At 43.8% G+C, this 249,221-nt stretch overlaps 3 protein-coding genes and 3 long non-coding RNA genes across 8 annotated transcripts in view; 4 read left to right on the top strand and 2 right to left on the bottom strand.

Annotated features, from left to right (window-relative positions):
- The first annotated feature begins 34,203 nt into the window (after positions 1-34,203).
- SERTM2 (serine rich and transmembrane domain containing 2) lies at positions 34,204-42,127 on the top strand. The gene is made up of 2 exons (XM_027787960.2): positions 34,204-34,630; positions 37,946-42,127. Exon 2 carries the CDS (start codon positions 38,525-38,527, stop codon positions 38,801-38,803), a length of 279 nt encoding a protein of 92 aa, XP_027643761.1. The 5' UTR covers positions 34,204-34,630; positions 37,946-38,524; the 3' UTR covers positions 38,804-42,127.
- A 5,928-nt stretch (positions 42,128-48,055) lies between these two features.
- LOC114012402 (uncharacterized) lies at positions 48,056-57,162 on the bottom strand. Its single transcript, XR_008749695.1, has 2 exons — positions 56,794-57,162; positions 48,056-56,212 (listed from the first exon to the last, which is right to left on the bottom strand). It is a non-coding gene; the product is annotated as an uncharacterized LOC114012402 (long non-coding RNA).
- Positions 57,163-58,177: 1,015 nt separating this feature from the next.
- ALG13 (ALG13 UDP-N-acetylglucosaminyltransferase subunit) lies at positions 58,178-88,914 on the top strand. The gene is made up of 28 exons (XM_055818207.1): positions 58,178-58,450; positions 58,787-58,946; positions 59,181-59,319; positions 61,103-61,211; positions 62,564-62,980; positions 63,335-63,418; positions 64,295-64,345; positions 65,105-65,151; positions 66,074-66,146; positions 67,937-68,018; positions 68,372-68,552; positions 69,466-69,541; positions 70,254-70,362; positions 71,574-71,638; positions 72,542-72,642; positions 73,396-73,523; positions 74,231-74,468; positions 74,633-74,737; positions 74,950-75,106; positions 77,119-77,251; positions 77,725-77,760; positions 77,903-77,958; positions 78,581-78,643; positions 78,993-79,310; positions 80,390-80,531; positions 85,739-85,779; positions 86,633-86,816; positions 87,964-88,914. The coding sequence occupies exons 1-28, from the start codon at positions 58,370-58,372 to the stop codon at positions 88,227-88,229; spliced, it is 3,642 nt and encodes a 1,213-aa protein (XP_055674182.1). The 5' UTR covers positions 58,178-58,369; the 3' UTR covers positions 88,230-88,914.
- A 7,217-nt stretch (positions 88,915-96,131) lies between these two features.
- LOC114012399 (uncharacterized) lies at positions 96,132-103,365 on the top strand. 2 transcript variants are annotated; one of them, XR_008749726.1, is made up of 4 exons: positions 96,132-98,750; positions 98,899-101,050; positions 101,975-102,168; positions 102,501-103,365. It is a non-coding gene; the product is annotated as an uncharacterized LOC114012399 (long non-coding RNA). The 2 variants fall into 2 exon arrangements; XR_008749725.1 differs by having other exon boundaries at positions 96,133-98,750; positions 103,073-103,365.
- TRPC5 (transient receptor potential cation channel subfamily C member 5) lies at positions 102,640-169,384 on the bottom strand. Its single transcript, XM_005238248.4, has 10 exons — positions 168,996-169,384; positions 151,942-152,463; positions 135,497-135,833; positions 132,120-132,259; positions 127,779-128,101; positions 123,122-123,317; positions 106,903-107,109; positions 106,681-106,722; positions 104,895-104,984; positions 102,640-104,233 (listed from the first exon to the last, which is right to left on the bottom strand). The coding sequence occupies exons 1-10, from the start codon at positions 169,371-169,373 to the stop codon at positions 103,499-103,501; spliced, it is 2,970 nt and encodes a 989-aa protein (XP_005238305.2). The 5' UTR covers positions 169,374-169,384; the 3' UTR covers positions 102,640-103,498.
- A 76,996-nt stretch (positions 169,385-246,380) lies between these two features.
- The window catches only part of LOC114012404 (uncharacterized), a 4,411-nt gene continuing 1,570 nt past the window's right edge, over positions 246,381-249,221 (top strand). Inside the window, exons 1-2 of one of the 2 annotated variants that reach the window (XR_008749681.1) lie at positions 246,381-246,850; positions 248,689-248,758. This is a non-coding gene — a long non-coding RNA (uncharacterized LOC114012404). Of the gene's footprint in view, positions 248,759-249,221 lie in introns of both variants that reach the window. The other variant, XR_003554812.2, reaches the window with a different exon arrangement.

Here is a 249,221-nt window from a genome sequence, read left to right as displayed (position 1 = left end):
AATGTCAGTGGCATGTGCGAGAAAAATCATTGTCCCCTGGTCTGCAATAAAGCAGAACGTGACAATGCAGGCGATCTGCACAGAAACCCCAAGTTGGGGACATTTTCACCACAATGCTAGTTGGGGTAGATTCAGTCCGGTGTCATGCACTGAACAATGAAACATCCAAGCAACTTCAGGAACAAATCAAAGGATGCAGGGCGTTTTGATTTTAAAATGAACTGCAGATGCTGTAAGGTACTAAGAGAAAGATTCGTCCTTTCTGTCTGACATCTGTTACTTTTCTGCATGCAAGCCACTCAAAAAAGCTCTACTCACCGGTTTTCAGCGCGCAGGGTGGAGATGCTGAGAGAAAGAAAACCAGGCTCACTCTGCCTTTGTTGTCTGAGCTCCAAGCAAGAAATTCCTGCCAGGGTGGATGAGACGCCTCCTAGGTCCTAGTGCCTTGTTCCATCCCTTCACAGTAACTTTGCCTCAGTGGTTTTCAATCCCATCATCAGCCGTCTGCTTGTAGCTTCACTGTATTTGAAAGAAAAAAAAAGGGTGTGTCCATTCCAGCTCTGGATATGTTAACAGAAGGGTAAATAAAATGTTTAAAGTTGCAAGTTTGGGGGTGATGTTCTGAAGGATGCAAATTTTCCCTTGGTTCTAGCTTCACCAAGAAGGCATCTGGCCTCACTGGGAAAAAAAACAAACAAACAAACAAAAAATAAACAAAAAAATACAAAAAAAATGCCAAAACCAAGAGCATAATCTGATGTACCAATATTATAGGATTACCAGTACAGGGAGGTCATCACTACAATACTACAGTGTGTTTGAATGCTGGCACAGGACTCCCGTGCATTAGGAAAGCCAGTAAAAAAGAAGTTGACTGGTGGAACTGGGCACAGTTCTGCTCCTGTAATGGTTTTACACAGCATTCATGGTTTATGCTGGCAAGCAGAAAGGGAGAATTCACTTGGTGGTTCTGCATGAGGTGCCCCTGAATAATTTTTCTCCGTTAACACTGGACACAAGCCAAAGCCAGAGCTCTGAATCCCAGTTCATCCAAATCCCCAAGGGGTTTAAGATGGAGTCATTTGACACAAGCTTAACCCAACAGATTCAACCTGGCTTATATCCCAAACCAGAAGTTTATTTTCTGATTCCACTGCAGAAGGATTCGGCTGTATCAAAATTATACCAGGATCTTTCACTTTGACAGCAGAATCTTTCACCTGCTTTCTGGATGGAGATTTCAATCCTGCAGTTAGAACAGCACCACTAACTCTGCTGGTGCTGGTCACAACTTTCCTTTTAGAAAAGAATGGGATTTGGAAATGGGAGGGTCTTCTCATCTGTAAAAGGAAATCTTTCCTAACAATGCAGTGTCTGTTTTGAATGAAAACATCAGATGTTGTCATTTTGGCATATCATAGCAGTATCACATTTACACAGAAAAAGTTAGCATTTATTCCAGCTTTGTCTGCCCTGTATATGATAGTCCAGGCAACACTGACACAAACCCACAGAGAGCTCATCTTTGTTTGCCAGCAACGTTCACACATGACATTTGCAAAAAGTTTCTTACTCCCTGAAACCATCCTTTATTCAAAGGCTCCCATGCATCCTCCACTAAAGCTGTTGGCCGCTCCCTTCTGTGGTTGGTGGGATCACTACAAAGAACACAGATCCACTCTCCTTCCTCAGGAATTAGCACTTGAGAGGACCACAGGAAAGAGCAGTGCTCTCCAGGGCATATTTCAGTAGGGTCTGCAAGAGGTAGGTGGGACTTCCAAGTGTTTTCCTTCCCATTAGATCCCATTCCAAATTGGATAATACCTGGCCATTCATCACCATGTGCTTAATCTGTCCAGGATTAACAATTCTTCCCTATACCACAGTACTGCTGTAAATATAAACTTACTCATACTTTAAAAATGTGCCAAAGATACAAATCGTTATGCATGTGCCAAGTACAGTAACAGCAAGAATAGAGAAAAGGAAACCAAATTCAGTTCTCAGTGGTGCACAGTGCTTTGCCAGAGAAGAGGCAGACTGTTTGGGATGATGTCTAAGGACTTGGATAGTACCCCAGGGTAGCCTGGCAGGAAAATGTAAACCCATGCAGTCAGTGGAATTGTACAATTTATTCATCCACAAGTTTGACTTGTATGGAGAGTTCTGAGTATCTCAAAGTGCATTAACACATGGCTTTTGACTTCTTTCCACATCTGAGACCATACCCACTGGTGATAAGAAGAAGAAGCATGTCTATATGGACATGCCTGCTCAGGACACTGCCAGAAGCTTTTTGGATGGGGGGATGGGCACTTCCTTTCAAAAACAGAATTACTCCAGCAAGAGACTAGTATTTGTTCCTAACTGACGGATAAGGGTTCTATAGCCAATGATGGTAATGTTCATCTTGGGTAAAACCTCAAGTTACTCCTAAAAGGTGCCCAAGTCACCTTCAGTATGTTGCCCTTCTTTAATCCTGCCACAAGACAAGAAGGATCTCAGCAGGCAGAGCATCATCAGAAGTGAAAAGCCCTGGAGCCAGACTGATTTCACATGTTCTCAGTGAATTGCACCATATTTGCTTCTCTTCAAATGAGAATAGGATCACCTCATACTACAGACATTGGCTGGGCTATGTAATAAGACATAGAAATAAACAGCACTTTCTTGATGAATGCAAGAGCCTGCTCCCCACTTCATTTCTGCTGGTCAGAGACAAGACCCTTCAAGAGTTTTTCACTGGCCTTAAGGAGTTAATGCTAGTCAAAACCCATTTACATCAGAACAGACTCACTCTCTAAGACACCATAATCTAAACCATTTTAGGCAGCAGGAGTGACTGAGAATTGGAAAGAAAATTCTTCCCATCAATAATTTAATCTAGCCAAAAAGGAAAGATAAATTTAGCTCTTCAGATTAAATTATCTGCTTTAAATCAGATGAATGATCTTTCCCTCAGGAAGCTAACATTCAGACTTTTGCCTGTGTAATTAAACCTGTATAAAGACACGTTTGCTGACATGGCTGAGCAACCGTAATACTTTGGAAAGGGACAGGCTGCAGGTAAAAAGGATTTTGTGACTACATTGTGCTAACTTCTTCACATACCTAGAAAATCTAGTTTCTAGCATCGTTAGGAGTTGCAGTCTTAAGCACTCCCTATGTCAATGCCCAGTTACTTTACTATACATCAACCTGACTTCTATCAAAAATTGCATCTGACAGCACAGCATGTTCTCTGATCAGCATGTAAGTTAAGGTGGTAAGTAGCCAAGGTCTGGCTGCACCACAGATGGTAATTCTGGAAAAATTTAAAACAAGTGATCACTGCTTTTGAAGGAAGTCTTGGATCACCATTTTCAAGTCATCTTGATGCACAAGACGCATTTAAATACATTTCTTATTTTAACCTCTGCTCTTCTGGACTGCCTTGAAAATGTCATCCATGATTGCTACTTTCAAAGCTTTGCTCAATGTGAACTTACACGCCAAAACCCTGTGAAATGACAAATTACTATTTCAGGGCTCTGCCAATTATGTCAAGGTGCTCAAAACCAAACACCCATAAAGCCAATGGCTCAGGCTTGACCCTATAGAGCAACAGGCTTTAAATCTGAATCTTCGAAAGAGCTGACAGTTCATCGAAGAATTATCCTATATCAGACTATAGAGTTAAGTCTCTCCTATATAATACTATGAGCTAATAAGCAACAGGGACTTGGCAGACTTTCACCATATAACATTTGTTTCCTTTGGAGATTTATTTTTACAGGGACCACACACATCTGAAAGTCTTTTAAATACCAATGCTAGTGAGCCAAAGTCAGCTCAGCCGCTGGGGAGAGAAGGGTGGAGGAACACCTCCATAGCACAGTTTCAACACTCCAAGCCTCGTAACCATCTGGCAGAGGCTGTTCAGACCTTGGAGTCAGAGGGACGGGCCCTTCTACAGCCCGACTCACTGGAAAACCCAAGGAAGCAGCAGGCACAAAGTTTTCAGAGAGAGTGGAAACAGAACCTGGGCTCCAAGGCCAACTCCAGCAGCTGGCCAACATAGGGCTCCCCACCTGTGCTCTGCAGCATGAATATCTCTTGGGTGAGACCTATCACTCCTCCCAACCCCAGACGCTGTGCTGCATCAGTGCATTAGTGCTGCAGCCCCACACTTTTGGCAGATGCCCTCAATCTCAGCAGATTACTTTGACTTGATAAATCCTGCTGAAGTTTGGGAGAAAGAGGCCTTTACATCCTCCAAGGGATTGACAGGAAGCAAGTGAAAAGGCCTTCTCCTGGTCTAAGCAGCCCTTTGTAAGAATCTGGAAACAATGCAGCTCATGAGTTGCTCAGTGAACTCACTTAAGACATTCCCAACACATCTAGATACAAGAAAGCACTAAAAAATACAGCGGATATCTAAAAGAAAAATAACTTTTTGCACTAGGTTTCTTCTGGCTCCATCCCCTCCCTACTACAAGCAAATCACTACAATCAGTAAGTATTTCCCAGCTGAAAACAAATTCCCTGACAGCAGAAAATGAAGCACTCCCACCCCAGTACACACCCCATGATATCTTAGGTAAATTCTGCCAGACACAGCGAGTTCCACAAGTCACATTCCGGTGGCAATTCAGTGGCAGTGTTTTCCCTTAACAGCAATTTGCAAAGCTTGCAGAAAGCCATGAAAACGTCTGCCACATGCATTGCCTGTATCCTGGGGGACATGCAGAACCTCACAGAGGTTGTCAGTACATTTTTGCTGACCAAATTATGCATGATAAATGGCCTGCAAGTCCCAGCCAAGGTCATGACAAATGGAACCACAAGAAATCCAGATGTCTCCTTTCTCTGATGTTGTCCATGAGCTGCATCACAGTAGTTAGGAGACTCATGACCAAGAATTTAATAACTTCTTGATAATTTCATTTTATACAGTAATTCTAACTGAATACATGATTGCCAGCTTCTCTCAAAATGCCTGCCAAATATAACATCAGTTTGAAGGACTTTCCTGTTGGAATATTAAGTGATGGGAAGGAAAATCCCATCAAAGCAGTCATAGGGGATCATGTCACATTCAAGTTGAAAATGCAAGATGTTTCCTTTCAAGTGTAGATCCTCTCTGTCACTCTGAAGGCAGTGACAGTGAAGTCAGATGACACTGGGGGAACATTTGTATGAGATACCCAAACAGCCCATCTTATAAACCTTAGAAATCACAACAGTAGACCATTTCAGAAGTTGCTTTCCAGCAGAGACTTCCACTCAGTACACTCAGCTAATGTCAACACAGGTTGCAGGATTAGCCATGTGAGTGTCCTAGCCAAACCCTTTCATTATCAAATAGTGAACGCATGTGCACTACAAACCTAGCATTTTAAATGGAAAACAAAAAGATGCCTTCAGTGGTCTTAGGAGACATTAAGAGCTTTTGAGCTCTGATATTCAGCATGACATAGGACAAAGACTAGAGGTCACAAGAGTGACAAGAAGTCACAGCAATCTGGAGTTCACATAGCCTATCTTAGTCTCATTTTAATATTATAATCATTTGTCCGGTCCATGCACCCCAATACATTGTCCATAGGTAGTCTTGATTCAGGCCCACATCATCTTTGGAGCACACACCCCTTACTGATAGAAGACTCACACTCTGTCACAGTGTGCTTAAGCCAACACATCTGGCCACTGCAGCAGAGCACGGGGTGCTGGAGAACTCCCAGGGTAGCTATAAAGCTCTGAGAAACCTATCTCTTGGCAGGAGATGAGTAATCAGTATTTAGAGTGTGGATTCTGTCTGAGCCCAGCTGTTGTATAGAAGCTTTGAGCTGTCATCTACATTGTAGGAATAATTGTCATTCAGCTTGCTCACCTCCTTCTACCAGCAGTAACAGCTGAGAGCTAGAGGCAGCTCAAAGGTTTTTACGCTCTCCGGGAAAGCAGAGAGAAGAGTGGCAAAACAGTGCTTTTGTGCTGGTGTTTTATTGTTTTCAGGGGATGGTTTCAACCTGGTTTACCCTAAAATTTTTTTTTAAAAAAACAACAGTAATAAAGCGTGATTTTTCATGGCTGCAGATAGTGCTTAGCTATCTTGCTACTATTCTTCAGGCACACATATCATTTACCTATAATAAACTATCAATAATCATTGCTTTGCACCTATATTGAGATTTAATGGTAGATACAGCAAAGAAAAAAAACTCGTTTAGCTACATTAAAAGAAAAACTTCTGTCCAAAGTCTCATGCAAATTAGAATACACAAGCATACTGAAAGACCATTGTTTAAACATCAATGAACTGAGGTTTCTTGTTTGCATAGCTGCAGTCTCTCACTCTAGAAAGATGCAGGCTCATTGCAGTCGGGCAGAACAAAAAAACCCAATAAAACACACTGTAATGTTCAAGGTCAGTACTGACATCTTCAGTTCCCTTTCTCCAGCAACCAGAGCCCACACTGCAAACTATATCCTAAACAAAACCAAATCTGATTATTCGTCTCCCAGAATTACTACCAGGCTTTGAGAAGCCGGGTCTTGCATGCAGCAGCCAGCAATACCCTTTTTGTTTCTAGTACAAGGCAGCCTTGAGCACTGGGAGCATGGGAAGAAAGCAAGTTCTAAACACAAGGTGACATGCAAAGCCCTGTCCCCAGAAGCTATTGATGTACACAGGGATTTTAGATACCTCCTAAGAACCTTCATAGAGCTACGTGTATGTTTTATCTTTAAAGCAAAGGTTATGGTATGGAAACACTGTAAGACACTCTGCCTTCTAAATAGCTCTATTTCAAGTACTGAAACTCTGATCCGAACTTCTGCAACTCTTCACCTGTTCCCTCCATGCATACCAGAGTTACGCTGACAAGTGAGGCAGAAGTTCTCCTCCTTGTCTACAGTATGATCATCAAGAGACAGGCATGGGGCATCCTCCTCCTCCATTAGTGCCCCTGAACAGGCTCACTGGACAGAAGCACCTCATCCAGCAGGGAAACATGACCATCAGTGCTTTGGTACTGAGGCTTTTCAGGGGGAAAAAAAAGTAGCCCTTTTTCTGTTGAACATCTGTAGCTTGCTGAAAACTAGATCATTTTTAAATACTGTAGGGGAGTACGAGATGATGATTTGGGAGCTACTGGGCTAAAAGCTGACACCAGAACCACCTCCACAACGTTGTTTCTGATGCTCTTTTATCTTCAGATTATGAAGGTTCTGTTCATTAGGAAACCATTCTAAGATAAAAAGTTATTACATACTGCTCACAGATTATTTGTTCTTTCTCATTAGATGAAATTCCCAGCCTGGAAAACTGTGAGGCACGGTATAGTTGCACGGGAGAATAAGAACCACACCAGAACATCAGGACCAGTATCACAAAGTATGGATCAAGAATGAGACCAGAAGAAACGCCTGGTCTTGTCTGAAGGTGCTGTCCACTACACTTCTGATTCAATGAGCTCTCATAAGAGCTAAGCAATAGCAGTCATGTAACCACTCAAGGACAGTAGGAGCTCAGGCATCAGAACAAGGAGGTTTCCATTTTAGACTGAATTCTAAGCAGTTATTGGTCACCACAGGGCTAGAGCCAAAAGGAAGCTACTGGCAAGCCACAAGGAAATATGGATGTTTCCTGCAACCTGAAACTCCGGAGTAACAAGCCCTACATTTACTGTTGAGTGCGTAAATGAGACCTGTTCTCCCTTCACTGTGAATTTGAGGATGGTCTTTACATGGGATGCATAGGGGCAAGTAGCTCAAGTCAGGAAATCAACTGATGAAATGCTTTGGTAGTGCAAAAAAAATCAGGTTCAACCCTGACTAGCTGCAAGAAAAAGGACATCAGTAGCAGAGTGGCTTTACAAAGGGCCCTCCAGTAGGATCAGCTAAATCACAAAGGCAAGGGCACTCCTACAGCAATAGGTTTCAGCCCCCAGCACTGCATGTACACCCTCAGCATGCTTGCAGGTAACACCAGGTTGGGCAGGAGCGTTGATCTGCTGGGGGGAGTAGGAAGGCTCTGCAGAGGGAGCTGGACAGGCTGCATAGATGGGCCAAGGCCAATGCATGAGGTTTAACAAGGCTCAGTGCCAGGTCCTGCCCTTGGGGCACAAGAGCCCCACACAACACTACAGCCTTGGGAAAGAGTGGCTGGAAAACTGCCCGGAGGAAAAGGACCTGGGGGGGGGGGGGGGGGGGGGGGGGGGCGGCTCATTGGTGGCCACCTGAACATGAGCCAGCAACATGCCCAGGTGGCCAAGGCCAACAGCATCCTGGCTTGTATCTGAAAGCTTGTGGCCATCAGGACAAGGGAAGTGATTGCCCCCCCCTATACTCAGCACTAGTGAGGCCACACCTCAAATACTGTTTCAGTTTTGGGCTTCTCACTTAAAGAGGGATGTTGAGGTGCTGGAGTGTGTCCAGAGATGGGAAAAGCTGATGAAGGGTCTAGAGAACAAGTCTTACTCAGGAGCAGCTGAGAGAACTGAGGTTGTTTAGTCTGCAGAGGAAGAGACATGGGGGAGGGGGGGTGGGGGGTGGGGCGAGGGACGAATCTTATTGCTCTCTACAACTACCTGAACAGAGGTTGTAGGCAGCTGGGGGTCAATCTCTTCTCCCCAGTAACTAGCAACAGGACAAGAAGAAATGGCCTCAGGTGACACCAGGGGAGGTTTAGATTGGATATTAGGAAAAATTTCTTCACTGACAGGGTGGTCAAGCACTGGATCAGGCTGCTCAGTGATGTGGTGGAATCACCATCCCTGGAGGTGTTTAAAAAAAATATGCAGTGGTGGTTTAGTGGTGGACTTGGCAGTCCTGGGTTAACGGTCAGACTTGATGATCTCAAAGTCTTTTCCAACATAAATGATTCTAAGATTCTACTTTGTTATGTCCCAACAGAACATCACCAACCATTATACCACGGGATAATGGTATATTATTGTGTAATTGCTACAACCACTACTTTTGTCCATCTCCTGATTTATTCTAACCACCATAGAAAGGCAGATCAGCTGACCGCAGCCCCTCTACAGAAACAGGGTACAACCATAAATATTAATAGGCAATTGTTTTGTTCTTCGCACCCATGAAGTGCTTTGCTGCTCTACATTAAAGTTTTATTCTGTTTCCAATTAGATATCAAAACTGCTGGATTAGGTGACTTCCACTCACTAGGCAACCCAAGAAGTATTTTCAGTTTGATCCTTAGTTATTAACCCTGAAAGCACAAGGAGCACTCTGCTCAAATACCTCTTACTCAAGGTGAATTCAAGGCCCCCCACCACAACACGCATAGCCTTTGCATGGCCCCTGGACATAGTCATGACTTGTTTCATTGTAGTCACCCCTGAGCTCTCAGCACTGCTGACTGGCCCAAACCTCCAGTTTGTGGGCTAAGTCTGTAGACACAGCCCCGAAAGAGAATTGTGAAAGGCAGTGCTTGTCTCACTTTTAGCCCACACAAGCCCAGTCATCTCCAGGCTGGCCACGCCAGAGGTGCTCTCACACTCTTCTTCTTTATGGCACTCTTCCCTCACTTTGGGATATTCATTTTAATATCTTCCATAGGTGTGTGAAAGGGTGATCTGAAAGGGTCATCAGCAGCGAGCAGTCTAGCACACACCCTGCAGCACCACTCACACTCCACCACACACACCACGCACACAGCAGCGGTAACACCAGCGCACGCTGCCTCACTGAGCTCAGCAGCTGTGCCAGGGTTGTGAAGCACAGATGATGCTTAAGTTCAGCGCACAAAAAGTACCTCCACTGTGCCTCGCAGAGCAGCACGGACCTGCAGCGTGCCCCCTGCCAGCTCCCACAGGCTGGCCAGCAGCCACACCGCCAGGACCTCCTGCAGCCCTCAGCCCTGCCGCTTCTGCTGCCACCGGTGCCTGTAGGACAGCAACGATGCCACCCTGCGGTAAAACTGAGCGTCGGGACTGGAAACGGGGATCCCTCTTCAGGTGCTGATCGGCTCGGAGTGACTGCTGCTCGCCACCGTGCTGTTGGGTCCCTAGAAAGGAGAGGAAGGACACATGGGGACGACAAGCTGCCACCATGCTCTAGCAGCAGCCCTGCTGTACCTATGGGCCATGAAATCCCAAAGAGGGACTTGTAGGAACAAAGGCTAGTCCATCTCTCATATGAACTTCTGTGGCAAGAAAGAAATGAGCCACCTCTCCTTCCTCCTCCTTGGCGTGGCAGCCCAAATCTAGGAAAGATTCCAGCTTTCTGGCTTGGTGATATGCAAGTACATTGCAAACTCTGAAGCATGCCCAGTGTCCCTCAACCCAGCAAGCAGTAGCAGAGGCCTCACCCTTACACAGCTACAGAACTGACAGCTGTGTGATGGCTATTCAGTATCATAATATGCAGTTGTCTGCTCAGCATCACATCACATCCTGCTACAAGTGCTCACTTGCCATCAGAAATTCAGGTAAAGCCAAACAAGACCTTTAGTATTTAATGATAACAGATTTAATTAAAAGGAACTGATAGTCTTGTGTTTCAACTTCCTCCTAGCAATCCAACTCCTATAACTCAGTTAGTCTTCCTACATGTTTCAGCATAGATGTATTGGATTTGTGTGGCAAGGTTTTAGTAGCGGGGAGCTACAGGGGTGGCTTCTGTGAGAAGCTGCCAGAAGCTTCCCCCACAGACTTCCAACAGAGCCAGTGCCAGCTGGCTCCGAGAGGGACTCCATGGAAAGGGCACGTGGAAAGGACCCACACTGGATCAGTTCATGAAGAACATGCAGCCCATGGAAAAGACCCACATTGGAGAAGTTTGTGGACCATTTCCCATGGGAGGGATGCCACACAGGAGCAGGGGAAGAGTGTGAGGAGGAAGGAGCAGCAGAGAACATGTGATGAGCTGACCACAGCCCCCATTCCCCGTCCCCCTGTGCTGCTTGTGGGGAGGAGGTAGAGAAATCAGGAGTGAAGTTGAACCCAGGAAGAGAGAAGGGGTGGCAGGAAGGCATTTTAAGATTCAGTTTTATTTCTCATTACCCTACTCTAATTTGATTGGGGATATCAATTTAATTTATTGCCAAGTTGTTTTGCCCATGACAGTAACAGGCAAGTGATCTCTCCCTGATCTTATCTGGATCCATGAGCCTTTCAACACATTTTTCTCCCCCTGTCCAGCTGAGGAGAGTGACAGCAGTTTGGCAGGCACCTGCCATCCAGCCAAGATCAACCCACCACAATATACCAAGCGTACACTTCCAAGAGCGTAACAAGGCAAATGCAATCTCAGCAAGCTCACCTGAGCCCGTGAGCTTTGAGATTCTCAAATAATTTTGAGTGGTTAGTCAAGCCTGGACCACTGCTTCTTAGCAATGACGGAGATTTATACACACCTTTCAGTTTGCACATTGTGATTTACCATCCCTAAAGTGGAAAAGGAACACAGACATACTCTGCTTTTTGCCTTACACAATCACCAAAAGCAGAATAGCCCTTGCTTAAACTATACTAGCTTGTCATTTGCACTATTTCCAGGGAAAACAAGCTCCAGAGATGGAATTTTAGCTTAGTCAATGTTGCATTGAAACATCAGCTGTATGTGACTTACTTGATTCAAGTCGGACCACATGAAGGCTTTGCAGAAGCTAATTATTGTTTTGTTTCATGTGGCCCATTGGGTGATGACAGTAAGAAACCATTTCAAATTAGAATAGACACTAGGAACAGACTCCCTACACAACACCACAGCTTTCTTCCCTTTAATGTAAGATGTGCCAAGCCAGTGCACACAATTGGTTGAATGCTTACAAAACACTTGAAGAAAATAAGTTATGAGGCACTTTACCTTCAGACTTTCTTGACCTCCTTTTGTAGGCATCTCCTCTGTGCTATCCCCAGTAGGAAGCAGTGAAATGCAGTGCCAGCAGATGACAACCTGTGGTTCAACCCTGGCTGGCAGCTAAGTCCCACCCAGCCACTCACTCACTCTTCCCCCAGCAGGATGGATGAGAGAATCAGAAAGGTAAAAATGAGACAACTTGTGGTTTGAGATAAAAATATCTTAGTGGGACAGAAAAGGAAGAAAATAATAATAATGATAATAAAAGACAAGTGATGCACAATGCAGTTGCTCACCCCTCACTGAACAATGCCCAGCCAGTTCCGAGGCAGCAGCTCCCACAACCAGCTTTCCTTTCAGTTTATATACAGAGCATGACATCAGAGGGCATGGAATATCCCTTTGGCTAGATTGCATCAGCTGTCCTGGCTGTGTCCTCTCCCAAATTCTTGGGCCACTCCAGCCTTCTCACTGGCAGGGTGTGAGAAGCTGAAAAGTCCTTGACTTAGTATAAACATTACCTAGCAACAGCTAAAAACATCAGTGCGTTATCAACATTATTCTTACACTAAATCCAAAACAACACTATACCAGCTACTGGAAAGAAAATGAACTCTATCTCAGCTGAAACCAGGACGCAACCCAGTAAGAGCTTTGTTTATTACCGCTGTTTGAGCCACGCAGCCCAGCAGCATGGGCAGCCAAAAGCATTTGCTTTCCTGCCTCAAAGGAGCAAAAGGATCAGGGAAGTTCTGTGTCATTGCAATCAGATCTTTGAAGGAGCTCAGAGACTAAAAAGAATATCTGGGTGTTTTAGACTCTAGCCAACAACTCTGCAGTAGAGACACCTCCATGGTATTCACTGAACTACCCATTTTGCTAGCCTTTAACTCACTCCATAAAATCCTTACTGGTTTCTCAATAATAACACCACATGGGAAGTTCGCACCATGGTCACTGACTGCTGTGACTTAGCAGCATCAGTCTCCTTTTCTACTTCCACACATTTGCTGAAGGTTAGATGCAAGCAGTTTCCTTTGAGCCGCGCTGTCCAAAGCACAGCTTTGACTTCACATACATTGGCATTTCAGGCAGCATAAAACCACATGTACACAGCCCATTTTCTACAAGTCTCCATACTCAGAATTTCCTTTTGGCTAGCTCTGGAAGAACTCCTACTTTATGCTGTGAATTGCCATTCAGGCAGTTTCCTATTCCTTCAACAATTTGTGGTAATAGGTGGTTAGGGTTTACCTGCAGAAAACATTTTCAATATTGCTTTAAGCATTTGGCATCTTCCTAGATTTTCAAAGACTGTTAGGTAGCAGATCTGATGTTCCTTGCAGAGTTTACTTACTGCTGTTTTTGAAGGAGCAATGCTTGCCCCCAGCCATAGGACCAGGGTGCTCAGGGACACGTCAGAACCCCAAGGACTGAAGCTAGCGCACAAATTCAGACAAGCCACAACCCGCATGCTTTTCATCACTATTTCTGTCAATAGCTCAGCTCTGTACTGAGAAAGAGCCCATCTCAAGATGCCTGCTTGCTGACTACACCTTACCAGCCTGGCCTGCACCGAGCACACGAGGACTGTCTCTTCAAGAACAGATTTTAGTCTACTCTTGAGCCTGTGCTTCTGCATTTGCAAAGTGGAGAATTTAGATCTGGAACTGTGAAGACTACTCAGTCTTCCCAGCACCTGAACAAACCCTAAATGCAGGCACATGCTTCACCAACATGAGTTCTCTTGAGAAGGGATGAAAAAAATGAAAAATATTCCTACACAGGCTGTTAACCACCAGGATGACTTGAAGCGAAAGTGTTGGAATCATTGAAGGGGATACAAGTGAGCTGTCTACTGAGGGAGGAGATTACAGCAACATCTAGTTAATTAGTAGGGTGGGACATAGGAAGTCCCCTTCATTGAACTACTGATAGAGATGGTACTTTAAATTAGGATCAGAGTTGCTGTGTTGGAGGGCTGCTTTCCACCTCCCCATCGAGGACAGAGATTAGAAGTAGTTTTAGGTTGGCTGAAAAGCTAGCAATTTTAGGAGATACACTTAGATTTCAGAGAGGAACTGCTTATTAATATTCATTTCTGCTCCTATAAATATATTTCTGCTCCACTGCAGGGTTTAGTAGGTTGTAGATGTCAGATATGTCACTGTGCACATTGGATTTGTTACAGAACAGGGGTTCTGTTAGGTCATGTGGGTCTCTCAAGCAGGAGCTAGTCCATGCTGTGACAGGAATGGATGCTAGCTGTGTGATGTGGAAGGTGGCTTATCTGTGGTTCTGCTACAGTGATAGAAGCTGGACAAGTCCCAGGACAAGCTCACATGATGTCTCCTAAGCAGCTGCCACAAGCAGCAGTCCTTTCCTCAGTCTCTTGGGCTCCCTTTACTAACTTCAGGTTACTGCTCCTTAGAGAAGTAGATTTCAGCTTTTTCTTATGCTTCTTCAGGGGCTCTCACAACAAAACTGCTTCCAAGTGTCTCATTTGCATAGTAACTCTTCTCTCAGTCTTGTGTTTTACAAACACCTTTGTATATTCCTTTGCCCCAAAGGGTTATAAATAGTTCTAACCTTGACTACACTTGTTAATATGAAGCAATTACCTATTACAGTTTCAGCTTTGCCACTCCCTACCAAAACTCTGCTCTCCAGTTCAGCCACAATCCAGCCAAACACAGACATCCTAGAAGCGGCAGTTTTCTAGACTCTCCCCAGGCACTGACCTTCCCACATGCTTCCACTCACTTTCCCATTGATAAGAACTGGTTCCAGGATAAGAAAGCTTTTTCCCTGTGACTGGCCCAAACTTGTTTCAGCCACAGCAGAAGTATTCATTGATTTGGCTGCCCTATTGTAAAGTATTTGGTGTCCACAAAGTGTCCAGAGGGTGTATATAATGGGATCCATGAGCAAAATCATAACATACAAGACCTAAAGCCCTAGATCCAAGGAAATAAGAATTCTAGAGTGCTGAAACAAAGCATACAATATGAGTAAAGCAATACCATTCCAAACAACCACCAGTAAGTTACCTACAAGTTGGGAGAGGCTGCATTATGCAGGCTGACAAAAGAGCTTTTGGTTCCTTTATGCTCTTCACACCAGCTGGAAGAGACAGCCATGAGGTAGATAAAACTAAGGGTGGGCAGTCATCACCAGACTCCCCACACTGAGGACAAGAAGTGCTACTACACCTTTGTTAGAAAACAGTCTGCTCCATGCCTCAGTCAGCAAGTCCTGAAGTAGATTCAGAGTGACATTAAGAACGATGTCTTAACTATCAGGGAACACGTTCTTCAGAAATGAAGCAGGCAATAACTAGCAGTTCTAGTATAACTATTCCCTGAAGTAAATAGCATTGGATTTGTTTCTGGAATAACTAGCTCATTACCTCAGCCTGTAACAGAAGCAGCAAGTGCCAGCCATCTGGAGTGTTAGATGGCCTATTGCCAGCATAGCTCTCTGATGCTGGGGAAGAGGTTGAGAGCAGGGGGGAGTTAGAGCAATGAGCACATATACAGCTTAGACAGAACAGAGAGCAGGGGAAGGAACATGTGAAAAAAAAATTAGGAAGAGAGGACTACTCTTAAACAGCCTGTAATTGATGTCTAACTAAGAGCAAGCAGATGTTGGAAAAAAGATTACTTCCAGTCTGTTTGTTAGCATGAAGATAGGGGGAAAGGTGAGCTAATCAGAAAGCAAGACAGGAAAAAAAAAAAAATAGAGTGCCATTTAGGAAAGTGCCTAACTGACCCAGAAAATCTCCAAACAGCTAAAATACAATGACCTGAACACCAAAACAACAGCAGGGAAATCACAACACAGTTTTCTGCAATACTTGCAGACACAAAGCTTGTCTCCCTTGCTAATGGACCCCAGGGTCCGTAATAGTTGACAGACAGGCTTCCTGTAGACTCTGCTTGGTATCTTTGGCACAAGCTACCACCCAGGACTTCTTTACCTTACCTTACCACTACAGTACAAAAAGCTGCCAGGTGAAACCAAGTCTTTTACACATCCCAAAGCATTTTTTCCTTTATCAGGTTAAAACTCAGTACTATGACCAGCTTATCAACACAAAAACAGCTGCTGTCCAACCACACACAAACAGTCTAAGGTATAAAATCAAACAGCACCCTCCCACCCCCTTAAAAAAAAAAACAAAACAACAAAAACCACAACAAAACACCATACTATTTCACAGATACAGAAAAATGCCTCAAAGCACCAAATCCTAGTGACTTCAACAGTAAGAAGGAAAGGATAAGGGAGGGGAGTGTGGAGAAAACAAACAAACAAACATCAGAACTTACTAAACAACCTACCCTCTAGTAAGGGTGTGTATACCTTAAATAGAGGCTTGAGGCTTGCTGGCAAGGATTGGTTCAAAGCAAAGGCCAGGTGTGGGCTTTCAGAGTACTTGAAGGAAATGGGGTAGGATGACTTTCTTACTGTTTTCCTAGTACTTAATGCTATTAGTAAGTTAAAGCTGTGGCTGAGATGTTGTAACACTTTAACAGTGTATATATTTTGTTGCAGTCTGCTGTACAAGAAGTCTGTTTCCCTCTTCTGCCATTACGGGCTCTTAAAAGTCTGAGCTCTTTATACTGCAAGAGGTTACAGTCAAAATCTGAGTGTAGAAGTCGGGGCAGCTGTGTTTGCCTTCTGTTGATATGAAGGTATCAATCAGACTAGGGTACTCTCCTCTTAAAAAGCTAAGGTCTCTAGTGAGCACCTTCCCCCAATTTTCCTTCCTTGTTCCCTCAGGCTCCTTAAAGAAAACTGTTCCACTACTTAGGAAACTGCCTGTGAGAGTCATGCTTGCAGAGAGCTGATTTTTTATTATTTTTATATATATAAAAACCAAAAAGTTGCTGTGCTGTGAAGCTAGCATCTCTTTTCTGGAAACAGGGGAGAACAAAGATTGCCCTGTAAAGGATAGGAAAGCTGTTTTTTAGGTGTAACATAACAGTTTTGCCTTTTTCTGCCAAATTAAAATGTGATAGTTTGGGCTGATTCTAGGGAGGAAATGTTGTGTCACCAGATGAGCAGGAGGCCAGCAGCTAACACTGATTTAGCCAGCCACAAACTAGGAAACTAGATCAGATTAGAGTTTATCTGGTTTTGTTTGTCACAGACAAAGCAAGACAGCTGCTTCTGAAGCTGATGTAAAACCTGAGTAGTAACATTTGGGCAATAACCTACCCCCAAGCTGTTTGTCAGCCCCAGCTGGTTGGTGGTTGCTCCATGATGTAAAGTTCTGGTAGTTAGTGATGCTGCAGCAGGACCCATTTATGTCAGCTAGCAGCTTTCAGGGTCTTAGGTTTTAGTTGCAATTTCTGCTGAGTATTCTCAGTGAATCTGTAGTCAGCTCCAAAAAAAAATTTTTTTTTTACTCTTTCAAAAATTTCTAAATACTTTTTGTGTAGTATTTATTGTCTTAATAACTTGCTAAATATTCTGGAGACCTGAGATCCTTGAACAGTATCTAGAAAGAATGACTTGTAGACATTATTTAGAAACCTCCAACTAGCATCCACTGTACAAAGAGGTTGTCACTGGATGCTCCTGTTTATTACTGGCTATTGATGCCTATTGCTCTTCACAAACTAATATTGACACCAAATAAAACAGCATAATGGGATATGCAGTGAAGATGTGGTTGATATTTTGGACTTCTAGCATGCCAATCCAATCTTTTTCAGTGACAGGAATCTGAAAGTTAATGAAATTACCATTGCTGTGACTTGAATATCAGCCAGATTGTGTACTCGGTGAGAGCTGCACAAACCTTTTATCACTGCAGGGATTTCACAGATGTAAATGAAAACAGAATGTTGTTCTATGCTCTGCACCCCAGAAACTTCCCTGGACAAAAAGATGGGTGGCAAGGAAAAAAGAGCTGATCATGTGGTTGAGGAAGCTGGGGAGCTTCTGGGTGCAGCAAAGGGAAACCTCAGTGAAAACTCACAGCTGCTCCTATTATGGATCCAAATGTACCGAGTTCAGAGGCAAGTAAAACCGAGGATTAGGAGTGTTTCAAAGGAACAAGGCCAGGCTGATAACTTTACTTTGTACTTATTATCCCACTGTTGCACTTCCTACTTACTTTAGCTCTTCATGCCCTGGGCAAAGCATGACTATAGGAGGTAAATTTGAGGATTGGTCCCATCTCAAAGGTAAAAAAGTAGCAAAGCCCTCAGGGGAACAATGATCCCAAAAGGAGATAGAATTTCAGGACTGCTCAAGACAAAACACATTTCTAGTTATTTCTCTCCTCCTGCTGACCTAGTAACTTCTTGGTAGTTGCTGATACTGTATCAGTCCCTTTTATGACAGCTACCAGCTTTTGGGGCCTTGCTTTTTAGTTGCAATTTCTGCTGAAGGGTCTCAGTGAATTCACACAGTCAGCTACAAGCAGTTGCTCTCCCAGCCTGGTTCCCAGCTTGGTTTTTGTTCTCCACCATTCTCACTGCCATCCTCAGCTAGTTCTGCTGTTACTTAGTTCTCATGGGGTTTAACTTGTTATCCACTGCTCATCAAACATTAATTACAGAGATGATTGCTTTTACCTGCCCCAGTCCCAGAGAGATTTGGAATTCATGGTTGGGTAATGCAGTTTGGTACCACCTGCTTCTGAGGAAGGGAGAGTGATGGCTGAGAGCTAGCTGGTTTGCAGGTAATCTTACTGAAGGACATCAGTATGATCTCCAGCCCTTACAGATGGGAAAGGAAAATCTCCTGAAAGTTGTTTCAGTCCATTTTACAGGTCATTAAGGCAACTCAGCAGATATTTCTCCAGTTGTCCCCAGGAGGGGCCTGGCAAATAAATGTCTGTGTAAGCAAAGGGTATAACAGCTTTTCTCTTTGAGCCTTTTCTATATGATCTCCTTCCTTTGCTGCTCCTGCTTTCAACTTTCCAACTGGCACAGTTTTCATGGCAGTGCTGAGCACTGGGCACTGTTGCAGTGGTTGCAGGTGATCTGCAGCTGCACCATGCCCCTACTAGGCAGCACAAAGCCTAGCCCAAGCCAAATCGCCTAGTAACACAGACCTGATACTCTGGGTACGGAGAATTTATCTTCAAATACATCAGTAGTTTGTGAAAGCCAAAAGGAACTGTGAGATCAATTCCTTAATTGGATCCTTAGTGTAACATTTCAATAAGGATGTAGGGCCAATAGCCATTACACCCATATGATTTCTAATGGAGAAGCATTCACCCTTAATCTGAAGACACCACCAACAGAAAACATCTTGTCCATGGGGTTTGTTTCAAGTGGCACCTTGCCTGCAGTTGCTGCATCCCTCTGGAGTAGTTGGACTATGCAATGGGAAAAGCAACTCTTCCAGCTACCAAGGAAAAGACTGCACTTTCCAAGCCAAACCTGGGTGCTTTTCTTGTTCAAGAAGGCATCTATTAAAACTTCATCCAGTTCTTTAGGCAAAACCCACTAAAGGAAGAGGAACCATAACTGAGTGATGGAAAAAAAGAAACCGGGATAAGGGGTTCCCAGTATAACAGCTGAGCCCCTTTCCTTTCTCCCTGCTGCCCCTGCCTGAACAGGAGATGCTGCCTACAATAAGTGACCGGTAAGTTCTTGCACCTTTCTGTCTTCCAGAAATTAATCTATTTCTCTTCTTCGTGGCAGGGTCTCCACAACCTCTCTAATGAAAAGCACCTTCTTTGTTTCCCTAAGGTTATCTGTGCTGGGAAGAAGTTCATGCTTTGCTGGTTTCAGCCATCTAATTAGGAAAGGGGTTGTGTGAGCAAGCAGGTAGCTTGGGAGCCAATCTTCTGTGAACAGAGCAAATTTCATTTGTGCAAAGAGAAACGAGGGGCTTAGGCTGAATTATCAAATGAATTATAACAACAGATCACTTGCCTTTGCAGAGATTTAATTATCAAAGATTTTCCAAATGAAGGAAGGGGGGGAACCAGAAGAGGGACAGAGCATTTCCTGAGGGAAATGTCAGCTTGCCAGCTGCATCCCTTACCTGGATATGTCAGGCCAAGGTCATTAAGGGAAGGTGACATGGTGCAATCATTTGTAATGGTTTGTGTTGCCAAGAACCAGCTTTTCTATGACATGGCGTTTATATTGCCATGTAGAAATAAATGTGTAAATCAAAGTATTCAAGTGAATACTTCGAGCAATGAAGGCTACTTTTGTCCCCAGAACAAAGACAGTCAGCCACTGTCATGCATATTAAAGCCACATCAGACAGAAAGATGGGACAGCTAGTTTCACAAGTGGGTAACTGAGTCACAGAAAACTAAGTGCTAGGAGAGAAATCTAGGACAATGCTCAGAGCTACATCCAGAAATGGGCCTGATCCTCACCATACCACCAAGTATAGGAACCATTTCTAGAAAAAAATATTATTAGTGGCTATTTGCAAGATTAGCTAGAAGGCATCCAAACTTCCAATTTAAAGCATCATGGGAAGATGAAGGATGCTGAACATTATTGTAGGCAAGCTGGTCTGCACCAGCCCAGTAGCAATACAAAATCCCAAAACAGTGGGATCAGAAAATATATTTAAACCTTTTAACCATAGAGTGCAAACTGGCAGCGTCCCATGGATTTCTGGGAGAAACAGCAGTGTTAAGCAGATAAAAGATTAGAACGATGGATACCTCAACATAACCTATTCTATCTTTGCATGTCAGACTTATGGCCCAGCCCCCTTCACCCCATTGTAGAGAAACGGATCGTGAACCACCAACCATACCTTTGATATCCAATGACCAGCTCTGTGGTGCTTTTTGGGACAGTCACATGCTCTTTCACCCGTGCCCAGAGATTTTTCAGCCTTGTATTTTTCATGGTGCATAGAAATCTAGTAACACACATTCATAATTCCCAGGCATCAGCAGCTCAGCTCTTACTGTCTTGTTACCATTCCCAACACTTGCTCGTGGAACTAGCTCCAGGCCTGGCATCCATACCTTAAATCAGGAACTGAGCTCAGCTCAGATTTACATACCAGTCAAATAAGGCAGCACCCTTCTTCCCCATTATTAGCTTTAGGGGGCAATAATCAGCATACCACTTAAATTTAGTCCCAGTTTATCTCCAGTTTACCCCAATGAGTTGAGGGTTGTTGCATCATTCTAAACAACCCCTTCTTCTGAAAAGGCTTTGGCTTGGCCTTGCACCTCTTTGTGCTGCAAAAGCATTGTGGATGCAAGTCAGGAGCAGGGTAAACCATATCACCACTAAGTTAAACCCCATGACTTTGGACACAAACAGAAAGTCATTTAAAAGGGCTTCTATTCTTACTGCCAAGCATTGTCAGTAGGGATACTATTTTAACTGCCTTATCCTCTCTGGCACACTGCTTCACTTCAGGGTTGCAGCAGAAGGCAAGGAAGATTCAACAGTACATCAGGAGATTAAAATGGTGCCCATCATTAGGAACGCTGGGAGGTATTTCAATGTCTTGAGACCTGAGCAAGATCAGGATGGGGCAACTGCAATGCTCTTTTGCTGCTTCAATGAGTGGCACTGGAATTCTGTACATGTGCGCTCTCTTCAGTTGTTTCTCTGTAGTTCTTTCTGGCAGGCTAGCATGTTTTCTGTGCAAGGAACTTACCCTCCTTCTCAGATGAATTCTCTGAAGTACCTCAGACACTTTGTCAAACTCCTAAAACAAGTCTTAACCTCAGCTGCCAATGAATCTGATGTGCTGTGACAGTCACAAGCAGGGCAACAAAGAGAATCATTAAATGTCAGTAGATCTCAGAAAGACCTCTATGTCCCACTACCAGAAAGAACGGTATGTGTCTCCAAAAGTGACAGGCCTGATGGCCACACACAGGAATGTGTGAATGTAGAGACTGATGTGCTAAGTTTTATTAACACAGGTTTCCTTTGAAAAGAGTTACTTATTTGTGGACCTTGTCTTACCATTAGGTCTGAGAATGTGTTTTTTGTGACAAAGAGCAGGAAAGAAGTCTCTATTGTCTTTATTTCTTTTTAAAAATGTTTTCCTGCCTACATGAAATATTTCATGGGAGAAGACAGCTCTTATATCGCAGGTCATGCATTGCAGACTGTATGTGCATTTTACAAAACATGAAGGTAGCTTGTGGAATTACAGCCACTGAAAGTGAATTATCTCAAAATATGAAAGGGCAAGAGAAATTTTATGGATAGAAAAAGTAGTGGTACAAATCTTCCTGCTACTTTAAAGGAGATCAGGAGGTTCAGGAAGATTTAGAGATTCAAATTCCCTTCTTATATTTAAATTAGCAGAGTTGATTATACTGCATGGTGTTCAAATTTTCTTCTTCGGTGGCTGGACTTTACTCACCCCCAGCAGAGCTGAAGCTATGTCACTGAAATGGACAGAAAGACTGACCAGAGGAACCTTAGAAGGCAAAATCACTGCCAGCATAGAATTCACCTTTGCTATTTTCTCTTAACTGGTGGCAAGTGTGTTATTTAAAAGCAGACTGGGTAAAGTACTTGTAAATGTACTGCAGGAAAGAGCCTTCACTGTGACAGGGAGAAGAGACATTTCCTTTCCTAACAACTCTGCTTTTGGTGGAAAGGGAATGTGTTCACCCAATTCACTACTGGGTGGAAACACAACTGGGTGCAGAGAGAAGGTGACAGTTTAACTGTGGGACTTGTAAGACAGCATCTTTTCCTTCTGTTTTTTTCCACCTGCTTTTCCTTACTGCTAGCTGATCTCTTGGAACAGCCTCTGCTCACCAGAACACACAGACGGTGAGAGAGCTGAGAATGAAGATTGGCATGAGGAAGCTTCAGGGAGCTGCAGCCCACCACAAATGGTGACTTCTTGGGATCTCCTTGGAATTTTGCCTGGAATACAAACATGAATGCCTGCTTGTCACCCTGGGCCAGCAAGAGTGACAAGTGTATTGCCCTCAATTCTGTACTGTGATTTAAAACCTAGCAGAAGCAAGCTAAATTTTTTCTTTTTCTTTTTTTCCTTTTTTTTTTTTTCCCCACCAGAGAATAGGCACATTCATCTTCCTAAGAGTGACCAGCTCTTTTCAGTCTAGTACAGCCTGGAGCTTTCCTGCAGTCCCTATGAAACAGTGGAGAGACCATGCTGTGCCTTGGCAATAGAAGTCACCAGAATCAAACACTTGCAGACAACAATTATGTTCTGCAAAGGAGCTAAGAGCTGCTGAGGTTTTGCTGTGGCAGTGAGTGATAAAGATTAGCTAACCCTGCTAATGAGATATGCAGACACTTAGTCAATCTCAGAATTCAGGAGCAGTTGGCTGATACCCAACCAACCAAAAAAGCAGATGCTAAAACCTTGTTTAATATTCTGCTGACAGCGCTGTGGAGGTTACATGTGAATAAATGGGAAACAGCTGTCCACTGCTGCTTTTCTGCTGCAGCCCTGTCCAATATGACCCCCTCACTGAAATATGAACGTTACAATAAATTGGCTTTGCTCCTGCAAGCTTTGTGTCAGCCTGAGGTGAGCTGGGGGAAGGGGAGGATGGCTTGGGAAGGAGAAGGGTGGCCACTGTATAGAAAGAGTTCTAAGGAATAGGAAAAGAATTGAAGTGGGTGGGCAGGAGACTGTATTTGCAGAAATGAATACTGCTAAAGCAGTGAGGGGTAGCTCAGACTTGAGGAACTAACCGAATTCTAGACCTTGTAAAAGGTCCCTCCATTCTTGCAAGAGCATTTATCTTGACTACCAGCATCACAAGCATGAGTTGCTGTATTTTAAGCTATAAAGCCAGGTCCTGTGAAACATAACAGGCCAATGACTGCTCTGTTCTGAGCCACAAGAACTTGTCAGCTTGTTACACCAGTCCACTGCTTGCTGCAGGCTCAGGGGTTTGGCACTAGTAGCATCCAACACTGATACAAAGAATTCCAGAGGGTCTGCCACCTATATGACATTAGGTAGGCTAATTCAGCCCTCAAGGGAAGATAGCACCTTTAGGTGCTGCAAACCATCTGTTAGCCTCCAGCTAAAAACTGAGCAATTCAGCTTTTGCAAACAGCCAAGGGACCAGGAGTACATCAAATCTCACCCTACTGAGCGCTTGTCAGGCCACACCTGGAACTCGGTGTTCAGTGTTGGTCCCTGCTATATAAAAAAGATGTGGATGGGCTGAGAGGGTCCACAGAAGGGCCACAAAGACGATCAGAGGACTGGGAAGCGTGCCATAGAGGAAAGGCTGACAGAACTGGGTTTGTTCAGCCTTGAGAAGAGAAGGCTTAGGGGACACCTTATCACCATGTTCCAGTACTTAAAGAGTGAGTACAAAGAAGACAGAAAGTCCCTTTTTACAAGGAGTCACATGGAAAAGACAGGGGTAAGGGGTACAAGTTACTCCTGGGGAGATTCTGACTGGACACAAGAAGACAATTCTTCACAATGACAACAATCAGCCATTGGAATAATGTCCCCAGGGAAGTGGTAGATGCCCCAACATCAGACACTTTCAAAATTTAGCTGGACAGGGTGCTGGGCTGTCTTGTCTAGACCATGGTTTTACCAAGAAAGGTTGGACCAGATGGTCCAATGAGATCTCTTCCAACCTGCTATTCTATGATTCTATGAATCATTGGTGGCTAGGTTAGCACTCAAAGAACAAGTCCCTACACTAACATCAGCCCAAATGTGCAGGGGGTGCTAAAGAAGGGTAGCTATAGCCCCTATTGGTGATGTTAGTGTGCAGCAAAGTTTGCTTCAGGACTCACGGAGGACTGCACTCTCAGTATGCAGATTGGGTATGGAGCCAGCTGCAATGGCAGTGATGAAGTCGTCAACATCACACTCACAAACAGCTTCCCCCAAGGAGCCCAGCTCTGGGAAGTGAGCACAGAAATGGTGGAAAACTGCCTGGGGAAAGTGCGGCTCCGCCAGGGAGTGACTGTAGCACAACCTGGCAGAACATTGCCACCACAAGCTTTGATCATCAATAGAGGCTTTGCATCTGGGAAATATGTGAATGATCTCTTCAGTTATCTGTATGATTAACTCCAACTGTCTGCATTAAACTAGACAGAGCACTCACTGCCTTCTGGTGGGGTCCACATACAAAAATTTCTACAGAGTGGTGTAAAAATCTTATAGCTGCTGATTTTGGGTCTGCTCCAAGCTCATGGAAATTGAGAGTTCCTCATTTTAAAGCAGTGGACCTTAGAGGTCTAACTGTTATAGTCATCCCATTTAAATGCATGCATTTATTCTCAGGATAACCTTTGCAGGACTGACCCCTGCTGAGAGTCCCAGAACATCACACACACACACTGAACATGCTCCTTTGACAGCTTAAGAAAGAGACCGGCAGCTCATTGCATTATTTCTACATTTGCTATTCTTTTTCTTGAGTATTTGAGCCTGTCATCAGAAGCAGAGCAGAAGCAGGAAGAAATGTTAATAAATTGTATGCAGAAGCAGATAAAGTGCCTTCTCCTCCTTGCTGCACAGCACTAAAATCCTAGGAGATGGCAACAGGGATTTTGTTGGCATTAGCGAGTAAAATAGCAAATTACTATCTCTTCCAGAAGTGGAAATAGAGCATCTGAAAGCTTTACAGAGAGCAGCACTAGCACTGAACAGACACAGAGACAGACTTAACATTTCCTAAAGCCATTGCCAGGGAAAGGTTGAATGCCTTTGCATCTCCAGTAGGAGTCACATGGGTCTATGGAGAGTAAACCTGGCCCAAAATATTTAAATGTCCTTTAATCTGGGTACATGGAACTGCTGTTTGAATAACAGGGACCTGCCAGAGAAAAGGTTAGTCTTCAGCAATAGCACTGCATCTCTAAGGTGTCTCTTTTCAGTACCGTCCCCTGCAGCAGTGCACATCTCATTTGGCCACTGCTGCCCAGCAAGGAGGGCTCCTATTGCTTCCCAGAACAAGAAGCCACTCTCTCTTCAAAAAAGTATCACCTGATTTCAGTACAAGATCTATGTGGCAAAACAGCCTGTGTTTGGAACTCATGCCTAGGTGCTAGAGAAGTCTGGGGTTTAAGAAGCTGGGAGAAGCTGGCTAAGTCGATCTTGGGCATGGATAAAATGTCCTGCTTTCAGTGAGAACTAAGTGAGGTTGTGTAGAGCAAGGCAGGGTGTGGTGTGCGTTTGAGACCTGAGAAAAAGGACCAGGTGACCAAGCAGTGGACTTCATGTGTGTCATGCAGGAGAACCATGTGGTGATTTTTTCTGGGTAGAGCCCTTTGTCCATATTGAAAACATGTCTTCATCTATGAAAAGCGAAGCAATAAAGCAACTTCTGTTGATATCATCCTAAAAATAACAAGAGAGATCAGTCTCTGGATAAAAAGGAAGGGATCTTCAATAAGCTTTTTGTCCAGTCTCTTCACAGAACAGTGGCATCCCAGACAACTTGATCCTGGAGACAGAAGGGAAATGTATTTTGTGGCGCACAGGCTGGGAGGGGGACCAAAACTGGCTATTAATAATCAGACACATTAGTTAAGGAGAATCAAACAGTGACATTTATTCTTTGCTTCACCAAAAATGAACAATAATTAAGTGGAACTGGCCAGTAAGCTTGTTCTGTTATTAACCCAGAGGCTGAGGAAGAGGGAACTTGTGACTGCTATTAGACAAACAAAGGCATCAAATGGAAACAACCCTGGCTTCACCATAAATGTATAGGAACTGCTGTCACAGCTCAGACTGAGAGTCTGTCTAGGCTGACATCCTGTCTCCACTGTTGGTGGAAAGCAGCAGATCTTAAAAGGTGCTGTATAAAGAAGCCTCCAGTGAAACAAAGTGGGAACTCAAACACAGACACTACACAGTTGTTCTTCATCTGTCTTCATACTGTCTGCTCTCCTCCTCTTCAGTACTCTAAAAGCATCGACTGGGGATTAAAGTTTGGCACTAAGGCTCAAGACCTATGTACTTGGAATTCACTGGTAATATTGATTCCTATTATTGTTCCTGAGATGAGTGAAAATAGTGTAGCATTTTTTCATCTAATGAATCACAAAGGATTTCAGAATGGTATGTGACAGAACTCTTTTCCTGCTCCCTTGCTGCAGCAGGATAACACGGGATACCATTGCACAGGGTCAGGGCAATGCACGGGGTCTATGTCACAGCACAGAACTACGGGGCTCTTTGGCAGTAACTGGCAGATGTTAGGGCATGAATGCTTTGGGGCAGAAGCAAGAGCAGTGCTTAGGAGTCATAGCAAGAGAGGGATCCCTGCTATTGGGAAGGGTCACTCCTGGGAAGTGGATTAAAGACAAATACCCGAATAACTGTTTCATGATGCAGAGGAAGAAAGTGCAGTTATTTTTCCCACTCTGATGTCCCTGACTATTTCAGTGATAAGCTCCAATGGGTTCTTAGGCCCACTCACAGGTTAAATACAAATGAAGGCTTATTCCCAGACACATCTGCGATGTTGCTATTTGTCCTGGGAGGCATTACGTCCCTCTGCACCAGAATCCCCATGCCAGAGGCCATCAGGAACATCTTAGCCATAAGATGAATCTTCCTGTGTTGTACAGGTAAACACTGACAGCCACCCAGAGAAAATGGGGCTGAGCAGCACTGATTCAACATGCTCTTTCAGAGCTATCAAGTACCTTGCTTGAGCAAGGCCGTATTGAGGAAGGTGTCAGTAGCTTTGAAGCAGAAGGATGCAGGATGATTTGAACCCTTGGGAAATTTAGTTCAATGTCATGCTAGTCAGATAATGGCAATATGGGCTTTTGTATCACTTGAAGAATTTTTTTAACTTCAGCTATGAGAAGTCTATTAGTACAATTGGCAGCAGCTCAGGATTCCTGGGTTGTGCTCTCCTGTATAGAACAGCTACATCCAAACAGAGGGTTTCTTCAAAACCGCAGTGAAAACTGGTGGCAGAGCAGAGATGGCAGTGTTTGCATCTATGACTGTTTTTCACTCTCCTCCTGTAAAGATTTCAACCATGTTTCCTCCAAATTGGTTTAGAAAGAGTTCATCCAACCCTGGATGGAAATGCTGATATCTGAAATGTCAAAGTGTGTGGGTGTGCAGAGTTCTCTCAGCTGCATATTTTGTAAATGAGAACTGAGAAAAGAGATTTTCTTCTTTAAGTCTGGAATTAAAACAAACAAACCAAAGAAACAAAAAATGATGTAATGGGGTCACCACAAAATTGTTTTCCTTTATGACAGTATAAACTGTCATAATTATTATTTAATGATAGCAATTGAAGAACTGGTCCCCCCTGAATACAGGCATGAGCCCATCTGTTAACTGTGAATCATGCAAATAACATGGCATCAGAGACTTCAGAGAAGGGTTTAACTGTTTTGCAGCTAGCATTCCCCATACCCTGTCCACTGTGCATTCAGCTTTATGGTCTGGCTGGGAGGATTTGGTTAGAATTGAGGGACTATCTGTTAAAATTTTAAAGAATCTGCAAGTTATGCCAGTAGTGAGTGAATACTTGAGTCTATGAACACTGGGTTGAGACCAAAATACCATCCTGGATAACAGTGAACTCCAGCTTTAGGACAGTTTTCTGCTCAGAATTTGAACTCTGAAGAAAACTTTTACTGATCAGCCCTGTAGTTACAGTGCTGCCTGGCAATTTCAGGTGGTACCTTTGACTGCAACAGGAGGAGAAGCACATGTTTTAACATGGGTGACTGTATCTGAGACCTTCCTCACATCATCTGTGCTGTGAAAAGCACCTTTCAGGGAATTGCATCTAAACCTTAACGCTGCAAGCTGTTCCTGCAGGCAGAAATCTGTGTGAAGCCCGCAGGAATCAAAGGGCTCTTTGCATACAGACAGGCTCAGCTCTGGGTGGGCCAAGATGGGCTTTGTGGTGACAGCGTGTCCCATGGCTCAAGAGCGGTTCATTCACTTGCCCATGGGTCAATATTAAGTAACACTAAAGGCAGTGCTGTCCACAGCTAGAGGACGGAGCCAGGCAGTGGAAAAATGAGGCGGGAATAAAAACCAAACAAGTAGATTTTCAGGCTCCATCAACAACGTCCAAAGTTTCAGAATCAAACAGATAGAGCACCAAAGCATGAAACATGCATTTTTCACGCATATACATACTCCAGGTGTTGTTTCTGATACTGAGGTCCATACCAAGTCTCCCCTGGGGCACTAGCCCTGCCATGCAGACAGGAAGAAAAAAATTCCATGAGTGACCCAATTCCCAACAAATGCTGCACTGCCTACATGGATTAGTTGTCCATGATGCAGAGAAACAACTTAGTGTCCTGAAAGCCAGTCTGCTATTTTGTTGCTAAAAAAAGGCCCAGTTGTTAGTATTTATTGGGCATTGTTATCAGTTATATTAAGATCATCTGGTAAGCAGTGCAGATGGGCTGTAAGACAAGCCTGATTTGAGAGATAAAAACAAGCACCCAATTTAAATGACTAAAACTGAGTGGCTCACTGGCATGCAAGCACCTCTCAGGTTGTATCTTAGCAACTGGCCAGCCAAAAACAGACGATCAGCACATCTGAGAGCTTCTCCAGACTTACCTGAAGCTCTTGGGTCTAGGAATTGTGCTGAACTCCCTAAAGATAGGCACTGCTGCAGGAACTGCCCTACTTCAGAAGAAAAAATAATATTCCAGACCATGGGCTGCAGAACCCAGGGTATGTTTTAAGTTCTATCCCTGATGTGGTGTTCAACTAATTTTTGCCAAGGCCCACAAGGACCTGCGTGGGACCTTGATGAAGGGTTGCTCTCATGTACTTGTAGTTTGGATCCAAATGGAAGCTGCTTTTTAGGTAACACCTTGCTCCAAGAGGTTGTCCATACGACCCTGCTCACTGCCAGCTGGCCCTACCTGAGCTAGCTCTTAACGACTTACCTAGAGCCCTGGAAGTCTCTTCTGTGAGTGGTGTTAACACCATTTTGGGGACCTGCAATGCCTTCTTCAGAAGCTTGCTCATGAAATTGAAGCTTAGGATGGTTTCAGACAGGATTCTGTGCAGGACAATGTAGCCCTTCACTGACAACAGTAAATCAAATTAGAAATGTTCCTAAAAATTAGCAGTAACATCAGACTAGGCTAAATGTCTTCAGTTATCTGTGGGAGAGTAAGTTTCTATAAATAAACTGAAGCATTGCAATATTTTTGAAGGAAGTTCAAAACAAAGCTAAATTGTCAAAACAGCCCAAAGCCTTTTGAAGCAACAAAACTCCTTAAACTCTTTTAGTCCAAATACATGAGCATTTTCAGACACTGAACAAAACAAGACTGTGTGGGAATGCACAGAGGGAAAGGCACTTGGCTTTGCTGGAGCAGTGGGCACATGACCACATGCATTTGCGTAGCACTTAGTATTGATATTGTTGTTGTTGGGGGGGGCAGGGAGTACTAATACTTTTTCATGAAAAAGAAATGAGACAGAGAGAAGACAGTATATTTTATTGGGGCCCTTAGAGGTCTAAGCAAGAAACAAACTCCAGGCAACTTTCTTTGCTTTCAAGGATTCCATCCCACGGGCTGTGGTATTTCTCCCTTAAAGCTGGTGGCAGCTAGACCTATTTCACACAAATCTGAATGAGCAATGAATAGTTGAAAGTCCAAACATTCATTAGAGGCTCCTGACTCAAAACCTACTGAAACATGATTTTTCATGTGTTCCACAAGCCCGTTTGTGGTATAGATCATCTGCTACTCAGTGCCATGGCCATAAAGAAAAAACATACTAAAACAAATTAAAACAAGAACATATGTACAACGGATTCCACTCTGCCAAAACAGGCAGTGCTAAGTTTTGTCACTTGCTTCAGCATCTCCCCACAGTACCTTACCCTCTTGTTCATAGCACTTGTACAGTTCTAGGTGGAGACTAGGAACCATCCTGATCTTTGGAAAAACAACAACTCAAGCAAACACCTCAGGCAGTTCCAGTTACCTAACTCTCCTCATGGCAGCAAGGGGCCTCCTAGCACCTCTGGGGGTGGCCAAGGCAGGGGTGAGGAAGGCAGGAAAAGCAAAGGACAGGTCTTTTGCCACGTGATGTGATATATCTAATAACATCTGAGCACCCTGGGAGTTGGACCTTGTGGCCTCTAAAGCTAGAGAGGGGCTGGGCACCTCTTCAAGGAGGTGTCCAATGGGTCACTACATTGCACAGCTACAAAGCCTGTTACAGCCACAAAAGCTGTTTAAAATTGGACACTTGGCAGTCCAACGCTGTCTGACTGTACCTCACTGAAGGACTGTGTGTGAAGTGTCTTGAAAATACAGAAGTGCTGAGTATGATTATTGCCATAAGTAATGAATACAACTAGAAATTCACAATGCTGAGCCGATTTCTAAGCCATCTGGTGCAGGTTTCTAGCAGTGCTCTCAGGGGAGAAGTGGGTGAACTCCACCTAAGCTCTTTGAAAGCCAGTGAAACTCCAGGCAAGCTGAGCTGCCTCAGCTCAGTACAACAGCTCAGTCAGCCAAACTCTTATCCAGGCAGGGATTAACCATGTAAGTGAAGGAAATTGTTTTAAGAGGAGGAAAGAGAAGGACAGAAATGGAGAAACAGTGAGCTGGTATTAAGTGTAACCTCTAAACAACAGGTGGAAAATATATCCAAACACCGAATATGCTTCAGACATAATAAATCTGAGTTAAAAGTCTGCCTTTCTGCCCTTAATACTGAAAACTCAGCCCCTGCTTCTGTTTTCTCTGTCATCTTTGACATGTGCACAGACACCTACCAAGTTGTGGCTCTTTCCCGAGTTCAATATACAGCATCTACATTAGCAAAAGAGACCTCTCGCTTGGCCCTGGCCCTCCCAAACACAAACAGCCCCAAATGATGGAAGGTCTTTACTGCTAAGGATTTGAATAAACCATTCTGGGATGTGTCTGCTAGGAAAGGGACATGGGGAGAGAACTGCACAGCTCTTTCTCCACTCACTGTAGCTGCACTGAAAATATTTTTTAAAGACCTGAAGTATGCATTTACTATGTTCACAGGACTCATGAATTTGGATAACAGAAGCAGCCCTATAGGAACATACAGATTACACACGCTAGCAATCATTCAAAGATCTTATTTATGCATTGTTAAATCCAAATTTCACTCTAAGACTGGTATGGGCCCATTATGAGAAAGATATATAAAATGACCTGATACAAAGTTTGAGACACAGGTCAAATAACGCAAAGAACCTAACAAGCTCCCTAGTGTTTTGCTCCCAAATTCTCAATGGCTGCTTAAAAATTTACCTTCACTGGGCTCATATCTCTGTGTATTTCCAAGGCAATTTGTACACCTTCAATTTATGTAGCACAAATTTGTCATTGATTGGCCCAAAAATTTACATAAAGAGAAAGCCTTACATACTTCTCAACAATTCAGGAACTCAGCAATCACTCAGTCAAGCATTTATCAGACTCAGCTGTTATAAATTGTGGCATTATCTAAAATTCATCTGTCTTCATTATACCCCGCTACAAAGGAAACAAGAAATCTAAGTGTACCCATCCAGCAAACAGCAGCTTGGTCCCACAAAAGGGAGAGATAATTTACTGCAAAATCAACAAAGGGGAAAAAAGCTGAGCAGAGAAGCTGGATTGCACGGATGGGGAGAGAGAGCCTTTCATTTCAAGACTGCTCATTAACATTATATAGAAAGCAGGGTCGCAGGATTTCAACACGTCTGTCTCTTCTGGGTCTCATAACTCAACAAGCAACACAGTTCCTAGTTAAATAGAGCTCTCATTTGTTTCTTTTTTAAATAAGAGGGCATGTACCCAGGGTTTGGAGGTGCTGTCAGGTAGTTAGTTGGTAAAGTAGCAGTTGTATAGATTCCAGGGAAAAATACACATAATCTTCCTTCTGGTTTATCACTGCATTCTCATTCCTATGCGCCTAGCAGGGAATCATGGCATAGACTGCAACACTGGGCACTGCACATGATATTACAGCAAAGGAAATGTGAAATAAAATCAGCAATCAAAGCTGTCTTATAAGTCTTGGTTTTCAGAGAGTTCATCCCACTACAGAAGCATGGAAAAATTGTGTTTTTTCCAGGGACTATGTTTTATTTATCTAAATAGTGCTGCATTGCAATAATACACTGTGGTGGTGAGCCCCAGAGATTGAAGAGCCCTTAGAGAGATGGATTTATAATACAGCCCTCCGCCCCCGGAGGATGAAAGAGTTGTGCAGCTCTGGGTTTCATCACTCTTTGTCCCCTCTGCTCAGGCTGTGGCCATGGGGGACCAGAGAGGAAGAGCTATTCTGAGGAGACAGTTTTGAGATTAAACGTCTCTATTTTGTCACACAGAAAGCTGTAGAGAGCGAATGAACTTGTCTTTCCCAAATCCCTGTGTGGGACCCACTTTTCAGAGGGGAACCTTGCTCTCAGCGCCCCAAACACAGGCTACAAAAGACAACCTGTAGGCACTGGGAACTACCACAAGCCAAGTGGCCAGTGTGGGCCTGTGCATCAGGTTCACCCCATGAGGTGCCTCCAGCCAACCCACCTCCTGGGGCACAAGGGACATGGACGTGTAAAATACAGCTGCATGCTGCTGTACACAGCTCAGTGCTTAGAGCTGCAAACTGCAGCTACTCCATCTATGTACTGGTCACATCCAGCTGTGGTCCTCTGCTGGTGAAACCCTGGGGGTCGCTGCAATGCATCAAACTGAGCCACCTTACATAAAGCAAAGGAAACCTTGTTCCCCATCATCCCTCTGAAACATGCACACAACTAAAATTATAGAGATTCATTGATATGTTTTACCCTAATTTGTGTCATAAGTGGAACAGGATCACAAAACATCTTTGCTTTGTCAGCCAGAGGGGAGCTAAGAAATGCAGGTCAAAAGGTGTGGTAATCAGAGGGATCAGGATGGTTTGAATTCTCACCCTCATCTTGGCTCCTTCTATCTCATTTCTGCAGATAGATCTGTGCTTCACACATTCATAAATTGGTGAAAATAATTTTTCCCCACAACACTGCAAAGTTGGGGTTATGCTTGTTCATGCACAATTTCAAACTACTCAGGGGACAGAGGACCCGTAAACTAAACCAGCCTCACAGCCCATCCCAAACCACTAAACTGTAAGCACAGGGACAAAAACACATCAAAAGCTGCAATGCCACAGAGCAATGCCTGGGGACTATCCTGAGGGTCTCAGCTGAAAAGTGACACTTGTTCATGGCTCCAGATGGGAAGCCAGCTGGGAGCCCTCACCAGGGAACCCTGCCCAAAAATCACAAAACAAAAAACCTTTGCACCTTCCAGAAAATTAGAGATAACCTGTCCTCCTGGCACATGTCTTATTCCACAATTAGCAGGCAGCAAGCACGAAAGGGTTAAGACGAACCTTGCACAAACTTTGCTGTGAGCTGAGCTCACAGCCTCCCTCCCTTCCCTCCTTGCCTGCTGCCAAGACGCAGCAGCACCCAAGCGCTACCCATCCTCTCCGCTCTGCTGCCTGCCGCTGCTGAGGGAGGGGACTCGCTGTTTCCATCCATGCAGTGAAGCTCATGAAGAGAAGGTTCCTTTGTCCCCTTCTCCAGCTGCCTGCGAAGGAAGGGCATCAGCAGTGATGTCCAGTTAGACTGTCAGTTGACATCTCAAGACCGGGAGTAAGAGCCATTCCTGCCAGCAAACCATGTGAATTCAGGAGCAGACGAGAAGAAAGTGCACTTGGCATGTCTGTTGCTGAAAAGACAATATCCTGACTCCAGCAATAAGACAGCAAATCTTTTCGGCTCAAATCCCACTACCTGGGAGGAGATGTTCCTAGATAAATCACCAGCAAGCTCATGGTCTGAACCAGCTGCTCTAGTGCCTAGTCCCAACACCCCTGCCTGCTCTGAAAGGTAACTATGCTTTATTCTGTTCTCTTCCTATGCACTGCCACAGCTGAGACACTGACATGCTATCTTGCACTTCAGCATGAGAACAAAAAATAGCGTCCACCACTGAAAGAAGACACACACACACACACACTCACCCCGCTTCTTCTTCCTCAGATCCTCCCTGGAGAAAATGCAAGCCATGGACAGAATTGATACTTTGATGCTTTGTTTACGTTTCTACAATAATGATTTTTTTTCTCTAAAGGTCACCTAGACAGAATACACCTGGTACTGTATGTGTTCAAAACCAAACCTTTCTGTGCTTGCCAGCCAGTTCAGTGCAGTTTAACAGCCCTGGAGAAGCTACACAAGTAATTGTGTGACTATTTTGTCCCACTTACCTCTTTGTAGTAGCTGGAGTATTGAGTGGAAAAGCAAAATAGAACTCAGAGAATTTACTTGCACTTTCAGAGATGCCTTGCTGGCAAGTGCAAGCAAGCACTTACACCAAATACGGGAGTAAAGTATGGGAAGCAAGTAGGCAAGATGAGACATTTACTGCAGCTGCAAGATCAATTTGTACTGTCTGTCTGCACTGTTTTGGGGAAAATCTTTCTCTCCGCTACTGTGTGACCTACAAAAGTGCAGAGTAGGGCCACGCAGTCTTCATAAAAACTCCCCAAACCTGAAGGTCCCCAAACCCTGATAGCTGCAGTGGGAGGATGGTAATTTTGGATCATGAATTTCCTGTCTCAGTGACACACTCTGAGAAAAAACCTTTCTGTTGTTTCGTATGAGCCTTCTATTTTCATTACTGATTTTTATTAAATGAAATATATTGGGTTTGGGTCTTTTTAATCTTTGGTTAAAAACAACCACTAACTGATAAAAAAAGAAGTGTCTACTTGGAATCAATCTGTACCCACTGAGCATCAGCGAACACTAATGGTGCTTGGCACCTTTCAGAAACAGGAGCATGGCCCAGCCAGAAGAGAATAACTAAACCTTGATCAACAACTTAGATCACAGGAATGTGGGCTCCAGTTATGCTGCTCTGCTCTGTAACAAACTTTTACTTACTATCTCTATCCATGGACTTGAGGGCTTCTCACGGTAACCAGTGAGGTTTTGCCTTTTGTAATCTGAGTCATACAAAGTTACAGTGCTGATCTGTTCTATACACAGTTTATTCAGAATCTTTGTGTAACACTTATTTTCACATGACCTCAGTCTCTACAGTCTTCAAGCCTCTGTTCCTTAACAGGGAGTATGCAAAGCTAAATCTACAAATACCCAAAAAGCTGTGCCCAATGAGGTAATTGGTAGATTGAAAAGCAAAAATCTTCGGGATTGCCTGGAGCTACTGAATTATTTCTGGCTCATTTCTGGAAAAGATGTAGTTAATTTCACAGCTTTCTGAGTAGTAAATTGCTCCAACAATTCTATAGTTGAGGGGAAAAAAAAAAAAAAAAGGCAAGCTGTGCCAACTCCCCAGTGCTAATACTTTTTCACTATTAATCTGCTCCTTTTATCAATAAATGCCCAGCTGAGCTTTGTTAATTCAATGTCTTGGTTTGTAGTTAATTATTGAACTTCAGGCTAATGTCCTTAGCATTCTGCAGTCTAATTTTATGAAGTATGTAAAACCATTAGGCTCTCTGCTTAAGGAGAGCAGCTCTGGCTTTTGCTCTCAGTAAGACAGCAGATGAGATGGGCAAAGTTATTGCTCTGTACTTCAACTCAAACAAGTGTCAGATTCCAGACTGATTACATTTCATTGTCAACTGAGAAATCACGTTGTTAAAACAGAGGTTTAATATGGCCAGTAACCTTCACACCCTCTATTTCCCACCTGCTGTGTAACATAAGAATATTCTTCATGGGGGGAGAATGTCCATTTATATGTTTGAAGTGTGAAAATCACAGTTATTGCCCTATAATTGAGAGCAAAAGTGCCTGGCTGTAACACAACCTTCACTTTCATGTCCTATGTTTTTGCATCAGCACCAAACCTGCTGCCAGAATAACTAGCTCCAAAGGGATTGTGTCAGCCCCTGGAAAAATACTGAGCAGGCCTTTTCTACCATGCTTGCCCATACCCTCCTGCACAAAGCAGAGTACAGAATCCACTACCCGCACAAGGACTGCAGAAGTCAAATTCCCCAGGCAATTTTTTCAATCAGCAATTTGGCCCAGCTTAGCCAGACTATTACTAAGCAGGACCCGGCCCAATAATCCCTAAACTGGATCACTGTTATCTCAAATGCTTTGATACTCAAGAAGGTATTGTAGGAGCTGGGAGGTAAAGTGTAGACAATCCCCAGCGTCTCTCCTCCAAAATCTCAGCACATCAGATGTTTCTCCATCACGCGAGCCAAAGTAGGTCTGTCTTGTCTGTAAAGCAAGCCTGAGTATCAGTGCTTTGATGACTCAGGCCTCCAGATTTCAACCACCCCTATCTGAAAAACAGCAAGGTGTTGTTCCTGTTGGTACGTGGCTGAGAACATAACCAAATGCTGCCAATAAACAAGCTAGATTTTACAATCTGAAGGCACATGAAAGTAAAAAATTTTTGCAGCAGTGCCTTTTAGGTGAAATCTTATCTAAAAGCATCAGAGCTGTTACAATTTTTACTTAACATTTCATTTTACTCTGACTACCATAGTATATTACCATATTAATATTACTCTATTTACATCTTATGTAGGTGTATTTGTAATGAACATCATCACTTTGTATCAGTGCTATCATTTTTGCTTCAGCTAAACCCAAAATTTTGGTCTTATCACAGCAGAACATGATGCTTTTGGGCGTACCATTTACAGTGAAATTTCAGCATTTATGTTTTCTGTTTCCAGCTGGAAGAATTGACAATGCTAAAACATTAAGGTGCCCCCCTTTTCTAGTAAGTTCTGCTCCCAGGAGGTGGTGAAGTGCCATATCCTGCGGCAGAGTTGCCCCAGTGGGACTGGCAGGGCTCTGGATGCCTGTCAGGCACACCCTACCTCAGAAACAGAGGGGCCTGATAAACAATCGATGAGACACATGGTGGAAGACAGTGCCTGGATTCATATCTTCCCTTCCTCCATGGCATCTAATTCCATAGACCGTGGGGCTTTCTCTTACCCATAAGTAAGCAGTGAGTGTTACCAGAGGAGGTCCTAACAATTAGATTTGCATGGGCTTTCTCTAAATACTCAGTGCTTCTAATCTCAAGGTGTCTCACAGGAGCATGACAAGTGTTTTCTTCTCTGTTCTAAAGATAGCACATATAGACTAGGCTATTTTGGTACCTGATTTCATTTTTTTATCCCTCTCTCCTTTTTTTCCTTTTAGAAAGCTGACTTTTTGGCTGTTCCTAATGAGAAACTCAAAACTCCATACTCTTTAAGCAAATATCAATAGCCCTGGATTAGGAGTGAAGAGATCCCCCAGCAGCCTGGCAAAGCAGAAAAAACCCATCCCCAGCTCATACAAGGATAAACCACCTGCTGTGGGAAAAGCTGGCAGAAAGCTCTGTTTGGAAAACAACACTTGCAAAGACCAAAGCAGTGCAAACATTTGCAGCTCAATTTGAGAGAAAGACCAAAGCTTTCCACCTGCCAAAGGAGGCGATCTACCAAAAGAAGGACCAAAGCATTTTCAGTACAAAATAAAAGGCAGTGTAAAACACAAGTTCAATGCTTGTCATTGTAATAGCAACTTGCAAAATGATTTGCAAAGGCCTGTCTCATGCAGTGTGCTTAACTGTGTGAACCAGCAGCCCTGAGACCAAGAGGATGGAGCATATTTATTGCTGAAGCCATCATGCCATCTGTCCTAAGTTTCCTCTCTTGACCTCCTTTGTGAGTCTGGTGAGGAAGACAGGAAATCTGAAGGTAAATAGGGAAAATGGACGAAAGCTGACAGAGAGCAATGACTGAGATTTATTTCAAATTCCGTGGAAACCTGACTGGCCGAGTCCACTTTCCAACCCTGGCTACAGAAGTAGACACAACAGCAGATAAATATTCCAGCCTCTATGTGTATGTGGGATTGTTCCTAACACTTCTGGCTATCCTCCTCATATTGCTTTTTTCCATGCTCTTGCGCCTCAAGCATGTTGTTTCCCCAATCACCACATCTCCAGAGGGCACTGAGAACACCCAGCAGTTCACTGATGTAGAAATGCACAGTAGGATTCCTACTACCTAGAGATGCCAAAGCAAAGAGGGCTCTGTGCTTGTGAAACACGTTTTGCTCAGCAAAATGGTGGTGGAAAGAATCTCTGCCTGCCTATTGAGCCCTACAACTTACCGCATAACCATCAACAGCAGCACTGAGTATCTGGAGAGTGTTGGGCAACTTTGACAGGCTGGCTGGGACCCACTGGCTGTTGACACTACAGGCAACGTGTACAACACTCTCAATAAAATTTATATTACAGAAACTTTCTGCTGTCAGGAAAGACTCATATCCCTCTAAAAGCCCTTGCAGAAAATGGTAAAAGCCACAATAATGACAGCCAAAAACGCAAAACAGACACATACCAGAATGTGTCCTGGAGCCTGTATTTACTGACCTATCTCTCTGCCCTTAAATTCCTTGCTTGTAAAAAGAGTTGAATCAACAAAGTTAAGTGGCATAAGCGGGAAGAGCCCACAGGGCACATACAGAAATTATCAGTGGTTTGGAAATTCTCAGGCATTTCTCCCATTCAAGAGGGAAAACCTTAAACTGCCTTTTTTCCACTTGAGTGACAGATTTACACAATAGAGTTTCAGAAGTGTATAAATGTTTCATCACCTGCTGGAACTATTGGTTTCTGACATTAAAAACCGTACAGTGAATAGTTGCATTCCAGACATCAGAAAGAGACAGAACTTTCAAAATAGGAAAGCAAATAAAGATAAAATTTAACAAAGGTTTTAAATAAAAGAAACCATCAGCAGGAAATGAGCAGCAGGGGAGAAAAAATGTTAAAAGACACTATAACTCTCTTCCTTTGTCCTCCATTCCATTAACTAAGCTGAATGAAAACATGTTCGTGCCTTTCAGCCTTCCCAGTATCACTCAGTCATTAAAATGCAGTGTGAAGTTTGGGAGTCAAATGGACATTGTTCTCCTAACAGACTCAGATTCATAATAACATTTCCTTTCATACCCATGTTGGGTTTTCTTTCTCAAAACCCAGACTAGTTCTTCCAAAGCTTTTTCATTTGTTTTCCTCCAAAGAAAGTTGAAGAAATGCCAGGGCCTGGCACTGCAATAATGAATCGCGTGAACAGCTTTGTATACAGACCAGTAGGGAACATGTGGATGGAAAGTAAACTCAGTGAGCACTAAAGGAAAGCCTGGGTTCAAATATCCTGGTGATCATTTGGAACAGTGAGGAAAAAATTTTTACTTAAATTTATGAAACAACAATCTGACCCAATCCTTTTACCTATGAGTGATGTACAGAGATAGACTTTGCTTCTGTGGATGGGAAAGATGGAATCAAATGTGGCCTATCACTTCTGGGAGAGCCACTGCCTCTTACAGAAAAACCTTGAGTGAGACTGTTTCAGCCTACATCTCTAATCGGCATGAATTTTACCCAGCGTATCTTCTTTATTACAGTCTAATTCTAGCTTAGCGATAAACACTCCAGGTGTTTTCCACATTTGTATACACTTTGCCAATTCTCTTCTCTCCAACAACTTGGAAAGTGTAAACTCCCCACACAAAACCAGCGTGAAAGTTAGAGAAGACACTGACTCCAAGAACTTGTGATAGTAACACGAAATTGTTTCTCCAATGCTTTCTGTACAGCAGGTTGTATATTTACCCTTAAAGGCCTGCATATGGGTGAGCTGTTTGGAATAGGAATATGGCTTTTACAGCTGATTGTTGTGAGGGGGAGCAAAATGATAAGTAATGTCCATACTGGATGCAGTTGGTCCATGGACAGGACTAGTGTTTTTCTCACCAATGTATTTAGTACGAAACTACTTTAAAATCACTTCCTTATATTGAATAGCACCTTTCATACTCCATTAACCCCCACATAAGCAGGTTTAATTTGTGAAATAGCATGGTGACTGTGTAAGGGAATACAGCAAACCATACACTCTCAGCAGTATCTTCCCATGCCACACTTGGCTGTGTTTACCTGGAAAAGAAGGCAGCAGGAGGGTTACCCTCAAGCTTTCTGCCATGGGGACAACACACAGATACCACCAGGCAGGATGGTGGCTTCGCAGCCCATCTAAAGATTGGCCTCTCAAGGAGTGCTACTCCCAGTACTGCACAAGAGCCCAAATTCTGTGTGATGATTTGGATATTAATCCAGCTAAGACAGACAGCTACTGAGTTAGTCAATGACATTTAAATTTAACAAAAATCTATGCAGATCAAGGTGGCTTGGTATGTGTCTTTCATTCAGCCTCATTCATTCATGAGGCAGACTAGCCCAGTCTCGACATCTGGCTTACCCTGTACAACCTCTCAATTTTCCTGATGTGCCATTTGAAAGCTACAACTTACTTAGACTGTAAATGTTCTAACATACTAAATCAGCAACTAACCACACTAGCCTTCCAGCACAACTATCTGTGAAAAAGCCTTATTTCCAAGATGCTGCAGGACAGATTCAAATGTTGACATAAAATACCAGACCTACTAACAGAAAATGACAGCATCAGAATCTGAGTTGAGACCCAAATTCTGATTCCTCTGATCTCAGCTGACAAGCCTCCCAGAGGTAGGTGTCAAAACTGTGCTTCTTTCTTTTGCACTAAAGATTGTTAATTCAGAAGAGTCTCACAACCCTTTAGAACTTATTCAGCAAATACTGTAAATAAGAGAGTAATCACTTTATATATTCTCACATTATATCTTTGGGAAGACTGCGTATTCTATATAATACTGCTAAGGAGGGCAGCCCCATCTTCTAACATAAAAATGCCAAGTTTTCCTTTCTAAAGCTTCATTTCACACAAAGGATCTGTCCCACTTGATACATCTACAGTCCCAGAGCACTTACAGTACCTCATTTATCTGTACAATGCCAGCAAATTTTAAAGTCTTTCCTGTTGAGAAATATAAAAATGCCTTTTCCTCCTTGTCATTCTCATTTCTGATGTCCAAGACCTGATGTCTCTGAGAAAAGAGACTGCTGGGATGCATTGACCTGTGCTTGTTGAGTGGGCTTTAGTGGACTTGGGCATTCTTTGGTTATAAGGAGAGTTATTGGAAATTTTGCATGGATTTGCTGGATCTTGGGGAACTGCAGGTGTCACATCCACACCCTTCCCCATCCAGCAGTCTGTTTCCCTCCCACTTGTCCATCTGTTATGAAAACTGTTTTTTTTTACAAAAATAAAGAAACATTCTACTATCAATGGTGAGTCAGTGACTGCTCTGTACTATTCCCATGGTGGATCTAAGATACTGGCTTATATGCAGAAACAGGCTCAAGTGCTGCCACTCATTTCAAATTAATTGCTGGCCTCAGGGGACATCTGTGTAAGAAGACCCCCTACCAGTCTGTGTAAGTATCACTTGAACCAGGACAGTTTGCCCCCATCTTTGACATTGGAAAAAAATATGACTATTTAGTAAATTCATCACCTCCTCCGCTCCCTGCCTGCAGAGGAAGACAGCCACCTGTTTGTCGTTCTGAAGGAGCAGCAAAATAACTATGCATTGCCGTTGTTCCCTGTAGGTGGGACTGTGAGGTCAGAGTAAGCCTACAGTTATCAGAACACCACCATCGCTCCCAAATCTCCCAGGGTATTTAGTCTAGGAGATGCCAGGACCTGAGTATAGTGTAACTCCCCAAACCATATATATATTCTACAGGATTTCGGCTTGAGTAATCTCATCCACGATTTCCAGCCACATCCATGAATTTTCTGCATTAACAAACCCTTAAGCATTGAGCAGAAAAGGTTGGTATGTAGAATATATTCCCTCTCTGTGTCAGAATATATAAAAATAAACTTTTATTTTCATATCCTCACAGGGCTGCAGAGGAGAACATAATTTTGCAAACAGCATAATAACTCAGCAGAGGATCAACCTTGAGCTCCCCAAAGGACCTTTTTCAATTTTACTTGGAAAAGAAACAAAAAATGTTTGAAACCCAAAACTTATGTGAAGTCACGCATCCCGTTAACTGTCAGCATTAATGAAACCTTATTTGTATGCCTTGCCTTCACTAGGAAAAGAAGTATGTCCTTACCCTGCAGTCACTAATGTGGTAACTACTCATGAGGTAACATCCTAGTGCAGATAGAGAGCTATAGCTTCAAAGCAGGTAAGCGTAACAGGAAAGATGCAGACAACTCCTCCTGCTACTTACCCTCTGCTGACAGTAAATGCTACAAGTCAATCTACTTGCTACAGATCAGGTAGCAAGTTAGGCGGGATTGTGGAATGATTTTTTTTTTTTCAAAGAAGATATGTTTTTGTGCTGTGTCTATACTTCAGCTTAATTCTGGTATGGGCAGAAGGTTTGTTCACAGTCCTGTTTATTCATGTGCCCTGCAAAAAAAATATGCAGTCTTACAACAACATGCATAACTAAAAATTCAGATGCAGATATATCTGAAAAGGGGGGAAATCCCAAATGATATTTTCTTGGTACATGAGCTGTCAACTCAGTGGTTGCAATATTGATAGAAAAATAAACCTAGCGATGGCAAAGTCTGCCTGATATATGCAGTAGGTTTAAAAAAAGACTGCAGGAAATGTTAAGTAAAAAGCATCCAAATACATAATTCTCTAAAGAAATGCTAAAGCTACAAGATTTAAGACTACATCCTTGCTAACTGGGAAAACCATTATTTTCAGTTACCGTTCCTGACACAGATTTCACATTTGTTCACAAAAACGAACTGCATGTTATGCATTCCATCTACCAGAAGCCTAAACCTATGAAGCCCCTCTGAGATCTTCACCATCCTCAGACTTTTACAGAAGGTTGTGAAGTTCCAGCACACTTAAGAGCAGTCTTCAATTCCTGATGTTCATTCTGTGGGCACAGATATCAAAACAAAGCCTAAAATATCACAATGATAAGTTGGTTCCTTGCACACTTGCTTTCTAGAACGCGGTGTATGAAAATTTCTTCCTCAGTCCTTTCGTAAGAGTTGAAGTATCATCTAGGACAGTTGATGTTATGTGTGAAAAATAATCCTAAACTGAATTTTAATTTTGATGGACTGGATTTTTCAGAGGTGCTCTACAATTTCTTCATATGAATGCAAAAAGAAGTTGTCCAGCTGTAAGCAATGCTAAGTTGTGAAAGTCAATCTGGATACAAGGGGGAAAGGCCTGTCCAATTCATATGTAATTAATAAATAACCCACTCCCTGTACTCCCACCTGAATTTCATGTCTATGTAAACTTGTCAACTGGGAAACAAATGATGAATAATTCAGAAGAGCTTCCCCTCCCTTCCTCCTCCTCTAGATTTATTAACCCATTTTCAAAGTATAATTTGATCAAGCTAATCAAGCCACAGACTTCCTAAACCGACTCTCTCTGCATTAATTCTGTCTTCATGGTCATAGTCCTGCTCTTACAGTCCCATTTAATAGCAGTCGATTAAGATACAACAACAGGCACCTGCAAGTCAAATGAGAGCTCAGCAACATTCTTTGATACTTGAAATCTGTCCTCTGCAAGCAAGAAATTGATCTATTTGATCTGGGCTGCTGTCCTAAAACCAGTTCCTCTTTAAGTCCTGAAACACTTGCACAATAGCTACTGGCTGACGTTTAGTCATGTAAGTTTATGAAAAAATACATACCTACCAGCAATACTGAAGGATCAAGTAGCACTTACCTGGGATACTTCTATGTATCCCACACATGCCAGCAAGCATTAGGCAGACAAGCTCTTCCTCAAAATGCGGGGGAGATTCAGAAGCAAACTGGGCTTGAGCTACCCTTTGCACTGTGTGGGCAAGCTTGTGCTGAATTGGGGCACTCTTCACAGGACAACACAGACCCATGAACTGGATCTGAGTGTATCACAGGCTTTGGCATCCTCCAGCACCTTTCCACTATTTTTCCAACATCCCTTAAACATCTTCCCACATCAGAATCCTGTCTTTGGCCCAGAACTCACAAGCGGGTGTTTCCAGTGCTGTGGTGCGCAGAGCAGCTGAGGGTGGATTTTTTTAAGGCTCTATAAGCCTGTATTATCACCTGGAAAGACACAAACCTGGATGCCATCTGATGAAGCAAAATTTACAAGGAAGATCTCTCCTTCACTCCCTATGCTTTAGCAATCCTAACTTAAACTAATCCATGTTTATAGTAGTTAATGTGCAGCAAATGTGTAACAATGTTATAATGTTACCCCATAATCTTTAGCTTACTAGGAACCTGTCCAAATAGCTGTGGCGTGACTAGCCCATAACGCCCCAGGAAGTTTACATATGGGCCAGTGTGAGGTTGTTGCAATAGACTCACTGGTAAATCTTACAGCTTGTCACAGCAGAATGAAACTGATGTGAATTTGCTGTTGTTCACAACTTTTTTATGCTTCCACAGCTTCGAAAAGCTCTGAACAGCTCTTTCAGCACTGACTCTCAGGATGTGGAGTCAGGTGATAACACCACAGCAGTTTGCATTTACTTCATGGTGGCATCTAGTGGGGAAGAAATGTGATGTGTTGACTGCATCCAACAAAACAGAGTGAGGAAAGAGCAAAGCATTCTGAATGCACCTGGTTTTGGCTAATGTGCTGAATTTGAAAGCTGTTGATTGTTATAGAGCATAACCAACACTGAAAGGGACAGTTAACCAACGAACTACAGCACAGCCACATTCTCCATATGCACATCGGCAGGCCACTTGGGAAGAAAGAAAACACTGGCATCAGGATTCTGAGGCTGCTTTTCCTTTGTTTGACTTTCACTTGTAACCATCCAACAATTCACTGCCAGACACATTGCTCTGCTGTCCTTACCTCCACACTCAGACTGGTTGGCACCAGCTTAGCTGGCATGAGGCTGAGTAATAATTTGCTGCACAGCAATTTGGGAAAAATATGCTGACAGACTGAATATACAGTTAGCCCAGGTGAGATTTTGCTCTATTTTCTACTTTTCCAGTGAATTTTGTCTAGCTTAGAATTCTTAAAACACCTCCAAATGGATACTGCTTTAGTGGAAATTCTGTGTCTTCAGTGCTCATGCTGTACAACAGCAATAACAAAGAGATTAGGAAGAGTTTATTATGCTTTGAGGTAGTGGGATGGACCAGATGACATCTTGAAGGCCCTTCTCTGAAAAGCTGCCTTCCACATCCATGACCAAGTCACAATTCAGACATAATACCTGTAGTCAACACTACACAATTTGGTATCACTCCTGCCACTTAAAGGCTCAAATAAGTCTTTACATTTTACGAATACTGATTAGTTCAGCATCATTGCCTCTTTTTTTCTTCTGCTGAGGAAACTGGAGATTATGGGAATTATACCTCAAGAGCAGTGGAGAGAGTATGACTGTCCAGTTTATGCAGGCACACAAGTATCCATGACATGGAGAATAATAATCTGTACAATAGGCATGCAAGGCAAGGGAAGGTCTGTTATGGGTAGATGTGTGACTGTAGCTTTCTCCTGCTGTTTCGTCTGTTTTCTGGAGATATTATTTTTGTGGGTGTATAAATTATTTCAATTGTTTCTTTCAGGGGAAGACAAACACGGCAAACAAACATCTCCATGGCCAGGAAGCAGTAAGGGCTGTTGTCTGTCTCTCAGGTGATTAGATCCAGCTATACCAGATTTTCACTTCCCAAACTATCATCTTCCAGCAGTAATCATCATTTGCTTTTGGGTTTTTTAGTAGACCAATCTGTAAATAAATGTAATATGCAGCCTTCCTCTTGGGAAGGCTGTTTATTCTTTCTGGTGAGTGAGCCTGAAAGATCTTTCATTCAGTGTTATAAAGTATGCCAGATCATTCCATTGAATGAAAATAAGAGTTTGGACTCAAGTTTTACTAGACAGCTGGGGAAGACGTGCTTTAGGCAATTTCAGTGTTAAACACTGCCTCGTTATTAAACACTGCAGGTTTAAAACTCATAACAGAACATCAGGCACAACAAACTAATGCCTAGTGGTATGTGTACATGTGGTAACCTCATCTTTGAGTGACTGTAGCCTATTCTTTGTCATCCTCTTCCACAACCACCCTCTGTTGTGCTGAAGAAGCCTTGCAGCTCTTCTCTGCTGACCTTTTTGCCATTCAGCATTCCTTTGAGCAACCCTCAGTAGAGCTTTGCAGCTTAATGAACTAACTCAGGTTTGCAGAAATCCAATCAAATCTGTTGTTGGAACTTGGTCTGAAAAATAGAACTGGGAGTGAGGAAATCACAGGTTTTCCCCTTTTCAATCACAGGCAACCCATTTAATGATATAACAAGCCTGGTAACAGAAACTACAATACACAAAGCTAACTGCATGCCTGAGTAGTCTGGGTACCCACACTAGTTTGGAGTGTCTCAAAACTTAGGAGTATAGTAGAACTTCTTTTCAGACATTTTCTTCCCAAGTCTCTCTGGTCCAACATTACTCCTTCAGTACATGTCAATAAATCTATCAACTCTCAACTGACAGTAATGCTTTTAAGCATACATGAGTCATTATATTTGGTTTGAGCCTAGATGAAGGATGAGAGGAGTTTATACAAACTACTTCACATTCCCTCTTTGTCTGCCAGGATAGTCCTTCATCTTTTTCTGTTGTTTGTTGTGGTTTGTTTTTTTTCCCTGTGGTAAGTGGCTGGCACAGTCTTTCTCTGGCTCTCTTTATCTATTGCAAAATGTATTATAATTAGAGTTCTTTAAGATTTTTAGCATTTCTAGAGGGAATTAGTTCTTTACAGAAGAAGGGTTTTCGCCATTGTGGGATTTGTACCATAATTAGACAAAATGATGGGGTAACTCCCAGTGGAAAAAAGGCACTGTAATTGGTGTTCATTTTTGTAACATAAACCCATGGAGATCATGCTGATTCCTCCTATTGCAGCCACTTCTGAAGCACAGGGTTCAGTTTCAAACTGATGTATCATTATTATGTAGTACCCACAAGTATCCTCAAGACTTCATCCATCTAAGAAGTCTGATGTGAACCTTCTTCCTCTAAGAAAAATAAAATGCCCCAAAGAACATTGAAGATCAGCGACATTTGCATTGCCTAGCCTCAGAAGCAACAGATTACAGCCAGCCGTGCTTTGCTTCATGTTCCTTGTTCAGGCATCCTTGAACTCAAGTCAGAAAAGAAACACTTGGCACGGCACAAATCATACCTGTATGTCAAAGTAAGAGATACAATTTCTTCCAGCCTTCACAGTACATAGGCCAAGAATATAGCTGATTACAATCATAGAACAGAGGTACCAACCACCAAAGACAGATCTTATTCAGTACAAGCAATACATCGCCAGACTTTGTGGAAAATGAATAAAAATATTTAAATGGGTTTATTGCATGTAACATATCATTAATGAGGGTAGGTGTTATTAAGAATTAACCAAATATTTGTAATTAGTTTTTAGATGAAAAATACCAGTCTCACAAATTTTTGCTATTACCTTGCTGATTTCAGAAATGCAGGATGCTCACAGTTAAGCCAAGCAGTTAAATTTGCCTCAGCCACAAATGTATTTTTATGGACGAACAAAACAGTACTCTGTGTATATGCAGTTCTCCTAGCTAATTAGCACCTTGGGGTAGGTTGTTCATAAACAGAAAACAGTAAGGGACCTGCAATATATCCCAGCAGCACCTTCTGTAATACCAGTCTCAGAATCAATGAAGATTTCACTTGAATCCTCACCAAGTCATTGCCTCACAAAATAAAAAATAAAATTCCAGGTTTAGAGGAACCAAAGGGAATGATATTGCCTACTGTAACAGAAAGTTAAGGCGCTGGAGGGAAATAGGACCGCGTCTGCTTCAGAAGATGCTTCCTTTTGATCTTAGACATGAATCACTTCAATATCAAAGCTCATTACATCCAGAAAAATTAACTTATTTTACTACTTATGCCAGAAGTGTCATTGTATCAACTGTGGGTGCTGCCAGCCAATTATATCTCTTTGATAAGAGACAGAAAAGGAACATTATTTGCTTCATGGCAAAGACATTAGGTCAAGTTCAACACTGCCTGATAGCAACCTGGTAGCTGTTCTATACAATGGCTGCCAAGCAGCCTGCAAGTGTCCTCAGCCCAATTTCTGATGGCCAGCTGCCCCTATCACCACTGAAAGCTCAGAGCTATTACACCAAGAGGATTAGAAATGGACCATGCTGTGAAGCATGAAGAATCTTCTTAGCCTTCACGGTTCCATCTCCTAAGGCAGGCAAAGGAAAGCTGACCTGTCCGTACATCTGCCAAGTACGTTTCACCTCACTTTTGGATTGATTAAAGATCTCAGTCTACCCTCAGCTGTCAGCCTAATCTGTGATACACTTAAAAATCAGACAAACCAAAACGAGACCCTTCATTTGGACTGACTTAACCATGAATCACCATTTTAGTATGGCACCGTGACAAGAACAGTGCTTTGTAGTGTGCCACTAACAGGAAACACTGGAACACAAAACCTTATTTAAATGAACAGTCACATCACAGTTAGTATCTGCACATCTCTTGGTTTCATCAGGGAAAGGGAAAGGCATTGTTACTGTACATGGAAGTACAGGTGGCCATGCACAAGTATGCTACAGGGTGAAGCAAACAGGACAATCGTGAGTTCAGCAAAGTTTTCTCTAGGGACAAGATAATGTAAAACAGTCTTGTTTTGACATTAGTGCATGCAGCAGTAATGACTCTCCCAAATGTAACACTGAGTTCTGTTTTAGACCTAAGTTAGTTAAATTACACCTGGGATGAATCTGGTCTAGTCTTTCTGAGTGAGTTCTAGCAAGATTATTTATTTTAAACAGCTGAATGTTGTCCTGGAATTATGATGCAAGAAATCTTGAAAGAAGATTCACTATTTTATGTTGATAACCTAAATAAGAGCATGTATTTGTAAAGTGCATAGGAACACACTCTCAAAACAGTTTTCCAGTTGTAAATATGACTATATACCTCTCTTAAATGTCTCTGCATATATCATTAGGACATGAAAAAATAAAAGCCACAATTTTTTATCTTCTATCTTTGTGAAAATCACTGCACAATATTAAATTTCTGGTCTGCCTCTGCATAAAATATTTCTAGCATTTTTGGCAGTAAAAAGGCGGCCATAAACAGGAAATGCATGCAAACAAAGATATTTCTGGTATTGATCTTCACAGTATGATTCATTGCTATATAAACATGCAAACAAAAAAAAATGGTGGCCCAGACAGAGCTGTTAAAGAATCTCCAATTTGAGCTCAGTGGTTTTGGCAAGTATCTAGTGGCTACTTTGATCCCTAATGTCTAATGGAAATTAGACTGGTTATAAATAATAAGCTGACTATCCTCTTATTAGTATAAACAAAAAGGAAAGACAAATGAATCATGACTATCACTGCTATTAGCACCCCTCCTGCTGTTGCAAAGGCTTGGGAACGATGCAGAGGGTACAGTTCCTCTGAAAACCTGCTGGAAACAGGCAAGCTCAGTGTGTGAAACATTCGATCTTTCAGGTATCGTGCAGATCTGTGTTGGCTGTCTCCGCTGATCAGCTGGGAAGTTAAACTCTTATGCTTTCACTATTTCACTTTGGGTTTGAGAGCCAGCTTGGGAAGAAAAAAAGAGGCATTGCAACTGTAGAGATGCTAATACTATGCTGAAAAGACTGATCTAAAAGGAGCCTGCACGCTCGATGCCTTTTGATCTCCTCAATGCAGTGTATTTGGGCAGTCCTCTGCTGCTATGAACACCACTTATTGTGTTTGCCCAACACCCATGCTCTTCTGTTTTCTTTTCAGGTAGAATTAGAGTAGCTTTTCATTAATTGCAGGTCTACATACTTCTAAAATCCATTTACTTAATCAGTGGACTGATTTAGGTGTCCCCGAAGACTTCTGAAGAGCAATTCAAAATGCCTACCAAAAATACTGCTGCCAAGAGCCAGCTATTGGAAAATAATAGGCAAATGGACAGAGGTGAAATTTAGACTGAGTTCATAGGTCAACTCCTTACCTATTTTTATGCTGCATGGCAAAGAGAGATATTTGTGTGTACTTGCATAGTCAGTACCGGCTGAGAAAAGGCAGGAACTCTGCTTGCTCACTTGGAACTTCTTTTGAAAGATCTAAACCAGTTGGTTTACTTGAGCATAATATTCTAATTTCCTTCAAAAATGCACATCAAAAAGAATAATTGAAACATGAAGTCTATCTCAGTGCTCGTAAAAATGCATGCAAGGTACCTCAGGATTTGATTACATGTGCACCAGCACAAGCTGCCTTCAGAGAACAAAGCTCAATTGATTTCAGGGAGTCTGATTTGCCTGGATGGAAATGAATTTTTAATAGGGTTGGCTGTCAGAGGGATTACGCAGGAATATGAAATCACAGGCCATTCACACAGTGGATTGCTGTGGAGGTGTTTGCTGGTGGCTAGTAGGCAGGAATAGTGGCGTAGGCTTTCTACAGACAGCAAGTAGTGCCAGGCTGTCACAGGCAGAGGTTCCCTGGGGAGCTGAAGGGACAAGTTGCCAGGAGACATCACCATATCGAGCCTTCACAGCCAGAATAATGTTCCTTGTGACAGACTTCAGACTCCATCCTATGTCTGCATACCGGTCTGTTTTGCAATCATTCTTCAGATTATTTCCTTTACAATCTCCCAAATATCCCCAATACCTAATGGAAATTACCAGCTTTGAGAAATTTTATTTGATACGAAGCCCATTTTCTGGTTCTTCAATGCAAGCATTTTACCCTTGATAGAAACCTAGCAGAGGCATCAAGCATCACTAAAGATCCAGTTCAACAGCTGGTACAAATCAGTTGAGCCACGCTCCTTGTAACAAGGCTTGAAACACAGGATGTGCTATATCCCAGCGCAGAGGTGACTTGCTGCTTCATGGGCACGGCAAAGACCAGCAGCACGTTACTTTCATAAACCACTAAGCTCTGAGCTTCCAGAAGTCAGGTCTCAAAAAATCATGACATTGTGTAAATACAAAGCAAAACAGGAATAATAAAAAGATACATTGTTACAGATATGTAATACATATTATTTCTGTGTTAGTCTTTAGGGCCTTAAGGTTCAGTTGTTTCCTTGGTCTCCCCTTCAAAAGAATAAGGCCTTAACAATCACAATTGTGTAATTCCAGAACCTGGGGCTTCAAGCCATGCCATCAAATATTGCAAAATTCAGAAAAAACCGTAAGTTGTTAGGTCATGGACACTCATTCCAGCTAAGCCACAGCCTCTCCTCTGACTTCAAATGTGAAATATTTAGTCAGTGGACACAGTTCCTCCGTGCTGCTTCAGCGCCTGTCTTCTGCTAGCCAGCCCTGAGGAAGAAGTGATCCCCTTGACTGTCTCCAGGCAGTTTAATCCTTTGTGTATCTGTAAGATATCTGACAATATCCCCACTGCCAAATAACAAGCCAACAAAGAGACAATTCAAAGGATGTAGAAATGTTGTGATGGAATATTTCAAAGTATACTATTTAAATTTGGCTGACAAATGTTCCTCTGTTATTTTCCCAGATGAAGCACCTCTGAATCATACTAATAAGAAGGAATCATTCCCCAAAATATTCTCCATCTAATTTTCACAGTTCCCTACGGTAACAACAATATCATCCCTCACAGGTACAGCACTACGTCTAAATGAGAGGAAAAGGAAGCGAACATTTTTCAGTTCAAATTTATATAATGCCAACTAGAAATAGGAGTAAGACTATCTGTACTCATTTTGCACATTCATAACATGTAAAAAATAATGAAACATAATGTAAATTTAGTGTGGAGAAGTCTAATTGCTCTCTTGTGCCTCATGTCATCCACTGCACCATTATATCACAAGCCAAATGAAGAATCAATCTGTGCACAAAATACAAGGTAAAAGAAAGACAGGGTTGCATTTTTAACTAGCTAGTCATCAGCTTGTTTTGCCTTTCAAAGAAAATCTTGGAGGTTTATCTGCCTTTCTGTTGGTGTCTATTTTTAAATGATTATTTGATACGTTGTCTGCAGCCCATGCATTTCAGGAGTGGTCGAGTTTTATCGCAACAGTTGTGAGTTAGTCTTTAGACTTCAAGAGCAAACTGAGGGCAGTATGTAATTTTCAGAAACCAAGATGTGAACCGACCAGTTTATTCACATGTATTTTCTTACTCCTGAAAAACATAATTATGGAGCTTTCAGGGCAAAGTGTGGGAAACTGAGCTGAATACAAAGCAACAGTGCTTTGAAGGCACATCGAGAAACATTTCAAATAAAGGCTAAGGAGAAAGGAGGAGGCATGCATCTTTTCTCACTTAACAAAAAAATAGCTTTCACTCATGCCATCTTCAGTTTCTTGCCCAGATGTTGTCATGGGAAGAAAATATCATAATATAAATTATGCCATAAAAAGCACAGATGGGAGCAAGCTCTCACAGGAACGTATCTTCCATTTTAGCCCTTTCCTAGCCTCTCCCTGGGGTCTTGGACTACATTATGTCAGATTGAGCCCATATTTCTTGAATATCTCTATCAATATCCCACACATATCACTTGGACAGAAACATTTGGCACTGAAAAGAGAGACTCTCCAGCCCAAGCAGGTACAGGTTCACACAAGGTTTGCCCCAAAGGCAATGGGCACTCAACACCCTGAGCCACCGGGCTCAGAGCATGTGACTGCAGCTACTAATGGCAGTGAAGGGGTAGATGTAGGTGCCATTCTCCAGCATTGAAATCAATCTCAGTCCAAGATGCCACACTTAAGCATCCTTCCTTGTGCTACTAGTGCTGCTTGTGCAACTCAGGGAACTGATCTAACTGCAAACAGATCACTTTCCTGTCAGATCAGTTCTCTGAGTTGGATCACTGTGACGTTGTATGAGTACCTGTAGAAATGCAGAGCACAGGAAGGAACAAATGGCCAGAAACAAGACCTAGCACCAAGTCTGGATTACATGATCTTTAACTGCCTCAAAACTGCAAGGGATCAGCTCCAAGCATCTCATTCTGAAATGATCTGTAGTTCTCATGGACCACAGCATAAGCACTCGTGGACAAAATTCCACTTATGCTTTACACAACTTCTAATTAAAATAGCAGGTACAAATTCGAATGAGATTGAGTCCTAGAATGGATAGCTTTCCCTCTTTTTAGTTTAAAATCATCCTAACAAGCCTAATTCAATGTGCAAGTGGAATGTACCCTCCAGTGAAAACTCCAATACAAATTTAAGTCACTGCAATGTTACTGGTGAAGTACAAGCTGCAGAGGACACTGACTTTCAGTGCCACATGGAAAATAGCAAGCTGGAATCACACAGACCTGCTCCATACTCAGAAATCATTCCAGTGATTTCTGAATTCTCTTCATTCTAGAAAGCAAATGAGCAAAACAGGATCCTGTAGAAGTGAAATTCAGCACTCATAATAAAAATCAAAAGAATAAAATGCAAAACCTGATGGGCCATGATCCTGAACATACTGTATTTTAAGAATAGCTGTTGTAACCCTTATTTCCAACAAAACTCTCTCTCCATAAACACCTTCCACAAGGACTATTAAAAGAGATTCAGTGTAAGAGCTCCCTGTTGACAGGTGCTCACTCACTCCTGGACATTTTTAATTAAGAAAACTGAAAGATTCCATTTGACACGCTAGTAAAATTAGGTCTGTTTTTGCAAACTGCTAAGTATGGTCAGCTGTCCCTGAAACTTGAAGTACCATGCTCTTGTTGCAATCAGGCCTCCTAAACTTTGGAAGAGCAGTATGCTTTTCTCCCTTTGAGCAGTCCTTTGATCACACAGAAATTAGTCCAAACCTCTTCTTAAGAGTAAGAAGGGGTCACCAAATCTTTTTTTTTTTTTTTCTTGAGCTGCATGGGTTTATTGTTACCTAACGTGTCATTCTCCTAAAATGCCCAATGTTTAATTTAACTTGTGAATACCCTAAAGCACTGACAAGAATCACTGAGCAGAGCTTAGAAAATACCACCAAATAGGCACCCATTGACTGGAAGAATAAGAAGTTTTACTGTACGCAAACATTAATCATAAGAGCAAACCTAGACATAGGAATTTATTTCACAATACTATGCAGACTGTACTTCAGTTTCTCTCTCACTTGAGGGTTATGAAGACTAATATTATTCAAACTCTATTCATTTTTCTAAATACACATTTTACTCTGCTGAAATTTGAGGCAGCAAGCAGTGAGGTATGAACAAGTTGCTGCTCATGCATGGAATATTTTCTTGAGAGTGCCTTACATTATAGGAACTATAAGTTACAAGTGGATAGCTGAAAGCAAGGTCAAAGCTGAGGTACAACGGCAACCACTGTAAACCTTTTCTAACTGCAGAATGAATGTGTGGACTTAGTTTATTTTTCAGTTTTGGCAGAGTAAGAGCATGCATGCAGTGAGTTACACTGCTTTAGTACAAATGAACAGTAATTTCCTAAACTCCTGTAATTAACCTAATATAAAATAATGATATAAACAGGAAAACACTGCAATACATTTAAATTCTATCCTCCTCATTAGAAAAAAAATAAATCTACAATAATTTTATTATCCTGTCCTTACCTTTTCTCACAAAGATTTACACATGTGCTGACCCTCATCACTGACACCTGAATAATTTAGCATCCTTCCTTTAATCCCAAAGTCTCACTTCCTATCCATCAGTTGTCAGGGCCTTGACTGCAGGTCTTAATTGCCTGGACCAGCCTCAGCTGGGGCTTCCAACCACACTCTCTGATGAGGATTTAATTTTTAAACTTGGTCTTTAGAATCATAGTACAGAATCATAAAGTGGTTTGGGTTGGAAGGGACCTTAAAGATCATCTAATTCTATGGGTAGGAACACCTTCCACTAGACTGGGTTGTTCAAAGCCCCATCCAACCTGGCCTTGAATGCTTCCAGGGATGGGCCATGCACAAGTTCTCTGGGCAACCTGTTCCAGCATCTCACCACCCTCACAGTAAAGAGCTTCTTCCTCATATCTGATTTAAATCCACCCTCTTTCAGTTTAAAAGCATTACCCCTTGTCCTGTCACAATGCTCCCTGATAAAGAGTTCTTCCCTATCTTTTCTGTACACTCCCCCAGAAGACTGCTATGAGGTCTCCCTGAAGTCTTCTCTTCTCTAGCCTAAAAAACCCAAATTCTCTCAGTCTGTCCTTACAGCGGAGCTGCTCCAGCCCCAGATCATCTTTGTGGCCCCCACTCTAGACCTGCTCAAGCAGGCCCATGTCCTTCTTACACTGGGAGAACAGAAGTGAGTTGTAGGTGTCCTTGCTGCTAGTTCTGCTCCTGAATTGCTGTTTGGGTTGCCTGGACTGACCTTGGAAACGGCTTGTTACCTTGCCTTTGCCTGATGAATTTGTTGCTGCCACTGTGCTGCTTGTTTTTCTCTAGTGTGGTCAGGTTGTGCCCGGTCGGTGAGGTCTTTGCCTGGCTTGCATTGTGTGTCACCCTCAGCTCCTGGCTTCTTTGTCCTGAGGGAGAGCGGTGAGAGTTGGGTGAAGGCTGGTCAGGGCCACTAAGGCCCTGTGCACCCAGGACTCTGATACTGCTTTGCTCTACAGCATGTTTCCCAAGTGCCACCCTCCCCCTTGCCATGTCTGCTGTCAGCACTACTTGCTTTAATCAAAAAATAAATACATTTCAATGTGGCTCATTATGCTAAATGAAAGCAACAGGGGGCTAATGAGCATTGTGAATGAGCCATTAACATGGCAATCAGACTTATCCTCAAGATAGCTACATCTTTTCTGCATCTTGCTTGGAACACCCAATAGCTTATACAGATATGACCTCATCTATTAAATTTAATTCAGGGAATAGACAGATTTAGGTGTCTAACTTGAATAGTTTCTTTTTGTAGAATTGTACATTGTGTTGCACTTGCAATTAAGAAAGCAAACAGTTCACTTTGTTCAACTGCTAAGGGGTTATTGTTAGCCTTCAGTGGAAAAGACTGTGTTAACAGATTTAATATTTGGATATTTTTGGAAATGGAAATGTTATCCCCACCTCTACCCCCCACCCCAGTTTTCACCACAAAGGGGAAATGTACCTGAAATAATAGATTTACTGGTGACTTCATCTTTGCAATTGATTTAACATGGCTTAGCACTGAACAGCATTTTTATTTTTCATCTCCAGCCTCAGCTCCTGCCCGATTTACTATCCCTTGGCTCTTCGGATCACATTCCACAGGGAGCTGACATGTCTTTGCTAAAGGGAGTACTTTTCCTCAGTCCCCGTAAGGAGATAGTAAGATCAGCCTGAAACAGCATCAGAAAGATGTATACTTAAGAGAAAGGGCAATAGGGAGGAAAGGAAACATAGCTGTATTCAATGATACTGAGAATGTATCTTTCAAAAGGCCCAGGGTAGACAAAAAAACCCTTTTCAATATCTTTAATATTTACTACAGTGAAGATTTTTACTCTGCACATTAATATAATCACCTCCACAGAAAGCTTTAGAGGAGCTAAAATGCTAAACACTGCCTTAGAGGTAGAGAAACTAAAAATAAACACCTCCCCAAGGTGCTAACACTGGTCAGTGGCAAAGTGACAAAAAGAAACCAGGAGGGTACAACTCCTAGCCTTGATTTCAGTCTCTTTCGGGGTTTTCCTGGAGTTGCAATCTCAGCTCCTGTGGCAGGTTCATCTATTTATGCCAAATAATTTTTATGTCTGACTTTCTAGGATCAACTAAGAGCCAACAGTTCCTGTTGTCAGATTGCAGCATTTCCAGGATTTTGGGGGGGAGTTGACAGAGCGCACATACATAGCCAGAATTAAAGTACCTAAACAAAGCACACAACAGCAGAGTTCAAACTGAATTTGCCTCTTTTCCTTCTGTCTCCGATATTCGCTAATCCCTGTGGTATCAGCGGAAGGATATCCACACGGCAAAGTGACCCAACCTCACCCACTGAGAGAAATGTATGCATCTCCTCCTGCCTTCCTTCACCCAAAGGCTGGCAGCCCACCCATCTGCCCTGTCACCACAACCGTGCCCAGGTGACACTGCTCAGGCCCGCGGTGCGTCCTCTGGCCAGGCCCATGGCTGCCCTCACAGGACCCACCACAGCACTGCTTCAGGGAACAGTTGTCCCAGGCACCAGTCTCGCCTCCAAAGCATGCCTAACTGCTTTTCTACCATCCTTTTGTGATAGGTATTACCTACACAGTAAGTGCCATGAGAGGGCTGGGCCAGGCCGAGCAATCCCACCCCTAGCCCTAGTCAGTTACGAAGGCAGCTGTGGCAACGGCCGCCTGTGAACCCCCCCCCACACCAGGCCCCACTTGGGCTGTCGGTTACAGTGATCTGTGCCCCAAGTGCTACAATAACGTGAAAGGAAAAGCTTTCTGAATAATTTGGGTTACTCCCCCCACACCCCACCCCCGAAAGTCTAAAAAAGTAAGACACCCGTGGCTACCAGTCAAAGGTCGCTGAACGCCGCTGGCGAGCGCGCCCCGGGAGCCATGAGGTGAAGGGGGCGTGTCCCCCCCGCCGCGCGCCGAACCGCCCCCTCAGGCCGGCAGCCATTTTGAGGAGCGCTGCAGCGCGCGGGCGGCGCGCGGCGCCCTCTGGCGGCTCCCCGCCCGCAGATCGGCCCGCGCGGGCGCTGGCCGGCCATGAAGTCCGTTTTCGTCACGGTGGGCACTACCAGCTTCGACGACCTGATCGCCACCATCTGCTCCCCGGCGGCCCTGCAGGTGAGGCGGCGGAGCGCCCGGCTGTCCCGGGCCTCCCCTTCACGGCCTGCCCGCAGCGCCTCAACCGGGCGCCTGCGCGGTGGGAGCTGCGCCGCCCTCCCGCATCCCGTTAGTGACTGCGGGGGTGCCGGGGCTGCCTGAGGCGGGGTACGGGGCGGGGGCCGGGGCGGGGCCCGGGTGAGCGGCGCGAAGCGGCGGCGGAGCGGGAGGGACGGTCCGTGGCGCGAAGCGGCGGAGGGAGGCGGCGGCCGCCGGGCCGGGGTGCCCGGGAGCAGGGCCCGGCGCGCCGGTGCCCGGCCTGGGGACACGCCGACAGCCGCCCTCCCTCCGCCGCAGGTGCTGCAGAGCCGCGGCTACGAGAAGCTGGTGCTGCAGGTCGGGCGCGGCGCGCTGCCGCCGGCGCTGAGCGGCACGGCCCTGGCAGTGGAAGCCTTCCGCTACAAGGAGTCGCTGGCTGAGGACCTGGGGAGGGCCGACCTGGTCGTCAGCCACGCAGGTAGAGCCCGTCTGTCGGCCGAGCCCGTTCCCTGGGAGCAGGAGCGGCGGTCGGTTGCCTGAAGTCTGTTTCTCTCTAGCTCGGGGGTGGGCTGGCAGTGAATGTTCAGGTCCGCAGCTATAGGTGAGTGGTTAAGTGCTCACCTTCAGGAGCCTCCCGTGTTTCAAGAGCAAGCGCAATGATAACTTCCTCTTTCAGGACAAAAACTCAGGGTGTTTTCCGTTTTTCCTGTAGGTGCAGGTAGCTGTCTGGAGGCTCTAGGAAAAGAAAAACCACTCGTAGTAGTAATAAACGAAAAGCTGATGAACAACCATCAGCTTGAACTGGCAAAACAGCTCCACAGAGATGGGCATGTCTTCTGCTGTAATTGCAGGTATGCGGGTGCTGCGGCTGTCCTGACTGAACAAGCCGTGTTCAGGACCATCGTTCTGTTACTACAGTATTGAGACTGTAACAAGGAAATGTACGTTTTTCTTTGTAACGACCATTTGTTTGCAAAGTAGATTTCCCACAGTGGCTAGATTAACATTAGGAGCTAATTTATGGATAGATAACATTAGGAGCTAATTTACCAAACTTATTAAGCCTTTTTACCATGACTCCTTTTAATGATTTTTTTTTTTTTAATTTTTGTTTTTGAGGACACATGTATTCGGATTGAAAGAAGAGCAATTTAAACCAAATAGAAATGGCTGAATTCTGAACAGTCAGGTGGCATCATAGAGGCACCTAACAGCTTCTCTCTTTCTCTGCTTTTCCTCACTAGTTGTTGGATTATTTTTTGAAGTCTAAAAATAATACAACCTGAACTATCAGTTTATAACCATGAGCCATAAGGAATAAATTGCTTCCTGTAGGCTTAGAGCTCTGTTTCATTATTTTGCTGTGTGAACTTTCCTTGTGGAAGGCACTGAAGCTGACTCTGTAGATGCGCTGACGTAATAAAAATTGAAAGTATCGGGAGTATTTAGAACAAAACATACAAATGGCCTTACTGATATGGATCAGGAGTCCACGTACCTCAGTATCCTATTTGCAGTGGCCATATGCAGATGCCCAGCTGAAACAGAAACAGGGGAAGAACACATGGTACTTCTCTGTATTACTTTCCCTCTGATGCTCATAAGTACTTTGATTCAGGGGGATTCCTAAATCAGATGCTGTCTGGTTCATAACTTTCAATACCTCTGTCTTATGTACTTACTTGGTACATTCATACATGAATATATAAGTATTCAGAAATACTTATTCAGGCTGCCTTTTTAACCATACTTCTTGAATGCACCACATCCTCTGACAAGGAGTTTCACAAATCTACTGCCTGTCACTTCAGGGGGGAAAAAATGCCAAAAATGAAATCAACCAACCTGAAAAAATAACAACAAAAAAACCCCAGCTCCTTTTGTTTTTGTTCATCCTGGCTCCTGTTAGTTTCATTTGCTCTCATGTTTTGACTGTATCTTACTGTTTTTATGATTGATTGCACTCTGTAAGTAACAGATGACCTCTAAATTGAAGGCAGAGGAAATCCAACTCCCATTATTTAGTCTGCATCTTTTCCTTTGCCTTGCAAATAGGGTTTTGTATGTTTCAGAAGAGCCTTCTGAAAAGACTAGGCCTCTCATTCATTTATATTGGACAAGTTTCTCATTATCTCAGTACTTCTGACAGCTTCAGAGATGAAGGAATTTTTATTTCCTTTTGTTGAACAGTGCCTAGCATTTGAGCCTTATTTGCAGCCTGATAATAGCAAGCTAACAGATTGATTTAGCTGTTCTTTCTGGCAGAGTGTTAAGTGGAGAACTATGCCATGTGTTCAAATAGGATTAATTTCCTGATACAGTTTATGATGAAGATCCTCAGATCTTGTTCAGTCTCCCAACATGGCAACCACAGATTAAAAAGCTAAGAGCTGAGGTTGTCTGTGAAAGCTGCGGTATCGATCGAAGTGTGTTCTCAGCAATGCTGCCTGCCAGTGATGGTCTGGGCCCACTGGTTTGTGGGATCTCTTCTTCCTTTCAGTATGTGTCTTTTAATACTGTTTCTGTGCTAAAGGATTATTTATGTATGAATAGAAAGAAAACTGTGTGAAGAAAAGATTTCCCTTTGGGATGGATTTTTTTTTTTTAATTATTGGTTTTGATCTGTTTTTACAGCACTCTTGTGGAGACACTACAGTCAATGGACTTGTCAACTTTGAAACCTTTTCCTCCTGGACAGCCAGAAAAGTTTGCTTTGTTCTTGGATAAAGTTGTTGGATTTCAATAAACAATACAGAGGAATAAAGATGTCAGAATAAAACCTTTCTCCTCTCCTAGAAAGGCCTTCCATACTTAAGAGTCCACCAACTGGGGCAAAAGAAAATGCCTGTTAATATTAACTGACATAAAATGGTTTCCTATTTAGTGCCAGTTTAAAGTCATCCAGCTTTATGCTTAAAAGAGCACAGTGCCCACAAGGCAGGGAGTATGAACTGTCTAGTTTCTGGGATAGAGAGATATTTACATCACAAAATCTGCACTGAGTTGGTAATTCCAGTGAGGAGGAGAAGCTAAATTACTTAATAAGCATGACATACATGTAGTGGTTTCTTGACCGTATTTGCCTAGTACTAGTGGAAATAAGTTGTCCTTGCTGATGTTCCTGTTATGTTCTGCAAATAAGCAAATGCCTTCAGCTCTCATTCCGTGTGCTTAACAGAAGCACCAAAAAGAGAATTTTAGAAGTGAGAGATTTAAGCCTCTTTAGAGGGAAAGGGGCACGTGGTGAATCTGGGTGGAAAAAGGCAAGAGCTGCAAACCTGCTGCCAGATGGTCCACCGACTCTCGTAGTTTTGGGTGATTTACTCCCAAAGTAAAACATGACCTATAGGAGAGGAATGGGGTTGACAATACAATCAAGCCACGTTACTTAGCTGGGACTTCTGTGAAGCACAGGGCGTCCGATTTGATGCTGATTGGAGCTCCCTATTTAAAGTGTTGGAATTGTCAACTGTTGATGTCAAACAAACATCAATTTGTTTCAGTAAATATTTTTAAAAACAAAGGAAGTTTAGACTCAAAAACATTCATGCAGGCTATTTGTTCCGTTATACTTCGGACTATGTAGAGTCTGTATGTGTATAGTTGGTGCTCCTGCCCTTCCTGCAAGTACACCATTTGGGTTTTTTAATTGCTATTGCTTAAAACAATGAAAACTCCCAAATTGGTGCATCTGATGTCCACGTGCAGTTTTTACTAGCAGGTTATACGTACATGGGGACATTCTCCCCATCAAACCAGGCATAAGGGCTATACATGGAATAAGTCATGCTGCACAGTTGTGCAAAAGTGACTTTTGCTGATCCCTGAGATAGTGGATGAGTTAGGATCCACCGAGATTTTTCACTTCCGTAAGAAATGTTACAGAGCCGTTACTTCGGGAGTGCCGCTAGCAGCTCACCTCCAGTCCGAGGGCACGCAGGAACGCCACAGCCAATTCTGAGTAACCGTTGGGGTTTTCCGCAGCTACTGGCAGACACGGCACCTCCCGCAAGGGAGCTGGAAGGGGTTAATGAGCCACGGCTCCCCTGGCTGCCCGAGGCAGGCCCGGAGGGGGGCGACGCGTGCCGGGGCTGACGGCGCTCCGGCGCGGCGCGGGCAGCCCCCACAGCCGGGGCGCGGGGCGGTGCGGGGGCTCCCGGCGGGCACCCCGAGGTGGCTGCGGGCGGCCCCCCGAGCGGCGCGCACCGGCCGGCCGAGGGCAGCGGGGGCCCTGGCGCAGGTGAGCGCCCGGGGCGTGGCCCCTCATTAGCAGCCGCCGCGCGCCCAGCTGCCACGCGCCGCGCAGCTCCGCGCGGAGCCCCCGTCTCCCGCCTCCGCCGTCGCCGCTTCAGCCGCAGCCGCTCGGGGAAGATGCAGAAGGGCTGGAAGAAGTACTTCGGGCAGAAGTCCTTCAGCGAGGTGGCCATGGACGAGTACCTGGGCAGCCTGGGGCTGTACCGCAAGATGACGGCCAGGGACACCTCTTCACTTTTCCGAGCCGTTTCCGAGCAGGTTGGGCGGCGGGGCGGGCGCCGGTAGCGGTCCCGGGGGGAGCCGGGGCGCCTCAGGCCCCCGGCGGGGCTGGCGCGGCCCGGGGCGGGCAGTGGGTGCTGCGGGAGGCTCCTCCGGGTGCCCGAGGGGAGGTGTGGCGGGTGGGGAGGTGTGTGGGGCCGGCAGGCGCCCGGGCCGCCCGCGCTCCCCTCAGCCTCTTCCCCCGGGCGCCTGTGGGGCGGCGTCTCCTCTCCTGCTACTCTGAGGCGCTTTGTGGCGGGGGTACCCCTCGAGAGTAAAACAAGCGTCGTGTTAAGCATAAACTAAACTCTGCAGTTTTCTCCTTAATTGTTTCACAACCTTTTTTTTTTTCAGGTGTTTTCATCTCAAATTTACCACGTGGAAGTCAGGAAAGCTTGTGTTTTGTTTATGAGGCAACACCAGCACAAGTTTCAGTCTGTAAGTAGTGTGTGTGTTAGGCAGTTTTGCACGTGTAGTTAGGAAGTAATGTGGGAGGAGGCGAGTGGTTTAGCCGTAAACATACCTTCAAAAACATATGCACTGAAAACATGCCATGCTTTGCTAGGCTTGATGCATGTAAGACCAGAGAAATGGCACGGTGATAGCTTGCTTACCTTATTTGAGTTGCAGTCGTGCAAGTTTTATTTGACTATGCATCTGAAGTTCCTGAAATTGGGTGAGTTACTAATGCTGGAGTAACCAGTAGGGTGACAATTATTTATGTAGTGTTTTCTCTGTGGAGCAACCATCACGGAATTTAGTAGGTAGGAAATATGTGGTATTTTGGAGTAAGAAATAAGCATCAAAAGATGATAGAAGACACTAGAGTGTTTTTAATTGTTGCATAGAGTTATGAGGTTTTGGGGTTTTTTTTGTTTGGTTGGTTTTGCATGAGACAGTTCGTGCAGGGGTGTGTGTGCAGTGTGGTTCTCTGTGCTGTTGGGGTGATTTTGAGTGTTTTTTGGTGTCTGTTTTGTTTTTCTCCCCCTGTAATTGCAGTTAAGTGCTTAATCTAATCTAGGTGGGAGATCAATTACTTGGAGTATTACTCAGACTCATGCTCTTAATTTTTTTAAGATACCTTGGTATGTCCACATTGGTACCCCAAATCATTCCCATGCTCTAAGGCAGACAACAGCTGAAGTCATACCCCTAATCAGACCATAGCCCTTCAGAACCCAAAAATGATAGGAATTGGCAGACTAGTCCCAAATCTGGTGTCTGTGCACCCTGTCATGCCTCACACACCCCACCTCCCCAACATTTAACTTTGCTTTACAACTGGCTAAGTTTTTGTATTTGTTTTGTTGAAAGTATGTGGAAGGAGCATTTGAGAAATACCTTGAGCGACTGGGAGATCCAAAGGTAAGACTGATCTAATACTTGGCAAAGAGATTACAAGTTCAGGAGACTAGAACAGGAAAGTAATTAGGTGATGGTTTAAAATGTGGTGGTTTAGGTTTAGGGTTTGTTAGTGTGTGTTTTGTTTTTTTTCAGATAGACCTCAATCCTGGGGTCTTATTTGAATTGGTGATACTATGGGGGTTGTATTGAATATTCATATGTATAAACAATATCAGTTTTAGTGGGGAGTTTGTGCTGGTGCAAAGGAGCAATCTGTGTACACTGGACAGTAAAGCTGAGGCCTCTTGTGGGCCTTATTCATAATTGCAATTCTTAAGAAGGGAAAAGTGATGTATGTGGAGTGTTGCTTACATCAAATGTTTACCAGGCTTTGCAATCCTTTGCTTCTTTACCCCCAGATTCAAATACTGGAGTTCAAACTCCCATTTCTTTAGACTTTAACCAATAAGTATGGTGAACGCAGCAGTCTCTGAAACACATTTAATGTTTTTAAATTTTTAAAAAAAGGGTATTTTGTAAGAGTCACTGCCAGAACTAGCTCCATCTTCTTTGGTAATCATGGCCATCCCATGTTGCAGATTCCGCCACCACCCACCCCAAAATCCTAGTATCTCAACTCTCAATGCATTGATCATTTGTTCTAACAAAGCTGAAGTACTAGAAAAGTATTCTACTAAAGTTACTGCTACAGACAGCTAGAACACAATTCTCTGTGTTGAAGACAGCTCTGCTATGTCATAATCTCATAATCTTGCATAGGAAACTGCTGGCCATCTGGAAATGAAGGCTTTATCAGTGATGTACAAGTAAGTGTTGTGTTGGTTTTAAGTTTCACAGTGTTTTGGACTTAATGGTATTTGGATTCTGGCCTCAAAACCTTTTATTTTTTGTTGAGATATTAATGCGCTAAACATGGTGACAAATGCTACCCTAATGAAGTTACTTGAGCTAATATGTAAATGGGTGCCATCGCCGCCCTTGTTCTTATAGTGTGAATGAAGAGAAGCGTCAGTTTCCAGTGATGTTTATTTGTTATCTTTTTGCTAATGTTAAACTGTGAAGTCAAACGTTTCCTTCTAGTGGCTGAAGGATGGAAAACAGGAAAAAACAAGGAACTGTGTGTAGTAGGAACACTGTGTGGTAGTTATAAGCCTGACTAAAACTCATGTAGGTGTTCCTGAGAACTCCAGTAGTTAGGGGTACTTACCCTACTTTGTGTGTAAACCCTGATATTTATTTCAAAGGTAACATAAGTCTGCACAGGTGCTGCTGTCCTGTAACAAGCGGTCTGGCTTTCCAGTGGTAGAAGGAAGAACACTCCCTTTGCAGGCTCTTTCTGTTCAAGTACTGAAGGAACAAACTGAAGTTTTGCAAAAGTTACTAGTTTCCTGTCCGGAGGCTCTAATCCTTTTGCAGATGACTAAATCTCTGGGACTTAATTGCCACAGTGTCTGAGCACCCTGCCGTAAGCATAAGTACTTGACCTAATCTATGACTAAATATAATGGGTTTTCCCAGGTAATTTCCCGCCCCCGCCCCCCCCCCCCCAAGATGGGTGGTAGTAGCTCATCTAGCTATTGCTGTATGATAGCGTTAATTTATCAGGAAAAGTATTTTAGTTGATTTTTCAACAGCAGATTCTCTAAACAGCTCCCTACAAACTTCTTCGTAACCTGGTTCTACTAAAAGTATGCTCTTTTAAGTCTTGTTTTGCTTCTGCTTACCTAGGCGAGACTTTATTCTGTACCGGTACCCTGCAAAGCCACCCACTTATGCTACAGACAATGGGTTTGAAGACAAGGTGAGAAGTAAGGCAATTTCCTACCCCTGAATACCTCCAGTCCCAATTAGTTGTAAACTGGAATTGAGATCTTGTAACTCCAGTGCTCTTGCACAGCTGAACAAAACCCCAAAACTGACTTCAGCTCATGGAAAAAACACCATGTTTGCACAATAGTTAACTCACTCAGTTGTAGTAGCATTGCTTCCCGTCTGAGGGATGGATTGTCTGCTGTTCTCCTGCTAATCTTTTCTGCACTTCAGCTCATTATTCGAAAGATACTTAATTTTGGCAGGAAGAGGTGACATCACAATTCCGGAATATTCTTTTATGTTTCTGAAACCTCTTTTGGGTAAAAAAAAAATATAAATATTTGGGTAAATTCCCAGTGGGCATTTGACTGATCTGACATGACAGGGTAGAATGAAGTATCTGGGTTGAGTTGAAGAGCAGAACAAGATACATTTATCATACTAGAGAATATGTTCTCCCCCCACCCCCGCTGCCTCTCTTTCTGAAGTCAGATGAGGTGTGCAGCTTTTCTTCCTGAAAAGGGGAAGTTAATGGGAATGGATTAATCTAACAAACAGATTCATTTCTATGACATACAGATGGAGCCCAGTTAAGAATGGGAGTTAATGGTACAGCTTATCTACAAAAGAATTACTGCTGGGGGCAAAAAGAAGGAACATAAGAAGTACTCTGTATTACCTCCTCTCTGATCCCTCTTGGTTTTTTCTGCAGTCATGTAGATGTGCCCACACAATTATGTGGCTGGCTCAGGCATGATGCCAGTGAAGTTGCTGCAGTGTGGATTTCAGTATGGGCTATTATATTTGCCATAATGGCTAGTCTGCTCTGAAATCTGTGCTACTGCAGCTTGCTTCTCTGTTGGTTGGTATTACTGTCTTTGTTTATATGTGCTTCTTTCTTTTTCCATGTAGTTTCCTGCATAGCTTAATCTAATTCCAAAATGAATTAACTTTAAAGATCAGGCAGTGGGCTCTAAATGTGTGCTTGTCCTCAAAGGCTTTACCACCAGAGGTCTCATTAACTGTTGGCAGCTGTCTGTTATTAGACTGCTGTACAGGCAGCAGCTCTTTCTGGTGTTGCTCATTCTCACAGTGAGATGAGAGTTTGTGTTGGCAGAAGGCATAGCACACGCTGAATTAAGAGCCCTGGCATCCCAGTTCCTGCTGCCTCACTGGAAGCATCTTTGCTGGCAGTGTGCTGACAGCTGCCTAAGGGCGTCAGCCAGTTACGGTTGGCTGTGGTCACATGCCAAGATGCGGTTCGATGGTAATATGTTTACTTGGTGTGTCAATGCATATGCTGCAAAAAGCATGCATCTTTTCAAAAGGCAGCATGATATTGCTTATTAAAAGCAAGGCTTTATTGAGGGTTAGAGAAGTAGATGCTCTTCTAGTCCCTCAGGTAGGGAAGGTGATGTGCCTTTGATACTTGGACAGTGTATCTCAGGAGTACTGCATTCGATGGCTTGTATTTATTTTAACTTGTGGTTTCAGAGGTAAGCTGGAAACAGACTATTATTTCATGTTTAATACAGCATGGTGTACGAATTGATAGTTTTTGTTTGTATAGCAGACAAACTTATTTAGAGACTTTACCTAAGATGCAGTTTAAAGGTGGTTCTACAGATTTTTCATATTTATGTTGAGAATATTTATTGTTTTCTTGATGATTTGGTGTCAACTCTAGAATGGAAGACTAATGTAGTCTTGAGCTAGGGTATCAAGTAGAAAGGTTTTACATCGTTACAGCCTTAAAGCCTTTTTTTATTATTTTCCCAGATTTTACTGTGTTGTTCCGGCAATGGCCATTATGACTCTGTGTACACAAAACAATTCCAGGAAAATGCTGCTATTTGCCAGGGTAAACTTGAAATCATTTTTCTATGGAAGAGAAATACGTGTTTTCATATGTTTATAGGCAATGTTCGTTTTGGTTTTCAGGGGCGGGGAGGAGAGAAGGTAGCTCATTTATTGTATAATAATATACACACATAAATCTAGCTGTTAAGAGATGTACTGAACTAAATGACTTCCAGAAGTCTCTTCTTCCCACCTGAATCATTCTGTGATCCTCTCCTTAACTGAATTTAATACAGCTAGGGCCTTGTTAACAGTAGTTAATATCTGAAAAAATGCTTACCTTGAAAACTGCAGCAGTTCTTATGGATCTGGTATTATCTTAATTTGGTTTGAGCTTTGTGTTGATTTGTTTAGCTGTATTATATGAGATCCTATACAAAGATGTGTTTGGCATGGATGAGGAAGAATTGAGGTCTGCAGTGGAGGTGTTTCGAAGTGGATCCAAGAAGAACAGAAACAGTGGCTCTGTAGGAAATGAGGATTCAAACTTTGATTGTCTTCATGAAAAAGTATCCAGAAATCCATCAGAAAAGAGGTAGTATTTTGGGAAGGGCATGTGTTAAAAAGGGAAGCAAAAATAATTAAAAACCTTGCAAAGGGCAACTTTTCTAAGGTTCTTTGAATGTTTGTGCGATATTATCTCTTTTTTCCTATCTCATGATACAAACAAAGTTGAAGTATATTGCAGAAGAGTGTGCTTTCCCTTGAGCTGGGAAGTGTCATGTAATTGAACATTCTCTGCTGCTGGCTATGTTGTAGTTGCATGTTATTCTATAAAATGACAGCTTGCTTGTAAATAAAATTGTTACTTATATAATCAGAATATCTTTTTTAGTGAGAAACTGTTACTACTTTTCTAAGCCTTTATAGCTCTGCAGAGGCAAGTGCATTGAAAAAATGAGCTCTGCTTTATTTTCTTGTTTGTCCTTTTTAAAGGAATCTGACCTCAAGCAGACAATTAAATGGTGGCATTATTCAAGCCCGGATCACTGGGGATAAGAGGAACAGGCAGAACGTACCTCCAGAAACCCTCATATCCCATGTTGTCCCAGTTACTAGAAAGGCTGAAAGGCTTGAGGAATGCCTCTGACCATTACAAAATGCTTTTGCAGATGACATTGGTTTCACAGAACTTAGAACAGGGTGTCTTGTTGTACTTGATAGTGCAAGAGTTTAATCAGCCAGTGGGATCATCTTCATCCTTTCCTTAATGCAAGCAGTAGCCCTCATTAGGGGTGGGTGTTGGAACAGGTAAAGGTCATCATGTTCTTGAAACTAGGAAAAGGGTTGTCCTGTGCTGCATCGTGGCCACAGCCAGTGTTTAAGAAAAAAATTGCCACTTGATGGCACCATGGTGCCTTTTCAGATCTTACGAACAGTTGGTTGATTTTAATCCTAGCTAGAAATTATGCATTGTATCTTTTGTAACCTTATTTTCAATTACTTAGAGTGGACGACTGGGAAGGCAATGATACTGACAATCCACAGGAAGATAAGTTCAAACAAGGCATTGAAGAAGAAAAGGTTTGTCAGTTAGGGAAGAATTCCTTATGGTGGCTTTTTGTTGTTCTATGATGTTACCCTTGTTAGGGCTAAAACCCTCTTTTCCACTTCCTTTAAAAATCAGTTTCTGTAAAGTGGGTGTCTTATTTCTTCCATCTGCTTGTCTTTTGGTATTGCCCATGAGTTTCTATTAAATCGGATAAGGCTTTTTCCTTTCTGAGATCCTCTTGTTCTTCTCTAGCTAATTTTTTTTTCCCACCTCCTCAAAGATGAAGCTTAGCAGATGTTTCCTGGTCCACTGTTTGTTTTTCCCAGAAATGGTTTGAATCAGTCAGTTTTGTTTTGAACACAGTATAAATCACTTTGAAATACTTTTAGAAACTTTAGAAACCTGATTTCAGATATAATGACTAAAATTCCCATCAACTTTTGAAGCTGGGGCTTCGTTGGTCTGGTTAGCTTCCTTTGATTCTTTTTGAGTAAAGAACATCCCAAATGTTACTCTGGAGCCAGTGTGTTTCTAACCTTTCCAAAGCCTGCTCAGCTTCTGAATGCCTAAACATGTTTTGATATTTTTGAGCTTTAGTTTTTAGGCAAATATAGCTGAAGTGAAAGTTTCTGGAAAATAGTGTGTGTACATCTTAAAATGGTCCACAGATGCTGGCAAGGATAGAGACTGTGCTGAACACGTTAAATGCACTTGTTAATGCTCGATTTTGACTTTTGTTTTTAGCCTCCAGAAAATCCATCAAAGATGCCTGTTCCTTATAAAGTGCTAAAGGCACTGGACCCTGAGATCTATCGAAATGTGGAGTTTGATGTTTGGCTGGACAGCAGAAAAGGTATCTTTAAAAAGGGGAAAACAAACCACTCTTTCTGTACAAGGCTCAATGTTCAATTTATGAATCTGAGGTCTATGTCACCTGTTCTGTCACAGCTGAAATACGTGAAGGATAATGGATACCAGCAGATACTTGTAGCTCATACATCTTGCTAGTAGCTGGCTTCTTGGCTTTATTTCAGAGTACGAGATACACTGCTTCTGACACTGTATAATGGTGAGAAGTTTACTAAAAAATTGACCTCTGCTACTTAATGACTATAGTATAGGTAATACGAACTCAAAGCAGAGTACAGAACTCTGTGTTACCATTCTGTTGTCTTGGACATCATTCAGATTTGAGAGTGTTTTGTTGCAGCATATGTGCAAGGACTAATGCTTTTTAAAGCACGATTTTGGCTTCAGATTTGTATAATAATTGAGATCTCAAATTTAGCATTGAGATCTGTCAAATGAGTTTTTTTCTTGCTTCCCAGCTCTCCTGGGCTTGAACATTCTGGAGAGATTTCATGGTCTCTGTGGCTTGGGATAGGTTGCTGCTTCTTGGCATACACTATGGCTGATCTGTAAAGCAAGAAGTTACCAAGAAAGAAAAGTTCTAAAGTGGTGTTTGATATCTGACCCAAAGTGCTTTGCATACTAAAGAACACCAGCATTTTACAACTGCATAAGCAGTAATGAGGGTCATTAAAATTCTTGGAACAGTGTATAGTAACTAATTATCTATGTAGAGTACTGACATACAGAGAATCCAGGCAAGGAATGGAGAGAAAAGCCTACTGAAATCTAGCAGCCAGGAGACTTTAGGCAATGTTAGTTTTTCCTGGATAACATCTCGGTTTTGCCAAGTGCCACCAGTACTCTGGCAAGACAAGTCATGTCCAACATTCTTAATACCAGGATTGGTATTACATGCAGGATTAACTTGCTACTATCACAAAGGACATTGTAGTATTGAAGCAGTAGTGCTGTAACTGCATTATCTGGATGTTATTGATCTCCTGTGACTTAGCCTGGTTATGGTCTGTTACAGGAACATCTACAGTTACTTTGCCATTATTATGGGGAATGTTTGATGCATAGAAAATGCGTAACTCAGTTGGCCTATAATTTGTAGTTGGATGTTGTCATGAAGTACTTGTAGGATACTTGAAGAAAGAACAGTAGTTCAAAGGCTTTTTCCTTTTTATTTATTTATTCATTTATTTTTAGAGCTTCAAAAAGCTGACTACATGGTGTTTGCTGGGAGACAGTACTATTTAGGAGACAAGTGTCAGGTTAGTACTCAAAGGAGACTCAGTTGTGAAACTATTAAAACTGTTTCAAATGGAGTGTGGTAAGCCATAAAATCATCTGACTTCATAGATTTTTCCAAGGCTTTCCTCATTCTCTTGTAGCTATTAATCTGACTTTCTTTTTAATTTAATTTATTTCTAAAATCTACCTTTAAGCATTGGGTAGCATGAAGGAAAAGCTGCTTGGAAAGACATTGTGAACCAGTGACATATGTTCTGTGAGTGTGGAACTTCCAGACCAAGAGCTCAAAATGCAGAGGGTATGCATTTGAGGTAGTTTTCTATTAGATTTTCAGTGGGGGTCAGCAACAAGTCTGGACAGTCTTCTGCTTAACAGTAACGTAGCAAATATTTTTATAAAATAGAAAGGTAAGAGCTAAAAAGGGAGGAATAACATGATCTGGTCAGGATGCTGAAAGGAAGGGCAGCTTTGTTTGTATTCCAATGTTGTATGTAGTGAGGGCTTTTTTTTTTTTATTGCTGTTTGAGGTAGTGCTGATGATTCACTCTGACTTATTTCTGGCTGAGCAGAGCTTTACTTCCCAATTTCCTGTTTTATCTTCTGTTCTCCTGAAGTTCTTAAATAGCAGTCTTCCTTGGTACTTACCCGCTTGGCACAGTATATAAAAATAAGTTAGAAAGCAGGTATCTTCTTAGCTCTCAGTCACTCACAAGAGTGACTTCCCCCACCCCCCCGGGCCCTTCTTCCCTGAAGTTAGTACAGTGCTTTTTATTTTGCTTGTTATTTTGAAGTCTTATTTGAGATTCCGGGGCCAACTCGGTGCCATAGGAGCAGCCTTTGTTGTTAGTGGTTTGTAGACAGTATTTTGAATGCGCTGGTGATACACTTTGGCTTTTTTAGAGCTTCCCTTGCTCTCTCTCCAGGTACGTCTGGAGCCAGGAGGTAAGTACTACAATGCTCACATCCAGGAAGTTGGACAGGATGGCAACACATTGACTGTATTCGTTGAGGAGCTGGCAGAAAAGTAAGCAGTTTGGTGATGACTTCATGTTTGAACTTTCTGTTTGAGTTTGTATATTCACAGATGCTTAAAATAGGATTAAGATACTTCAGAAAGAAAAAAGAACCTAGGCTTTTAAAGTGAGGCTTTGCTTCCTACTTGGTTGTTGCTCTTCAAATAGAATGTTGCAGGAGATTTTTCCTCTTGGATTTCTAATGACCAAACCCATTATTGTAATGCTTTCTGTGAAATCTTGCTGCTCTTTCTTCTCTGGAATGTGAAAGTTATCTTTGCAGTTTGGGCTTAATTCATGGATAGCACATTACCCTCTGCTGTTGGTTTCTCTATAGAGTTTTTATGTTGTACCCAAACAACTAAGTAATTGGTAGTTCTGGTGAGTCTAATTACTTTCTCCACCTTGCTGTTCAAAGCATTTGCTCTCCTCCAAACCTAGAATTCAGCTTGATGACATACTGCAGAAATTCTATGTTGTTAAAATGCTTTCAGGTGTACTGCTGAAGGCATACAAATGCAGGGAAGAATGAACCAGGAAGTCAATAGTGTTGAGACTAAATCTAGCTTTATTAATAAACAACTAACAGTAATGTGTGCTTGGTGTCAGAGAAACAAATACTTTTTTTATTTCCACAAGGTCCCTACACTCTTAAGTTTGTGGGGTTTTCTATTTTCTTTTTAGTGTTGCTTTAGCTTATGTTGTTGTGCAGTTAAGTTTAGTGTATCCTTGTGGCGCTGCTAACATCAGTGTTCTTCATGTAGGCATACAATCCCTTTCACAAACTTAAAACCAGTGACACAGGTGGCGCCCGTCTTTGCTTGGAATATGGTTCCCAGCCGAAAAGGAGGAACCTATCAGAAAATAACAGGTGGATACTTCTCAGGAATAGGTTTGTACAAGGTTTCCACAAACATTCCTTCCTTTGGAGCTGGGCGTAGTGGGGGGGACACTCACGACAGTTTTAACAGTAGCAGTCTGGATATTGGAAGTGACTTAATTCAGCCTGTGATATAAAACTTGGTCGCTGCAGGGATTTGATGTCAAGTGATTCTTCAGAGGGATGAATTTGCCCTTGCAAAAGAGCAAATCCATTGAAAATACATTGCAAATCTGGTATTGCTCAAAATTGTCAAAAAGAAAGTTGGCACCCAAGAACCATGCATAGAGACTGGGTCTGTGAACCAAAAACCTTGTATGATTTGGCCTTAGCAGAGATGCATGGACAGGTTAGGGCTTCCCCAGCCAATTAAATACGGATTGTATTTGTTTAATTTAGGGAATATTTTTAAAATAAATAAATGCAGCCTTCATAAATAGTTTTTAACACAGAGTACTGGTTTGATCAGCTGAAGTTGGGAAGGTGTTCCCATGTGAGATGCTTGTATTCTGCTTGTAATTTAGAATGCCCACTTGGGCCTTCAAAATAAGGGTCTGAAATTTACATACTTAAAATGTACTTGTCCTGGGATAGGTCATTGCCTCATTCTTTTCTGTGTGTCCAAATACTGACTCTTCTCAAATGGTAAGGAGAACGTAGCTCTGGAGTCAGCTTTTAAGGTGTAAATCTATCTTTTCTGTCCTCAACTGAAACTACAGAAATGGATATGAAAACACGGAAGAGAATGCTTAAGAAAGTTCGTGGAAAGGAAGTCTTTATGACTGTGACTTATAGTAGGGGTCAGCCAGTTCTTCCACCCCGGCTCCAGCACCATGTTTCTTCGGGGCGCTCTCCTCCAGTTCACTGCTCACAGGGTGGTGGAAACATGGTGCCTTATGAACCCTACCATCCTCAGAATCCTCCTCAAAGACATAACCGTGGATTTGGGATGCCAAGGTACGAAGCCTTGAAAACCTGTCTTGAGATCACTGCTTGTTTTCTGTTCATTCTTGCTGCAGACTAGTCAGGAGAGACTTTGTGCTATTGAATAGGTAAAACTACAGTGAGTTCCATCTGAGAGGCACTTCCTGGTAATTGCACCTTTTGCCCTTTAAACTTAGGGGATCTGCCCGATTTATAAACAGGCACAACATGGTTGGCCCTCAAATAGCATTCTACCCCAGTCCAGGAAAGAGATGCTATGAGAATTTCTCCTGCAGGTCCTGGTAAGTGACTACAAACCTCTTTACGAAACCTTGCTCTAAACGAGTTGGGGAGGATGGTGGTGTGCGGAGGGCTGAGTCGGCTGTCAGTGGCACAGCATGAAGCAGCAGATTTATTGGGCCTCTCCAAAAAGAACTGAGTTCAAACTGAGCAATGAAAGCAAGGTGGGACTGCAGCTGGTGGTGATTCTTGACCTCCTCTCGTGTTTCTAAAGCTCCTACAGCCGTAGCCGCCGCCAGCTGCAGTGTGTGAATAAGGAGTGTCAGTATGGGTTTGTCCCAGGGAATGGAGAGGAGCCTCAGGGACCCGAAGAAACGATAACTTTCTATGAAATTGAACGAGAAGACAGCGCTGCTTTTCCTGCTTTACCAGTAAGTTATGAAAATGTGGTGTGTGAAAATCTCGGGGGGTGGGTGATGTGGGGGGAAAGCTGTACAAATGTGCAGCACTTCTTAACCTAAATACACAGCAGCTTGTTGCTTTCTAGCAGTGAATGTGTTTTTGAGAAGGGAAGGCTCAAATGAGTCTAGGTCCAGTAAAACCTGCTTAAAACTTCAGTTTTTCTAAATGTTCCCCTTTTTTTGTCCCTCCTCTCACCACAGCACTTGGTTTTGCTTTAGTATATTTTCATGAAAGTAGGGTAACATTCCTTCTTTCTGTTGCAGTTTGAAAACAAAAAATATCCTTTCCTACTGTGGATGTTTGTCTAGCGCTAAATACTGTGGGAGAAAGCTTTTCACTTGTTTGCCACACTGTAATTTATCATTTATTTAACTAGATTCAGAAACTATTGTATAGTGATAGCCTGGATTGTTGCTATGAATTTATACTTGTGACGTTTTGGGCTAGCATGTTGTTCCTGAAGCAGTTTCTTCTGCTACAGAAACAGGAGAAAATTCCAAATGTATACTTCTCTTAAAACAGTTTTTGTGTTGGGTTGTAGTTAGTGGCACAGTGTGTTCTTAATAAAATAAAAAAGTAATAAGTAATAAATATTTTCCTTTTATTTGTATTCTAAGCCTAGTACAAAGCTGGGAATACTACAAAAAAATCAATCGATACCTAGGTTTCTCAATGGGAAAGCAGATCTTTATTTTTTTTAAAGAAAACCCTCGTAGGTGTGAATTTCTTTTTACTGTGTTGAGGCAGTTAACTTTAACAAATGTTATATTTAAATGAGAGGGGGAACCTGCTCAGGGCTGTTTCAGCAGCAGCCATTTTTTAATTTGTCCTTTTGCTAGCTCTGTAATCTTTGCTCTGATTTTCCTCCCAAGAGTGTAAAGAAGTAAGGACAGATTGTCCTGCAATTTTTTTTCCTGACGTGAAACCAATGTAGTTTACTAGCTTTTCCTCCTCCCCATTGCTAAACTATACACCTGCAGCTCCTAATGAGTATTTTTTCATTTTCATTCAGTGACTTTGTTATTGTCAATGCCAAAGCCTTTTCTCTGTCTGTTCCTTGTCTTGTTTAGTAAAGGAATATAACATTTCCTGGGGAAAGATGCATCTCGCAGAAAACTCTGCCATCCTACTAGAGGCCTGGTGGGAGAATCTTCTGACCACCTCTGCTTCAACCTTGGAAATCTTACAAGCCTCTCTGAGCACTTTATCGATCTCATACTCACCATGTCTTCTGAGGAGAATTTTGAGTCTCACCTTAGCCATCACTAAAGAGTGAATCAACTTCTTTTACTCAAGCATCTCAATCCTATAGTCCTGCTTCAGAGAACTCTATATTTTAAATTGTGGTGCAGCCAAGGACTGACTTCAGTGCAAAGACAAAGGGCATGTGAAGTGTTAAGAGTCCTATGGGAAACCTTGATGGGTGCTGCTTTCCAAAAGAGTCAGGCTTGCATGTGTGGGTGAAGTTAGTGCAGGCAGTGGTGTCTATGCCAGCAGCTGCCCATGGGTTTCACTAGTTGTGACTAAAGATAACAGTTTTTTTCATGATAATTAAAGTATTTGGGTGAACTGATTGGCTGGTGATGCAGTGGGAGTGCTCCAGGATGAGGAACACAGGAGCATTTTGGGGATAGCAGTCTTAGCTGTTGTCTGGGGTCTGCTCCTTCCTTTAAAGCTTTGTTTGAGCTTGAGATAAAGCTGGCTAAGTTTTGGGAGGGAGCAGCTTGACTGTATGGCATAGTACAGTAGCAGGTCTTCAAAAATTACTTTAAGCATGCTAGGCAGAGCAAAAGGTGAAGTGTGTCCACAACTGTGTTGCCACGGTCGAGGCACATAGGAATGGACACACGTGGTAATTCTATTAAGTTTTGGTTGCAGCAAGATTGGTCTGCCAGCCTGTTTCTACTGTGCGTGTCTGTATGTAGAGCATGGAAAGAGTTTAAACTATTTCTAAATATACACTTTTGACTTTGCTTTTTAGAGCGAAGGTAGCCCTGCTCCTGTTGTTCATGGTCGACCAGGATTTTGGTTAGCAGGAAGAAGCCCAAGCTCTGCTCCACCTAACAAGCAGACCCTGAATTCCTCAGAGGAGGAAGAGGAAACAACCGAAAATGGTGAGTTCTTAAAGGATTAGTGGGTGAAAAGAAAAGACAAGTTTAGAAGATCCTCCATATGCTTTTGATTGTCAAAGTAGGTTCCTTACATCTCCTTAATACCTGTTTATTGCAAGTTTGAATATGTGTGTAAGCACGTTGTTTTTCTTTGTTGTCTGATAGAAATGTGTTACTTCTGTTTAACTTGCTACGTCATCACCCTTGTGATTGTGTAGATCTGTAAAAAACCAAGTTGCTCCTTAAAAAAATGCATGCTGTAAATTTGGAAATGGCAACATTGATACTTGGTGGAATAACAAAATGAGAGAAACACTCAAGATACAGTACCTCTTCTGCACAAAACAAGATGATACTGAAAACAGCACATTAATGCATGCACTGAAATGTAGTGGTGGTAACTTCAGCTTTAGGCTTTTTTGTTTGTGGTTTGTTTGGTTTTTTTCTGAATCCGTTTCCTGGTCTCTCCCTTGTAGGGAAATTTCATGAGGAATATATCTATGCACCTCCAGGTAAGTAAAACTTTAGTCTTTACTGCGAGAACACTCAGTGAATGTAGTGCACTCATTATGACCTTTTTATAAGTTTCTGAAGGATTAGAATTCTCCTTGTTTGGTTGGGGGGTTTTTTATTAATTTTGCCTGTACTCTCCAGATCCTGACTGTGAAACTGCAGCAGTATTTAGTTCAGCAGAATCTACAGCAAACTTGGTAAGCTTTAGTTGCTGTCTGTTCAGATTAGGAACCCTTGAAGTGTGTGGCATTCTTCATAGAAACTGTCCTTGGATGCATGCTTAACATAGGAGGTCAGAGACTTCTTTTGGAAGAAAGGAATGATAGTTTCATTTATATATTCATCCCCCCTTTCCCTCCCTGAATGGTAAGGGTTTTATCTGAGTCTGCAAGTACAGTCTAAATTGTACTAGCTATATTAATGATTTTCCAGCTTCCTCCCTGCAAAGGGAAAGTGTGTATGAGTGCTGTTTACTACTCTTGCTGCTCCATAAAGCACTTGTTTTTACCCTTCAAGTCCTATTCCAGTTAGTCTTATTCCTCCACTGTGGGATTAGAGAGGTCTCACCTCTGATAGAACTGATTTTGGAGTATTGTCTTTTTGTAATCTGAAACTAAATCTTTAGTTACCTAGTGGTCTGCAGTGGGTATGAAAGCCAGTCCTGTGCATGTTGGAATAAAACTGCTTTTACTTGAGTTACAAACAATCCTCTGTGTGTGTGTTTAGTTCATAAATAAAAAAAATTAGGGGTGTGGCATGTGTGCCTTGTGACTACTTTGCCTTTTAAATGGTTCATGTTTTGCTTTGGAATCCCTTCAGGATGAAGGGACTGTTTCTGCGTCGCCTCAGAATGGAGTGGCTTCCTACAGCTATCACCAGAAGGTAGTATCTAGTACTTTGTGGTAAACCCACGGGGGGATGGCCGCTCGGCCTGCTTAGTGTCAGTTTGTGGGGTCTCTCTACCTGCCCCTTACAGCATCTTGTAGCAAACAATACGATTCCCTATAAATCTAAGCAAAGCAGAAGGGTGAGAAGATGCCTTGCAGATGTCCACAACTCTAAACTGGTATTTTCCAGCCAATTTTTAGAGAATGTGGCTAGTTAGCTGCTGTTACAGCTAGGACTTCCAAAATGCATTTGTGACATGAGATTTGTTGAACTATGTGGTATTTCCGTAGGTGTTGTCAAAACCAATTTTGGAGGCAGTCTGACTACTGTGACTCTCTTCCAGGTGATGGTGAACTCTGCAGCAATCTCAACCTCCACAGGTGTTTATACTGCTCCAGCTACAGGCTTCTCCTCCAGTTCTGCTGCCTCCACTCCAGCCAGTGCCACAACAGCAATTCCCCCACAAACAGCAGTTCAGCCAGTCACAGTATCTCCCCTTTCTGCAGGGAGGCCAGGTAGAGTGCGCACACTGCAGCTGTGGACTTGGGTGTCTTCTGGTTTTGGTTACATCTTCACTCCCCATTTTTTTTCCTACATCTCAAAGACAAATATTAAAAGTCTTTTTTTAAAAAAAAAACACATCACTTGCTTTGGCTTAAAATGACTTAGTTGTAACTTCAGTGCTGACTTCTTGCTTTCATGTTTTGAAGGGGACAGCTGCCCCTGAATTTGCATGGGAATCAGAGTTCTGTGCTTTGTGTTCTCTCCTTGTCGTCTTTAGCCATCAACGCCAAGTATTCTGCTAAAAAGTTCTTTTCAGAAGGCAGAAGCTCCCTTCACCCTCTACTTCCTACAGTTAAAAATTTCCTCTTGAGTTGAGATACTGGTCCTGAGACTTTACTGTCCCCTCCAAAAGACTAACTGGCTGCAATGGTTCAGGATCCACACAAATGTCTGATGGATTTTTGTGGCCCTTAGGTTCTGTGCTTAGTTATTTCTGTGCAAGGAGATCAAAATTGTGATTTGTCAAGTGGTGCACTTACCTGTATCTACTTTGTTCTTGTGAAATATTAAGAAAATTTTTTTCCCTTATTATAGAGAGGACTTTTCATGTTTTCTTTAATACTTCATTTAGCATCCAAAAAACTATCGCCCGTCAATTCTGATCAATTCAGTCTCCCTTTGCGTTATTTTTTTCCTTGTTTTGTTTCTTCCCGTTCTGCATGAGAGTTTAGTCAGCAGAGTTCTCTAGCTGTCTACTCGCTGATGCCATTACAAATAACCTGCTGGTGTGTTAGAGTTGTGGGCCACCTAATGAATATTTAACAGTAGTCTGTCCAAATTATTTTTATCCTTGAATATCTTGAACCTTCCCCTATATTTGTGGTTTTTTTGTCACACTTCTGGTTACCTGAAGTGATTAGTCTGTTCCCTGTTGTTCTAGGACAGACAGTTATGTAAGGAAAGTCTGGCCTGCCTTCTAGTATGAAGAAGCGATTGAAAAAGACATCTATCTGAACTGCGTTATGAAGCTTGCAGATAGACATATGGTTAAGGCTTGTGCAATTAGAACCTTCCCATCTGGTTTTAAGATTTCTTCTGGACATCTTCTAAAGTGATTACTAAAGAGAACTTTGTTAAAGCTTGAATTTAGGGGCAGTAAGATAATAAGTGCGTGCTTAATTGTGTAATTCAGCATCTTGCTCATTTGACATGCCATTGCAAATTTGACTTGACTTTAGTTTCCTTCTGATTGTAGCAGTTTCTTCGGTGCCGTTCCCAGTTTATTCAGCTCCTCTTCCTCCAGTTAGTGAGGTGGGAGAAGCTGGTGCCATTCTTCCACCTTATTCTTGTGATCCCAGTGGCAGTGATCTGCCTCGAGGTAATGATGGTATTTTGTGCTTTTACCACTGCTGTTGCTCTTCGGCACACTTCTGATTTGTGTTCTCCATGGAAACTTAACAGAATACCTATAGTGAGAAAAAAGGGCTCTTTGCAGCTTGCAGGGAGTGAGAAATAATATGGATGCTTACACTAAAAATGTTTTTAATTCCCAGTTCTGAATAGCAAGTTCGTATCTGACTCAAAAATGGGATTACTGCAGCTTTAGACAGTGTCCCAAAGAAACGAATACCAAGGCAGAGGGTGCTTGGTCTATGTCATGCTTGTTCTTGGTGGAGCATTTTTCCGGTAGCTGATTGAAATACACGCAAATCTTTGTATTCATAAAATGGTGCTGTTGCACAGTTCAGCGGTACATTGTGTGGCTTTCCTGTATGGCTCCAAGATGTTATTCTGTGGTATCACAAACCGGGGATAAAGTGTAGGGCCATCTGCAGGGGCATAGCATTTTCATATACTGTCATTAATTTTAACAGTGTTTAAGGTATATTTCAGCTATTAAGCGACAAACATAGAACCCACTAGCAAAGAGCTCAGAAATGGCTTTCAGTTTTATCAGTTTAACATGGACTTCATTTTGAAAGTGGTAGTCTTCAGTCACCTTGCTCTTAGAATTTAAAAGTATGGGCATACCATGCAAGGTTGCATCAGACAGCCAAGCTTGCTAAGCAGTACAACAGGCATATACATATTTGATTATTTTTTTTGTTATTAATTTATCCCCTCATTCTGTCATGTTTATGGTTCACAAAGCATAAACTGAGTTTGTAATTCAGAGATTTGTTTAATAACCCGAAGATCAAGCTGTCTGCTGTCCTTTTCATGAAGTGCCTCTTATCTACAGGAGTAACAGTACTGCTTGCTGTTACGCTACATAATTTGTTTTTCACTAGGTGGGGAATGCTGTGAGGCCCAAGTGTGCCACCATTGCATCACTGCACACATCCTAAGAGGCAGATAAAACTGTTCTGTGGTGCACTGTCTCGCCTTAGCTGATAAGGGTGGCTGGTTGTGCGTAGTTTTGGACAGTTGTAGAAAATGCTCCACTCTGCACATCCCCTTGCTCAGTCTTTTGGCAGCATATTGGTTCAAACTGCACTAAGGGTTAAGAACTTAGAAGGGCTGAAAAAGAAAACTTAGTTATTCAGCCTCCTTGTCCTCTTGATAGCAAGATGCAGCTTGTCCCTATGTGTAGCACTCAGACTGGAGCAGAAGTCCTCTGGGTAGGAGTGAGTTCATTTGTGGTTACCTGTGTTGCCACTGCATCATGTACAACAACTTCAGCTATTGCTGTGTTCTCTGGCAGGGAGCATGGGGGGAAGCTGTTTTTGGCAGTAGTGAGGCCAAGCTAGAGGTAAAGCTGTAGCCTACTTTGAAGAGCAGCAGTGCAAAACTGGCAGGCTGTTTACGTTTTTATTGTTCAAGTAGTGGGTCTATCTCTGCACACTGGTTTTAAGTACGCAGCCTTTTTAAATATACTCCCATACACTGGATATATTGCAAGTCTGTGCATCGTAGCTGGCTTACTGTAATAGCTGTGTGTAGACACAGCAAATGACATGATTTTGTCAGACTTACAGCCTTTAGTTCAAATTTCTGAATCTCCCATGTTCCCTGTTGGCGTAGAGTATAGCTTTTTATTTTGGGGTGAGCGAGGGGAAGATCCAGCTGCATATATGTAGACTCTGTGAAATCCCAGGTGTTCCCTTTTGTGCTATTTGAAAAGTGGTTTCACAATAACCGATTTGATCTCCTCCCCGCCTTGCCCCCCCCAGAAAACCCCATCCTTGTATACTTTATTTCAGGTATATGGCAGTAGGAGCTTCTATTGCATCAGAATGTAAAGCTTTTGGCTTTTATTCTAATAAAATACTTAAAATATTTTAGTAGTGCAAATTGTTTTCATGCTTGATTCAATCTATTGCCATCTAAAGTAGCTCTGTGGTCCCTGTGTGGGAGAGTCCTCAGTGTGCTAGTCCTGGAGGTCTAATTTTTAGTAAGATAAACAGCAACTTTTGGTATCTACAGTTCAGCTAGCTACATCTGGAGGTGCAGAACAGCTTTGGGCTGAAATGGTATGGATTCTTTCAGTTGAATTTACCATGTAACATGCTTGTCCTACCGGAAGTTGATCTGGAAAAAGGCAGTTTCCAAAACCCTATGGCATGGCTGCTCAAAGCTCTGCTGCTTTCACAGATGCTGCTAATGTGCTCTGCAGTAACTGTGCTCTCTTGCAAATGCTCTTGCTTCCTGGTTTTGTTTATCTTAAATATTCTGTTTTCCACTTTCCTGCTGCAGTATTATCACTTTAGATGATACTATGCACACATCAGAGTTAATGGTTTTCAGCTTTAGTTGAATGCCCTTAACTGAGGCTTTCAGCACTTGGGAGAATTGGGTGTTAAGTGTACTGACAAGAATCTGGAGTGGATATGGATTAATAACCTCTTCAGACCCTGCATGTAGCTCTTCAGCTGAGTCACTCCACATAATATTGGCCATGTCCTTCTTGGCATAGACTCCAGAAATTTTTTTTAAGGATTTAATGTTGGTAGCTAATAAGGAATTGCATGTACCGTTTGTATTGTCACACTGCTGTAGTATAATCTAAATGGCCTTTAAGTTAAGAAATCCAGAAGCTTTGGAGTAGTGCAGGGTAAAGTATGAGGTATACTTGACCTAGAGTTCTGTGCACTTGGCTCAAGATACTTGCCGGCCTGGTATAGATTGGGAGCGTGGCTTGTCAACAGCATGAAGGAGGAGAACCTGCTACGTGCCTTACTGTTACTTGGTACATTTGTATCTGTTGCAGTTTTCAGAGTCTCTTGGATCTTTCTTTGACGGAGCTTGGGACTTGTGAACTGTTTATTCTACCCTTGCCTGCTCCCTTGCATTTGAAGGAGCTGTTGAAAAAAGGCCACTTGATATTGCTGTGTTCTGGAGCCTGCAGTAGTGGTCAGGATTGACCAGAGCTTCCCATCAGCACAGTAAAAATTTTATCATTATTTTTGTTCTGATGCATTGTGAGATGAGATTTTTATCAGTAGTTCACGTGGTCTTTATGTTTTCATGTCAGGCTGAGAAGTATTTCATGTTTACTATTTTTTGGCTTAGCTATTGCTTCATAAGGTAGTCATGTTTTACTGAAGATTGAGCTGACTTCTAGACATCTTAGAGGAATATAAACAAAAACTGTCTCCTACTGTACTGGCTTCTGTTCCAGCATTCCACAGATGTCAGTATTTCCAGTATCAGTTCGTCACTTCAGCCTCCCAGCTCTTCCTTTGTACTGTTATCGCTGCTATGAAGCAGCTGTTTCATTCAGCTCTTACACTTGTTTTGCATAGACTTGCATAAACAATTGAAGAACAAAATCTGATTTAAAAAAAAAAAGGTTCCAAATGTAGATGCGGTTTCAGCTAGATACTAAAAAGTTAGCATTTATGTGAGCCTTTGGGTTATTTTTAATATTTCTACTGACTGTGGTCAATGTCACAGCCAAATCACCCAGCACTTTGAGGAGCGAGCTTACAGCTGTTAGATGTAAGGAAAGATCTGTGTGCTCTTCCTAAAATAGCTGCGTGGATTTTTGCCCTGATCAAATATGCTGAACAGTAAGAGTGTTGAGAATTGGCAACAGCAGCAGAGGAACGAATCCTTGTGTATTTCAAGACCGGGGGCTGCACTTTTGATGCTGTGCCTGTCTGTAGCAAAATATGATACGAGACACTGAAAAAGAGCAGGGCTGGGAAAGTGTGTGTGTAGGGGGGTGGACAGGGAAGCAATGTGGAGCCAAGGCCCTGGTCTGTATGGTGTGTGTGGTAACTCTGGAGGCATTGCTAAGTTGAAGTCCTTAGTGGCTTGCTCCTTTTGTGTCATTTCCCAGCTTTCCCTGTCAGCTCCAGCAGCACTAAAGCAAAGCCTGTGTGCATGCACACACATGCAAACCCACTGCTGTTGTGGAACAGGTGACTTGCTCTTCCCAAGCCTTCAAAACAAATCTGTATTGGAATCTGAGCAGCAATCATCAATTTTTCTCATGCACAGTTCCAGAACTGCATTATAGCCTTAAAACATGCATTGTCTCTGTTTTTACCTTTCAACAATCAACTTTAAAGGTTTAAAACTGCTTTGCTGTTTTTGGACATTTGGAAACACATTTCTAAGTTCAAAACACTGTTGTTCTTGGAGAGAGCTTTTAAAGTTCTTCCACACATCTGGGATTGCTTCTCAGCCTATCATGTATTTGCCTGGGGGCAAATTATTTGGTACGTGGAAGACAGAAGTAAAAGACTACTTGCAAGAAAGCAAGGAACTGACTACCCTTGTGAGGAGGGAGAAGGAAGGAACATATTCCTTGTATACTTCCCCCTACCCCTGTTTTCTGACTCAATACAACGATTTGGGGGGACTCCCAAAACTAGGTCAGAAGGTCTTAGGATTGCCATGTGTGTTCTCCCCATTGGCACGTCTCTGTGGTCATTGCTCAGCAAAGCTGTGAAGGTGGGGACAGTGGTGGAGTCAGTTTCACACTGCCCGTTGTTAAGTCTGGAGTCTCTGTGGAGCTGGCCTCTTGTCCCTCATACCAGCCCAGAACGGTGGTTTGCAGTATGTATGCAGTGTGTGCATATGATGTGTGGGTGAATTGTCACTGGTGTATAAGAAGTCTGCCCCTCTGCCTGTCTGCGTGCTTCCAAACCCTTTCTCATTTCTGTAGTGAGGAAGGGAGGGAGTGCATGTAGAGGTCAACTTAATTTAGGGGCTCATAATCAAATTTTTATTTGAAAAAATCTTTTTCCTCTAAAACCCCAGCCTTAGTAGGAAGCCAGAATTGCTTACGTCCTAGTTGCTTAGAGAGTAGAGGCTTGTAACAACACTGACAATTATCACTTGAGTAATCAAGATGAATAAACCAAAATTAAAGCTAATGTAATTGTTGAAGTTTATTAAGTTGGTCAGACAAATGCTCTATTACACAAATATCTAACTGGATTAACTTAAAAAGATAAACTAGTTTTAACAACTATTTATGTTCAAGATATATTCTTTATCCTCGAAACTTTAAAGTAGTGCTAAAATACTGTTATTCATGGAGTAACTGAAAATAAAATGCTCTTAATGGGTGTAAATCTCTTTTGCTTCTCTGTTCATAGTCTTCTATTCTAATGTCATGTCCTTTAATTTCAGATACAAAGGTCTTGCGGTATTATTTTAATCTGGGATTGCAAGTAAGTGCTTTTAAAATGAGTATAGTAAATTGCTTGTAGAAATTGCTGGTTTTCTTGCCAAATGTACTGATGTATTTAAGACTTCCAAGTGTGATAAATGTGCATCCTGTGCACTTGACTATTAATATGTATAGGCTTGCTTGGTGAAGATTAAAGTCAGCTCGGGAAGTAAAGTTCTAACTCAAAATGTGAAGCATGCTAGTATGATTTTTAGCTGTTTTACTTTGGGTTGTGGTGGTGGGTTTCTTGGTTTTGCTTTTGTTTTTGCACAGGATTGTGGATAAATATTGTTCTTTCCATGAAGATAAGGGGAAGAACCTGAGCCATTCTTAAGAAAATTTGTGTACTTACACACGACATCAAAGACCTTTTAGTGATGTGTGGTTTGAGTCTTCTAGGACTTGTACAGCTGTGTTCAGACTGGTTAGCACCATTTCTCTGTGTTCTGGGAGCTCTTGCTCTGCTGAAGAGTATTCTCTGCACAAGCAGTCATATGCAGTGTCAGTGCTGCTGCTCAGGGAAGTAAAAGAAGTAATGTCAGCTTCTTCAGCTGAAGAAATAGGAAAAATCTCTTTGAGTATGACAGTCAATAGTTGAGAATTTCTTTCTCTGTAAAGATTTCCGACATGACAGCAGTGTGGAACCAAGGTGGCTATTGCTGCAAGTGTTAAAGTATCTTTTCTGGTAGGCTGTATTGGTTTTTTTTGGTGTGTGCAGTATCTTAAGGGGCTAGGAATGGAAAAAAGCACTTCTTCCTTACTTTAGATCTGAAACTACTAGTCATTTGGAGGAGGGCTGGAGATTATGTGGTTGTATGTGTGACGTTGTATGGTTTTTTTTCCTTTTCTTAAAGTATTACCATCAGAGCTGTTGGCCTTCCATGATGTACATACAGCCTGTGCTGCCACCATCACCTGTAGAAGTTTATCCAGCGTATGCTGAGCCAGCTCCTGTCCTAGATCAGTCAGTCCCTCAGCTCTACACGGATGCTGGGCGACCTGAATTCCACCAGGTTCCCTTAGAAGCACCTGCAAATGGTTAGTATTTGGGTATAGGACCATGTACACAACTAATGAGAAGTGAGGGAGTAGGTTTTCAGGGTGTGACTGCTCCGTAGGAGCTACTTGCCTGCAGATTTGCTGTCCTGTAGGAAGTGTGAGGTTGGGAGGACAGAGAATAAACCTTGTAAGGGGTTATCACAAGCTCCTCTGCCATTTGTGGTACTACTTAAAGTATGTCAGAGTCACTGGTGTAGCCACCCATGTGTCAAGGGCTTTCTAAAGCCATACAAAGGAAGAAGTGAATCCTTCCTAGGCCTGTGCTAGGTACTCTAACTTGGGAGATTATTTTTTTTTTTAAAACCGTGAAGGAATATCTTTGCTCATAAGCAGATAGTCACGGTATCAAAACAGAATGCTTGTATTTGAAGTAAAGGAGACAGCTGAGTTTTGTCAAGCACTGAGCATCGGTACTTCAGCTCCATGGGAATTTTTAAAAGGAGTACGTTGCAAACCTCGGGTTTAGGCTCGGCATGCTGAGCTGTTACCTCCTGAGTAGCCGTCCCGTCCTGCTGGCCGCATCTCTTACTGTGTGTAAAGTTTACAGCAAAACTTAGTTTCACCTAACAGCTTTGTAGCAAGCTTGTAGGTGTGCCTGGCAGTGAATAGGAGGATTGTATTAAATGAGGAAAAAGATGTCAAAAGTCAGATGCCTAGTTCATTAAAATCTATGGAACACAGCAAACAGTCAGTATTGGAGAGCATCATAACGTAACTATTGCTTGGAGGCATGGCAGCTTATAGCTCTGATGATGCTTCAGCCTGTTGAGCTGGGGCGGTTCTTTGGCATAGATCAGTGTCATATCGCCAGAGATCAAATGGAAGAATACACTAGCGCTCTACTTGAGTCCCGTTTGAAAAAGCTGCCACTTGAAAAAGCAGTATGTTGCTAAGTAATTCTTAAACATTTTAGTGAGAAGATGAGCAAGTTGTCTTCTAGTCTAACTTAAGACCCAAAATGATTTTGACCTCTCCATTAGGAGGGACAGATACGGGCATAAAACTGTCATCTAAATGAACTTTCCCTTTTGGCCACCAAAATAATGATGTGTTTATGGTAATGAAGGTCTGCATTGAAAGGCCATAGATATGGTAAAATTTGGTGTGTGTGTGTTTTTTTTTTAAGGTAACTTTCAAAATGCAGAGCCTCCACCCCTCTCCTATGGGCCAGTATATTACCCCATCGTGTCGGACCCCTTCAGTCAGCAGTCTCCTCCTGGGTTTGATTCTTTAGTGCCTGCCTATCGCTATATTAGTACCTGGCATCCAGTAAATCCACCATATGGAAATGCTCCACAAATCGCTAATGTCGTAAATTCTGGACCGCTGCACCAAGTCAGCTATGTTGCCTCCCCTAACCCTTCACATCATGATGTGTCTCCAGGAATGTAAATATGGAAGCTATACGATCGCTTCTTGGCCTTGATTCCTCTTGTGTTTTGTTTGTCAACTATGTGTTAATACTGTTTCATAAAGGTTAACCTGTCTCAGTGAGCTGGGTCAGTTGATTAAACTGCATTCAAATGACATGTTTCTCTTTAAGATTATGCTAGCGATGATGTGGCAGGATGTTGTTCTAGTCAGTTATGTAGGAAAGCATAAGAAAAGAGTATACATAGACTATAGTGCAAGGAACACAGTTTGAATTTGACTACGTAAAGGGTGTAAAAATATATATGCTATAACTAAAGGAATGTGGCATCATGTACCTCTGAGGGGTTGCACTATAACACTTGGACGCATGGTTCTTGTTGAAGCACTGAAATAGGTTGTCATTACAACTATGGATAAAAATTGGGCACAGGGTCGTTAGAGGGTGAAAACTTTTGAAATGGGTTGGATTTTCGGATGTCACAAAACAAAACCTCTTTGCCACTAGTGGTCACCTATGTGTAATGGCTGTATTTCTTCTGTTCCTTTTCATTCTGTGTAGTTTCGTGACTCTTGAAAGTGTAAGAATACTGTTTTCATCTGTTGTACATTGCTGTATGTTTGTGAGACTTGTTTTTTGAAAGCTGTTGCACAAATGGTGGTAGTCTTGGTGTTTAATTTGCACTGATAGCACAAAATAAAAGCATTGAACACATGAAAACGAGTGGTCATTTGTCACTGGCAGGTTACATTCCTGACAATTAGTCATCAGCGGGCTGGACTGAAGAAGGGTAGTTGTGCGGGATAAAGCTGCTCCAGCCTTCTGTGAGAAAGTAGCGAGAGCTTTCAGCATGAGAATGAAGTGCAGTGGAAAGCTCTGGCTGTGCTTTTGTTGATAAGGTTAGGAAGAAAACATTGAATAGTCTGCGTGCGAACTGCAATTCTTTCAAATGCCTGTCTGCACAGGCTCTGTCCTTGATAGAAACGTGCACTGCACATGCAAAATCAACAAGAAGCAGGTGCAGGTTGGGCCCTGCCGCAGCCCTGGGGACATTGTGGTGGCACAGCCCTGTCCTGGGGTAACAAACAAGGGCACAAGTGTGGGTTATGCCGGCTCAGTGCCGGAGGCCCTGAAAACCATCAAAGACACTTAACACATTTACTACTTTGTAGAGGCAGTCTGACTACTGTGACTCTCTTCCAGGTGGTGGTGAACTCTGCAGCAATCTCAACCTCCACAGGTGTTTATACTGCTCCAGCTACAGGCTTCTCCTCCAGTTCTGCTGCCTCCACTCCAGCCGGTGCCACAACAGCAATTCCCCCACAAACAGCAGTTCAGCCAGTCACAGTATCTCCCCTTTCTGCAGGGAGGCCAGGTAGAGTGCGCACACTGCAGCTGTGGACTTGGGTGTCTTCTGGTTTTGGTTACATCTTCACTCCCCATTTTTTTCCTACGTCTCAAAGAGAAACATTTAAAGTCTTTTTTAAAAAAAAAAAAAACACGTCACTTGCTTTGGCTTAAAATGACTTAGTTGTAACTTCAGTGCTGACTTCTTGCCTTCATGTTTTGAAGGGGACAGCTGCCCCTGAATTGGCATGGCAATTGCAATGGGAACTTGCATGGGAAAAAGTCTGTGCTTTGTGTTTTCTCCTTGTCATCTCTAGCCATCAAAGCCAAGTGTTTTGCTAGAAAGTTCTTTTCAGAAGACAGAAGCTCCTTTCTCCCCCTGTTTCCTACAGTTAATTTTTCTCCTGAGTTGAGTTATTGGTTAAGGCAGTAAAAGAAAACTTGGTTATTCAGCCTTGTCCCTACATGTAGCACTCAGACTGGAGCAGAAGTCCTCTGGGTAGGAGTTGCCACTGCGTCATGTACAACAGCTTCAGCTATTTCTGCCTTCTTTGGTAGGGAGCATGGAGGGGAAGCAATTTTTGGCAGTAGTGAGAGGCAATCTCCTGTTCGCTGCGTGGCACCTCACAAACCCTACCGTCCTCAGAATCCTCCTCAAAGACGTAACCGTGGATTTGGGATGCCAAGGTACGAAGCCTTGAAAACCTGTCTTGAGATCACTGCTTGTTTTCTGTTCATTCTTGCTGCAGACTAGTCAGGAGAGACTTTGTGCTATTGAATAGGTAAAACTACAGTGAGTTCCATCTGAGAGGCACTTCCTGGTAATTGCACCTTTTGCCCTTTAAACTTAGGGGATCTGCCCGATTTATAAACAGGCACAACATGGTTGGCCCTCAAATAGCATTCTACCCCAGTCCAGGAAAGAGATGCTATGAGAATTTCTCCTGCAGGTCCTGGTAAGTGACTACAAACCTCTTTACGAAACCTTGCTCTAAACGAGTTGGGGAGGATGGTGGTGTGCGGAGGGCTGAGTCGGCTGTCAGTGGCACAGCATGAAGCAGCAGATTTATTGGGCCTCTCCAAAAAGAACTGAGTTCAAACTGAGCAATGAAAGCAAGGTGGGACTGCAGCTGGTGGTGATTCTTGACCTCCTCTCGTGTTTCTAAAGCTCCTACAGCCGTAGCCGCCGCCAGCTGCAGTGTGTGAATAAGGAGTGTCAGTATGGGTTTGTCCCAGGGAATGGAGAGGAGCCTCAGGGACCCGAAGAAACGATAACTTTCTATGAAATTGAACGAGAAGACAGCGCTGCTTTTCCTGCTTTACCAGTAAGTTATGAAAATGTGGTGTGTGAAAATCTCGGGGGGTGGATGATGTGGGGGGAAAGCTGTACAAATGCGCAGCACTTCTTAACCTAAATACACAGCAGCAGTGTTTTGTGTTATGGGGGCTCAGTGCTGGAGGTCCCAAGAACCAACAAGGACACTTATTTAACAAGTAATTTTGTCTTTCATGTGACTTCAGTGTTTCGGTCTCTGAGCTGGATTCTGAAAGCCATGGCTGCCAGATCTTGTAGGGACTTTGAGTCCTCGAAATGCCACCAGCCTGCTTTAGATAAGGAGGTGAAGTCAGTAGCTTCAGACAGTGCCATTTCCCAAAGCTGAGATCAAGTCTATGGGCCCATGCTACTGTTTAGTGATTTATTTTTTTTTACTTTTTTTCTTTGTTCATCACTTAAGTGCTGGTGAAAGTGGGATTGACTGCAGATTTGAGAGGGGAAAATGTGTGCTTCCTTTGGTATCCCTTTTAAGTAACCATGAAAGGAAAAACATAGTAGGAATACATGACTCCTTATAGGTTTATCTTAAATTGGCGCAGCACTTTTATTTCCTTAAAACTCTTGAGACTTTTTTTCTTTCCTTAAGAGAAGATGTTAATATAATCCTGTGTTGGGAGGGTTGCAAGCTTGGCTTTTGGTTTGTCTCCTTAAATCTTTTAATTGCTGTACATATAACTTGGCAATTTAATCACGGCTTTTCAAGATGGAAGAGCCAGGTGAAAAGTTAAAGCATGATGAGAATGACCCCTGACAAACTAATTTTATTATAAGCTGCTTTGCTGGTTTTAAAACAATAAAAAGACAGGCAAGCAAAATTATTTTACAATGTAATTGGTGGTGGGTAGGACCCTGGCCTTTGTATTTCTGCCTCTAGAGGAGCACTCAACTTGCACAGACCTTTGTCTAGAAAGGGAGAAGGTACCACAGGATTATTTGCATCCTTTCTCTGAAAAAGTATCCACTGGACTAATCTCTGAAGGAACTAGTAAAGCACGTGACTTCTTTTATGAACTTTAAAATGGAACAGACTCCCAAGTACGGTCTCCATGATGGAGTCATAAAGTGTTTCCGTCTCAGTCACGAGTGCCATCAGTCATATACTAAACGGTTGCTGTCAAGCACAGAAGTGAGTATCTTCCACTTTCAGCCTTTAGCTATGAATAATGCCTCTTTTCTTCTGCTGTCACTGAGACGGCCTTGCGCTTTTTTCTGCACAAATGGTTATCATAGCGAAGTGTTGGGGGTTTATCTTCTGGTATTAGTTTGACTCCTAAAGTAATTTATTTTTTTTTTTTTAAATTAGAAACACTGACTGATAATTTGGGTACCGAGTGAAGTGTTTTGCATGGTTTTGCTTACCCTTCTAGTAGCTGGATCATTCAGTATTAGCCATGGCTATTGTGGCCACGTTGGCCACTTTGAGATACATGAAAATTACATTAATTGATATAATAGCATATGTAATATGTGGCCGGTTCACTTACGGTTTTGATGTCCTGAGGTACGTCTGTGACTTGATAGGTGTACTTTTGCCAGGACTGGTTAGGCATAGAGTGAACCTTTGGGACTGGCAGGCAGGGGCCGTGGGACGCGGTCGGAGCGTTCCTGCTGCTGCCTGGGAACGCTCTCCGCAGGCTGGGAAACGCAGCCGTTTCGTGGACAGCAATGCTGGAGTCTCTTACTTCCAATTCTGCTTTCCAGAGTTGAGTTGCACTATAGTAACTCTACGGGTGCTGCCACCCCCCCCAGCTCTGCCTACACCACGGCTGCCCTGCACCATACCTCAGCCATTTCCTCATCCAGAGGTTACTAGCTCTGGCTGCAGGATCCCTCTACTAATGAATATTCCTAGTTTTGTGCTTAAGTGTTCTAGTGGCTAATTGCTACAGAACAGTTGCCTTCTCAGAAGCTATGAGATAATTCACATCAAAATTACTCAGAATTCCGGGGGTTTGTTTGAGAGGGGTTTTTTTGTTGGGGGGAGTGTGTGTATGTGTGGTCTGTGGGTGCCAAGGTGTGGGCTCAGGGTCTTTTATTTTTTTTATTATTTTTTTCGTGGGGAAGCCAGTGTCAGCCAGGTGATCATCCAGACTTGTTTACCTTTGCACAGCGTTGATGATTGCTCTGTTACAATTTGGTACCAGAGCAATGCTCTGGGTCTTTCCTGCCCGGCAGAATCGCAGATCTGCTGTGAACAGGGGTAGCAGGATATAGCTTGCAGCCATAAGCATATTTTATCTTTAAACAGAAGCGCAGAAAAATCCATGAGTATTGATTTCTATTGGGAACAATTATTTTTCTTCAGATTGATTTCCCTCCTCCCCCACCCCCCACCCCCTTTCTTTAGGGTTTTTTGAAGTATGTTGCATAATAATGAATTTTTAAAGGAAGAATTTGATCCTGAAATATGGCTTTAATTTTTCTTCTTTTTTTATGGATGGCCATTCAGCCTTTAAAAGGGAAAACAGAAGAGTCATGCAGCCAAGTCTGCGCTAGCCATGCTTGCCGCCTCCTTTTCCACACCGTGTTTTTTATATATGAAAGGCAGGGGCTCAAATTAACACCTGAAGGCTGTGCGGGAAGAATGCACGAGCTGGCAGCACCACCGAGTGCTCCGTGAGATGGGAGCGCTTCGGAGCTCGGAGCCCTTCCGAACAGCCAGAGAGTCAAACCTCTTCTCTTCTGAAACTGCAGGATGAAAGCAGCAGTGATCAGCCGTAGTTCTTGTGTGCTTGGGTGCGAGCTGCTGGTGTTTTAAAGTATGTCGGTCTTTTCTAAGCTGCTGCAAATCTTTCTGCCCTCAGAAGGAGCGGGTTTCGGTCTGCCTGCGTTTCCCTGCAGGCTGCCAGGCACCAGAGTGCACCTCTGTTCTCCAAACTCTGTGCCCAGCCTGTGCCCTGTTGCAGTCAGGTGGCGAGTGTCACCCTCTCGGCGTGTGCCCTGCGCCCCCTCCCCAGTCCCGCACCATGCAGCCCTCCTCCGTGGCCGGCGTACTGCTAGTCCTGCTCTACTCTGCGTGCATTAACATCCACTGCGTTACTGCTGCTCGCCAGAGGCATGATTCTGAAGTCTTTTGAATTGTAAAATCCATCTGTTGTTGAAGATAATTATTATAAATACTGTAGAGAAAACGCGCGCCGATTCCGCCTGCCAGCAGCATTAGCCTGCTGGGCTATCGCTGGCTATCGCTCCTGTGCTCTGCTTGCCCCTTGGCCACATAAGAACACCGAACCCCTTCCTACGGCAAGTTGTTTTTCTAGCTCAGTTTTGCTCACTCAGCTTCCAGTTCTCTCTGCAGTGCTGCTGGATGCCTTTCTCTTTTATAAAATTACACTGTCAGAGACTGCATTATATGTGGAAGATATTCAACATATAAATCCAGACCCAGACTTCTAAGTAACTGCTTTTTTTATAAGAGAGGAAGATAAAACCTTTGGACCAGGACTTTATAGCTTTGAAATAAGATCAGAGTTTAAATGTTGCAGGGCAGGCCTGTATCTAGAAGCTCCTACGTGTGATCAAGTCGTTGCTGCTTCCCAGATTTCCCAGTCAGCTGAGTTGTGGCAAGTGTGAGAGTTCAGCAGGTGCGAGCCACAGGCTAAGAGCACGTACGCAGGCAGCTACTGCTGTTCAGTCATCTCTGCAAGTGGGGCAGTCTGCAGTGACAGGAGCACGTGCCTGAGTCCTGGCAGGGTGTTCTTAGGCGTTAGGCTCAGTTTATGGCAATACTTTTATTCCAGATGCTGAGTCTTGCCTTCCCTGGAGCAGGTGACCGTTTTGCTGCCAGCTTCAGGGTGCTGGGGGCTACCCCAAGATAAAGCATCGTTCTGTCCTCATAGCTGTGACGACTGCTTGGTTTCGTTGTGTTAGAGAAAACTGGCTTTTAAGAGGAAGTGAAATATCCTCGAATGATGAAATTAGTGGCCCATCTAACTCCCTTTATCCTCTCCTTTATGTATTTTTCCTGTTCCCTACTCTGCCTGTTTGCATTTTCCAATCCAATCGAAAACTTTGGTTTCTGACTCTTTAAATCAGTACCTTTTTTAATACTTGTCATAGTTGAAAGCAAAAAACGTTTGTTTTAATGTTTGTGGTGATCAGGTGAATGCGTGATTTGTGTTACTTGTCAGGAAGCACAAGTAAGAGGAGATAAAATACACTGCAAAACTTCTTCCACTACCTGCCGCCTCCCTCCCTGGGCCAATCCGGTACTTTCTGCTGCAGCCCATCCGCCTCTGCAGGTGCTGCTGGGGGATGGAAGCAATTTGGAGGTGCAGTTTGGTTCCTGTTTCTAGAATAAGAAGCAGAACTGGGGACTCGGAGTGCCTTGACTTTGAACTTCTGGGCTTTCTGACCTGCGTGGGAATGTGCACATCCAACTTTGAAACGTCCTTTTCTATTAAAACAAAACCAAAGGTCGCTGCCTGTCTGTATGTGGGTCTTTTACAATTCTGTAGCTGTGGATCACGGTGGCCCTGGGCTTTGCTACAGCTTTTGGCGTGGACTGTGTGTGTTTCTGTGGGTGTCTGTGTTGAACCCCTTGTGCTGCGAGGATCTCCTGCATTTCAAGGGAAGGGATATTGTTGTTTAACTTGAGGAAACTCTTGTTTTACTGGAGGCTTGACCAAGAACCTCTGGTACTTAATGGAAACCTGTTGAAATGTATCTGCACGCCTGCAGTACTTTTAATGCGATTTGCTTGGAGGACAGCTTTACATGAGCAAATTATGTTAATACAGTTATATGTTGTTGCTTAATGACTCTTTTACACCATTAGCTATATTGCTATATTCCAGTGCGGCTGATGTAGCTCCGCTGGTCTAAGGATATCTTTGGGGAGCAAATTAAAATGGTATTACACTTACTTAGACTTCTTTGTAGAGGAGTAATTGCATTCATGCAGCGCATTTTATTTACCAGCACTTCCAGTGGTTTGCTATTTTCTGTTGTAGACAGGCTATAATGAATGTTTTGGGGTGGTTTTTTTTTTGCAGCCGGGTGGTGTTCAGCCCTTGCTCATGAACCTCTGCTTAAATTTGGGCGGTCGGCGTCACTGTGGGTACGCAGGACCGGACCATGGCTTTTTTATGTAAAGACCAATGTAAGTCTCTGTAGAATCGGAGCCCTTAAGTGCTCCTCTGACCACTGACAGCCCTTGAGAAGTCTGTGCTGAACATGATTTTAAAAAACTATAAAACATCAGATTTGTTGCTGTTCATAAATATTTATTATCAATAGGCAGCTGGAAATGTTACATCTGAAAAGGTAGAAACACCTTGAATTTCAATAGGCTTACATTTTTGGGAAAAAAATTAAATGCTTTTTATTTTTTCAGTTTATAGTTAAGCTAAAAATACACATAAAATAAATAATTTTATTTATTATGTACATAATTTCATTTTTACATGTTATACGAGGGTATGACATGGAGTCTGCACTACGGACAGAGGAGATGCAAGTAGAAAAGTACATAAAACTAAGCGTTTGTTTTTGCTTTTTGCTCTTCCCCTTTTCTTTCCCCCCCTTTCTCTAGGGGTGGCTGTTACTACCCAACTGGCAAATGCTGAGGTCCCCACTCTGTCTTCACATATGCAAAATTCTTAAAACATCTAAAAGCTCTTTTGCCTGGAAAAGGCCATCAAGTTTTTGACCAAAACTGAAGTAGAGGAGGAGGAAAAAAAAGCCTCACCTTTTTTTATCCCATGAAGTAAAATGGCATTTGAAAATATGCTCAGGTGTGAAGCTGTTTCTGTGATAGCTTTTTTTAAATGAAGATTTAATTTGATATTAAAACTCGATCGCTTAAAAAAACTGCTTGCAGAGTGAGCCCGGGTCTCTGGGGCTTGCCATATAGAAAATAGAGTACTTAAGCATCTGCTACTATCCTTTGCTTCCCAAAGAACCCTAGCCCTCTAGTTCCCAGACCCGCCTTAAAAACACATTCAGTAGTTTTTTAAATAAGACTGTACAATACCCAAAAAATAGCTAGACCAAAAAGTGCCCCCTTGCTCAAAAACAACTATTTATAGTCAAAAGGCATTTCGCTCTGTTGGGTAAAGGTATCACAGTGTTCTGTTAGCTAATGTGCTAAAAGGCCAGCGCCTTGGTTGATCACGTTTTGTCCTAAGCGCATCGTTTCTTCTGGCTTAGGGGTTACTGCTGATATGGAAATGCTTTAAATGGGAGAGGAGGGGGGAAAAAATCCCCCAAATAAACAAAATAATCCGTGCTAAAGGAGGACATGCTAGCCAGGAGGAATGGGCCACACTGTTTTCCGTAGCTGGTGAGCCACTGGTTGAGAAGGGTCGGGATGTAAAGAAAGAACCGCAAGATCCGTTTGGCTTTTAAAATTGTGGGTGGTTGGAGCTGGGCGAGGGGGTCTCTATTGCTGTTACGGTTGTTTTGTTTTGCACACCTTAAAAAACCAGCGCAGGTAAAAGTGTTTCCCTGAAGGATAAAATACTGTCAAACATTCGGAAGATAAGGATCAAACACTTCTGCCTTTTAAATATACTTTTTTAGATAAAGCATTGTTCTCTTTTTCAAACAGTCGGTCTTGGTCATGAATTTACTCCAGAGCAGTAGTTGTTCCGAGTGGAGGCAGTTAGGTGTATAGTATATAAATTATTTGTTTGTAAAAGTGTAATGGCCTGAAATGGGGAAAGAAGTAGTGTGGAAATGAAATAGAATCAAACTAGAAATGTTTAGAAAATATGGTAACATGGCTAGCACAGAGAGCTCCCCACCTCCTCCTCCAAAAAAATAAATAAACCAGCAAGAGACTGACTTTATAGTTGTTAGCTTTCACGTTGCACATTCGCTGAAATCTGTGGATTATTTTAGTAACAGTTTATTTTAGATGCTCCTCCAGTGAGCTGATTTATTATTCACTGTGGTCTCACTGATTCCATTTAATCTTACCATGATGTGAATGAGAGTCACCAGTGCTCCCAGCACACCTGGGCAGGCTGCAACCAGCTGTGCCGTCTGCCTGGCCGGGGCCACCGTGGCCACCGTGCCGATGGCCTGGCGAGTCCCTTCTGTGAGGCTGAGGTCCTTACAGCGCCGCCCCCCGCAAAAAACAGCTCCAGAGGGTTTTAAGTTAAGTAACAACTTTCATTAATTCGAGGCAGCCCTAGCGGTTGGGATGGTTTTGGCTGTTTTTTGCCGTTTTGTTTGACTGTGGATTTGCAGCAGAGGTGGGAGGGTGATCCTGGTTTTTTGGAAATCCGCCTTTGAAGCTGCACGGATCTTTCTCATGGACGTGTCTGTGGGACAGTGTTAGCACACTGCAGGACAAGTTACCTGCTTAAAGGAGAACTTGCAGAAGTTAAACCAAAACTGAAACTTGTCCTGGTTGATTGGAAACTTGCTTGTCTTTGGGATATTGGCCTTTTGAAAAGGAAAGCAGAAATAGCAAAGCAAAGCTGAGAAGTCCCAAGGGAAGTGGGACATACACGTAATGGTGTGAGAGCAGCAGGTGCTCATGGAGTTTTCTAACCGCTACAAAACCCAGCAGTAAGTCAGATCCTTGCTTATGCTGTTAGTAACTGTCCAAATACCCAGTGCAAACACCCTGCAACTGCTCGTGTTCCTGGAAGGGAGCTCAGAGTGCTCATTGTGCCCTTCCTGGGCAAGTCAACTTACAGCTCCCGTCACTCAAACTAAAGACCTTTATCCTGAGTAAGCGCTAATGAAAAACAAATTCCACCTACAGAGAGGGCTGGGCAAGGAGCTCCCCGGCAGGGACACTCCGCTGCCCAGGAAAGGTTTCTCCAGGACCGTCACGCTGGGAACGCGCCGCTGCCCGAGGTGCGTGTCCGGGAGCTGCCTTACCCTGCTCCTCGGGGCAAAACAGGTAGCAGGGCAGTTTTGCTCCAGCCCCCTACCCAGCGTGCTGTGCACCCTCCTGTGACACTTTGTCACCTGTGTCACTTGCTGCCCTCGCCGGTGATGGGCGGGAAAGTGACAACGGAGGAGGTGATGACATGGGGAAATTTTCCTAGAGCCCTACTCCAGTATCCTGCTGTGTGCGTGTGCATCGGTGCTGGGCTGCCTGCGGAACCTCCCCGTGCTTAGAAATCTGTTGCATCAACCAATTTTAACCTCTTTAAAAGGTAAGGTATTTATACATGAATATATTTATTTAAATACTCTTAATATTTACAGTGGCTGTTTCTGCTAAAAATTATGTTACATGTACCATCAGAAAAAAGGATGAAACACAAATACAGTAAAGGTGACATTAAGGGTGAAACATAAATCACGAAAGCAAGGGTGTTAAAGAGTTTAGGCTTCCAGGGTATGCTGCTCCTGCTCTCTGTCTACTGCAGAAGTCCCCTAAATTCCCGTCATGGGAAACCATGCTAGTTTTCTATGTGGAAAACTATCGTAACGGACATACAGTTAAATCCTAACCTGAATTAGTTGTAAGAAAATAAAAGTACATACTACTGCTACGAATATTAACTACTTATGTATATAGCGCCTTTAATTTGAAGATCTGAAAGTGCTTATAAATAATGAACTAACCCCCCCTGCGAGGTAGGTAAGTATTATTATCCCTATTTTACAGATGGGGAAACTGGGGCATTAGAGAGGCTGAGTGACTTGCCCAAGGTCACAGGTGAGGCAGGGGCAGAGCTGGGACTGGACCTCGGGAGTCCTGGCCTCTAACCCTGTGCTCTGCCCGCTGTGCATGCTTCCTCGGGAGGGACCACATGTACAAATACTTGAGTATTTACATATATACCAGCAAGTGAATAATGTACAATTATCCAAATAATCTGCAGAGATATGTCAGTTAATTTCTTGTTTCTGAAACAATTGATTTAATCTCTGACCTGAGTACAAACACCTCCTAGCTCTACTTGAGATTCTTAGCCCTGGATGTTATTAACTTTTTAATTGGTGATCATTTGTAGGTGTGCTGCTTAAAAAAGCCAGGTGAAAATGACACCGGGGATGGGAGGTGGGAAATGAAGCAACTTCAAGAGCTACAAACCTAAAGAAAGGGCAAATGGTTGAGATCTCTGTTGTTCCTAATTCCAAATTCCTTGCATATGCATAAGGTTTATTATTGAAGTCCACAGGATAAAGGCCAGGCTATACCAGTTAGAGCACAGCTGTGCATCTTGAACTGAGGCCAAAGAAAAGTTTAACTCCTGACAGGAGAAGCTCCAAGTGCCCCACCAGCTCCGGCCCTGATCGCCTGCACAGACAGCACAGGGGTAGCGCACCGAGTCCTCTGAAGGAAAGAGTAACTTTCACTAAAACACATTTCCTTTTGAAGCAGTTGAAAATGGAAAAATGCTAGTGAAATCCCAAATACTGGGACTACAAGTGAATTAAAAAAACACCCCAGGGTTTGCTTAGCAAATGTGTTTTTTCACAAGGTATTTTAATTTCCCTCCCCTGAAGCTTCTGTTTTAGAGTAATTATAATTCACCAGCTGCTGTAAAGTCTATTGCTACACCAAAGGGGATGCATAGATGCCACCAAACAGAACTTTGCCTTTTGGGGGACGAATTTGACAGTTTTGTAAACTCCTGGACACATGTATTAATCGCAGCCAAATCAAATATTTGTGTTAAATTCCAAAGTCAGCTCAGACTGGCTCCTAGCTGGGAGCTAGGAGGTATCTGAGTCATGAAACAAACCCCAGGGGAGCCCCAGCCAAGCAGCCCTGTGACGTACCTCTTGCCTTTAACATCACGTTAGTGAGAGATTTTTTTTGCAGGCTGCATTATCCCTCATGCCATTCAAGTGTGGCAGCTCCTACCCCTGCCCTTTCAGGACGCAGCAGGGGAACGTGACTCACGCCGTTTGCACAGAATAGATTTGCGCTGCCCGGTGTCACTTTTACATTTTTGGGAGGCACCACTGCAGAGTTAATTGCGTTCCTTTTTGTTATTTGTACCCGTTAATGCAGTGCTGCGTTTGGAGGACACGATATAATCATCACCAGCAGCAGTGTGCTTGCCTAAAAGCCTTTCTGCTGGCCAGGGATACAAACCCTGCTTCTGTCCCAGCCCCAGCCGCGGTTGATGTAATCTGCATAACCATACCGGCATTGTTTTAATTCTTGTTACGCAGGAAATACCATAAAGGTCTGCTGGCCCCATGTCAAGTAGAGTTTGTAAGCTGCGGTGTGGTTAGGTGAGGCAGAAAATTACTCAAACCCTTTCCTTCTCCCCTTTCCTTCTTCCCCCCTGTAGTAGCTCTTGCTAATGTTTCTTTTTCCAGAAATGTGCTCAGTTTAGTTTATTAAACTGTAGGGCTTTTATTGTTGAGCTGCTTTGAGAATTGCTTTCAGCTGGTTCTGACTGCAGCTCTCACGTACTGACGGATTTGCCTCCTAAAAGACCGGGGTGCTGGATTTCTTCATGAGTGACCGGCACGCTGCTGCTGACCCTCGTGTTTTGCAAGTCTCCTTGTGTAACACCAATGTCAGTCAGCTCAGCCTTTTGTAAAGCAAGAGGAGATGCAGTTGTCAAAGACAACTCTAACCCTGCAATTAGCATGAAAGCCTAAAATCTGTTGATACAAAAATGCTTTTCACTCCGCCTTAACTAACACACCTCGACGCTTAAATCTTTGAGGCTTTATACTGCGTGCCGGTAACAAGACTGGTGGTGTTTGTAAGCAAGGAGCACAGAAACATTTTTGAGTCTCTGCTCCTGCTGCTGCTTTCTTTTGACACCAGAGCTGGCCTGGAGCCACAGTCTCCGCCTCGAGGTCGGTACTGAGCCCTTGCCGGGAGGCCGGGCTTGGTACCTGCAGCTCCGCTCCAGGAGCTGGGGGCATCCTTCACGTTCCTCTCCCTGCTGCAGACTTTCAGGTAATGCTGCGTAGGTGCCCAAGGGAGAACCTAACAAGGTTCTTTACCAAGAGGAGGGAGCCAGGTTTAAAACGCAGGCAGAGTATCCAGCGGCAGGCATCCCAGCATCTCTTCTGCGGGGGACTGCTGCAGGGAGAAATCCCTCTCCCGACCCTGCGCACCGCTCGCACCCCGGCTGGTAACATCTGACCAGTGCCAACAGTAGGTGTAGGTTTTCCAGCATCATGCTTTTACAAATGCAGTTCACAGAAGAGGTGACTTTTGGCACCCACCCTTGGGATACCCGCTCACGTCACCTCCCCGGGGAGCAGGGCCGTGAGGGTGACCGCACAAGCAGTAACGAAGCTCTGTCGTACCGCAAGGCCGTTCCTGAGCTCCCGATCAGGACTTGCTTCTTCCAAGAAAGCGGCTGACTAATAACAGCTCTGAAGTGGTGGTAAGTACGTGCCAATCATCTGTGTTTCTTAGCAACACTGCAGAAGAAAGTTCAAGTATCACATTGTTTAAAAAAAAAAAACACAAAAACCCCCAACAAACCCCAAAAAATCACTATTAAAAAATTCAACCATTTTGCCCTTGATGGGGTTGTCTTCTCCGGACAAAAGCAGTGACAGTGCTAGGCCCTGTCCAGACACTACCACAGCCGGGGAAATCAAAGAGAATATTTACTGCCCCACTGCTTTTTGTTGCACCTTAGAAAAGGAACTGCAGAGACCTTCCAGGCTGCCAGGTGCAGGCCGAGCTGCTCTTGCTTCGGTTTCTTTTCAGAAATGCTGCTCACCGGCGCAGGGAAGATGCTGTCTCTTAGCACTTGCCATACACCAGGAGGACGGTTTGCTTCCGAAAGCCTGACAGCCATCAGAGAGGCAGCAAAAAGCAAATGCAGCAGTGGAATTAAGATCAGGAATTTTTACAAAAAATCCAGATACAGCTTGAGGGCCGGGGGTTGGTTCAGCTCATTAGAAATGTGAAAACCAGACTGAGGTTTGTGTTCGAAGCAGCCACAGCTTGTCTGGGGTCAATTCGTCTGTGCAGAAGTTGGGAGCAAGGCTGGGTGCTGGGTTCCACCGTCAGCCTAACTGGAAGGTCAAGCTGCTCACTACAGAGGGAATTTCTTATGGGAATTAGTTAAATAAGCAAATCTAACATGTTCTAGCTGGATGATCAAATGGGTCTCTTATTCAGTAACGATTTACAATATTCATATAATAAACCACCTGAAAAAACACACACAACTGAAAGAATCAGAGGTCATATTGCTTAAAGAAAACAAAAAGCCAGTTTTGTTTTGAAACCATTTCTAAAACCATTTTAAATATGATTCTCGGCCTTCTGCTAAGCCACTGCTCACCAGCTGGTTGTGTTGGCGAGGAAAATCGAGCAGGACGCGGAGCCGATCATGTTGGACAGCAGCAGCGATGACCCAGCAGTGGTGGGACGATGCTGACAGCGCTGGAGAAATCCTTTACTGGGCCACCAGTGCGTCTGAAGTCTGTGTGGGGCGAAGACTAAGACTGCATCTGAAGGGACTGCTGTGGGGTACAGTGACCTTATAAATGGTGAAACCTTTAGTATTTGTGAGTGTAAAAAAAAAAAAAAAAGTAAATTAAAAAAGGTGTGGAAGGCTATAAAATAGGCTAACATGAGTAGTTTTACACTTTTTTTTCAGCTGTGGACAGAAAGGAAATAGTAACGCTGGATTGGATGACAGCAAACAATTACAAATAATTGGCTAAGTTTTCCAGCGAGTGTTAAGATAGCTTTACTTATAGCCGAGTTGTAACGTGATCATCCTGCCCGTCTTTCCACTGGTTTATAAACAAGTCACAGGCCTGTCCCCATGAATCAAACACATCCTCTGATGAGTCTATAAGTTTGGAATTAGAGGAACAAATACTGGAAGCACAGTGAAGGGAGCTGGTACAAACCACAGGGCACTCCTTGCTCTGTCCTGTAAGTCTTGTGTTCCCACTGTAGTCCACCTCACTGAGGTTAATTTCACTTTTGGAACAATTCTCTTCTTTCTCTTTATCAATCTGAGAATATTTAATGTCTTTCCACATGTAGTGTGGCTGAATAATTCCGTCTGAAATAGTGTACATGGGTTCTGAGTTTGGTTCTGGTACGTGTCCGTTCATCTTGGAGAAAAGCAGGCCCAGTCTCTTGAAGGACTCCTTCTTGGAGCTGGAAAGTCTCTGAACTCTGTTCCCGTTTCGGACAAAGGAGCGCTTACTGATCCCATTGCTTTTGGGCTTCTCTTCCACCATATCGATCCCAGACATAGTTTTAATTAGAGCAGATACGTTGAAGTCCTTTTTTTTGTTGGCTACACTGAAAGACACGCTCTTGGCTTTGGATTTTTCCCCAGCACCATCCTCATTTGTTTCATCCTTTTGGGACACCTCTGTGCTGCTGGTAGAGTAACTTCTCCTCTGGGGCTTCCTGTTTCCTAAGAGGTCAAGAACTTCATAGCGAAAACTTGAGATGTCCTGTTTTAATTCCTAGGGCAAGAGGAGAAACGAGTTATGCTCAGCGGCTTTACCTGTGACACGAAGTCGCACTTACAGGAATACCCCACCTTCATTATTCAGTGACACACACACACAACACATATTGGTAATCCTGGGAATGGGAGACCTCGCGAGATCTTTCTCTCCAAAGGCTTCACAACCAGCCCTTTTGGCCAACCCCCTCTGCCCACCCTCCCCCCCAAAAAAGTCAAATAAGGCAGTTAGAGAAGAGGGGCAACACTGCTGAAATGTAGAAATAGGGCAGGAACCCTGTTTAGCTGATAGCCCCAACTTTAACTTCATTGGCAAGTGTTCCCTGTGTGCACTAACCCAGACTCGTTCCTTGTCTCTCTCTGGGTTAGGAGTAGGAATGTGACGTTGACTCAAATCAGATACTTCATTCCTACCGTTTTCCAGTGCTTCTGTCTATGTAACATGTTGTATATTAAAAGCTGGGAGGCAATCATATGAGAAGACAATAATATTCTCTGCTCAACGCCCCCCCCACCCCGCGCACATCCTATATATTCTCAGCTCCAGTAATAGCCCGATTTCCACAGCAGGTTACAAATCATCTTCACAGTCAGTGTGAAGTCTGCAAATGACTTCTTGTATTAATATAATAAATTATTATTAAGGAATAATAAATTACCTTGAAATTTTCTTCTGTTAAACCTTCATTGGTTTTGGAAGTTCTTATCATTGCCGCGACATATCTTTTTACAAGATTTCTTATCACTTCCTGGAATAGGAAATAATACGAGTGACTCAGCTGCTGCCTCAGAGCAGACTCTGTTCTTAACGGCATTTCACCGAGTTCTGACCGACAGTGGCTGTCCCGACGCTGCTGTCTAAAAAGAAAATCACTTACCATTCAGACCAAAACACTTTCTTTTAAACAGAACAGACCTTTGGAAAGGGTAATACACCTTCCTTCTCGAATGCTCAGTTGTTAACTACAGTGAGCAGGTATTTTGTACTCGTTTTGTATATGTAAAAGTCGCTGAGAAAAATTTCTTATGTTCTTAACTGTCCTCAAGCCATTTAACCTCAGCTGCTGAGAGTTTTTCAGGTTACCGTTCTCATGTGTATACGCTGTGTATCCTGACAGGCTAAACTCGCCATTTGAAAGTTGTTTATCAGGTATGTGAAAGCCAGGGAGGGTACGCTGACAACAAATAACCTGAAGAACAGCCAGGACCCCACGGGGCAACACACATTCATGTTAAACCACATCTGCCAGCTGCCTGGGTGTTCCCTAACGGCAGGTTAGAAACTCCTTCAAGGCTGCTGCCGTGTCTGTGGACAGCGCTGGAAGGACCAAGTCACACCCCCAGGGCCTCCTCCGAGGGCTCTCGTTCCTCTGCGGTACCTGGGCTGTTGTTACGGTACAGCTTTGGGGCAGGATGAGATCCGTCCTCTGTGTTCGTGCACCTCCGTGCTGGCTTTACAGATGCAAACTGGTACTTTGAGCTTGTCCGTTTATCTGTGCCAGCCAACATACACGGAGGTTGAGCTCCACATACAGAAAATACTCCAAACCTTCCCTTCATTCCCCCCCTTCTCATAAGAAGGGATAACGAGCCTGAGCAGCACCAAGCATGAAGATGGGCTCCGCACCAAGGTTTTCCTGGGAGGTTTTTTAAGAGATCCCACTGTTGGTGCCCGTAAGCCGTGCTGTGAAGTCAGGTAGTACCGAATGTCTGTTGTCAAAGGCGATTAATTATGTTAAACATCAACTTCAGATAAAAATACTCTTCAAAAAGCAGGAGGTGTCTTAAGTAAGACAAATTACTAATGGCTTTTGACAGCATAGCCTGACGTACCACCTAACAATCTGGAAAGTTTTTTTTCCTTCCAGCACGCTGGCATAATACATCACACTGAATTCAAGTACTGAAGCTGCTGGTTTTAATACCGTTTCATCCTTTTGTAGGTTGGCTTTAATGAGCACTTGATGTCAGGCAGGCGGAGAACAAACAAAACCAGCGAGATTCACAAAGGGACCATTCCTCCTTCCTGAGCTGCCCAAAGGAAAATCCCAACCAGTCTGAGTTAGGGATGCCTTACAAAAAGAGCAGCAGAGGAACAACTCGGGAGCGCGTACAAATGCTGCAGGAACAGTTCTAATCGGGACGGTGTGTCAGCCTGGTCCCCCGATGGCACTGGGGATGTCACTTTGACTTCAGCAGCCAGACTGATACCTGGCAAGTTTTCCACTACTTCAGAGGGGGTGAAAGGCTAGGAGTGATTTACTGAGCCATTGGGAAACGGTTCAGTAATTATTTAGGAAATGTTTTAATCCACGATAAGCAAAATCTTCTTAGCGGACCTATACTTATCAAAATACATTCTAGAAGCAAGCAAGAATGGAAGTATTAGAAAATGAGCAGGAAGAAAAACCAGCAAGTAATAACTTTATGTGCTCAAAAGCGTACCTGGTAATGTTGATTCTGAATCAGGTTGTCAGCGTGCCGTTCCTGGAAAGAGAAAGGCACAGATATGTTACCTGTTCAGTCCTGTCTTTAGAGCTTCCGAAGGCTCTTAGCACATTACGATCCAGCAACCTTCCTCCACACCAGCAGCGTGGTGGCCCTTGCAATCCTGAACATGCACGAGCACCCTCGAAAAATGAAGTATAAAATCACGCAGCTCCTTACTGTGAATGTTTTGAGGTTCTCATGCCTCTTCTGTTCATTGTCGGAGTCGTTGCCTGGGCACAGCTGATTGTGAATCCACTTGCAAAGGTACCAGACTGACTTGGGACTCGGGACGATGTTAAAAGGAGGGGGCAGGGTGGCGCCTTCATCAAAGTAACTCATCCAGAGCTTCGTCCGTGCAAACTTCCACTCAATATCCGCATGGTCCTGTGACAGAAGGAAAGAGACTATCAGTAGCTTCAGGCAAGCTTTCCTGGAGCAAATGTCCACAGCTGAGGAGGTGACACGTGAGCAATAAAGGATTTCTCCAGCTGCAGGCAAAGCAGTATCGCTTCTTCCATCTCCCTCGCTGGGGGTGTACTTAAAAAAATCAATGTGAAACGTGGCTAGAGTGCAAAAATACCAACCACTGAGAAATGAGATGACAGCAACATTCAGCAAAATGAATTTCACATGCTAAAGCCCAACTTTGTCCTTTAGAGGTTGTGCTTGTTAATTGCCAATACAATAAGCAAGAAAACACATTTCTTATTTTGCTTTTTCTAGCACTTTTATTATCACAAACTGTTGTTTCTCATGTCCAAATCCAACGAATTCTCACATTCCTCCCTGGAATAAGATCTTCTATAATTTTTTTTGATTTGTTTGGTTTTTATAGCATCCATTAAGTCAGCTCTTGATGAAAGTGACACATTTTAAATCTTGCCTCTGCATTATCCTTACACAAAACAGAAGACATCTTACTGCACAGGTTTTGTGGTGGTTTTGGTTTTGTTTCATTTATATTATCACCATGCTAGCTTGCTGTGCTCTAGTGTTTTTCATCCCAACAACGTAAAGGTAGAAAATCAGTAGCATCATTTTACAGCTGCACAGATAAGCATACAGTCCCTCCAGTCATCAGGACATGAATACTGAGTCTATGCAAGACACTGATCTTACAGACTGCAAAACGGTGATCTCCAAATCAAGTTATTTGCAGTGTAATCTGTGGAGCCAACAGGCTGATCTGCCCAGTAACAGACTGCATATTCCCTTCAGCATCGGGGCAGAGAGATCTACCTACAGCCTCCGTTCAGCGACAGACTGCAGCTTTCAAAATGGATGTCATGCTGGTTTGCACTAGTTTTAAAGTTAAAAGATGCCGCTGTTTTGCATGTTCTGCAGAAATTCTGACATTAGACAGAGAAGAAATAGTTTGAAGCCTTCAAGCCAAGCAGTGCTGAACACAGCTTACAACAGTACACTGAATTTAAGTGGTAAATCTGTGTATTGTTATCACTGCAGAGTATGGTGCATGACATTTTGGCTGTTCAGCATTTACGTTAACAGTATCTGACATGAGATTAAGCCAAAGCCGTGATGATCTAGGCTAAGTAACAGCACCAGGCAGGAGAAAAGGACAACGCGGGCCTTTAAGTTTCTGAGGAGATCTCAGCCAGGTTGGAACTAGCAGCCCTCTTGAGTGAGGGATGCTGGGCTGCAGGGCAGCAGCTCTCAGAAACAAGCAGTAAAGTGTAGGACAGGGAATTTTAATAAAATATGGCTGAACATCATGCCCAAAAAATTACTACACTGGCTTCTGGCTACGCTCCAGTACTCTGACATGGGTAAAATATGCTTGCATTTTGACCGTGAGGGGCAGCTGAACTCCATTTTAGTAGCGTATTCAAATTATGCACAGCTCTCAATTTAAAATGACTCCCTCAGCGGCCCAGGAGCATATTAGTCTCTGCAGATGGTCTGAATCAGCCCAGAATACTATTATCCCCTGCCATCTTACCGAAAGGGCTGGTTTCACGCCATGGGTAGACCAGAGAAGCAGCCTGCCATGCCTTCTTTTTGCCTCATACATTATCAGACCCTGTAAGCCGGAAAATTGCAGCACCACTGTGAAGTATTAGAATCCGATGCTGGTGGAAATGAAGTTCTAGGTAGTAAAAACGTAGTTTGCAGCAGTAGGAATAATTGCCACCAAAAAAAAAAAAAAAAAATAAAGAGGAAAAAAAAAGAGGAAAAAAAAAAAGTCCTGCTCAGTTTTTCTTCATTTGTCTACCTGCAGGCTGCAGCACGCTCAGCAGAGCTCGAGGGGAGCAGGGCAAGCTGTTCCTCCTTCCCAGAACCCGGGGTTAGTGCTCCGAGCTCCACAACCAGCCCACAGGACGACTCCTGCCTAATGACTGCCCAGAGTTAAAGGCAGAGCTGTCCCAGCCTCTTCCAGAAGCAGGGCTGGCTGCTCCCTGCTCAGTCCCAATGGCTCGCTCATGCCCATCATTCTACCTGGAAGTTTCCTGGTCTGGGCAACTTCAGCTGGAACAGTCGTCAGCAGAAGGATGCCCAGCACCACACGCCAGGCGAGCCAAGGGGTTGAATTTTTAACAGCCACAGTGTCTCTGGGGAGGGCACCCTGCCTGCAGGGGAGGCAGGAGATCAAACCTGGCTTGCAGAGAAGGGGCCCGAGCGGCAGCTTTCTGCGCTCCACCTGGATGCACCCGCTACCAGGGAAAACCCAGCGGTGGCAGCATCTTGAAAGGCTGCGGACAGGAGGGGCAGCGCTGGTTCAAGCACCTAAAGCATTCTGCAGGGGAATAGCTGCCTGACACCAGCACCGAGCTACTCAGCCCTGCTGTGAGTAAGCCTTTCTCAGGGTGTGCAGGAACTACGGACACCTGGCAACACTGATAGCACTATCTGGGGCAGCTGGAGAGTTTAGGGCAAGTAGGTAGGTAGGTAGGTAAGTAGCTGAAGGAGAGTGCAAAGACTGTCCCTTTGGATAGACATAGACATATTTTATGTTCTATGTTAACACAGAAGTAGGTGTAAATGTCCTATTGAGAAGTCAGAAAGGAGAAAGTTATAAATCCACCCTTCCCTTCTAGAAAGGTCCAGGGCTGGTGGTGGGGTGGGATCAGGTGCGGCGACTCGGCAGCCGTTCCCTTCAGCACGTTATAGAAAGGGCATGTCCTGGGCAGAGGCCGTTGAGCAGTGATGGTGGATGCTGTTTGTAGAGGATAAGGCAAAACTGTAGTTTGGGGATTGCAAATTAGTTTCTGGGAAAGGAAGGAAGGAAGAAAAGGGCTAAAAGAGTTTTTCTTCACAGAGTGTTTTCTTTCTGTTCTTTCATTTAACGTAGCCTGAGGGGACCGCATGGGCTTGGCCAGGACTTGAATGCAGATGCTGGGCAGCGCTGTGAAACTTAGTGGGAGCTTCCCATTGGGAAGTGTTGTGGCTGGTCTGAACAAATCCCTGTTGATCTGAATGTGCCTGTGGCTGAGGCTGGTGGATGCTGGCCTCAGCCCCCACCTGTATTTCTTCCTGTGCAGTCTCAGTCAACAAGTGCAATATAACCTCTCTTAAAAGACAGACCCTCTGCACAAAGCTCAAAGTATCCCCTCTTGCTCCTTCTCCCCCTTTGCTGCTGCTGTGAATCCCCCAGGGTTTACAAACTCAGGCTGTCTCAGTTACTCACCTTGATGTTTTGAGAACCTGAGTAAATCAGATGAGAGCTCCTGGCAGCAGTTTTGTGTTGGAAATATATAGCAGAGAGACATTTCAATTTTACTGAGGATGTCTTTGCGTGCCAGGAAACCACCGTTTTCTTGGTTAGAGCTCTCTTTAGTGCTGTAAGCAGTGAAATCTCCACACAAAACAACAGCTTCCGTAGCTCTCCACCCTCTGTCGAGTACCAAGAGGACCATGCTTCGGCCATCGTTCGATACCCAATTCAAACCTGAGGCCCTCCGGAGCTACAGCCAGCGCATCAGTCAGTGCGTGGGCTGTGAGCGCAGCCCAGTGGACCACCAGACGTGCTCCAGGCTTTTTGTGCCTCTCCCCAGTAACTGCAGGCAACCGGGCAAGATCCACATTTTTGAGAACTGCCCGAGTCTGAGCCTGCTTTGCATCAAAGCTGTTGCAAAGACTGCACCTAGGTGAACCCTCAGAGCAAGCTCCTGAGCAGCAGTACAGCCAGAGTCCGCACGCAGACAGTGTGTGGGAGCCCGCTCCCAGGGACGGCCAGCAAGGACGTAACCCTGGCAGGCTTCAGGGGAGGTGGGTTTCGGAAGGGAGAGGCCAGAAGGAAGCGCAGGTGCTCTGCCCCTGCACGGGGAGCGCTGGCAGAGGGCACGCATGCACCAAGGGGAGCTCAGCGGTGCAAGATGTGCCGTGCGGCGCTCCGCCGTGGCGAGGGGCTTTGGGCAGACGCACTGCGCAGCGAGGACAGGATGCTCACAGACCCGTGCTGTCTCATGCAATGTCCTTAAATGATGTGTTTTTGGTAACATTTATAATAAGCTAAAGAAACATACCCACTAGCTTGGCAAGTGTGACATCGTTGTTTTAGGAATTTAAATCCAAGCTTGGATTTCACTGTCCTCTCTCTGAGCTTCTTTTGCTCTTGCCCTTGTTCCTGTCACCATTTTCTTTCAAGCGCTGCTCCTCATTTCAGCTATAAAACACTACTTCTTAAGAGGGCTGAGTCCTCAAGCTCAAAGAACACATGAACTCAAAGAAACAAGCGCTCGGCTTCTCTGTGAGAAAAAAAACCTGTATCACTATCACAATGCGAATGTGTCATACTGGCCACATAATCCTCTTGCAAATCTCTGCCATTTGAAGTGAGAATTAATCTCCCATAAAGATTTCCCCGTGGGATTGCTGAAGCCATCTTACTGTAGCAGTGTGAGGATTTTCTAATTCAGTCAAAGTGATGTATTCACAGATGTGCCAGATTTTAAATAATTACCTGCTACACTAATTATCCAGGATAATTCAAGCATTAATCTCCATCTTCATCTCTGTGTAGAAAATCTGTTGTTTATATTTTGTGAAATGTTTTCTATAAAGATTTCCATCACCATCTCCTTGCTGAGCCATATGGTTTCGATCCTACTTTGCCAAGTAACCGCCAGCTTCTCAGCTGGTGCTGACCCAGCCAGCACAGACCCAGCAAGGGAGGACTGTTCCAGTTCTCTGCGCGAGGTGGCCACCACTGCCGCAGCCACTGGATTCCTCAGCCTCTTCATGGGTTTAGTATTTCAGCTCCCTTGCGGCTGAAAAGCTGAGGGAGGAAAACACTGTTCCTTTTAACTTGGCACCCAGGAGGTGAAGTACAGGGCTGCCCTGTGGGAAGCCTGTGGCAAATTGGCCACCATCTCGTGGACTCTTGAATTAGCATCCCTGAAAGCACTGGGATAGTCCTGAGTTTCCTTTAGCTCAGCTGGAATGGAGCATGGCAGCTCCCCGCACTCTTCGGTTGGCTCTGGATTAGGCAGGTGTACAGCCGTGGCACTAACACGCAGCTGAAACCTAACGCTGAGATGACGTAACTGGGCAGCCAGGCACTCTGGCATCTCCACCTTTCCACTGGTAAACAATCACAAGATAATCAGTTACTTAAGCCCCTCTCCGCTACACAGAGGTAGGTGCACAAGGGCTTCTGCCCCTTCCCCTCAGTCCGTTCCTGGGATGCAAATCCTCCCCGCGCCCCCTTGGGAAGGATGGTGTGTCACGACACCTCGCATCTTTCCAGCCGGCACAGGAAGGGCTGCGTGTGCCTTTCTTGTGCTTTATTATACAACAGTCAGTGGGCTAAGCTGGAAATCAGGCTGCTGCCTGTCAGCCGCAGATACAGATGGCTGTGACAATGCCCTCAGGACCAGGCTGGCTGGCTGTGGCTGAGTGCCTCCGAAGGAGTCACCAGAAGCTTTCCAGTTGTGCCAAGAAGGCTGGCAGAAGCCAGCGTGATTTCTGCATCAGTAGTGGGACTGCTTTCTGCTGCTGTCCCAGGAGGTGCCAGCAGCAGCCCCCCAAGATTAGGAAGTGCCCAAGCTGTAGTACCTTCCTCTAGGACGGAAGCAGGAGATGCAGTATTCACCTTTAAAAGGTGCTTGCTGACATCCCTTGTTTGCAGCATATCGAGTAAGGGAGGCTCGTTGCCTTAGAGGCACAGGAACTTCAAAAGTGCTTTTTTGCTGTGTAATTAGCTGCGCTGCAAACTGTAGGAGAAATCATTAAACTCTATTTAGTATATTTCTCTCTCACGTGCCTCTTTCTTGCTCTTTGCTAAACCCAGAGCAGGAAACAGCACAGAAAATATATCGGTGATGGCTTTCAAGCAGGCTAGCATAACAAAATATATACCCTTGTGTGTCCTGAACAGAAAGCATTGTAGAAGGAGGGCTGGGAGAAAGTTAATCTTTACAGAACCTGACACAGACAACTCTTGCGCACTTTCAAAGCTGTTGATTTTGTAATAGGTGTTGGGCAAACTGGTAATAACATCAGCAGAGCTTGGGCGTTTAATGACAAGCTCAGAGAAGCAAGCAGCAAAAATCCAAGCAGGCTATTTGAGGTAAATGATGATTGATATTTTTCAAAGAAAAATATGTCATAGAAAGAAAAAAAAAAAGTCTATGAGAAAAATCAGGGACCTACAAAGGCAATTAATGCATAGGTAATTCAGCTGCAGCTGACAACAAATGACTTTGCTTTCAAAGCTGGGGATGACATACTGAAGGATAAGAACTTAATAGGATCAATTTCAAAAATAATACAAGAAAAATTACTAAAGGAGGACAATCTAGCATTAGAAAAAGCAATTAGAACAGTTAGGGAATGAGACAGCCAGAGAAGAGATGAAAGTACTGGCTGGAGCAGAATCCCACGCTGCAGTGGGCAGAGCAGACCGAGTCCTGACCAGACGTTCACGCCAGGGAAGCTGGGGTGGCCCCACGGCAACACACAGCTTTGAAGAGGAGCATGTGGCAACGCTCTGGGGACACCAAGCCCACGGCAGATGCAAACCACCACATACGAAGTGCAGGAGCACCCAGAGTGAGGGAAAACATGCCTGGAGAGCCGCAAAGCAAACCCCGTGCACGAGCACGTTGCAGGAGAACGGGCAAGGGCAGGGCACGCGGCACGGGAAGGGAGCGCGGCTCCCCGGGCAGCAGCTCAGCCGGGGGCGCAGAGCGTTCTGGCTCTGGCACCCAAAAGGAGAAGGGCATTCGTGAAGCGTAGGCAGGTCCTGAAGAAATACCCATAAATTAATACCAGCACTGGGATACAAGAAAATTAAATTCTTGGGCCAGGATACAGGTAAAGACTTGATTTTGGAAAAGAGCTATCCTTATCTGGTAAAAGGCAGAAGGCAGCAAGGCCCTGAAGTGAGGAAATTGAACAGCACAAGGGAGAAAAAACTCAAAATCTGAATTTTTACATAGCAGACACTTCAGATAAGCCATCAATGGGATTGTGAGCCTTAAAAACTTGAAAGCTGGATGAAGATCCCAGTCATGGTAGAGCCCATAAAAGGACTCACTGTAACAGAGGAAGTCAGGAAAAGCTTCCTTAATTTTGCCGTGCCCGAGGTCCATCACTTCAAACACATCAAGGGAATGGCCAGTTCAGTGTCAACAACACACAGCACAGCGACTGCATTTATAAGATGAATAAAGGACTCCCTCCTGTAAGCATAGGCAAAGAGGCTTGGGAATTATGGAAATGGGGTAGGTCACTGGTTGTAATGGCAAAGAAAACCACTGGCTTGTGAATACAGAAGGTCAGGTGAAGAGCAGAGCTCTCCCGCCCGAGTGACACCGCAACAGGCCCATTGCATGAGCTGTTCCACTGGCCATTGCTTCCCCAGAGTGGACCTGCACACCGTGAGCTGGCTGATTTTCCCAGCTCTGGGGAATCAGTTTGTACTTGGAAAATGCATGCTTTAGCATCTCTGCCATCGCTGCTATTTATATCTCACATGTGCAGAATATATTCATAATTAAAATTTTTATTACAGCTTGCAATGCACTACGTTCCACAACGTATTTAGGTTGTATGTATGTATCAATTACCTTCCATCTCCCACCAGCATACTGGATGGAAACAACGATAGCTAATGAGAAGGCCAGGGAATATTATATTTGAGAAAACACAGCAAACTGTGGATTGTGCTGGTTTTAGTGCAGTTAAATTATTTGAACTGACACCTTTTTTTTTCCTACAGTCATATTCCCAGCAAAGTTCAGTTTTTATTTTAATAGTCAAATAAATCAGAGCAGTAGGAAGGTCAGGCAGACAAATAGTTCTCTAAAAAAGTCTCAGCAGGAAGAAACAATAAGAAAGATATCACTAAGGCTTTGTTCTTCCTGCCATCCATTCTCTCCCCTTTATCACTGCCTGATAAGAGCCTCTTTTCATGCTGAAAGTCAGAGAGATAAGGTGCATCTATGCTGATAATGTTAACTACCTCCAGCCAGGTCAAAATCAAGTAATTCACACATGCCTGTAGCAGAATGGTGGGCTGAGAAGGTATGTCTAGCTCAAAGTGCTTGAATGTTGATGACTCTATTAGTACCGGCAAAAAAAAAAAAAAAAGAACTTTGCCTCATTTCTGCTTGCACGATTTCCAGAATATTATCTCTGATCTTTTTCTGCATAGCCAGTCAGCCTGGGATTTGACTCTTCCAAGGAAGAAGAAATGTCTTGAAATTTATTGCTGGACTGGTGGGAATCAGACATGAGGGAGAATCCAGTACTTCTCTATACCCCTCTTTCTTTATTTCTTGGTTTTGTTTTGGTTCCCCCCCCCCCCCGCCAAGAGAAATTAGCCCCAAGAAGAAAACAATCCCAGTTTGGATCCACATGTGAATTTCAGATCCCAGGGTCCAGTCTGTACATTATAAGGATGTGATTTCAGCTAGGAAATCTGATGTCAGCTGCAACAAAGGTATTTAAAGTTCTAACAGTTTAGTTAGCGTGTTATTTAGGGCCATTTGTAACTTTTAGATCTGAGCCCTGATTACGAATGTCACAAGGCACATTTGACGGTCTTTGCCACTGACTCTTCTGCTACAAAAATGTTTACCAGAATATCTGCTCACATGGAGCTGACCAGAAAGATAGTAACACAGTGGATTCATGACTGGTCTGATGCTGGGAGCTGGCTTCATGTGTTGCTGGATTTTCCCTGAATCAGAGCTCTAAGCCTCACTGTACCTCCTTATGCTTTACAACCTTTTAATGCTCATATATACACAGCCTTTATATCCCTTCCTGAAGTAAACAAAAGAATAAAATTATTATTCCCAAACTTCCATAGTTAAGTAATGAAACCAACCATGTATGTATATTCAGGTACCAAATGCTTTAGTATTTTGCTCTTTTATGACCAGTCATAAACTGCCTTTTCTCAGCAAAGGAGTGGAGATGGACTATGTCTTTTATTGAGCCTGTAAAGGTCACGGCACCAGTGGGAGAAGCAGGTGCCCGACACCCCTGGAAGTTGCGCAGTCACTTAAGTGCAGTGCATGAGCTTAGCTGCCAAAAATTGCTCAAAAATGAAAAATCCTAGCTAAACATCCCAATCGTTTAAATATATCCTTGAGCCAAAAGAAAGGGAACCCTTATAAATGGATGAGATCACTCCAGCCTCTAAGTGAATCCCGAGCGTGCAGACAGCACTGGTTCAGGAGGTGAAGCCCCTCTTTCCTCCCCAGATTCTGAAAGCAGGGTCTGCAGCTGGGGAGCTGCGGGGGACTGGACCAGAGCACAGAAATGCAGACAAGGAGCCACAGCATCCAGCTTATTAGAGATCTTCCTGTTTAATTGGATGGAGATGTACGTATCCTATTTCACCTATATAATCAGCATCCACTTATTTGCTAGATTGCAGCGTGTTGAAAAGGAAGTCTGTGAAGAACTGGCATCTAAAAAGTCACATTTCAGAGGATGCTTAATATAGCTGTTTCCATTGCTCAGTACCAGGTGAAAGCTCTTCCCAGATACATCCCTTTCAGTTTTCCACTGCTTTTTCCCCAGTGACATTTTCCCTTTATCTTTCACTTTTCCTCTTCTGTCTTTTTAACAAAAGTCCCCTTGATCCAAAAGCACAAGATAATGCTGACTGAGTTTGTCAGGCCTAAATAAAAGATGGGATAATGCAGGGGGCTGCAACCTATGTGGTTCCATCTGGATACTTCAACTTCTATCATGTAGCAAGAGCAAAACTTGCTGTGCTGCTTCGCACGTAATGGGCAGAGAATTATTGACCTGTCATGCGGGGCACTGGTGTGTTAACTACACCAAAGAAAACACAACCCACCCGTATCAGTGCCAGCAAATTCCCTGTAACATCTCAAATCAGCCAGGGGTCATCTACAGATTGCAAGCTCATCTTCTTTTTTACTTAAATGTAATGTTTCTGCTCCTCTAAATAAGCCCCGGAGTGCTTTTGCCATGGTGGTACACAGGGTCAGATAAATATCTGGGTTTTCAAAGATCAAAAACAACAGAAGGGATTAACCTTCTGATCCTGCTGATAATGCTCATATGAAGGGGATTTGCAGGATTGGGCCCTAGGATGGAGAATTAGCTTTGTCTAACAACAGAAGAAAGATGCAGCATGTGAAGTCAGAGCACATCCAGTGCTTCCATTTAGAGGCTCTGCGAACACCAGATGAATATTAACAACTTGATTCAAGTCCATGGGTTATATGTAATTAGGCCAAAGCCAGCAAAAAGACAAACAGTTCTACACCTTCAAATGAATACTTCAGCTTGCTAACAAAAAGCAATTAAGCTGCCTGCCAGTCTAGAGTGAGGCTCCAGGGCTAATTTCGCAGGCCTCTCGCTGTATGCTAGCATCACAGCACGCAACTGCTGCAACGTATTTCCCTTCACTTTCAAATAAAAATCTGCTGGGAGGCCCCCACATCCAGCCACAAGCTCCAGGGAGAGCGCCCAGCCTTGGGAATCAATCCCACTCCTCCAGAGATGTGCTACACTACTCAGGAGGGAACTAGAGAGCAGGGGTCCAGCATTTCTTCACACGTATTGCACTCTGTGGGGAAATGGAACAGCAATCTGCCTGCCCAAATGTCACAAAAGGCACCAAGTAAGTTCAGGAGAATTTGCCATTTCAATTAAATGTTACTGATGACACAGATGAGTTTTGGGAGTGCAGTAATTGAAATCTGGGGAATTACAGTTGCACTGTAGAACAAAAAAAAAAAAGACTTGAGGGTATTACTTGCACCTAGAACACAGGGTCTGCACATGGACAGTGACCAGCAGGATGTGTGTGTTGGTCAGCTGGAGCCCCTGAGGGCCATAAAACCACGGGCCAAACAGCCAGCAAACAAAAAAAAAAGAGGCATTTAAGCCCCTTTCTAGAGCCTAGTTGTTTTGTTACACCATAAAAAGCTTCAAGAGACATTAATTCCAGCTCATATTGGCAACAAGAGTACAGCAAGAGCATAATTTCATTTCCTGCAGTATGACGGAGTTAAAAAACAAACATATCTTAATTACTCCTAAGAAATTCGAATTAATGGTTCTGAAATGGGGTTTGTGACATAAATGTTTCCTGATGCTTTACAACAGCTTCGATTTCAGTCCAGGCTTTGGAGCTGGCCTTAACTCTATCTGGGTTATATGGGGGACAATCTCCTACCCCAAAACCTGCCACAGGTGGGGACTGTCCAGCTCTGTATCTTGAACTAAGTTTATTGATTCATAAAATTCTTCCTTAGCAAAACCACCAAGAACTATGCAGGTCATGAAAGCAGAGGAGGCACATTTTTTTGACAGTCCTGAGGATCATAGATCAGAGTGGGGAAGAGAATTTCTACTGCTGTTGTGAATTAAACTGGGTAACAATTACTGTCACGGTGCTGCGGGAGTTCAATTGGCGCAGAAAACTAGAAGAATTCTTGTGTTTTGTAGACCAAGAAAATTTTGACATGACTTCCTGGGGAAATCCAAAGTTATCTTGGAAACAATGTAATAGGGAGCTGAAAAATCTTTACATTCCCCTGTGCTTTAATTTTTAAGCTCTTTACTCTGCAAAAATTGAGCAAGTTCCATGTACAACATCCCTACACTTCGAATCAAGATTTCCTGAAAGTGATCACTTCTTCTTAGCTGCACACACCGTTTCTATTTACTGTACAGCTTTTGTTTTGCTATGCAAAATATTTATCATTTTCACTCCTGTCCTCCAGAACACATGCTAATCCACGCTATTTCATTCCATCATTTCAAACTGCACCCCTAGTTTGGTGTCCAGTGCCCATATTTCCCAATCTGAACACTGACAACTACGTTTCGATTCGGTCATATGCTCTGCTCCAGACATAGGCTTAACAAAATTAAGCATGCAGCTGTCCTCTGCAGTAACAGCTGTCCAGATGAATCAGCTTGAAATAACAGACACACACAAACCAACAGCAGGATACAAAATACAATATACAAAACAACTTCATAACTTAATACATACCGCTAGGATGAAGTCATTATTCCAGCATCACACCTACACCACATATTACACACTTGAAGCTGTAACACCATCCCTTTCATGCACAGCAGTTAAGAGGTGATTTTTCTCAGACCTACTTTGGTGTGACGCTGTCCCTAAGGTATATTAAGCATCATTGTACTTTCCTAAAACATCTGAAAGCTCTCTCCTTAACCTGTCAGTGGGATGCCTAGTGCTGCAGTGCTGTTGTGCACCACTTATTGCTCTAACTCACCTGGAACTCCGATTACGAGTTCACAGCCCTATGGTTTTGCTCCTGAAGATGGGTCTTAGTTGCCGTTCTTCCATCGATCTTGATTCCCATTGTTCCTTCGGCTGCGGAGTCAGAACTGTTGGTACAGTTCCAGTGACTAATTCCTGCATGGCTTCCCAGAATATCATGGATGTGTCCATAAGGAACATGCTTTCAGAAAATATGCATAGATGGCTAATTCCCTGCAAAATAAACCTGCACCTAGGGCACCAGAAAGGCCAAAACGCACCTGCACCCCAGGACCCCCTGTAACATCCACTATTACATTGTTTTGAAAAAAATTACAAACTAGCAGAAGGATTGTGTAACTTCAGATGCAGCCAAGTGGCAATCCTATGAGAAATAGCCTATCACATAAAGTGTCCTCATTACCCACTCCGTTACTTTCTGTCATTTTACGAATGATGGAGCCACCTGGCTACTCTCAGATAAGTTGCATTGTCCTTCCTCTTGTCATCATGACGTATTCCTCTTCTATTCATCAGGTGATGGTATTTCTGTCACGTCTGGGAAGGTATTGAAATGAGAGACCTGGCAGCGCGTAACATCCAGTTGCATTCTGTGCTGCTTGTATAGAACATTCTGATCTTCACATATTGAAACAGCGCAAAGTGTATGGAAATTCTGGTGTGCATTTGGATTTTGTTTGCTTTGTCAGTGAAACCAACCAGCTCTTGACAATGGTTTGGCAAAAGAGAAAAATGGGCTGTATGAAAAAGCCCAATATTGAAACTGCTTCAGGGTACCCCTAGAAAAATATATTCATTCAAGTCTGAAATAGCTTAGTAAAAACCCCAACAACATTATGGCAGAAAAATTCTTCCTTCTGAATCAGAAATCACTCAAAGCCTTGTGGAGGTTTTACTCTTTGCTTGCCTTGCTCTGTCTTCTACAGACACCCTGCGGTTTCATGCTGTGTGCAGACAGCGCTTAATTAACTTTCCCAGCCCTAACCCCCATACTGGGGAGGCACAACGAAGAGCAACGAAGGAGCAGCTAAGATTCTCCTTTCTCTAACCTCTCAGCAGAAATTCATGTATGTATGAGACAACGGGGGAAAAGCTAACCTGAAGAGTAACTGCTACAAAAGTATTAACATATTTGTCCCTGGAAGAAAGTAGGGGAGAGAGACTGTTTACAATGCTGCAGTGCCACTGGCTCATTAACAAGTGGAATTAATTAAGATGTCCTAACCATTCTACTGCAGGGAAATCAACTAGCAGAGATGCACTCTCGTCCCTGCTATCTAGCTCATTTTATTTCTCTGCAGAGTCCTGCACACGGCACAAGATTTTCTACTGATGTATTTAAGAAGGAAGACCTCCACCCAGCTCCAAGGGCTGCTTTCCCCTCCTCCCTCCCTGGAATGCTGTCATTCCATGGGTATTCGATGTGATATAAATACCAGGAGGAAGAAATGCCCAGTCTAGCAATCAGTCTACTGTGATTCAGAAAGGGGTAGACCTGATTACAGGAGGTTAACAAATGACCCACAGATGTAAAGCTCAACACTTATTAATTAATTGTTTTCTTCAGGGAAGAGATTAATTTATGTTTGCCCTTAGAAGACACATGAAGAAAACTTGTCCCCGGGAGAATGCTGTGAGCATGCAGAAATACTGGCTTCCAAAACCAAGCTGCATGCACTGCTCAAGAAGAGGCTGGAAGTGACTGCCTCTTGCCTTCCCAAGAAATGTCACTGCTCTCAGCAGCAATTGCAATATGACAGCTTAAGTGACAAAGAAGTGTCCTGTAGCATTTTCACTGTCATTCTGAGTAGGGGGCTCACGCTGAACTGCATGTTATGCCTCGGTTATCTGGTGAGTTCAGTCCTTCACCCTCGGGTCTCTCCCAAGCCCACTTCCTGATGGAGCAATTCACTGTTCCCAACGGCTCCATACACAAAAACATTGATGTAACAGTCCGCTCTGGACCATTCACTTCAGTTAATTGTTATGATGGGTCTCTCTAAGTCATGTGAGATTGTTTGTAATGTGTCATTGCATCACTCACATTATTCAGGGAAAAGAATGATGAGTGGTTTGCATCCCAGTGAATAGCAAATACTGCTATTCTTACGCCAATCTTAGGTTTGGGCTTTGTGTCAGTGACAAGCCTGTGTGATGACAATAAAGGAAGGGGAATGGGAGAAAATGGCCAAGGAGAGTATCTTTGTTTTCTGTCCCTCATTCCAGTCTCCCTGGAATGTGAGGAGTAGCACCGAACAAAGAGAAAGCACTTAAAGCATTGAAACAGACTGATAAAGCAGTGATGCCTTTGTGACAAGCTGCTTTTCAGCTCATTTGGAAGGTCAATGGTCCAGTTTTTCTCATACTTTTTAACATGATAAAGATCAGGTGTCCAAAAGCATCACCGATTTGACTGGGTCTGTGCTCAGTTTGACTAGATAACTAAATTCAGGAGCCACTTGAATCAGCAGATGATCAACAGCAGTCGTGGAACCTGTTCAAGCAGAAAACCCGATGCTATCCTCCTCTGTGTGCTTTAGCCAGGAAAGGATCTCACCCATGTACTTCCCCAGAGATTTGTCCAGGAAGTTGTGAATGGAAATAGTAGGAGAGCTGGTGCTCATTCTTCTTCTCCCTCTTGTTTTGTCTTCTGTCTTCTAAAGTAAATGCAAGAGTCACCCAAAGCAGAGATGTCTCTACTCTGCCTGTACTTCTGAGTGACCAGCTGAGGACACTAATGACTTTCCTAACTCCTGTAACTGTTCACGGATGAGGTAACACTCCATCACCTCACTATCTCTGAACCTATCATGTGTAGGTGTCAGGTGTGGAAAGTAAGTGCCCACTGGTTTACCTTAAGCACTGTGCACACACTATTTATCTTCCTTCCATACCGTTTCTGTGTAGCTTACCTGAAGAGCCTTAAAATGCTGCTTTAGTTTTCAATCTATTGACAAATTTAATCCTCAGTGTACACATTGGCTTTTAGGTACACAGAATGAGATTACAGCGGAGACACCAGTTCTGAACATTCAGAGGAAGATAAAGTTAAGCTTGAAACTGTCTCTAGAGCCAAGTGGCAGCCCTGCGCTGCCTCAGCTCAGATCCGTGCTGCACTCACTGAGGTTACCCAGGAATATGAGACTATGGGTCTACAGAGTCAGCTGCCATGGGACTGGCTGGTGCTATAGATGGAAATGATTAATTTTCAGTGGGAAGACTGGAATAAGAAATTACAGGACCGGGCTCCTGACACCAAGTTTTCAAACAACAACAGAAAAACAGTAACAGAAGAGAGAAAGAAAAAAAATACACCACCCACCACCCCAAGTTAAAACCAAACATCAGGAAGCAGTGGGAGGGTTTCCCTTTATATACCCTCTCTGCTACAAAGTGTATCAGCTGCTAAGGATAAGGTGATCAGTGAGGTTACTCTACAGGAGAAGACAAGGGCAGATCACAGCAGAGAAGCCTTTTCCAGCTAAGAAGCATTACAAACAGAGCAAAACCTCCTCCGCTAGCATGATTCAGGCTACCGAGCAGAAATCCCAACTATATGCTGTCAAAAACTGGGGGCAGCCGTCTCCAAGCATCCCAGAAGATACACACTTGCTAGAAGCCAAACAGATGAGGCACACGGAGAACAACAAAAGCAAAAAGAGAGAGAATGAGGTAACTTACAGCAATGAGCTGGTAGGAGTTGTTCATCATGGCTATGAGCATGTTCAGCAGCACAACAAGGGAGATGACATTGTAGGTCCCAAACATAGTGGCCCCAACAAATTCCGTGAATTCATGTCTGGCTTTCACGTTGGTGACGTAGAGATTCAGCAGACCGAACACAGACCAGAAGAGTGACTGGAGGGTCTCGAAAAGTCTGCAAATAAAACCAGATATTTACTTGGCTACTTGACTCTGGGGAATGGAAAACAATGCAGGTGGGGAACAGCTAGACACAAGGGAGCCTGGGACACCACAGAGTGGCTGCTCAGTGCAGCCATTTATCCTCCCTGGGAGGCAGTCTGCACTCCAACCACAGTGACCCATGGGCCAATGCATGTGACAGCTGTGTCACATCAACCTTTGCTACCCACCTGAGAGCCCTGTCTACATCCTTGTGAGATGCAATGAGCCCAACTGCCCTGAAGGAACCCAAAGTTGGCTCTACACACATGCAAAGAACAGCCACAATATATTCTCTCTAATTAAATTGCTGTGCTGGGATATTGTTCTTACCTATAGATACAAACTCACCTGTCTAATCAGTGACTGCATCGTTAACATGTCTGCAGAGTAAATGTTGAGGGAACAAGTACAGCATGACCATGGCAGTTAACCAGCGCACAGTGCACAACAAGGCACCACAAGGTAGGAAATGTGAGTAAGCATGCCCACTTGCACCTTTTTGCTCTAAAGCAGGCTGAGAGCTTGCAATTACTTCAGCTGCAAGTGCACCAGGCCCTGCACGTGGCCCAAAATGCTGGTCGCTCCGGCTTGCTTGTGCAGCAGCTCCCACGCACCACAGCGCAGTGCCCTCGGTAGCATGCTGCAACAATTGATCAGTAATGACTCAGATGGAAGAGAGTCATCACATTAATCCAGCTCAAGAGGTTTTCTTCTTTTGAAATCTTCCTTCCATAGATGAACTAGACCTGACCTCACTGTGCTTTACAGCTGATGAGATCATCCCAGGTCTCTATTTGCTTCAGCCACAGACAACTGACCTTTCGCAATCACGTCAAATACATAATCAGCAATCTAAATAATTGCTCTATTTGGGCATCTTTAGTTTGGCTTTCCAAAATATGGCATTTATATCATCAAAAAATGACATTTATATGCCTGTTTAAGAGTTTCCATTTTGGCCTGAGGTTAGTAGGTATTTTCAAATACTACTACTAGAAAAATCAACACAAATAATTCAGATACTTTATTTGACATACCAGGAATCTGTTCTCCCAGCTTCTCTGGGCATGTGTTCCACTTGCACCCTCGTGCTTTATATGGGGATTTAGTTTCTTTATATTTTCTGGACATATCTTAAGTTTTTCATTGGCCAAAATTATAAAGACTTTTCAAAGCAAAAATCCTTTCTCCCAGAACTCAAGCTCTTTGTTAGATTTATTAAATAAGTGAGGTGGTAAAGTAAGGATTAACCAAAGAATGCTAAAAATTTATCTATCAAAAATGATGGGGTGCTAGCTATCTTTTAACTTACTTTAACTATTAGCAGCAGAAGTACTGATTAGGCTGTAGGCTCAGGGAGACAGAGGTTCCTGTCACAAAACTGAAATCAGTCTTAGCAGCAATCAGTGCATGCTCTGAATTCACAGTATTCACCAGGAATGTAATTTGGGCCCATACTAAGGCAAACATATCCACACATGGACACGTAGTTCCTCTTGAAAAAGACAGCAACTGGGTTCTGCAACTTTGCACAGACCTAAGGCTTGGTTACTCTTTTCTTGGTGTTTAATGACAGATCAGAACCACAGTCTCTTCTCAATGTGTTTCAGGTGAGTCTCACACTGCTTCAGAGAAGCAGCTTTAGAAAAAAAAAAATTTGGAAATTGTGAGTGAGAGACTATTGACTATCCCCTCCTGCCGAGTATATTTTGGATCTTAAGCAAATAGGAGAATCATCTCAAAGCTCCACCACTCTCCAGGGACTTAGAGACAGCAGGTGCTGCCTTCTGCCACAGGAACCCTCCCGACCTCCTGCAGTCCCTGGAGAAATGGCCCCAGCAACCAGCATGACCCTCCAGCGAGGATGACACAGCAGGCAGTCAGGTGTGACTTCCTCAACCCCTTCCTCCTCTTCCTCTCCCTCTTCTTCGGTTGTCAGAATCACAGCAATAAACATATTTCCAAATTGTCTGCCTGAGCAGTAGACACTTTGCTTTCTAAGGGATGGTGAGGCCAAAGCATAAAACCTTAAATTATTCATGACTTCACCTCCTTGCTGTCACAACAGAATATTACTTTTCCATGATCTGTGTTTGCGAAGCAGAAAATTTCCTCACCAAGAAAATATTAAACCCATCCTTTGGGAGTAATAGGAAACAATGCACCAGTAAATAGGTGTCACATTTTAAACAAGCTGTACAAACACAAGTGGCATCCTGCTTTTCCTTCCCTTATAAAATTAGATCCTATTGTGTGACTGCCTAGAAATGCTGGTAGAAATCAGAGGGTATTGACTGAAAGCTTTTTACATTTATTCTTTCATTAGGGATGAACTATGAGCAAACTTGGAGGTTACACCAGCTCTGACTTGAATTCACTGCAGCCATGTTTGCTCTCCTTAGCCCAACAACATAATTTTCTGTTTTGCAGGTTGCTCGCACTTAGCCAGTCACCCATGCTGTGCATCTGCTCGAGGGCCAAATGTCAGCTTGTACTGGGGGTGTTAATAACGACTATTTAAACTTTTAAGAACATGTTAAATAAATTTCTTAAGCAAGTCTCAAACAAAAAGTAACTGCAGAGCATTCCGTCCCCTGCCAGGAGACCTCAGTCCTAATGGATACCCTCCCACTGCGATTTTGTTTTAAACAAACCTCTGCCATAAAGGCTGAGCCCCCTCAATTTCCTTTCTGTGCTACATTCTCCTTGGCAGGGGGTTTAAACTGAATGTTAGGGTGGGAGAAATTGTGGTCTGTATTTAAGCGGTTCTGCACACTTTCTGTTAAGTGGTGTTTCTTAAGTGGTATCATTTCTAGTTCCCAAGATATTACATGTTCTTACAGACCTGAGGATCTTTTTTTTTCTTCCTCCTGACCCAACACTCTTTTTCTTTAGTCAAATCCTGCTGTTGTTTTTTCCACTAACCTGCCGACAGTGAAATCCATAAAACAACTGGTTTACAATGGAGACAGGTCCAAACCAGCATGCAGAACAGAACACATCTGTTCACCTAGCTCCAGGGAAAGGCAGGCTCTAGGCCCGAACTTCGTGGGTTTGGCCGTTTTGTGAGCTAGAAGCTGCCACTTAAGAAACATTGTGCTTGCCAGACATTTCTCCCTCTGGCTGCTGCATCAATATGGACATAGATCAAGAAATAGTGTTTGTTATTTAATTCCTTTGCAAGGGCAGCACAACACGTTTCTGGGGCAGGCAAAACAATTAAAAATAGAAAAAAGACTGAAGTCTATAATTCTGTTTTTTATTAGCACAGTGCAGTTCCATTCACTTCCTCCAGATACAGACAGGTTTCATGAGAAAATTAATCAAGCCTATGGTGCTCCTGCCCCGTCCTGGAAAACAGCAGCTCGTCTGGTCTAACAGGTCATGCTGCTCTGCTAAGGCTGGCCACTTCTTTTAGGGAGGAAGCCCAAAGGACAATGCTAGAGACTCTTCCAACCCAGTCATGTGGCCTCAGCCATCATCTGCTTTTGATAACGCTGCAAATACGTCACAGATCCCTTCTTAACCTCAAGCCTTCAGCTGAGGAAGGGTGGGGAATTATTGGGCATTATGACAAGTTTTATTTAATTTAGCATAAAGTGGTGGACAACAGTTTTGTTTTGCTTGTTTGCAGGGCGTAGGCCTTTTTCTAGACCGTGCTTTATTTATTTCTCTTCCCATTGTGTTTTAAGTACTGTGCAAGCAGCAAGAACAATCGGGGGGGGGCTGATTATTATAATTATTTCCACTATTAGTAATTAAAACAAATACATCAGAAAGACAATTCATGTTATTTTTCAGCATGTGCTATCTCTTTCAGCCCTGCCAGCTGTCATCACAGCAATTGCCATGCCAACATCTCAGTAAAGTAACAGCATTTCCACCAAAAAGTGTTTTGCTGGGATTTTAGCTTCACCCGGCTGAAAAAAAATCAGAGAAGTCTGCAACATCATGTATGCATAAAAATGTCCTACATGAGATTGTTGTTGTTGCTGTATCACATTATTTATTAATACCTTTTTTTCATAGGTTTATCCAGTTTCCTACATTTTGTTTGGCTTCCCCTCCTCTCTCCAGAATCAGACAAAACAATTACGGCAAAAGGATATTTGCTTTCTCAAATATACTGTAATTGCATGTAGCCATAATAAAATTTAAGTTGCAGGATCATGTAGGGAGCCTCCTTGGTCCAGAACTAAAACAATTGTCTCCCGCTGCCAGACCTAACTAAAAGTCTTTCTGACAGCAAAGCTCAGCAGAATGTCTGCCCCAGTTAACTCACACATTTCCTGCATAGTCAACGAGCTCACCTGATATTTGCAAATGAATAAATAAAGGCGCTTTCAGTGCAGTGACAGAAAACTTGCAAAGGCAGGTAAGACAGGGGACAGTGGAAGTCAACCTTAAAAACAGAAAGGAAAGGATGTCTTACGTGGAGAAGGCATTGTTCTGTTTCTCACATCGGATCCCCTTGCAGTTGTTGGGTTCCTCCGAGGCACTGGTCTCATAATAAAAATAAAGCTGGTTCAGTCCATTGGCAAAAGCCAGAAGCACCAGACAGTAGATAAAAAGGAATTTAAGGATGTCTAGCAGCATGCGTCCCAGAGAAATCTGCAAGGGTCCCAGGTGTGAATTTGCTGTAAACAGGGATATGAGACGCAGGGAACTTAAAATGTTGGATATTGCAAAGAGGGCTTCTGCAATGAGAGTCGGGTGCCACATTTCCCATTCCTCCCTCGGACGAGAACCGTTGTACTGAAAGAAATGACAAGGGTATAAAAGTAAATTATGTTGTAATTACTCTGAGATTACTCAAAAAGTCACACCTACTAATACTAATGCTTCACATGTAAATACTAACCAGGTGCTGGCGACACAAGAAGTACTTCTAAATCTCAGCTACTGTCAGACTAACATTCGGGATTCAGGATTTAAGCTGACTTGATCAGGGTAGAGACTCAGGTTTAATAATGCCTTCTCATGAACTCTCCCTACTAAATCATGACCCCCGATATGGATAGCTGTGGGACTAGCTTTTCTTTAGAGGCTTCTGATATTTTGGCTCTTCTTAGCCTATATTTAGAAAACAGGCCTTTTGATTTTTGAGTTCACTGTCGGTGGGTTCTTCAGGTCCGTGGCTTCACAATCTCCTTCTCTTTCAATATTTAAAGGGGCTCAGACTGCCTGAATGAACCCTTTTAAGCAGGTTCAGGTTGGAAATTTCCGATTACTTCTTTTTTTCTTATTCCTCCTAAATATCAACTGCGCATTCAAAACACTGCACATTCCAGGAAGAATGTGAGGGAGGGAAGAAGGAAAGCAATGAACTATTAAGCATAAGAAGTGGATGCTTTCTTTCCCTAGTAATCTCAAAGTGTCAACAGCCCAGAACCAAAATGCTTTCTTCATATTAATTTTCTTATTAGCTAATTTGTCACGGCAATTTTAGGAGAGTTGCTAAAGCAGAGGTCATAATCACAGCTGAAACACTGGATACATTTGAGTGCATCAATTATAACCTTAACTTGGTTCACAATGTAACTGTAAAAGCAGAAACATTTTCTGAGCAACATGCAGCCAGATGCAAATAGGTAGCACAAAAGAGCTGGTCGCATAAATGTAACTACTCTGGCTTAACTACACAGGCACAGTACAACGGAGCCAAAGACATTTTAACATCAAGGAATAATTGTCCTTTTAACATTTGTCTCTGCTCATTTAACGTGTATAAAAAGGCAAAAATGTACTTAGAATAATACAGCTAATAGCGTAGCCAGCGTGTTTAGAACTCCTAAAATAATTTTTATACCTTTTAAAAGGAAACAGTATCAGTATCATACTGACGGATGAGTTTGCAGGGACTTTCTATTTAAATCTGAAGGCCCAATACACGAGCTCACATTTTTTTCAAGGACACAGCTAAAAGCAAGTTGATATTTCAAACTGTTCCTCTGTATGAAGGAGTTGAGACATGATACAAAGGCATTTCAGCATGACCTCTGATTGCTTCTGACATTTCCAAACTGTTCTTTATTACATGAACATCATGGCCAGAGCCTGTTAACTTGATTTGAAGATAGGTCTTAAAATGTTTACAAACAAGCAGACATGTTAACTTTTTGCCAGTATCCAGCAGTGGGGGCGGACGGTTGCGATCAGAAAGCCTCACGGTTGCTCGCAATTCACATCTGCACGCTGACTGGACACAGCAGCCCAGGGGTGTTCTGCTAGGGTTTAGCACAGACCGCATGTGAACGTACATGAAAAAGTCTTCATCTCACATCTACTTGTAAAACAACTTGTTAGGGGCATATTTTGGCCCTTTATAAATGGATGGTATGTCCTTGCTTGGAAAACTGTAGTGTCTGTGGAGCAGCCTAGCATCATAGGCGATAGAGAAACAGAAGAGTTCAGAGGTATCTGATGAAGCTGGGTATCGGGGAAGGTTGGAGTTGTTTGGGTTAGGCATCAGAAGATGAAACACAGCAGAGATGTATACAGAACAGTACAACTAAGTTATCGCAGGCAGTCACATTTAGCCTTCCTCATTATGTGGTAATTCAATGCAGCAAATTAAAACTGATTAAGAAAGTATTTTTACCCTACAATTACCCTGAAGATTTCACTGGTATTGGACAATATTAGGGCCAGGTCTTAGAACCAGTCAAATCAAGAAAAAAAAAAGCCTCCACGTAAAAACAAGGATGGAAAACATTAGTGTCAGTATGCAATTTATTTTTTTGATATTTGGCAGAAAGCTAAATGTCCATGTAATCCTTTGAAGTTCTAAGAAGTGTTAGAATATGGTATATTGGCATATATCCCAGCCTATTCCAGCTCGAGGCTGTTCTATAAATAAAAAAAAAACCTTTACAAGTCATGTTGCAAAAGGTTTTGAAGCCATTATCAACATTACAAATCCTCAAGTTTCAGAGCACACTGCAACCTCTGAGTGACACAGGTCAGAAGGGAACTTCTGTGAGCATGCTGATTCAGAACTACTCCTATATAAGATTTTATGCACCTTTCAGAATTGTCTGACATTGGTCCCCGTCAGGAGCAGACCTTAGATCAGCCACGTTTAATCCAAGTCTGTCTGATCTGTACTCAAAGAGACATATTCCTGTAAGCATTCTTTCGTGTGCTGGCATATAGGTCTTTGTAGTTAGCCTGTACATTTCTGTAGTTCTTACAGAGTATATAAACAAAGCTGTACTTCCTTCATACGCGTGGTTTGGCTGAGTTTAAAGCCCAGTATGTGACAGTAAATTTCTGTGGATGCACAGCTCTTCTAGTCATTTGTGTGTGAGAAAGAGAAAGAGCGAGATTGTTAACATTTTAAGAGTTGTTCATGAATCTTACAAGTTCCAGCCTTTTTCTGTATTGCTCTCATTTAAAGACCAACCTTTCAAGTCTGTAATGAATTGCTTCTGGTTTCTGAATTCACTGGTTCTGAATGCTGGGAGAAAAAAGATGTAATCTTTTCCTGCTTTGATGCTGTTACAGAGCTACCTCTTCAGGGAGCAGCAACTATCTCAAAGCTTTTCCGTTTGAAAAACTAAGTCACCACTATGCAGCCTTCTGGATTTTAAAAAGGCCCCATAGCAGGACTGCTTGCTAAGGAGTTATTTATAAAAGCCTTGCCATTTTGGAGTCAATGAGCTTTGTGAAATTTTCTCCTCTTTTCCTCTCTGCCTGCATACATGCTTGGGCAGGACAAAACCAGGTTGCTTTGGGGAAGCACTTGTCCTGGTTATTAGAGGCTGGGTTAAAAGAACTAGTACTCTTTTAGCAGGGCAAGACCAAGACAGTAGCACAGCAAAACTAGAAAGCGCGTAAGCGGCCGAGGAGCAGACTCCAGTTACTTGATTTACACTTGTGTAATTACACTAACTGCAGTGAAGCTACTGCTGATTCATACCAAGAAAAGAATCAGGCCAAGCACGCGGCTCCAAGTGAAGTCAGAGAGCCATTGCATAAGGAAGTTTGCAGGAGGCCACTTGTGTCTTGTCTGAGTCTTTGAAAAAGAGACAGAAGGAAAGTGCTTCAGGCTATCCTCTGGCTTCAAAACATATGCATAAGCTGACTTGGAGCATCGGAAGTCTATAAATGTGGAAGGTGCTTTTGAGGATGAGCTCTGATGTTCATTCTCGCCACAAATGGAACATGACAGTGAAGAACCTACACGGTGTTAAAGCTCCAGCATGCTCCTTCATACTCCTTTGTCATTTCCTTCCCTGTGGTTTAAAACTATGTATTAAAAAGAATACATTGACTCCTTTGTATCAGATGGAAGCCTCCTCCAGCAGGCTTGCTTTTCTTAGGTTTTTCACAAACTTCTGATTAGTAATCTGCATATCTGTAGGACTACAGACCATAGATCTTGGCTGTAGATGTTTTCAGATAACCTATTCTTGTTTTTTCTTTACAATTTCATTTTAAAATTGTGTTTTCACTATGTCTAGCATTGTTGAAAGAGGTCCAGTGTCAGTGTGGAAAACAAAATGTATCTTTAGCCACTGAGTAGCTACAAAATGGACAAGTGAGGAAACTTCTACCCAGTGCCCAAACAATCTACTTCATTAAAGAGTCAGGATGAGAAGGATGATCATCCTCCAAACAAATTAATAAGCTTTCCAGGTGATATTAAAACCTGGACTGCTTAAAAAGCAGCTACTCTTTTCCATCTGTTATTTTGATTTTGACAATTTCTACCCTGCGTACTACAGTTCTCACAAGCAAGTTACAAATTCTCACTCCCAAGTTACTGTACCTTGACGTAGGCAACAATTTTAAGGGAGATGGTTGCAAGATAGAGGGAGTTCATTGCAAAATCCATCAGATTCCACCAGTCATGTACATACTCATTGAATCCACCATCCCACATTTCCTTGATTTCTCCCCAGATAAAACCTGTGGAAAGAGAGTTTGTTGTCATGATGAAGTATAACTTGCCATTAAAGCACTGTGTACATCTGATGTAATAAAAGACATTTTTAAATTAACAGTTTAGAAAAAAGTCTCATCCCTCCTGTCTTCTACAAGTATAATACTGCTGATTATGAGAAATTTTACAATTCTGTGGGGAATATAGTCTAGAGAGAGATGAAAAAGACCTTGGTTTCCTATCCAGGGCTTCAGATACACACACAAGGAGACTGCTTGAAACATATGTTAATTATTACTAGTATGAGTGGACTGGCTCAGATGAAATTTGTTATACATGAATTAATTATTTAAGCAACTGTATTTGGTATAGTTTCGAATAGATTTTCTGCTCTCATAGAAACTAGAAGTAATTAATTGCTCAGTTGGAAAATACTGATTTTTCCTGACTTTCTCTGCAGAACATGCAACACCAGTACCAGCTTCTGCATGCCAGCACATTTCCTCCCTGACCTGGAAATATCACGCCAAAGAAGGAAGAAGTTAATTCATTCTCCATGCTCAGTCACTGTATTTATGCATCTTACTGCACAAAAAGCCCATAGGGACTATCTGTGAAAAAAAGGTAAGACTCAGCACGAAAAAGGGCACTGCGGCCTGGCATCGCATCTCTGCAATGACTCACCTACCATCAAATACGGCTATGGGTTTTGTGAGGTGAATATTTGTTCCTGAGGCTACGGCCAGAGCCCATCATCTCAACTCTGAAATGCCTTCTGGTAATAATTTTTGGCACTTGCTAAACTTCACTATACCTCCTTGCAGCCAGAGAGGTGAGGGGCAGCTTCTGAAGTTCATTACCAGACTGCAAAACTCACCTGGCATACAACTCTAATTTTAAGTAACTTATATGTCCTTTACTGTACAATTGCTGAAGCATTTTTGAGAGGCTAAGTCCCATTAAAAAGTGGCAGCTGGGCTCCTTCGTCACCTACATGCTTCTGAGCCCCCACATAGTTTGAATTACCCAGTTTACAACATTATCCTTTAATGAAGACCTGAAATGTGTGAAAAGAGAAAACCCCAACAAAATACCCCTCCAGGTGCACTACCAACACAGTTACCCAAATGGCTAGCCATCCCTAACCACAGGACACTGCAGTGGTCACTGAAATGCCACTTGCAACTCAAGTCGTAGGATGTGAAAGTTCAATCTGAAGAGCAGATAATGTTTGAAATGAACTGCTGCAAACATCCAAATATCAATCTTAGCCCTTCAGCTGCCAGCAGCAGGTCAATGGTCAGGCAAGCACTATGTCAAGGCCAAAAAGGTAATTTTATTACAGCTGTCTCCAAATCTTTGCATGCACACAAAAAAATAAAATAAATCAATGGAGAGGAGCCTGCTGAAGAACTCGTACGCTGTATTTATAGTGAGTTATCATTGCTGGTTACTATAGTTACAGCAATGCTGTGTGTGCCTGTTCTCTCTCTCCTTTTATAGTGGAAAATATTTCTTAAATAATAACCTTTAATCTCATGAAACTGTTCTAATTTCTCCATTTAATAAACAGTCCCACAATATTCCTATTTATCTGAAACAAAGGAACTCAAAAAGAAGAGCAGACAGCTGTAAGAGGTGATTTTGAAAGGGTTTTTTTAATGGATTATTCTTCTTTCATCTGCAAATCAATTTTGCTGAGATGCCTACCATTTCCCTCAATTTTAACCATGAAGTTAAGGATAAAGTGAAGAGATCACCTAAGCTCAGAAAAGACATTTAACCTTCTCAGCCTATTCTGAAGCTTCTACCAACATATGCATTTCAATGCCATAAATCAGTTCAATAAGAAAATGAGGGTTGAGTTACCATTTGTAAGTTGTGGTAGAGCTACACAAGGAGCAAAGTGCCCTGGGTCATGATCAAAAGTGGTTTGTGAACATGTATGCAACTCTTACTTTCTTTCCTTGTTTTCCATCAGCAGTTTTAGGTTTGGCACAGGGAACAGCTAGTTTTGCTTAGCACAGAACCAGCCTGATCCCAGAGCCACCACAGAAACGAGGAGCTGGCGCCCAGTGTTACGAGGAGAGAAGAGCCAGCAGACACAGGAAAGTGGAGGTGGACCCATGAGGAGGGTTGGGGAGCTGTATGGAGAGCTCCAGAGATGGAAGTTTGTGAGAGGTGTCCTCAGAAAGCATCAGCGTGGCTTTCCAGGCCACTGATGTGTACTGGACAGTCGCATTCACTGTTACCTGACCTCCTGGGTTTTGCACTGAACTGCCCTGGGCTGTGCGGAGAGAGGCTGGACAGGAGCTATAAAGGTGTGGAAACCACCGCTCACAGCAGTGCTACAAGTTAATGGCACAGCAAGGGAGGTGGCAGCTTAATTAGAGGAGAGATCGTGTTTCTAATGGAGTCCCCACGTTTTCACTTGCTGTTGTGTTGGAGCCGTTTGAAAGGGTAAATACTCCTCTGCCAACAAAACTAAATCCAGCTATGCTTCTCTGCTCTTCTCCCTCAGCGGCTCTACCCGCTTTCTCCCATCCCATCTTACCAGCTCACCGATACACCCTGCCCTCAGGAACACGGACACCTCCTTTTCTTCACAGTTGTGGTTGCCCAAGCCAGACGGGAACAAGAGCCTCATGTTTAAGCTTCTGATGATAAATACTCTCTTCTCCTGCTGCTTATATAAGATTGCTCGATACTGGTTTGGTCAGTGTTTATCAGAACAGGGGCATATGGCAGGGTAAGACTTATCTTCTCTTTCTTGCCTTCCTGTAGGCTATTTGGGAGTCTGGGAGCCAGGAATATACAGGTTTGGTACCTGCCTGCTGGCTCTGGGAGCAGATCAGTGTGAAGGCAAAAGCAGAGACAGGCTCTCAGTGCTGCCTTCTGCCACGTACCAGCCAGCAGAACTAAGCCAGCAGGAGAAGTGACACTATTTGTTACTAGCGTGACCCAGAAGCTAATTCCTAACCCGTTCCTTGCATGGGGGAAGCAGGGAGAGAGCTGTGCCTGCTGCGGTTTACTCAGGGTCATGTCTAAAGGCATGTCAGATGGCAATGTGAACAGCAGAAGAACCCTAGGCCAACAGATCTGTTGTTCCAGAAGGAGCCCAGCTGTTTCGTGCAGTTACTGAAGCTGGCTGCCAAATCTCTTTACATGCTGCTGATGCTGAGATCAGGACTGAGTCTCCACACAGTTGCCATGGGTGCGAGTCAGGTGACTGTGGCTCAGGCATTTTTGTGTTTTCGATTTACCTAGAACCCAGGGCAGGATCATCCACTCCACGATGGTGGGAGGTGGTCCCTGCATGTGAAGGTCAGTCCTGACGATGTGCTGTGACGCCAGCAGGAGCATGAAGAGGAAGGTTAGGTAAGAGCCGGTGTGGCAGATAAACTTTATAAATGGCTTTTTAATGAACAGTCCCAGCCTGCTCTTCGGTGCAATCAGATATGCCACGGATAGCACAGGAAATAGCAGTCCGATGGTGACACAGGTCAAGAGTTTTACTGCCCAGTGTTTCCGCCTCCATCCTGGAAAACCGTCATACCAAAGTGTTGCTAGTAGCTGCTGGCAGTTTGGCTGAGCAACAAACTGAGGAGGAAAAAAAAAAAAGATTATTACTGACTGGTACTTCATGTGCACTCCCCCTCACATATGTGTTAAGAGTCCACATGGACCCTCACATTTTGAAGACGGAGGGAAGAAAGGAGGAATATTTCACTCTTATTTTTCTACATAGGATTTAAGATATCTTCAGTGAGGATTTATTTATCTGAAGCACCCTTATGTAGATCAGTCACTCACCACACACGAAGCCTTGTGCAAAAGTGATACAACGAAAATTACTACAAGCTTTTTCTCTTCCCATGTGTTTCTCTTTCGGCATGTTTCTTTTCAGAACGTTTCAGGTTTCAACCACCTCAAACAAATCACTGTCAGCATCTTTAAGAAGTGACTGGAAGATGAGACAGGAGGGAAAAGGTGTAAAGCTCTGAGAGAGAGTGTGTGAGAGAGAGGGAAAGGGAGAGAGAATGTCTCTAGAAGTGTGTGGGGTGCTGCACGTGGTTTTGTGCAAGGAGGCCAGCATATGTGCGTGTGGGCTGGGCTGGGCATGAGACAGCACGCAGTAATGTAAAGTTCAGCCAGGTGACATCTGTTGGGAAGCAGGACAGCACATTTGTAAACATGCCTCACTATTAAGGAAGAAAGCAGTTGGAAAATATAAGAGATTAAGCAGAGGCGAAATCTTTGATCATAGTACCAAAAGTGACACTTGAAAGTTTATTTACACTCTGTAAAAAAAAGCATTATGTTGGTGATCTATTGCACCTCAGTGACTCCACACCAGACATGCTCAGGTTGCAAATACTTCAGACTGTTCTAATACCTAACAGCCTTTGGAATTCCAAACTCAGGCCATGCTATTTCAGCCCCATGGTTTTCAAAACTTTTCAGACCCATAGCTAATTAGAGATATCTGCAAGACCAAGACAACTGTGTTTTTCTTTATGTATTTGATTTGTTATCCATCTTAATGAAGTTGTACTTCTACTAAATTCAGATTTCTCACTGGGCTCTGTAAGTTCAAAAGAAAATCTCAACCACTGTTCTGAGGATGCTTATTACACTTAGTTCTCTGTAATTAAACCAGAAAAACTGTCTTAGCATGGATACCGTTGCTGATAAACATACTCCCGTAGCAATATAACTAGGTCTATGATAGGACAGAGCATATCAGAAAGAATCACACTTCCAATGGACACAGTAGTACTAGCAGCATTTATCAAGAAGAGACCTCTTATAAAGGTGACTCAAAGTGGTGAGTAACTTGAAGATGACTACTGTTTATTACACCGGGCTCATCTATATTTAAAAGGGATCTCTGGGAGGGATGTAGTGCGACCACAGTCTTCCTCCCCCTTAGGGAAGATGTGATCAGGCAAAGCACTCTTTCACCACTGTAATTTAAACCAGCTCTTGGAAAGACTACACCATGATAGCAAAGGGACCAGCTTCTGTTTTGCCACCCCAAATTGGTATGATTTTTCAACCCTGGCAGAAGCCCCTATGCAGACAACTGCACTCAGTGTAGACGTGGCCTAAGCTAATACTAAATCAGCCATCACATGTGCATTTATGAGACTGTTACAAGGCTCTCCTCATCACATCTAAAGATACCTAGGACTTCCTGCAGGTCTTAGTCACCAGGAGATCAGATTAGGTGTGAAAGAGACAATTTATTAATAACAGCTTTAGCACACCCCCATAACTTTAAATATTTGTTCCCTGCCAAAACTGCCCAGTATTGGGAGGATTTTTTATGTGCAGTTCTCAGAGCGCTCTATGCAAGCAGAGCTCTATCGCTGCCCTGTTCAAAATTACTAAATCAAGGTCAAGCAAAAAGAGAAATTAGTTGCTCAGACTGATGAAGCAATTTCTGTAGGTATTTTTAGATATTGTGATATTTTATATGCTATAACAAGCTGTTAATATCAGAATCAGACCATTTTTTGAATTGGGTAGTTCAAATATATGGACTGAACAAAACTGGTATAGAAAATAGGATGTCGAAGAGGAGATATCTGGCATTTACAAACCTGGATGTTTATGTGTTATTACTATAATAAACACGACTACTGCATCTAGCATACAAGTGACGCTGTGCTCCAGAGGGCATCTGAAAAGAAGATCAGAAACACATGTGATTTGGAATCAACCTACACATGCATGCAGCAGAAACTGGACAGTAGTTGATACAGTGATTATCTCCAGAAAAAGGAAAGACCTGTTGCCTGTAATGATCAGAAAACGTTATTGTAAAATTATGTCTGGGGACAGTGATGAAAGAAAAAATTCTACAGAAACTGAAGAAACATCAAGCCTCGATTGTCCTTTGGTTGGTTGGGTTTTAATCTATGATTTCAGAAGGGTCAGCATGTTATGTCTGAAAGCTAGAAGAAACAGAAGGTTACCCTCTATATTTTCTCACTTAAGATCACAAACGGGAGCTGTGACTAGATGTGTTCTGTGGTAATTTACATGGTAATAGATGCTGCTTTTTCTCTGAGATGAGGTGCAACTTTTTTTTTTTAAGGGGGAAAATATATAAACACATTTTCTCTTTATCATACATGATAGAAACCTCTACGGGGAGAATAAAACCATTTTCCCCTTGAGTCAAAGTCAGAGTCATTTGAGAAATCAAATGACTGTATGTTCCGCTGGTTGCTGTGCAACTTGCAAGCATCTTAAAAGTGCCTCTTCTCTGCCTAATAGCTCATTTCTAAAATCTGCTTTCTGTGTTGTATCTGATGTTAGTTCTTCAAATGGAGAGAAATTCACACATCATGAAAGAGCAACTTTAAAGACAAGCTTGGCAAAAGGGAATGGAAATGGGAAAAAGCCATTAAATTTTCCAATCAAGCCCATCCCAACCTCACTGAAAATGGCCTAAGGGAAATTTAAGCATACCACAGAAAGAAACTCCCTAATGTCACAAACATCAAATGCTGTCTTTGTTAAAGGTAAGGCTAAGCGCTTTAGAATGTAGGCTTTTACTGACTTGTAGTAGTCCAACTTACTAATCACAGATTTAAAATCAGTAAATACTGCAGTTTAGATCTCAAGTAGTGCAAGGACTACAGCTGGCTGAAAAACAAGATTTCCAGTGTGCCGAAACACTGCAATTTTGAATTATACTGAAGAAGTCAACTAATAAGCCCTTGATGTGCTGCCTAAAGAACCAATTGCTTTTCAGTAACTTTGTGTTAACTTGAAAGAATCAGAAATCAGCTATTTCCCTAAGTAGTCCTGTGAATGCTGGCCTCAGCTTTGCTTCTAGGTGTTGTTACCTAAACTAAACCATCAAATTAATTGATGAGACTAAGCCATTGAATGCTCAACTCATTGAAGATTGTCTAGGATACATACTGCTAAATCAATGCACATAAAACACAAAAAACATGAAAAAGCTCAGCCCTTTTAGGTGCAAAGTAGCCTGAAACTGTAATAATACCGTGGCACTTTTGTTATCATCCATAATTTCAAATTTCTTCAGAAGGTTAAGGAAATTATCTTATTTCTACTTTGCAAATAGACAGAACTGAGATCTGGAAAAGCAAGTTGGCTTCTCCAACACTGCTTATGCCAAGGCCCTTCCTGAGCACAAGCTCAATTTCCACCCAGGTAGATGTTGCGATTTAACCCCACCTGGCAATCATGTACCAGGCAGCTGCACGCTCACTCCCCTTCCCCCCAGCGGGATGGGGAGGAGAACTGAGAAAAGGTAAAACTCGTGAGTTAAGAAGAACAATTTAATAATTGAAGTAAAATACGATAACAACTGTAATAAAAAGGAATGAGAGGGAGAGAGAGGAATAAAATCCAAAAGGAAAAAAACAAACAAGTGATGCACGATACAATTGCTCACCACCTGCTGACCGATGCCTAGCCAGTCCCCAAGCAGCGATCGCCCGGCCCTGGCCAGCTCCCCCAGTTTACACACTCAACATGACATCCCATAGTATGGAATATCCCTTTGGCTACGTCGGGCCAGCTGTCCCTGGCTGTGTCCCCTTCCCAATTTCTTGTGCCCCTCCAGCCTTCTGGCTGGCAGGGTCTGAGAAACTGAAAAGCCCTTGACTTGGTATAAAATTACCTAACAACAACTAAAAACATCCGTGTGCTATCGACATTATTCTCACACCGAATCCAAAGCACAGCACGGCACCAACTACTGAGAAGAAAATTAACTCTATCCCAGCTGAAACCATGACAGTAGGGTCCCAAAGGACAGTAGAGTCTCAACTATGTTTTTTTCACCTTTTGCAAAGCCTTTCATTTGCCATGGACAGAAATAGCGCATGTGTATATCATAATCTTTTACCATGTCATATGAACACACTGTATGTGACAGGATTTGGATCAGTTAAAAGTTTCTGCACAATAAAAAGGACAGATTGCGATAATTTAAAAAACTGCGTATTGTCCCACTTTTGTAGATGATCTAGAATCAGAGGCAGACATACGGTACCAGAAGCTCTCTATGTGGTTAAGATGAGCATATGACTTGCAAACAATGTATTTCTCCAATACATAACAAGCATAGTATTGAGCTTTTTTTTGAGGACTGCGACACTATAGGAGCCTCCAATCTCTATTACAATTGACAGCACAAGACATCATCCCACAGACATAATGGAGAATGTTCTGACAGCTGCATTAATGAGAAGAAATGCTTCCAAAAAGTGTCATTTATACTCAATTCAGCTAATGCTTGAACTAAACATTCAGTGCTATGAAGCCTGTGGTAGTGCTAGCATAACATTGTCCAGGATTGCCCCTTCCTGTATGCAAAGCTTGTAGATGCATTTCTGGGGGAGGTAATCCAAAGAGCAAGCTCCTTCTCCATCACCTGTTGAGCAGAACCTGTCCCTAGCTGAAGATACAGTTCACATAATGACTAGGAGATAAGATGCAACTCAGAGTACCTTCTGGTGAGGATAATGCCACTGTGTTACCTACCAGTAGACAAGATGCTCAGTCTCTTGGCTTCTGAAAATGGGGATAAGTATCTTTGCATCTTTGCCTTTCCAAGAAGTGAGATTAGCAACTTCAGTCATGGTTGGGAAGCACTCTGAGGGTAGAGACTACTGCAATACAAAGTCTTTTATGTTCTTTCTTTCTTCTTTCAGTCTTGCCAGGGTCTTTGTGTAACATTTGGCTTGCAGCTGGATTGTGCTATTAGAGAATTTCATTTTCAGTGTTCATCATACTCATTGTCACCTGCTCCTCTACCAAGGGGAAAATTTTTAAGGGAAAAAAGCAGTTGCTGGATGGAGTGTCTTTTTCTTAATATCTAATCTTTACTGATACTTTTATGTCACTTAAATTCTACTTCTCAGGAATTAAATGCTTTCTGCATGCTGTGCCATTAATATAAATATCAAACACAGAAATTATGTTCCACCCCACCTCCCCTTATCTATGGGGAAATCCCTTATCTCTCACAGTCATAAGTAATTTAGGATCAGACACAGATGGGCTGAGATGCGAATGCCTCAGGGAGCAACTGAAATAGCTCCCTGATAGACATCACAGGGGCTGAGCACAGTATCTCTCGGCATTTATTCTGATTATTGTGATGGCTGCCAACAGGCTCTTCTGTTTGGAGTTTGTTGGAGTTCTTTTCTGTACTCTTGCTGTGGATAGTGATAGTGAACGCTCTTCATAGATGAATAAACACTAATTTGTAACTGCAGAGCCCTGTGTTAATAAGCAGGACTGAGTTCTTCTATCAGTCAGCTACATCAGCTCCCAAGGAGGTTACCACTGAGAGCCAAACGTGGCACGGGAGCCATGAAATTAACTTTAGTTCCCCAGCCTGACACTCATTTCAATAGGTTAGATCTCACCAGCAGCACTGTACCCCACTGCATCTAAAACATCGCAGCTGAATACCTGCAAGGCTACTGTGTTTGGGGGTATTATTATATACTGCTGCCCTCTACAATTAAAGATATTTTGGCTTTGGGAAGGAAGATTTTCACGTGACCCGAGCTAGATTTTGCAGTCTGTGTGACAATCGGACAACTGCAGTGTCTGATATAGTAGCGTAAGTATATATTTCAGCTACATCTGTAAAGAATGTAGATTTCCCATGAATCCAATTCTATCACAAAAAGGATAAATGCCATTCTCCACTCAGAAGAAAGCCCGGTCCCATCCTGTGGAGGTACTGCTTTGCACCCTCTCTCTGGCAGGCTGAAGGGAGATATCTCTGAAGACACACGTCTCCCCCCAGTTCTGGCAAGTACAGTGTGGCCAGGCAGGACTGGGAGCAGCAGGTCTACTCCCCTCTTCATCCAGGAGCGATAGCAGGGGTGACCTACCCAGGCACAGAAGTACCCACCCCCCCACATCAACACAACTGCAGATGGACTGGGGAGAGCAGTCTCTCACACTTGAATTTTCAGAATGAATTGGCTAGAATTTCTTTCCTTCTATGAAGATGCAGGAAACTCCTACAGTGTCAGTCCTACCACAGGCTAGCGTTTATCAATCAATGCCAAATCTTAATGTCTTAACTCACAAAGCTTAATATACACCGTCCAATGGTCCAAACATACTTTAACACTTGGCACAACGTCAACAGGCACATGGGTCACACTCTGCAATGAAGTGATCCTCTTTTCTCTTAACTTTGGCTTCAGGAACATGAAATGGCACGCAAAGAAATGAACTTTTAAAATCCATTTTCTTCCTGCAGATGCTCCTGCTAAGAACCAAGTAGCCCAACACACTCCCAGTGACACAGACAAACCACTCTCCCTCCATTTGGTACCAAGGACAGGATCTTCTGAGGAGGAACGGAAATGCGGTTGTTGTATCAGTTTGATTGCTCTTAAAGGAAATTCCAGTGGGCAATACTCAAAGAGCTACATTTCTAAATGAGCCTATGACTGAAGAGAGACACTATCTGTGGCCTAATTTGATGTCTGCTGCGGAGAGCCAGTAAGCCCTACGAGACCAGATATGCTACATAAGAATACCAGCCTCCTCAAGTTTGCAGTGTTGCAAACAGTGAGATGAATAAGAAAATCCTCTTTTGTAGCATACTTCTTTTTAAAGTTCAACCTTGTTAATGACTGCGAAGTTATTTACATTCTGCTGCTGAAGCGTGAGCTGCAGAGGGTAAACACCTAATGGTTGTTCATCCTGTTAATTAAGTACTTTCTGCAACAGGAAAAAAAGGAAGAAATAAGGCCTTCTGGAAGGCCGCATAACTCAGTGAGAAAGGACTTACAACTCAACATCCCTCATCAGGCACTCCCAAAAGATAATAGTTTTTTCTCAGGAAAATACAGGATGAATATCCTATCAAAACCACAGCTGCTACTCACGTGCCGATTACTACGAACAGCGAAGCACTGATGCAAAACCCAACTGCGGTCATTCCTGATTCAAAAAGATCACTAGCTGAGCTGGAAAAGTCCTTCGAGGAAACCAGGTGCTATCCAAATCGCTCAGTCCCTCTGCTGGTGAATAAAACAAACTCCTGATCCTCTACAGATGAATATATGGCTTCAAATCACACAGAATTTTGTCTTATCTGTTCTTAAAATATTTTAAGTGATGATGGCATATGAGTCTTAACTAAAGGTCTCCTATCCGTAAGACATCCCTTGATAGTAGCAGACATGAACTCAGCGTCAGCAGTAGCAATTGGAAATTCACCAGTGATATGAACGCTAGCAAAAGGAAAGCCTGAGTAATGCCTAAAAGCATGCTACAATGCCATCAAAATTCATAGTTTTCACAAATTCATGCTGGATTGGCTTAAATATTTAAATAAAAGAGGTCCCACATATTCTAGGGCAAAGGTAGAGGGCTTGCAAATCCTGGGTACCTACCCATGAAGGAAGCAATTAAGAAAGTATTTAAGCTTGAAATTAAATCCTACTCAGAGGGCTTAAACATGTGTTTGGCTATAGGTTTGTATTTATGGCCTGTGTCAGCAGGATTTAAGTGCTGGCATAAATTCTGCACTGAATAAAGGCAAGCTGCTGAACGGTGCTTCTGGAGGCCATCCTCTGCGAGCAAACACCCCACCAGAGCACAGTTCGCCTGGGTCAGGCCCTGAGCAAGAGTCCAGACATAAGCAAAACTTTTCAGCATTTATTTTAGCAGACAGCAGATTACAGTTGATACAAAAATTCCTGTGGGATGTATTTCAGCAGACACTCCAGGATACAGTTCAGTTACAAAGATTAAGTAGGTATAAGACTGGGTTTCCAAAGGCAGAGTGCTGCAGTACAAGCAAGTGCTGAGTATGACCAACATACCTGAGAAAGTCAGCTGATTAACAACACACTAACTGTTTCCAAGAGCTGACCAGGGGTTATTGGACACATCCTACAGAAGCACTGAAAAAACACTCAGGCTAAAAACTGTTTAGAGACAAATCTTGCAGAGTTTCCCAAGTCCTCTTGCAGGCAGCACTTCAAGAGTTACAGATCTTGCAAATGAATAAGAGGAGCTCTCACAGACTTTAGCTTAAGTGGAGAAGGTATTGACTTTTAAGTGAAAGGCTGGGTTTATTCTCCCTAGTGGATTTCTAACATTTACATTAAATAAGTGATAAGTAAAGCAAATATGAGCATTTTAAAAGTAATTCACAGATATTTTTGAATACATACCTACTTTACCCTGTTAGTGTTAATAAAAAGTTCTAAAAATATTTTTCATTTGCTTCCTTTCTGACCTGAGAAATATCTATGCTGAATCTATTTAATTTTGGTTTCTTTTTTCTTTCTACCTTACCTTTTCTTGAATGAGTAAATTTACTCCAATATCCAGGAAAGAACAGACACACATACTATAAACACTTCTCCCTAAAGGCTACCTCTGCTTCTGAGTAACATCACCTGTGTAGGGTGAGGAGGATATATGCTTTGCTGAAGGATGTTTACTCAGCCAGCTGGGGTTTGTAGAGAAAGAATAAGAATAGAAAAACTGCAGTCACAGCTTTTAAATGCCATTCTGCACAAGATCTCAGTATGGGGGTTATGATTAATCCATCCATCCACCTCACTTTTCTTGGAGTGGAAGAACTATGAGGTAACTGTGTTCTCAGTCATGAGACATCTAAATGGCTCATCTGGATGATGATGGATCTGATGTATACATGAGAGGTATAAGGGGAGTGCAGCCTCAGTTCTTTTCTCTGTAGAATATCCTAACACTTCACTAAGCCACAGAAGTAAAGCTGAAATTCACAGAAATCAGGTAAATAACAATGACCACTTCTGTATCCAAAAGGGAGAATCCATAGCAGTCACTGTTTGTTCCACAGAGTTTATTACTTTAGGGTATCATTCCAAGTGAAGTATGAAATAACATGATACACTCTTCACTACTGACGTAATGCTGACTCCGAAAGGCATTCAAGTCCTTCAGATGCGGTAAGACTGAACACTGGGCTTATACAATATAAAAGGTGTCACTTCACCTTTCCGGTTTCTGTTGTCTGTAGAAAGTCAATCAGTCATGTCCTGCACTTCAACTTTGGCTTCCCAAGCCTCTTTTCTTACTGGCAAGAAGACTGATGGGATACATAAAGTTAAGGGAACTGACAAACTCACTAAATCATTCTTGAATGTTCTTAAAACAGTGACAATCCCTTTAACTTTCAACATATTTCCTGTCTTTGTCCAAGAGATCATTCAAGTCAGAGGCATGAGGCACCAAAAATGACTTAACAAATGATCCAGGCATTTACTGCCTGCTATACATTACACTAACACAAACAGATTCCTTGTCCTTGACTGACATACCGGTCTTATGTTGTTTCTTCAAATTTGTGCATGGCAAGATTAGTCAGAGATGATTTTGCTGTCAAAAGCTAGTCTTCTGCAGTTCTGTTCTGTGACAGCTGCAATATGTGGCTAACCTACATCAAGTTAGAACATTTTGGTGTTACGTGAATAACATACCAAATAATACTGTCTCCTCAAATAAACATTCAAGTCCACTTTGTCAAGCCAATGAACCATCAGTTCTCTGAATATTTCTTCTTCTTCCAAGTTTGGAGAGGTTACACTTCAACGCTGCTTGTCCTAACTTTTGTAACACAATGCAGCTGTACCGGTTAAATTTCCATGCTAATTTCCAGAACTGAACAACTAGATCTGGCAACTGCACAAAGTCATAAGAGTAGGGGCTCCAAGATACGCACCACTCACCCTGCTGCCCCACCAGTGATCAGCTGGAAAGACTGTTTTAAGGGTGCAAATGCAGATAAGTCTCCCCAGCTGCCACCCCAGAGTCCTGCTGCTGAGACTGTTGATAACAACTCAGTACTACATGCATGGAAGATTTTGTAACATGGTCACCTGCCTGCTGGGATTGAGTCTGAGAAAAAAACAGCCTCATTTAGCATAGGTCACTGTTCAACACATCATATGGTAACTTTGCTGTATACAATGAATGAATGAATGCTGCTGGAAAATGAAAGATGGTATCTGGGCATTCAGCGCTTTTGAAATCCCTAAACTTACATTCATGTGTGTGGTGTAGAACAGATCTGGACGTAGTGTAACCACACCATCCTCACCATCTAATATGGATGTTCCACATCACTAGAAAGGAAAAAAGCTTCTACAAAGAGCAGCTCTGCTTCCCCCATCTAGTCCTAACAAAGATCTTTTCATGACATGGTATGATTTCATTCTAGAAACCTGAAAGTAAAAGCCTGTTTATTAATCTTCTGAGGTGTGCAGGCTCACCCAGAAGCTAGCTTTTTATTGTGCCTTTAAAGAGCACAACACAAATATTCAGCCCTGTATCATTATACCTCCAGGCAGTATGGCAAGAAACCAGACAAAACCATGGGAGAATAACTGAGCACTGCCTGCAAGCAAAGAAAGCTCTGTGGCTATCCATCAAGATACCTGAATGGCTTTCAAAACAGGTAAACAAGGTTCAGTAGATGAGCTTTGATTTTTGAAGACCTTACACTTCATTTTTCATGCATCTCTGATATTTTTTAAAGCTCTTTTTATACACTTACTGAGGTGCCCTTAGAAATTTGCCAAGTTTATGCATACTCCCTGGAGAATGATGCTGTACTTCTAACTGCAGCCACACAGTTGACAAGAGTCAAGACACAGCTGAAAAATATGTGGCATGGCAGGAATGATTATTCATTCACTCCAGTACTGTACCTCAGGAGGTACTTGTCAATGTAAATGTCTTGGAAAAAAAGAACTAAAACTTTTGAAGCTTCGTCCTGAAGAGAAAACAGCATAGAGCACAGTTTTTAAATTAGAAAAGCAAGCAATTCTACTTCTCTCCTTTCCTGTCATTGATTATGAGTACAGTGAGTAAGAGAGTCAAAGGTTAAGGTTTCTGAGAGGCAATTTTATGCGCTCCTTTGATCTAATTCAGTGAAAGCGCTAAGCAATATGGTCAGAGGTAAAATACATTTTTTTCTGAGCGCCCTGCATTGTGTGTGTTTCTTACAGACATATAAACTAAACCTGCACAGCCATTTGCTACCAGTACCAGAAAAATGCAAAGCACTAAAAACCCACTACTGTGATGTTTCACTTCGTTTTGAAGTTGTGAATGACCTGTGATGGAGAGCAGGGAAGCAGTGACAGGCTGAATGTATACTGCTATTCTTGTGGCTTAGCAGAATGGTATATACAAGCAGAAATCTGCCCTTTTAGACCTGGCTCACTGCCACACGATGGTTGCTTTACATTATTTTGACAACGTAAAAAAAACTTAAAGGACATAAAGATTATATTTGCATTCTGCCTATGCTCTGATCCTCTAATACACCAATGGTACACTGTACATACAACTGTACTTTATGTGACTGGCAAGATCCTAAGAGATGACTTTTTCCCGTCTTTTCTTAGAAATGCAAACAAATTAACAAATGCAGAGCTAATTTGGTGCCAGAACAGCATAGTGAAGATTGATCTTCAACAGCTGAGCCGTGCCTGAAAAATTTTCATTAATATGAAAATATTAAGTCTTCAGCACCTTTCTCCTTCCAGAATTCATCATGAATAACATACTTTGAAAAGTAATAATACGAAGGCAAATGCCATATACTACAGAACATTTATGAAAAGGCTACTTGTCTCTTAGACCACCAATTGCTGTGATCCTACAAAAATAATTTCTTTCAAATGTGGACTGAGAAAACTGACGTGTCTGCTGGATCAAATTTGTCATGTTTCACAGTGCATTAGAGCTGTCCTCATTTTTTTCTAATATTTTGTGACTGCCATGCAAACAGCGATCACAACTATTAAGTCCTTCCTATCTTCTGAAGAAATGATCAGTGCCCTTCTGTAATTTGAAACTGAAGACACAACCATTCTAGACTTAAGATGAGATGGAGAGGGAGCTTGTCAATTTGTACAGCATGGTTTTAACATTTACTACCATAAAATACACTACTAAGCTACCTTAGAGCACATTTTCATCTTTCCTGTATAACTGATATTTTTTCTTCTGTGTAAACAGTAATTTACCTTCTAGGATATATGGGTTTATTAAAAACAAACACAAAAAGCATGACATTTCTTCTCCACTGTTTTGGCCCTACTCCAAAGGACAAAGGTCTTCTTCCTCATGAGCAATACATTTGTCAGTTTATAAAATACTTAACACATGTAATATTTGGAGTAATCAAAACTTGTACCTCCCAGGCTTTTTTGTTGGGGGAAAAAAAAAAAAGATTGTGAGTTTTTTACTACCATTGTAAAGACAAAACCCATACCTGCATCATGAGGCAGAAATGCACTGGCAGTGGGATTGACCTGGGGATAGAGACCGAGGTGGAGCCTGTGTGATGAGGCGGGTATTCCTATGGAGGTAAGGACTGAACCGAAGTGGCTCCCCTTGCAAATCCAGCCCTCGTCCAAGTTACTCACTGTGAAGACTGAGGCACTCAGGCCAGATCAGAAGATGAAGTTGTGTATATCACGATTATGTTTACTGGATTCAGTGCAGAGGACAGGATTTGTGTCCGTGGCAGGGCTGATTGATAACTGTTTGTTAAAACTTAAAGTACAAGACCAGATTTTTCTCCAGTAGCTAAGTGCCAAAAGATGCTGCTAATTCAGCAGTGGAATTTCAAAATGCCTCAGGAAGATAAGTGTCTAATCTCCAACAGGATTTAGGCACTTAACCAGATTATACTCTGTTTAAAGACTTACTGCCTATTTACCTGCATATTTAGTAGCCTAACTAGCTTTAAAAAGCTTTCCTCCAAGGGCCCAGTTGGGAGTGAAAACTGCCCATAGATGTCTAGCTTTTACCATCAGGATTTTTTTCAGTCCTGTATGTTCACTGCCAGAGATCACCAACCCACACTAAGAATTTGAATAATGCTGTTACTTTCTGTACCTGGAACAAACCAGCACCTACTCTTCAGTATAGGAGTGCAATGGGGGAAAGAAAAAAGGCACAGTGGGTTAATCTGAAATGCTTTCAAGAGAAGAACACTGAATAACGTGTCTGGTGAAGAGTATTCTTGGATTCCCAGATCACTTACACTGGTGCAAAGAAAAAGTAACTTTAAGATCTACTCCCTACGCAAAACACACAGTACTGCCCCTCCATCCAAAGGCAATGATCTCTACCAATTCCCTCTTCATAACTTTGCTGGAAAGAATCTTGAAGTTGAACCTATCTGCCAGATTAAGCTGAAATGGAATCACTTCATATTTGGGGGGAAATTCTGAGGTGTATTTCACTCAAAAAGAAAAAAGCTGCATGCAATTTTTCTAGCAATTTGTCAAAAATCAATGTGAGACTATGCATTCTTTATGCTGAATATAAAAAACTAACAACTGTGGCAATAATTTACAGCCCCAGAAAATAACTGAGGTCCACTTTGCATTTTTGTCTTAGACTACCAGTGTTTTGACTTGTAACTTTGTCTAAGATTAAGATTAAAAAAAAGCTTCTCCATCCAATCCAATCCTATTTAATGTTAAGACATAAAAAGCTTCAGCAGAGTGAGATGATCTACTTTTAAGAAGTCTGCTGTTTCTCTCTGCAGAACTGTCTTTCATGAAATCAAACTTGTTCCTATTCCCTTCCTGTCCCCACAAAAATTCTCTCAGTCTGATACTCTTCAATCACGATTAAAAGGCATTTCTCTATGCTTCCCTGACAAATGTTCCTACTCGTTTTTTTCAGATGCCAGCAATGACATTTGTATCTTGCTTGGTGTTTTGTATTGGACTAATTATCATGGTAAGAAAACCCCTGCAATATTTGTGGCATACAAACACCATCCTGCAGGATGCATCAGGTATTTGTGAATAACCAGGTAGGATGAGCAGGTTCACTAGTGCGCGTTTCCCAAACTCATTCATTCTGTCCCTGCCCACCAGTATTCTACCTGGAAACAGCTCTGACTTCAGCTGGCAACACAGACCATATTTGCTATCACTTCTATGCTGGAACTGTCATGAGTATGTCACAAAACATGGAATTCATCCATATGCTTGGAATTAAGTCAAATATGCCTAAAAAAAAAAAAAAAAAGAGATAAAAACTGCCAGGCAAGCAAGCGAAGATTAAAAATTTGTTACTTTAAAATAAAAACAGCTTCAGGACTGTTCAGCACTGCATTTCAACTATAGTGAACTCCTTCAGACTTGCAGTTTCTGAATGTGAACACAAGATAAGGGTAGCCACAGATTTATGCTTGGATGTGAAGAGTGAGCCTGAACTGTGACATCAAAGTCAGCAGTGACCTACACACAGCAGGGCCAGTGGTATCCTGGCTGCTGAAGGATGTATGTGGGTGCAGCATCTGTGGCTATCAGGCCAGCAATAGCAGTAAGTGACCACGTGCTAGAACCCAGAAAGCTTGAGGCTTCGGCTCCAGCTTGTTGCATCAATGGGCTGCTACTCAGGAGGTGTAACAGATCAACGGGAAGAAAGGAAAATCTGCCTCTTTCACTTCTTGACTATTGTACCTCGGATGACATGAGCAGCCACTAAGGGAGGCAGAATGTATCATATCAGGCTGTTCTCATCTGGGTCAATGCAAAAAACAAAGCATCAAATGTGGGGAAGACAGTGAAGAGTCATGTGGCAGGCTTTTCCACCACTCCTGTCCCCTCTGGACACAAAAGAATGTAATAGACATTACAATTCAGTTCCCCAACCACGCAAGCTAAATTCCTCCTTCAAATAACCTGGAACATCACTGGCTAACAGTAATGTATCATCTAATAAATTCTGTCCAGATTTGGAAAGAGAAAGAAAATCCAGAGCCAACTAATGAAACTGTTGTCAGCATTCTCTTTGGGTTCATGGCCTTTATTGAATCAACTTATAAATCTCTGGATTTGCAGGGCTTCTGAAAGGCTCTGTGCCCTTTAGCTGGAGTATGTCATTCCTTTCTGGTGCTGTGGGCAGGAGTCTGAACTTCTGGGAATTGCTGAGTTCCTAAAACATGGCTGAATCAAGGAACGAGAATCAATCTGAGGTGTCTCAGGTGTGAAGAAGTATTTGCATGACATAATCCACTTCCTTGCATCACAAGAGCATTTTCACCTAACAAAATTGCTGGTAACATGGAGGCCTGGGACAGTGAGAGTGCCCTTGATCTCTCCTGCTCTTTTTTGCTGCTGTCGTTTCTCTGGCCCTTATAAGCTAGTGTTGAATGGGTGCTAGGAAGTGTTTGGTGGCTGGAGGAAGTGAATTGTCTATATTATTTCCTGCAGTCAAGACCTTCATGAGCCAGGCAACCCCTTCTAGCTTTTCGTTGCTGTATAAAAGCAGCTACTGCCAAAAGCTTTTGGAGATAACAAACCTGGAAATCTCTGAAGGTTGTTCTTTGCAGGGGGATGGGTTACAATGAAATGGAATTTAAGTATCTTTGAAACAGGAAGTGTCAGTGCTGTAGAAGCCATAACCCACTGCTGCAAGTCCTGGCCCTGTTGCCCTCAACTGTCATCGGATTCACACTGTCACCAAGATGCACTGAATCTCCTGGTTTGTGACTAACATATTTGTACATGGTTCTTCACTCAACCCAAACTCACCCCTAATGGCTCTCAGCTTGCAACCCTGAATAAACCCATGGAGACCAGAGAAATGAATCATTTTACCCAGTACATGAAGCCTTCACACACTTTCACATGTAGATAATTCTTACCTCTTTCTGGTGATACTTTATTGCTACCTTTAGCTTTGCCAGATCATGACATTTTTGGGGATCCAGCTCTTCACTTTGATCATCTCTGTGATTGAGAATGATCTCCAATTCTCGGGAACTCCGTGCTTGATCCAAAAGGTCCTTAGCAAAACGTTTGCACTGCTGTGAAAGCTCTTCATATTCAGCCTTGAACTCATTTTCCACTTTGCTGAGCTCCTTCAGCTCCCAGCCCAGTCGGAAGGCCGTCAAGATGGGGTCCTCACTTGATAAGGCAATCAATGAAGGGCTGGCTAAGGCTTTATAGATGTTCAGCCTTGACCTGGAATGCCTCAGGCTGTCCACCTCTGAACTGGAGACACATTCCACACAGTTGCATCTGATCTGGTGTGGGCGTGGAATTGTTACCCGTCTTTGGACAAGCAGTTTGATGATTTCATAGTTGTTGGTGTGAGCCGCCAGCATTATTGGGGTGATATCTGGAGTGAATTCTGAAAACTGAGTGTCCATCATCAAGGTTGGAACCTATATAAAAGGATAAACCACCGTCATATTTCATGTGGAACAGCAGAAATCGGATGTCCCTCCTCCATACTTTTGAAGTGATGTCATAACAAAACAGAAGTATTTTAACACCATCTGTTTTTTAAATTCTATTGCATACACGCACAGGCACACACACTGCTATTCTGGCAAAACCACCTTCCCCCAAATCATGCCTGTCTGCCTCCCAAGCAGGAACCTGTGACCATTCAGTTCCTGGTTTGGTGTAAAAGTCAGTCACATTCCCATCTGATTGCTTTATATGTGAACCTGTTCTGGAATGGGTATTGGTTCATATACCAAAATGTGGACTTTTGTAGGAAAAAAGGAAGACAAAAAGCCCAGGTAATTACACAAAAAAAAAGGAAAGTCTAGAAAAGAGTAAGCACTGAATAGATTTCCATAACTAGCATTATTTGTATCATATACGTGCATTAGCAGGCCAAGAACCTGCTTGTAGCAGGCCCTACACAAACCAAACCAAACACTGGTCTGCAGCTGAGCAAAGCTCTTCCTCACCTTTTCCCTACTGTTTTTATTTGAAAATACTTTTTTTGTGGAAGGATACATTACATAACTGCCCTCAGAATAGATTTGTGGTGGCTTTTTTTCAAATGGATTTGAAAAAATTTAAATGTAAAATTAATGAGCCATAGTCCACTACAAATAAGACACTACGGGGTGTGCATTATTCAGCTACTGTTGCACTTCTCAAAAGATGAGCTTAATGCACACCCTGTTGTGTCTTATTACTATATGCAGAGTGCAAAATTAGACCAAAATGCTCTTACTTCCCAAGCACGCAGTGTGTTTCCATTTGCAGCACAGGCAGCTCTCTTTGTTGCGTGTTAATCATTACTCAAGCATACTGTACTTCATGTGCCCACCACTCTTGCCCTGGCAGTTGGCATCCTGCTGCTCAAGGGGTGATTGCTGGTTTTGGTGAACAGTAGGCCTGTTTCCCCTTGCAAAAGTCAAAGGCGTTTCAGAGAAACCATTGTCAAAGAGTCTTAATGACAGGAAACATTACTCAGTCTGTAAAAATCCAAAAGTAAAGCAGCGATAAAGTAGCACTAAGTAACTGGTTAGAAATCCTTCTGCAGGATATACCTAAGGTTGGTTACAGGTGAACCTGTAACCACTGAATCTGAGTTCCCCGGGGAGTTAAATGCCTCTACAGCACTGAAGAGTTAAAGACTCCTGGGCTGTAGTTGATTGATGAACCTCTATACAACACAGCAGCAGGACAGAGCCTGCTCACAATGCACAACACTCCCCCAAAGGTCAGCACCTCACTGAGATGCAGGGTCACTCACTGGAGCTGAGCTCACTGAGTGGCTAGAGGTACTTTTAGGAATAATCCAAGTCTGTTACCCTGGATGCAGCACGTGAGGAATTAAATCTCTGGCAGCCTACAGACACACAGGTGCAAGGAGGCTTTGCTAACAAGGCTGGTCCCTACAGAGGCAGCCAGGAGGGAGCCTATAAATATGCTCATGGGGAAGAAGAGGGAATGGCCATGAGGATTCCTTGTGGGTTGTGGAGAGCTTGGTGTCTCTTAGTGAGGTTGGATAAATGTATTTTCAGACCTCTAGTAACAAACAGCTGAAAGCAGCTCCCTTTTTAAGGTCTTTGACTTTTTTCTTTTCCTTTGCTTAGCTTGTTCAAGTAGTTTGTTAAATGTCAAGAGAAAGGTGCGAGTTTTCCTTTTTTTTTTTTTTTTTTTCCCCTCTCTCAGAAACATTGTTTTTTAAGCCCTGATGCTTGAATAACTGCATTTATGTTTCTTCCCCTTCTTTTTCAGTCAGTAACTGGCTGCTGTATTCAAAGCCTCTGCCTCAAAGGAAGAACACTTTCCTCCTCTATCACTCCTATTACTGTCAAGTTTAATCTTGTTGTTCTACATGGAAGTTACTGTACCCAGGGCTGTGAAAAGGATTTTCAGTTTTACACGGATGAGGTATTCATGTTGCTCAGAATATGAAATGGGCACTTGCCGAGAAGGTAGTTATGTTACAGGTGGGGATAGCGCTACTCATGTATGCTCCTCTCTGCTCCTGAGGCTTTCTAAATCTGGATCTAGGGCTCTTAAAACAGTTGTCCCAAGGTTTGGGATCAAATCAGGGGTTATCTGTCAAGTGATCTTTCAACCTTTTTTCCAGCTCATATCACAAGCCCTCACTCCAAAAATGGAGCACTACTTTGTTAGGACTCGAGCAGCTGCTGTGTGGAAGGCATGTTTTTCCTGGGCAGCTTGCAGCACTTCTAATTAAGGGATAAGAAGGGCAACGGTGATGCAGAGACAGAGAGGCTCCCTGGGGTCTGGGAGCAGATCACTGTAACGCCTCAAATCACAGGAGCTGAAGCTTATTTCTGATTATAGCTGAGCAGCAAACCAAACCACCAAAACACAGCGCAGGAATAGTGTGAATGATGGCTGATGCAGCCCCTCTGTTTTCTATGCCTGCTTGACCCAAAGACCGTGCACTGGCTAACAATTATGCCTTGTGGTAAATATTTTTGTCTTGCACAGTGTTTTGATAACCTGCATCTTAATAAACTGTCTTGTTTCAAAGATGGGGCTATGCAAAGCAAGCCTTTGCTCTGAAGGCTGTGTTCTACCTGTTATCACTAGAGGGGCAGCAGAGATTACACCAATGCATTGTAATTGCTGATGTTCCTCCTGCACTACTCTGACAGGTTGAGCTCATGTTTAGATCAGCTTCTTGTATGTCTTGGGTTAACTTACAGTGATGGAAGCAGAAGAGGAATAAATTATTCTACCCCAAGGGCTCTGCTAAGCTCTTCCAAGGTTATTTTCATTAAGTGACCTGAATAACAAATTCTTTTCCATTAACCTCATCACCTGACACAAACTGTTAAGCTGAGTCCTTCAGAACCTTATTGTCACTACTTGCACAGAAGCATGTGCCTTGTCTGTATTTCATCTTGGTAATGCTTGCTTAAGAAATTAACGCTACCATTAACAAAAGTGACTGAATGCTTATTACCATCTTTCTAGACTTAATCTTCATAAAGCTAGGCTGCTTACTGCTGTACCGCTGCTTCTCTGAACGATACTGCAGTGAGCGAAAAATCTCCTTTATTTAAAAAGGGGGGGGTCGAGGGAGAAACAAGCTTAATTCATTAGAGAAGAAAATGGAGGATTAGCTCACATAAAAGCACTGTTCAGTAAAGCTAAGCTCTCCTCTGAATGGAGAAACAAATTTTCCAGTAAATAGTGCACTGCTGGAAAGAAGCTCTGGATAGGAAGAGCAGTACAGTCTAAGAGGAGCAGAACAACAGAGCAAAAAAAACCCCAAAACTGGCACCAAAGACCGGATAGTCTTGTAGTTCTTTTAGGAGTTTTACATTTGCCTTAATCTAGTCTGGTACCCGAGTGCCCCTGGAGAACATCCTGTGGTTTAGTGTCAGGTGAAAGCCATCCAGCTCAAGCGCTCTGGGACTGCTCAGCAATGTGAATCAAAGTGCAGTAAAAATGGGAGATACAGCTCAAAAGAACATTCCTCAGCCAAACAAAAAGACTAATATGAATGCGACTTTTGCCTTTTACAAACCATGTTAAAATAATATCCAGGTTGAAACACTGGAAGATTTCTAAGCAAGCTATAGTGTTTCCATAGCATCTGTCATCTATCTATGCATATAAAAAAAGGACAACTAGGTTGAAACAAAAAAAAAAAAAGCTGTTTTGCAGCAAAGGAACTTGCCAATCAAGTGCAAAATCTTGAACTCTGAGGAAAAAGTCTGGCTCTGTTTGGGGGTGGTTTTCTGTTTCTGTGTCTTATGCTTTTCTGCCCCTCTATACTGAGAGTCCTCCTGATTATGGTCTGCCAACCCTACCAGACACTAGTCTGCCTTCATGTTCAGGTGTCTCCTTCCTGGTGCTCAGAGCTGCAGTCTCCCCAGATAACCCTATAGTGCTTCAAACCTGAACTGAAAAGAGAATATCTAGAAAGTAAAGAAAAGCCTAACCACAAAATTCTTTACTTTCTTAGTTTTGTTAATCTCTTAACTGTAAGATGCTTGAGTCGGAGGCAGTCTAAATATACATCCTGTCTGGCATTGAGAATGCCACTCCTTTTGCTTGAAAATAACCAATAATACTTTCACCTGTTACAGCTGGAATTGCCCTATTTTCAAGGCATCTCCATTCCATAAACTAGCATCTCACCTGTACTAGGGTAATAAACTGTAACTATAACCATGACAGGCATAAATATATTAATCTGCATTATTTTCAGCTTGCATAACTTTTTGATACAATTGTATGTTATAAATGATTTTCTGATTGCCAAAACAATGATTTACTAAACAAAACAAACTTGCGCAACCTCCCTGAAAAACTTAAAATCTAACACACAGAAATGGAAGCTTGGATAGCTTACTGAGCAAGTATTTCTTATTTCTAGTTTCTTTATATGCGCGCAGCTCTATGGGGGAAGTGCACATGCCATCCACAAGTGTGGTAACAGGCACAGCCAATTTCTATCATTCTAAAGAGAAGATTTTGTACTACATCAATTTAGCACAAGGCTCAGTGGTCAGAAGGAGCTTTAGCAGTGACTGTGATCTTGTTCAGAATCACAGTCCTGTGATACTTCTAGCTGCAGCTCTATAAATAGAGCGTGAGAGACGGAGTTAGTGTTGCTAAGACTGCAGGTCAGCCATGTTACCAGCAAAAGGGTCTTGAAAAAAGCCCACATATTGTGACTGGCATGACCAATTGAATCCTGCCCCTTGCCTAAACCCACAAACAAATTCTCTCACTGACAGAACCCCATAAGCATTTGTTTCCTTACGTTAAGACTCTGGAAAAACATTACGAGCTTCTATAAATTCAAGCATTCATTTTAGGTGATGCAGTGGTACAGGCTTCAATAACTGAATATCTTAATCAGAGATGCCTTAAGAGACATCTCGTATCAGTGTGATGACAGTATCTGTATTAATAGGGAGGAGGGTTCTTCTGTAAAGACCAATTCACTGGCTGAAATGATATAATTTGGTTAATGAAACATAATGAACAACACAAACTGGTAACAAAAAATAACGTACTTTAAGGGCTTCTGTACTGGTTAGGAACAAGTTCATAACTGGTATAAAGCACACGTGGCTGTAGATGTACTTTTGGGTAAGCTCTGCCAGTGATTTCAATCAATACAGCTGTCCCAGAATATCCAGAAGAAAAGGCTCCTTCTAGTCTAAAATCTGCTCTGTGTCCTACATGCCAGTAAAGCCAAATAAAATCTCTGCCCCTCAGACTGATACTGCAAAACAGAGAAAATTAGTATTTTTTAGTGCCTTGTAGCAAGCCAAATGCTGCTAGAATGCATTACTACTGAAATAATGTGTGTGGGGGGAAAATTTGTGATACCCGTATAACCAAACTTCTTTCTCTATAACCAATAAACAAAAGCAAAATACAGGTATCTGCTCAAGATTCTTCAAGTTTCAATTTGACTTTTTATCCACGTGTTTAAAAAATGAAGGTAGACACAAGGGATTAGTTTTCAGAGCTGAACTGAAACCCAGTGCATTTGACAGTGGCAGAACTGCATCAGAGCTTGTTCTGTTCAGCCATGTGTTTAGGAAATGCGGCACAGCCAGAAAGATTGTCAAAAGATGTCACCATTTGTGGTTGATACCACATAATAACTTCGCTTTTGTTGGGGATTAAAAAAGACGAATCCAGAGAGAAGCCTTCAGAAGGAAAGGATTTTGCAAATATGCATTTAAATGGCCTATGGCAACTTATTCCAGATACAGCACTCTCTCCTCTAAGCCACTCTCCCTTTCTGATGCGGGTGAAAGAAATAAGATGAGGCACTTGATGATGTGAGTGCAGTCAGTGTGGACTTCATTCTCCAAGTCACAGAGGAACGCTATTAAAGAGTTAGCTTGTGTTTGAACCTCTTGTATTTAAATGAAGTGCAGTCTTGAGGTCTGCTTTGTCCTGAATTCCTGTGTCTTGCTCGAGCTAAGAACTACTGAACGCAGCAGGAGGAGCAAGCGGCTAGCGAGTGCCTACCGTTGTGTAGAGCAGTAAGAGCAGTGTTGTGCCATAAGCAATTGCACCCTCTCCTGGTTATGACTTCTCGTCTGTGTAAGAATGGTTGAGAAGTTCATTGTACTCACAACTTACACGTTATGTCACGTTATCTCTATGATATGACCAATGATCAAATGAATCTTGGTTTTATCATACACTCAGGTTTGCCTGGGGCTAGCTGAATAATGACACCTGTCCAGTTAAAACAAACAAGGGACAAAAGTTTGGGACTTTCCAAAGCCAGACGTTAACGAAGCTGCTAGAGAAAAAAGTGGTATAAATAACATCCGAACCTGGCGCTTGGCATGTTATGGATCTCCCAAAGACTTGTTAAAATGCAGAGGTCCCCTGGCTGCTTGCTAGATCTGTTTCCTGAGATCATCTTATACCAACTCAGGTGTAAGCCTACTATTGCTGACATGAGAGTAAATTAAATTGTCTCCTAAAGTCTGGACAGGCAGACTAGACTAGTTCTGGTATGCCTGAACCTGGATTTTTCCCCCATTTGGAAACATAAAATGCTCTTTGTTCATTTTTTTCACCTTTCATTACTATTTTAAGAGTTACTCTGTGATACGAGCAGCTGTTTTGAATAAAGACTAAACCCTACCAATTTCTAATGTTGTTTTTAAGTTTCACAATGAATTTTGTTAAAAAGCTTACTTAATCCAGCCCTGTACATTTCTTAACTACAATAAAGGCATTGGAATGTTGCTGCACCTTAAATATTTTTTCATTTTATGGATAAGCTTTCCCCTGACCCCAAGTATACTGAAACAAAGACAGCCCATGGTTAGGTGGAAATTTACAAGCTCTGTCTTCAAGGTAATCTTCGTTTTATTATAGCTACTCTTTTTCTAATATTGTCCAGGATTTATTCAGGGAGGGAAGAGTTGGTCAGCTTTTTAATTCATTTTCTCTCAGCTCTGTATTTTCTGTTCTTAGTGGTAACAAGGACAAGATGTGCTAATATAGGCTAATAATCATGCTATCTATAGCCTTTTATGTCATCTTTGTACATAAAATGTCCCTATTTTCTTTTCTCTAATATATTGCTGTGCGTGGATGAGAGATGTTTCATTAAGTTTCGATGAGGTAATATGTTGCTAACAGTGCTTGAAAAGGGAGGGCTTTTTGCTTGAGAGAGGTGGGGTTGTGTTCCTATTCAATCACATTCCTTTTTTTTTTTTTAAAAATGAGATTAGGACATAAGACAACATCAAAGAGAGGAGTAAGTAACTGCATCTGGTGCTAGTTCAGCACTGTCTGATGTTGCACAAAACAAATCTTGAGGCTCACAAACCAGGAGGCTGCATTTTTTCCCCATTTTGACTGTTAAGCTGTGCTTTTCACATTGCTATTATACTAACCAAGAAGACACTGTGGCTTCCAAAAAGACCCCAGTTTGTGAAAGCAGAGAAATGACAATCTAGACAGGTGGCATGGTCTCACATCAGTGTAGAATCTGTGTGGTTGTTATTTTTATTACCACTTAGGCACTGACTTCCTTTGTTATTTCTAATGCTTGGTAGTTCAGAACATCTAGCTAATGATATGCCCCTCATGCTTCAGAGACCAGTTCTAACTCATCATCTGTCTGCCTGAAGAGTATTTAAGTGGAGCACACGAGCCCTCTCTCACTGTCATGAATTAAGTACCAATGCTGCATGTGACCCTGAGCTTCTTGCGGGCTTGAAGAGGTTTTCCAACCTGTTCTCCCAAGGCAATGATAGAGCACAGACCTTGGATTACAGTGTTCCCTTGCTGTAACAATGTGGAGACAGGTGGGGAGAATGTTGTTCTCAGTCAATGCCTTTTTGATCCACCCCCCTTGTCACCACAAGACTGCCCATCGCAGGGATAAACAAGGCATAAAGGTGCCATTCTACTTTGCAAACCCAAGCACAGCTCTCATTCAACAGTCAGAAAAGGACTAGGGGACTCCTGCTAAACCACCCTGCAGTTCTTTATAGATCCCAGAGCTTTGTTTCAGAGGAGCCTGTAATTTCTTGCATTTGGTATCACAGAATCATAAGACTGGTTTGGGTTTGAAGGAACCTTAAAGATCATCTAGTTCCATCCCCCCTGCCACGGGCCAGGACACCTTCCCCTGGACCAGGCTGCCCAAAGCCCCATCCAGCCTGGCCTTGAATGCTGCACGGATGGTGCATGTCCCCACACAAAGAAGCTTCCCTTGGAAAATAATGTTGCAACCGTTGCACTAGGCTGACTTTCCTGCATAATTGTATCAGTGCATCTCGACAGCTATGTCAAAAAGCCCCTTATGAGTTTCAGAGGTCATAGAGACCAGAGGCAAGAACTTGTTGTGTGATGTCAGGGGGCTGATGTAAGGCAGCAGCTAGTGCTGTAATTGGGGCTTATGAGCAAAGGGTGGCGAGTAAACCAGGCATATGCATGGAAGCCAGGTAGGTAATGAAATACGGGGTTTTTGCAACTCTTAACACCTTAATCAACAGATCTACAAAGAGACCAAAATTTAATTGCATAGGAACACAAACAGGATTTTCTTCCCCTACAAATAGGTTTGTTACAGGCAGTCCACTCAGCTGAATCCCATGCACCCATCACTCCTGACTGAAAACAGACTGTACACTGTGCCAAACACAGGCAAGTGCTAAGATCACTCCTACAAATTAATAAAGATAATTCCCTGGGAAGCATTTCATATAACAGTGCATTGCCAACTTCTCCACCTGTCTATACGTTAAATTACAAGCACAATGTTTCTAAATGCTGTGATGCAGTGCTTGGCCTGACCCCACTAGCTCTGCTAGGCACTAGTAACAGATTTTACGTTGACCCAGGAGAAGGAGCCAGTGACTTATTTGCCACTGTCAGCTGTGGGGTAGCTGGCACCGCAGCCTGCAAGCCCCAGCCCCAGTGCTACTCAATAGGTCTATGCGATATCTCACCCAGGTTCTTTGTTTTGCCTCATACCTCCTTCTCATAGATATAAGATTATTTGGGGAGGAAGGCAGTGGGGAGGAAAGCAAGAAATTCTGAGTTAAATGTAATCATTAAGTGAAGCGGTCTTTGATTTCTCTGTTGTTTAGTTTAATTAGATAGAATTCATTTCGAAGGCAGCCGCCAATGTCAAAGGCATGTTAACTATAGCTGTGAATTATTACTGCATCAATAAAAATAATGAAAAGCTTGGATGCTAGCAGAGCCATTAGGCTTTGGAGCAGTAACAGCTAGTTTTCTGTTTTCAGACACAATCTTTCTTCCTTATTGTGCCTTTCAAATATTTTCATGCTGAGAACTTGTGGCCAGTTTTTCTCAACTGCTTCTATTCTTCAGAATCTGCTCTTGCTCACAGCGTATCTAACCAGGTTCAGCCTTCCCTTTTCACTGTGTACTTCTCATATTAACATGGAAATGGCTGGTTTGAGTCATACCAAAGGGCACAGTATCTGTACTGAATCATACCAATCAGCCTGCTACTCTCTCCATTACTGTGCTTAAAAGCACTGTAAGAACTCAGTGAGAACAGGCCATGCCTACAGACTTCCTTGATACAGATGCCCAGGTTTCAGCAACACCTTCCTGAATTAGCTGAACTTTGTAAACTGAAGGAAGAATGCAAATACTCCTGATATGCAATGGTTAACGCTGCTGAAGGGCTACACAAATCAGCTTGCACTTTGGGCTTTGATCACTTTGTTGTACTTCATACCTTTGTAATGCTTCATGCTCGCTGGTACTGGCCTTGTCTGTGATGCTCCCGAAAAAAACAATGTATGCACCCAAATTATCTATTACCATGACATAAGCAAGATTCCTTTGTTCAGCCTGTATGTAAGCAATCTCCCCACATCCATCCTCAGCTTATAGGTTAGGGGTTAGTGCTGCAACGCTTAGCAATTTTAGCCGGGAAGTTCACAAGTCTCTCCTTCGCCTCTGAAGGAAACATAAACCTTTTACTGAAGGAGATAGGATAACATTCCTCACAGCTACAAATGCCAGATCCTCTGGTCCTGCTGCAGGGTACCTCTGTGCACTTCGCCTGCAGGTGAGACAGATCCACAGTAACCACTTCAGCCAGGGTATGAGGAACATCAGCTGCTTCTAAAATTCTTCTCTAATTGCCTGAAGAATCTAGCTTTTATGTCATGGGATATCTGACAACTGATCTGCTTCATTTGACTTAAAAAGTCCTGTCAGTGATAGCACAGGGCTGACGATGCTAGCGGTGAGCTTGTACAGCAAGTATCAGCCTGTCTGCAGAAAGGAAGGGCTATTGGTAGGGAGAACTGAACTTTGCACTGGACTCTGCCAACAGGACAAAGAACCCTATGTGAGTAGAGAAGCTAAGCTAAACCACATTGTATCAAGAAAATTACTGGTTTGGGGCAAGGATAAAATGGTTTAATGCAACATAAAATTTCTGGTTCACAAAAGATTGTCTCTAGGTTGTTGATCTATGACACTTACACAAGTTAAGGCAGATTTTCACTCATCAGCTCACCTGAAAGAGGATTTTTTAGGTCAAATTTAAAGTTCACTAATACTATCAAGTACAGCAACTTTCCACCAGCAGGTATCTGAGAATTAGCAACTAAGACTGAAAACTTGCCTTTTATTCTCTATAGTTTCCTCTTCTACCATATTTTTCTAGAGTTTATTTCTGTAAAGTTCCTTCTTTTGGAAGGCATATGGATAGATATCTGTTGAGATCTCATTGATTCAGAAGGCCTCTGGACCATTGAAACAAACTGAACCACAGTCATAAATACTAAGATCCCTTTTCTTTATATTCTCATTATTGAAGAATTGCATTTGTAGTCCCATCTGTGAACCAGATTAATTTGGAGCCATCTGCCATGAGCAAATTGCTAATTTTGGCAGATACCAGAGACATGCTAGTATCATCCTTATGTAAACATTTGATGTCAGGTCTGATCATTGTGAGGAGAACGGCTACCCGTAAAGGTGCTTATGGCCACACCACGAACGCGTGGTAATTCAGATGATTGATTATACCTTCTTCAAGAATGGAAGGAGGGCTCAGCAGTCAGCACAGGCCGTGTCTGGTGCACTGCGAACACATCCACTGCAGCAAGGCAAAAAAGGATGCAAGATCTGTGCAAACTGAGAGCACTACCCTGGGAGCTGTGATGCATGTTTAGTGGAGAACCGGGACCACTTCACGGAATTCATACAAGCGTCTATTAAGAAAATACCCCTGCAGACCTCATCTGGAGTCAAAGAGAAAATTAGTACTGATTTCAGTGGGCTTCAGAATGTCTGCAAATACAACTACTACTAATGATAAATTGAAAGCGAATCAAATATGTAGGAAAATGTGAACTTTCAGACATATGTTTCCTGCTCTTTGCTGATGCAGTTTAAGTGCAGACTCTAGTCTGGCTGAAAACATAACCCACTGTATTGATATTTGTGTAGTAAAAAAATTTCTGATACAACTTTCAGGAAAAAGGCACCAAAACTCAAAGTTCAAATAGGTTGGGAGACAGAAGATTTTCTGGAAAAGAGAATTTGTTTAACAGGCTTCATATATACATTCCCTTTCTCCTACATTAGTACTGAATCAAAAAAATCAAAGAAGTAACAAGTTCCCTGTTAATTCCAGCCCCACAGGACACCACCCAGATCTCTATTTTTGACATGTACCTATAGAATAGTACAAAAAGTCTTGTTGTCCCATTGTATGTATTGCATATGTCCTGTGCACAGACAACTTTGCAGTTTAACATTCCTACCCCCAAAAAGAGCCACCCAATTCAATAAACCTGGGCCAAAGTCAACGCTGCATCTGTGTGTGCTGATTTTTACTATTTCTAACCTAGCTCCACCCTTTCTGAAGATTATTCAGTGGTTTGTCATCTTATTTAAAGAACATGACACTCATTTTGTGGAAGACCTGAGCATGGATTGCCAGGCCAAGCAGTCTGCAGTACACATACACTACTCTTCGGCCACTATGCAGTACAAGATCAGCCTCTCCACTGTCCTGAAAACCAAACAATAACTATCGAAGTACCAGATTAGGCTCCCTTTTATTTCCTGGAGAATACACAATCACTGACTACTTATGCAACCAACATTTCATAACCTCCAGGTTCCATAAATATTAGTTTCTTTTGTTGTTCCTCCCAATATTCATGAATAGACAGACTGCTTGCTTTCCAAGTATCTGTCATCTGTTTGGGGAAACTATCCTACGATTTAAGTGACCAATCAGCAATAGAAAGTGACTGGCCAAAGCAAACTATGGTTTTAAAAAAAAAAGCTCGTAGAATTAATTGATGTAATTTATGTAACATTTGGAAATAACAAGTGAACTTGTAAAAATCGAAGAACTAGAAAAGCTCTTTTGATACTTAATTGAATTTTCCTTTATTTCCCTGAGAATTCCGCTCTTAATGCTGTGCCAGGTCCAAACCATGTCCTGCTGAGATCAGCAAAGCCCCTAACTATGCTGCAGTGGGTAGGCAGGGCTGTCACCGCCTGCAGCACCACATGCTCTGCACACAGGCATCTTCCATTGCACTCTGGACCACCCTTGCACACTGACAGTAAAAAGAAACGTGAGAACATACCTCAGAGCACGGTGTGACATATTCGAGGAGAGGTTAACTCTGATCTGAAGAAGAGAATGGTTCCTTTAAAGCCTGGGCTTTACTCTTTGCTGGGAGTGAAGCACACCAGCACATCTCTATGGTCTTCCCATGGTGGAAAAGACAAGACACTCACATCATGACAACTCTCTCACTGAACCCAAAACCTCCCATAAGTGACAGCATCTTTCAAGTAAAGCTGTAACTTTACTAGCCACCGACTTTTTCTGGGTGTAACTGGTGAAGTCTTCTCCCCAGCTTTATCAAGAGGCTCACAGAGCAGTACACAAAACCGTGGCTGTAAGTTGTCAGGACCAGGCAGAACAGATTTCAGGAGAAATGTTAAGTTCTTAAAATAGCCTGTGAACCTCACTTGGAGGTAAACCTAAAAGGAAATACATCTACTCGAAGACATCACTGTTCAGCACACTCATCTATCACGTGCTTTGCAGCAGCCTTTAGAAAGAGGTGGTTCATACTCCTGGATCTCACACACTCCACACGTAAACAGAGTAATTTCTTTCTCTCCCGAGACACCCCTTACACGCATGGCTGCAGTGCAGGAGAAGCATGTTCTTAATAGTTACTGGCTACGACTTACCCCTGCCATTGCCATGGTATTTTCCATAAATGGCACTTAAACAGCAGTCTAGCAAAAGTTTTTAGAATAATGACTGCCGACGTTCACTTAATAACAGGACACAAGTGTCTCTGCTGCCCCATCTCTTCATCCATTTCTCTGAGTCTCTTACATCATGAATGAGACCTTGATTCTCTTACATGAGGAATACAACAAAGGTCACTTCCTATATTTGAAAGTTTTTTTTATTTCTATTCCCTGGAAAGGTCATCATACAGAGGAAAAGCAGAGCTCCCCCGCTTAGGCAGCTCTCCAGAGACAGGTAAGGAGGACCCAGGCCACATCACCTTTTAGAGACCCTGTGGGCTGGTGAGTGAAACTGCTTTGCAGGTCAAGTCTGTAAGGGGCCATTGGTTTCTACTTTATTTTGGCTGTATCTTTTGCTAACAGTAACCCCTAACTGTAATTTTTTTGGTCAGGATTGTAGTGTGATGATAAGGTTGTGGGAATGAGTGAAGATACATGCCCATAAAATGGATTATGCTGAATGATGCTACTCAGCTGCTTTTGAGATGCAAACACAACAATTAACTGAGCTGACGTGAACAGACGCAAATAGGAACAGCTCTTCATGCCTGGCAGTTAGAGAAACAAGACTTTGGTATAGACTCAAATAATAATCTCTCAGAGGCAGGCAGCAGGAAAACGGCAACCAACAGGTTTTCACAGACCCCAGACCCAGATGAAAGAAGGCAATGTACTGAACGTTTAAGAGAGCACAATCAGAAGATGATGCTTCTGCACCTTTGCAGCAAAGACAGACAGCCCCTCATTGGAAACAGGCTGCTACACAAGTCAAGGAGCTGCCTTCACACAGGTTTGTTCGGGCAAACTGAACCTTGTGTACATTTAATGAATAGATTATACTAAACCTTTTATATAAGATGTGCTGTGACACTATCTTACCAGCTTCTCAGCCAGACAGAAACTGTTCCATGAAGTGTGAATTTTTCTTACTACTCAACCAAAAAAGCAAGTTTTCTACATGTTTTAGAACACGTAAGTAGCTGATTAGGACAAAGCTATGCTAAACTGATTTATCAGTTGCTTTTGTGAAAGTAATTAGGCATGGGATTCCCAAAGGACTTTCTGAGCAAGGGTCCAGCAAAGATCATTACTGAATGTATAGTGATACTGCTGTGGAATTAGCATCAGGAACTTGTGTTCAGAAACCTTTCCTGTATTAGCTTTGTAATTTGACAAGCTAACCAACTTTGTCCCAGTTTTGCTTAACTGAGCACTTCTTTCCATTTGTTATATCACAATACTATACATGAAATAAATGTTAATTACCATCACTGCACGAACAATCAGTGAAACTGCTGAAATGGAAGTCCAGTCCTGCAGTCCTGTACCGACTGCCCTTCCTGCAGTCTACAGAAGAGCCTGAACCACAGCCAAGGAAGTTAATCCTGATTTGTACAGTCTCTTGCATCAAGCCTGTACTAGTCTAAAACGTACTGATGAAATCTGGTCTTGTAACAAACCTTGTAAACAATGCTGAAACTGGCACTGCATGTCTTCTCCCATACACATGTTCTCCTTCAAGTTGTAAACCTTGCAGCAGATACAAACCCAGCTACAGAAGGATAGCTGCACACTGGCATAGAGTTAAAGAAAAATGAAACAGACCTACTATAAAATGTATCACTGAACTGGAGATGTTATAGCTGAATTTCAGCTGCAATAATCAACCTTATTTCATGGACCTCTCTCTCTGTCCAGTTAAGCCAGCTAGGCTGTGAATTTAAGTGGACAGAAGTCTTGGTATTCAAGAGATCTTAGAGAAATCCACATGAATCCATCTCTTGTTTTCCCTGACATTTAAGGAGAAACTTGTCATTAACCTGCAACAATTACTGGCAGTTCCCCATGCTACTGAAAATAACTTTTCTTCTATTCTACTTTCTGTCCTGTTGGTCTATAGGATGGTCAAATTTTCTAGAAGACCAAGAAAAAAATTACTCATTCTCCATGTACGGTATGTATTTGGCTACTTACATTTTGTCAGACTAAAACCTATATAATAAGAATTCAATGTTTAGGTCTGACAAAAGATTCTTCAGCTTTCTAATGCTTAAACCACACATTAGAATCACATTGCTACAGCATGCAGAATGCTGCCATTTCGAAGTATTAAACTGAGCACTCTCGAATGTTGTCAGAGTTGATCCTTATTGTTTACTCTGGCTACATACAATTACTATGGAAAAACTATGTACTAAGGAGCCTATCCATTGAAAACATTTTCTTCTATGATTGACTGGAATTAATAATTTTCTACTTTCACACACAGAAGGATGGGTTCAAATAGACTTCAAAACAAGGCTTGATATATAAGGGTTACCCAAGTCTTGAATGTTCCCCTCTAAGCAGTGAGCATGCAAAAATTGTCAGTGGTCAGTTATGTACATAAACTATTCTAGTTATTGGCAGTAGTACTTCCAGATGAAAAGAAGCAAAACCAAACAAACAAAAAACAAAAAAAGGAAAAATTAGAGGTGGTGTGATATCTGACACTTCCAAGTGACAGAATTCAGACTTCATGATTTTTCACAAAGATTCTTAATTTAACTTACTGATGGCTTTGTAGCTAAGGATCCTTCCTACAAGTCATAGTTCTTCTCTGCTCAGCTATATACCAGCTCAGCTCATGCTGTAACGTTATGTACTGTCTCAGCATTTCTGAACTAGAGCTCTCTAGAGATAGAGACCAAGGTGATATGTCTGTACTATGGCTAAGTACTGAAACCTAGCAAACTGTTTGCTTGCTTACAGTTATTTACAAGCTTGTGTGCTTTCAGGATTTACTTATGAAAAGCTATTCCACTTAATATCAGTACAACACCATAGCAATAGTTCATATTTACAGACTGTAGGATAATTTCAGACAGCCCCAAATTCCATTGCAAAGTGCGTGTCTATAAATCAACCTATAAATCACTATATTCACAAACACTGCAAGACTGAAAAGAACACAGAGTGAAATTGAAAATGCTGAGTATTTAAGTCAGGCAGAACAAGTTTGCTCAGACTGGAAAGTTATCATCCAAACAGAACTGCCCACACCTACTCTGGGCATTTATAGCAATGGACCTACATTAAGGACTTTATGACACCTGCACAGCACCTCTCTGTGCAGTACCACTTTCCTAATGCAATATAATAGCTTAAAATTGAACTGGAACACTCAACTAACCTGTTTTTCACCACTTGGCTTCCTGTAATTCAGCAGCAGCTCCACAGCTCCCACCACTTCTTTCCGTATTGCATACAGCAGAGCATCTCCCACATACACGCTGTGGTTCAAAAGCAACTCCATGATCTCCAGATTTTCATTCTCTATGGCTATTAAAAGGGCACTGCGACCAAGAGGATCCATACAGTTAATGTTGATGTTGTAGTAGATCTCTGCCTCTTGCAAGGCATGTTTCACACTGGCATAGTCCCCCTTCTCCACAGCGCTGAGGTAGGCCTTCTCCTCTGCCGAGAGCTCTGCCTCCGCTCGCACGATCTGTAATGGGATCCGATCTCTGTACGGTGAATAGTTTACCTTTTTGTAGTATAGCTGGGCCATTGTTCATAGTGACCGGGCAACCTACGGGGGAACAAGAAGCACGTGTAAGTGACAAAACAGATGAGCAACCCCTATCTGTTCCTCACAGGGGACAAATTTCCAAAGGTCCATCACGGTAAAAGCTTCTGATCCCTTTCTAAACTGTTTTGCTCTCAACACCGTGACTGTAACACATCCTGAGCAGCCCCAAATTAAAAGGCTACCTGAAAAAATAAAGGTTACACCACTGCTCAGAGAGGTATGCAGAAGGACATACACTCACTATATTTTAAAATCTGGTTTAAACACTATGCCGTTGATTTCTTTTATCTGGTCAGAAGCATGATTTTCTTGTTTATGGATAATCTATCATATGTGCAAATAGGCGGATTTATCATCTTTGCTTTATTTCCCGCACAATGTTTTTTTTAACTTCCCTCCTTTTTCACTGCTGAGCCAGGTCCTCAGCATCTCTAAACTGTCAGCGATGTGAGCTGCTGATTTACACCCTCCTATTTACAATAATAAGATTTATTTTGATTGTTTTTGTTGCTTGTTCTCTGCTTCCATCTCTTAAAGCAGGTTTTTATTTTTCCCTGATGTTTACTCTTTGACTAAGTCACAATTTTATTTTTAAAGCTTGCGTGTTTTTAATCATATTTTCTCACTCACCTCATTTACAAATAGGACCTAAAGACCGGCTGATGTAGAAAGCCACCACCCTTGCTCTCCAGAGACAGTGATGTTGCTTATGGCCTAGAAAAATGCGAAGTAAATCCTGCCCTGGACCAAATGTAGAAAACTGAATGAATTACTGTTCCTTCCCACGGCTCAGAGGACCTAGCAGGTGACTGAAGTCGTAGGAAACATGGGCTGGACAGGTATTCACACGTAAGGAAAAAGGAGCTATGCTTATCTACCTCCGTTTAGCATCGCTAAACCACACCAAATCAGAACCAGGGGACACCAGCAGCTGTAACTAATTAGATGACATTTCATCTCCTTGCCTAAAGCTTAATGGTTTCCTGCAGCAAATTAGCCAGAGTTTTGTTCCCTTTTAGTGCCCTATCCAGGGGAAAGATGAGGTTTTGATGAAAGAGATAATGACAAGGAGGATCTTATCGTTCAGGTGCTGAACCGGGAGACACCATGGGTTCTGTTCTTACCATCCCACTGCACGCCATAAGGCAACTGTGTTCAGCAGAGCCGATTTGCATTTTGCCTTCAGCTCCAGTGTAACGGGCCTGGTGCGGTAGGAGTGGGTGGATCTGAGCTCCAGCCCAGCTGACACTGCAAAACGGTGGGTGGTTGTAGCATATAGCAAAGTTACATCTGCGTGTTTCCTGGGGAGCCAGAGATCTGTAACGAGTTTGGCATCTCAAAAAATGTGCTCTCTTAGTATCCCGATTTCCTACAAGTACGAGAAGTTTTTGTTTGTTACATTCCCAGAGTTACAGCTCTCTGCACATATCCTTCAACCTGAAGACACACACAAAGGTGTTAAGAGGCAAAACGATCCAAAAAGAAGCCATTGTAAATACATTGGCTTATTTTCTACTGAAATGTTAGGACACTAAAGCTTTTAGAACTAGGGAACAATCTCTTAGGAGCTTGAAGTTTTAGTAGACTACACGTATAACCAACTACTAGGACTAAATATCACAGGTCATTTTTCGAATCTTGTTTTTGAAAATGTTATCCCTGCAGGGTCCAGCCAATTCCCACTGAAATACTGACAAGACAGAAAAGGATGCAAAACAGGTCTGACAGCAAGTAAGGACCAAAGAGATCTTTGGGGAAGTAAGGATAAGCCCAAATAGGAAGGGAAATTTTGACATCATGTGACAGTCCAGCTCACAGGAGCAGGGAACACCAGTGGTGGGACTGGTGGCAGAGAACAGTAGCCACTGTGGGGAGGTCTCCGAGGGGGAATCTGTTGGCTCCAAAAAACCCAAGGGATTACGGTGACAAGGGCAGCTGCTGAAGTGGAACTGGATATTTTTCACTGCTCTTCAGTTTAATTGAATGTTTTGTAGATGGTGAGTAACATTTGCAATGAGTTATAACAAATGCCACGTTATGAAACATCATGCCAGAATTGGATCCCTTTCCAACAATTTTGTAGAAAGAAAAGAAAGCTTCAGCTATCTTAACTTCTTAGTGAGATCTCATCTCCCAGTACAAGCCCAGTCCAAGAAAGTATTTTGTTAATACTTCAGGAACATAAGAAGCTGTGATAAAACTAAACAGGAAAAACTCACAAAAAGAATAATTTGCCCTGAATTCTTCTCACACCATCATCTGCATAGCCTAACAAACGCACACTGCTAACTGGATTTGGAAATGATAGCCTGCATTATAAAAATAAAAAAAATATGTCTGCCCAGATTACACGGAGGATTTCAGCAAAACCTTTAGCTGTTGAGCCTCCCCTCAGCCGAAGATCCAGCACAATTACAGATGGACCTTCCAAACCTGATGTCCTACTCTTCCAAAACTGCCTAACAAAGCATCAGTCAAACGTGGATGGAACAAATGAGCCCAAGGATCACTGCTCTCTAGCTGTTGTCTCCCAATACCACCAGTCTCCTGGAGGCAGCACCTTTTGGTTAAAGAAACAATGTTGGTAGACCCTAGACCACGTGTTTGTCCCAGAGTAGTATGTCTCTTGCTTAACAGTTAAAAAATGACAAAAATATTCACGAAATCCAGGTAAGAAAAGGGGTAGGCAGTTCATAGGTGCCTAGAAACAATGACATACTTGAAAGTAGCGAAAATAGAAACACAGTCCCACTAAAATTTTGGAATCTTTGCAGAGCCTGAAAATGCGCATTTTCCATATGAATTCTTTTCAGAGAGAGGCATTTTTCTGCTACTTGAGTTAATATTTGGGGCAAGGAAATTTTTTTCCAGTCTATGCCTGGTTGCAGATGCTCCAGACAATATCCAATGAGTGATTAATGCCACGGTGATACCTCCAGCACAAACAGGTGTAGAAAAATTAAGAGAATCACATAAAAAACTACACAATATAAGGCAAAGAAACTTGCCACTCCACTTGGACTCTGTCACCTCTCTCCAGTGGTGCCAGTTTTCTCCCTGAACTATTAGTCCGAATCTTCAAGCCATTTCAGCCTGACACCACTTCTATGTTGCCTGGCACAGAAATGAGAGCTTTGGCCCCTGAAAAGCAGCCGTACCTGGCAGAAACAGCTTGTCTGGCTTGGGAAAGGAAGGTTTCCAGCCACATTACTTTGTCCAATAACACAAAATGGTTTTTCTATCCCTGCCAAAATTTCTCTGCATCTTCCAACACTCAGTTCAGATGTATCTATTTCCTACATCAACAAGGCTATTTTTTTCAATCTAAAGAGTGAAATGGCATCACAGCTGCCACAGGTGGGCTTGTGGGGATCTCCTGCTGCCTGCTTTTGGACTGGACTCTTGGGATGGACATGTCCAGTCACAATGGTACTACTTCAGTCAAGGGCTGAAAACAATGGCTTTTGCTGAAAACTAAGAAGTGGCTTTATACATGTCACCATCTGTATGAAATCTACAGTCGGCACTCTCTACAGACACTGTGCTGTCCACAATGCCCTTGTGTGTTCCCACCCTGGAATGATCAGTTCATCACTGATGCCCATGTGAACCAGAGATTGCTTCCGCACTAAGGGGGAAGAGACAACAGGAAGAATGAAAATCAGCTTTCCTTTCTAATGTTTCTTGTCAGAGAGAAAATGTAGAGAGAAAATGTCACGAAAATTGCACAAAGTTTAGAGCAATGTGTGGTAGTACGGGAAAAAGCAAGGGGTCAGCCCGAGGGATATGTAAGAAGCAGTGAGGAGAGAGCAAGGAGAAAGAATGGCAGGGGAGCAGCACTGATCTGTAGCTATTAGTTAGAGATGTGGTTAATTAAGACAGGCAGGCAAAGGTCACTCAGCAGCACAGCACTGACTTTTACCACTAAAAATTTCATGAGTTTTCACTACAAATTTCTTTAGGATCTGTTAGCAGTTGAACAATCCCTCATTTCCCACTTCACACACACAACACACTCCCACATGCCACTGTCTCATGGGTATCAGAATGACCTGTATGATGAGTATAACTGAAAGAGTGGGAGCCAGTGCCAGTTTACATCCATGTAGTCACCAGGCCCATTATAAAATAGGACCTTCCTGGCTTTTATTTGCTTTTATCATCATTTGACTTTTCATGATGCTGATTAAGAGGTGGAAAGGCACCATTGCTCCTGATTGCTGAGTTCCCTGTTTAATGGAAGCAGTGGAGACTTGTAGGGGTACTGAATTTAGATACCAGAGCTCATCGCTCCCAGCTGATGACAGCATCTGACTACCTGGGGAACAAATCAAATACTGGATCTTGAACACAAGATCAACAGACAAGAGCTACCTTTCCCACTTGATGGGACTCAGTACGAGCAGCCAACTCATATCACACATTAGAGCAGACAACAAAACACCCCATCTGCCAAGCTGCAAATAGAGTGGTTGGTTGTTCCCTCCTCCTGGAGATTCACTCTGACACATGTTGGCAAAACCGTGTGTGTGGCTTTAAATGTCACTACATCTTCTCTCTCAGATCTGCAGAAGGGTTTATGTACTGGAAAGCCTGCCTGTATTTTCTAGTTGTATCAGCCCAATAAAAGAACTGATATCTTGCAACACATCTTACTTCACTGCTTCCCTCCATCCTTCTCTCCAATGCTATTTTTTCTTTTTAGTATTTTAGGGAGAGTATTTTCCTCATTTTGCATTTCTAATCTGGACTTCAGGTCTGGCAATCATGGACCATACTACTAAAATGGCCTGTCTCTTCCATCATGCTCAAAGGCTGTGTGCTCAGTTATATTGATCTTTTTTAAAAAGATTATAAACTTGAGTTATGAAATAGTCCAGAAGGGCCACTTAGGTAAATAATATTACATGTAGTTAATGGACCAATTGAATTTGTGATTGGATCCTTCTTCTAAGTGCTCTAGATCTTATTTACTAACAATGCCTGACTGAGCTTATACCTCCCATAGTTTGAGAAAATAAAACCGATTTTGTAACATCCTGCAAATCCTTTTCTTCTGCAAAGATACTCTCTTGTTCCAGAAAATTCCTCTTCCATGGAGTTCAGTGGGAACCAGATTGTAACCCTAAGTCTCACTGCTTCTCACGATGTCTCTGCATCACACTCACCACCTTTTTGGTTAAAAGGAGAAATTTTTCCTGATGCTTTTAAATGCAAAAAAAGCCACTACTGAATAAACATACCACCTCAGAAGTATTTTAAAAGTATAAAACTGTAATGACCTTCTGCTGTATATGGCTGCATAAATTCCCTTTAGCAACAGCCCCATGATCTCAGGAAGTTTATATTCAGCTCATAAGTTATATAAGATATATCACTCCCCTGGAATAAGTGCTTTCCAAAACTTGCAGAGTTGCAGCACAACACAAAAATGAGAAACTGACAGCTAATAAAATAGGAGATGAGTAATCTAGTTTCACTGCCCAAGATGAGTGAAAGGGAGAGCACTAATACAATATGCGATAAAAATGCAAGGCTGCAGTTGTTCATGATTCACACTGGAGAATATGTACTTAAAAGATGCAGAGAAAAATTCTTCTTAGAATGTTTTTCACTCGTCACTCCAGGCACAGTTAAGAATACATATAGTCACTGGGGTACTGCATGTAACCTTCTAATCTGAGAAGTGTTTGTAGAAGAACACAACCTCAAACTTCAGATTACAAAATTTACAGAAGCCAAAAGAAAATTCTTTGCCAGTAACTCAAAATGTCATAATTTGACTCAAGTCCCAGCTGCAATTCTTAACTTCCTGGAGAGGGTGACAATTATCAAAGATATATATGTTTGATTTCAAAAGGCCAACTCTTTGGTGTAATTCTCTTCCGCTGCATGTTCAATTGATGAGTCATGACCAACCCCATATGGGTGTATATATGTACGTATATATAAACATACCATTACAAAAGATATCACATATGGAGTACACTTCGAGATTCTGTTGGGCTTAAGAAAGTACCTCTTCCTCTCTGAGCTATCAGTGGTCCTAACTAAAACCTAGGAATCAAACTCAGTTCGCAGTCTTCTGGCTTTAGGGTGCTCCATCATGTCCATCTAGGACATCTACAAGGCTGCCTAATGCTGGAAGATGGAAATCTTGGCACGACTGAACTCTCTGCTAGATGAATAAGCTCTCTCTGCTGGACAGAGCCTTACTGAGAGCCAGAATGACTCTGTAGAACAAACTTGCCCAGGAAGTAAGGAGCACTGCAAAATTTACTGCTTTTCATTAGACACGCAAAGCGCTTGGTTTGCCCTTGCCTTCTCAAGCAGAGGGGCACAGCTACATATGTATTTCAAAGGAAAACAAATCCTGACACTCCACCACATATGCTCAAAACCACGGGGAAGAGTCTAAAAGCCAGCATGTAACAGATGTGAATCGTGTTGTCTTGGGGAAGAGCTGAGGGGCTCTCCCATGCTCTAGTGATGACTGCAGCAGAAGAACCTACCTAGAGAGAACACCACCATGAAACTGGCCTCAGTGTCAGGCTGAGCTCTACAGGCCTGAAACATCCCATGGGTTTTGCATGGGGTTTTGTAGATGCAAGGCTTCACCTCGCTGTATCTCTGCAGAATCAAAAAGTCAGCTAGCGGGTAAGCAAGGCTGGTATTCAGGACAGAAAAGGAAGATTTAATTTTGGAGAGGTAGAAAGTTCTATTATACTCATCTGCAGATCTAATTAAGGAAAATCTGCAGGAAATTTTTTGCATTTGTCATACCTAACTGCTGTAGCGGGAAACAAAACTGAAGACTTTGCCAGCACACAAGCCCTTCTTCACATCTGGATTGACCTGACCATAGAGAAGAACTCACACCACAAGCCTAACCATTTAAAAAGATGAGGCATTTGATACTTCTTGCTTTTCTCCTCAAGCCAACTATGACTTTTGTTCTGTTCTTACTAGGTTTCTCTATTGAACTGACTGCTTCAGCATTTGAGTCCTTCATAACACTGGAGGACATGAGCAGACCTTCACATGACCAGGATGTTCTCAAAATGCTTTTTTCCATGGAGCTGCAGAGGTGGGCTACCACTGCTAACAATAATCAGCTGCAGCAACCCAGAAAAGTTCTTCTTCTATCCTTTGCCCCCAATAGTTCTCTGTCCTCCATCATCACCTGCTGAGCTTGATGTTCTCTTCAGCAGAGCTTTATTTCAAAAAGATGCTGTCTGGACATTTAAGTTTTGTACATCTGTGGCTTAAATAAGATAGTTTTTCCTCAATGTGAAACTTCTTAAATGTGTATTTTAGCTGTAATTTAGAAATACACAGTGTAACAACATTTCAGGAGATTACACAGCCACTGCATTTTGTGGGCAGGCTGCTTAATTCATCCAAATGAGTGATGCCCTGAGTTTTAACAGTGTATGGAAAAACACTTCTCGGGGAGACTCTACTTTGCTGTGGAGGAAAAAGATTTGTACTCACCTGGCTCAGCTCAGCATATTTGTGTGACCTACTCCTCCATCATACATGACTTTTAAGGCCTCTTGCCTGAACAGGTTGTACTGGCATTATTTAAGGGTGAAAGTCACCAAGAAAACAGCATTGGGAAACCCCTAGTTTATGTTATAACGTTCATTAGCTTCATTAGTTTCAGTTTAGTTGCACAGAAGTTGCAGCATTTCATATTAACCCGGACAAGCCCTAGATACACGGGCTTAAAGCAGAATCCATTTATTACAGCCTGTAAGCAAGCTGGTATGAGGCTGCTCAGCCTTGTACTGTGCAAGTGAACTCACACAACAAACAGTACCCTTTGTGGGGAAATGACAGCAAAAGCTAATACCAAGCTTGCCTAAATTTGTCAAACAGTAGATTCATTCTATGCACACATATAGAGTGTTTGCATTCCAGAAAAATTGCTAATATAGAATCATAGAGTTGTTTTGGTTGCAAAAGACCTTTAGGATCACTGAGTCCAACCCTTAACCCAGCACTGCCAAGTCCACTGCTAAACCACGTCCCTAAGAGCCATATCTACAGGTCTTTTAAAAACCTCCAGGGACAATGACTCCATCACTTCCCTGAGCAGCCTGTTCCCGTGCTTGACAACCCTTTCAGTGAATATGTTTGATTTCAAAGTGCTTTCTCTGGTCTCTGGACAATAATAAACGGGACATCTACTCCTTGCCATTGTGATTCACACGCAGCCTAAGCAGCCAAGCAGAACATGGGCCAATACTCATCCCTGGGTTCAGGACAAGCAACAACCTTGTCTATCTCCAGCTCTGTCAGTGCGGTCTTTGCAGAGAGGGCAACTAGAGTTAGCCCAGATTTGGTTTCATCTGTCCTGAAAGCAACACACAGCCTCCAGCATGTCTTAATGGAAAACATGACAGAAAAAACCTCTGGTGTAGAGCCAATTGCAAAACTCTTTTTGCAAAATAATTTGGGAGGCAGAGGGAGAGGGGAGTACTGACCCATCCTGGAATATTTCAGTTTTGCCTCAACAAAAATCAGTCTGGGCTACTAAATTTACTTCCTGGTGATGGAATGGTGGCAGCACATGCTTTTAGCTACTATTACAATGAAGGATTTACAGTCTATAATTCTCCCACTTCTTTCCACACAGCTATCACACAGGTGTGAATAAATAAAAATGCACCACTGTGTGTAGCCTAAAAAAAAAAAAAAAGTAAAAAAAAAAGTCCTGGAATATATTCATAGTATGTATCTTTGCAAATGCAGACAGAACAGAAAGCTTATTTTGGCTGCCTGATGTCACTGCTCTTGTCCCTATGTCTTTTGAGATAGGCTATCTATTCATTTTCCACCATCTAATAACAAAAAAGAGATGTCAAGTGAACTGAGAAATACCGTTAAGCAAGCTGCCCCATTGCCTTATCTGCTAATGCAGCACTAATGTGGCATGGCATCATTATCATCTCTGTGCTCTATGTCCACTGTTTCTGCGCCTGCTGCTTGTAGTCTCTTAGCTGCTGTAGCTATTGAACAACGGGTGTTGTAATCATTTCTTCCACCAACAAGATAATCTGTGAACATCATCTGTAGGAAAGCTGACGGCAGTATGGGCTGTTAGACCTGCCTCAGCCTGGCTGAAAGTACAAGTAAACCACCTAGCTGGAAAAGGAAAATACAAGATTATGGCACAGTTTCCAGGATGAGGAAAGGGCAGCTGCAGCAAGCTACAAACGAACAGTGACCGTTGATTAGGCTCTGCTTCTTGTCTCAGTAATGGGTGGATTTATTAGTGGTGATCAGCTACCGTTTCTGAACGAGCTCTGCTGGAACTATTTTCATTGGCACCCATGTAAAAAAATAGTCAAGACCCAGTGTATGCAGCAGCCATCACCTGCAGCCCCCTGGACTGACAGTCTCCAGTGTTACTATGCCGTAGTAACTCTAGCTCTTGGCTCCATTTTAGTTTTGTTCCTAATTTTGTCATTCAAACCAGACTAGAGGTTCTCAGAAGGAAAAGCAAAAACCATGTGCTCAATTCTCACCTAACTATTTCCCAGTTGCAAAGAAAGGCTGTTTTAGACAATACTATGTTCACCTGCAGCACCTTCTGGAGATGAAAAAGTGCAAGACCCACGAATACTGTTACCCTGAGTTAATTTCCAAACTATGTAAATATGGAGGGATTAAAAGCCAAATTCCTGCAGCTACAGAACACTGGGGACAGAAATACAAGGAATCTGTACCCCAAGGACAGCAAGCACGCCACTTGCATTTCTGTCATTTGCACAAATGGGACCAAAAAGAGAGTTCATGATGGGCAAGGAGCAGCTGCCCTGCCCCCATGAGGGTGCTAGTGCCTGGTAGTGATGCTTGTGTGCCTACACTCTGCAGAAAGGGAACAAGCTTTCCTACTTTTCTCCTTTCTAAAACCTTCAGAAAAGAAAGATTTCTTAAGGGCTTCGAGACAGAGGAATAAAATTCTGAAAAATCGAAGTATTTGAAGTACTTAGAGCAGGTGACTGATGTGAATGCAGCACAAGCTTGGCAGGGAGTGGGGCGGTGGGGGGATCTCTCCTTCACTAGCACCAGCCGATCCAGGGCACAGTGCTCTCTCCTGTGGCTGCAGCCAGTGGTGGCTGCCCAGCTTCCCTGCCACACTGGACCCTGGCTGGTTCGGGCACACCTCGCCAGCAAGTCCTGTAGCCTGAGCCACCTGAACAGTTGTAGAGCTGAGAACAAGAAAGATTTCTTGCTGAATGTACCATTTTAAAATGATGGAGACTAAGCATTACAGATCGCGATGGCAGTGCAATCAGTTGATCTCAGTCATGTTTTTGCACAAGTCAGGCCTGGTCCTAGCATCCCTCACTGCCACTTCTGTTGAGACAGTCCCTTGACAGAGCAACTGCCTCGGCTGTGCAGTAAAGCAGGGCATTTTATGGGGAGGTGGAAATGTCATACAGAAAAAAGAAAAGCAAAATTTTCATAGAGAGAAAGTGGGAGGGAGCTTCCCCTGACAATGATAATAAACAGAGCAGCCTGCAGATAAAATAAAGCACACAGCCAAATCCTATTTCATTAAGATAGCTTAGAAAGAGCCTAGAACTGCAAACTGGACAGTTTTTCAAGACCCAGAGAAAGGCTGGAGGAGATAAAAACATTCATTTAAAATGGAAAAACACGGTTCTCTAGAGAATTAAGCATGTGAATCTAAAAGGCACTAAAAAATTCTGCACAGACATAAAGCAGCATGGAAGAGGAGTAACACTGTTAACACGGCTTTTAAGTAAAGAAACGCATAGGACACAGATCTTTGCTTCTGTTAATGCCCTAATAAGGTTCCTGAACAATATCTCCAATATAAAACTTGCCTATTCAACTACCAAATCATTCTTACAAAGTCAGAGATTTGGGTCAGAGATTTGTAGGAGTAACCTTGTTAGTTCTTAATCTTCATGCCCTTTGGCTAGCAACAATAGTAACATCCATCTCTGGCATGGCTTTTCAGCCATAGATCTAAAAGTACTTTTAAAAGACAGACAGCATTCATCCTCTCATTGCATGGACAGGGAATCCGCAGTAAAGAGAAGGGAAATGATTTGCTTCATCCTTTCGTGACCACAAGTGATAACTGTCCAGAAATGTCCCAACATATACATCTGTATGTATAGCTTAACATGTGTAACAGATCCTTTTTGTCTACTGAGACAATCACAATGCCAGAACAATTGGAGTCAGAATGCCTCCAGCAGAGCTGATCACTGAGCCCCTTTAGAGGGATATGAAATGCTCTTCCCTTGCCCTATTGTCACTTTCTGTATAGAGAGAACCACGCAGGAGCTTTGCTTCTGCCCACACCTGCTCCTCACCTTACCGGCAGCCACTGTGGTTAACAGGAACACTGCAGTCCCTCTTCCTTGGGCTCACATCTGAAGTTTGCAGACGTTCTGCCCTATGATGTTGCAGTGGAAGCCTTTTGGCAACCCTTTCCAATCTCACGGCAGTGACTACCCTCTCCTAGGCTCCATGCCCTGATGGGGAGCGGTGGTTCTGTCCCATGTAAGGCTGCACATGAAGTGATGATAAAAACCAGAAATGTTCCACCTCATTAGGGAAACTTATTTTAAATATTCCACAGGGCTACACTGTCACATGCTGAAAAATCCTGCAGGACATTATCTTCAAAATCAGTCCCTGGTCTTTCTAAGGGGAGCTTCTCACACAGGTACGGGATGTTTTTTTCTTCCTCCCCAAGTTTATGTCTTCAATATAACTTAACGTCGCTGCTTTTTTTTTTTTAGTATTTTCCTTCTTCAAGATACTACTCTAAAATTTTCTCCCATTTTCTTTTGGATGTAATTTTGCAGTTCGTTTTGATGTTCAATTGTGTTCATTCAAGCAATCTTGGCTTTCAAGAGAAATCTGAGGTGAGGTTCATCAGTTTTTCTTCAGAAAATATTTATTTTGTATGCTCTTAGTTTTAGGCTCAGCTACAGTATAACTGCAGGGGGTTCATGTTTAAATTGAGCTGTATTCGTCCAGTTGCAGCAGTGGGCCTATGCAAAGGAAATGCACAAAACCATAAATAAGGCTTGGCACAATTTCACTGCTCTACTTAATGCCGACATTTGCAAGCTCTGTTTTCCCAGACCTCTTGCTTCCAAATTCCTGCACCTGCTAATTTTTTTAATTCTGTTTTCAGTGAGTTCAGACATGTGTATTCTTAATTATGCTAATGAAGAATAAACTATTTAAAATATTAATGTTTTGCAAACCTTAACAAGAAAACAGTTAACAAATACCTTGCCCCAGGTCTGTCTTCACTGTTGGACTCACAGACTGGACCAGGACATTACTTTTTCTCTCCCAGGTTCTCCTGAGCGGATTGCCCTGTCCTCCCTTTCTCCCTCCTCCTCCCTCTCAGGTCTCTTCTGACACAGATTCACTTTGCCTTTTCTGTCTGATCTCTGCTGGGAGGAAGATCTTGCAGGTTAATGAAAATCACCCTTGAAGTGGTAATTACCACAGCTGTCTCTACTAGTTTTCTTTTCCTCTCTTGATACTGATCTCCTCTCCCCTCCAAGACTCTTCAAAGACTCCGCTTCTGCTCCTTCCAGCTAGCCCTCATACCTGGTGTCTAGAACCTGCTGGGAGTTACTGGCATGCCACAGACCTCTGTCCCCCTCCCATCCTTTGGGCATCTCTCAGTTATCTGTGCCAGGCAGGAGAGTTATACTTCTGGCAAAGGAATGAGGCATGAGACAACGTATGGTCCCTGGAAGGCAGTAGCTGTGGCCCCTCCCTTCCCATGCACCTACAATTTTAACTCACTGCTCTTCTGCTTTACCTGAGCATTGCTTTGCAGAATTGCTTTAGGTTTTCCTGGCTTCTGCATAAAATGTAGGTCAGATCATGGTAGACATACATCAAAATTATGATTTACTGCATATGAAAGGAACAGCGGAGCAATGAACCTGCAAAGAAGAAAGGTGACTAATTGCTTAGTTTACCCAAGCAATATTTACCAGCAGAATGTCTTTGTTCTTGGCTTCTTGGGGTTTCTTCCTGTATATGCATTCCTGATGCACCTTTAACTGTGCTTTTTATGTATGTGCCTGTCTTTCCTGGATGTCTACACTGAGCTGCTAAATCACAGCTATACAACACTTAGGATATCGTTCTCACCATCTCCCTGACAAGACACCATTGTTTCTTACAGTACAGATGGCTCACAAGATACTGCTCTCTGCCAATGGAGCAGCAATGCACTATCTGTAAAGTGACTCTGAAAGGAACTGTTTTGGCATTAAGGTGGAGATTCAGGATAAACCACACCAAGCAGTCAGGGCTGAGCAGGCCTGGAGAAGGCCATGTAAGCAGTATCACTCTTAGCAGCCATCAAGGAGTCGTTTCACCCCAGGAGAGTTTTCCCCAGGGTTATGTGCTCTCCATAACTGTTCGCAGTCTGCACGACTAGACTAGATTACAGTCATGCCATGCTTGTCACTTCCTTGGGAGTCTAGCCACATTTGCTGGGGTTTATTTTCAGCCCCAAGTTTTGGGAGTTCAATAATTACATGAGAATGTGTTCTTCTGGAAAAAAAAAAAAAGTTTCTAGCCTCTAGGGTGTGAAGTAAAGAGTGTGAGTCACTGAGTGAACTTCATTGATGCAGAAACCAGACAGAAAGTGTCCCAAATTCCCTAGATTTAAAAACCTCATTAACTTTAAGACAAAGTTTGCAGATCTGAGGTATGGGGCAGAGAGGGGAGAAATGGGGCTTTGGAGCCCATGGACTCGGCAATACTACAGCTGCTTGATTGGGGCATGCCAGACCTTCTTGGCAGGCCCCAGCACCACCTTCTCTGTAAGCCCTTTCCTGGCTGGAAAAAAACCCAGCGCGGCCCATGCAGCAAGGGATGTCTTTGTGCTCTGCTCTGGTACCAGGCAGGTCAGGGCAGTGGTGGCATTTTGTACAGTGACTCACACCGACACACTTCAAGGATTGCCTGCTCTGCTATTTATAAAACTAAAAGGGTGTTAGCAGGAACACAGTGCAGAAACATCACTGGGTAATTCTCCATGAGGACAGTTTTGCAAGTCCATTAAATCATGCCAGCGAGATATCATAAACCCTTGTTCACATGTAGCGTGAGAGGATCCCTTTGACTCGATCAGATAAAACAGCCACCAATTTAACACCACTCTTGGCAGGGAAGAAGCGCGTTTCTATACATGCCTACTTACAGCCAAGGCCTGCCGAAGCTTCTCCACTGCAAGACACCTCTATTACTGCCATGCAGTAATATCAGCTGAGAAAATATGTCACACAGTAGACAACTTTATGTAAGCACAGGCATAACTGTGGCTATAGACAGAAATGCAAACAGCGTGTATAATACCAGACAGGCACTATTTTCAAATTTCTTCCCTTTTTCTTTAAAGCTCTGTGCCTATGGGCTCTCCTTCCACAAATCCTTGCTTACAAGCACATCTGGTTAGGGCTCCCTGCACAATAAAAGTATCATCACCTCCATTTTCTAAGGAAAGAAAAGCAGGAGACACTACCAACTTTCGACAGGAAGTCTAGGGCCAGCAAAGAATCTTATTCCACTCCAGGCTCCCACCTTAACCACTGACTGACGGCAGAACTACATGTGGGAGACTGTAGAGGAGAGTAGGGCTTCAGGGTAGCACAGCTGTTTTCCCTGCTGACATTCTCACTACAAGGCACTGGAGCAGCAGATGATGATGCACTCCTAGTTTCTTCTGACAGGCACTGTTCTCTCAAATTCTTATTTTCATTTGACTTCCTCTTGCTTTTTTCCCCTCTTGCTTTCTTATCTGAAAGCTTCCATCTACGATGGCTGTGAGGAAACTCTGAAAATGTAGGTATCATGCTTAGACAGCTACAGCAGTTAGCAGAGAGCCTGGGAAAGGAACAAAAGGCTCAGAGAGGTTCGGACAGTCCCATCCGTCTCAGTGAGGGGTTAATTCTGGGGCTAGATCATCAAAGTATCAGTGCTGATTGTAATTCCAGTCCTTTCACAGGAGAGGAGATGGAAAGTTACTGGTTTGCATTACTTACCCTTCCTACTGCCTTGGGTGACGCTTGAAGACACACTCACCTATTTTGCCCCACCTAAAAGGGGCTGCATGAACAAAATTTGTACAAGAAGTGAACAGAACAGGAACTATGCTCAAAGTGTTCATTGAAACACAGGAAACACACAGAGAATTTAAATAACTATGCAAACTGCTGGAGGGACCACTGCAGATGTCAGATGTCATTCAGATGCCATTTCACCTAGAATATGTTACTTTAACAAGTAGAGACTGGAAAGGCACTTCCACCTCTTGCTTGCTCAGTCTGACCCCAGTCCTGGACTCTGAACTACCTCCTACTGTGAACACAGTGTTCAAAATGTAATCCTCCCTTCTGAAAGTTATTTCCAGTGGAGCAGGGCTTTTGACGTTAACTGGAGAAATAAGTATCAAGCTAAGATCCTCACAGTCTAGCTACCTGAGGAATAACTTTCCACAAACCTTCAAAGCTGTCAGGATGGCTAGGGACAGCCACTGGGATGACTGCAAAAACAGCGTAACCACATCAGCCACACTTCTCACAGGTCATCAGGTCTACGGCAAAACAAGCAGAATGAATGTGTGGGAAATGAGATTAGTCCCCAGCTCTGCTCTGGCTTTGGCTTCTCATGTCAGTTGTGTGATGGGCCTGGTGGTTCCCACCAGAATCAGGTCTGTCTGTTACATACTCCATTATGTGTGGCAAAAACCCCAAGGTGCCTGAGAGCTTCTCTGGTGTTGAAAAGAAATCAGGATTCTAGCTATGGGTTTTAGCAGCAGTATTTGATCTACCTGACAGCCACATCCCAGCGACGCAGCAAACTGGGGATTTTTCCACTGCCTTTCTGGTGCACCTTTGGGCAAGTCATTTTTCAGATCTGCCCTTCTCTTTGCTTCTCTCATTTGGTTTTAGAGTATATGGCATCACCGGTGGCTACAAGTAAGGACACTAAGAAGCCCTGGTCTTGGCTGCTGTAACAGGAATGTATTCTGTTTCTAGAACACATTTTTTGCCTTCCTCCCAGCTTTTATAACTTTCTCTCACTGCACAGCTCTCATTTTCAAGATACTGTCAGCACTGTTCTTTCCAGACACATAAAGCAGATAAAGTGTCTGATTAAAAAACAGATCCAAAAGGCTGAATCCAGCTTTTACAACAAACAAATGGCAAAGATATTAAAAGACTTGGGGATTTTTTTCACTTGCACGTTCAATGCGTATGCGCATAATGACCATGTACAGTTCTACAATTTCAAGCTCTACAGTTAATTTATATATTTTTTGTTCATCTAATTAGCTGTTAGCATTCTTGAACACTGTCCATTAAATTTCATTACCCACAGTCAAGTTTTCATAACAGAATAGCAAAAATTACTTCAAAAAGAATATCCATGGAAGACATATGTTACATGCATCATTGCAAGGGAAAATTGGGACTTTCCTCAAATTCTGAGCTGTTCCTAGATGGACTGCATGATTGATTAGAATTCTGAGCCTCATTTTACTTGGGGGTACATTGTCACAAATCTAAAATTAATTCTTTGACTCTTTAGAATAACCCTGCATCCCTACTGGCTTAATTACATACAGGACTTAATTTGGTTTCACTGAAATTATTCAGGTCCACAATTTTCTGAAGACCTTCTGTCGTGGTTTAACCCCAGCTGACAACTACGTAACACCCAGCCAGTCACTTACTCCCCTACCCCAGGGTTGGGGAGCAGAATTGGGAAAACTCGAGGGCTGAGATAAGAACAATTTAATAACTGAAATAAAATAAAACCAATAATAATAATAAAAAATTATAATAATTGTAATGAAAAGGATGGAGAATGGGAGAGGAATAAAATCCAAAGGGAAGGAAGGAAAAAACCCAAGTGATACACAATACAATTGCTCACCACTCACTGACTGATGCCCAGCCAGTCCCTGAGCAGCGATCAGCCAGCCCCAGCCAACACCCACCCACCCACCCACCCCAGTTTACACACTCAACATGACATCCCATGGTATGGAATATCCCTTTGGCTACGTCGGGCCAGCTGTCCCTGGCTGTGTCCCCTTCCCAATTTCTTGTGCCCCTCCAGCCTTCTGGCTGGCAGGGTCTGAGAAACTGAAAAGCCCTTGACTTGGTATAAAATTACCTAACAACAACTAAAAACATCCGTGTGCTATCGACATTATTCTCACACCGAATCCAAAACACAGCACGGCACCAACTACTAAGAAGAAAGTTAACTATCCCAGCTGAAACCAGGACAACTTCTCATTTTTCAGGTCCCTTTCTGTAACTATTAACAAAAGAATGGGTTTGTATTTATTAGCTAGTTTCAACTAACACATGCATGAAGAAATAAATAATAAATGTTTTACACTGGTAAACTAGGGTCAAATTCTTCTGAACATACTGAGGTTAGATTTCCTAGGCCTTGGGTTCTGAAGTGCCATGATGGACCAGAAGTATCTTTTTGTTTAATGTTACAGCACTTGCAGCCTAGCTACCATTTCTCAGCTTCCTCAGTTCCTGTTTTTCAGACATTTTCATCCCCTGCCCATCAAATTTACCTTTGCACAGCACAGCTCTCAAGTGGGAAGCTAGATTCAGCACCAACTTTCCTGTGCCCTCTGGCACTCTGAGGAGCCCTTGCATTCCCTTTTTTAGCTGGATTTTGCTGTCAGTGAAGACCTCTTTTCAATTTTTTCTAAAATGCATTAGGCCAGCTGCTCACTACTTGCTTTCTTGCTTGCATACCTTTGGCCCAGCAGCTCTGGCTCCTTCCTTCCAGAGCTATCTTCAGAGCTGCAGTTTGGGTCCACCTTTATTGATTTCTGATCTAAACACAATAGCGTAGACTATACTACCAGGAAGCACCTCTGACAACCACAAACACTGTTCTCCTGTGCAGCACCTCCAGCCAGAACAGCATCCTGCAGAAGCTGAGCCCAACGGCCACATACATACATATTCTCCAGTTTTCATACAGGCATATGCAAGCATGGAAAACTACAGGGCATCAGTCATACCCACGAAGGGTTCCCTGGTTTTAGGTAGCAGCAAAGTTAGCTGTTCACCTGTTTGGCTCTATCTATGTGAGCACAAGTACTACCTTTCTCCCCGCAATGAGCAAGGGATGCTGCTGTTCATCCTACAGCTCCCAGGGCAAGGAACTCAGCTGCTCCTTTGTTAGCCTTTCTCCTTGCAAGAGGGGTGTTTCAGCTGAATGAGAATTGCTGCATCTGTTAAATGTCTCAGTTCAATTCTATGGACCCAGGAATTTTTGCCATCTCCTAAAAGACACAAAGTCTTCTGCAATTAATTCATTCCATGTCAGCTTAGTACGTGTCCCCTCTGGATGAATCCAAGCACATTTGTGTTTGTTAGAAATTAGTTACTTGACCACACAGATTAGTTTTTCCCCCACTGGTTGCCTCTATATTTCCATGGGGAGGATGAACGACAAAGTGGAAGAAGGCTGTAAGCCCTGGGCTCTACCCATATTATAATAGTGACTACAACTGCTTTTGCTTATTGCCCTGCTTTTGCTCCAAGCTCTACTTTAAAATAATTAAAGGTACTGCTTGCTGCTGACCTGACTGACCCTGGCACACTATTGTGCATCACACCCTGTGCTGGCCATGTCACCGTTGTTCTCTTTGACCCCAGGATGCCTGCTTGCCTCCTGCCCACATGCTCTTGCAATGCAAGGCACTACAGTCCTTGCACATTTTCCCAAGGCCAGGCATTGAGACTCCAAGTGGCATGTATTCAGAGTATGCAATTTGGAGGAATTCCAAGTTGCAGATGCTTTTCTACCTGAAGTCTTCCTTCTTCCTAGTACTCTGGATTTTCTTTCATCCCTGTGGTGTCACAGAACAGTCCACCCTAGCTCAGTCATGGATGACTTATTTTCCTTGGCAAAATCAAAATGTTTTGCTAAGCATATATTCTGAGCCTTGAAATAGGTTTTTTTCCTGTGAGGATTACTGCCCAGTTTCCCTTTACTTGTGCTTTGAGTTTTCTGTGGTGCTTTTAATGACAGCAGCACTGAAGCTCGCTCTGAATGTGCTAGGTCAGGTAAAGCAAACAGTGTCCTGCTCAGCTAGTGAGACGCCCTCTGAAGCCAACAAACCTGTTCAACGTATCATGCTAATACTAATACCACTCTCAAACCTCTGCTTAGCCAAATTATCATGCATCGCCTTCAAGGGGAGCTACAGGAATGAGGGGTCTGGGGAAATGAAGTTGGACTCTTCCCAGAATTCCCCTTATTTCAGGCAAGCTACTGACTTTCCTTGTAAATCCTCAGCAGGGTGGTCCAGGCTGTTACACAGTGACTGCCGCCTGGTGTCTGGCTATCCTGGTTCCACAAAAGTTATTTGGCTGACATTTCAGGTTGAAAAAGGCAAATGCTATCCATATGTTTCCCAAATTTCATTCTGGACTTCAACCTTCTATAAAAGAAAATGAGGGGCAGTGATAGCTCCAGGGATTCTGCATCCCTGCCAAGGATCCTACAGTTCAAGCTGCCCCCAAACAAGCGCAAACTCTGCATCAGATAATGCAACACATAATGAGTGGAAAGCTGGCATGAAATGTTCAGCACACCTCAAGTATGCCCTCCTTAAGGCCTGAAAAAGGTGAAACCACTCAAACAAACAAACAAACAAACACACACCATCCCTCCCTGGGGAGAAAAACAAGATTGCCCACTCCAGTTTGTGCAGCATTTGACAAGAACAATGGTCCCAAAGCCATGACACCAGCCACGGAGCCAGCCAGCCTCCTAAATCCGTTATTGACAATGAAGCTGTTTGTTTGTCATCTCAAGGCTTGAACAGGAATGACATTTCTGTTGCAGTGCAGTAAAAGGTTAGCACTTGCATAAGCTGATAAATGTGAAGTCAAGGTGACTCTACTTTATGTATTACATTAGCATAGGACTGAAATCCTTAGGGCACACAGGGAAGTCTAAGTAAGCAATATAAGCAACTACAGCACTGCAACTGAAAACGTCTCAGGGAAAATCCTCCCTTTATACACATAAAATGTGGGACAAAATCTCATAGTGTGTTTGCAGTCTGCTCGGCTCAGGACAAAGACACAGAACAAACCAGTGCTGAGGTATGAGGGATGAATATTGCCTATTAACATGGGACAGACCTTTTCCATGATATTATTACTTTCCATTAAGCTGAACAAAAAGACCCAAGTTCTGGAAACAACGTTTCATTGTAACGCCTGCATGATTGGATGAATAAATCTGTTTTAATTACATGGCTTTTTTATAGTAGGCTGTAACAAAATATTGTGAGAAAATGAGAAGCTGATAGCTGGTTTTGAGATTTCAAGTAACCTTCTCCTAATTGAGTCTATATATATTTATATGTCATCTTAACGTAAGAAAATACTTAGAGCTCTCCTTTCTTTTAACTTCCTTTTCTATTTTCCTTTCTAGTGATAGTTATGAATTTATTATGCTCTTCCTTCACATTACTTCAGCCAAAGCAGAGTCAAATCGTTTCAAATGCATCTTACGCACTCTGAATTTCATTCTGCTTACGCAGATTCACCTGTCTTGCTGACTTCAGTGACAAAATTCCTAATTGCATGGGTAAAACTGAAAAGAGAAGCCACTATTCTGGACTCCTTCCTGCTCCGTTACTGGGCTGCTGCCATTGACTAGACTCACCAAATTAAAACTCTCCTCTAACTCAGCAGGGCAAGTATTGCAAAGCTTTGGTAGCACATCAAAGTAGCTCCATGCTTTGCTTCTCGTTTCATGTACTGGTGTAGTCTATCACATGCTGTTATTGAACTTCTTCAGTTCTCAGCCCCAAAGCCTGCTACATTTTGAGTTAGTTTACTGTCACTCTCACTTTTCCGCTCCATCTTCCCTACTCAGCACCCCCAAAAAAGGCAAGAGGAAAGAACAAGTGCCAATTTAGGAGTATGGCTCTATCCACATGTCACCAGTGGATGTATGCTGAGGATATATGGGCTTGGATGTATGCAGCAGGGGAGATGTAGGGCCAAATAAAGCACAGATTTGCAGGATCATCTCCTGGCACCTTATATACCTGTATGCAGAAATAGGGTGTCTTGATAGCAGGAAACATTGGAAGGTGCTCTGCAAAGACTGTGTGATGTTACCCAGGAGGGTAAAGATGATGTTCAGGTCATGGTATGTTTCTGGACTGTAACAAATACAAATAGGATTCTTCACTGAAACAATCACATGCAGGTGGGTTCCAGTACTTTCTATGGGCTAAACCTATGTTCTGCTTCATAAGGTCTCCGCAGCTGCCCAGACTTGAAAGGCACCATCAGCAGTGCTACAAACACACACACTAGGCTGGTCTAACGCAAACAGATGAATGGGTTTCCACCAGGAACAGTCCATTACCTTGTAGTATTCACCAGCTCCCATGGACTCAGGCACCCGTACAAAGTGCAGTTATTCTCCAAACATCTATGAAAACAGAGATGGTTAAACTAAAAAACCTTTTGGTGTTCAAACACCCCTGCCTCCAGCATCTCTACTGCACAGAGGTGGCCCATCTAGGCTAGAAAAATTCTGCAGTCTGAGAAGGCTGTTTCCAGGGTTCATTTTTCAGGTGCAAGAGGTTCTCTTTAGGACCAGCCCGATGCTCTTGATAATGATAATTGATCCATATGGATTCAACAGGAGTGTTGGATAAAAAACAGTAGGTCAGGCTTCTGGATCCAAACCAAGATAAAAAAAAATATAATTTAAATGAGAAGAGAGTAGGTTAATTTGGAAACAAACCAGTACTTTTGAATAGCATGAGTTATCCATGATATTTATAAATGATCTTTCCTATAAAATACTTTACTTCCACTGAAGAGAGGACCTGCCCATATTCTTCACTTTTCATATTTGCAGATTAGAATTCAGTCATTTACCCCTGCTTTCAGCTGACCTTAGCAGCAGTAAGGTTGATACCTATGTAATGGAGAAAAAAAGACTGCCCCACAGCTCGATCCAATCCCCATCATCCAGCAAGACAGAGGCAAAGAATTAACCTGCATGCTTCTTCTACAAACTTCCACAGGAGCTTCTTCTACAAACTCTCTTGATTGGATCCTCCACCTAAGAGTGCTTCATAATTATTTCATAAATATCCTACTTTATGCTCCTTTCTTCCCAACTGCTGGTTCCAGTTTAGCACTGGACATGTTCAATATTGAGTTTAAGCTGGTCATAACAACACAAGGTGTGCATGTGCAATTGCACCACTGCAAATGGTCTCTTTGTGGACAGTGGGCTGGGCTTTGTGCCCCCCTGTCTGAAGTCTCAGTTCTTTATCATCTGATTCCCCATTTAGTACTCACAGAAGTGTATTGTATATGTTAGGGCGATAAAAGATGATTAAAACAGGAATCCATCCATCACAACATCTACACAGCATGTTGGCATCCCTTGCGTAACCACGTTTTCAGTAGCACACTGTTCCTTTGCTTCTGAATTAATAAACTAAACTCAGTGACAGTTTTGTGTGGCATGGCATCAAGGAAGCAAAAGACCTGGCTCTGACTTCTCAGTCTTGCATAATCATAGGTATGCTGCTGCGTTTCTCTTTCCTTGTCTGTAAAATGGGTGACAATGCTGCTAATCTATCCTAACTCCACGTTAAGAGGCTCAATCCATAAAGCCGAATTAAACAGCAACTGCAATATGGGCACAGTATTAATACCATTTAACATGTTTCAGATTTTCCAGAAATGAACAAGAGCTAAAAGCCTAATTCGATTTCTTTTGAACTCTGCATCCTCTTCATAATGCTTTGACATTTAAGCACAGGAACACGCTGCAGACCAGGCCTCACTGCTCTGAGACTGCACGCTGCTGTATGCCCCAGCATGTACCCACTCATGCATGGTTATCATTTGAAAAGGAAAGAAACCCCATGCTGTCATGTGTGCAACAGCACTCAGATTGCCAGTACTACCAGAAGCCATCTGAACAGAGCAGGCTCTCAGGCGCAGGCATCAGTGTCTGGATCAGGCAGAGCCACAACCTGTGGCTGCCCCAATTTTCCTACAGGCATCACAAAAAGTGAGAGACCAGTCTACAAGCCATTGCCGGTGAAAACATGTTTGGCCAAACATCCAGGAATACCAAAACCATTGGTAGAACCTGGATCAGGTTCTGAAATATCCATAACCAACAACAAAATCAATCTAACAATGTAGTTGCTGTGAATAATCTGACAGTAGTGGAGATTTGACAGATGTTTGTGGTCTTACCCCAGTTCAAATGTAGGAACAATCAGGCACAGGATCCACTCGCAGCACCACAGCTTCAGCGCTGTAAGTTTGGCTGCTAAAGGACTTCAGCCAAGCAGAATAACCAGACCAAAGGACTCTAAACTAGCACTGCCATGAAAGGGGCTATGTAGCAGGACTGCAGGAATCACACCTCTGCGACTCTGTCTGGAGCAGCTCCTCAGATCCCTTCACCTCAGCCTGTCACAGTCCACAACAGCACGCTCTGCTTTTACCCAGCCATTTTTAACTCCATGACCACTGAGGGCTGAGCCTGAACACAAGTCCAAACTCCTGGGCTGAGTCAGCCTCTATTCTGGGAAGGACAGAAAGATGCTTCTGAAGAGGTCACCTTCACAGGTCTCCTGCCATGTCGGTGAAGGCAGGCGCCCCTGCTCCACATACGCTCCTCCAGTCACTGAGGGGAAGCTCTGCATGCAGAAGCAGGAAAAAAAAGAAAGGCTCTGATCCTAAAAAAAGTGAACACAAAAACCAGCCTCAAACTGGCCTGCTCTGCACAGGTCTGTGCCACAGAGGAGGGAGCTTTGTTTCCAACTGATTTTTGTAAGACAGATAAATTCAAACGTGTATGGGAAGGTCACGGCAGCAACCCTGCTCCTTCATTACACTCTGAATACTTCACCCTGAATTTTGGTGCCATCAGCTACTGGGCCTTAAAAAAGAATGAAAACAAGCCATTCAGAGGACAGTGAGAGCACCTGAAATACAGCATTGTTCTTCAAGCCCAGATCCAAAGCTCAGCAAAGCTGATGGGCATTTTTCCACTTCCCACTGTTGTTCCTGTGCTCACCTCATAGGTCCAGAGGGATCCTTCAGATTTCACCAGCAATTCAACCTGTGGCCAGTCCACAGACTGGTGAAAGACAACATGATGATTAAAGCCACATTCCCCTTCAGCCAGGCAAGAACAAGGAATTCTGAGAATTGAGCTTAGCCTTGGACTGGAAACGTATCTGAACAGGGACCAAACAGAGCTAATAGCTCTGACAAATCTGATCTTTCTTCCGTACAAGAAAGACCAGACTTTGGGCCAGGCCCACCCTTGTGTTGATGGCCTGAATCCCAGCCTTTCCTTTTCTTTCCCCAGACATCTGCTGAGTAATTAAGTACCAGGCTCTTGGCTTCTCTAGATACGTCATTTTGCATAAATAATTACAAACTTTCAGGGTTTGGTAACTGTTGTCTTTGTAGGCAGGAGAGACATTTTGGGAATCTCTAAGATTTTTTTGTAGGAAGAAACCCCTGTTTTCTGCCTTCTTCCATTCATGAGTACCTTCAAATCTTTGGGAAAATCAGAAGATAACCCAGAAAGATCTGCTACTATTCATGCTACCTGATCCACTCAATAGCTGTATGGCCAGTGCAGATGAACTATTTTTGACTGGAGATTGGTTGGAAACCCTCGCATGAAGAGCTAGAATACTTCTAAAACACTCCTTCCTTTCATCGATTGCAGCATCCTGCATATATCACTTTTAGTCAAGGCACTCGTCAACTTCTTTCTTTTCCCAAATATTTCAGTCAACCAGGGGTTCATGTGGCTTCTGTGGACAGCAATGAGTTTATTTTTGGGAGGGGTGTCTACCCTCACCAATTACATTTTGTGCCAATAGCTAATGTGATGGCTTGTTGACTGCTGATACTCATTCACATGTCTTTGACAGGCAAGGCGCCCACTCACCAGCTGCTCAGCCTGTTTGATTAGGTTACAGACAGGGTGCAGGGAAAACTGCAGGAGATAATGTGGAAGTGAAGCCATTTTGCGTGTGTGTGCGCAGGCGCGTGTGTTTGCAGGACCATAACGTATCACTCCTCGGCACCAACTCTTCGTATAACCTTTGTAGTGTACATGTGTGCACACCAGCATCAATCCCTGCATATGGTGAAGGACTGAGGAAAGCTGGAAAGGTATCATTTCAAATTTGGCATGATTTCAAGATCAATAGAAACCCACAGATGAATGTCAGAACATTTGCCCTAGCACTCCATAAACACAGAGCTTCAGGCTTAAACAAAGATGTGCATTTTAAGGCATACACTTGTTTCAGACCTTGAGTCTGAGAAGCCTGAAGCCCTTTTCCCAGCTATACAGCAATCCAACCCCTGGTCTGGGTTCAGCTTTTGCCCGTTATATCTATGACACAGAGAAGGGACTCATTGTCTGCCAGGAACAGTGATGTGGCCATGTTGTACCCATCTCTTGTTGTGCACCCCCCCTGACAGCGGGAGCTGGCAACAGGGTGTCAGCCAGGACCTCCTGGGAGCTGCTTTCCCTGCCAAGGAACCAGGAGGCTGGTGGAGAACATGGCTACTGCCTGGGCAGCCCTGTTCTCTCCAGCAGCCCCTGTGGAGCCACTGGGCACAGTCAGCGCCAGACAGGGCCCTCAGGGACTTTCCCAAGAGGGTTAGTCTTTGTTTTCTTGCTGAAGATATTACAGGAGAAGCAAATTTAGGAAAACTTCTAGTATTCTTCAGAGACTCAGTCTGCTCTTCCCAAACAAGGATCCCCTGATGGTGGGAAAGAAAGATCTGGGTAAAGGATTTTCACTATAGCCTTAAATACACTGCAGGGACTTCACATCTTTTGTTCAAACGTTTTCTGTACTCTCCTGCCCGCTTCGTCTTCCCTAGATCAGTCTTTACTTCCTTTGCCAGTGTAACCTCTCCTCTACTGTTAAAAAAATCCCTCTCTTGCAGCAGACGCTTCTCTTTGAAACAGCCTTTCTAGCTGTACCTTGGGGACCCACCTCACAGCCCCCTGTCCATTCAGTGACAGTGGCCCTCCATCTAACTTGACATCCCAAGAGAAATGGGTGAAGAGACAGTGATGAGGCACTGACATCCTAGGAATCTTTATTCCTCTTGTTCCCATTAGGAACAATTTTAGGGCATTAGGGCAATTTTATAAACCTGGAGGTCTTTCCACCTGGAAACTTTCAAATACCCCAATACACATAACACAGATATTTCCATTAACTGCAGCTCCGGGCTAAGTAAGAGATCAGCACCTCCATTTCATAAGGCAGCACAAACCAGAATGAACAGGACACAAAGACTGAATGAGAGAGTGGAATTACTTCATCTTCTTGTTCCAGTCAGAACCCTGAGCCCCAAATGGCTTCATCCTCTCACACTGCTTTGCCAGTAAGGCTTCACATAAGGGAATTCTTGCAGCTTCCTATGTTACCCTATTAATACCTGTGTAAGCAGGATGAAATCTCTACTTTGATTATTATGCTGGAACCACAATGCCCAATAAACACTATTCCATAAGCTCTGTTCTTTCTTCTTTATTTTACTGAGAAGAAAGTGAATTGCTGTCTTAGCAGCTATGTGTGTCAGTGCTGGAAGAACACAAGAATAGATTAGACCCATGGTCCTTCTACCCCAGGATGTTATCTCTGGTGATGGGCAGCAGTCTGTGTCCACTGCATTTGCAGTGACTGTTCTCTTCTGCACTCCCCCTGCATCTGGCAATTCATAGTGCCGAGAGCCAGAGGTTACATCCAGACCATCATGTTTCTTACCCACTCTCTGTTGATTGTGAACTCCTCTCATCTTTTTCAACCTGTTATGCTTTTGTCCTCCACAGCATCCTGTGGTAATGAACATTACAATTTAATTAGTAGACATGATAGGAAACATATCTGACTCTATTCAGGTGCTTAAGTCAGTCTTTCCCAAACAGTGAATCAGATTCCTCTCTAAGGATGCAAAAGGAATGCAGGATATGGGAGAAAGGCCAGGAAATCGCTTCATCTCTCACTGGAACATGTTCATGAAGAGGGAAAGAGACTGAGAGAAGGGAGAAGGGAATAAGGACAAAGTAGCTTCCTGGCTTGAATTCAGAGATTGAACTAAGAATAAACATACATGTCTAACAATCTAACAGAAACACACATAATTCCTATTAGCAAAAATTATCCTGCTGCCTAAATTAAGTCTCCTATCCCAGCCAGCAACTAGTGACCATGGCATATGCCCAGTGCAACCAACACTACATAAAACCTGATGTACTCTAAAGAAAATAAGAAATGGAGAAATGAGGTCTACCTGCTACTCATATACACAGAGAAATATACCTTATCTCGCCAGTTTCTCCTCTTCACAGCCATCATGTCATAGAAAACACCACAGGGATGCCATACCTACAGCCACACTTCACTCTTAAGTACTCCTCATTGCTTTCCAAGACAGGAAATCTCAAGAAGAGATTTTACATTGAACTACTCTCTACACCACAACGCAGCATCCTCTCTTTACCATGATGGTAGAAGTGGCCAAAACAGGAGGCAGGTTAGCCAGCAGTGAGGCAGAGCTCTGAGGAACTGATCCATGTGCAGCAGAAGGGGACCAGCCACAGCTCTCCTCATTTCAACTCTGGATGCCAGCACATTTCTTGCTTCCCCAAGAGGGAACTTAATCTAACTTACCCTGAAAACACAGTGAAGCGTAATAGCTCAGACAGCTGAAGGGGATAAAAATCCTGCCCCAGCTTTCCAGCGACTGCAGTCTCCCACACACAGAGACAGCTCCATCTTCCCATGCCTTTTAACTGCACTGGGCCTGGGCATTCAAAACAAGACCTGACTGGCAAGGTGCTCTGTTGCAGTGATTTGTGCTTACTGGTCATCTCCCTTGGCAGGAAAAACAAATCAGAATAGCCTTTGCCTTGCTCTGATTTTGTGCTACAGACCTAGCTAACAAGAAACCTACAGTTGTTTCAAAGCCACTGACTTGCTCTGGTACTTCTTAATCCGAACCACGAGCCGGGTCTGGATCCTTCTGCAGTTACTCATACCAACAGCTATCCAGGATTTGGGGTTCAGAAACTTCCAGGAATCACTTACTAGTTTGTATTTTTCCCCAAACTGGACATCGTAGAGACTACCCATCAGTCACTGGCAGCATCCTGCCTCTCTGAGAGGCAGCACACCTGGGTCCCAGCTCTCACAGTGGGCCATTTAAATGTGCCCAAATGCAGCTTCTGACATAAGCAGGCTATCAGCCCAAGCAACTAGAAAACTGCTTGCTTGTCATACTTGCACTTAGGCACTCATTTCATACAGGTTCCTCTCATTAACAAAGGTAAAAGACTGTGGCAAATCCAGCCCTGAGTTTTTGATGGTTGAATCCTGCTGAACTCGGTGATCCTTGCTGATCATGTCATTATAAATGTCTCATCCTTGATAGGTTGCCTTTTCTCTGCTCTCTCATGTTTTCCTTTCTCTCTCTCTAGCCAGAAATGATTTACATGTTTGTTTACTCTGAGCTACATTCATCTGAGTCATTCAGCAACCCTCTACCCACAATCATATTACAGCAAATTTTGAATTGGAGTCTCAGTGAGCGACTATTATGCTGTTGTGAACATGTTAACAGCGGGCTAAATTCTGGGCCATATTCTGTCACTGGGTTGCAAGACAAGTTGACCTTTGCTACAAACGTGTCAAAATTCAACAGCATCACAATCCCCCGTGCTCTACATTACTTCATAGAGAAGGAGAAACTCTAGGCAAAGGAATTACTCTATATTTACACCAGTGTAACAATTAGTAGGATTTGGCTCATTTTGTATAGCTTATACTACTGTACTTGTAGAAATAATCTTTTCTGTTTCAAACTAATTTTAGCCACCCTTGAGTGGTGATTATCGAGCTCTTCCATCTGTTGAGGAAAAAAAATTATTCGCACACAGCTTTTGTGAATTTTCTCCTCTGAGGTATGTTTTCAAGAACTATAGCTCTCAAAAAACAACGTAATCATATTATTAGCAAGACTCACAACTCAGCTGACAGTACCTTGCCTGTTAAATCCACAACAAGAAAAGGCCTCAGAATTTACATTCTAAGAATTCTTTTTAGGTTGTCTGAAAAGAAATCTTTGAAAAAAAGCAGGCTAATCAAAGAATTTTGTTGTCTTGCATTACCTTAAATGTAATTCTGAGTAGAAGCTATTCAGAGTCTACCAAAGCAGGTGGTTAAGAAAAATAACAATGCCTTTTAAAAAATATATTACAAAACATTGAGATTTCAATATACTAGAATGAAAGCAATGTACATCAAAATAAAAGGAATTTTCACAGAATCCCACTAATAAAAATAAAGAATTCTGTTAATGTTCTCTGTACTTGCAAGATAAATTAAAGCTGATCAGAGGTTACGATTAGTCTCAAACTCAAGTACTTTTCCATCTAGTTTTTTTTTCTTTTCAACGGTGTGGCGGGGGGAAGCAAGCCAGCACTTGGACCTTTTTCTTTGCTTTTATTGCTAGAAATGGGCCCTGTAGCACTATCTCAGACATAGCTCTTGCCTAGGAAGACTTGCTCCTGGCTGATAACATATTGATCATTGATTTATCTCAGCATAAAAGTACAACCAGATGGAACAGCAAAGCCACGCCACAGAGAGCAGCAGACTCACAGTAGGCCGGTTTGATGTCTAGGTCAGGCTAAGCTCTTTCATGTCTTCATCTACCGCTTACAGCTTAAACGGTCTAGGACTGAAGTGTTTCTTCAGCTGATAATTACTGCCAAGTTACAGGCAGAGAAACTGGGGGTAAATACGGGTAAATATTCACGCACAGAACAGAGTAACGCATCTGGTAACACCCAAATGTGATTTTTGTTTTTCTTTTCTTGAGAAATGACAATAGATTTCCTTACAGGGGAGAATTACTCAAGAAAAATTTCCTTTAGTCTCCCTTGGAGCTGTCCAAAAAGGCATTTGTCTACAGTTTCAGTAAACTGCCTAAAGATACTGCTTTAACTTCTGAAGACCATTTTTAAAACAGCAATATAGTAATTTGCATTTACACAGTACCTCCCTGGCTGAAAAGTATTTTCAAGGGCTTCTGAGTAGCTTCACAAAGCCCTGGGAAGCTGTAACACAGACTAAGCCATATTTTACAGAGGAGGCAAGCAGCACCGAAGAAGGCTGAGAGACTTGCCCAGAATCAGGCAGGATGTCCCCAATAAATAACCCTCCTCAGTTCTCCCATGAGGACATACACACACACACAGATGCACTGTAACCACATGACCACCCTCTTTCCAAAAATCTTTCCTTCCAGCTCCTCTGGCATTCCGCACAGGGTGCCGCATTACATAAGCTTGCTTGCAAGGAGGTGCACCTGACACAAAACTTTGGGTTTGCATTTGACCAGCAGGAAGATGAAATATTTTTTATAATATAGAGGAAAAGTTAAGAGGAAGTGACCAAACCCACTGGAAGTTCAAAGCGATGTTGCTGCCTTGCAGGAGCAGCGAGAATGCAAGACTTCATACATGACCATTCACCCATGTTACCTAGAGCATGTAGGATTTAATGGAAGACTTGCACATTACCATATTCATAACCATGACTAACAAATCTGTTGTCAATGCCACCAAAAATATCACACAAGCAGAATGTTTTTATGCCAAAGAGACCACTGAAGTCACGGCTCCATAGTAAACAAATGAACTTATCAAGAGTCTTGAAAATAAGCCCTGATTTATTTTTTTTTTTCGGGCTGCGGAATTGATAAACTATAAACTGCAAGATGCCCGGTAGCCTGTGGACCGAGGGGACCATAAATGAGGGATTTCTTCTGCGAGCATCACAGCAGAGAACACCCCCACCCGTACCACTGTTACCTTTTCCATTCTGAGGGCTCGCGGGTCAGCCAGACGACTGACAACCAGGTCCAAAGGTATCCTAATTAATGCCAATTTACCCCGGTATTTATTCCGTACGTGGGAGGATGCGGGTGGCTGACAGGCTACGCGCCGTGCGCGCTGTCATTTAGCGCAAGGGCAGCCAAAATCCAGCGCCGTCCCCTCGGCTGCGCGTCCCGGCAACTTCGGCGGGAGAAACCCCCCGACCCGGGGCAAGCGGCCGCCGGTGCCGGCGGGGGGGGGCCGGACGGCGGGTGCCCGAGCACACGGGGCGAGGGGAGCGCCGAGCCGCGGCGCCTCCAAGTTCGGGCAGCGCCAAGGGGGGAGCGAGGGGGCTCCCAGCCCCGACCCCCGCCTGGCCCCGCCGCCCAGGGGCCGCGCCCCGCGCCAGGTGCGCGCCTGCCCGCCGCCCCGTCCCCGCTCCCGCCCGCCCCGTCCCCGCTCACCTCCGCGCCGCTCCGTCAGGCTCTACATGCCGGGGTGCCCGCGGGCCCGGGCCGCCGGGCCGCGCCGCTCATTTGTAATCCGCTGCGCGCCCAGCGCCGCGGGGGCGGGAGCCCCCATGCCGCCCCGCCCGCGCTGCCCAGCCGGTGCGCCCGAGGCGGGCGCGCTACGCCGCTGCCGGCGGCCCCGCGGCTCCGCGCCGCCGGCGGACAGGGCAGGGCGGGCGCGGCATCGCGCTCCTCGCCCCGGCAGCGGGCAGGCGCCGGGCAGGGCTGCGACCCGCGTCCGAGCGAGCCGGGTGGCCGCGCTGCTTCCCCCGCCGCCTCCGACCGCCCCGCGGCGGCAGCCGGGCCCGAGCCGAAGCGGAGCGTCGCGCCCAGGCACGCGCAGCGCCCCTCGCACTCCCTCACAGGCACACGCCGCCCCTCACACGCACAGATACACCCTCCCCTCACACACGGATACAGCCGCCCCTCACACACACACCCGCACGGATACAGCCGCCCCTCTCCCTCCCTCCTTCCCTTCCTCTCTCCCTCCCTCCCTCCCTCTCTCATACAGATACAGCCTCCCCTCACACACATGCACCCTCCCCTCACACACACTCACACACACAACCTCCCCTCACACAGAGCCTCCCCTCACACACACACTCACAGTCACAGAGCCTCCCCTCACACACACACTCACAGTCACAGAGCCTCCCCTCACACTCACACACACAGCCTCCCTTCACACGCTCACACTCACAGCGTCCCCTGACACACAGAGCCTCCCCTCACACATGCAGCCTCCCCTCACACACATGCTTTATACACACAGCCTCCCCTCACACACACATGCATAGCCGCCCCTCACATAGAGCCTGTCCTCGCACACACGGATTCACACACACTCACTCACACTCACAGCCTCCCCTCACACACGCACTCACACACACAACCTCCCCTCACACTCACACAGGTACAGCACACACACACACACACAGCTTCCCCTCACACACAGGCACAGCACACACACCCCCCACACACACTCCCTCACACCCACAGGGCCTGGCCTGGGCTGGGCCCGTAGCGGGGAGGCTGAGGGGCGCCGGCCTTCCATCCCAACTGCTCCTGGGCTGGGGGCAGCTGCCAGAGGGGCAGGCAGGCATGACCCGCGCTCCACCTGCCGGGACAGCCCTGAGGGCCTGCCTCCACGGCACCCAGCCTGTCGGTGCCCACCAGCACGCCATCGAGCGGCACCCGGCCCAGTGGCCTGCACTCCACATTCCAGCCATTTTGGGCCTCTGAGTTCAAATCTCTTCATTTCCCAGACACTTTGGCACACGAGTGTCTAAATCTATCAGATAACCAAGAAAACCTCATAACTCGCTTACTGACAGACTGAATTCAGTGAAAGCCCGTTTTTACCTTTTCCCTGGGCAGGAAAGCTTCCCTCTGGTCATCCAGGAGGGCCTTTTTCTGTGTTTCCCTCCTTCGCTTTCCCACCAACCACCCCCAGGCATCACAGATTATACTGGGGTTCACTCCACGCTCTTTTTGCACTTTTAAGCTGAGTGTAGCTCCGAGAGAGGCATCTGCACCGACCCTGCCTTCACCGTCACGCTGGGATGCTGCCCACGCCAGGCGTTACGGGGAGGGTCACAGCACCCTGGCAGTTCCCGAGCGGGAGCACCTGGGTTCCTCACTCTGCTCCCCCATGCTGATCCCCTGTGGTTCTGCACTGGGCACAAAATCTTGGCATGACATTGTTTTTCCTCTGTAAGCACCGAAATTGCTACAATGAGCTTTTCTCACCGCTTTATGCTTGAAACAGAGGCTTGACACTCAAGAGGAGTTTGTTATTGGCCTTATAAACATGTCAAACCTGTGTCCTGCCCTCTTTGACGATCAAAATTTTTGCCGTACTCCCCTAAATTCTGCTGTGATATTACTAAAAGATGAATAATACATAACATAGTCTGAACTTGCTTCACTTCGCTAGAACTTTCATAAGAAAACACTTTACTAGCTACAGTCTGTGCACAGGAACCACTTTATCTGTCACAGAGATGCACCCACCTATAAGGTAAAATGCAACAACAGCTTTAACGGGGCACAAAACCATTATGCAGACAACAACAGGCTCCACAGCTCAAAGTGCCGGCGCCTGCCAGCAGCCAGGACACACTTCTTCCCCTGCAAAGCAGTACTAGAGTCGACTCAATATTTTATTACTGCAAATGTTTAGGAGCCCTCCTTGTCCTCCGAGGTACTGAGTAGCGCTGAGTAAATGATTCAGAGCAAATCATTTATTCAAAACTTCTGCCTGCATTTTGTGTCAGTCCAAGAACACAAAATGATTTTCTTCCTGCTCAGATTCAGTCAACCCATGCTTTAGAGTTTGTCTGGGTTTTAAATCCAAGTACTGGGACACGTGACACTTTGCTGCAGGGTTTTTGCTGTACCGTATATAAGTTTATGTGCTGAGTGGGTGCAGTTGGCTTTGTAAATGACATCCTTTTGTCCCTGTTCCAGTGGGATGATCTGAATTTACTGCCAAAGAATGGCCCTGAGTCCAAGGAGAGAGTCCCTTTAGCGGCCAAGATTAGGTTCAGATTACGGACAGAAAATAGTTTCAGTGAGAAAGAAAAAAAATAATTTTTGCAACCATGAAGCAAAAGCCTGTAGTGACAACAGAGGTCAGGGCTTCTGTAGCAATTCCTTCTAACTGGTTTAATTAATTTGTTTCTGTATGTTCTCTATAGGAATTTTATTGTCCAGCATTTTACTGCAGATCCTGGCCCTGAGTTCCTCTCAGCCAGGGTCTCTTACAAGGTGGCTACAGTCTGGAGGAGCAAAGGGTTAATTTTTGCACCTATAAAAAAGGTTCAATATTGTCCCAGGGGATGACAGGAAAAGCTGTTGAAGCTCTGCACGTTGGAGATGTGGGCAGCCGATGTCAGTGGCATGGCTGCCCTGCAAGCAGGGAAACAGGGCGAGCTGGCAGTTGGCTCTGCCTCTGGCCCCCAGCTGTCAGGGTGCTGGGCAGAGGGGAGCCTTGCTCAAAAAGCAATGCAAAATGCCCCCCCAAAATCCCATAAATGTAGGTGATTAAAAAGCAGTGTCATTTCAGAAAAGTGATACTAACCCAAACTCCATTAAAAAAGTATATATATATATATATCTCTCCCATTTGGGAAGTCATTCTTCTTGAGCCACCTGAACTAAATTAAAGCATAAAGGAGCAGATTTCCAGCTGGCAGTGTGCAGTGGTACCAGTGTCAATCAGAATCAGGACCAATGACGCATTGACAACCAATTTTGTCTCACAAAAGCTGTCTGGTGTCAGTAATCTTGAGAACAAAACCCAGTAGAATGGGCAAGATTGTTTATTTCCCACCTCTCCACCATAAAGTGAAGTAGGAAGGTAGCTGAGCCCTAAAAACAGAAAGGGGAGCAATTATTCTTAAAAATAAAGCCGCTAGAAAATGCCTTTTATCTCACTGGAAAAATGTATATTCCTTCACCATGCAGAAAGGGAGATTTTTCATAATTTAATTAGATCAGTTGAAAAGTTGGGAAAAAGAGAACCTGCTTTGCTGTCAAGCTCTTTAGTGAAGAAATGTTCTGAAAGTTCAGGAACTTGGAGAGAGCTTTAAACCTCCACAGCTAAAAATAATTCATCCCTTAAGAAAATGCCAGGGGGGGGTGTTTTGGGGTTTTGGTTTTCTTTTTTATTGCTGCCTTAGATGACTTCAGGTCATCAGAACATGGAAATTAAACTTCCTGCACTTCAAAATCTTTTCACTGTTAACTGGGCAGCAGGTAATCCCCGTGAGGCTGCCATTTGACTTGGATTTGCAAGAATTGGTGCAGCTTGATGAAATATAGCTTGACAAGATGTACGGGGCTACAGCTGGTGATGCAGCCACGAGCAGAGATTTCTATGCCTCCTCTTCAGCAGTTTTAATTTTTCTCTGGTTTACCTTTATTATCATTATTTTGGATTCCATCTTTTTTGCTCCAGTGAGCACATACTGAGCAAACACTCCAGGCCAGCTGCTTTGCTGCTGCGCAGTCAGGACAGCTTGGTTCATGTTAGTGGCAAAGCACCGGGTTCACGGCATGGGAAGATCAGGCCCCAGGACTTATACCTGCTGCTCCCACTAAACTGTACAGAAAAATGAGTTTAATTCCTGTTGTCACAATATCCCTTCCATCCTACAATGGATGTGTTAGCCCAAGGGCAGTTTGTCTCAGTTTTGTTGTGAAGCTCACGGTCCTTTTTCCCTTTTGCTATGCAGAATTTACATTTTTGTTTCCTGCTTGCAGACAGACACACGACCAGTCTGTTTGGCTGCTCACATCAGGATGGATATTTTCTGGCGAGGCTGACACTGAGCTGCATGGCAGACAAAGTCACCAAAATTATGCCTTACAAAGACAGCCTTAAAACAAGTTATTCCCTTCTTCAACTTTACTCCAGCATGAGGCAAGTCAGCTTTTAGTCTTGTTACATGAGCACATCATTTCATGAGTGCTGCTACCTGCAGGAGCTGGGAGGAGATAGATGACCACGAGCAGCAGTCACACCGCTGTTTAATATATCGCTGCTCATTAATGTAATGCTGTTTGATCCTTCTGTGCATGTGCCTCTTGCTCCCTGCAAACACAGGTTGTAATGTATTTGCTGAGCCCTCCTTGCACTCCCCGTGCACGTGGCTTGTGCGTGCAGTTCTGCAGGGCATGCTGGCCCCAGCACTGCTTCCCTGCACCCACTGGCAGAGCTCACGCACCTGATAGTCCGCTCTCAGAAATGCCCTGGCAATTCCCCCTGAAGACACAGATGTGGGTTTTAGTACATACTTGAATTGTCAGAATGGAAGCAAAAGCCTTGACTTGGCAATAAATATCATGGGAAGAGTGTGGTGTAACCGCACACAGCCCTGGGGAACAGCAGAGGGCTCGGCAGCCAGGAGCACTCGAGCGTGTACTACTATTTGCAGGCACTTGTACGAGACCAAAGGAGTTTTATTTCCATCTTCCTGCAATTCACCTCTAATTATAGCTCCTGGGATGAACACCTTTGAAACTTTGCCTTTATGCTCTCCTGCTCTGGTTTGGATATCTGACTTCAAACATGGTCTTTTCCTTAATACTGTTTAATTCTTTAAAAAAGGGAGTTTCAGAAATAAATAATTATTCCTGAGCTAGCCATGGCTTACTTTGTATTAAGTGACTGAACTATTTTACATTCCATCACTGCCTCACATTATTGTTACATTTTGCCCTTGGTCCACAAGTGTCCTTTCCCCACAGACCCCGAGACACCCTGCATTTCAAGAAAGCCACTGAATCTCTAGCTAGAACTGGAAACTTACTGGCAAAGTAATTTCTTGCATCCCACACCAGCTGTGCAAAAGCAAGCATTGTCAAATTCTTGCTTGAGGGGGCAGTGGGAAGGGCTTACTGTCAGCCCTACCTGTGGCAGATGCAGCGGTTTCGCCAGCATCATATTCCCACCCGCAGCCTCAGGGTGAGCCCCAGGAGAGACCTCAGAGGCACAAAAGGAGAGAAGGTGTGGGGGGCAGACTGCTTGAGATGCCAGGTTGAAAGGTGATCACTTCTGAGCTGGATGGTTTGTGCCCTGAGCTTTAGAAATGGAGGGGCCCTTTGCAAAATCCACAGTTGGCTCTAGTTGAGACCCTCAGCCCTGTCAAAGCAAAGATGTTTTGAAGGGGGTTGACTACAGGTGGTGGCTGCCAGCTCACCCAGATTTGAGAGTTCAGCCAGCTTCCTTCTTCCCAGACAATATCTCAACATGCTGTTGAACCACTGAGCTATATACTTTGCCTATCCCTATATAAATCAGTCTCTAGGGAGCTTATCAGCAAACCGATGCAGCATATCCTTGTCTGTGTTTAATTAGGATTTACATATTGGGGACATCAAATCCAATGCCCTGTCCTCATCAGGGCTCTGTTCTAGCTGAGTTAGAAGGAAAAGGCAGGAAACCACATTGTGAACGCAAGTGGAATAAGCAGTTTGGAGAAAAGGCATCTTCCGATCTCTGATGGCAATCGGCTTCTGTGCTGAAGCGGGAGGGATTATGTGCCTTTGAAAAAGACAAACCTCCTCTATCTGATACAGTGGAGAAAACTCTCACTTTACAGATAAATCTCACCATGTGCCATCTTCAGTGCTATTTATCCACTACACATCTCAGACTAATTGCAGACAGTGGCTTTCTTTGTGTGCAGTGTCTTACAGTTTTGACCACTATGCTCCTCAGTTTTACCTTCCATGAAAATAGTGAGCTCAGGAAAATCTGCAAATGCAGAATATGGAATATATGGCTCATGATTCTTTCTGTGCATCTGTGTATCACCTCCTCAAACTGAATTTTTCCCATCTTTTCTCTCTCTCCTTCAGCAAGGACATGTATTTTAATTCAGGACTTTTTCTTTCCACCTTTTCAAACCTCAAGTCTTTCAAACTGGAACAGGATGGTAGTTGTGCAGATCTCACCAGCAAGATTGGTCACCTACAGCCAGACTCTGATTTCATTTATATGTAGGTTGAGGCTAAGCAAAATATTGATCTCAGTGATGTTTCTCAAAATTTACACTTGTGCAACAGAATTATTTCTGCTGCAAATATCCAACTGCTGTTTAATGGGAATAGGATTCTTCATGTGGGAATAATTTTGTTTTACATTTTTAAAACTGGCTGCACTGGGGACAACGCAAGAGAGCTAGAAGTGTATAGTGCCATTGAGTTTAGCAAATAAGAAAAACCTTGACTTTGCATAGTTCAGACTACAAATTATTCTTTGGGAATAGGAACCTCTGACTTTTCTGTTGCAAACTTTTACAGAAGGGGTCTGTTAAGCCATATTTCTATACCTTGCAGTTATTAATAAGCTCAGAGATGGAGCCACAGTGGAGGGCTAATATGTTGATGGTCACTTATCATTTTTATCGCAAACCTGCCAGTGTCATGGGATTTTGTATTGCATTTGAGGACAAAAAGAACTATTTTTTTATGTATCGGCATCTATCTGCTATTTCAAACCATGGCATCAAAATAGATCCTTTAGTAGGAGCTTTTAAAATAAATTCATTTGCTTGTGCAAAGCCTTTTCTACCTCACCCTTATTATTTCTATCCATTATCTTTTACTGCCTTCTTTCCTTTTTATGACCCCATTTTTATTTACAGTACAGCTCTTAATTTAGTAGTGCTGACACAGTTACATTTGCAGTAATAGCTTAATTACCATATATTCATGAATAGGGTGGTTAGGGATAGTAGGTATGAACATGACAGATTCATTTGCATTATTGTCATTAGCATACTGCACAAATGAGTTTATGTTTGTGAAGTAACTCTTTAATGGAGCTATATTGCTTCTAAAAGAACCCAAGTCTGGAGGAGAACAGTGAGCTGCTACTAACACTGTACCGGTCTGAAACTTCTGCAAATTGCACTATGATCACGCTGACAGATGGTATGCAATGCCTTTTTCCAACTCAGCAGAAAATGGAAAAATATAATAAAGAGACTACGGAGATTAGAGTCTTTATCAATGGGACTTGAAATCTAGTGCACCATATGCTTGGTATAAAAAGAAACATTCATCTGAAAAAATTAAAGCAGAGCATAGACTGAATTTATCTGTTATTCTTTGTAGACCTCGTGGGTAGGTTTTAATCCATAATTTTATGCATAAATGTAATTGCAATGAGTAATAACTTGATGCTCTGTCATCTTCCTTGCTCCCTAGTAGCAAGGCCTTCCTCCCTGCTCTCAAAATGAAACTTTCTCCATGCTAAGGTGATTTTGCACCAGCTGGCGCTCCCAGTCCTTCTCCCCATACCATTTGTTGATGGCAGACCTGATCCGATGCCTATGGGGCAGAGGGATCTCAGCCAGCAGCCATCTGACCTTGCAGGTGCCTGGTTGAGAGGCCTTTGGCAAAGGTCTAGAGGTATGTCTTCAAACATTCGCAATCAATGCCGGTGTTTCTGCAAGGATTATTACAGCTGCTTTTTATTAAGTGCTCCTTGGTGACAACAGATGAGGTGTTCAACAGCCCTGAAGTACCTTGCATATTCACACAGTGCTTGAAATCTAGGCTTATGAATTCTGCTGCTAAATGTATTCCTTTCAGGTCATATGCAGAGATAGCTGTCATTCCTGATAAAATGCTGATCACCGATTCTGTTGTATGTGTAATGCCGTACCGCTGTTAACTGAACGTGTTTCATCTCTGTGTGCATGTTCACTTCACAAAGAGAAGACTGCAGATCTTGAATCACTGGCTTAGGTGCGTGCCTGATTCTCAGCACATGAAAAGTCCCACTGTAACTATTGTGCTTGCTGAAGATCAGATATTTACTGAAGTGCATCCCCTAATTTGGATCAGAATTAAGGTCTGAGGGAAAAGGGAAGCCAAAATGTTGCTGTGATTCTCCCTTGAAGACATGAACTCTATTTGTTTAGCCATGAGATAAGAGTGCTTGGGAAGACCAATGACACAGAATGCAATGTAACCCAGCAGTGAGTCTGCTTCCGCTGGGGTAATAGGGAGATTTCCCAGCCTTATTTATGAATTTGTGATACACAAAACTAATAATCTGAAAATGATAGCTTGTAACCATTTTGGCTCCTCTTGTCCCACCTGTCAGCTAGTTCTTTGGGGTAGACACTAGCCTGAACAAGATATTCCTTTCAACCACACTCACATGAGAAAACAGAAATCTCTTTGGTACAGGTAGAGAGGCAATTCAACCCATTTTCATTCTCTTCTGACACTCCAGGATAAGCTAAAAGGAGAGATGTGTTTGGTTTTCTTAGTCATCCAGATGAGATTTCTGAGAGAGCAAGGCTATTGAGTACAGAAATTGTACCTGGCTGAGCCCTAGGAAAGCTTCATCACAGAGAATAAATACAAAAACACTTACAGTATGGTTTGTGTGAAAAACTGTTCTGAGGGAAGATGAGCTTGTTAAAAATTGGGCTCATCCTGTGTTAAGAAACACTGAAATACTGGGTCCATGCTTTCTCTAAGGTCACTTTTTAAGTCATTACTTAAGAGAGGGCACCTCCAAGACGTCAGTGCTTTAGACACCATGTAGTCTAATCCTGCTCACATCTGATGCCCATGGCATGATGCTAAAGATATTAGTGCCTTGTCTACATTAGGGCTCTTAACAATTTAACCCAAACTCCTCCTTTTTCTCTTTGCCCCTGAATCAGAAGGGCCTAAACACTTAGGGTCTGGAAATCCCATAATTTCATGCCATTTTAGGTACATATCAGCTACGTGCAGCACAAGTGACAGCCTGTTGATACACCCTTCAGTCAGAGGATAGCAATGGCCATGCTGGATCATGCTGGAGACCTGACTAGCAGACAGGAGAGATTACAAAAGGGGCAAGCAAGTAGCAGCATTTTCCTAGCAAATGCTCCCAAACTCCCACAGCTTGCAGCCCTGGGGCTTCCCAGTCCAGAGGTGTTGTCTTTGTATTGAAAAACCACAATGATGTATTTCTTTCTTTAATTTTTCCTGCTTACTTTGTAATCTTATAGTACCCACAGCATCATGTGGCACAGAGTTCCACTGCTAATTCACATGTTCTCTTTAAAAAAAAAAGATTTTTTTAGCAGATTATCTACTTGCTATGTTCCGTTCGTGGACTCCTGGTTGAGTCCTGCGCAGGCAATCCTATAGCCCTGGTTGTTCATGGATTCAGGTGGACGCACTTGGCCAGGTTACAAAAGTGCTTCACTGGAATAAGACTTGGTCTCTGTGTTCCTAAGCAGCAAACAGCACTATATTACTCAGCAGTATACTCATGCTATAAATACACTTTTTTTCCACATTAATTCATCCTTATTTACCACGGCAGATAACAGAACTCCAGGCTCAGATTCATGCAGCAATAAAAAAAGAAAGAATTTTCTCCCAGATTATAAAGATTTGTCATGTTGTCACTATGTTTATTTTCTCCATCTATTTCTCTCCTTTCTGTGCATTGCTTTATGCTCTGCAGGGCCCTCAGGGAAGGAAAAGAGGGTATTGTTTTGAAAAATATAAGGGTTTTTTGATTAAAGGATACAAAATTAATTTGCTTCACTGAGCCTGGAAGCATATTATTTGACAACTGTACTCCACTGAACAAACAGCACACATAGCCAAATTTATCATGTTGATCACCAGACCCTGGTCTTTTGTTCTTTGGACTGTGGAGTCTTTTGCAATTAGACAGCGTGAGTTTGGTACAACACATGTAACCACAAGTTGCTGTTTTTTTCACTAACTTGCACAAGGTTAGAGTAATGATGTAGCTACAGCTGTCATTGAACTGGGGAGAGCAGAGGAGCACAGCATTGACCACACTGTAGATATAAGACACCACGCACACTAGTGCTGGACACCAAACCACCTCTCCTGGTAAACCCAAACTTGAGCTAAGTAGCAAGGACCGGACTCTAAGAGCAGAGAGATCAGAGGTCAGAAGAGTCACAGTGTTTTTCTTTGAAAAGATTTTTCCCATTTGAAGCGTTGGGAATCACCAGGGTTCAGAGTCACATCTGGATGGGCTCCACAGCACCACCACTGCTCTCATGCTGGTCCACATCCAAGCTGTCAGGCACTGTCCTCTGAGGTTATTCTGAATATTCGATGCTTTCAAAATAGGACACTGCCTGTCCTTTGGGCAGATACCATTAGCAAGCTGGGAAACAAAGCTGAAGGCAGTTTGCTCCCTGGGGTATTTGTACACCAGCAAACAGGGACAGAAATCTGTGCAGTCGCACTGCCCTGGGAAGGAATGTCTGTATGGTGCTGTCCCCTATGGATGTGGCTCCGTTGGTCCCAGCTGGGACACCCGCTTGATGCATAGTAGTTACATTGCGGGTTATACCTCCTTATTGCTTCATGGTTTTGAGTGCGACAACAAAAAGCCCAAAATTTCTCATATGGGCAGAAATGTCACTATGGAAACAAGGATACAGTTTAGTATAGTTTGGCCAGTATTGACACAGCCACTCTAATAACCCAGAAGATGGTGTGACCCTGCATGTCTGCAGGAGAGCTCCCCAAGGAGCAAACCCAGCAAGGCAGACCATGCAGCAGTGAGGCTGACAAGAGCAAACAACACAGTGCCTCTTTCAAATGCCTTGGGTATCTGTGCTCTGAAATCTAAATCCTTAAAGCCTCTAAAAAAAGTAAAATAATAAATAAATTATATATATCTAGATAGATTGGGCCTAACAGACATTATCAGCTTTTCCCTATTCTCACAGTGCCTTCTGATATCTAAAGGACTTTGGGATAGCAGAGACAGGATGAGACTGAGTAAGCCAGACCTTTGCAGGGTGAAGGCACCACGTTTCGCTTGTCCCCCTGCCCATTTCTAGGGGATCAGATGTATGTTTCTCCAGTGGTGTGTATTTAGAAATTATATTATGTTTATATGCACGTAGTAGCTAAGGTCTGTTTTCTGCAGCCCCAGGCAGGCTGTGGTCCTGAGCTCAGGATGGAGAGTGTCCCGCAGTACTGGTAAGCACAGAACACACTCTGCTGTAGGACCAGCAGAGACACTCACCACAGCAAATACAACTCATGTGCAGCACAACCAGTTCCATCCACCCAACTGAAAATAGTGTTATAAAAATGGGTTGTGCAGGGAGGGGTCAGAATTCTGCTGCTCATGAGCCCTGGGGAGACCGCACCTCCCCATCTCCCTTCTCCCTGTGACTTATTTCTCTCCATTTGCCTCAATCCACGCAGGCAGCTTTCATAAAGATGCTGCTGTAACCATTTTCTCTGCAGATGTATTCTCCGTGGGGTCTTACTCTGTAGTCACTTGACTGAAAGATGAGCATGAGGAATATATAGAGATGAGAGTCTTCCTGCAGATTAGCAGGAAGCTTTCCCTGCCAGCACAGACTCTCATACCTCATGTGGTATAAAGCCAATTTAAGTTGAAAATACAATGATAAGCAGCAAGTGTGCAATGCCAGTGCTTTAAATACCTTCCAGACACCTCTGTAACCAGGGAGATACTCAATGTAGCATCCAAGTGGATGGTTCCCAAAGGTTAAGTGGGAATAGGCTCCCCAGATCCCCCTTTGGGAAATTCTGGGTAGTTATTCCTGCCCAAGGTGGGGATTGTGCATGGGGCTCCCACCACATCCCAGACACCTGCAGCTTCAGCCAGTTTGCCTGCAGCAAACAAAGTAATTAGTCTGACTGGGATGTTTTTGCTATTTTTGTTGTTTTCTGGAGCCAATTACTGGTGAAGAAGGAAAAGACAAATTTTAACCATCTGTACCTGGGGCAGATCAAACCTTCTCTCTCCCAGAATACCAAAAGGGCTTGATGACCTTTAGACCTCCCACAGCTAACCTGGACTATAACTGCTTCTTGAGAAGCATTTTCAGTAATGGTGTGAGATGTAGGGGAGAGCTTTAAGGGAGGTGCTCTTGCCTTAATCCTCGAGCAACACTGAACTTGTAGCTCAGACTTCTAACACAAAGCTCCAGTGCTGTCAATCTGCTGTGCCTGGAACAGCAAGCGAAAGCAAAAACCTTCTATCTTTTCAAGACTTCCGTCAGCTCAAATCAAGGTTAACATCCAGGGACAATTTCTCTCACTCATCCTCTCTACACAAAAGCAGCTAAGCTGGTGCATTGATGGGAGCAGAATTTGGGGAGGGGAGCAGAGACATACACACACACACATACCCCTACGCTACTTTTTTTTTTTTTTTTCCCCCCACTTCTACACAGCCTGATTTCCTTAGCATGCATTAGATGGTACTTTCCAGTACAAGCAGGGAGCTGTGACCAAAGGTTAGCATCATTTTGGAAAGACACGATGTGCTCCAGAAAATTGGTTTTCAAAGATAATTAACAATCTGTTTGAGCTATCAGCTTTGCTTTTTCATCAGCCCATCATTCCTTATATGTAACTATGTTGTCCTTTACACAACCACATTTCTTACAATAGGCAGCTTAAAATAAAATTAATCCTAAAAAAAGCAAATGCATCTTGATCCTTTCTGGGCTAGTGTCTCTGATCTGATCTGTGTCTTCCATGCTTATGCTGCTCAAAAGCAGTGGAATCAAATCTTTCTGCAAATCATTGCCTTCTTCAGCCTGTAATTTCTATTATCTGATTCATTTAGTTCTGTACATGAAACAAAAAAGAAGAGATATAATAATTTTCTTCCCACTAAGGCAAGTTTATATTGGGTCATCTTAAAGTCCAGCACATTTTAGTCCTTTGAAGGCACTGCTGTCACTGTGGTACTACTAGAAACACATAGGAAAGGAGAAAGGTGAGTTGGTACAACCAAGAGCTGTGAACAATGCGAAGGAATCTGCCAGGCTCCTCCATGTTAGGAAATACAAGCATTTTGTCTCAGGCTGCTCTAGTAAACAGAATTTATAATATGTTCCCCCAGAGGGAAAGATGAAATAAGCTCCCGCATATAATATAACTTCTGTGGGAGGAAGTTGTCTGCATCGTTAGTTATATTGAACATGTTCTCGTTTTCTTGCATTGTGCTCTGCTTTTAAGTCCTAAGTCTCAGAAAGATTCCCTTTGGAGAACATTGAAATTAAAGACCGAATCAAGAATGAATTAATTCTGTTCACTAATTGTAATGCTCATGTTACCTGGTCCTTGGGAACAGTGTGAGGAGCAGCTGCTGCTCTGCCACAGCAAGGTTCTGCTCCCTGCAGCCAGGGACGAGTTGAATGTTTGTTTTTAATGCTTCTTTTGGACCCTGGCATCTCAGTGAAATATTTGCTGATGCCAAAGTGGTCTCTGTCCTGGGATAATCCTGGGCAAACTGCAGGGTCCTGCCGAGCTTTGCCAGGAGCATTTACTCTCCTGATGTCTCTCTCCCCTGCTGCAGAGCCACTTCGAACGTAGCTAGGAATGCACTGGTGAAGGAGAACCACATAAAATCTGGTTTTTCAGCATTTTTTATGTCTGCTTTCATTCCTGTAAGTCATACTGATCTGGAAGCTCTCCAAGTCCCTTTCCAGGCTGGTGGTAACCCTGGTAGGATGCTGGGGAAGAAGGGGAGCTTCAGCGTCCAGTGTGACCCCCTCCCACCCTGGCATACCATGGCAGTGAAAGTTTGTGGCCTTAATTTAAGACTCAAATAGTGCTTATGACATCTCCACTCCCCCCATAAATATTATCCTTCACAAGTGTAAGTTTTGCCACCTAACCGGGGAAATTACCCTGAATAACTGATAAAAATCGCTATGCTGTTCAGTCACCTCTTTGCTTCTGAGCTATGCAAATGATGAACTTATTTGCCTTGTCAGCTCCTCGCTGGTCAAAAGTCCTTGTTAGACACCTTAATTTGAAGCATTGAGCTGATGCACTGGGCAGCTGTGGCAGACTGCTTCTCCTCTTGGAGTATCATTTGGCTTCTACGCGCAGTATTCTCTGGACCTGGTTCGTAGCCAAGAAGCCAGTGGGAAAGTGTCTGGTGCACAGTGAGCCTGCAGTGTCCCTTGTCATCAAATATGCTGAGGAGCACTTTGTAAAATTGGATATGAAAATAAGAGTAGTCCCAAAATGCACGTGTCGGTATTATTCCTTTCTAAACCTGCCTACTCTTTAATTTTGGAAATGTTTCTGATGTGCGTGTTCTCAGCTTATCAACTCCTTCATTCAGCATAGGCTGTCTCGGACCGGTCCAGAGGTTTCTGCGCTGCTTGGGAGGTATGGTGCAGCAGCAGACGAGACATCCGTAACCTGAATGATCCCTGCAAAGAAGTGTTGTCTCTTACCCACAAATCAAGTTCTATTTGAATTTCTGAGGTGTACCCCTTCTTCCAAAGTGGCACATAAAAGTCCCCAAACCCTCAAAAGAGTATGCCCATTGACTTTACAACACACTGGAAAATCATCCGTAATGAGCATATATTATTTAAAAAAGTCTCAGAGATCAGTCTGAGCAAATATTTCAGCTTGGGATGTGGTGGTGTCAAGTCAGAAGACAAGCAGATACATAGACCTCAATTTTTTTCATGAGTGCACTTTAAATGAATGCCATCTGTATATTTTTTTAGCTTTTAATGAGGAGTTTCATCCCTTTGAAATTAACTTCACTTTTGACATATAATGATGTGATTGTTCATCACATCTTTGATTCTGCCTTAGCTGTTGGAATTCAAGACGTTCCCAGCTTCTCTCTTTTGAGTGTCTCTTCATAACAAAGTTCAGTTAAAAAAAATAAAGCGGGTTGTCTTCATATGCATTTCCCATGCACGTGTAAAACCCACAGCCAGCTTTAAAGCTGCCTCCTGGTATGAGAGCCCTCAATAATTTTTTATAAACTCTACAATATATTGCTGTCATTTTGTATTTAACAGCAGGTGCTATTAAAGGACATAAAATATGTCAATGTAACCCCCGGCGGTAATGGGAGAGAAGCGCCTTGGTTGCAGAGCTTTGTGTGCAGCAGGAGAGTGACAAGTGGTGGGTGTTCGGCACTGGCACGTTCCCCACTGGCAAACTCCTTGTGTTGTGGGGTGGAGAGTTATGGTACGACTCATGTGGCACCAGCTCTTTATATATCAATTCCAAATTTAGATCCTCTTTGTTTTGGGGGGGGGGGGGAATTTTTATCAAGGAAAAGGCAGGGTGCTACTTTTTGTTTAGCAAACATTTCTTCTGATGTTCCCAAATGGGGAGAAGAGAGGGGAGGGAAAGGAAATCCCTAATGATACAGGAGTCATCAGTCATTGTTCACTCCTAATCAGCCGGGGAGGTAAAGGAATCATTATCATATTAGTGCCGTTCCTAGGCTCCAGCGATAAGATGGTGATAGACATTTTGACAAAGTCAAACTGGTGATTTTTGCTGAGATCTGGAAAACTTTCTCCTTTGTAGTAAACTCATAACAGAAAGAAGCAGGAAAAAATCCAAATTTAGATCCCATCTCTGAATGTCACCAGATCTGATATACCTCCAAGGCTTAGGGCTTGGCAGAGCAGAGGGTGTTGATGTTACATGCATCTCCAAAGTATAGGATCTCTTATCTGCAATTGCTTTTCAGACATACTGCATGATAAAAAAATTCTCAGTGGTTCTGTACACATGTGTGTGTATATATACATATATATATATATGTATATTCATTCATTTGGTAATTGTTGCTCACCCCTACTATGAGATGAGAGCACAATGTGCCTCTAGTCCAGATTTATAGAGCAAAACACCCTGGTTTTTATCCTGGCAGTCGTTGTCATCCCTGGCATAGTCACCGAAGCAGAGTTTGTGCCTTTAGAAATCTTCTGCTACAGCTGGGCCCTCGTTTGCACAGCACATGTAATGCAAACTACAAGTGAGAGTACTCGATGGAATGACAAGCATCAAGGCTGTAGAGGTGTAAAGTGAAGGAAGGAAAAAGTTGATTTACTGGTAAAAAGAAAGGAGGATTTATTTCCAATTTCATTTGTATTACATTGTGGGCAATGTCAATGAAGGCAAAATGTAAAAGGTACCAGGAAGACCAGCAAAGTTCCCCCAGATCAGACTTTCTCACCCTTCCAGGTGAGAGCAGCTCCCTAACTGCAGCAAGAAATCACCATGATCTTGTTACAAGAATGAGAAGGCACAGATGGCAGCCAGGGCTCTCAGTGTAACCGAGGCGCGCGGTATTGTGAGAGATCAGGAGAGGACGTGCGCTCCTGAGCCCAGAGGTTCTTAGCAGAAGGGGAGTGAGGCTTATAACAGCTAGAACCCGGCCCAGGACTGGTAGTTGTACACTTTTCTGCCTAGTGTGAATCCTATCCCCTGCACACAGTTTGAAAAAGTAGGTTCTAGAGGAGGTAAATGGTATTATTAGTTCTTCCTGGCTTATTACCTCCGTCTGCCTGGAGACCACTATTTTCCATGGACAGGAATTGGGAAGCATCCCTCTAAAGAGCCTGGGACCCCAGAGGGTCTCCGGGGTGTCTGTGGCAAAACCCACCCAATTCTAATGTCATAGCGGTATAAGTGTGTGTGTGTACATATATATATACACACGTATGTATATATTTACACACATATGTATGTGTATACACACATTTATATTTACTTGGGCCTATTACTATGTAGAGAGTAAATGCTGTTACAGAACCGTACCTTTGTGCTGTCTTATGTTCTCAGTATTATATAAAGAACAACAACAGAAATGGGGAAAGAGAGTTTTTTGCCCCAAGCAAAATAGCTGCAGCTCTTGACATATATTTAACAGGGAAAAGGCAGAATGGTATTAAAAGAATAATAACACAGAAAAGCAAAAGCCCACTTTTCAGTTAATTAAACACATACCACAGCCCCACTTCTTGGTACACATCCTTTGAAATGCATAGAGTTATCGCTCTCACTTAAAAGCTGAGTAAAAAGCACATTCTTTTATCTTTACTCTCCCAGCCCACCTGCTCTCCGTAGATGAGTCCAGCTGCAGTCCAAGGAATTGCAATAAAGCATTGCAAGTGGAATAAGGGGGAGAAAAGAGGATGACTCCACTGTCCTACGTCCAAGGATCTCCCAGCACAATATAAGGAATCAGTCATGGGATACCCCGGCTGTTGGGTGCAGCTGTGTCCTCTGAAAGCCCCAAATATCTCTAGCAAAAGTGGTCCTCAGACAAAAGCGGCCCCACTTCTGCCCATGCCAGGGTGGGTTCAGAGCCAGCTGGGGTGTGCATGATGGACAAAACAGCATTTTCATTATCACTTACAAGAGCAATCCATTTACCACAGTTTGTTTCATGTGAGGCTTTCCAGATACTCCTGCTGTGCATTAATCATCAGCAGAAATCCTGCGGGTGACTGGAAGATTTGCCTGCTTTTGAGGCAGACGAAGGCAAAGAGCTGGTGCAGACAACTGGAAGATGTCTGCAAATGGCTTGCTGCAGCCATGCTGCAATTTTTAATTTGCTTGTGGTTTAATAGGCACCAGTTTGCCTCAGGGAGCAGTGGGCGGTGCTGGGATGAGGGTGTTAGTAGGTGCCCAGGGCTTCTGGGTGCTGCAGACCAGCATTTGAAGCAGCATATGACGTCTTGGGTATTACTACAACTTTGCACATAGGTCATGTGTTAAAAGAGGCAAGGTCGCATCTAATCACCATGCCTGGCATCATGGGAAGGATTTAGTTGGAGGCCAACTGCACCCAAAGCAGGTGATGCTCTGGTAATGGTCCCTTGGGTTTGTCCATCCCTTCCAAGCTGCTGGTGGGTGCCGTGAGTGGGTGTCTGGGTGAAGCAGGGGTGACGGGGAGCAAACTCCCCATGGGAAACCTCCCCCAGGCCCGCCCGTCCTGCCATCCCTGCCCTCCTCCCTTCATCTAGTGCAGCCACTTTATCTTCGGCTTTGTATTTCAGAGCCCATTTTCAGAGCAGCAGACAACGGGCTCCAGAAGAGACTGGGGTCCCGCGGGTCAGGAGCACACCTCCTCGCTAAAAAGCTGAGAGATCTTGCTAAATACAGAGATTCCTTTCTCTCACTCAAGATAGTCAAACTTGCCTCCTCTTTGCCCTCAATCCTGATATTTTTGGAAATTTGCAGAACACCCGGTGAGCCCTCGTAGACCCTGCGGGTAAGCTCGGAGAGAAAGAAGCCGGTTCTGCACACATAGCAGCCAGGGATGCAGGGATGGCTCCCTGTGCATGGGCACAGCCCCCTGCGATGCTACTGACAGCCAGGGACAGGGGACTGGAAACAGAGAAATGATTTGGGATGTGGAGGAGGGACAGGGAAAGCCTGGCAAGGTCAGGGCGTGGATGCTTTGGCAGGGATGGAGCTGTGGGCAGTGCCCAGGCCACCGCTCTGCGCCTGCAAAACATGCTGTTTATCCAGGTGGCTGATACTGCAGTTTGTCGAGCCAAAATCGTCATCATCCAGCTCCGCTGAGTTCAGTGGAAGAAGGCCAGAGGCTTTCTGGCTCAGCGAATGCATATCACTGGCCCATAAAATGGTGGGGGGAATATGGGCTGGATAATGCTTTCTATGCATGCTGACAGCAGATATTTTTAACAGGGTCACTACCTGGAACGCCTGTAATGATACATCATATATTCTGAAGGTATCATTTGTTGGAATTGTCACCTTTATGGGAAAATCAATAACATTTTCAAAATGCTTTTAATGTTTTACGCCACATGTACAGCTAAAGGAAAATAATGAACTTTATCCTCATTTGCCAAGAATGACATCTTATTGAAAAACAAAGTTTTAGAAAAATAATTTCTACATCAGATGTGGAACTGGGTATTTGATATATAGATACTAAGGTATTTGATTAATATCTTAATTCCACTTTCATAGAGCAGTGTTATTAATAATGACATAAAAGATAGAGACATTCTTTCATGCAGCTTTTCTAATGAATAATTTTCTTTGAAAGTCTATCTTCAAAACACTCTTTTAATAATAATAATAAAAAATTAGTTAATTTGCAGCCAGTTATCCTATCAAAAACCTCTTACCTAGAAATGTTTTGCTGAGTTAAGGGCTATTTCTTTCATCACTTCTAGAAGGCAAGGGCATCGCAGCAAATTCTGCTGAATAAAGCTTTGACAAGAGACGCAGATTAACATGAAAAACCAGAAAACTTCTACAAGCAGCTGTCATGGAATGTCATTACTATCAAATCTCATATTTCATTGTCATCCAAAACTAGAAGAAATCTTTATAGGCTTCAATGACAATATTTCTGTATCAAGTGGTGGAGGTTCCTACTCCCAAATCCAGTGAGCTACAAAATGAGACCTGAAACCTGCCAATGGCTATGGGCAGAGTATTGCCCAAGCTGGATATGAACATGTAATTTTGATACAAAATTTTACTTCTAAGTGGGCAGAAAGGCATGTTTCTGTGAAAAGTGTCTTCCAAAATTGCCAGAGGTGAGGAAGCTGGAGAAGATGCTGGGAGCGTTGGGCTCCTGAGCTATGTGCTGGCCTGGTTGTCGGAGGAGCATTAGATGTACAATTTAGCACATGGCTCTATAATTGACTACATAAATAACAATATAGGATCTGAGAATACAAGTAGCTTAGCTGTGATTTATCTCTCCCACAGAGCCCATCACTGGCGGCTCACTGTTCTCCGAGATGCCTGTTTTATAGGTGGCAGAGCACAAAACCCTCGCTTGCCAAGAAAGTTTGTAAACTGGCACAAACATTTCTCAGATCTTTTCTCCGCAACAGATTTCCCATATCCTCCCGGCAAGCGCCTCATGTGCTGTGAACATTTTATTGGCACACACTGGAGCAACCTACATGCGACTCCCGCACGTCCCCGCTGGCTTCTGTGCCCTGCAGAAGTGCGCCTGGAAACCAAGGCAAGAAAAACCGTCTGAGCTCTCAATCCAACCACAACAGCTTGTGTTCCTTTCGGTGAAAGCAGAGACAGGTGAACTGCCATGTGAGCAAAATGGGAAAGTAGTAGAAAATTGCAAAGACGTTCTATTTCTTTGCTAAAAATACATTCCCAGGCCAAACCCCACCAGGAAATACTGCTCTGTTAAAGTGTCTCTCTCAGATTTTCTCTTGCTTGACTGTCCTGGCTTGCTGGGTGCTGGGACCACTGCTCAAGTGGCTGCTTCACAGGGCTGATGTGGGTCCAGGCAAGCCCCAGCACCCAATGCCCATCCTTTCCTTCCCACCTGAGGCAGGTGTTAGTGGCTCAGCAGCAGAATTCGGTAAAATGGGGGGGTTGCAGCCACAGGGAGGTGATTGCAGCCAGAAGGACCAGAGAGGGGATTTAATCAGGGGAATGTGCTTTTAATTTTCCCTTTTTTCTTTTTGTAACAAGCCCGCTGAAGAGCCTGGAAAGAGGAATCATTAATACATGAGGCCTGAGAGCAATATGGGTAGAAACTGCAAAAATTTCATTGAAAGGTAGGTTTAATTGTGCCTGCTAGCTGTCTTCCAGGAAATTGCTGCCGCACCGAGCACTTTGGAGGAAAAAGGGGACAGCTTCCTGAACCGCTTTGATGTTCTGGGCTTTTTCAGGCTGCCCTGAAGACCATTAGGTGGATTTCTTTCTTCTGGGGAGCCCCAGAGGGCTGAGCTGAGAACTGGGGTGAGGCAGAGGCATCTATGTGGCATGAACCCAGAAGGGCACAAAGCTTTAAAGCATGAAGAAAATAATGACCCAAAGTATTTCCACAGGCTGAAAGAAAAAACTGATGTTGCTTTCTTTGGTCTCTTTTGAAAACTAAACAGGGTTGTTTTTCTGTAGAACAATGTGATTTTGTTAATAAAAATCTTGAAGGTTTTGAACTCCTTCAAAAAAATAGAATTCCCCATCTCCCTTCCTCCAAGCCAAAGTTATTAGACGTGCTCAAATGAGATTCACCAACATCAGTCCTCTGGTCCGTGTTTTTTGATGAATAAATGCACCTTCAAAACTCTCCTGGCTCTAGGTGAGGCCACAGGAAGAAACCAAAGGGGCAGAAATCAATGTCTTCTGATAGTTCCACCATCACTGACACGACATATTAAAATAACTACTTGTGAAAACTAAAGACTGCCCTTCACCTGACACAGCAGTCCCCCCAGCCACATTGTTGGAGCCGCTGGGAAGGGATATCCCGCTGCCCTGCCCATGCTGTGTTTGCCCTGCAAATGCCCTAAGTCTCTGGAGCACTTAAATCCTGAAAGGGGAGAAGGAGGCTGGGAGCGTGTTGTGCTGTACAGAGAATATTGTGTTTCTTTGCATGTGTTTCTTTGGATGCAGCAGAAGGCTCTTTGCTCAGCCTTCAATCCTTGTGTTTCATAAACTCTCTGCAGCCACACCGGAACAGAATTCACCTCCCAAAAGATATTTTAAGAGTAAATGGTCCCAAACATGTTTCTGGCAGGCAGCAAAATTTACGGATAACAAAACAGCTTTTAAGTGCATAGTGCTGGGTTTTAGCTTTTGCTGGGGGCTGGAGCAGCGGCTGGGCACGAGCAGAGTGTGTGAAGTACAGCCGCGGCTCTGCGGCTGTGTGAGCTGCTGGCGGCACGCACTGCGGGAGTGGTCTGTCCCTCTGCTCCCTTGGGCTTCTTGGTCGGTGCAATGCCATAGCATTGCTGGCATCAGCAGGGAGCTCCCCCCAGGTCTTTAATTAATGCCTGGGTAATGAGTAGTTTCATTGTGGAAACCCTCCAGCAGCACAGGGCAGTGTTAACATTTGGCTTCCAGTGTTGGGTCCTCCCAGCTGCACGAGTCCCACCACCGCTTGCTGCCTCTTTTGGAAACGTTAGAAGAATTGGCACGGTGGACGTGCCAGTCAAGGCATTCCCATCGGCCAGGTTGGCATGGTGCTGACACTTGGCTGCAGGCTCCAAGCCGAGCAGGGCCAGAGAAAAACTCAACCTGGGGGGGGAAGACCAAGGCATGGGGGCACCAGCTGTGGTGGCAACCTGAAGGCAGATCATCCAGAGAGGAAAGACTATTCAATGGTGGAGTGGTTAGTCTGGGGACACCACTGCAAGTCCCTTGGGAGCATCTGTGCTGCCTGAAGCCAATAAATGACCGGTACAAAAATTCCTTGATGGCACCAATTTTTCCCAACAGACGGCACCAGTTTTTCCCAACATCCTCTAGCCATTTGGTGGGTGTCCTGCTTCAGAGAGTCATCAAAACCCAGAGAAAGGCTGAATAATTGAGGCTCCGTTTCTGAAGAACTGGGCAATTATGATAGTGAGGGAAATGACAGGAGAGAGGAAAAAAACGTGTTCTTTGAGCGAGACATCGTTACCTGCAAGACCAGGTGGGACCTTCACTCCCCCACCGCCCCTGCAACGTACAGTCTCCTGCTGTAACAACAATATGATTCAGTGTTCAGACAGAGCTTTTTAAAGGAGGAAATAGTCACTATCCACCTCCAGGAGAAAATGGAGGTCAGTGTCCAGGGCTGCACGGTGAGACTTGGCAGAGACGGCAACGGATGAGGGACCTGGGCTGCCAGGTCCCCAGCCTGACTCCCCCTGTCCCAGCCAAATTGCGGGTGATTCAGCCATTTTTTTTTCATTTTCTTCTGAATCTTCAGCGATTGCGAGCTGCAAGACTAAGGGCAGTGTGACCCCCAGACCAAGAGTCTAATCGGTTTTTTTCAGTTTCTAAATTCTCTTTTAGATTCGGAAGTAATTTTTGTTGTCATATTTAGGTTCATTAGTACCCTGTCAAATAAATTATCTCCAATCCCGCTGATGACATTTGGTTGGGCTCCAGCTTCAAGGACACCGCGATGCTGCTGACAGCCGTCTGTGTTATTCCTAGCCAGTTGTCAGCAGGAGAAACAAAATCACTACAAATTTTGTCACAGTCATTTGGTCCAGATTGGACAAATTATGATGGAAACTTTAATGTTTCATGAAAACAGAACCTTTGACTACAAGTGGCCTTTGCTGGCACTTGCTCTGTGTGCTCTTCAGAGCTGTCGCTGACGTTTTCCGAGCAGCAAGGACTGGAGGTAAAAGGGCTGTCTGATGGCAGATATGATCACAAGAGCTTTACCTCTGTGTTTAAGCCATCGGCGTGTGGTTGCTCTCCACAGCCACGGCCTTGGGAGGGGGGAGACAAAATGGAAACCAGAAATGATGAACAGGAAAGGCTCCTGCCTTTTAATTTTAATTTATTTGTGACCAATGACTGACTTGTCATTATAACCCACTCACATTTTAAATAGCATTTTGGCGTGTTTCCACCACCTAATACAATACAGATAATTCTCTCACAATGTACCAAAGATAATGCAATTAGCATGGAGTTTCCATAGACATGTTTTATATTATCTACTTAAAATAATCCTATTTCTTTGCTGTAATCTAATCTAGCTGTGACTTGGTTTGCCCTAAATGAGATATATGGTTGAAGACAACTCAGAAACAATGAGTAAGGAGGGGGTAAATGCTGTATCATTGCGTTTCGATTGAGACACTATGGATTCGAAGTAGACTTAGCGCTATGTCTGGCTTGGGGTAGTACATTTGTTAATGGACTGACAGTGAGTTATTTAATGGTGTCACTGGTGCCCGAATGCAGGAAGATCAAGGTGTGCTGCTGGAAGAACATGGCTGAGCTCTTTGGTCAGTGCACCGGGGCGCAGCGACGGCCCCCGGCTAGGGGAAGAGGGCAATGGGATCTGTGGATCTGAACGGTTATTCCTGCTTCAGAGGGGTGTGTGACCTGCCAATGGCCACAAAGTCTGTGAGAGAATAAGGAGCTGAACCAAAGTTCATGGCCTTGACTATCACCTCTGCCTTCCTCTGGCATCCAGCCCGTGTTCAGAACGTGTGAAGTGGTGAACCCCCAAACATAGAGCATCCTTCAGCAGCTCCTTGGCACTGCCAGAACATGGCTTTCCCCTCAGCTGAGCAGGTACAGTGAGAAATGTGGCCCCACCAACCCCAACGTGCAGGAAGGGCTCAATGTAACGCAGAGCATTTACAGTTATTAGTATTGGAGTAAGATCTGACAATGTGGTTAGCAGGTTAAATAATAATTAACAGGGCTTAGCTGCCATGCTGTATGTGTTTGCTATGGGAAACCCATACTCCCCACAGCACATACATTGGAAATCTCAGTCACCATGTGAAACATCCTGTACCATACCCAGGAGTTTCCAAGTGATGTGAAAAATGTCCCCATCCGTGCCAGAAAAGAGGTTTGGGCTTTTTTATTCTTTTCTCATCCTCTAATGATCTGTCTGCCACAAAATGAATTTATAGTTGGCTGAAAACCTCAGTGGGCTTTCAGTATCTATCAAAACTTCCAGTCCAACATCTGTCCTCTGCAGCCACCTGCATCCATCACTTTTTCTTCTCCTGTCTTCAAAGCGTTGTATCGTGGATGGGGAGAAACCATGGAAATTCAAATGATTTATATGGAAAGAAAGAAAATCCCCTGTTTACATAGCAGACCAGATTCTGCCTTGCATTTTCATGTACCCTGTGTAGCACCCATTGAGGTATATCTCCGGTGGGGTCTGAGCTCAAGTCCCCTCGGCTGTGTCCCCAAGGCAGGGGCTCCCGGCCGTGCCCGGGGCAGAGGGCTGGGCTCCATCACTCAAAATCCTGGGAACGGGTGCTCGTTCCTCCTGCCTTGAGCCACAAAACTCACAAATGTGCTTTTCTTGTACACATGTATTTTTAATAGGCAAACATTCAGTCTACAAATTCCAGTTATCCCTTTGGATTTGTTGTCACAGCTGAAAAATCTGATGGAAGTAGGAGGGCTTCTAGGTATAATACAAGCAGTAGTTTTACCACGATTTAAAGTTAGATTAATCAATACAAACGGAGGGCCTGATCCTGCTCTCAGCATCAGAGACGCACAATCTAGTCAAGCTTCTGAGTACCTCCTCCAGCACAGCACCCAAACATGTGCTTAGCTGTGTGAGCAGGAATCCCATCTCCTACACTCTGCAGGATTTGCAACTGTGCTTATAGATAAATACATCTCCAAAGTGGCTTAAGTACTCAAAGAAGCATCTCATAAGCTTCCAGTCTTTGCCAAAGTGGGTCTTTAAACAGATTTTGTAGCTTTCAAGACATTTGTGTTTGTGTTCCCCCCAGGAGAGGCAAAGCCCCCACCCTGCAAGGTGTAGGGGAGGCTGAATACCCAACCCCACTGTCACCTCACTGTTTCCAAAAGTCACATTTATCCCCATCTGACTGAACCGGCTGATACCTGCCTCATACCATGATTGCCACCCAAATCCCACCCCTGTGATCATTAGGCAGACGCCTAAAACACAGCCACCTTTCCCAGGCTCTGGCTCTGTCTCTGTCCAAGCACACAATCTGTTTGACTACTCCCATTAGAAAGTGTGGTTTTCTGTGTTTATCTATCTCATGGAAATAAAATAATACACACCATAAAAAAAATCTGAGTTTTAAGCTTATGCATTTGTAATATTTCCCATATCGGTTTTTGTGTGTGTGTGTGTGTGTCTTTAAAATTGCTCTGTCACCACTGAACTGCAGCATCTCTAATTCATACAGATGAAGATGCAGGGAATCCAGAACATATTATTAATACACAGTAATTTCCAAAGCATTAAGAGCGGACACATGCTATGGCAGAAACTGGGGATGGGGGCTCTGGGGAGGTTTGCTCTGCATGTCCCTCTCTCTGGCAATGGGGCTGTGAGGGGGTCCCAGCCCTTCTCTACGGTCCAGCCAACGCTCATGTCCCAAAGGCAGGAGCTAACAGTGGGATTTATCCTGCCATCACACTTCATTACGGCAGTTTAGTGTTTAATGGAGCGAGCAGGGCTCTTCAGTCGCGCTTGTCCCCCAGCTGTGGCTGGCTGGCTGGGAGAAGGGAGAGGCTGTCCGCGCCCTACTGATCGATAGGGGCTGAAGTGGTTTTAAGGGTTATTGTAATAACCCCATCACCATCAGACCACCATTTACCTTCATTCATCAGGAGGGTGTTTTGCTCTGGGTCGCACAGAGCCCTAGCCATGGCAGCCCCAGGTGGAATGCGCAGAGGCAGCCTGCTACGAGGCCCTGCAGCACAGAGGAAGCAAAATATGGCAAAAAAATAGAAAAAGGAACAGGAGCCAGACATTGCATCCACGAGTGATGGGAACAAACCTTTCTCCCCCAGCACTGCTGTGAATTGTGCCGGTGCCGGTTTTGCTGCAGTGTGTGTTGCAGCGAGCTCTCTGCAGAGAAGCTACTTGCTTTGGACGTGCAAAACCGAAGGCAAGCGTGCAAGGAGGCTCTGTGCTCGCTGCTGCGGGCCAGGCGGGCAGGTCACAGCAGGGAAAGCCGACGTGCATGTTGGACTGCATGTGTGCATGCCTGTGTTGGAGTCAGTCTTAGTGCTCGGTGCATCCCAGAGATCTGGGGTTGCGCCCAGTTCCTCAGGCAGGCGAGGGGAGCAGGGACAAGCACTGGATAGCAAAAAGGGGTTGGAATGGTACCGAGGGTTAGGCTGGTGAGTCAATGCCCAAACCAGGCTCCTAAAACCTAAAACCTAAACCCATCCTTCCCCCCTCACTGCTCTCTTTCGCCCATCTTCGGCCCCTTTTTGCTCCCCAAAGGCACCAACGAGCTCAGAGCTCACGCATGTGGGTCTCCATCTCTGCCTGCACAGGAGGCGTTAGCAGGTTTATGGCTTTTGCAGGTCCCACCTCTGCTCTGACCAGGGCAGGTTTATAAGTGTCTGTGTAAACACGAATACTCAGTGATGACCACACCAGGAAAAAAATCTTAAAAAAGAAGAATGTACAATTGGCTGAATTATATATATATAATATATATACAAATAACAAGTGATATATATATACACATATATATAATATATATACAAAGAACAAGTGACATGGAAAAAGAGGCAGTAGCCACAAATCCCACTGTGTGATAGTGTTACAGGTGCTGACTCTCACATGCAGCAACCTAGACAGGTAATTTGCTGCCTTTAGAACCACAGCAACTTAATTTCAATTGCTTGAAATATTAGCTTGGCGCCAATTGCTTTTGTACTGTCTCTGTTGCACCGTCTCCCCTCAGCCGCACAGCTCTGCCATGGGGCGATGCTGGCCTTAGCCAGTTTGAGAGATCCCAGGATCTCTGATCTATAGCTCCTACAATTCATCCAAATTCTTCTGGCCACTTTGGTCGTAGGACCGAAGAGGACATAGAGAGCCCCAAACTTGGCACCCGAGTCACGTAACACACACTAAAGAGCTCAGAGAGTGAAGCCAGCCTCAGCTATACCGCTTTAATTTTTTAAATGCCAGAGATCCCCAGAAAGCATAATTCAGGCAAGTTTACCTACTTAAACCCTAAACGCTCTAATAAAAATTCTATTTAAAACATTTGGTTATATGAAAAAGAGACACTTGAAAGCGAATAAAACAGATCGTAATTGTGTGCACACATAAACCACTCGTCCAGTACACACTTCACTGGTTTTACATTAAAAGCTTCAAATAACGTCCCATGAATTAATGCTGAATATAGTATGAGAGGTTACATAATGAAATAAAGTGCAGTAGCAAAAAAACCCCAAGCCCAATAAATAAAACCTGCCTTCTCTCCTGAGCTGTCCCCCAAACACATATTCTTGTTTCACCCATGAATTATAGTGCCTGGTACATCGGACGTCGGGGATTTAATTTCATTATTTCACTGAAGGAAGATCATAAAACCTGATTTTACAGCTACAGTACATAGTCTGAAAAATGCCCAGAGAGGAGATGGAGTATATTGTTACTCCTATCCAAGTCAAGCCAATTAGGTTGTTTTCATCAGGAGGAGAATATTTTTAATGTCTTCTCAGCCTCTAAATAACCAGTTATTTAGGGTCCGTGTCTGTGATACAGGGGTCCAGCAGTGAGGCATCCTGCCATCCCTGGTGATGCTGAGTAGTTGCTGTATTCCCCTGCAAGAGTGAGATTTTAATTTGTAGCACTTTTTGCATAAAATGTCAAAATATTCCCTGCCCCATCTTTACACTCAACCTCTTTTTTAGAGACCACCTTCTTTATAAAATGAACTTTTGTTGCATCTGCATCTTCAAACTTAGTGGAAAAGGCTGGGTCACTAGTGCAGACGGCCCCAGCTCTCATCTCAGAGGCATCTTCATAAAGTAAAAATGGGAAAAATAAATACTGAAAGCCAGCCCAAACCCAGCTGCTATTAAGCTACCTGGAAAATATCAAAGAACTTCAACCTTTTTAAAATAAAATCAGACATATGGTTATTTTTTTTTTAATTTAAATCATTTTTTCTGGATGTTTTTGGTCATTTCTACAACTAAAAGGCACATACTAATCATCAGCTTTAGGCAACCACTTTGCTTGGGATGCCACACACGTGCCCTCCTTCTAGGACAGCGTGGCCTGTGTCCCTGCATGGGGACAGCCTCAGGGGCTGCCGGAGGCTGCATCCTTGAAAAGCCATGATGGGATGCTGCTTGCGGCCATCACTTATGCCTTCATCCAGGCATCCAGCTCGGATCCGAGAGGTGATGGATAGTTTGTCCCCGCTGTGAAGGGCAGCTCTGCTGCTCCCATGAGCTCTGCTTGGGCGAAACAATGCACTGAATGAGAACTGACGCCCCCGCTCCCCCCAGGTTTAAGCTGAACCATTTTCCTTTCACCTTTGAAAATATTACGCCTAATATTAATAATAGGTCCAATTTTTAGACTTCTTGTTCCCTTCCTCCCAGATGCAAGCAGGGCTGAACACAGCAGCAGGACAGCAGAGCTCAGCTCTTGTGCTTTGTTCAGTCTTCATAGCCCCTACTTTTCTTTTTGCTGGGTTTTATTTCATGCCAATTGGTGTACGATAAACTGGCTCCTGGAGGGAATTAGTGAGGGTCTATCTTCCTCAGCCACATGAGAGATTTTGCCCTGTCCGTAAGCCGTCGCAGGCTGCAACGTTATCCTCTGCCCTGTGGAAAAGGCAGGTTTACCTGCCTGTATGTACTAGGTTATGTCAAGCTCCTACTGCCCGCCTGAAAGATGAGTTTTTTTGCTCAGGTGGGACAGGAGAGAAGCAGAAGGGCACTGGAATGCTTCCATTCCTCAAAGACCTCTTTAGGGTCACAATGAGGAGGAGGCCAGGGCCACACTGGAGTCCTTTGGCCAAGCCCTGGTCCTGATGTCACGCTGCGGCAGGAGCCCAGGCACTGCCAGCCCCAGAGAGACCTCTGCAAGGCTTTGCCTGACTCACAGAACAGACACTCTGCCAGAAATCCTAGTGAAAAACCTTATTCTTATGCTGAAAAGTGGAGGCTCAGGGCAGTGTTACCAACCCAGCTCTATTTTAGGACCTCCTGATAAGCTGGTTCCCCTGAAATTACCGAGCTAGACCTCCGCTCTGCTAAGTTTCCATTCTGGTCTGCCACTGCTCTTAATGTTTCCAAATATTTCTGTATTTCCATCAATCGTTGTGATTGTTTCTTCTTGTTGTTTCTTTTAGCATGCCATGGGCTGGAAGCATCCTGTTAAAGAGCTGCCAGGGCAAATTCGGAACCAAACCTTGTAATGAAAACGCTTCGTAATGGGCCTGGGCTTGAACATATTAAAAATAAAGGTAAAAGCCTTGTTGGCATTTGTAGGTGCTGAGCGCTGTGCTGAGCCACGCTGTGCCCACAGCTTGCTCTGGAGCTGCATTTTTTTCCTCCTTTGCTTGCACTCCTCCATCGAAGCTCCCAGGCTTCATACCCCAGGGCCTTTTGCCAACACTTCCAGAACTTTCTCTGTGGCCAGCACTATCTGTGGAGCAAATGCTTCCTCATCAGGAAAGGAAAGTAAACACAGCTCCAGCTGGGACATGCTGGTGAGGAGGATGATGGTCTCACGTCGGACCCCCACAGGCTGGCGTGCAGTATTGCCCTACAGGCTACAGGCTGCAATTTTCCAGGAAAAAAAGGAAAAAGAGAAGGATTTTTACCACTACATATGCTCTAAGCTCTAAGCTACTCACGCTTGGCTGTTACCAAAGGAGCTGCTCTTCCAAAAGCAGGCTCCAGGAGACGGAATTCCATTCCAGGGGGAATCCCAGTGCAGCATCCCTGGGAGGGCAGGGGAGTTTGCCCCATGCCATGACAAGGCAGAGCCAAAGCACCCTGCCAGCAGTGGCCAAGGGATGCTCACAGCTCTCCTCCTCCTGCAGCTGCCCTCCTCCACCTGAGAGCTGGGGAGTAATGCAGGGGCTTGGTGCGAGCCGCCTGTGAGACCAGCTGCCTCTGAATAATTGAAAATACATCTTCAAGGCATTAGGCAGACTTCAGCATGTCTTATTTTTCATTGCTTTGTGTTAGGCATGTAAGAGACTCCAAATTACAACTACTGGTACCCTAAATTCTTTAAAAGTGAGTGCCTGAGGGGCACAGTGAATAGAATTTAATTTTTCTCCGGTGTTAAATATTCTTTATTTCTTCAGCAGAGAATGTGACACCCATAAACCAGAAGATGTTTTTCACTCTTCTACAAGTGTGACTCAAATATATATTGATGGCAGAAATTATTATCAACCTGCAAATAAAGAGTTGGAAAGAGACAGCATTTACACAGACAGATGTCCCAGAGTTCAGTATTAATGGCATTCCCAAGTTTGCTCCCAGGAGGCAGCACTAACTGTTGTTGACTTAATGATTTTTTAAAGAACAATAAGTCATGAAGTGTTATATCAATTATTTTGAGGTATCGTTTATTGTGGGTTAAGAGGAAGAAACCCAGCTCTTTATTACATTTGGGTTTCTTTCTTTTGTTTTAATGGTTCAGTCCTGAAATGAAATTTAGTCTGAAAATGCTGGTCAAATGACTTAGTCTCTCACTATGAGACTGCCATAATTAAAAGTTTTTTTTTCTTAGTGAATTATCTGTTTCCTTATATACAATTATATTCTCTGAAGCATAAGATCTGGCCATGTTGGAGACCAAAGCTGCCGGCTGAGGAATCGGGTCTGTGCTGGGGCCAGGCGAGGCAGGAGCTATGCTGCCAGGAAACCTCACCGGGAAGGAAATTTCTCCCCATGGCTTTTCATTTGGTTTTGTATCTACAAAACCAGCAGGAAGGTACCCCTTGCTGATCAGTGGAGATCTGGAGATGCTGGTCAGGAGAGAGGTAGGAGCAGACAGGCTGCCCCAAGGCACCGTCCCTCTGGCTCAGCAGAGGCGGAAAGGAGAGCCATGCTCTCCCAAGGCCAGGGCTCTGTGCCTAGTTAATGATGGGAATTTCTTGGGAGACAGAAGACGACGGGATAAAATGCAAATTTCACTGAATTAAAATAGTTTATGAGGCATAACACTGAAATGAACCCTGAGCTCTAAGCACGGACCGGGATCCCTGTAGCCTTTGATGGCATTACTGCCTTCCACGGCAAAGTTGCTTAGCTGGCTTTGGTGTCCAGCCACCCAGCTGCCCTCTGCTTTGAAGGGATCAAAGCTAAAACTAAGCTGTCAGCACACTCAACCAGATCAGGCTCCAGTTCAGGCTTCTAGTTCCTCAATAGCCCATGGATCTGTTGTCTTGATGGAGGAGATGTATTTTTTCTGGAATGAACAGTGATTTGGTATGAATAGCTGGCACATCACTTCCCTCTAAAGCAGCACTACCCAAGCAAGAGGGATCTCTAAGGAGATGCTATCAAAAAGAAGAGGTCAGAAGGGAAGCAGAAGAACTCGGGTAGCCAAAAGCAGCCTGGGGCATGGTTCTCACTGTGTGACAGCTGGTAAGATTAAATTGTTCGGAGAAGAACAACAAAAGCTTTTCCTTGTCTTTTTTTCTCCCCCCAGTACTGTTCTAATCAGTTTGGCAGGAGAAATGAGGACCACAAGGCATCTATCATCAATTTATTTTTTTATGGGTAAACATTTATCAAACGACAGATGTTTCTATGGAGACTTGAATCCCACAGTTACTTGACAAGTCATAGAAAATTCGACCAGGGGCTTGTATAAGGTAATGCCTCCCCTGCCCATGGTGTGGCAACAGAAAATACCCACCTTGCCCCATGAGCTGTTCCTAGGGCCAGCTGTGCTTGTGTTCACAGAGCACTTGGACGTCTCGCTGCGTTCTTTAGAGCTGTTCCTGGTGAGGGCAGCAGGAAAGCTGCAGCCTGCAGATAGCTTTCAAGATTTCTAGGTGCTTCACCTTCCTCCTTTAACTATGTTTAACATTACACACACATCCACGCACAGATATATGAAAGCCAATAAATAAGATTTAATTATTACTTTCCCTGTAATCATACAGCTGCACTATTCTGGGAATCCTTTTATCGCAACATTTAGGAACAAATTAGTCTTGTCAATAACTGCTGAGTGACAAGTGTGTTAAGTGTCATCTCCTCCTGGCTGTCTCCTTCTCCCCCTCCCCTGTACTTAAGTATAAGACTAGCACTTTTCACTCTCCGTTTCTCTGCACTGAGGAGCAGAGCTGTGACTCTTGTCTAGTCCTGTCAAAGGAAGTGGACACCCGACCCTCTCTTCCCAGCCAGGTTTCTACCAGGTTAAAGGATGCTGTGGCTTAGCACTGGGATTTGGTTGCTCTGAGATGAGCCCCAGTGCCACCCCACCAGCCCAGCATCCCCTTTGACGAGAGTGTGCACTAAAGTGCACACAAAAACATGCACAGAAGTGTGAACAAAAACACGCACTGAAGCATGCACAGAAGTGTGCACAAAAATATGCACTAAAGCATGCCAAAAAATGTACATTAAAGCATGCATTAAAGGTTGCACAAAGGCAAGCACAGCATTTTCTGCTCAGATTTCAAGGCAGTTCAAAACCATATCAGGAACAGGGATATGTTCACAATTTGAGATGGTGGCCAGAAAGGAAATATATATGCCCTTTCCAACCTAATCGTTTAACTGTTTTCTCAACCGAAAGAGGAATTATCGTTAGCAGTACATAAAATTCTAGTTCTACCAAGATGTATTACTTAAGTTGCAGATAAACCTTGGAAGCGAGCACATTTTAAATCTTTTTTCACATATGAATGGCTCTAGATAGTGCCAATATGTCTTCAGGATGAGTTAGTTCCACACTGAAAATAAGGTTTAATCAATGGTACATGTTTCAGCATCGCTCTGCAAATGTTTGATTCATGTGACAAACTAAAGAAATAAGGAATCTCCTCTAAAACAAAGAAAGGTTGGTCAACTTCCCCCGAAAGGGAACTATTTTAGTGGCTCTGCTCCCCTGGCGTGATGGGGCATCCCCTCTCCAAGGCAAATGAGCTGAGTGAGGACAGAGGACTGCTGTTCTGCTGCCCTCAGCCCTTGCATATAGACACCTTCAAGGCCTTTATATATAGAAGATAGATATAGATAGATAGATAGATAGATAGATATAGACAGAGAGAGAGAGAGAGAGAGAGAGAGAGAGAGATATGGTGTAGATAGGTAGGCAGGTAGGTAGACAGATAGATAGATGCAGTGTCTCTAAGAAGACCTGAGCATGGGCTCGGGTCCCAGCTGGACTCAAGAGGTACAAACACGGGGCTGGAGAAAACCTGGCCAAGGGGAGAGAGCAGCAATGTGGGATACCGAGACAAGGCTCTAATAGGGGGAAAACGCAGAAACCCGGGTGAGGCATTTGGATGGGCTCAGTGCAACATCGCAGGGGCTGCAAAGAGCGCTCTGGCAAACTGGTAACTGCGCTGAAGCTGACTGCTTTAGATGCTGAACTGATTGAAGCAGCTTGCCAAGAACAAATATCTGTTCTTCTCACACGCTGCTTATCAAATTAAAGATCCAGCGTTGTTCACCGACTGCTTCAAGCTCATTAGGGAGGAGAGGGGGGAGGTGCCTGAAAGAAATCCATCATTTGCTGCCGAGTGCCAAAATGCCATGTGGTACATGGAATTCAACTTGTTTCTGCTCACAGGAATGGAAAAAAATCATCCCAGCTGGGGCAGAATTCATTAGCACAACTCCACTATCCCTGCGGCGGTCAGGGTAGCCTTTTGCTTTGCACACCGCTGCGGTTTGCCAGCCCGGGAGGTTCCTTTTCCACCGCAAGGCAGCTGATCCCCCGTGATCCTGGCTCAGCAGCGGCGGGCTGGTCCCTGGTGGCCCTTGGAGTGGGTGGGCTGTGGCATGGTGCCCACCTTCCCGGGCACCCCGCTCCTCCCACACTGCACAGCACCAGCGTCGGACTGTAGGGTTTGTGTCTGCCAGTGCCTCCAACGCGCTCGGCGCGGTGTGGTGCTGCCAGTCGGGGACTGTTGCAGTCCCTAGGGTGACGTATATCAAGTTCAGTGCTTCTACCAAAATTCAAACCATGAAAATGAGGTCTTCAGGGAAAAAACCTGTCAACAGTCTCGCCTGCACCCTAGGAGTGGGTTGGATACCTGTGGGTATCAGCAAAATGTGTCTTTGCTGGTTCTTGGGCTGAACGCCCAGCGCCTCTGCCCAGCGCTCCCTGCCTAGGGTGGTGGGGCGGCGTGCGGAGCCGTGCTCCCCTCTCCTTTCCCCCCTAATGAAATCAGAGGAAGTTTTTGCCTCCATTTCCTCCTCTCTTCCCCAGCAGGCTGGGCTGTGTAGATTCAGGCTTTACTTCCAGGCATAGGCGAGTGTTTTATATCAGAAAACCCAGCCTACCCTGGAGCCTCATCCTTCAAAATCAAATTTTGTTCCTCGCCCAAGGTCTCATGACGCTCACTGCATCTTCCTTCTCTGGTGTCCTGCCTTGCGGGCAATCACATCAATGCTCTTACTCATACCTGCAGCTAAAATATGATGCTCCTTTGTAAAGAAAACGCTTTGTATAGAGCTGGCAATTGCACCTACGATAGAAACCGTCGATAGGGACGTACTCCCTGGCAGCGCTGCGGGTAGCAGCAGCTCCCCGATGCTCTCAGCCCTTGCTGGGCACTTTGGCTTTGGCTGGGGAGCGTGCCCTCAGCTAGCACGACTGGAAAACGCCTTTCTTGGTCTCAGGGCTCGATCTACGGGGGAGAAAAGCTCTTTGACTGGTTTTTCTGGCAGTTGCAAGAGAAATGCAGCACAAACACTTATTCCAGCGGGAATTTTCTAGCTGAGATATCAGGCTGTTAAATATGAGCTGGGGCTAAGCTGCCTGGAAATCAACATGACAGAGGAGGCTCAACTGTCCTTCAGGTTGTGAAAATATTCCTAGGCATGATTTTGGGTCAGGAAAAGGTGTGATGGAGCACACAAGCACCGCAGCCAAAGCCTCCAGCCTCTCCCTCCCACCAGGTGGGCTGCGGGGTGCACTGCGACAGAGATATTACAAACCACCCCATAGCAAACAGTTGCAATTTGCAATATTTCAGTTTTAGCTGTCACAGGAGCGGCTGGCATGTCTCACCCCTCATCCAGCCTTTCAAGCAGCCCCCGCCGACTGCCACTCTCTGCTCTCTCGCAGCCTGTCGGGAGAACGGAACCAATTTGATCCCGCTGTTCTTTAGTCTCTTGAGAAACATTATTTCCAAATTATAGCCCTGGAAAAGATTTTGCCATCCCCAGCAGGCGCGGGGGAAAATGAGGAGGAGATTGTAAGCCCAGCCTCATGCAGCTGTAAATATGCAATGGGGAAAGTGCTAACGATGAGGCTAAACTTGCTGCTTGCGTCGGGGTCGGACGAGTTACTGTGCCCATTGAATTTGGAGGATGGGAAAGCTCTCAGGGAAGAAGCACATTTTTGGGCTTCATGGACTCTTTTCTCTGAAAACAAGTTTTATGGTGTTTAAAAGCTTAAATATTCTCCACAGATGTGTGAAATGACCATGTCTGCTTGTTGAGCAGAGGAAGCCACCATGCCTTAGGAGAAAGCATCCCCCCCGGCAGTGCAAACCTCACTGCAAAGTCAGCAGCCCCATGGCCCGTGGGTTTATTTAGGTGAATGGTTCTTTGCAGCCCTCTCTCAAAAGAAAAACCAATGACAGCCCCAAGCACTGACCGGCAGGGACAGATCCAGCCCAGGTAAGGCACTGGGGGTAGCGTGGGGTCTCCCCCCAGGGATCCACCCTGCAGGGGAAGGTGATGCCAAGTGATTGATGTGGCAAAACAAAATCCATCCCCCATCATTTGTTTTAAAGATGGATTTCATCTCCCCTAAGAGGTGGGAGATGCTGACTTTGCTGCGCTCGCCGCTGGCTCAGCCTGCTCCTGTCCCAGGAATGCAGCTCAGGGAGTCCAGGGTAAGATGCAGCCCTTTGCCACCTTCCTCTTAAACCATCAATCTTTCCTCTTGCCGACCAGGTTTATATATTCCCAGATTCCCTCTTCATTCTTGAATCATTAATACAGCCAGAAAAAGTTGTAGGGGTTTGTTTTCCTTCCCAGAAGACCGCTGTTCTTTGGTGTCACAGTTTCCACCCCACCCACCCCCCGCCCAAGCTCTGCCTGCTGCACGCATGGGCTTTGCAACCAGCCCCTCTGCACATCCTGGGATGGACTGCAGAGGTGCACAGGTGCTAATTAAGGGGCTTAATTACCTCAAAATCTGACTCACTTCTATTGATTAACAGTAGCCCAAAATTAAAGTATTACTTAAGGAAAACTCAAAGCAAAACCATTTTGGTTGCCTGCTAGAAACTCGAGGGGAATTGACTGAAATCATCTGCTGAACCAGACTCAAAATTAGGGATAATCCATCTCTGTTGTCCCTTCCTGACACGGGAAGCACAGCAGGCACACGTCAGCCCTGCTCCGGCTTTAACAGCGGCATCACGGCAAGGCAGGCTCGGAGGACCAGCAGCACTGTTCCGTCGGGAGCAGAACCCTTCCCCATCGCCCCAAATGGCTGAAGAACTCCTAAAAAGACGTTAGCGCTTCCTGGAGCAATGCTAGAGCCATATTTCTGTGTCATTTTCTCTGGTAATTGTCATTTATTTGGACCTGTTGCGGGCTGGCTGGAAGGATGGGTAGGCAGTAATGTAGTGGGTTATTAATTATGCTGCTTTATAAACTCTCCATCTTATCTGCAAGCAGATCTTTTACTCTGTCAAGAAGCCTATGCATGTAGGCACAGCAAGTTACAAGCTATTATTAATTGTACCACATCGCCGTTTACAAAGATCCAACCCCATTTCCATCTAGAAATGGATTAAACAAGACCTTTTCCATAAGTTTTGTGAAAAATGGACCTAAAATGAAGGCTTCCAAGGGGATGTTATTTTTAGGCCAGAATCGCATTTTCACTGCTACAGCCATGTCAGCCCTGCAGCAGGGGTGTTAGATCAAAGAGCAAAATTTAAACAAATGACACTTTAAAAATGCCCTGCAGTCAGCCACCTCCCAAAGATGGGATGCCTGCAGGGAGAGATCACCGGCTTGGCCACAGCGTGAGCATCTCTCCCCCATGGGGAAGCTCCTCTGCTCCAGCCAACCAGCCCATGACAGGGGGGCTCCATCCAACCCCGGCTGGCTTTATCCCCAGGGGCAGGGCAAAGGCTGACCTTCCCCTGCGGGCCCTTCAGACAGCCTTTCAACATCGCTCGGTGATTAGACAAGCCAGAAATTTGCTTTTCAGATATCCGTGGCTCATGTTTCTCAGGTCAGAAATCACCCAGTGCAAAAGCCGGCAAAGCTTCCTCCAGGCTGTGCCACCTGGCCTGGAGCCCACTCCCACCATCTTCCCAGTTTGACAACGTCAACCCACGGAGCCCTTACTTTTGCTCTCCTCCTCGGGTGGGTTCTGCACAGGCTCAGAAATTTGGGCTGAAAAATGGGAAGGTCCTTAAGACACAGAGAACGTAACATTGATAAACCTCTTTGCTCTTATTAGCGTTTCACCAAGAAATGTATCTATCACCTTTCATCCCCGCTGTCTGGGTGATGCGAAGTTTTCCTGTTTCTCAAAATTCCCAAGCCAGGCTCCCCTCTGTCCCATCCCCTCATCCTCATGCTGCTGCAAGAACGCACACATGCTTTTTCAGAATAACTCACCGTTACTGTTGTCAAATATTGTTAAAATAATCTTTTTAGAAAGTTGCTTGCTTTACAGCAATTTTTTTATTGCCAGGCATCTTTTTTTTTTTTTCAAAGAAAAGCAATCCTTTTGTATTTTCGTCTTTGAAAAATTCCTTCAACAAATTTCCTCCTCTGAACTGCTGTGACAGAAATGACTTCTCTGACCTTTCTGCTTTTTAAGAAACAGGAAAATCGGAGACAATGAATAACATGTGAGTCACATTGATGGAAATATGATGGTTCAGGAAAAGAATATTTATAGTTATCATTATTTTCCTGATTTGTTTCCATTTTTCAGCCATGTCTCCTGAGCTGGTGATGAATCTCTGGGATGGAGTTTATGGCTTCTACTCATATAGGCACTGCCATACCTGGGAACGACATCGGTACTTCCCAACCCTATATCCAGGGGGGAAGATGTGGGATGGATTTAGAGCTTGGAGCTGTTGGAGTAGCTATGTGAAGGGCGGTTTCTGACTGTGGTGGTGCTGGGGGGGCTGGATGCTCATGAGCTCCGTTGCCGGTGCTTTTGTATTTGAAGTTGCCTCTAATTTCAGCAGAACAAACATGATGGGCCGGGCAGTCCCCTGGCCGAGTGTCCCCACCTTGACAGAGTCCAGCTCCCTCCCCCAGCTCATGTACAGGCTGAGCCCCGAGGGTGTTATCCGTGGTGATACCTGCATGACCGCAGCACTGGAAAACATGCCAAAAGGAAAATCTAGGAGTATGTAAGGGGGAAAAAAGCTAAAATGGGCAAAAGTGTAACCAGATGTGTTATCACATGGCAACCGTTTTCCAGACCAAGCCAAGGAGACCATCTAAAGTTTGTTGCAGGAAAAACAAAGGGAGAAATAGGAGTTGAAGCCAATGGGGTTCAAGAGTGAAGGGCAGCACAATGGCCCAGAGAGGAGGCGGCAGGAGCCGTGCTGCTGCGGGCACAGGCAGGGCTCCACCAAGGGGAGGGGACCACAGCTCGGGCAGGGACCCGAGAGCACCTCGGCAAGTGGCAACCAAGCATCAAAGGAGTCGTTCTGAGCAAACGTTGCACAATTAAGGATTCTGGGGTTTTTTTTCTCAGAATTGCTGATGGTCATCTAATATTAGAGCAGCTGCCTTTTCTCATGCAACAGTCATGAACCAGCTCTGCCAGCCGCCCCCGAAGGACACAGTGGGAGCCCACGGGGTAGGAGGTGCAAGAGCCAGTGCGGGTTATTTTTCTTTTCTATCTATTTTTATCATGAGGGAGCTTTAAAGATCAGTCTTGGGCAGAAATCCGGCCTTTTCAGGGAGTGTGGAATGGAAAGTGTCTCTGGCATTTCAGAAGCTATGTCAAAAAGCAAGCCTGCAGGCGAAACACTGGGTATTCAGCCCCGACTCAAGCAAAGTGAAGTGATAAACTAAGTGATAACCTGAGCACGCTCAGCAGGTACAGACCCGATGCATCCTTATCTTCTATACACTCCCCAAACGTGACATGGTGGGCCGTTTTCATACAAGGAAGATGTCAGCGAGATGCTGGGCACTGCAGTTGGGACCATGACGCAGGGGGTCAGCCCTGGTGCTGGGGCGAACCCAGCACCCCCCAGCTGCACCGACACGATCAGCCCAAGAGCAAGTGGGAGGCTTGCTCTCGCATTCAGAGACCAGATAGGCACTGTACGATCACTTCTCAATTTTAAACCTTTTCTTTTTACCATGTTCTCTTGCAGAGAGCATCTGCCCGGCTGTCTCCGCAGCTGCAGAACAATCTTTGCAGCCCTGGTACCCGTGCACAGCTGGTGTGTAGCTGAGCCAAGGCAGCAGTTGCTGCTTTCCCCCTCATGCTTCAGCGTCGCAGGCACAGAATAAACTCCCTTCACACTGGCATCCATCCCCAAGCTCATGATGGCTCTTCTTTCCTTTTTTTTTCTTTTTTTTTTTCTCTTTTTTTTGGTATCAGTCCTTAAAAATGGTGTCTCTGTCAAGATAAAAGACTGCAGTTAACCCACACATCAGCCAGAGCCCCAAAGGCAGCACCCCACAATGCCACAATGAAGTTGCAGCAAATCCAACTTTTGCTCCATACAGGAGGGTTGAGGATGAGCTCTTCAGGCCAGCAGAGGCAACTAGTCCTTGCAAACCAAAACTGGATTTCTCCAGGGAAGGACAAGCAGCATGGAGAGCTGGGCAGAGGCAGGCTGGAGGGAGATCAGTTTGTGGCAACAGGACGGTTTGAGTGTTGCAGTGCAAGATGAGGCTGTTGTTTAACATGAGGAGGGTTCCCACCTGCTCAGCACAGACCTTTCTCATGCTCCATCTGCCCAGAAAGCCACCCAAACCCTGGGCTGCATCACAAGCAGTGTGACCAGCAGGGCAAGGCAGGCGATTCTCCCCCTTTGCTCTGCTCTGCCAAGACGCCCCTGCAGTGCTGCGTGCAGCTCTGGGGCCCCAGCACAGGAAGGACACCGAGGGAGGTCAGAGGAGGAGCACGAAGATGCTCAGAGGCTGGAGCAGCTCTGCTGTGCAGACAGGCTGGGAGAGTTGGGGTGGTTCAGCCTGGAGAGGAGAAGGCTCCAGGGAGACCCTGCACAGCCTGCCAGTGCCTGACGGGGGCTGCAGGAAAGCTGGAGGGAGCTTTCACAAGGGCATGTAGTGATAGGACAAGGGGCAACGGCTTTAAACTGAAAGAGGGGAGATTTAGATGAGATAGAAGGAAGAAATTCCTCACCGTGAGGGTGGTGAGGCACCGGCCCAGGCTGCCCAGAGCAGCTGTGGGTGCCCCATCCCTGGCAGTGTCCAAGGCCAGGCCGGACGGGGCTCTGAGTGACCTGGTCCAGGGGAAGGTGTCCCTGACCGTGGCAGGGGGGTTAGATCTAGATGGGTTTAAGGTCCCTTCCAACCCAAACCGGTCTGTGATTCTGTGATCCCATGATCTCCTGCTCCCACATTGGTTATTGGCAAAGACACAAGAGGACATCCCACGTCACTGAGATGGTGTCACTGAGATGGTGTCACTGAGATGGTGTGGCATCTCAGATCCCTGTTTACATAAGTGCCGGAGGTGCTACTCAGGAATTTCTCCCCTTGCTGCTGCTGTGGGAACAAGCAAGTGGTTAACTGGAATCCCGAGCAGCTCCAGAGGCTGGAGGGTGACTCAGTGTTTGCACCGGGCTGTGAGAACCCAATTGATTTTGTCCTTGTAGGGAATAGGAGTTATCAGCCTGGCTTTTGCACATGACAAGCAGTTTTTCAAACATTTCATGCAAAAGTTCACAGTAGGACAGTTATATTTTTGGATCTCACAATCAGTGAAGATTTGGTAGGGGGAGGCAGAATTTGGATGGAGGAAATCAGGCGGGGCTGCACCCCATGTCTCCCCATTTATGGGACTTTGGGATTTGAGCATTGATACCTTTTTCCTCTGCACAGAGTGGAGGTCGGTGACTGATGTCCCATGGATGGCACTGATAAAAAAAAACACTTAGGAAGCCTTTGGGAGAGCCACGTTTCTTCCCGAAATCCCCTTAACACCCCTCTGGGTGTCACTGGGGAGGGAGAATCCCTACCCTGTCCCTCCCCCATCCCACCAAAAAAATACCTCTGTGGGGAGATGACTGCAAAACCTGGGTCCAACAGGAGCTCTGCTGCCACGTCCGTAGCCATCACATGTACCTGGTTGGAGGGGAAAAGGCCTGTGATTAGATTGCACTGTAACCTTCACAAAAAACTGTTTTTCGATGACAAAAATGATTAATTGCCATCCCTTCTAGGCAGATCATATCCATCCATGGCAGGGCCGGCAGTCAGAGCCATTCGGTATTCTGCGGCTGAGGGGGATGAATCAGTAGAGTGGAGCCTGCTAGTCATCTGAGGGAGGAAAAACCTCTTTTATATATATATATATGTATGTACACACTTACATATATAGAGAGATACATAGGTATCTCAAGCCTGAAACCTGTTCTCTGCTGCCCCAAGATCACCAGTTTGCCATGCGATGAGGCTCTGCAGAATACCCTGGGATGTCACACACCCCTGCTCGTGCCTTCGTTTGCATTTGGTGCGTGCAGGACCGGACACTGTGTGGATGATGTGGGAAGCTAATGATGCCCCAGATAATGAGTTTTCATTAACAAACTGTCTGTGGCAGTTCAGTGACAGATTTTCTCCCATCTGCGGCCGGGTGAAAGCAGGTTTCAAACATGCGCCCTTTCCCTGGCCAGCACTGTGGTCAAAGGCTTCACAGAGCAGCAAGTGCCAACCCGTTAGCAGCCGCGTGTTCCACTGCAGTTCCCAAGGTGACCCTTTTTCTCGAGCCACGAGCTGAAAACTCTTTTGAAGGCATGTCGGGTGGGCTGCAGGAGAGTTCGCTCCTCCTCTGCCTCGGCAACATGTAGCTGCTCCCCTGCGGAGTGGTTTGGCCTGGGAACAGAAGGTGCTGCACTAACAGCTGCTGAAGCCTCAGCAGGTTTTAGTGCTGCTCCTCGTTTATGGTGGCATTTGGCTGGTTGCTACAGGAGATGCTCTGGCCACTTAGTCTATATGCTGCCCAGGCAGGTTGCCGTGTGGGAAGGGGTCGGGATATGCAAAAATCTCCTCCTGCAGCACTATAAGAGGTTGTAAAATACTTCTAGCACCAGCAAGCCATGCAAGACTGGGATCTGTCATGACACGGACATTTCTTTTTCCCAAATTGAGGATGAAATCAGCGTTTAAAAACTTCAGAGCCTGCTGAGGTCTGCTGTCGGGGCGAGGTGCTTTCAGGCAAGCGTTGCTGAGCCTCAGGTTTCTCCGTATCTTTATAAGAGCCTTAAATATTGTCTGGAGGTGGTGGTTTGTTTCTAAGCCGTGACATTGATCCCTCTGACAGAAGTGGCCAGGAGCATCTCCCGGCGGCACCGCAGCCCGAGCAGTGGGCTAAGGGCACGCTGCAGCCCGCACTCAGCAAGGTGCATCCTTCACTGAATAATCCCTTTGAAACGTTTAGAAAGAGCCCCCCGGGAAGCTGCAGGGCCCACCTGGATGGGTGAAGGTGGTGCACGGTGATGGGGAGCAGCAGGGCTGAGCCCCACAAAGTGAAGCTGCCACTTCCAGCATCAACACAGACTCTGGTTTTCCACGATACATCAATCCCTCTCGCACACAATATGCAAATGTTGGCCACAGCCACGAAACCATTAATATTAATCATTTTCTCCTAGCTAATGCAATTATTATTTATATATGACTAATAAACACTAGTTCTCACGCTGATGATTTAGCTGTGAATAATTCATTCGCCAACGTATTCAGAAACGCACTGTGCAACAGTTTTCAAGTGTGAGATATTCCCGGTGATTTCTTTAGCGCTTGCGAGGATGGCTCAGCCCCGCATCCCGCGCTGGCCCTGCGTTATACAGGGAGCTGCCTGGGGCCCACCGTGCCTGGCACCACGGGGCAGGAGGCAGCTTGCATGGCCTTTGCTTTCATACCCGAAAGCATCTCTCACCCTGCAAAGGGTTTTCTGTTCTCCCTCATCATGCCCGGGTTTGCTTTCATAGGGGTGCTCACGGTAGCCTTGCGCTCACCCAGGACCTACAGACATCTATGCATGTATATAGGGCAGGTGGGTGTATGTGCATAGAGAATATACTAGAAATTGCCACTCTTCTGATGGTATTTCAAGAGCACCCTTGCTGGCTTTGACCGCCTCTGGCCCATCAGGAGGCAGTCCTACCGTCATAGGACGTGCCCCACAGCCAGCACAAGGGTGGGTGCTGGCCTGAACCACCAGCCCCTGCCCCATTTCCACCAGCCTTTCTCCCAGACGTGGCCAAGGGCTCGTTTCCCTCACTAGAACCCACTGGCACTGTAGTAAGGGAATCCTACGTATTCAGTCTATACTGAGTGTCTGGAACTCCAAGTGACTGGGGCGGTTGGCCCAGCTTCGCTGTGGGTGACACTGACACCAGGGCCACCCTGGCGGGGGGATTTGCCTGCACTGCACCCCCCATCACAGGTACACCGGCAGCTCCATCGCCCCCGTGTCACCATCATGGTGGTGGCCTTGAGCATCTCTTGCAGTCCACCTGGTATGACCCCAAGAGCACTGTCCCCATGCTCCTCTCCGTAAGCCGACACATTTTTCTTCCTGCAAAATAAGCAGCATTTGGAGATGTGCAGGTGCCAGACACCCCCTGACTCTATTTTGCCCCATGTCCGGGGCAGCTGCTGGGCAAAATTTTGCAGCTGCTGGGCAATGTCGCTGCTCCCCTGGGAGGTGCTCGGCTTGATCGAGGTTTTAACTTTGAGCCATTCCCTTCAGCAGATCAGGTAATTCCCTGCCTTTGAAATGCAATAAATTTGGTTGCAGGCTGTCCTTAGTTGTAGACCTAACCAAGAGGTTTGGGTGGATAATTTATAAAGGGCAGTAATAAAACAGCCTGCGCAGTTTAGATCTCAGTCAAACTGCAGTGCCTTGCGTCTGATTTTACAGATAATTTTTATTAACTTAGTACCTTTGTACCAGAAAGGTCTGACAGGTTTCTTATGGCTGAGGGCTCTCCTGAGCAAGCGTGTGTGTTCCGAAGAGGATCAGAACCACATAGTGCCCGGCCGTGGAGATCACAAACCCTTGGCAAACCCACCTTTTCCCGGAGGCTGGGGCTGCAGGGAGAGGGGCCGTGGCAGGGCAGCGCTGCTCGCCATCCCTGGCCGCCAGCCGGCTGCCGGCGCAGCCTGGCACCGTGCGTGGGGACAGCTGGCGCCTGAGAGTGCCGGTAATTAGAAATGGTTTGCTAACAAATTTCATTCCAAGCCATAATCAGCAGTAGGCGAGTATCCATCCCGAGCATCCCTCTGCCTGGGGCTGAGCACCTCACGTCAAAGAATATGATTGAAAAAGAAGGAAATACATCCTGGGCTGTGCGTTGTAGCTGTGGCAGAGAGGGATTTCCTCGCTGGAGAATGCGTGGGGGTGCGTGGCTGTGGGCTGAGACCATGGCAGCCCCCCGGCCATGCTGTGGGTGCGAACCCCTCGGGGACACCCCTGGCAGCGGCTGTGCCTGCGCTGCCATCCCAGTTCCTCCTACCAAGGAACAAAGTCCAGGGGAGAGCGAGAGATGGAAACGTGGTGGCCATCCTAGTCACACTTTGTGCGCAGATGTGTTTATCTGCTACTAATTATTATCCAAATGATTTGCATCTTCTCTCGGACTCGGCCCAACTCCCCTTTGTGAGCGAACCGCTGCCTATTTTTGCCTCGCTTGTTAAATGAGTTGCTTTAGCGGGTGAATTTTGCGGTGCTGATTCAGAAGCTGCAGGACAATCTCCTCTAAGACCCTGCACCCTCTGCTGTGGCTGTGGCCATGGGATGGGGGGAGATGGCCTCGGGGACCTCCCACAAGCAATGGCCACTGGGTTTGCGTTGTTTTACTCAGAGAGCCTTCATCCCGATGCTGGGGAGGATGGGGCACAGGGTCAGTATGAGGTCCACCGGGTTTAACCGAGGGATTGTAGCATCTTCTGGAGCTTCTTTAACAAAACAGTAAGGCTGCTTCAGGTGTGTAGTGCCACCGCTACAAACAGCTCCCAGCAAAGGTGAGTCTTATTCCTAACTCATTCTCCCAGGCTCATTTTTCTGTCTTCACGAGAAATGCAAATATGGATTTTAAAATAGTCATTAACAGCTTCAGTGGTAAATATTTAACCCAGCAACCTTGTACTTTCTCCTCCCTCTGTCTCCCGGGGGACGTGCACAGTGGAGGTGAGCTGGCGGGAGAAAGTGCAGATTATGCAGGTCTTGATAGATCACTTTGGTCCTTTTATCAAAGCATCTTCCTACCCGAGTTATTTCCCCCCTGCTTCAGCTGTTCACTGCCTGAGCTGGCCCTGGCCCACTGGTGGGCACTGTGTGTGGGGGGGTTACGGCGGGGTTTTCTGGCGAAGGTTCAGCCCCCTGCAGGGGAGGGCTGTGTTGGGGACACAGCGTTAGGAGTCACCAAACCCAGGGCTGGCTAACGGGGCACCGCAGCTCTGGCTGCCTGTCCTAGCAGAAATTAAAGAGAATTTGTGTCTCTGAGATCTTAGGAGGCCATGACCTGGAAGTAGCTTTTAACGAATGGAGACAGTCTTGAAAAGTCCCTTGCAGACCTTAGCTGCAAGGTCAGACCTTACCTGCTCTGCGCCTCACTGATTTTAATTTCCCACACGAGCTGCTGGCTAATTCAAGCCAGAATTGTGGCTTTATTTTGTTTTCCAGTTCTTATCTCCAGGTGACACGGAACTGCTCCCCATCCAAACTGCCAGAACAATTTTCACCCGACATCCACACCTTTGGTCCTGGAGTGTTCGAGGAGGGACCACGCTCCCATTACTGTTGATAGAAAAAGGCACCCAGTTGGCTTCCTATGGAAGCAGCATGGAAACAGGGATAAAAGCGATTGAAACAGATAGCAGGGCTGCGAGGGGATGCTGTGAACAGAGCATGCTTTGATTAACACAGCAATTAGAGCATCTAGGGGAGCAGGAGAGAGAAAGCTGTCCAAAGGGGTTTCAGTCTCAGAGATTCCTGGTGGACTCTTTCAGAGAAGTTGTTATATCCGAAGAAATTTGAATTTTTCCCAAAGAGGTGGAAGCTGCTCCTCCGCTGGCACAGGTGCTCCCTGCCCCCCCCTGCAGTGGGACAGGGTGGGGTGCTCGGGTGGGATGAAGGGGTTTTCCTGCAGCCAGCGACGAGCAGCTTTTCATTTACTCACTCGGGCATGTTCAGTACTAAAAATGTTGCACCCAGCTCCAAAACCTGAGTGACACAGCCCGCATAAGAGATGATCTGAGTGCTTTCCTCTGCTGTTTCCCACATGCAGGACAATGCTGACAGATGTGGGAGGGCGGTGGGGGTTGATCAGGCCCCAAACCCCATCCCAAGGCATCAACATCATCACTGCCAGCTGCTGGAAGGCACAGCCAGCGTCCTTCTTCCTTGTACTCCAGGGTTAAAAGAAGAAAAAAAAAAAAAAAGGGAAGGGAGAGAAACTGAGTTCTCGTTTTGTTGCCATAGCAGCCTTCTGGATTATTTAGACTGATAGCATTTGTAAAAATTCAACAAACGGTAGAGGATCTCTTGGAAATGGGAGCAGATGTAACATTGCGTGCCATATGCCACTGGGAGAAAATCTATTGGCAAAGGCAACATCATCAGAGTGAAAGCCTAACCCATATTGTGCAGTGGAAAATGTCACTTTCCCTAGATTACAGGGTAGAGCTATAAAGCAGAGAAAATTATGTTCACATATATAATTGCTGAAAGACGTTCAGCAAAGAGCCGAGCCGCTGCTGTGGGAAGGTGGGCTTTTTCTCCCATCCAGAACTTGATGAACCGCCATGTGATACAAAGAAAAGGTTGTTAACATTAAAAATTAATTAACCCTCACACGCAGCTTAATGGAACTCACTCCTGAGAAATCCTGCCCGCACAATAGATGAATTATAAGGGTCTCTGCGAGAGCGGTGAGTAATAGCGCCCTTGGAAAGCCTCTGGCTTTATACCCTGAGCTGCTGCTGCAGCAACCGCTGGAATAATGACCGTGCCTCTCAGTGCCCCGGTCTAACCAGAGAGCTGCTAAAGGCACTGGAAAGGGACCGGCATCCTGATGGTGCTGTGGGGAGTTATCCTGGGCAGGGGGAGTTAACCTGGGCAGGGGGAGTTAACCTGGGCAGGGGTCGGGGCGAGAGCCTGCCGGCGCCAGGAGGCAGGGGGCACGGGGGCTGGGGGCTGGTGAGGAGGCTGTGGGCAGGGGGCTTCTCCCCGGCTGCACCCTCGCCCCATCGCTGCTGAAGCACACGGCACGATGCTGCCCGCACCTGCAGCTAGCGCACGGGTCGTGCCAGAAAGTCACAGGAAAGCTGAGCAGGCTGCGAAGGTGCTGAGGGGATGGGGCACCTCCCAGGCGGGGAAGGGCTGAGCGCGTGG

This window comes from Falco peregrinus, chromosome 13 (genome assembly GCF_023634155.1).
Source record: "Falco peregrinus isolate bFalPer1 chromosome 13, bFalPer1.pri, whole genome shotgun sequence".
Lineage (NCBI taxonomy): Eukaryota > Metazoa > Chordata > Aves > Falconiformes > Falconidae > Falco > Falco peregrinus.
The sequence above is the reverse complement of the archived record's forward strand: the minus strand, read 5'-3'. Positions and strand labels throughout refer to the sequence as shown.

What these genes read in the sequence shown, in the direction of transcription:
- SERTM2 (XM_027787960.2), top strand. Translation starts at nt 38,525, where the DNA reads ATGACTGAGATTTATTTCAAATTCCGTGGAAACCTGACTGGCCGAGTC.
- ALG13 (XM_055818207.1), top strand. Translation starts at nt 58,370, where the DNA reads ATGAAGTCCGTTTTCGTCACGGTGGGCACTACCAGCTTCGACGACCTG. An exon ending in TCCGAGCCGTTTCCGAGCAG is followed by an intron (nt 62,981 to 63,334) that starts GTTGGGCGGCGG and finishes TTTTTTTTTCAG; the next exon opens with GTGTTTTCATCTCAAATTTA. An exon ending in TCACTTGCTTTGGCTTAAAA is followed by an intron (nt 79,311 to 80,389) that starts TGACTTAGTTGT and finishes TGACTTGACTTT; the next exon opens with AGTTTCCTTCTGATTGTAGC.
- TRPC5 (XM_005238248.4), bottom strand. Translation starts at nt 169,373, where the DNA reads ATGGCCCAGCTATACTACAAAAAGGTAAACTATTCACCGTACAGAGAT. An exon ending in GATCCTGCCCTGGGTTCTAG is followed by an intron (nt 132,260 to 135,496) that starts GTAAATCGAAAA and finishes CTCTTTCCACAG; the next exon opens with GTTTTATCTGGGGAGAAATC. An exon ending in AAATTGTTGCCTACGTCAAG is followed by an intron (nt 128,102 to 132,119) that starts GTACAGTAACTT and finishes CATTTCTTTCAG; the next exon opens with TACAACGGTTCTCGTCCGAG.